General features: G+C 37.1%; 9 protein-coding genes across 23 annotated transcripts; 6 read left to right on the forward strand and 3 right to left on the reverse strand.

Annotated features, from left to right (window-relative positions):
* The first annotated feature begins 50,029 nt into the window (after positions 1-50,029).
* Positions 50,030-69,794, forward strand: ZNF507 (zinc finger protein 507). Of its 3 annotated transcripts, XM_062007387.1 has the most exons (8): positions 50,030-50,096; positions 53,194-55,325; positions 56,405-56,510; positions 59,829-59,943; positions 62,381-62,485; positions 65,633-65,767; positions 65,902-65,951; positions 66,033-69,794. In XM_062007387.1, the coding sequence occupies exons 2-8, from the start codon at positions 53,199-53,201 to the stop codon at positions 66,263-66,265; spliced, it is 2,871 nt and encodes a 956-aa protein (XP_061863371.1). In that variant the 5' UTR covers positions 50,030-50,096; positions 53,194-53,198; the 3' UTR covers positions 66,266-69,794. The 3 variants fall into 3 exon arrangements, with proteins under 3 accessions (XP_061863371.1, XP_061863370.1, XP_061863372.1); XM_062007386.1 differs by having other exon boundaries at positions 65,902-69,794; XM_062007388.1 differs by lacking the exon at positions 62,381-62,485 and having other exon boundaries at positions 65,902-69,794.
* A 2,056-nt stretch (positions 69,795-71,850) lies between these two features.
* On the forward strand, positions 71,851-106,078 carry DPY19L3 (dpy-19 like C-mannosyltransferase 3). Of its 3 annotated transcripts, XM_062007623.1 has the most exons (19): positions 71,851-72,051; positions 73,568-73,707; positions 75,014-75,147; positions 81,856-81,946; positions 82,786-82,907; positions 83,106-83,251; positions 84,929-85,052; positions 85,817-85,951; positions 87,612-87,743; positions 88,828-88,929; positions 89,694-89,767; positions 90,011-90,169; positions 91,455-91,577; positions 91,954-92,065; positions 92,598-92,654; positions 96,910-96,992; positions 103,574-103,706; positions 104,394-104,552; positions 105,170-106,078. In XM_062007623.1, the coding sequence occupies exons 2-19, from the start codon at positions 73,602-73,604 to the stop codon at positions 105,329-105,331; spliced, it is 2,154 nt and encodes a 717-aa protein (XP_061863607.1). In that variant the 5' UTR covers positions 71,851-72,051; positions 73,568-73,601; the 3' UTR covers positions 105,332-106,078. The 3 variants fall into 3 exon arrangements, with proteins under 3 accessions (XP_061863607.1, XP_061863608.1, XP_061863609.1); XM_062007624.1 differs by lacking the exon at positions 82,786-82,907 and having other exon boundaries at positions 81,856-81,963; XM_062007625.1 differs by lacking the exons at positions 71,851-72,051; positions 73,568-73,707; positions 75,014-75,147 and having other exon boundaries at positions 81,938-81,963.
* Positions 106,079-113,344: 7,266 nt separating this feature from the next.
* LOC104558430 (neural-cadherin) lies at positions 113,345-173,916 on the reverse strand. Its single transcript, XM_062007602.1, has 33 exons — positions 172,893-173,916; positions 158,766-158,963; positions 157,705-157,930; positions 155,207-155,411; positions 153,628-153,739; positions 152,767-153,016; positions 149,981-150,123; positions 146,575-146,747; positions 145,430-145,598; positions 144,536-144,706; positions 143,417-143,589; positions 142,145-142,312; positions 141,321-141,570; positions 141,090-141,217; positions 140,062-140,248; positions 139,190-139,333; positions 137,447-137,730; positions 135,342-136,956; positions 134,699-134,792; positions 133,128-133,312; positions 132,685-132,914; positions 129,413-129,690; positions 128,269-128,483; positions 127,123-127,250; positions 126,392-126,519; positions 124,085-124,208; positions 123,375-123,555; positions 121,649-121,815; positions 120,626-120,890; positions 119,272-119,452; positions 118,095-118,339; positions 115,686-115,840; positions 113,345-113,701 (listed from the first exon to the last, which is right to left on the reverse strand). The coding sequence occupies exons 1-33, from the start codon at positions 173,914-173,916 to the stop codon at positions 113,345-113,347; spliced, it is 8,553 nt and encodes a 2,850-aa protein (XP_061863586.1).
* Positions 173,917-180,810: 6,894 nt separating this feature from the next.
* Positions 180,811-185,566, forward strand: PDCD5 (programmed cell death 5). The gene is made up of 6 exons (XM_062007874.1): positions 180,811-180,896; positions 182,187-182,227; positions 183,380-183,441; positions 183,826-183,917; positions 184,133-184,204; positions 184,581-185,566. Exons 1-6 carry the CDS (start codon positions 180,831-180,833, stop codon positions 184,626-184,628), a joined length of 381 nt encoding a protein of 126 aa, XP_061863858.1. The 5' UTR covers positions 180,811-180,830; the 3' UTR covers positions 184,629-185,566.
* A 1,419-nt stretch (positions 185,567-186,985) lies between these two features.
* ANKRD27 (ankyrin repeat domain 27) lies at positions 186,986-225,577 on the reverse strand. 5 transcript variants are annotated; one of them, XM_062007870.1, is made up of 29 exons: positions 225,478-225,577; positions 216,392-216,522; positions 215,669-215,779; positions 214,477-214,633; positions 212,901-213,055; positions 212,566-212,625; positions 212,413-212,466; positions 212,258-212,323; positions 212,107-212,183; positions 211,616-211,737; positions 210,606-210,684; positions 209,101-209,233; positions 203,984-204,076; positions 203,040-203,167; positions 202,540-202,622; positions 201,741-201,856; positions 200,868-200,960; positions 200,303-200,500; positions 199,923-199,982; positions 199,699-199,818; positions 197,130-197,174; positions 196,364-196,486; positions 194,578-194,775; positions 193,416-193,535; positions 192,671-192,832; positions 191,863-191,971; positions 190,479-190,560; positions 189,834-189,906; positions 186,986-188,516 (listed from the first exon to the last, which is right to left on the reverse strand). In XM_062007870.1, exons 2-29 carry the CDS (start codon positions 216,491-216,493, stop codon positions 188,241-188,243), a joined length of 3,195 nt encoding a protein of 1,064 aa, XP_061863854.1. In that variant the 5' UTR covers positions 216,494-216,522; positions 225,478-225,577; the 3' UTR covers positions 186,986-188,240. The 5 variants fall into 5 exon arrangements, with proteins under 5 accessions (XP_061863854.1, XP_061863853.1, XP_061863852.1 ...); XM_062007869.1 differs by having other exon boundaries at positions 225,388-225,478; XM_062007868.1 differs by lacking the exon at positions 225,478-225,577 and adding an exon at positions 224,884-225,132.
* Positions 225,578-225,618: 41 nt separating this feature from the next.
* Positions 225,619-230,891, forward strand: RGS9BP (regulator of G protein signaling 9 binding protein). Its single transcript, XM_062007873.1, has one exon. The coding sequence runs from the start codon at positions 226,163-226,165 to the stop codon at positions 226,874-226,876; it is 714 nt and encodes a 237-aa protein (XP_061863857.1). The 5' UTR covers positions 225,619-226,162; the 3' UTR covers positions 226,877-230,891.
* Positions 230,892-235,426: 4,535 nt separating this feature from the next.
* NUDT19 (nudix hydrolase 19) lies at positions 235,427-239,630 on the forward strand. Its single transcript, XM_062007635.1, has 3 exons — positions 235,427-236,137; positions 237,583-237,790; positions 238,814-239,630. Exons 1-3 carry the CDS (start codon positions 235,436-235,438, stop codon positions 239,038-239,040), a joined length of 1,137 nt encoding a protein of 378 aa, XP_061863619.1. The 5' UTR covers positions 235,427-235,435; the 3' UTR covers positions 239,041-239,630.
* Positions 239,631-242,844: 3,214 nt separating this feature from the next.
* TDRD12 (tudor domain containing 12) lies at positions 242,845-271,592 on the forward strand. Of its 6 annotated transcripts, none has more exons than XM_062007629.1 (32): positions 242,845-243,013; positions 244,553-244,603; positions 245,822-245,983; positions 246,206-246,342; positions 247,505-247,624; positions 247,975-248,030; positions 249,445-249,530; positions 250,537-250,735; positions 251,191-251,267; positions 251,844-251,902; positions 252,638-252,698; positions 253,130-253,231; positions 253,612-253,797; positions 254,473-254,626; positions 255,480-255,604; positions 257,071-257,259; positions 258,294-258,422; positions 259,379-259,496; positions 260,273-260,406; positions 260,499-260,719; positions 261,472-261,571; positions 263,538-263,725; positions 264,023-264,233; positions 264,729-264,821; positions 266,279-266,448; positions 266,962-267,083; positions 267,607-267,690; positions 269,560-269,614; positions 270,094-270,207; positions 270,294-270,447; positions 270,534-270,600; positions 270,957-271,592. In XM_062007629.1, the coding sequence occupies exons 2-32, from the start codon at positions 244,583-244,585 to the stop codon at positions 271,055-271,057; spliced, it is 3,795 nt and encodes a 1,264-aa protein (XP_061863613.1). In that variant the 5' UTR covers positions 242,845-243,013; positions 244,553-244,582; the 3' UTR covers positions 271,058-271,592. The 6 variants fall into 6 exon arrangements, with proteins under 6 accessions (XP_061863613.1, XP_061863616.1, XP_061863614.1 ...); XM_062007632.1 differs by having other exon boundaries at positions 260,282-260,406; XM_062007630.1 differs by having other exon boundaries at positions 244,556-244,603.
* Positions 271,593-274,238: 2,646 nt separating this feature from the next.
* Positions 274,239-285,105, reverse strand: SLC7A9 (solute carrier family 7 member 9). Of its 2 annotated transcripts, none has more exons than XM_062007490.1 (13): positions 285,001-285,105; positions 283,757-283,880; positions 283,041-283,188; positions 281,872-282,114; positions 281,197-281,322; positions 280,778-280,877; positions 279,153-279,197; positions 278,698-278,821; positions 277,835-277,938; positions 276,925-277,021; positions 276,039-276,188; positions 275,305-275,479; positions 274,239-274,387 (listed from the first exon to the last, which is right to left on the reverse strand). In XM_062007490.1, the coding sequence occupies exons 2-13, from the start codon at positions 283,859-283,861 to the stop codon at positions 274,323-274,325; spliced, it is 1,482 nt and encodes a 493-aa protein (XP_061863474.1). In that variant the 5' UTR covers positions 283,862-283,880; positions 285,001-285,105; the 3' UTR covers positions 274,239-274,322. The 2 variants fall into 2 exon arrangements, with proteins under 2 accessions (XP_061863474.1, XP_010205985.2); XM_010207683.2 differs by lacking the exon at positions 285,001-285,105 and adding an exon at positions 283,995-284,088.
* Positions 285,106-288,358: the final 3,253 nt, after the last annotated feature.

A 288,358-nucleotide genomic window follows, 5' to 3' on the forward strand; every position in this document is an offset into this window, starting at 1 on the left:
GGAAGAAATTCTTAAACATTCTTTTAGTTCCCAAGAGGCCTCTGTCCACTCCAAAGCCATCTATAATCTGCAACGTGTCTTTTCTGCTTCATCTGACTGCTTATACTTGTAACTATATAAACTCTACGTCTGTTTAGTATTACACTGCTATGGTAACCTTAAGAAAGGACATTACAAGGGAGCATTACATCTGTAGTAATAATATCTTACATTTTGTGTTTATGTCATGTCTAAATGTAAGAATTCCTTCAAGACCTTTTCTAAAAGGAAAAAAGAGAAACTGACTTTACCATACAATTCCACCATTAACAGTTATTGAAGCATCCTGTATGGTACATTCCAAAAACATTAATCTTTTAATACATTTCAAAGATTGATAAATGCCTCTTTTAAGTCCAACTGTTGATACATGCACAAGTGATTTCTTTTTTGCTACTTTACTTGTATGTGCCTATTGGTCTACACTATAGTCATTACCACTATGCAGCCTCTGGCCTGAATAATATATATTTGACTCAAAGAGCACAAAGTTTATAGCATTGGTACATTTGGAAGCATACCTTAACCAGAACATGAAAAACATATGTTTAAAAAATATGTTGAGTGGAAATATTGCCATAAAACCTTGATTTTAACAAATAAATAGCATAATCTTCAAAGCACTGAATACATGGACAACAGTTCAGGGAAATTTGTGTACTGGTGTAGCAATCTAAAGCTCTTTTCTAACCTCATTTATACTCTACATAACTCAAAACTTAAATTATGCATGCATACAGTGTCATAATCCATCTTTCATTTAAATTGTCAATAACGAAGTTTTTCTCTTCTGGAATATATGACCTATCAGTAAGTCCATTGGGTATTTTCAAGGTTTTGATAGTTACAGAGACCACCATGGGAACATTAGTTCAAGTTTTGTTTGGGTTGTTTGGTTAGGGTACTTTTTTTAATATCTAAGCTGCCAGGAATTTGCACCAGAAAAGATACACCAGGCCATCTTGTTTCCATTCTGTTAATATTGTTCCTATGGAGCTAATATAAAATTATTCTTAACAGATTCTTTTTCCTTGCATTGAGTGCAAGCTACATTTAAATGCTTCATGATGGAACTTCTGTCACAAGTTACACAAGTTGCACGTTTTTCCCTCTAAGCTTGCTCTTAACATCTCAGCAATGCTGTGTACACTAGTTAGCAGCCTCAAGCAGCTTTAAGCTGAGAAACAAAACCTAGGCAGCAAATTGTCACAGTCAGTGACGATGACAGTACAACAAGGTTTTTCTGCATCATATATCATGCACAAAGAGTTTTCAACATCTGTCTACTACTGCTACAAGTTCACCTTTTTCCTCAGGAATACAGTTGAAAACGCTGCATTTGAAACTAGAGGAGCCTTTATCAAAAATTCCAAAAGTATTAACATGCCATATTTTACACTATTTGCACATTTAGAATACAAGGGAGAAGTCCTCGCCTTACTGCTGTGTTTGAAATCTATTTGTATTCCCAGGACCCAACTGTGATGATCCTATCTGGTTGGGGGGGGTAATACTTTATTATTATTATTATTATTATTATTATTGGTATTACTACTACTAAAATCACATAAGGAATCCTACATTTAGTGAAATTTCAGTCCATCCAAATGAAAATAAAGATCTTGGATTAACTCATTCACAAAAGAAGTTATCTATTTCTGGTCAACATACACTTATTTACATGGTCTATTAATGTATACTTTTAAACCTGAAGCTATTTTGGGTGCAAATATTACAGAAAATACAATTCTGTGGTTCAATGATTTTGATGTTTTACTCTTGCCTAAATAACTATGATTTACATTCCACTCTCTTTCTTTCTCTATATTTTACATAGAGAAGAAGTGCAGTACAGCAAACCCAATTTTGTACCTAATGGAAAATGCAGTAATGATTAGGTTTGTTAAGTTCTCCCTCCCAAAAAATAGTTCAGAAATATATGTCCCAAGAGCTATGCAAAATAATTTAGTCAAGTTTATATTAATGAGTTACGTGATGTATTAAATGAAACATTTTTATCTATGCAGATTTTTTTAAGTTTGGTATTTTCTTTTTGGTTGGAGGGGGTTTGACTAGATGATCTCTAAAAATCCCTTCCAACCCCTACCATTCTATGACTCTTTTTCTTTTAAATCTTTTTTTGCATTATGGCCTTACTAACCAACAGCTAGGTACTGGAACAGTTCACTAGTGTAAAAAGACGTCTTTACCAGTATAAGTGATTTTTCTTTAGCAACTAGAAGACATATTAGAAAAAGGTGTGTGAACGTACATATCTACATACATATATATATACACACATATACACACCTCTGTGTAGGTATCCACTCTACAAAATTTATGACTATTACAACTATACTTTCTCATATAGACTACCCATATTCACTCAGACTACTTACATTGGTGCAAAATAGAGAACGACACTTTTTGACCCAAAAGGATCAGAAAAAACAAAATTTACTAAGTTTTGCATACAGATCTCTAGAACCTAACCATAATCTTTTAACAAACATGTAGTACAGATGTATTTCTTCCACAATAATTTAATTACTTCTAATACTGTATTGTTTTCAATTAGATTAAGGTTGGAATATATTTTAAATATAAGGTGGATTTTGCTCTCTGACATTTCCATTGATTTTTTCCAACAGTTTTTATTTTAAATTTTGCAACACTGTAACTCCTGTCAAATAAGAATGAACTGATACTCATCTGCCACCTAAATCACAACACTGTCTGTTCATAATAAAATTCAGTTCTTACATGTAAAATGCATACAAGGGGCTCTATTTAGCATCGGCTGCAGTGATTTTAGCTGCAAGATTCATAGTTGCTTCATGTCACAATAAGAAAAAGAATGTAAAAATTTAAGAGCTAGAGCTCTGTTTCAAAGCATTCAAGCATATGATTGAGTACACAAATAATCCCACACTATTCATTAACTTTAAGTGTGCAAGTTTTCCCAAAAGTATATTTAAGTAGTTTACTGAATCATGGCCTCTAAGTTTCTTTGCAAGAGATAGCTCAAGAAAGTTTGGGAAATTTTACTGGAATTACTATAGCACACATTTTGAGACCCACATGTCTAAAATTAGTCTCTAAACCCATAAGTAGGCATCAAAATAGAGCTGTAAAATCTTCAACTGTACAGGATATGTTCAGACTGTACATTACAACCTCAGAGGAACTTAAGCTTTAGTTAAGCTTGCATTTAAATTATTGAAGTGTCAAGCTGGGGCCCTTGCTGCCTGCCCTCTAGGTTTTTAAACCCATTATACCAAGAAATCTCAAGACAGCACAACACAGCAATTCAGTATGAATGGGCTAACATAAGGTTACTTGATCTCACAGTGCACTTCATTCGTAGGTTACCAGCTTCTGAATTTCATGTTACCACACTGTTGCCACATGCATCACCTGGACAACATAATTTTTTTCTAACCTCACCAATACTCATCTTTTCACAGGTTGTCAAAGGAAAAAAAGCACAAAGCGCTCAAGCAATAAAAAAACCCACAAATTCTCTGAAGAGTTTTATGTTGTTAACAGCAGCTAAAACTTAGCAGCAACACAACTACCTATGGCTATTATAAAACAGAAAGAATTTAAACTACACAGATTGCAGTGACAAGTTGGTAGTAACAGTAAGGGAGTTTTTGGTAATCATAATAAAGACATGTAATGTAACACTAAAATTCCTCTCCTTCCTTTAGTAAATGCAATGAAATTTGCTCCCTCCTCTCCCACTACTGGCTATGTAAATACCACCCTTTTGAATTCAGCCAGGACTCTATTAACAGCAATTAGCTGAAACTGCCAGAGCACCAGATGTGGCAAATAACCAGGTACTTTTTAATCCTTTATGGATGGCATTTATCATTAGCAGTAACCATAGTGGTCTGCCATATATATCTAACTTCTCTGATCTAGAGACTAGATCTAATAATAATGATAATTTACAAACAGAATTAATCTAATTTAAATTTTAGTTATTTTAGCATGAGATATTCAAATCTCAGTTAAGCAGACCTACAGACTAGTCAATGGAGAAAAATGGATGTCAGGGAAACAATCACCTGTTTGTACATCTGCTTGAGGCATTCCTAGGGCTTGGCTCCTATCTTGTAACTATTACCTGGAGGTAAAGACCCAGTACAAGAGGCAATAGTCTGTCTATATTGTACTCTGAATTATAAAACAAGTTACATTTTAATGTTAAGAAGTTAGACTTTTAATTTATACTCTTTTATTAATGCTCATCCAAATTGGTTTTAGACTCAATTCCAGCATGATAAATTCTCATTGCTCCATGTTTACACCATCATTTGGACCACTCTGCCTAGAGAACAGGATGGCTCACAGCCCTTCCAGATACCACTCAGGTGTTAATTATCTTATCTTTATTTAGATTGGGTGGAATATCTGCTTAGTTCGCATTATATGCTGTACATTTTATCCAAAGACACATTGTATGCAGTCACTAAGTGAAATGTTGCAAATGTTAATATCTAGACTATGATATATATGGAGAAGAAAACATGCTAAACTAAAGGAAAAAATATTCCAGGCTGTGAAGTGTAACAAAAAAGGCCCATGATGACAGTTTCATCTGAAAACAGCAGACTGAGACATATTAAAATAGGTTTATTGTCTCCTTAATGAGGCAATGTATGTAAAGCCCAAAATACTCTATAATCAAAGTTACCAGGTAGTGTGAGCTTTGAAAATTGAGAAGCAAACCTATATCTCATAATTAACAACTTCCTTCATTGTTGACTACACAGGAAACAGAAGGGTGTTTTTACTACTGCTCTACTCTGCCTTATTGTACTGCTATCACAAGGTCTGAACCCAATCTCAGAACACAGTAACTGCTTCATTTTTTTCAAAAAAAACCCCTCCTATGAGTTGTAGTTCAGCAGGACTACTTTTTGTACACTAGGATGATAATGTCATTTATAGTTAGATAGAAATATAATAATCTGTATAATTACAAGAAGTCATAAGCTTTCAAGCTTAGCTGTAGTGTCATGAAGACATGAAGTTTTTTCTTATCCAAGTCTTTTCCCAGGCTAAGTAAAACTCATCCCTATGCAAGCAAACATAAACCCTTGAATAATGGTTATGACACCTTAAACAGAAAATTATACCACATTTGAAAACTGTCAAGCTTAACACTGATAAGACTCAGTGGGACCTGATGGGATGCATCCAAGGCTGCTGAGGGAGCTGGCTGATGTGGTTGCTAAGCTGCTCTCCATAATTTTTGAACATACATGGAGGGCAGGTGAGGTGCCTGAGGACTGGAGAAAGGCCAGTGTCATTCCAGTCTACAAAAAGGAGGACTCAGGAAACTACAGGCTGGTCAGTCTCACCTCCATCCCTGGAAAATGAGGATGAGTTGTTCCATCACATGTAACTAAACATACAAAGGAGAAGATGGGGGGATCAACATGGATTCACCAAGAGGAAATCCTGTTTGACCAATCTTAACAGCCTTATACGAGGGCATAACTGGCTGGCTAGATGAGGGAAGAGCAGTGAATGTCATTTGCCTTGACTTCAGCAATGTTTTTGGAAAGTGGTCTCACATAACATTCTCATCAGAAAGCTCAGGCAGTGTCTCTTCGATGAGCAGACTGTGAGGTGGATTGAGAGCTGGCTGAATGACAGAGCCCAGTGGTCATGGAAAGAAGCTGGAACACAAAAAGTTCCATTTAAACATAAGGATTTTTTTTTTTCCAGTGAGGGTGAGGGAGCCCTGGCACAGGCTGCCCAGAGAGGGTGTGGAGACTCCTTCTCCGGAGGTTTTCAAAACCTGCCTGGACATGGTCCTGTGTGACCTGATCTAGGTGGACTTGCTTTGGCAGGGGAGTTGGACTAGACGATTTCTAAATGTCCCTTCCAGCCCTACCATTCTGTGATTCTGTGATCTGTGAACTATCACAATGGATCCATATTCTGGGCCTATCTGAATAGAAATACTATCTTGTAATCATATCTCTTCTCATTTGCACTTTCACAAACCAAGCTTCCTCATATTCATAATCCTGACTCATATCCATCACCATTTAGGAGCAAGTGTGTATCTTTCCAGGGCTTCATAATTCCATCTGTCCTGCTTGAGACTTCCTGAAGTACAGATAAATTCCACTGAATAACACTTTTCCTCAAAAAAAACCCAACAGCCCCGGATGCAATATGTGGAATGTATACATTTAGAGCAGCATATGGAAAAGCAATATTTAAAAGTACATCTTGTGTATTAAAAATATGAGTGTGATTCAGAAACCAAAAAAAAAACACCCAAGAAGAAGGAAAACATCACCATTAGACTGCAATCTGTCTGCAGACAATCAAAAATTGAAGTTTAAGATTCAGAAATAGGCTCAGTTGAATAGAATATTCTGCATCAGCTTATTCCTCTAAGTAAGGAGTTACATCCAAAGTACAAGAGGCCATCTATACAGGAAAATATGTATGGGATACATTAAAAAAAAAAAAAACAAAACAAAGCCCCCCAACCTCCTACATTCCCTCCAGTTGGTCACTACATTTGTTTTCAACACAATGAACTAACTACTACCTAGCAACATAATGTCCCTAGCTTGATATCAGGCAGCTGATACATAAAGAATTCATCATGATTAGCAGAACCTTTGCTTTACTGTTCTCTGTGCACTGCTACTGCCTGCACCACAAGTAAATCCAGTAATTAATTCTTTGTGTGGATAAATAGTTTTACAGCACAGCCCATTATTGGTTATTCTGTGATATTTGCAATGCTACCTTTATGATCTTCCATTCAAATGATCCTTAGTTCATTTTTATCCTCTGTAAATGAACTGTAGCTTTGCACTCCCATCCTATTTGACAGGAGAAGATAAATAAATCTGTCACATTTTCTAGACTTTCTAAAAGTGTCTTCTCTAAAATTTTTTCCATCAACATACAATTGTCCATTTTCTACATAAACAATGTATCTGATTACAATGAAGTAAAACAATCAAATAAACAAACCCAATCCCTCAGTTTTGTTTTAGAAATCAATCTTAGGGACTACTGCCAAAAACTTTCAATATTTTTAATACAGTAAAACTATTTTCCAGGTAAATACTCTAATTCCATTTTTTTTTCTGCTCTGTTTAGGTGTCTCAAAAAAATCCAACTTCACATAAACACATCATGCATTCAGCTTCATAATATTTTTAAGTAGCCAATTTCTTTCTGCTGTTGTGGTTTTTGTGGTAATCCAGTCAGTTAACATTCCAGGTAGCACTGTTTCCAAAGCTATCTAAAACTTTACTAGCACAAAGAAATTGCAAAGCAAGAAAAAGTTTAAATTATTGCAGAAATAAACCTAGAATATAAATGGTGCTATAAAACCCTACTTGTTTCAGTACTTTTTTTTTTTTCTGGTACTGCACTGTCACTATCATGTGGCAATCACAAGAAATCTATTCTTCAAAAAATGAGCTCTCAGCCACTGTTCAAGAACTAAAAATGTAGAGATTTTGTTTCCAGATGGTCTAATGACAATGGCTTTTCACAGATCAGCTGCAAAAGTTGGTTGTTTTGTTCTCACTTCAGTGTAGTAAAATTCCAGAAATGCCACAGTCTAGTTAATCTCAAAGAAAACAGATATAATGAATACAGAATAAGGGAATTTGTCCAAAGTGTTACTTTTGCAAAAACGTTCTATTAAGTTCTGTGACTATCAAACCTCATCCTGTGATATGTTATATAGCTACAACTTCCACCAAAGCCAAGACCTCTTAAGACTAGGGCCAAGTCCACATACATACACATAAAAACTCATTGGTAGGATCACCACTTTTGTTAAACTGATCATAAGGTCGGTGTCTTTCACAAGTCTGAGTTCTGCCCTGTGAAAGAGGACACTAGGAAGAGGAGCATCATGGGTCTGATTCTAGCTTAGTAACCTGATATCACTCTCTGACAGTCCCAGATTCTGTTTGCCCACAAAACACCAGTCACAAACGGTAGCCAATGAAAGACTGAGCTCTCTCATGTTCTTAGGCCGTTTTTCTCTTCCTCAGCATAGATTCTGAATGCCTATATCTTTAAACCTGAGTGCATTCTGGTAACCATATCTCAAAAAAAGGATAATAGAACTAAAAAGGGCACTGGAGACAAGAAACAAGGATAATCAGAAATATAAAAGTATAGGTCATAAATTGCCAGTTTCCAGAAACAGGGAGCACAAATTTGGGAAAATATAACCCTATTTTTGCTCTGCTACTTCCACGCTTTCTCTCTAAATCCTTCACTGGCCAATGTCACAAAAAGGACACTGTCCTAGAAGGCTTGTGGTCTGCTGCGGAATAGTTGTTCTTACGATCGTAAATTTGATGACAGGAGGGAGCACTAGAGTACTGATTCCCACTTCAGGAAATTTCAGCTAGCAGCAGACATCTCAAATCAGATCATTTAAATTCCCTGAGCAGTGAAATCACATTAGAGAATTTAGATCAAATATATCTAATGTTCCATAGATGTATGGAAATATAACATACAAAATCTTTATTTGTTCAAAATTAGCAAACTAAGGTCAGTGCTTTAGAATTGAAGCATCATACTGAGAATATAAGTCTTTAAACAACCTCAGAGTATGTTACATATTTTGATAGGCATTTTTAGACTCACACTCATGCCTATAACAGATGATGAAAAAAAAAGACTCGTGGAGCTTTTTGACTTTAGTGGAAACAGAATGAGTTAATCATACTAGAACTTTGATGAAAAATCTCATCAAATAACTGTACAATAATAAATTACATCTAGAGAAAAACTGATTTAGTATTTTTTAAACAGGAGCAACACCTACAGCAATAAGCAGAACTCCTGAGTACATCAGTGTTTTAATGCATTTAAAACACAAAACTGAAAATCAATTTTGTAAGTATAAAGTAAAAAAATATTTTTCATATGTCCCAAAAAGCAAAACAAAAAAACCCCTCACCTCATTTTCAGTTCAAAGTTTTCACTGCTTTTAACAAAATAATATTTTCCAGCAAATCATTAGTTATCATCATAAACTATATTTTTAAATGTCTGAAACTCACTTGTAGCTCAGTATTTCAAGACCAAAGTTATTTAAACCCAGTAAAGAATGCTTAAAAATAATAATTAATTGTGAGAATAACTGCTTAGTATACTTTAAAAAAAATCAAAATACATAGCTTGCCATTCTTATTAATTCTTTCTCTTTGCACTGTGATAATTTTCAAATGCTGTTTTAAAAAAATCCATTAGAAGCACCCAATTAGTGAAACAAAAATTTCATTTAATTCCTTGAATTAAACATCATCCCTACACTGTGTAGTGAGAAAAAAAAAAATCCCCTTCACACAAAATTTAAACAAATAAACAATCAAAAACCACAAGAAATCAAAACCGAAACAACCTTCTAGATGTAATGTGGGTTTTTTCCCTACCCAGCCTGCTTATGTACATGGTCGTTTGCTTAAGTATCGAAGTATCAAATCCCAATGAAATCGTATCACTTGTTTCTCTAATTACATTATTACATACACTAAATTCCTGGTACTAAGGATGGTCACATAGAAAGATGCAGAAGTAGAAATACATTTCAGCTGAGAGATTCTTCTCCTAAATACAGTTTCTTTACAAAAAGACTCAGAGCATATAAATATGTTCTGAATGTACCTGTAATATTTTCTAAATGTACCATCAGTATTTTCTAAAATAAAGTGCTAAGACAACATTTTATACCAGAGCTTAACCACTGATAAATTGAAGTAGTAAAAATTTCCTAGCAAAATGAAAAAAGCATAAAAGATGTTGAAAAATATCACACTTCTGCAAAGGCAAAAGTCAGTTTAGAAGTACTTTGACCAAAGAAGTCTCTCCAGAATACAGGAATGTTGAAACATCTTCTCAGTCAACCTATACGATCTATGTGGTCACAGAAGCAGCTCTTCTCTGAAGATAAAGCAGAAGCCTCATTTTTAAATGCAGTTGCTTCCTTTCAGTGCACCACAAGTTGCCTATTTTTGCTTTCTCTCCTCTCAGAAACGCTATTTTAACTTCTCATCATAAAAATATATGATTCCAATGTTTATGCTATGAGCTACATTTATCTTTAAGAGCAAGATGTTGAGTTTAGTTCTAATGATGAAAGAAGCCTTTAAAAAGCAAAACTCATCACAACTCATTATGTACCATAAAGGCCACAATTTAAGGATTCTGTAATTCCAATGATGATCATTTTAAAGTAGATTTATAGCAGAAAATAGTTAGATCCTTTGACTTCAGTTATAATTTTCCATTTTGTAATTTAACACTCCTTTAGTTTATATTTTCACATTAAAAATATAGCATCTAAAAGTCCATCATTAAATACTTTTAATAAGTGCAATAAATAAATTTTACAGTATGCATAAATCTAAGAACAAAACACAGCTTAAATTGTTAATCTTACACTTTTTCTCATTAATTGCAATACATAAACATATGTTTTATACAAAGATATTTGCTACAAAATAAGTATAATAAATACAGTTTACCACATGTATTAATCTTAATAGTTACAAGCTGTTAATCTTATATATTAGGTAATAATTTGCAATAAATAATTGTTTATTATCTTGATGTTTGCTTGTCTTGGGTTTTAGCAATATGCAATAAAGAAATGCAATTTTGAATAATTTGATTGTAAGACTGCTGGGAAAATACTGTAAGTTATAATTAGCTGAGGGAGGATTTTGTTCACTAGATGAACTATAGAGATATAGTTCAATAACAAAAACATGCATTATTGCAACCATAAATAATTTAAAAAGTTAACTTCAGTTTCAAGCAATAAGAGATTTTTAAAACTTAAATGCAAATAAAATTAGTAAAATATTTCACATTCTTTCGTTGTTTTATCCTTCTCTGTTCACTGAAAAAAAGTAATGACAAAGAAGCATTTCAGCATCTTATCATTCTTTGCACATGAATACAACACACATATATAACTGTCTCTCATCATCAATATTTACCTGTTCCAAAATGTGTCACATTTATTCCAGTACCAAATTATCTTCTAGTATGTGTGCTTTATCATATTTATTAATCTTAATAGATATTGTTTTTCTTATACATAAAAGGTAATAATTTGTCATAAATATTCGTTCATTGTCTTAATATTTTCTACCTTTTCACCTTTGAATTTGGCAACATGTAACAAAGAAATGCAGTTTTGAACAATTCTACTATAAGATCGTTGGTAAAACAGTAAATTCTAATTAGTTGAGAAAAGATTCCATTCACTTCAGAAAGAGAACTGCTGCCTGTCTTCAGTAACTTCAAAAGTTTGCTTTTAAGCAAGTAAATGTTTTCTTTCAAATTAAGCAAATAGATACAGTAAAAGCATCTCAAAAGTATCACTTCTACAGAAACAAAAGGACAGCTACAAATAATAAATTAAATGTACGTCCTGAAGCCCCAAGGTGCTTGGGTTGGGTGGCAAAAACAGAAGACCTCAGGTACCATTTATCTGTGTACTATTTGACTGGCCAGCACACAGTATCCATTTTTATGCAACAGTATCGTTTTGTACTTTTTTTTCTATTTCACTCCTATGTCCTACATAATGATAAACATAGAAGTGTGATCTGCCTAGAAGAAATATACCAAAAACCAAGGTAAAGCTTTTTGTCAAATCTGCTATCCACTGGCACACTGAGGACTGCAACACCCTTTAACCACCATCACACTAAAGCAGAACACATCTGTACTTTCTGTGCTCTAGTAGTCAATATTCACATGTATTACCCAGACAGAACAATGTCTTCTTTCAAAAGTGAAAAACTTATCATGAAATCAGAATTTGCAGAAGGCATTCTTAAAATAATTTTGGAATTACGTTCAACTCTGCTTTCAATGCAGTTTCACTCTATTGCCCTATTTGATCTCCCTATAATCTGGCTCTCCTTCCAATTTCTAAACCATGCAAGTTAGATGAAGAGAAACTACATTACAAAGGCAAGTACTATAGCAGAAAAATAAAATCCATCAGTAGATCATATTATTTAATAATTTGTTCATTATCAGTTATTTCACATATACATACAGTATCTCTGAAAATTATCCACTGATAAACATTGCTGTGGGTAAAAGTATTTGTAAACCAATGCCACGTACTGGTAAGAATATAATATAGTTATGCAATTTTTAATGTTACTGTTGTATGTAAATTCCAAACACTACACTATAATACTTGCTGTGCCACCAATTCACCTTGTACTATTATGTAAACATATTACTTACATTTTGGTTAAACCTTATCTAAAGATTATCACTAAACCACCAGCATTCGTCGACATATAGGAGATCATGAAAGATGAACTTTTCAGTGATCAGAATCTGGTGTGTATATATATATTTACTTTAATCTCTGAAGTTGAAAGAATTCACTTACCTTTCTAGAAACTTTAACTGAATTGAATAATAGGGCATTCAACATTGTAATATAGTTTAATAAACTGTCATTGTTACCACACTGTAAAACAGTGGTGAAAATAGAATTTATCTGTAGGCAAGCTTACACAAGTGTACTGACATGTACAAATTCTAAACTAACAGAAACCTGAAAAAAGCTGCTCAAAATCACAAATCATTACAGGCTTAATCATTACAGAAATTGAAACACATGATGAAAACAACTAAGTGAAAAAAACAAAACAAAACAAAACACATACATTCAGATTAAAACCTAACTCCCACTTGCCTTACTTACATGAAAAATCCCATCAATTTTAACAGCACTATTTGAACAAATAAAGCATGGAAGAGAACATGAGAAACATATGATGGGACTGAATTCAGAAACTCTTTACATTATATCCAGGAACAATTTTGATCTAGAATTCAGGAACTGGAATAAGAGTGGTTCAGGTCCTTAAATGAATTTGTTCGCAGCACATAACAGGAGAAATCAGAAATCGGTATCTTCTGTTCACTAAGGATAAAAGGAAAGTACCTTTAAAACAAAAGTGGGGTTTTTACATCAGATGAGAGGCATTTGTTGAACAAAGAACTAAAGAAATCTGCTATTCAAATGAAACACTGTACTACAAAAACACAGCGAGACAAGCATTATTAGAGGCTTCACAGCAGATGGAAAAGCTACTTTGTTGTAGCCTAAAGATGTAAAATGCAATACCAGTCCCTAAGTGGCACTGGTACAACTGTGGAAATCATACAGCCAGATGAAGCACATAAATTTCCCATATGAACAATTGTTTTCATTTTCCTCCCATGCCACTAGATATTATAAGTGGAAAGTAAAACACAAGTAAATATGTTCATTCCACTCTTGTGATCAGTGATAAATGAAAGGCTGTTGAGCCTGACAAAGGTCAGCCATGGCCTCGCCGCAGCCCGCCGGTGCGCCGGGGTGCTGCGGGTGCGTGTGCCTATACTCCCACCCACAGGCCATGGCTGGGATCGCGCCCGCCTGCTCCTGCCCCAGCACAGTCGCTGTGTGCCACAACGCAAAAACGATTTTTCCTGCGGCCGTGTGTAAGGAAAAATGCAATCCGGTCAGCGAATGGAGATGAAAACCAATCCATTCCTATAGATAAACCACAGCAAGGAAGCTGGAGTGACTGCTAAGGATCACAATCAGCTAAAAAATACCCCAAAAAATGTGGCAAGAACATTTCAGTGTTATTTGCAGAGCTGAGGCAAGATTTCACAACACTTAAAAACTACACTTCTAAGGAAAATTAAAAACATTAATGATAGAAAGTAAAAAGTAACAATATTAGTATTTATTCAATTATCCTAAAAGATCTCTTTCTTTCACTTAAGTATTTACATCGCTACATAATTTCCTGAAGTTCTTAGTATCTCATCACTATCTGCCAGCTTCAAGTCCATGGCCAAATACTATTCTCTACAATCCTAAACAAACAGGAGGACTCATAGGTAAAATTCTTAAAACTAATAATTTTTACTTTTTAGCATATTTACTACTATGAAACCCCACACAACAGTATTTTTTAAGAAAAGTTATCCATTACTTTACAATTGTAAAAAAAAATGGGGGAAATGCTGCAATAAATTGAAAACTGCATTGCGTGGAAAACAAACTATAAGTGGGATTTTCAGAAATCTAAACATGTCTTAGAATTGCTAGATGTTTTTAAAATTATCCATCCCCCCATTTGCTTGTATGATAAAATACCTTAAAATTCTTATTTGTAATACAGGTAGAACTTTTTATTTAACAAAAAAAAAATCCAATGGTAATACAAAAAGACAAACAAACAAAAAAAACCCAAAAACTCACACACAAAAATACACAACCCGAGAAGGATGGAGATATTCCAGAAGCAGCTAAGTCATCAAAAAAACATACCAGTCAGATGAAACTTTTGGAAGCAGCTGAGAATAGGATATACTTAAATCAAAAATATGGTTTTATATTTTTCAATCACTTTATCACACAATGTGGAACATTGCTGCTCTTCTTTATTTATTAATCTCTACATCTGCCTTAATCTTTGTTAATCAGGCAGGAGTTTACATAGTGTTTATTTTCTAGCAAACAGCACACGAAAAACAATGGAGCAACTAATGAAATACTGTTATCTACATTGTTATTCTCTATTTCCAGGAAGAAAGAGGAACACTGAAGAAATCACGTCAAATTTTACTGGCTCAATATAAACCCCGGGGCAGAAACGGAAGAAAATGAGAAGAGCAAGTAAAGGCAATTCTGCAACACAGATGTATTTCATGGGGATAGCACAACTGTAAAGCTCCAGCTTCAGAGTACTAGCACTTGGAGCAAACCACTCAAGAGTGCAGGACCTCTGCCACAGAAATCCCAGAAAAAAACATAATCAGAGCTATCAGAAGCATGACTACGTCCAAACAAAAGATACATCCTAGAAGCAGTCGAAGACACAAATGACAACGAGGGACCTCCAAGTAATTTAACAGAACATGGATGTCTAATTCTCATTTATGTTCTCAACATCCAATTTGCATTCCCTGTGCATGACACACCAATGCATGTAGTTTTAGTTCATATGAATTACACAGACTCCTCAGGTTTGGATAACTGCTTCCAAGTCAACAAGAGTAATTTTGTGTGTCCAAAAATTACATGTGAAGATGATGCTAGATACTGACAGGAACATAAACAGCAGTCAGAACACAGCAAGGTACTACTATTGCTGTGCTATTCTACATTTTCATGTGTCTGGGTAGCTCATTGCATCGTATCTAGGCATCTTTCAAAATCATATGTTTCAGATCATATGTATTTCAAAGTTTTCAAGCCTGCCTCAATGCCACTCTGGAACTTCAGGCTCACAGAATACATTGGATATATCTGGCAAGGTAACCAAATTTAAAACAGGAACAAGTAGAAGAGGAAGGAATACACAGATACCGGAAAAGTGAAAAAGACCTTTTCAATTAAGGGTGATATTGTATGAAAAATGAGTGATAACACTCTAAAGATATACCACAAAGCCTCACTTCCTATTACAGTAGAGTGGGTGAGTGCCTCTGTCCAAATTACTACTCCTCCTGGATGTGGTGAATTTAAACAAAGAAAATACCTGCAGTAAAAGCTGTCAGAACTCGTCCTTCATCACTTCATCAAAAAAGGACAATGGATAAACAGAATCACACTACAATAGCTCAAAGAGGTCTTTTCTCTAATGAAGACAATCAATTGCAGGCCAAGACTGAACTTCAGCCTTTCTACCATCTTGCTTCCAGATGTGATGACTTTAGATTAGCTCCATGGCAAACTGAAGATGAGTGAGAGAAGACAATTACTAGCTATCATTAAAAGACTGTAGATATGGGACTTTTCTGACCATCCTCAGAAAACAGCAAACAATAATGTACATTTCCAGCAGCCTCGCCTTGCTATAAGGCCTCCCCTTTCCTGTCTCCCCATCCACTCCCACCAGTCAGGGTGAGTAGTTTTCACAATTTTTAGCTATGAAGTGCAACTCACCTTTGTACTCCCACAGATCTGACTTGGTCAAGTGCTAAGCTACAGTACAGACTAGATGGGATTTTTTAGGAGACTGGTTTGGTTTTGTTCTGTTTACATACTAATTAACAGCAAAAAATTAGGGGGGGTTACATGTAACATTGGTTACAGTACATAAAAACACCAAGAGTTCCATTTTAGAAAAATAACTGGTTTTGCTCAGAAGTAACTCATATCAGATCTTGTGTTGCATGTTATATTGAAATAGTTCCTTGGTCCTCAGTTTTGCTTTTTGGAACAGACTTAAGAACCTTCTCCTCTTGACCTGCCTTCTTTCCAAGCCAGCACCTTCCCTTTCCTCCCTCCTATTCACCACATTGCTTCTTGCCACTACCTGATGTTGTCTCCTTGTCTTCTCTTCTTTGTTCTTCTGACCCCTGCTGCTACCTCCCTCCTCCCCCAGCTGCCCAATTTGGCAGTGTCAGCACAAGGCCCAGCCTGAAAGAGCTTATTATTGCAGGCTTCATGCCATACCTCAACACTACTGGTGGATCCCTGGTAGCTGGGAACCAAAGCATACAGTGAAACCCAAAACTAACATGTAACTGAAACATTTCAGAAGTAAAATCTCAATTGACAATTTCTAAGATATTTGTTCTGTAGTCAGGAAATATTTGAGTACCAATCTCTGTGTTCCTCTAAGACATCTGAAGTTACAATACTTCCCATTCTTCCAAATCATAGGAATTGAATGGTTTATTACCATACACATGTTCAAGATGTTTCATCTTTACATTGTTTGGGTTGGATATAGCATAGTTCACCAACTCACTAGCTATTTAAGGTGTACCTACAAAACATATCTCTATGTGTGAAAAGCATCACAATTTCACTGTACAGCAAAGCTTTTAGGGAAGCCTTGTGATACACAGAAAGGATTCCTGGAAAGAGACCTTTTTTTTTTTTTAAATGCTGTATGGACACATAAGAAAATGTTTTTTCTAGACCGTACAATAAAAGTGGAAACCATTAATAGCCTGACATCAGATATCAAGCAGCACATTAAATATCAGTTTGTACCAGCAAACCTGATACTGTTTATGTACTTTATATTCCTTATTTTACCAACTTAATTTGCTCTTCATTAACACTTTTTTATCAATTATTAATGTCTTTTTGATAACACAAAAATCACCACTAGTGTCTCTGACAAAAAGAAATACTGAACACAGTGCTAATATGATACAATGGAAAATTGCTAAACAATAAGATGGATCTCTAAGAAAATTTGATATAGATTTCCTGTAGTTTCCCTGCACTATTTTCAACCCCTCTCACAAGGGATACAGCAAAATGGCAATGAAAAGTGAATTTCCTGCTGTTACAGCTACTTTGGATGCTCATGCTTCTGTTCCTGTGGAGCCAGCTTGGATCAATTTCAAGAAAATAGCCTTTATCTACACTTTTGCACAGAAAACACGTTTCTACTTTGAGGAAATGCAGTATGTGTCCATGGTCAGTATTTTAATCTGCAGCATAAGAGTGTTGTTCCATATAATTAAAGCATAGCATCTTATCAGAGAAAGATTTACAATGCAGTTGAAAATTATTTTTGCATTTTATAAATAAGGTAGAGGAGTTCAAAGGTGGTTCAAAATTCATATCATTTATATACTGTACATACACTATTACATATACCTAGTAGAGTTTTATCTGTTGAACCAAAATCAGAAAATTAACTGAAAACTAGTATCATCACAATATTGAATCTCAAGATGCATTGTCATTTGTAGATCATCCATGTTTTCTGAGTTGATCAAAACTGAGACTCCCTGTAGCAGTTAAACCTAATCCAGTTACCAGGTATGGCAATACTCACTCATTAGCATTATATTGAAGTTTATGGCCTGCTCTTGTCACCAAGAAGACAATGAAAAGACTGGTCTATTTTTTTTATGAGTGTCTGTAGACACTCAAGAAAATTCTTGCATGAAGAAGCAGCACACAAATTTACTTGCTATGCTCTCATTGAGGAGTTAATAACTACTGATGAGCAGTAATCTCACAGTAAAAGAGTGTAAAGACATATGAACGTATACATTCATACCATACTTCATCTCATCATAGCTTATATTTTGATATCCTTGAGGGAAAGAAAAAAAAAAAAGAGGGGGAAGGGGAATCCCAAATCACACAGACTTCAAGGGTGCAAGACCTGACACTTGTTCAGTTTGAAAAAACACAAAACGGGATGCAAATGAAATTTGAATCAACCAGACAGCTCTCATTCTGTTCTGAGATAGTTAACACATGCATTACCCAGCTTTTACTACTTCACATTTGTTGGATAAACATGGAAAAGCATTTTATAAACTGTACATTCTAAATAGATAAATCTATTCTATAATTAAACAAATCGCAGCATCTCTGCAAGAAGAAATACAGATCAAAATATGAGCTCAGACTTTCTTACATGATTTCAGAAGACCCTAGAGTTGATCAACAATAGCCTAGATAGGTCCTTGTCTCAGTGCAAATATACACATAAGTTGAGTAGAATATGATGATGCACCAGAACCAACAAACTAATTCCTAAACTACAAACCATCATTTCTTTATCTGTTATATATTAATACATTCTACCAAAAGCATTGCTCCCATTTTGAACACCAGCTCTCTGGAACAGTAAAAATACCTACACTGATAGAATCATTAGTCTCAACTCTAGAATACATAGCAGTAGTTGCAACACAGAAACAGTAAAAGAAGCAAATTTCTCCAGCTCTCTTCATATTATTTTACACCAATTTTCAGATCTTTACAAAGAAAAATGGCAGAAATTAATTACTTTTATTATTGTTAAAACTTAGACGTGTCTCTTAACAAAGAGTTCAAGTACAAAGTATAGTAGCTATAGTTTCCTTTCTATACACTCCATAAATCGGCTTCTTCAATATACAATTCAAAAAAAAGCCCCAAATTGCTATTGCTATCATGATAAACATTGGAAAGTTCTGCTTGACCTTTTATTAACATTTTTCTATACCAATATGGTTCTTTTGCTACAAGCACCCAAAGGAATTATGAAAAATACTTTTTTCTGTACTTTAGCCCATGTGCACTTAATAGGCTCACAAATATAATACCATTATAAAAAAGAAAAACTGCCAACACTGCTAAAAAAATTGTCATAACACTAAATTATTATATAAATATAAAAGGAGTATGTCTGTAAAATATTCACTCAATGAACATCCCAAGGTGATGATTTTGCTATGTTGTTTTTATTCCTGGGAGATCCATAACACATTTGGATATGCCACATGTCACCACATGAATCAGGCAGTTAATGCATGTGCTTTTTAGAAGCAGAGATGTCTTCCCAATAGAATGTGCTATAAAAAAATGTTGAGATTCTGCTGCTTTGTCTGATAGGCATAATTTAATGTCTTGCTTATAATGTTGCATCTTAAGGAAAAACGTACAGTGTCCTATGTAGTTATTTACAATATATTACTAAATCTATGCAAATATATTTCCCTGAGCTTGGTATTATATAACAAAGGTCAACAACGTTTGAAATATTTTGAAACATATTCCCAATATATTTTATATATGGCACTAATGTCCCATGTACATACATACATCTTAATATATTTTCAGATATTTCTATTTATTTTATCTGGCTCTAGATTATTACAATAAGTGTGGAGTTTTTTTACTTTAAGACTACAGAAATTAGTCTATCTAGCTACAGCTTTTCATTAAGAATGCTAATTATATATTTGTTAAAAATGTATCATTTAAAATACCACATAATATGCTACTTAACAAAATAGATATTGGTGATCAATATTCAATATCATTCAATAATAATAATACTTGTTTGATAAAGAAATGAGGAAAAATTTTTAAATTCTGCTTCATATGAGATCTAGCTCATCATTTCTAGCATTCTCATTTGTTTCCACTAATATTTAAACAGGCCTCCAAGTACTATTTATTTGTCTCATGTTGCAATAAATATTTCCCTATCTTTTGTGAAAACTAGACATGTGATTCCATTTACATATCCTCTTGCATTTCTACATTTACATCCACAATATTGTTAACAATATTTTTTCCTACAAATGAAGTTGTATCAGTGATTAGCCCGTTGCATCTCAGAAAGCAGGAGTAGTAGTTTTAAAAGAAGTGCAATTTTTTTCCATTTCTTTCTTTAGATTTTTACCTTTTTTAAACACATGTTAGGGACAACATTCATTTTCTCTACAGAAACATGGGTGCTTTATTCAAATTCAGGACTTACGAGTTAAAATAGAAAATGTTCCTATGTGTACACAATACCACTGCAATACTGAACAATTTGAATGTTGCCCTGTCAAGTAACTGATATCTTTCCAAATGTTACATTTTTGTTTGAAAATAAAAGTTCTGAAAACTAAACATTGCATCTTTCCTAAGGTGCAATGTGTCACTTTAGCAGAGTGTTGAATGAATTTTAGCGTTTGTTAGCAGTGTCACAGATACACGTCTGAAACAGACCCATAGATTTTCAAGGCTAAAAGGAATCATGTGTTCTACCTAGTCTGACTTACTTCTGTCACAACACTTCACCAGATAAAATCCAACAGCATGAACTGCTATACACAGTGAATAAAAACAGGTTAAAACTAGACCACATTACTGCAGAATGGGAGCAGCAATTTTTTTCTTCACATTTCCAGTGCTGATGAATTTCTGACAGTATTTTCTCTGGGAGAGGCAAGATGACATCCTATGAAGTACATTGTTGAGAGCAAAGCATATCCTCACTTAGCATTTCCTATTGAGTTTAACATGCATTAGCTGCCTTACACACTTCTAACTAGCAGATTATGGCTGTTATATCATTAAATAGTGGACATTGCACTTTGCTTATTAAGTACCAAGCAAGATTTAGTTGACTATGGCTACATTGATCAAGAGGACTCAGAAGCATTTCCAAGCCATTTGTGTCATTGAATACCATAGCCATATCCTAATTCCACCGCTAAAACATAAGCCAGAGAGAAGCAAGGATACTGGGAATGTTATGGCATGCCCTTGCACATCTGTTTAGACTATATGCTTATCCCTCCTGTAAGGATTCTCCAACACTGAGCATTCAGGTTGCTCACCAACTCTAAAAGTTCAAGTCACAGGGTCAGATCAACAGGTAATTTCACTTTGTACCCTGCCTCTAACAGCAGGTATAAGCAGAATGTATGAAGAATATAGGGCCAGGATGATCTATTTCCCCTTCGTATTCTCCCTGCTTTAATCTATTCTCAGGTCAGAATGTCCTGTACTTTTTATCTAGATTTCTACCTGAAGCCCTCTACTGCCATTCTGTATCTTTTCACAGTTTTACTCAGCATTTTATAAAATATTTTATTGATGTAATATCACTAATCTGTTGATATTTTTGTTCTCTCTGTGTAGTGTTGGTTATTATTAGAGTCAATATTTTAATTTCTAATATTTTTTGGTCATATCTGATGGGCATGTATTAGTTTACATCAGTTGTTACCCATTTCATTTATTTTAATATTAACCACTTCAATATTACCCATTCTTGTTTTTCAACTAGGAATAAATTCATTTTAAAAAAAAAATCCACAGTCAAATTCTAATTCCACCAAACTGTGAGAACTGTCACTCAAGAATTCTATTCAAGGCCATACAGACATCTATTTTTCTACATGCAACACTCAAATAGCAGAGTATACATGTAATTATTTAACCAAAACTACATACAAAACCACTGTGCCTGGCCATATAATGGAACTTAATCAGCATATATATTTCTCACATTGTCTGCAAGTCTTCCTATGTCCCATTAACATGCTCACGAGTACTTTTGTTTCTCTCTGTTTGCTTAGCATGGTCTTCATTGCCTGTGGATCTGCAACATTTTCATTTATCCGAATTAGAAAATAACATAATTGTTTGAAATTGATAATATACACACAAATCTGTTAGTTTAGATCTAGGACATTGTGATTAACTCCCACTGCATTTTTAAGTGTACCAAAATTGTACAGAATACTGATAAAGACAGTTGATGTTTAATAATATCGTGTTAAGCAGTATCAATCAAGCATACTAAAAGAAAGTTCTTAAAAGTTAAGACATACTCCACTCAAAAAAGAAAAAAAAAGCAAAAAAAAAAAAACACAAACAAAAGAAAAAGCAAGACAAGACTACAAAGGCAACAAGATGTGAACAATGTCTACAACATGTAAAAATTTGTTACCAAATTGTTTCTTGGAAAATACTTTGAATTGTGCCTATGCTGCTTGCCTAAAAGAATAAAATCTTTACTCAAGTTTGGAGTTAGTTTCTCAGCATTATCCTTCTCTCATGTATACATCAACTGAAAAGGCTCACTGTCTGATGTAACAAAGGTGACCTGCCAACACACCACTGTATCTCTTAACATTGCTCACCAAATTGCAGTAAATATTGACAGTTCTTCTATTATACTTCACACACCTCCCCCCATGAATCCTCACACTAGACATGTGATGAAAACTGGCAATGTATGATCCATTAAGCTCACTTTTCAGATAACATCTGTACCCCAAAAGGACTATACTCCCAAGAAAGCTGCTTCACCTTGAGTTTCTCTCTGATACATACTATTTCAGAAGAGATACGAAGGCAGGCATATCTTTGAGGTTTGAGACAATTGCTTACTTTCTTCTTTGATAACAAATCTAGCTTACATATTTTGACATTTTCACACCGCTTTCTATATTAAAAGAAAGAAAAGGAAGTAGAAAAATTGAAAAGATTCCAGCAATCCTTTCAAATAAAGATATTCAACAAATCCAAATATTAGGCATTTTTGTGGAGGTATATTTTGAGGGGGCGAGGTGGGGCTTTAATCAACATCACTACAAGCAACAGATTGCCTTAAGATAGGAAAGTATCACTTTCAGACTCTTTAAGAATAAATCTGCCAAATATGAACTTTATGTTGCAACAAATTAGTGAGCAGTTAATCGTATGCATTTGCTGGTGAAGGTATGGTGACCAGAATCTATTGGTATATATAAATAGTGAGTCACTTTGATATTACACTTCAATAGTAAACTAATTTAGCCAACTAATCTTGTTTATTTCCTAAATATTGTTAGTTTCTATCAGTCAGATGATTTTTCCAGACACTTGCATAACAAGCATTAAAAAGATACATTTAGTAGCTACAATTTTTAACATAACAAAGGCTACAGAATCCAGAGGTTATTGCATTCTCCCAAAAGTACTTAAATAATAGCCTAAAATCTGAAGAATTACTTTAATACTTCAATAAAAATAACCCAATTCAAAATATTTTCAAGGAAACAGAGCTCCTTGCTCTAGGCTACCGAATAATGGCTGAAAGAAAGTATATAGCTTGTCACTTCTGATTAGAGAACTGTGCCTCTGTGCTTTGAATGAGAGGCATGTCTGGTAATAGGAAGTGCAGATATTAAATTTAATAAAATAATGTGGAATACGATATATATGAAACTTGACCAAGTATAGCACAAAATGTAACATACATTACCCTGCTCAGTCAACTACTGTGGCCTAGCATCTAATGACAGACTTAATTTCTATTTTCCGAGGAGAGTACTACAAAAATATAATTTTCAGATTATACAAATATTTTATCAGACTATACAAAAAATAAAACTAAAATTGCCTTATGTATCTACATGAATACATAACAGAAAATTGCTAGACTACAAAATGTTCAGCCTTAAAAGTCCACAGAAAGACACTGTCTTGTAAATAATTAGTTACAATGACCCAGATGCTAATACATCGTGGCATCATATGACAAACAGCATATTTCTTTCTTTCCAGGTTTAAGGGTTTGTTCCTCTTGTGAGTTTATATGTTGGGTCTGGTTTGGGTTCTTTACGCACAATCAGGAAGCCTCATTTACATACTGTTTATGAAGAAGAAAGTACCATATATCTGTTTATGTCTTAATTCTAGCATTCCAGTGCAAATCATAGCAGCTTTGTCTTTCAATACGTTAACCCTCACAATGCATTTTCACAATTAAGTAACAAGCTCCATATAGTACTTTCCATTTCGTTACATAGAACTGTGCCACCTGTGAAATGACACATAAAAGATTTTAAAACAATTTCACAACCTAATCCCAGTAAACCCAGAATTAAAGTTCTTGTTTTCATATTTCACTTTCAAAATATTTAGAACTTTGACAGATATGACATTATGTTTTCATTAAAACAGCTGATTTCAAAATGCTGCACTGTGCAAAAACACCATAAACAGTTTATGATGAACTGCCACACTCTTAATTAAAACAATAAATCCAGTGCACAATATTTGTGCAGTCTCTGGTTTGACCTTTGCCTCTTGCTATCCACTACCAAAGCTGCTGTCTCATTCTGTGCACCAGATGTAGAAGGTTTTAAACCATGATCTGAAAGGCAGTAAAGATAAAATAAGAGAAAATGTGCCATTACTCTTTGCAGTTATGATTAATTCAGTTCATATTTTACAATCTGGTTATGGAGTAAAACTGCAGACTTTACATCAAGTATTTGCCATTCAATATACCAAATGTATAAAAATGCCTGATACTTTAGAAAATGGCACAAAGCTAATTCACAACCACCACATGAAGGACAGAAATAGGAATAATAAAAAAGGACAGTAATTAGCTATCCATCTAAAATAATGAAGCTATCTCAGCCACTTGATGGTCAGTCTTGGCAACAAATGCATGTTACAACAAAAGAAACTAATACTTTCTCTTATCTTTCTACCACTAGATTTTAGATTAAAATATCTTTTAAAACTATCAGATCTGCTCCACAATTGGATAACAATGGTTATTAATTACTATGGCATGCTGTAATGATTGCAGATTTGTTGTGTTTTCCCAGAAACAATGTTGAATGCAGAAACAACTCAAATACCTAAGTACAGGAAATGAGCTAGGGTCCTGGAGTATAAGCTAGTGTAGGCAGTAATCTTACAAAAAAGATGAATTGAAAAGTCTTCATTTTGCAAATGCTTATACACTTATCAGTTCATTACTTTAATCCACTAGCTTTGTATACAGTAAAGCCTGCAAGAGTAAACATCACGGTCTACTTGGTAGATTCATATGCGATCCTATTAGTTGCACACTTAATATTTCCCCTTTTGTCAAAAGGAATCAGTTTGCCAAATGAAGCTAATATAGTTCATGATAACTTTTATGGGAAATTGGCATAAAAAAAAATTACTCTTAGGATGAAAGAATTAAAAACACTGTATGTTGCCAAAAGAACAAATTCATGATTCAAACACAAGTCCACTCATGCCCTATGACTTCCTTTCCTTTAACTATTCCCACAGATAGTTCTAAAGAACAGGAACCTTCTCTTGCTGGTTCTTTGACTTGCCCACAGTCAGAAACAAAAACTTCTCCTCTGTAAGTTTAACTTACAGAAATGTATCATTCTGCAATTGACAAAACACTAGATGTCTGAGGAGCTAGGGGGTGATTAGGAGTCTGAGTTTGCTTTAAAGTTGGATTTTTTTGCTCCACAATTTCAGTTACAAATTAAGTTACAAATTAAGAACAAACATGCCCTTACGATCTATTGCAAAGATGAATGTTAAGACTTCCAAAAAGAGGTATAAGACTACTAGAACATTAGCCAATAACATATTTGCTGTAATCTAGTTCTCAAAAACACCTAATACAATTTAGCTGAAACACAAAAGTATCAGGAATTTGCAAGTTTTAGCCCATAAAAATGGGTGACATTTAACAAAGTTTCAAGACACTGAGAACCATTTTTTTTTAAATGGAAAGGTTGGGCAAACTTCAATTAAGGGTGATGCATAGGCTGCCATATCAATATTTGCATCCCTAAAGCAGAAGAATTAGTCCTTTTAGAAGAAAACATTCTAAAGAGTACATCACATAGGGCATAATATTTAAATAAGCTTTAAATAGGAATTTTGCCTAAAGATCCATTCCAGTCCAACCGCTGGTAGATATATTTCTGAAGAATATTTTTTAATTCTGTGCAGTGATTAATTTGCCTTTCTTTTCTTTCCTGGAGGAAAGAGTTGGTCAATTTTGATAAGATTCCTGATGCAGGCATCCTCACATGAAATGGCTTTGCATTGCCAATTAGAGTGGTGGAGCTCTGATTCAGAAAGAATACTGAATACATAACAGAAATTAACACTGGCACATCTATATGCAGCATAGAGAGTAACATAAGAAAGTTAAAAATGCAGGAAGCAAAACCCTGCCCATCCCTCTTTTCAACCATGAAACATTTGCATAGTTATCTCCTGTTGGATCACATTAACAGTGCATACATGTACAAACAAAAGTTATGCCCAGAAGGATAAAAGAACCAAGCCCAGCCTTCAGCAGTCTAGCTTTATGAAAAATACAGAAGCAACCATGATTACCCCAAACTTAAAGCATCAACCACTTGAAGAGCTGAATGAAGTCAGTCAAAGGGTATAAAGTAACACCAGTCACTACAGGGAATTTCCATTAGATCAACTGACAGTCAACCAGCTGGAAATTATAATTACAGATTCAGCATGATGCAGAACCCCAAGGCCACATTCTTGTAAAAATTTTAATGATCCTTTAAAACAAAGATTGAAATACATGGAAAGAAAAATACAAATCCACCTTTTCATTCAAAATACTCATCTTACTTTTCTCCTTAGTATCTCGTTGCCATAGAAGATTACTCCAGTACTTCAATTCAGAGAATTCAAATTTAATTTACAGAGAAAATACAGGAAAAAAACCACACACACACAAAAAAAAAAAAAAACCATAGGATTTCAAGAGTTTCCCATCTCTTTAAGGTGTGAATTCACTTCAGTGGCACATGCAGATGCTTAAAACACTACAACAAACACACTCTTTTCTCCATGTTATATTACAATTAAAGAAGTAGTTTTGGCTCCATAGTATCTGACTTTGTCATGAAATCAAGAGACTTTAAAAGCAATCACTGAGAGATTACTAAATTTAAAATAGTCATAATACCAGCTGGCTGAACAAAACACTTCACAAATGTTATTTCAGTTCATGCGTTCAGAAAGACGACATCTGTTTGTCTTCAGCAGACATTCTGTGTTTGAAAAGTGCATACAATATACTGTTAATGTTGCCAGAAACAAATTTATAACAACAAGAGGACTATGTTTTCAAAGTTCTCTTGGAACTAAAACTATTAAGCATTTTCTTTAAAATAAAAATTAATTTCTGAATGAATAGTATTAGCAATTATATAAAAGTTGTGGACAGATATTAAATATGCCTCAAGAGCAATAAATTTTTGAATTATGTAATTCCAAAGTTCTTCTATGATCTGAACTTTCATACTTTCTTCTTTATCCTGACTTGAATAGCAAAGATTTAAAGAACTGGAGAAGAGTAGATTAAGAAAAATAAAATATATGCTTGAGTCGCAATATTCTTTAACCTTCTGTCAGAGAGCCTGCAAGAATACTGGGCATGTGAAGATCAGCATGTGAAAGATAGCAACCATTAAGGTTTATGCTGCAATGGCTTTAGGTTTCATGAATAACAAAAAATGAGCTCAGTCAAGAAAGTGGTTGGATAAAATTAAGAAATACAGCATCCACACAAGCCCTAAGTCCCTTTTCCTATGAATTCACTTAATACCGTTTCCCTATTACAAAAGTAAGAAATTCTTTGTTTAATTTTCAAGCAGATGTGAGGAAAAATTAGTAAAAAGGCAGTTTGAAGAAAATCTACATTTTCCAGACTATCAGTCAGGCAATAAGTCTTTTCTTACTGGGAAATGTATTTGAGGCATGAAATAAAGAAATAGGAATTAACTACTGTCTTAGTGTATTTTAGCTCTGTAAACACACAAATATCTGTAGATATTTGCATTGTAACCAAGGAATAGGAAGGAAGAAAACGGATTTTTTTACAGTCTAAGTAACCAAGTATTTATTTTACATTCAACGGATGAACCCCAAATTCTAATGTAAACAGCAGAAATGTTCCCCTAAGAGCAGGCAAGTGTTTCCTACTTTAACATCAGTTATCCAAGATAGTAACTCTTATATATAGAGTGAGTAGTCTAACTGTTTCTTTGCTCTGTTCTCTAGGAATATGAGCTGCATTCCTATGCACAAGCTGGGTACATGTGTATATCAATGAAAAATCTTTAGTGATCCCAATCATCAAATATACACTTGAAGGCATCAAAGCTGGTAGGTGATTAGTTGGCAGATGTAGGTGATTGATTCAAAAACTCAGCTCTGAGAAGACTAACTGAAAGAGAATTAACCTTGAATTACAAAGGGTTGCAATCCCAAGTCTTTGGAAAAGAAAAATATATGCCTTTCTGGCAATGTTATCCACTGATCATCTCTCATTTATAGAATTGTAAATAATCTTCCTTTTTATGACTAAGGAAAAAGACTCCTGTTTACCAAGATGACTAAATAAATATTGAATTTATTATTTTTCCACTGTTTTCATAACTTTTGTTTGAAAATATACATTATACACTGAAGCTACAGCAGTCATGAATATGACAAGAATCTTGCAGTAAAGTTGCGACTAAAATTCTCCCTGAATGAATAATCAATATCTTCATGATGCTGACCCAGGGTATCCCAAATATCACGCTTCTAACTACAGAAGACCATTAATGAATATATTATTTCTTTAGTTAAAAGGAAACACCTTCTGTAACTCATGTGAAAGGGATTGATCTCATACAATACTTATACACAAAATAAGCAAGTCACCACAGAGAATCACAATGAAGTAAATAAATTTCTCTAAATTCTGCTATTTTCTTCAATTGCTCAATTTTTTCAATCTAATTTGAAATTTTTTGCATCATATCAAACATGACCCTTAATTTGTACTACCCATAAGCAGTGCCTAATGTGAATATTTCAGTACAAGTCACACCACTTCTGAAAATTTGGAACTCTTGATTTGAATTCTGTGGGCATTATTTGAGGAAAAAAAAGCCTAAATTCCATGAGGAATTCTTCTTTAGTTATATCTGAAAAATAATTCTGACTTTCATAGAACTAACAGAGACTTTTAGATATCACTCCTAGACTAAACACATTGAAAAATAAATGCCTCTACACACAGAAAAACACTGCTTAAAAAAATATCACAAAATGAGCTGTATTTCATCTTTATAAGTATGTCTGAGTAAGTTCCACCACTGGGACAATGGAAAAAAGAACAGAGATACATCTCCATCTGATTTTTTATGTCTTTCTCAGTACCATTATAGGACTAACATTCTCCCTCTCAATTTTTTTTTTTTTTTAAATTGTGGTAGCACCACTGGGAGCAGGTGCCTTGAAGTGGGGCCACATGCCAAGCCTGACCTCCCTATGAACAGCTCTGAATTCCCTGATCTTGTTATGAATATTTTTTCTTCAAACGCAAAGCTGCAAAATGCATGAAAACTAAAGTAATTCAATTAAGTATCTATTCTGAGCTGGAAAAGACCATTTTGTTAGAACCAGTGGAGCACTAGTTTAACCCTGGTGCTCAGAATTCCCAAGCAAGTCAGCACATTAAGCCAGCTCTTCAACTTAAGGACAATTACTGTCATTTATCAGCCTGAATAGCAATAATGCACAAATCGACAGCTTTCAAGAGGCAAAGAGCAAGCTAGGTGTAATGATATGCAAAGCCACAGCACTCTACATTTTGAACTGTCTTCAGCTCATCAATACATCTTCAAGTACCTACAATTTATCAATACAAATGTGGTACCCAATGAAGGCAGGACCAAAAAGATAAATATGAACAGGGGAGAATAAAAGGTTCGAGAATGTTTGAATTTTGTAATGATGAAGTACAGATCACATTCTTACGCCATTTTACATGCAGTGACCTGATCATATCACATTTTATTCAGCAAGAGGAAACTAGGATAAGAGATAATCTTTCTTTCAGGTAGTTTGAAGCAGCTGCTTTGCTTTTTTTTTTTTTGTTTCTCTTTTCTATTATACTTTTTTCCCCTGCCATAAATAAGTTACTCTTATTAATTAACATATCATTATTTTTATCGCAAGAAAGCACAATAAATACATAAGGTATCATCTGAGTCTCACTACCTTATAAATTCATTTTAGTAGTAACCAAAGGATTAAAGAAACACTTGAAATTATCTCGTAGCATATATACCAAATGGCATTCTGCTCATGAAAGGCTCAAGAACATGGAATTGATTTCCTCTGTAACTAATCTAGTTATGTGGATTTCTTTTTCTTTTGGATTTTTTGGCTCCTTTAAGACAAACAGCTTCTTTGTGAATGGAACCTTTCAGCAACTATAGCTCTTGCGACAGTCAGGCATTGAGATTCCTTTTCTCTTACAGAACCTAGGCAGGCAGGTATGGGCATTTAGATTAGTGGGCAACATTTACAGAGAATGAAGATGTTACAATGTTTTACTAAAAAATATCAGAATTCTATTTCACGTGAAAGTCTGGTAGTTTTACCTGAAACTGCTAGTTTTATAAAAAAACTTTTAATTTTCTATTCCTTACCTTCCAATTATTATACAATGTAAACTATTATATGCAGTCCTATCTTGAGTCATTATTTCAAGGTGCTCACTTGACTTAAATATCTACTTTGAAATGTATTTTACACCGGAGATCTCACTATGCAAGCAAATTTTCTTAAACTTCAAAAATCTTCATCTTCAAAAATTTAACTCTGTTAAAGAAACTACTAACATGTTCAGGTGGATAAAATAAGGTATGAGCAGACCTGAAAGAGTATTCTGCCAAAGAGAAAACACAGTCTTGTAGATACAGAGATCAAGAGCTCTGGGGTTTATTCCTAGCTCTGCTACAAACTTCTCATATAATCTTGAACACATCACTAAAGTCTGTGCTTCCTCAGTTCCCCCAGAGACAGCTCTTTTTTTCTAAACACAGAGAACAGCTTCTTCAGGGGACAGCTGACAGTTATTGATCAACAGAAAATAGAACATCATGATCTGTGAACATCTGTGTGGTATTCCTCAGCAGAGGTCTGGAACAATATTGTCTTCAGCCTCCAGGAGACAGAATTTTCACAGCGATACGATTCATCATATGATATCACTCCAAGTCAAGAGGAATTAACAGGAGCTTTCACATTATTTAAAATATCATTTTAAAAATAATTTCCTCCTGGTTTACTGTCTTTCTCAAATTCATTCATCTTCCTCTAACTATTGGGGGCTGGTGGGAGGTTGTATATCCAATGCTCTGAGTTTAATTTTCACATCCTTTTTTATTCCCACTGACAACTTCTTTTGCCAATTTTTACCATTACATGTTCCTAAAAATGTCTCTTGGGTTGCCAGCTGCTCAAAAGGGTGCAGAGATCAAGATCAATCACTTGAGAATGCCTAAGAGACAACCAAGATGTCTCAAGTGGCTGAATATGTCTAAGTGTGGGAGCCTAAGGTGTCCTTTTCCTATAGGCCTTTCTGCTGATTACTCTAGTTTATCAGTTTAGTAGACTTAGCAGTTAGTAACATGAATATTTTGTCAGAAGAACTCACTATCAAGAAGCCCAATGGACAAGTTCCTAAAGAAATAATATGTAGGCTCATCTCACCTCAAGGGAAAAACAGAAGAGAAACACATCACTGATTAAGACAGCACAATTTCAAGAACTTAAGAACTGCTTCTGATGTCAGCTCAGGCAGCAATGCATATGGAAGAATCCACCATAATGGAAACACAGTAGTATAACTTGTCAGGAAGGTGAATGGGACAATGTCTAAACAGAACACAATGGATGCTTATTTTGACTTTTATCTATCTCTTACTTGTAATTGTTGGCAACACCCACAATTTTGCCAAGTGTCCTGTTACTTACTTACTCCTGTCTAATCACTTCTGGTTTTATATTATTACATTTTTTTCAAACCTCACTTTCTTTCTTTCTAATGTTCCATAATTATGAGGAAACACTGCAAGCTCAAACCTGAAATTTCCAGAATAGTAAAGGACACAAAAACAACTTGAAGTAAACTGTTTTTAAAAAATACTTTAAACCAAAGTCACTTTTTTATCTGAAATGCAGTGGTCATTGGTCTCAAATGTTCCTTTAAGTAATGTCTTCAGAGCTACCGTGATAGTAGAGAATTTTCATCTCTATTGTGTCAGCCTCACTACTATTATCAAGCTCTATTGCTCCTGTCTAATAGCAGCATCAGAAATGCAAATGCACTATAAAAACTCAAAGCATAAAACATTACATTGATAAAAAAATAAATCAATTATTCAGAAGGAGAAACATCTCAAATGTGTAACCTGAACAATCTAAATGACATGTTTTTGTGTTAAATCCCTTTGTTCACTTCTTATGTCTAAACTGACTGAGAATTTGATCTTGCTTTCTCTGAATCCAAAAAAAAAAAACCTCCTCCATCTCTTCATATGAAAAAACACAGAAAGATCTGGAGTAAGATAGTATCTTCTGTTCAAAAAAACTTCACATATACCTAGTCCTTGGCTGAAATAATAAGCAGAAATAAAATAGTAAGAAAAAATCCTTAACTTACGCTAAAACAAAATCAGTAACAACTCCTTGCAGAATTTGTCTGAGGGATTGTAGCATCAGTTATTTAAAATGCCATAAAGACTAATTTTATTTCATAAAAAAGAGCCTAGCTTACCACTGTCATTACTAATGGGCCTTCTAGCACAAAGTTCTCCAATGGAAATGTGAGTATTCTTTTAAAAGAAAGTGTTCCTAAAGATGTATAGTTAATATAAAATCTCATATTGACTTCTGGATTTAAACTGGCAGGAAATATGTTACAGACATTTTATCCTTGTTTCTATTAACTGTATAACAAGCATGAAATATATACAGGAGATTACATGGAAGAAATAGCAAACAATATAGTGGGAGTTAAACATTTTCAAATTGAAGAAAAGTTCTTGACACTTGTTACTCTTTTTTAAATATCCATGCAGTAATTTTGAAGACAGTGCAGACTCACAAACTGAAAAGAACAGAGGGCAAACCATGGCTATTTGAGAGATTCAGATCGAATGTTGATATATTTAAACACGCTATAACCCAACAAGGAGGGTTTTCTTCAATGTCATCTTATTACACTGCAAGGGAGGAAAACAGACAGTTCAATCACAAAATCATAATGCTTAAGCAGCATGAAATCATAAAGCTAGCAACAAAACAGGTGAAGCATGCTACATTTATGATTCATATGCTTCCTTTCACCCTAGCACAGTATTGGTTTACTGATAGCCCTAAATGGCCAGTCCCTGCTGGTCTCTCCAGCACAAGAGGAGTGAGCAGTATTATCCTTTTGGGTGTACTTACTGCACTGCACTCCATCATATAAAAATAATGCACATGAATAGTTAAACTGTTTATCCAACTGTACACATAGGTTACAAGCTACCATAAATAGGGTTGTTGTTTAGACATGTTCATAAAGCTCAATGCATACAAATAATCTTTACTGTCACATTCTAGATCCATTGAAATTGGTATACAGCTACAATATAATTTGGCAATTTTACTTTCCTACAGACATCTCAATTCTCTTAAAAATTAATGTGAACTAAAGTAAGAAATGATTTGCAAAATTGTAACAATAAAAGAAAGTCTAAATGTGGATTTTCTTCAATCATTTAGTTTTTGCATAATTTTTAAAATCTGACATGATTTTGGGATCACCACTCACAATATTCTTAAGTACCTGGGGGGCACACTTTGAAAAGAGATGCCTCCATAAAATTTACTTGAGTATAAATCCGTAGTGAAAACAATCTCAGAGAAGTGAACTAGGCTCTGAAATGCCTTTTCTAAAAAAAAATTAAGTGTATGTCTCACATACTGACATGTTGATTACCAGGTAAATACACCTGCTATGCTGCCATCTGTTGTCAAGCAATACACCATAGCATCCACAAAATTTCTAAACAGCTAACAAGATAACATCATTGTTCTAAAAAAACTATTTGAATCAACATTTTCTACATACCAAAAATGCAGTAAGGATTTCTTTTTTGAGATGTACTTACAATACACTTTACTCTGGCATATGAAACTTGTTGCAGTCAAAAAAAAAAAAAAGGTAAACTTAATATGGGAGGAACTAATTGAATGTTTATTTGCTACTGGTTAATAACCACACTAAAAATCTTAAAATATTCAGATTTTTGAGATGTTGATCCTGCATAGTACAATATTGTTGATTCAGATGAAAGCCTACTTTATCAACTTATGGCAAATCTTTCTAAAATATACTGTGGGGGCTGATGTCTTGTGTTTATGAATTACATCTATTGTTCCAATTAGTATCTTTCCAGTCATTCTTCACCCAAAAGTTTTTGACTGACTTTCCTGCCCTCAGTGAAATTTCCACAGGAACAGAGGCAGCCTTCACATATAGTTTACTGATCATTCTACTTAGGAATAAGTGATTGCAGCATGGTTCATCAGAGAACTGGCAATTTTGGAATAGGAGCTTGCTTATTAATGTTATATCTATCGGAAATTAATATCAAAGAGTACATCAAAGTGTTAAAAAGAGCAGATAAGGAGTCATAGAAAGTTTATGGTTACATGTTCTTCACATAGAGGGGTGCAAAGGAAATGAACATACTCCTATCAAACAACTTAAAAATAAGACCAGAAGACCAACATGAGAGCTTATATCAACTGCTGTGATTATAAATAAACCAACAATTAACAACATACTAATAGTACTTCCTGAAATGACTGATCAGTAGTAAAAAGATATTTCATGAACTACAGATATCACAAAAAATCAAACTGAAGAAAAAATGTACTGATTACAGGCAGATGATGCTACTGATGATGCATGTACAGATCACAGTGACCAAAAATTCCTGTTTTAAAAGGCTTGACATGAAAAGCAATTTATCAACCATACCACTAAGGAATATACCACCACAGATACCCAACCTGTCAATATGAGGAAAATGTTTTATAATTACTCTGTGAAGTTATTCTGATCACTTGCAAGTCCCAAAAAGTAAATATATGAGGAAAAATATTAATTTTTACTTCCTCACAGTTTTAATTTAGATATATCTTCAGAATATTTTTGCATAAGGCACAAATACCTATAACTGAATATATTCAGTTCTCTCATTTTTTTTCCTAAAAGTACAATACAATAACCTTTTAAATATATTTTTAAAAATTGCTCATTTATCAAATATTTCTTTATAAACCTGTCAAGAGTTACCTAACAGGTTCAAGTTTAATTCACAAGGGATTAATAATTTAGCATCTGAAACTTCATGTTACTTCCCCTAAAAGACATTCACCCATATATACAGCTCAAAAAGTTTAATCTGTTATTGCAGAATTACCAAGGGTCACGATGGTAACTCCAGCCAAGTTTAAAAAACAGTAGTGCTATTAAATATTGTTATTTACAGTACATAGTAAATTAATAGTGCAATAAAAGGTACTGTTATGATTTCTCATAGTATTAAAAATTCATTCATTTGATTTTTTTTCAACTGAGCTATAGCACTCAGTATTATAAAGCAAGACTTTTATCTTTTTATTTTAATTAGGTGACCTGGTTTTGGAGAAAGTAAAATAGAATTTTAGTAAGAAGAGACTAGAAGTTATGTTAGCATCAGAAAAACAAAAAATTTGGTTTTGGAGGTTAAATATTTAATATTTCCTTCATTTCACATTTATACAACTGCAGAAAATCCATGAAAAAGATTGTTCAGGAAGTCCAACATCTGGGGAAAAAAACCCAAGAAATACGAAGTTGAGCTTTAGAAAAGGAAAACAATTGGTAACCAAACAGGCTTTTTTCATCATTATTTTCTATAATTTATGAAAAAGCATTGACAATGACATTGCATTTGAGTGTCCAAGACTACTTCTGCTTCGTTCACAACTCTTTTAGAGAATATTTCACACTAAGCCATATCTATTCAAATGGAAGTACGTAACTAGTATTTGGCAAACTTTCAGATAGTAACATGTTTGTTATTATTGTGCAAAAAAATTAATGAAATATTTTCCATTTGTTATCATCAATACTGTTTTTGGAACTACTATCTTTGGACTAAAACTGCTAAAGCAGACAATATCGTACAGAGATGTAAAGATGTGAATTACTGAGCTCAGCACTTTTGCCTGCATGTACAATGTTCACAAATACATTAGGTGTTAGGAATAACAATGTATTATTGCATAACATTCGTAATTGCATCTCTCCCTGCAGGACTCCATTGAAACGCGGCATGTTGTATCTTTATAAAAAACTATTTTGGAGAAGGAATTCAGAAAAGCAGACAGCTAGTAAACAGATAGCCATTCCACACATAGTTACAATGCATTATGTATTTAATAGCCTAAATTTTTCAGTTGACAGCGCAGATTTTTTGTAAACTCCAGTGGACATTAACTCCCCATGCTTATACGTAGCATGATTTTACCTGCTCTTATAAGATAAGCTATTAGCCTAAATGGCACATACTGTCTCCGTGCTCAAAAATACTGTCTAAATAGTCCTCCAGTTAAAGACACATTTAGAGTTCACTGCTTTCCTGATTTGAAGTTCTCTAAAAGCCAAAGAAGAGGGAGGTTTTCTGAACTAGGCTTCCAGGGAACGTGGGTGAGTTTGTTCTCTGAAAGTGCATTATCAGTGTCTTTCTTGGAAGAGAGGAACGAAAGAACATGGTATGTGAAAGATATCTTCCTGAAAGGCCTCCTAGAAGTGCTGTGGGGACATTGTCTTTCATACAGATAACTCACCAAAAGTCTTTTTAGAACACATATATAGAAAGAGAAAAAACATAGGAAAAAGAAAAATCTGCCTTCTGCGTATAAAACGGATCCTGGGGATCTGTGTGCAAAACCACAATCTTTTCTGTTCCCCAGTATCTACCATTAGAAGTGTGAAGGTTTCCATTAATTTTTCTGACAGCAATTGGGAGCAAGCTCTTGTTCAATGCTTTCAGCAAGGTTACCTCACACGCTTTCCTGCCTTCACTTTCTTTGTTACCCTTGAAACATACAAGAACAATCCGGACAGCACAGTTGCAGTGGTCAAAACACTGTACTTTGAATCTATGACTCTTCTGAAGCCGTTCCTTCAAATTGCATACTATCAAACACCTATCAAAGTTGGTTTCCTTTTGAAAATTCTAGCTTGGGCAAAAGGGAGGGCAAAGAAGGTCGTAAAGAAGAGACAAGAACAAAGATGCTGATGGATAGATTCTCAAAGTTTCTACAGAAATTCAGTGGAAGCCTTCCCACCACACTGTTTACTTACTCATCTGCCATTCTTAATGCAAGATACTATTACAGCATAACAGATGGAGACAGCCTGTAAAAAAAGCATCTGAAGTTACCTCAATCAATGCAGAAAAAAAACCCAAACCATTCTCACAGTTCTGATCTAGAAGAAAGTATGTCAGCCTTGTTAGCAATTTTATGGACTCTTAACAAAAAAAGTCACTGCCTCTTCCTAAACAAAGAACAAGCTTATTAATATCAGTAGTAGTCTGGTGGCTGATTATACACAACTGACTGTCAGTTGAGAGGGGAATATCACAAAACTGGAGGGAAGTTAAAGGTGGCAAACATAGAAAGGAAAGAATATGAGATTTGAAAACTTATTCCTACCCAGATTACCATTGACTTCAAGTTCTGTAGTCAGTCTGATATATTTGGATATTTTTATCACACATCCATACTGCCAATGTTTATTTCAGTGACACATTTGGGTGTCTGTGCTCATTTAGTTTTATTCTCAGCACACAACTGGAAACCTACTCTGTCCATGAAAATCATGCTGTGTAGCTAACAACAGGCATTCTTTATTGCGGTAATACTTTCCTTTCATCTTGAACTGGGTAAGCACTTGGAAGGATCTATATCTACAAATGCCCAATTTCTTTTATTGTGTCAAATCCTATCTCTTTGTACTCAAAGATATGAATGAAATTGTATGGATATGTGGGAAGGCTACATAAAGAAACATGCTTTCTAATAAACATTGTATTGATCTGATGATATGTATAAAACAAATGTAAATGTAAATTAATAAAATACTTGTTGAAAAGCACAATAGTTTCAGGAGACGTGCTGAATACATACACATCATGACACTGTCAGTATGCTATACTTTTATATATATCTTCTCCTGAGATGCATTTAGTATCCCTTAAAATTATTAACAATTAGGCTCCATTTGCACTAAATTTCTTCCAGTATGACACAGTTAATTTCTGGTTACAAAGTCTGCTGATGCTACCCCTTTAATGCCAAGCCCACTGTCTTCCCCAGCATATTGACACTCCCACATCTCCTTTCATTAAATAACCATAAAATTCTACCAATAAGATTCAGTAAACTTCTTGTCCATCAGTAATGACACTCCTGACTATCTACTAAGAGTGACAGTCTCATTCTTACACACTCGATTTGTGTAGCAGTTGTGATATTGATCTAACAGTTCACAAAAACACAGCTTTCAATGGTTACAATAATTGAGCAAAATACATCCATTCTGAAATTATTAATACTATCACAGGGAGATTAATTTCCTCTTGATGTTCCTCTATCAGGAACTATACTTTGATTCACTGATGTTACAGAACAAATTAGTGCACTACATAGCCAAGTAGTACGATATTAAAATCGGACATTATTCTGCTGCTGATATCAAACAATAAAGTAGCAGATGGCTTTTTTTAGAAATTGGTTTTATGTCAGAGTAAAAGGCTGCACAAATCAAAATTCTTTTACTTTTTTTCTGGAAGATGTTGTGGGTTGGTTGCATATCTGGATCAAAATCTTCAATGTACGACAAAAATACATTATACAATAACAGGTCAAACATTCAATAGCATACCAAAGAGAAGAGATTTCACAACCTTTTATATTTTGGCTCTTTAGCTTCAAAGTGTCAACAAAATGAAACAAGGTGGAAAAAAAAAAAACCAAACACTGACCATTTTGTGTATCCTTTTGAACAAAATATTTGCCAAACATTCAATTTTAATAACACCTCTTTGTGTATACAAACTTTACCTACCTACAACATGCTACACTTGTTCTGAAAGGTATTATCCCTTCATAATCAATTAAAAGCAATGATATGTACACTGGCATCATAACTTGGCTGGTAAGATCAAGCAGAAGTTCCAAAGTTCCTCATTTCTACACTAAATCTGAACTTGCTTATTCAGTGAATTCAAGACAAATGTTACAATTTTGTCATCTGTTTCAATGGGAGGTAAATGCAATTCAATATCTCTGTTCAAATGTGTCTTCCAATGATACTACCAATGTCTTAAGGACACATGCTGCCTCTCTCTATTCAGCACAGCTACTCTTTTCAGAAATTAAGTCACAGTACTTGAATACCCAGGCTTAGGGACAAGTTCCATTGCTGAGGAACAGGCCAACCCATAGCTGATACATTTCCTCCTACCAACCAGAGCTAAGTGTATATACTGTAAGGAGGAGTAGAAGACTATCTAACTAAACAATGTTGTCTAATTTTAAATTAATGAATTAAACAAAATACAAGCATAAAGGTTTGTTTCATGTTGTGCATAACACTGAAAATTACAAGCAACTGAATGCAGGTTTTATGCAGTTATTCATGCCCACCAGCAGATGGATGGAACCTCAGATACAGTAGAATTTTTGAATTTCCATTGCACAGTCAAGGACAGTATACGCAATGCATTTCCTGCATATCAAGTGGTCACTTTCACAGCTATAGCTTCATACGAAGTAGTTTCCATGGGGTTAGAAAAATGAACAAAATAGGGCCACTTACTTTGATCTCAGTCCATGGGAATGTTTACATGCTTACATATTTATTCAAAACATAAGAATCAAAATATAGAAAGTAAAGAAATCCACTGAACCTCTAAAAATTAATAATATTTCATTACTTCGTAAAAAAAGGACCTAAACAGAGAAACATGGGATGCTGCTAAGTGGATTAGCTGCAATACAAATCCTATTGAACAGAACAAGCCTTTGAACAATTTGCATTTCTCCATGGAGGACTAGTGATTAGGTTTTCATTAATTGCAGCAACCTCTTAATACTGTCCCAGCCAGGTTTCACTGGCAACCTGAATCACTTTTTTCATTATCAATTCTTATTAGTTGTTGTATGTATTTAATGCTAAAATATCTTTTTTTTTTCTGTACAGTGAGAAAAAAGTTTGGTCTACTTATGAAAGAGGTTGGTGGGCACAGGAAGGATTGGTCATAGTTTGGATTATTTGTCTTTTAAAAAGTATCTGTACTTGGGTGTTCTCATTCTTGTAAACTGCGCCATGATGTGACCTTGTAATATTCCCATGTGTCAAAAGGTAAACACTTAATTTAGAACAGTGAAAGTATTGGAAGTTCATAACACAAAACTCAGAGATTTTTAGAAGGTTCTATATGGCTAAGGATTTTCTTTGAGCAATGTTTTTAACAAATTCATATCACTTTTCATATATTCATCCCCCATTTTAGCAAAATCCTCTGACGTATCCAGAAATGTACAACCATAGGATAAATTTTCAAGTTATTTTTACAAGTTGCTGTGTTCCTTTCTCTTCCATCCCACAAAACTCCTCAAAAATTGCATTCATCATCATTTTTAAACATAAATGATTCCAAAAATATATCATGTTTAATATAGTGAAAGCTATTAGTAAAGTTAAACTAACAAAGATCTCCAGTTTTCAGAGTTAAAAGACCAGTTCCTTTTCCATCAAATTAAATGAATGACCAGTAAAAACTGTAAGCACCAAAACCAAATTCTGTACCCATTGTAACAGTGAAATACTTGGCTTTGCCAGCAACAGACCAAGTACGCTATTGGTTTGCTTAGTTAGCCTGGACATAAAGTCAGTGAAAAAGGGTTGAAGCCTTCAAAACACAGAGAAGTACAACTTAGTGCTGTTTTCCCATAAAGCTGCAGAATGCAGGTCCCTTTCAGCTGTTAAAAGATTGAAGAATGACTTGGAGTAGAACAATAATGTCAGAAGAACGGGGAAGTGCACACTAGACAGCCATAAGAACTTCATTTGACTTGTATTGGCAATTGATTTAAATGGAATTGCAACCACCCATCAAGGTCAAGAGTGCTTTCTTGACTTTTGGGACCTCTGTGTCAACTGTAAATGTACAGTGGTCATCTATTTTTTACAAACACGTTCAAATCATTATAAATCATGTTTCAGAATTATTGTTTTAATGTTCCAGGTAATGTGATTTTACTGAAAAACAGTATTGCTAACTGTACAGTTTGCAATATATTCTTTGCTATACAAATTAATCCATAAAATAAATAAATAATAAAATACCCTTTACCAGATACTAAACCAAGAGACAGATCTCATCAGGTACCTTCCATTGCAGTCTGGCAATGATACTTTTAAGACAGCAATGTTGTGATTTCAGGACAAGGTCTTGCTTAACGTTAGTGCACAAATATTAGGCAAAGGTTAAACTAACACTTAAACAAATCCTAAAATGCTGGCTCCAGGTCAAAATCTCTAGAATATCCTGCAACACCTACAATAGATTCTTCTTCCACTAAAGTTGAGGACAATCTGTTTATTTGCATTTTGTATACTTAAGAGTCCCCTCTGTCATTTGTCATTAGAGCACCATAATGACACATAAAAAACACATCTTTGTTTCTGAGATACTGATAACCTAGATTCCTGACATACTGAGATGAGGGACATCTTCTAAACCTCATTTCTATATATTTCTAAGGAATTAGTCACATTAGTTACCACATTAACTATGTTCAACACATCTTGTTGCCTTACTTTTATTTCTGAGGTATATATTTTGATGATAAAGAGCCATAAGGTTAAAATCAGAAAGAAAGAAGAAATAGGCTCACAGGTAATTACATTCCTCACAGGAATACTATTGTTGCCTCAGTTATTCTGCTTTGTCATTCACTGCATTCATACCTTAGGAAGTTTTGTAAAACTATAGAAATAGAAATGATTTTGTAAAATCAAGAAACAGCAAAGTGTGACAAAGAAAACTATAGTACAGATCAGACACCCCGATCTGTGTCTTAGTGAAGTAATAGTATTTGTATTGGCTTTAGTAACCACTGGCAGGGACCAAACAGCTTTCATAGGTTATAACCTCCGTTTGCATTGTGGTTTGCAATTCTCTATCTGCTTTTTAAAACTAATAACATGTCATTCTGGAACTATAATTCAACTTACATTTTCATTTATATATGTGTTTATATACTTCTATACTGGTTTATATTTAATATCATATTTCATGAGGAGATTAAAAATTGTCAAGATACAACTAGTTAACAAACAAATCAAAGAATATAGTGATAAACAGGTCTATGTTTCAATTCTTGATAAAATCGCAAACCTATGAAGAGTGAATAAACTCAAAACTTCAGTAACCAATGCAACCCTATTTATCATTAAATTATCACTGAATTATTTTAACTATGACATAAGTTACATTTAATCAGTTACTGGGACTGCAGCAGCAGTTACAAAAAGCACTTCCTTCAAATCGGTTTTTAAGTTATACATACACATACCACTAACACTATTCTCTGCATTTTTTAGAATGACTACTTTTGAATGTTGTTTCTTCAGCATCATTAAGTTGCATAACAGATATCTCTCTTGACTTCTAGTTTAAACTTGTGTTAGTCTTGCAGGACAGCAACACCTGAACAGCCATGCAACTCACATGGCAAAATCGATGTGGAATATTGCTACACAGCTTCTCACCCAGAAGTTGTTTTAGAAGTTTATAAAAAGAAATGCTTTGAACCTTTTCTTCTAGTGCCTCCTATTTTGACTAATTAGCTAATAATAATTTAGTAACCTAATAGTAATGACAACATAGAAATGCATAATAACCATGTCCTGAAAACTGACATTAGCAGTATTAGATCACCAAATATACTGGCTTTCATACAACTATTTCATTACCTGCAAGCTTCTTGGTAATGAATATGCTATTAAAAGGTTTTTTTAATTTTCATGTTTCTCATGTTGTAATTCTCCAATAAATTTCTCTGACTTCCAACATAAATAAGTTTCATTATTCCTCATTATTAAAAGAAACAAGCACATTCTCCCTCAATGAAAAAGTGTCATATAATTAGATGACCTTCCTACATAAAATCATGAATGAAAAAGGACCTGACAACTTGCAGGAAAATATTTAATCAAACATTAGGACATTAAATATAGTCAAGACATTATTGTACTAACAAATGCTTTCAGAAACAGTCTTTTACAATACAAGAGATCAAAACAGACTTTAGTTTTACTACACCAATAGACAAGTCTCAGCTTTCCAACAATTTATCACTGATTTCTTCATTTGGTTGTTTTAAACATGCTTTTAAAACATACTTGATAACTAGTAAAAATTGTATACAATGCAAATGACATTTCAGATAAGTTTTATTGACTTAATGCTCTGGTAATAAAATTATAACAATCAGTATTATTTTGATTTATTGCAAATTTTACTTTCACCTTTAATGGACTTGCTGTATGGTAGAACTGAATGTAATGCTGCTGCCACCTCAAGGTCACTACAGAAAAGTGTGATGGTTCATTTCAGTCTAGTCGTATCTAATAGCCAGTAGCAAGATTCAATAACCGAGAATGAACCAACTCCTTTGTTTTCATGCAGTTGTTCAATGCTCACTGTGTGCAGATTCCAAATGCATGTTTGCAAACAAATTTGAATGTTGTGCCTCTGTGTACATGGAAGTGCATACACATGCACATGCAGATCTGCCTGCATACACAGCACTAAGGGTTAGAGGAAAAAAACATCTTTGGATGTCGATTGCTCATCAGCTGAGCTAAACCATGAGGTCCTAATTTTATACAAACTCACAAACAAAGCTTTGACTTTGTAAAATTGAAAAGGGAATTTAAAATTGGATCTAGTGTCTTTTGTGGGGTTTTTTTTTTATCATTGTTTACTGGTTTATTAAACTTTCAGATAAAAATCACAGTAGGGCAGAGAACTCCAGTTTGTCACATTTATGTTAGTATTTCAACATATATTTTGAGGGAACAAGTGCACAATAAGTTCTGCAGCAAAAAAAGGAAGGCTGTGTAAATTTTCCCATTTGAGATTTCGGAGGCTAAATACATATTTTAATGAAGAAAACTGGAACAATGTAATTCTTGAGTACAATGAAAGATCTGCATGTTGTTTGGATGGATGCTCAGAGATTTTTACATAAAATTATACCCCTAGAAGTTCTACAGGTGCATAACAGAAGCCTCACACCATCATACACATGACAAATATGTGGTCAGCTATACAAATTTTGAAAAATTTATCAAGGTTGGATTACTGTGACTGCTACACTGAACTTATCTAAAAATGTCACACTCTAAAAATTACAATCTACTGCTTAAAACCCATCTCAAGCACCAACGTGACTGATTAAAAAAATCTACTTAATCCCATTTGGCAAAAACAAGATTGCACTTCAAGAAAACATGTCTGCAGGAGGAGATCAATCTATGGAACATGAAGAAAGTTGCCAGGATTGGTCAGACCATTCACTGAAGGACAGATGACTATTAACATACTAATAGTAGTTAGGGATGTGATTTTTGGTGACATTTTTATGTAAGATTTAATATAGCATGTAATTATAATTAAGTTTTGCCAATATCACTGACAGAAACAAGCTTTAACTTACTTCACAGATTAAATCAGCAGACACAGCAACTGTGAAAATAATTGCTATGACAGTATAACTTGTATACAAAAAAGTGGCTGTTGGTACAGTTGTATCAGAAAAACACTTTTACTTATCACAAAGGCCATTTCAGTGCTTTGATTTGAGACAAGGTAAAGTTCTCCGTGTCTCATGATTTTCAGCTCATCCGGTTATAGTTTCTTTCTCTTGTATACCAGAAACAGTATGAAAGAAGTCAGCTTACCCTGGCTTCTGCTCTTAATATATCACAAGCAATTTCATGTCAGGTGATTTTTCACATTCTCTTAAATTAAGTGCTTCCTAACAATTGACTCGCAGATTTATGATAATACAGCTAAAAATTTTACATTATAGAGCACCTAACATTTAAGGTTTCATTTTCTCTTTTTTTCAGTAGTTTGGTTCTCTCTTTTCTCCAGCTATATAAATTCTATGACTCAAAATTCTCTGCTCAAGTCAGTAACACTCTCCCAAAACCATAAACATGGCTTCAAAATTTTAAGGTAATATCTGAGAAAAAAGATGAGCCTTTTCGTATTTCTTACACTCCAGGGCTCTTACTCAGGTCTCCTCAATACCAATTTAAAAATCAGTATGTTAAAGATAGTGCAATATATTCCACAGAATGGCATGAGTAGAATGTTGGGGGGAAAAAATTGTCTTATTCCTGAGAAAAAGCTATAAATATAAGTGAAGAAGTCAATGAGAAAGAAACAGAAATTTTTTGTCTGTAAGAAGCAATTCCAAATAAGTGACTTATGGTCAAATAACTAAGATTCAAGGGAAAGAAAGTAAGTTTGCAAATAATAGGACAGATGCTGTTAAATCATATCTAAATTGCAATTATGTATTTTACGTATACACTTACTCGCACACATAAAATTGGATTTACGTATAGCTTAGAGGTGGTCCTGAATCATAGGGTTTAAATCTGGAGTCAAGCCTCTATCTGCAGACCCATAAAGCTGAGGAAACAGGAGACTGAATGTAAGGATTTTTGGTCTCATTTCCTGTACAAAGTACATGTGATTATAGGAGGCAAAGTCGTAAAAGAAAGCAGAGTTAAAGATACTTTCCTTTAATTCATAGAAAAGTATATATAAGGCATAGAGTGAAAAAAATCTCAGTATTTGATAACATGTCATGAGAAAAAAATATAAGGTCTAAAGGAATGAGAGATATTCAATGATTTGCAGTGCTAGCAGTACTAAAATAATTAAGAAACAGATCAAGGAAAAACAAAACACAAAACAAAAGAAGTTGAAACTGTCATGGCTATTCTCTGAATATACAACAGATACCAGATTTACAGCTTTTTAGCAAATACTAGTAATTTAGATTTAGTAAACATATTAGTAACCATCTTCTCAAAAAATAGGAGATAGGTATCTAAATTAAATTAATATAAATCAGCCCCTAGATGTCATTGTTGCAGCTGAAATATCACTTAATACAGAACTTTCCTAATTCTGCAGTAGAAAAGGCTGTACAAAGCAAAATAAACCATCTAAGTAATATAAATTCTGCTCAGTTTTAATGCCTCAATGCCAAAGCACAAAGACCTCTGAGGCTGTAACAAAAAATATAACTAACTTTAACTTTACAAAAGGATCATATACAAGATTTGGGTTCTGACAGTAGGTAAGCACAATCACAACAAAAGACATTGCAATCTGAACCTCAGAGTGTGAAACATCATATAGTCTTTCACAAGGGAAGATTCGTCATAACTCCTATCAATGTTTGCCTCAATACTAAAAACACTGACATTTTATATAGTTAACACATTTCTAATTCTATCTGGTACAGCTGTACATGTTCTCTCTATATATACTAAACATTAATTATTGGGTTTTAAATCTTTCAAAGTTTTTGTTCTCTGCAATACCTTGTAGCAATGAGCTCCAAAGGTTAAACATATATAAGAGTAAAAAAGTCTAAAATTTCCTGTACCTGTTCTGAAAATGCAACCATTCAACTTTACTGAATGAAGACTGAACCAGTCTAATGGTAGGAGAAGCATACTTAAAGTGCAATTTATTTTCTTTATACTATTTATTATCCTTATATATCTATCATGTTCTCTTGTACCATCTCTCTAAATGAAGCAAGGCAGTGTTCATTCTTCCCTGTATAATTTTTTCAGTACTTCTGGTAATATAATTCTTAATCCATCTGCAATTTTTTCTCTCAGAATATAGTATGGTTCTATTTCATAAATGAATAACACTTTATCATTTTTTCCTGTACAGTATTCTTAGCACTCTTCTCTTACTCCCTATATTTTCACAGATTATACACCAGGTTTGTCAACTTCTACATTTAGAGCATCAAGATGCCCTCTGTCTGAGGCTCCATTTCACAGTAAGAACTCCTAGGATGCCAGCCTGACAAATCAAAGTAGCCAATACATATACACCTACGTAAACACATGCAAACTATCCAACCATTTTAGAACTGAGAAACTCCCAAAACTTTCTTTTGCATGTGATAATCAACTGTATGTTATGCACTCCATACTTTTTTTCTCAGAAACGGAAAACCTAGAACCAAATAAACCTAGTATGCAGGTACAGACAATGTGAAACAGTTTGTGTCATCCAAAAAGAATGAGAAAAGTCTGTCCAGACTCATGTGTTGCAGTTAGACTACAAAAATGGCAGAAAAATACCTAGTTGCCAACAGTGTTGCAAAGCTACTTCAAATTTCACTTCTGGTGGATCTACCTCATGATAGATAAAGGCTACCTCCAGGCTGACAAGACCTAAAACTTAAGTAAAATATAAAAGTAAAAACCCTGCTTCTTTAGGGGAACTTGAAGTACTCACACAGTACTCCTGGTCACTATTCACATTGGAAAAGAGCTACAAACCAAAACCTCCATTCCAACCAGTGCTCCACCTAAGATTCACTTCTGTTGTACTGATAGGTATAAAAAAAAATTAATTAATCTCCCCTTAGGAGATATAGGGACACAGCTATACAATACATTACAATAATGTGAAAATTATAAAGCTTTTGGCATGGTTTTGGAACAGTCAAGTGCAAAAGTTTAAAAAATTCAAGGGCTAAATTGAATTTTTTTATTGACAACTACATAACTCATAGCTGTACAAGTCATTAATGAAAATAGGTCTCATCATTAATCTTGATGACTGGAAAGTCTTTCAGATTGAGCCCACAAAGAATAAATAGATACCTTATACGTAAGTTTCTATATGTAGATTTCTCTTATTTTAAAAATATACACCAAAAAAGGCATCTATACTTTGCATGTATTTTCTTCAAGATAGCATCTTTGCTGATGTAGCTCTAAATTTACTCAGTGTTTCTAGACTATGTATTACTCTTTTAAATTAAGGTTATAATGTTTACCATAAAACTCATGCCACTGACATTCTGTACATATTTACAGTAATTACAAAGCAATTTTGTATAAACTTTTACATAAACATCAACATTCTGAACATATTGTGCTCAATACAAATGTCTCATCTCTACCACTCAGAGATGGTTGCCTTATTGAAATTTCACTTGGTTTCATGTCTCCTTCACCTTGAAAGCAATGAAAATGAAAAATATAAAAAGAACTTTGTGAATTAAGCAGCCTTTCAAATTTATGTAAAAGTGTAAAATCTAAATCTGGCAAAATCTTTAACTTGGTCCAGCTTTAATTACAACAGAGAAGAAAAACAGAGTGTATGGAGATCATTACTCATTACCAACCCAGTATTTTTAATCCAGACATATCAGATACTAGCATATTCTGATTGGGAAGAGGAGCGTGAGAGTTCTGTATCTATGTGTGATTCAATTCAGATAACTGGTTAATTAAACTATAACAAATGCAGAAGTGGAAACTAAGTTTTTAAAGGAACAGGGTCCATGCAAAATAATCACATTTCTATGAAAAGGTTCCATTTAAGACCTCAGTAAAAGCTGAAGCAAGCTGCTATTATTATTGCTACTACTACATTTCACATTGAGAACACTATGCAGCTTCAAATTTTATTCTCTGGTTGTTGTTTTTTTTTTTTTCCAAATGAATTTCAGGAGATATTAAGATAGGTTCTATCTTTCCCTTTTCCCCACAGAAATTTCTTTAAAAATCAAAATCTTATCAAAATCTTACCAAATTTTCTTACCAAGTCAGAGCCTGTAGGATAAGGTTTGAAGTGTCCTAAGATGTCACACAAATTAAACAGAGCCTCATAATTCAAGGAATCAAAGTAATGAAGTAAAATTAGAGATGAAATGATGCCTACTGAATGGATAGCTAAATCCAACTCTTGATTTGCTCATATTTCAAATGTATCTTCTACCTCTATGAAATGATGTACAACCATTAACAAACTTCAAGCTGTGAGAGGAAGTGAACTTGCAAAAAGTTGCTACAGTTCTACCAGGTTCACCCAAATGCAACTGTAGACTCATCCATATCATTACAATTTTAAGCTCCTCTCTGAACATGTGATTTTACTTGCCATCACCTAGCCACGAAACTTCTGAAACTCATTACTCCCCTCACTTTGGAGTTTATACAACATATCTCTTAAATTCATAGAATGTAACATTTCTGCTGTGAAGCTTTTGAGGGTGCCCTTGACTTGCAGTGTACACTTTCAACTCCATATTCCTGACGAAACTTCTTGTCAGTTCTCTGCAGTTCACACTTGAAAGCATTTATATTGATTTGCCATTTTAGACCCAAAAATGTGGGAGTGGCTATGCTGGGTTGTGGGCTTTTTTTAAGCTACGGGTGTTTTCCACTCGCAGACTGTGCCGAAAGAAAAACCTTTTGCGAGACTATGCTACTTCTTGAAGAGCTTGGCAGTGGATACTGGAATACTGGTGAACTCCAGCCTGACAAAGGCAAGGAGCCAGGAGATCACTTAAGCGCAGGAGCGACGAGATTAACACCAGTTATTTCGAGACTCTAAAGAAAGCACCCGCTCAGCCGCGCTAGGCGCTCAGGAGAGGCTCTGCGTGGCCGCCGGGTCTCTGCGCGTGAGCGCGATAAACCGAGCAATGGAAGCCACCTACACCCACCCTGCGCCGGGCAGCGGCCGCGGGCAGCGCTGTGTGGGGAGCGCTGTGTGGGGAGTGCAGGGCGGCCCCTCACAGCCCCCTCGCGTCTCCGGGGCAACGCCGCCGAGGCGGCGGCGCGCTGCAGCGCCCACCCGCCGGTCACCTGACCCGAGCCCGCCAGTCACGTGATACGGGCTCCATCGTCGCCATCTTGAAGCGGTGGCCGGAGGTAAGGGGGGGAGGGAAAGAATTCATTTCCCTTTTTCTTCATTCCAACGCCGGTAAAAAAGCGAGCGCGGGCTCGGCGCCGCCGGGGTCGAGCGGGCGGCGGCTCGCCGGCCGGCAGCTAGGGTGCGAAACGCGGCGGCGGGCGGGCGGGCAGGCCCCCGCGCCGGGACGGCGCGCCGTAGCCCATGTGCGGTGCCGCGGGCAGATGCTGCTGCTGCTGCTGCCGCCGGCTAGCCCGTCCCTGGGCCGGGCCCAGGCCGCGACCGCCAGCCTCCCCTCCTCACCGCATCGCCTTGCCTTGCCTTCCCGCGAGCCAGCTCCGGCCGCACGAGCGGCGGGCACCGCTGCTCGCTCCCGCCGTGGCGCAGGGCCCGCTGCTCCAGGGCCGGGCCGGCGGCACCTGCGCGGTATAAAGCGGGTGCCGCCCGGGGAGCGCAGGTGTCGCGGGTCTGAGGCTGAGCCTCAGTCCCGGGACAGGGGCTCTGCTGTCTGGGGGTGACATTTGGCATCGCAGAGTGAGGTTTCCCTGCCCTCAGGAGCCGCGATGTGATCGGAGCGGCCGCTGGGACACGGGTGGTTGTGCAAAGCGGTGGCTGGCTTTTCCTAGACCCGGAGGCACTTCACCCTGTCTCTGCCTTGCTGCTGCAGTGGGTGTTTGGCACAGGTGGAACAGGCGGCTCCAGCGCAGAGCCGTTTTCTCTGCTCTGGATCTTCCTTTTCGGACCCCTTTGTCCTCTCTGGACCCCTAAGTTTAATTAGTGTGTAGGTCGTGTAAAGGGTACGTGCTGGCAGAACCATTTGCCACACTGAAGTTTTTATGTCATGGGAGATTGAATCATCTTTGTTCTTAGTGAAAGCAATGCAGTATTTGTGTACAATTCATATCATACTTCTAAAAGGCCGTGTCTGCAGTAATAAGCATTAAACTTACTCTAAACAAAGAATGACATGGCACATGTATACCACCATAGTTACATACCACCACATCTGATCACTTACATCAGCTACACACATCCAAAATCAACACATCTGAAGGTACTCTGTCTTGTTTTCACTTTTTACACATGTGGCAGCTTTTTGTATGGTCTGTGTAGGACCTCTATCACAGAATGATAGGGGTTGAAAGGGACCTCTTGGAGATCATCTAGTCCAACCACCCCACTAAAGCAGGCCCATCTAGATCAAGTATGAAACAAACAGCAAAGTATTTTTGTATAATTAAATACGATGATGGTTTTCAAATAAAAACTTTCTTTTCAGTTAATATGCAATTGGAGCTATTATATGAAAGGGGTATCATTTTTCTTAGCCACATAGACTAGAGTCAGTCATTTAATACACTGTGCCAAACACAAAATATAAACAGAAAATGGCACACCTACTGGTTTATGTTTTAAAATACAACTATTAGATATTTCAGTTTAATAGTAACTGTAGATACATACATTGATTCCTGTTAATGAGATACTGAACTTGAAATGAACAGGGTATTTGGTATACTTTTATGTAAAATTAGACTTTTTCTGTTAAATATATTTATTTTTCATTTCTATCCCTTACAATTGATCTACTGTTGCAGAGCAGTTTTCATGGATCCAACTGCCTTATGGCTTTACTCATAATTTTTTGTGGTTGTTTTAAAGTACATTTTAGCCATTACCAAGTAAATAATCTCCAAACTTACCCTGAAAAATTAATAACATTGAGGAGAGTAGTCTTGTCTTTTTTAATGAAAGATTGCTACATTTTCGACTTGAAATATTTCACATGAGTGTATGAGATGTGAATGATACTAACATTGCTTATATTGATCATTCTGGTGATAACCTGAATTGTAAGGTGAATGGCAAATAAAGGTAGCTTAAGTATTTCTGCCTAGAATTCTTCTGTAGTAGGAAAGGGGGACCACAGAACCCACTCTCCTATGTCTTGCCATTATATTGCTATATACTGAATCCAGAAGTAGAAAAGAGTGGATGTCATGGGTCTTTAGGACCAGCTCTGGAAGTTCTGGTTTGGGCCATGTATCATTCTTACAAAAAAAAATCCAAGTCAAAAAACCTGTGGTACATTTACAAGGATGACTGGTAAAAGAAATATCTGTCATCTCCTTAGGTTCTGAATTTTAGATACGTAGTACATAAAATGCATATTGGGTGTACAGTATATGTATGTATATATAGTGGAACTTGAATAGGTTATTTTTAGACTTTTTTTCAGAAGAAAATTTCACTGTAAGACTTTTTGTCCAGCTCTTCCACCCCACTCTCCACAGCTTTGCCCACATCACAGAGTATGTATTCATGTAAATTTGTACACATTGGCTTCTAATTTAACGTCCAACAGTACCACATTATTGCCTGTGGTTTATGGTTAAATATGTTTTAAGGAAGTGTAAGTGGAAATAGTTACTGGCTTTAGCTTTCCCTCAAAACAGAAAAAAATACTCTTTATAATTTTTTTACCAGTTGATTCTCCCTACAATTAGTAGCTTTTCTAGAAAAAGACATTTACAATGAGAAGTATGATTTGAAATTTGAATGGTCTTTGACATAGTCACAGCAAAATTACTAATGCAAGTAAATACCAGAATTACTTTCTTTTCCCAAAACTTCAAGGAAAAAAGATTGCTTATTAATTGTTTGCTTTAGGACACACTTGTGTATCAGAGTGTTAGGAATATGTTTTAATCTCGTATCATGGCTTTTAAACATAAATATGCCAGTTACTGCAGATTGGTATGTTTAAGCATCTTGCATTCAAATGTGTAGTCCTTGTAAAGAAAAAGACAATAGCTGTAACAATGCTAATCAGCCTGTACTTGAAAAATATTTATCTTGCTCTTGTACAACTTGGAAGCAAGCTGTTAGGGGCTGTATTGGAATTATTCTGTCCATCTGTATTGAATATTATCTACACTACCCACTGAATGCTCTCAAAATGTTTGGCTGTTTATATAGCCATTCTGAAAGTTTTTATCAAGTTTGTGGAATTAGGCTTCCGTATTTACCAGAGGGAGAAATCTAAACAGTGCTGGGTTGTATTTTTATTACGGTGCATGTATACATTTTATATTTTTATAAACCACTTTCTCCTAGGTATTATGGAAGAGGGGAGCACTGTTGCAGTACTGATGCCAAGTATTGGGGAACAGGAAGCTGTGCTGATTTCTGAAACAGTCATTGGCCCAACGCTGCAGAACAGTGAAGATCAGAGAAAATGTAAAACTGACCCACTAATCCACGTTATCCAGAAACTAAGCAAAATAGTTGAAAGTGAGAAGTCTCAAAGATGCCTTCTGATAGGGAAAAAACGTTCCCATCCTAGTGCTTCTGCAGAGTCCTTTGATGTAGATGATCTTTGTGAAATCCCAGCTAAAGCAATTGAGCTATCCGTTATTGCTACCAAAAAGACTGAAGAGTTACAAGCGGGTTATTTTGTGACTGAATGTCTTCCACAAAGCAAAAAAAAGATGACCTGTTACCAGTGTAGTCTATGTAAGTTTCTATCACCATCTCTCTTAACACTACAAGAACATATAAAAGAACACGGGCAGAAAAATGAAGTCATATTAATGTGTTCAGAGTGTCATTTTGCTTCCAAAAGCCAAGAAGAACTTGAATCCCACTTCCAAAATTACCACGAGAATAATGGTAAAAATAGCATCCAGACAAAAGTGCAGCAATGTGTAAATATTGCAAGTTCATTTTTGCAGGGGCCAGTGGAAGGAAGTGTCAAATCAGGGACTGATCAGATGGGAAATCTGGAATGTAAAGATACAACTCAGTCTACTCATATGCCTGAAATGGGTAGGAGAAAATGGTATACTTACGAGCAGTATGGCATGTACCGGTGTTTAATTTGCCGGTACACCTGTGGTCAGCAAAGGATGTTGAAAACACACGCTTGGAAACACGCGGGTGAGGTTGATTGCTCCTATCCTATCTTTGAGGAAGAAAATGAAGCTACCAACGTTTCAGAGACTGTTGTAACTCACACACCTCATAGCGTGGATACAGTTGTTCTTTCTTTGGAAAACAATGAACTTGATATCCACAGCGAACCTTCTCTTCAACTTCAGATTTGCAATTCTGAGCAACTGCCATGTAAATCGCCAGCAGGAACAAATGTAAAAGAGGAAGAAATATTAAATCAGTCTATAGTGCATTCTCCTTCTACTGAAGTTTTAGAGGAAACTGTTTCAGATACAGAACAGGATAATATGATAACTGATAGTCTGCTTTCATCAGCACAGAAAATCATCAGTTGTAGTCCAAATAAAAAGGGTCACATTAATGTAATAGTAGAGCGTTTGCCAGGTGCTGAAGAAAGTGTTTTACAAAAGCCTTTCTTGATGAACAATGACATTGAAACAGAAAAGAAATTAATCTCAGAGGAGTCCCATGTTACCTGTGAAGAACCTGATGAAGTTTATCGTTCAGAAGCAATTCAAGAAGTAATAATAGGATGGAATAATTCAGAGAAAAAGGATCATGAATTAAACTCTAATAAAAACATAACAGCTGATGAAAATGTTCCTCCTGCACGAAGAAGAACAAATTCAGAGTCTTTACGACTCCACTCATTAGCTGCAGAAGCCCTCGTTACAATGCCTATCAGAGCTGCAGAGCTAACCAGGTCTAGCTTCAGGGCTCTGACTGGAGGAGATACTGTGGATGCAGGTGCCGGACAAGCTGAAGCTGATGGCCCGTGCATGGCTCATTCTAAAGTGGTATCTTCACTTAGGAATCCTTCAGAGGAGTTTAGTGGCTTAAACCAAAGTGAATGTGCAATAGTTGAGATACAGAAAGAAAGGCCAGAGTTATCAGAAGCACCAATTAAAATGGGCATCAGTATGTCTCTACTCACTGTCATTGAAAAACTGAAGGAGAGAACAGACCAGAATGCTTCTGATGATGACATTCTGAAAGAATTACAAGACAACGCACAATGCCAAAATACAATTGATGCAAATATTCCTGGGAGTAACCTAGTAGAATATATACCTAATGTAGATCGACCCTACCGCTGTCGCCTGTGCCATTATAGCAGTGGTAATAAGGGCTACATAAAACAACACTTGAGAGTCCATCGTCAGAGGCAGCCGTACCAGTGTCCTATCTGTGAACACATCGCTGACAATAGTAAGGATTTAGAGAGCCACATGATCAACCACTGCAAAACAAGAATGTATCAGTGCAAGCAATGTGAAGAATCCTTTCATTATAAGGTAAAGTTCTTTCCCCTGCCTGTCTATATAATAGCTAAATAACCTATTTTGCTACATTTTAAATAGCTGGTGATCCCTCTTTCTAACTTAATTCAGTCTGGCTTCATTGTCATCACAATAGAGGATTATTGCCAGCAGCACTTTCCAAAGTACACAATTCAGCTGTAATTATTCTGCTTTATCCACTAAAGTAAACTTGCTTCCTCACATAAGTTTTTTTCCTGAGAGCCATTATACGGACATATTAATAGCATGTCATTTTTCTGCCCAAATGTAGCAACTACAGGAAGAAATGGAAGGGTCAGAGAGCTTCGTAGTTGAAACTTCAAAAGAATGCTCAAACATGCCTGCTAGTTGTGAATGTGTGCAAAAATAATCACGGTATAGCATGAGACACTTGGAAGCAAAAATTCTTTTTTTTTTTCCCCCTCTGTTGTTTTGTTGGTCTCAATGTTCTGTAGATCTTAGATCTGAAAGATTACACACCGGAGCAGAATAATATGCCATTCTTACAAACACTATTGTAAGCATTAGTGCTGATGTGTTCCTGTGTACTGAGCTCAGTGCTCAGGAATATAGAATAGATGGCATGTGTATCTAGCTGTACTTTTGTAGAAAATGCAGTGCATTTACTGGTTAGTCCTAGTTTCAAAATATACAAGTAGGTTAGAAAAGGCTCTTTCACTCCTCTCCAAGTAGAAATAGGAATAACATATTTTTAATTCACTAGGTAATATGAAAATTGAGTTTTAACACAAGCCATCCCCTAACCTCTAATCTAATACTGTTTGGAGTACAATAATAGCTGTTTGCCACTCTTCTATGGGAATGAGAGAAGGACATTTGTTTTCTAAATAAACGTAAATCATATAATCCTCTCAGTGACTCTCATCAATCCTTTATGTTATTAATTAATGTTATTTACTGTGGCTAGTTTCTAGTAAAACTACCAAAGGAAAATCTGTATGTATGTTAACATACATTTCATAAGAGTTGTCATGTCACAGATGATTGCAGTATTCAAAGTGACCGGTGTATGTTTGTAGTGTATATTTAAATGTGGGAAATTGTTTTTTCAGAGCCAACTGCGAAATCATGAAAGAGAACAACACAGTCTTCCAGATATCTTTTCAACAGCTACATCTAACAAAGTAACAGTTTCCAATGAAGTAGATGAAAGAGAAGGTACTGTTTATATTTACACTTAAAACTACAGAGTCACTCCTAACACTACTTCTGTTTGCTGTATTTGTATAAAGCTGGGTTTAAGATCTCATTCATGCAGAAATGTTTTCATGCCTGCTCATAACCTTAAATGTCTGTTCTTTTCAGCATGCAAAACCTAGCATAGTCAGTTTTGAGATATCTTACTGACATTTAATGGTAGGTAAGTCATTTTTAGCCCCGGTAATAAGTGCTTATATTTCTTCTTATGAAAAGCAACTCGTGTGGAGTATTAATCTGAATTTTTAAGAAAATAACCTTTTTTTTTCTTCCTTCTGTAGCCTATGGTATTTTTCAAATCACCTACAGTAAACAAAAGAAAGCTTTTTTTTTAAACTCACTGTGGTAGTGTGCTGTCAGCATATACATACCATACTGTCTATACAGTGTTTAGAAATTTCTGTTTAATTATGATAATGTCTAAAATGAGTAATTTATTTTAGCCCTAGAGAGGCAAATGTAAGGCATTCTAAGAACACAACCTGTGTCTGCTTATAATTTAATAGTGATTGTTTTAAAAACAACAAAACCTAAACCCTTGATGTGTTAAGGTAGTGAAACTGGGAAAAATTAGTCAAATTTTTAAGTTTAGGAGAAAATGTGACCTTAAAATCCTTTTGAGTATCCTGGAGGCATGATATTTATTACTGCAATTTGAATGCATCTTCTTAGGTGACTTAAAGTTACTGAAAATATTTACAGCATTTTCACTCTGAAGGCAACACTGTAATTATCAGCGTTTTGCAATTTTACAGCACTGTGGAAAAATACTAGTAATTATATCACCTCTGAAAACTATGGGCTGAAGTATTTCCATTTTGTGCACATAGCTTTTTTCTGTCCTAACTATGGTCTCTTGTTTGTTTAAATAGCAAAATGTACACTATAATTGTACTTAGATTCTCTCTCCAGCTGATCAGTGGGTGCAAAAGTAATCACTGAAGTTGATGAAACTACTTGTGAAGTAGGTACTTGCCAGCATGAGCCAGGGTGGGTGGATTGAACCATTAAGGATTTGTCCAAAGCAACATGGTACATGTCAGAATACAGGGAGATTTAAACTCTTGACTTCTGTTCTCTGAGCTTATGCTGCTTCTTTTGCTGGCCTTCAGAAACTTAGAAGTTAATTACCTTACCAATCTCAGGTAAAATGACCCTTCCCAAGTCCTTCTGCTCTCATCAATGCAGAAGGCATTTTAATTCAGGAAACTGATGTGCAGTGCTTATTATATCTGTAAGACCTAAGCCTGAGAGAGACATCTGAAGTCAGGGAGAGACAGAAAAAAGGCTAAGAACGGTCCACTGGTAGTGGGAATGTTCCCTGTTAAGTACTAGTTTTTTTCTGCAGTAGGAATCGCATAAATGTTTCAATGGAAGTGATAGGAAATAAAACATCATTAAGTTTAGCTGGTTAGTGCAGACTGGACTATTCTGACAATGTTTTGTTTGTTTTAAATCAGTCTTTTTAAAGATGTCATGATACAGGAATAACTACCTTGCAACACCTGAAGCATGTTAGATTTTGGCAAATACCTTTTGAGCTAAAGTCCTGTTAAGGTGACAAAATCAAGATGTCTGCTTTTGAAAACAGTATATTTTAATAAGGTAGTTTTAGAATTTGTATCTCGATTTTTAACTTCCATGAAAGAGCCCCTGTTCAAGAAAGAAAACTGCCTGCTTTCATTCTAGTTAGTTTAGAGATTTTTTTAAAATATTCTTTGCACATTATTATCTTACAAAAAGTGTTACTTACAGCCATTGTTTAATTGATTGTTTAACACACATGAAATTTAGTAATGTGGCTTGAATGAAACCAGTTCTTCTTTTAAACTTTTATTAACTCATACTGTGGAATGCTTAAATTATTTCAGAACCAATTTATAATCAAATTACAACACCACTGCAGTACAGCAATCTCTTGTCAAACAGATGTCATCCCTATAAAGCGACACAAAACAAAGAAGTTTATGGCATAGCATCTGTTTATGTGAAAGATGCCTGAGCTGGAACAGTTTCATTTCTTGTTTATGAAATAGTTAGTCCTAAAAGTCTCTTTATTCATCATGGTTATACAATAAATTAAAAGGGAGCATTATGACACTGGATATGATCGGATTGTAAATGTCTAATAATGAAGGAATAGGGTAATAAGCAGCATTACAGGAGCACCTGTTACTGCTGCTAGAACAAAGATATGTCATTTCCATGTTCACTTTTAAGAGACCTGATATTCTCCATCCAGAAAGCAAAAAAGCCCCAAACCCAAAAGAAATAAGCCAGTGGAGGGGACAGGGGACATGACTGCTATTTTGCAACAGCAAGAGGTTGTATGATGTATTATAATTTATGTGCATTTGGTTGAAGGAATAAATATAAAGTAGCAATTGGTATAAATAATTGCTCCTAAGTGTGTGCTACTGGGTGGTTAGCCACTTATAACTATGCAATAGATAACATGTTTGTGTAATGCTTTAAAGATCTCATTAGATACTGTTTGTTTTAAGCTGCCTGCCCAATAAAATACCAAATTTGTAGCAGAAAATACATTTGGAAACAGTTTATTCTAAAGCTGTGGGATTTAAGATGGAAAACCCATTCAAGTAGAGCATACAATAGCTTAACCTTCACACAACCCCTGCTGTCCCATAGATTTGCAGCCCAGGAAGTGTCTTTGTGTTCATTTGAAGCCTTCTACATGAACGTGCATTCACAAAAGAATAATTGTAGAAATATACATTCCAAAGTCCCCAAGTATGTAATTAAGATTGTTTTGATAATTTACATGAAATTAAAAAAAAAAACCCTAATAAATTCTACTCTATGAGTATACTGAAGTAAAGAAGCTGATATGTTTGGCTTTAAGGTTTCCTTGCAAAGACTGTATGCTATGTATTACTTCCATATTATTTTTTATTATAATGCTACAAGACTGAGCACTGTGTCATGTTTTGAAGTAAAAAATAGGATTTTTTTTTCATGTTATCTTGGTACAGACTTTGAATTCAGATTGCTATTTATTTTATATTACATACTTTATGTATTTAGTATCTACCTATGGGAAAAAAATCTAAGTGAAAAGTTGAGCTTCCATTTTGCATGACTCATTCTACTGGTTTATTCTGCATTGTTTACTTGAAAGAGTTATACTGTAAAGATTCTTAATGGTCACTTTGATAATGAAAAGATTCAGTCTGGGTTATTGGAATCCAGCATCAGCGAGAGGAAACTCCAGAACAAAATTCAACAACTTTCTAAAATAATGGATTTTCCTTCATATAGGAAATAAGTCTTCAGTTCAGAAACTGTATAGATGTGATGTATGTGACTACACAAGCACAACTTATGTTGGTGTACGGAATCACAGACGAATTCATAACTCTGATAAGCCATATAGGTAAGTGTCTCAATTATTGCTGGCTAATGCCACGTGCTTGGGTTTACTTGTTTTAATTACAAAGGTTACTTAATGGCTCATGTAATTTTGAAGATATTGTTAAAGAATTTCAATTACATATTTTTACTACAAATTTGAAGGAGCCACCCATTGATTCAAACTATGTAATTAAGATTTGCTAACTTTTCCAGGATTCATCTTTTACTATAACAGTCTACTGCATAAGCATTCAGATGTGGAAAGGGAAATCATTTCATTGTAATATTGAATTTTGTGTAATAGTTATAACATTGCTTGAACTCCTTGCACGCTTAGATTCATTTTGGATTTCATGGAATCATAGTATGGTAGGAGTTGGAAGAGACCTTTATAGATCATCTAGTCCAACCCCCTGCTAAAGCAGGTCCACAGGAACGTGTCCAGATGGGTTTTGAAAACCTCCAGAGAAGGAGACTCCACACTCTCCCTGGGCAGCCTGCACTGTTGTATTGCTACTTTGCCCATTGGCTTCTACAGAGTGGGTCAAAATTTTGCTCTTCTTCACTAGTACCCTCATCTTTTTCACAGGTTTCAAACAACATTATCACACTCAGCATCAGATTTTATAACTTTTCTACAAGGATGTGTTATGGATTTATATAGCAACTTTGATATCTAAAATGAAGTGTAATACTATAGCTCAGGTCCCCATCAGCATTTTTCTATTGGTTGCTGCATAAATTCCTGCAAATTCAAGCTATGCTCATTCAGTGTGGATCTCTGTCCCTCTCTAGTGGCTAGAAAATAGATCTGAGTTGATAGAATTTTTGAGATAGCATATTTCCATCTTTTTAGTACAAGTTCTGGAAACTCAACACCCTAAAATGCTTAGCTCTGCCAGGGACTTTCTCTTTTGGATAAACAAACCCAAAAGACGTGTTGTATTTTGATTTGTGCATTAGAAAGATGTTTCGTAATCCTAGCAAAAAATTTGCAAGATGTTTGCTCAGAGAGCAAATGTGGAATAAAAATAGATATTTTCCTCTCCTCAGAATCTTTCCTATTACTGTTATTTGTTACTTAGTGGGGTTGGAACAGCAGATACTGTAGGGCACCTTAAATATGACAGTTTTCTGAATTGGTGTTAGATTCTTGTTTAATTTAGGAACTCTTGAAAATTTTCCATTGGTGATACAAACTGCTGCATACTGAATTTAAGCCTACTCATCTGACTTGCTTTTCTTATTATTTTTTCATAAAACTCTTAGACAAATCTGCAGACCTGGTAAGATCCTTAACCCACAGCCTAAAAACCATAAAGATCCAGTATTTATGGTATTTCTCCTTCTGAAACATGTATTCCTCAAGACTTTCATAGAATCAGATAGCAACCTACTATATTGCTGCCATTTTTGTAGCTGGAAACGTGTTTTATAAGTAGTTTGACAAAAATTTCTGAAAAATATACTGTATAGCTTCCAATGATATATTTCTGTAGATTTGATACCTTCTGGAATTTAATATTCTACAATTAAGTCCTGTAAAAATAAAGTGAGTAATCCCAAGTATCTTGCAGTCTCAAACTGTTTCACACTATAGACCAGACTCAGTAAATATTTGATATGTTATTACTATTTAAAAAACAAACAATTAAAGTTTAAATAAACAAAGTTTTAGCTGAGCTTGATGGTTTCCTTTTCAGTATGTTATAAACAGGAAGCTTGTGTGGTAGTATATTGATCTTTATGAATAGCATAGTATTTTGTGTAATACTTCGGGAAGTAAATCCATGTAAATTTCGATCCAGACTGTTGAGGCATAGTTTTTATACAAACATATGTGACAGAAGTAAAAAAAAAAAAAAAAAATCAATATGATGTGACACACTTATCTCGGGGCACTTGAATCTAAATGTGTTGATCTCATCCCTGACTTCTGTTTCAGGTATAATGCTCTCAAACTTAGAGGGTTTATTACTAAATAGGTAGTTTAGTGTTTAAAATGTCATGAGAAACACAGCTGTTGCATTAAGTAGAATAGGTATTCTCAAGAAAAAAGACTCACTTCTAAATACACTCTGTCCCCTATGGTTCTTATGGTCATACTCTGCCTTTGCATAACATAGCCAAGGAGCTTGCATCAGAGCTGCATCCACTCAAGTGCATCCACATCTCCTTTATACCTCATGGTGCTTACCAACTTCAGTAGAGGCATGTAAGACACATCAGAAAGAAACATAGACGAGACGCCTAGTGATTCTTGCTCAAAAGTAGAAGCATTTTGAAGCTGCAAAAGCTTCTCTCAGTCCAAAAACTGAAACTTAATGTCATCACTTGGACTTTTGTAAATGTTTTTAGTCTTCAGTCTTTCCAGATGACTTCGCTTTCTTAGATTTTTATTTCTGGAACAGTGTTAGCAGTTAATTGTCAGATTAGTTTACTTGTTGTTATCTCTTTAGATGTCAAGTATGCGACTTCGCCACCACAAATATGAATAGCTTGAAATGCCATATGAGGCGTCACCCCCAGGAGCATCAGGCAGTGCAGCTAATGGAACAGTACAAGTATGTAACAGTTCTGATTTGGCAAAAAGCTCTAATAGCAATAATTTTATGTTAAGATACATAGTTCAGATTCTATTCTTTCACCTCCTAGATTCCTTCTTTGTTCCAGTGACTTTGTTTTTGAGAAAGTGATTTTATGTGGCATTCTCAGGTGATGTTTGTGCTAGCTAATTGAACGTGTCCATGACCTCCCTCTGGCACACTATTCAGCTTTTTCTTTCCAGAATGGGGTGGTTGCATTAAAACTGCCTATTGCAAGTAGTTTCTGGACTGTGCATGCCTTGAATTATTTGGGAGAATGCATGTGCCAAAACTATGCTGGGGCACTTCTAACATTTAACGTTACAGATTGTTAAATTGCAATACCCAGGAATGTTCTCTGGCTTTATTAAATATGCTACTCTGGGCATAGCTGTTGCATATACATGTTAGTTAGAATGCAGATTGGCATCTCACTGCTCTAGTTAAGAATTAGTATGAATAGTCATTATGTTTGTGAGGCATGTCCTTCATAGTCTGTCCATAGGTATGTGTGGGGTTTTTATATATATAAATATAGATATCTCTGAGAAAGTTGGCACAAATATCTGCAATTCATTGCTACTGATTTGCAACAAAAAATAAAGGCTGGGAGAAAGGAAAGAAAATCAGGAATATTCTGAACATTTCTTAGTGGAAGACTTTAAAGGCAGCAGAAAGAATCAAAGAACATTCATAAAAGGGTTTCTTCGTCTCGAGAAAATCTGCTTCTACAACTTCAAAGTCTTTCTACTGCATTTTTTCCCCAAAGTGTTCCTAGTAGCACTAAGTTCTATTTGCTCTGCTGTCATACTTCATTCGGTGTTTCTAACTGTTGTTAGTATTAGTGAAGATTACTGAAAACCTCCACACTTTGGTCCCTGCATCCCCAAGGAAATACTCCGTCACAAGCTGCAAGATAGCAATTTCCTCAGTAGATCACTTTAGGATACACATGAACAATAAAGTTTAATAATTGAAAAGGTCCTACTACTAAACTCTATGGTAAAATTATTTTGTTTCTCTAGGAATGTCTTGCATATCCTGTAACTACACATTAACTGTATGATTATGAAGTGTAGCATTGAGTTTCTGGGTCTTTGATTTGAACTATATGCTAAAAGCAGTCAACAGCATTTGGTTCATGATATCATCCCCAGCAAAGTAAATCTCATTAGTAAATCACCTGAGTTAATTACAGTCTCTTTTTTTGAAGTACATTAGTTTAAAGGGGTTAAAAACAAAACACTAAACTGTTGCATCACTCACTGTGTTACCAACCCACTGGATGAATCTGTGTTAGTGGCACAGGAAGAAAATCACAAATATAAGAAGATTAGTGGAATATATGTGCATATAGAATGAAATTATTTGTTGATCTTTGTATTTTACAAAAAAAAAAATGCTTTGGGCCTAATTTTATCTGTAAATTTAACTCTTAAGGTCTCTTAAGGTCTGCCTTTTGTCTTAGTTTTAATTATGCCATTATTTTATAACAGCCTTATTAGAAATGCTACGATTCTCAACCTGAGAATGAACTTACCTACATTTGAAAGCATTCATTTTCTTTATAAGGCTTCAAAATAGAAGGAAAACAGAAAAATAGGATAGTACGCTCCAAATCAAGTAATGGAGAAAGGTAAACTAAAAAGATATGCCTGTTATTACCCAGCAGGACAGAATTATCTTGCTACATAAGCGAGGCAATGTACCATGCCTTCACCTAACTTGTGGTCACTATTTTTGCTGTCCTCCACAATCTTCTGCTGAGCAGAAATGGTTTCCTGCATATGATTATTTGCAAGGCATTTAAGAACTATATCCTACTGTCATTAAGAGAAGCGGTAAAGCCTTACTGAATTGCAGTCTGTAACACTGTTTTATGTAGGCCTTCTCATGTTTCCAGATTATATTTCTGAAAAGATCACAAAAATTTACAAAAACTTAGTGGTATAGGAGGTATAGTAGTCATTTTAAAAGACTCGTCATAGTGTAACACATTGCTTGAGCAGAAGACATTAAGACTGAGGAATGAGATAGACTGAGATGCATTCCAAGCTATAATTTATTAGAACAAAGTCACCTTCAGTTTCTAGAAGATTTGATCCTGATCTTTTCCGTGTGGTTTCAGAAACTGAAGACTTCGAAAGTTGCAAGTAGCTAAGCAAACTAGCTTCCCTGTTCAAAAGACAAGGACCTATGTCGTCTTTACTATGAGTACTGTTCTGCTCCAGAGTGATGTCATGCAGTATCACTCATCTCCTTCATGATGAGATGACTAATTTAGCATCTTAGAAAACACTTGGGAAAAAAAAACTCCTCTTATATGTTCATATATGGAAAAAGTCCTACGGGATCTGATCTGTTTTAGGCTATTTGTGTCCATCAATATACGCTACAGCTCTATGTAGGTAAGATTTATTCTTATAGGTTTTATTCTTTACCATATAAGACAGTGTTTCATAAGGAAATCTTTTGGTACCCAAGCTGATGGAAAACTTCATAGACAAAGTTGGCACCTGAGTCTCAATTTGTGAAGTTACTCAAAATCTGACTGGACATTGGCCTCAGCAGCCTGCTGTAGCTGATCCTGCTTGAGCGGGTAGACTGGACTAGGCAATCTCAAGAGGTCCCTTCCAATTTCAACAATTCTGTGATCCTTAAATCAACTAAAATAAATAATATATGCTACAATATAATATATTGATTAGCTCAATTAAAATTACCAGTGCTAATGACACAGCTCTTGCTTGGCTCAGAGCAATGGCAAAGAGAGCTGCCTACCTGCCCACTGGATACCACTCCATGTTTCTGCAGTCATCAGAACTATTGCATTTTTGCAGTATATTAAACAGTTTTAACAGGCCAAACAGGTAAGATTTAAATTCAGTTGTTTAAAAATACAGAAAAATAAAACTTAAAAATTCTCAGACCCTATAAATAGTCTTCTATTTGAGGATGAAACTTTGCAAAGTAACAAACTACTTAGGAACTGAAAAGTGGGACCAAGAAGAGGATTGCCATCTATCTCCCTCTTCACTCATGCTTTGGAAGAACAAATCCATAACTAAACTAATAAAATTTAACTTTATTTAGAAACTCATTCCTCTTCCACTTTTTTTCCCCTAGATGTTCTCTCTGTGGTTATGTATGTAGCCATCCTCCATCCCTGAAGTCCCACATGTGGAAACATGCGAGTGACCAAAATTATAACTATGAACAAGTGAACAAGGCTATTAATGATGCAATTTCACAAAGCAGCAGGTATGTCTGATTTAATATCAAGCCCTATCATCTGGAATTTTTAAAGGACCTAACTCGAATCCAAAATAAAATTCCAGTCAAAAAGCAACAGCTGTGTGTTTTGATATCTGTTTTGGTTTTTATTACTATTTCAGGTTTCAAGGACAGCTTCCTGACAAAACCTTACTAGAAGGCACGGATGAAAGTACAGTACCTATACTAGGAAGTTCAGACAACTTGGTGTCTTTTACAGAGTTTACTAACCAGACAATGAATGAAATTTCAGGTTCTGATGAAAATGAAAAACCTAACTTGATGAATACCTCATGCAGTTTAGAAAAGAACTCCACTCTAACCCACCTTGGCACAGAATACTGTGTTCTTCTCTTCTGTTGCTGCATTTGTGGTTTTGAGTCTACCAACAAAGAAAATCTGCTCGATCATATGAAAGAACATGAGGGTGAGATCATAAACATCATTCTAAATAAGGACCACAGCACAACTCAGAGCACAAATTAGGTGAAGCAGTAAGTTAAAGAGAGGGTTTCCTCTCTTTCTTTCTTTCTTTGCTAATTATTGCCTGAGAAACTTGCTGAAAAGAAGAATTGCAAGAAAAACTTGATTTCTGATCCTGACTCCTTGTTTCAGTAGAGTACAATATTTTAACCAGGGACTGATGAATCATTTAGGAGATAAATGTAAAGACTGGGGAATAGAATGATCCATTTTAACTTGTTATTTCCCTAGATGGTGCCAAGAATGTAGGATTGTTGGGGTTTTTTTTTTCCTTTTATTGTCAGATACTAGTCAGTAATAATGTATTAGTACAGTACATTAAAACCCAAAGGTGTGAAAGCTTTGTATCAATTTTAAAGCTTTTTTTTCTTCTCCCCTCTTTGTTTTCCAAGTATTTCAGGAAAGAACTTTTTAACCCCCTTTTTTGAAACAGGCAACAGACCAGGTAAAAGTTTTACAATATGATCTCATAAACCCTACAGCCTGGATTCTGGAAGGTAGAGAGAGGTAGGTGGGCGAGGGCATGAGTACACTTGCATGCACCCACAGGCATTTCATTTTTCCCAGTCTATTTTTAAGGCCTTACAAACTCCATGTCATCCTCCAACAAGACTGCTATCCTTTCCATCAATTTACAGCAGCGGGAGCTCAGGAGGAGCCGAGAAGCTAGTAACTATTTGTCTGATTGGATGCTAACTTAAAAACTGCTATCTTTTGAATTGATAATGTGTAAAAGATCCTTTATAATAATGACCTGCTGTTTCTTAATGGTTTTCTTGACACATTGAGCAGAACTATTTTTAAAATGAAAAAAAGCTTATCATATGTCACTTTTAATTTGTAGCGATTCCTTTGCAGTACATATGAGCAATGTTTTTTAATGAGAGCAAGATATTAACAATAATTGCCTCAAAGAGATGTAAATTAAGCCTATGTAGATTCCTAAATATGTAGGTGAGCATGAAGTGGGACTTGGGTAAACGCCTACATGCTTTGGAGCTCTTTGAAATCCCACAGGCTGTGGAAATTTCTGATTTGTTTGGCAGAGCTGTAACTGTAGAAATAATACATTTAAGAGAAAGTAATCTTCCTGTAGAAAAACAATATTTTTGTTTAAATAGCAAACAATATTTTAAGCAAAAACTGTATCCAGTCACTTGTTGAACAAATTTTACTACAGCATATAACATGGATCCATGAAGGCAATTAGGAGTTAGTTTGTTTTCTATGAAACACGTACAAATCTCACTTTCAAAGACCCAAGCTTCTAAAATTACAGGATTTTTTTTTTTTTTTTACAGTAACAGCAGCTTGCAATAGAAGACATTTTGTTTGAAATATCTGCTTCCAAGTGAAGTAGTAATACTTCCAAAGAAGGCCTTTAGTGGCCAGATTTAAACTTTCTAGTTCAGGTGTGTATTTTGGCTTTTAATGAATGGCAGATGCACAGAAGCATGCCTAGTTCCTGATATGGGGATGCAGTTACTTGATTTTTAGTAGCTCATAAATTGAAAAATTACTTGCTCTTTAAAAAACAGTATTTCATGGTTACTTTAAGTATGCATTTCTGCTAGCAGAAATAAGTTACAGCTATAAATCTTAAGAATGTGGCATATGTAGTGTACAGCCTATCATGCTACCACTAACTGGAAGTGGCAAACAGAAGAAGAAATCAAGTTTTGTACATTATGAAACAGCACAAAATCTAAAGGCCAGAGTAGAGACACGTAAGATTCCAAGTACATCTGATGTATTTTGTTTTCAAGTGGTTTCCTCAATTTGACTTGTTCTTTTGGGTTAAATATCTATTATTTTGTTTATAAATTCACAAAAAGTACACATTTTACTTTAAAAATTGATGAGAATATAATGTCAAAGCATTTTTGTGGCACATATTTGAAGTATTTTAAATACATATGTGAAGTAAGTATACATCATTTTCAGTTAAAAGTTATTTTTCATACTCCTACAGATGGATATTACATTTGAAAAGCATTATTTATTTACATTATCTCAGATTCAATTAGAGACTTGTTCTGTCTTATTTAAGACACTGACATTTTAACTTCAATATAGAATCCATGTGAAGACAGTACATTATCTGAAATATATCTCAACTTTCTCATTCAGAGATTCCATTTGTTGAAAAAATTAAAAGTATGATGAGATCCACAATAGTGGTAAACTATTGGTCAGTATTCACAGAAGCGATATTTTGACACATTGTTATTTTTTGTGTAAAGAGATAATGATGTCAAAGTTGCTCAGCTAGTGAAAAAGGCAAAAAACTTGCATTCATAAGCTAAGAAGGAGGCGGCAGTGAACCAAGACTTAGAAAGCAAGTAAGCTTGAATCAAAATTAACAATTTGGTGCTTGTGCAAGCCACACTTGCAGCATTCAGTATAATGCACCAGGACTTCTTGTAATGGGATTACTGTAATGGGATTACTAAGCAGGATGCATCTATTCACAGTTTCTTGCCATCTTGCGGCTTTTTTCTTTTTGACCATGTGTTCCTATAAAATAGTAGAATGTTAGTTGCCTCTAAAAACCATTATCCTGACACATGCCAACAAATAACCCTTTCCCATATGCACAGAGGTCATTTTTTTTAACTTTCTCCATGCTGCTTGCCACTAGTTACCACTCACAATTCTCATGGACTTCATCAGAAGTTCTGCATGTGAAGTAATTATAGATTTAGTTTTTCTGAAAGCAAATTATTTCTCAGGTTATCTGCTTTAGAAAGTGTATGGTTGGCTCGGTTGCATGTTATGTAAGGGTTTTACGCACATTTCAAAGTCAACAACACTGCGTTCTTCCTCTTTCTTAAAGCTTTTCAAATCTTTTTGGATCTTCTGTCACAGCACTATCAGTTGATCAGCTACTCACTTGCTGTGTGTTTAAATTAGGTTTTATGTGATATGAACTGTAACTTACAGCTTTTCTTTAAATGCCTATACTTCTACTAAAGAGAAAATTTCCTTCATACTAGACTATACTGATAAATAGGTGCGTATTTCATCTTTCCAATTTCCGCTTGGCCTGGAAAAATAGAGTGAGATTCAGTCAGAGTTGTTGTATTTTCCTCTTTCAGAAGCACTTATTTAATCATTTTTTTAAATGTACAGTTGGTGCTCAAAGTAACATTTGTTAAGATATATTTAATAGAAATTTACATTTGCATTTGATATTCATGGACATGGGTACATGTATTTTTTTAAGAAAAGGTATTGTAACACTATGGCACTGCTTTTATAGCCAAAGGATAAAAAAATTTAGAAACTGACATGTAAAGACTGCAGTTAATTCTGATGCTGTATCTTATTAAATAGGATGAGTTTTCATTTTATAAAATTATCCAGCACATTAAGCTGCATGCCTTAAGCTCTCTCTAGCATTATGTTCCTGATAGACGACTGTTTGGAACTATGAAGCAAAGTCTGTAGTACTACTTCAACTACCTTCTGAAATACTGTACAATGTTAGAATAATTTATTTTGCTTTACAGGAGTTTGTCACGTATTGACTTTAATATTGTATTTTGGTAATAAACTTTTTTGTTAAACCCTTTAGTCACTTTTATTTGACCTATATGAATATGGAAGATTCAAACACTGAAGCGGTATTCAGAGACATGGGAATCTGGTTAAATCAAAAAGTACTTGAAGTACTGTACTGCCATTTCTCACTCGTGTCAAGTTAATAGTTTGAATGCTGTTAGTAGTTACTTTTATAAAACTTGTACTGATGAATATGAGACTACCCAAGCCTACCATTCTATGATTCTATGATTCTGTTAAGTCAAAATACATTTAAGTCTGCATGAGACAATACTGAAGGACAGAACTGCACCTGCAAAACTCATAATGAAGCTAGGGGAAAATTTTCAATAATTTAAATGGAAAGCTTTATATTTCTTGGCCTTGCTGGAGCCTTCCTTCACATCTTTTTTAGTTAAAAAAAAAAAGTTAATTCTGTTGCTGTTTCTGGGCAAGGAGAGAAAAGAGAAAGTACCAGCCAAGTACCCATTCCTGGTATTATCATGGTTTACATTTATATAAACAGGCTATTTTATTTCATTTTGTTGTTACTATCATGGCCCTGGGCCAAAGATATAGAAGTAAAAAAAAGATGGAACTACAAATGGGTTAAGATGCAATGTAACAGAATGCTGTGTTGTACAGCTTTTTCACATTTTCTCTAATGCAAAACCCGGGGAAAAAAAAAAAAGTATCTGTAGTAGGATGAGGCATCAAGGTATTGTCTTATTCCCTGGGCTAAAATACCTTGCTCACTTCAACTTAATAAAGAGAAGACCCACATCAGAACCACAGCATCTTAAGGGTTGGAAGGAACCTCGAAAAATCATCTAGCCCAACCCCCTTGCCAGAGCAGGACCACCTAGAGTAGGTCACACAGGAACTTACCCAGGTGGGTTTTGAATGTCTCCAGAGAAGGAAACTCAACAACCCATCTGTGCAGCCTGTTCCAGTGCTTCATCACCCTCACAGTGAAGAAGTTATTCCTTATGTTTCTTTGGAACCTTTTGTACCAGCCTGTACCTGTTGCCCCTTGTCCTGTCATTGGACATCACTGAAAACAGCCTGGCTCCATCCTACTGACACCAGCTCTTTACATATTTGTAAACATTGGTGAGGTCACCCCTCAGTCTCCTCCAAGCTAAAGAGCCCCAGCTTCCTCAGCCTTTCATCATAAGGGAGATGCTCCATCATCTTTGTGTTCCTGTGCGGAACTCTCTCCAGCAGCTCCCTGTCCTTCTTGAACTGAGGAGCCCAGAACTGGACACCATGTTCCAGATGTGGCCTCAGGAAGGCAGAGTGGAGGGGTAGGAGAACCTCTCTCAACCTACTGCCCACACTCTTTCTTACACACCCCAGGATGCCTTTGGCCTTCATTTACGAGAAAGAATTATTTTAATGATAGGTTGTACCTGTTAAGTAAAAAACTTTGGTGTTGCCATTACCTTACTGCTACACAGATAAAGGTCTTTCCCCCCATATGTTGTTACTGCAGTTAATTAAGAAACAGTGCAACAGAATACAAAATACACCTGCGCCGTTTAGGATTTTAATTTAAAATCCCTTCACGTGTAGCTGGAACTACATCTACTGGGGGGGGAATGCCACACTAAAAATAAATTCAACGTTTCTATTTTAGAAAAGCATCTTCCATGCCCATTTGATCCCAGTGGGACAGCACGACCCAAAACTCCCGCAGTTCCCGCCCGGTGGGGACGGACAGACCGTCCCAGGAAGCCCAACCCGCCCGCTATCACCCCCTGCCTCGCTGGCTGTATTGTCCCAGCCCGAGGAGGGCCCTCGCCCCGGCCCCCCGCGAGCATGTGAGCAACCCCCTCGGGTGCGGAGGGAGGAGTTCGTGACCTCTGCTTTCGCCAACAACCTTGTCCCCGCCGTACGGTTTTTTTCCCGCATCGCCCGAAAGCAGCACAGGAGCCCGAACGCGCCCGCCGGGCCCCACGGAGGGAGGTGCCGCCCCACCGCAGCCCGGCCCCGGCCCTCAGCCCGCCCACTCCCCGAAGCCCGCAGCTCCTCCCCGCGCGGGCCTCCCCCGTCCGGCGGCGGCTGCCTGCCCACCGGCGCGCCTCTGCCCGCCGCCGCGGCGCAGCCCCGCCTGACACAGACGAACAAAAGGCGCCGCGGCCGCCCCCGCCCCTTCTCTTCCTCGCGGCGGGGACCCGGCAGTTCCCCGCAGGCAGCACCGGTAGGAGAAGCCGCTGCAGCGACCCGCGGCCCTCGGAGCGCCGGCAAGTATCGGCCCCGCCGCGGGGGATGCGGACGGGAAAGCGAGGCGGCTCCGCCGTGCAGGCCGTGCTGCGCCGGCCCGGGCTGCGCCGCGCAGGCCGCGGCGAGCCGCGCCGCAGGCGGCGGGAAGGCGGCGCTGTGCGGAGCTGTCCGCGCCCCGCAGGGCCCGCCCCGGCCGCCAAGGGAGCCGCGGCCCCAGGCCCGGCCCTCCTGCCTCCCCTTCCCGCCCTTGCCCGGCCCCCGGGGCCGCTTCCCACTCTCCAGCAGCGGCTCGAGCGCGCTTGCTCTCAGCCGCCTTCTCGCCCGTCCGCCGCGCCGCCCCGACGCCCTCGCCCCGGGCTTCCCCTTCGTGCTCCCTCGGTCCCGCCTGCAGCCGCTGAACTTGCCCCCACCCTGCTGCCCCAAGCCTCGCCTCACCTCAGGCAGCTGTGGGAAGGGAGGCGGGACGTTCCTTTCCTGGCACCTTGTCGAGGCTTCCCCACGTGTGCCGGGCAAAACCGTGCCCTTCGGTGTACGGCACTGAGGAAAGCTGGCTGAGACTGTCAATGTAAAGAAAGAGCGTGGTGATGATGACCATCTTGCCTATATTAGTTAATTGTCAGATTTTCTACAAACCAGCCATTTAAAAACATATGTCAATGCTCACACAGTTCCCTCTATGTATTTTCCTCTATGTATTTTCCCAGGCATACAGGAAACAGATGAAGCTAATTCACCTCAAGAGCCTTAAAACAACAAAGTTGTGTGGTTGAGACATTTTTCGTAGAGCATTAGCATTTTCAGTCGGTTAACACCAGTTGCAACACAAATACCAGTGTTTATGCTCTGATAATAGATATTTTTGTGTTCAGGATGAGACATCGTTGATTTATTGCTGGTTTATGCATGGACCATGCTCATAGAGCAGAGAGCACCTGGGATTTGACAGAGGAGGGACTAGACACTCTTTTCTTCTAGTGTACTCAAATTTTATGGTATTTTAATAGTAGGAAACAGCAAGGATTTTTTTTTTTAATGCTGTCCCTATTTTTTTATAGCACATCTTTCCCACCGTTTTTGCAATGTTACAGACCCCTTTTTAGGGTTTTCCTGAAAGATGAGATTTAAACAACTGGCTTTGTATTTTAGCTGCCAAATTAAAATACCCTGAACTAAATCATTTTTCTTTGAAGATCTTACACTTTTTTCAAAGAAGTGAAGCCTGGTGCACATTTTCAGTCAAGGGCCAAAGGTGGGGGCAGTAAGAATGTTGAATCGTTCTGAAAACCTAAGCAAGAGTATGAAACTTTGTGAACTTCAGTCTTTACAAATTTGAAATGTTTTCTGTACCTTCATTTGCACTTTGACTTGTAAAAAGTTTTCAAATCTCATGTTTTTGTAAGATTCATTTCAACTAAAGTATAGTTCTATAAATTAAAGTCTGATGGCAGTAAAGTACAGTTTTCTTTTCAGCTATTTCATACAGTATTAAGTGAATGTTTGGGTAGGAAGATGCATTGCTTCTGTGTGTCCATTCAGGAGTCAGACTGAAGAATGAGTTAAAGTAACTGAAATGATGACAACCATAAGACAGAGAAGGGTGGGGAAAGGCACAGAAGCAGCTGAAGATCAGCCTTCAGAGGAGAAAAATGTGAAGCCTGATGGGAAAATTCTGTCTGGTGGGTAAATGAAAAGGATTGTAGCATTATGGTTTTTTTAGTAGGGTTTAGCAAAATCCATTTTCATACTTGAATACCTATCAATTAATTGGGTGTGACAGAGGGTATGCAGAATACTGTGTGTCAATCTCATCTCTGTTTTAAAATCCTAATTTAAATTGATGAGAACAGCTTTTTCAATTTAGTATCAGTGATGTACTATCAGGTTTCATGTGGCTATTGTAGGTTCTTAGACAAATCCCAGTTCGAATTATTGGGAACATTAAAGAATTTGAAGACCTCAGAGTTATAGTTAAATGAAAGGAGACTGCACGTGAAATCAGAACTTAACTGCAAACCCTTGCTTTTTGTCTATAGGACAGACTAGCTAGGTAAATTGAAAAGGTAAACACTGTCTTGATTGGAGAGTCTATTTCACTAGTGAAATACTGACAACATTTTGAAAGGCAAGTTACATTGTTTCCAAGCAAGTCTGCTTAGGCTAAATACAAAATAGGAAAGTGACCACAGTTCTCATACAGCCCAGCCCTCAGCTCCATTGAATCTGTATTTGGTACCCATTGTGTAAAAGTCACAGAGTATGAAACAGCCGTTTCAAAGATACAATTCCAGATCTCCAAGATCCATATTAAGCCTTAAATCAACATTAAAAAACAAACCAACCAACAAAAAAAACCCAGCCCAACTCTCAAAATCGGGAGTATTAAGTGTACAGTAAGTTGACTGAGCCACTTAGAAGTGCAGCCTTTCTTTTGCATCGTTCCACCTGCAACTCAGATGTGACACCATTATCAAAGGCTGCTTTGGCCACTCTTTGTGAGTGTTTATTAAAACTTCAGAACCTTCACTGGTTTGGGTTTTTTTATGAAAAACAAGCAAACTCTAAAAAAACAGATAGTTTTAAGATTTTTACAGAAGATTTTTGTTTCTTACTGTGTGATCTAACAGTCATCTTGTAGTGCCTTAATTATAAAAAGCTACCCTGGAGGGCATTCCAATTTAGATTTACAAATTAGATATGGCATTTATCTAGACTTTTGTAGGATCACAGCGTTCTTAAATTATAACTATGTTTTACTAATTAAGGCACACTTTATTGCACTTTGCATGTAAATAAAATACTCTGAGTTTGCTATATGGGAAAATAAAAAACACATCTCCGTAAAGGCCTCTTAAAAACCAAATGTCCTATTACCTACAGAATTGAAACTGTACTAGCACAGACAATGTATAAATGAGTTTCCAAAATTCCTTTAAGTTACATTGTGTTTTTCACAATTGCAAAGTGAAATATTTTTCTTCCAAGATCATACAGGTGGAAAGCTGTGGAACATACTCTCAGTAACTGTTGGTGGAATTGTTGCCATCTCTCTTGGACTTCTTACTTCTGTTTATGTTGCTACACTGCATGAAAATGACCTGTGGTTTTCCAATATTAAGGTAACAGTCATTTTCATAGTTCCATCAGTGCCTTCATAAGAGCATTAATATGACTGTTAGTTGAAATGTCATTTATTTGTGTATTTGTCTTGTAACTTGCTCAAAGCTGTGAAATGTTGCATTTTTTAAGTTTAATTTTACAGAAATGTTGTTTCCCTTCCCACCACTTTTTAAATACTTGATCATTTCTATAAATACCTTTGGCCAATTTTTCTCTGAAAGTATTGCTGCACAGCTCTTGCTTGAGCTGGAGGTAAAGTTCTTCTAACCATTGATTGTTATCTAGAACAGAATTTCAGTAATCTACTCTATGGTGCTCTGTAACCAACTTTTCTTTTATCTGAAGCAATCCAAAACATAACAAAAATAGCTAAAATAAACAATATGCAAAATCCTGGCATACAGTTCTTTTGTTGTATTTATACTGTTATCTTTTTAATACAGTTTAGGCACAATCTCTTACTATTCAATACTAATTTTAAATAATATTATCCTAAATGTGCAAACCTCAAAATGTATTTCAGACATTTACCAGTGTAAAAGCAACATCTACACTGTAGGATAATTTTCATTCCCAAGATCCAGAAGTGACTAGTTCTTTTCCTAGAATCATTGCATGGGGAAATAATGCAGCTGTACACATATCTAAATTTGACCAGAAAAAAGAAACTGGTGGGTCATTTTATTTTTAGATGCCTAAAATTCACTGAGGCTTGTGTATTATGTTATTCAAAGAGTATCTGTATTTAATTGGAATACTTGCATTGCAATATGTGTTTCTTATTTTACACACTTTCTTCATCTCAGAAACATTTATGTACCTATAATAAAAACAGTTGGCACTTACTGAAACAATTGCTGTTGTATAACTGTTTTGTACCCACTGTCATCTTACTTTGAATATATAGATGGATTATATATATACTGAATGTACACCTTAAGATTGTCTTTTCCTTCTAAAAGCTAGTGTTAGCTCTGCAGATGTTGTATATTTTGACATACAAACAGGCATGGACTTGTAGCAATGGATGAACTTAACTGATACAGCATTTTTATTCTGTTTAACTGATATAGAGGGACAGTAAGTTCATTGGGGGAAGCTAGTCTGTAGTTGCAATTTAGTTGCCTGTCAATGGATGAAATACTCATTTTGGTTTATAATTACTGTTTTCATTTTAAGTACACTAGAATGCCATTAGCTATCAAAACTGAAATAAGACCAGCTAGATACTTTTAAGTCTGGATTCTGTTTTCTCAGTAGCTCTCATTTCATCCTCAGGACTTTATATAATAACAAGTAACATTGGAACATGGGCAATTTCTACCAATTTGATGGAAAGATTCTAAAAACCCTCAAGTTAATCTACCCACAGGTTAAAGCAGAAGGAGTGCCGATATTCTCTGATGTCATATTATACTTACTTCAGTGAGATGTTAACTCCATCAGAGAATGCATATGTGGCTACAATACTAATTTTAAACTGGCAACAGCAAGAAAAGTTTTAATGAGGTTTCACATGTTAATACAAATAAAATAACCAGTTGTCACACAGAGCCAAAAGTGATCAGACTTCATAAACACTCCTGCTTTTAGGAGCTATGTGTTCAGTGACTGTATACTGTGTATGTTTTGCATATACACACTTTCAGTTTATATTATTTCCAAGGACATGTTGCCAAATGGAGTGCCATAGCTCTAACTTGGTTGATCAAGCAAATGCAGTTTATTTTCAAACACCTACATCCAGGTGAGATTTAAAGGTACTTCTAAAGAGGTTTTTTTCTCAAATTACTTATTATAGCTTGAGATCAAACAGGTAGTACCCCTTGTAGCTTATTTGCAAATATGAAGAAGATTGGGGACAAGAGAAGTCTGACCAAATTTCCTGCAATTGTCTGCCAAGTCTGTCTGTGCTTTCACTTTGATTAATACAAAGCTTTCTAAGGTTTTACTGTTAACTTCAGTATAGTCAAGGCTTGTTTTCTTGCCAGTATCCACATTAGGGCATTTTGTGTTCATAAGTGAAACTAGCAAGGTAAGAAATCTAAACTGTGTCTCTTGATGCGCTTTCTCTTAACTAAGCAGAGAAAGAATACATTAGAACATACATGAGTGAGAGAAAGTTCAAACAAAAATGCTGTTTTATGAGTAGTATGGGAAGAGAAGACTGCATATAAAGAGGCTGTGAAATTTCCTGTGAACCTGAGACAGAAAGGCTCATCTATCATCTCTAGAACGGTATATAGACATCTCTGTGCCTGTATGTATGAGTGGACGCTGTAGTATCTCTAGATGTATGTACGTGTTTTCCAGCACTTCTGAATTGGCTATTCTTACAGTTACAGCACATACCCTGTACTAAAAAAAGACAAGTGCATTTTCATGCTCCTTTTCTCTAACATTTTATAGTTTGGATGAAACATGTATTTTTGTACACATTAACTGATTTATTTTTTAAACAATTTTTAAAGAGTTTTGTTTTCATGCATACTACAGCCTTAATTGAATGAATCCCAGAATGAACAACTGTAGTCTAATCTTTGGTACATGATTATTGCATGCCTTGCTTAATGGAGTGCAGAGGTTGTTTTGTTTATTTTTATTAAACATTACACATAGAAGAAATGGAAGCAATGCTAATTCAGTGTTTCATTAACCCCAGTGCCTATGAAACATAGTAGTACATCAACACTGCTTTGAAACACAGAAAAGAAAAGAAATTTTAAATCAGTTCCATTTGTGTTTATTTTAGGTTAGTAGCCTCAGTTACTCTTAACTGAGTGCAAACAGTGCAAAGGTGAGGATTTGATGTTACTGAATACTGATATTAAAATTATATAACAACATATTATCTCCATGAACATTTTTCCTTTCTTCCAATAAGCTACACTTAGTCATACACAAAAGGGTATGTGTAGTTACTGAGCTATTATAGAGACACAGTGAGAGACTGGTTTTGTCATTGTCTTTTATGTGAAGGTTCTCATTTTTGTACGTCAGCAGAAGGAGGTCTGCAGTGTTTCTCTGATGCTTTCACACTAACTTAGACAGAGGTTTTTATAAATACCATTTAGGTGCAAAAGGAGGATTTTTTTCTGTTTTGAAGACCCCATTGATAGATAAACATCATGATTGCTTAGTTATAAAACTTTGCAGTTTGACAACTGTATTCCACCCTAATAATTGAAAGTAAGAAAGAGTTCATTATGCAAAGTCATGGTTCTTAATTTCAAAGTGATTGAAGTCACAGTTTTCATCCACACTTGCAGTGATTAGCTTTCTGTAATTTCAGTTACAATTCAAAGAAAGCCAGCTCAGCTTTGGGTGTCTTCCAGCAGTGGTTCACCAACTAGATCTGTTCTTTGGTTATTAGACCATTTTGTTCTGTTTTGAAAATGGCTTTCAACAGTGCTTTGGTTCCAGCTGCTGCAGTATGTGTGAATCCTTTCTTATTTGCTAATAAGTATGCCTGCTATCTCAAAGCTTACCAGAAAAACTGAAAATGCAGATGTCAAAGAATGGTTTATGCTATGAAAGAGGAACATGACTGGGGTTTTTTTTATTTTAATACTTCCTGAAAGAACTGCAAACAAAAAAAGACTGTAGAAGGCCATGTCACATAGTCAGAAGCTATGTTTGTGTACACTTGCAGCAGGGATCACAAAAGGTTATAATTACTCAGCCAAACAATTTTGAAGAAAAAAGTTTTACTCTCATATACATTCAAACAACAAAGGTTTCTGTTTATGATAGTGGTAACTAAACCAGATTTTTTAGCCAAAATCCTTTCTCAGTTTTCTGAAAACTTAATGGACTACACCTATAAAATGTCTGGTCTATTTTCACCCATCTTCAATTGCAGTTTAGTAACTGCTTCTCAAGTATAGTATCTTTTAGGAGCAGGATCTATTCATCATCGACATCACAGAAGAAACCTTGAGTAGGAATGAGCCAAGAGCAAAGTAATACTGTAACAGAGGGGAATTTCAGAGCTTTCTTTTGCTCTTCATCCCTTCTGAGAAAGCATTTAGACTATTATTACCGAATTTTCCTTTAATAAAATTGTTCTTCAAGGAATAAAAATATAAAATTTCCAGTCTTTCAGACATGCAAGATAAGAATCCTGAGATTCCTTCTCTAAGTTGGTTATATTTTACCTTTTTTGCATTTTGACTATAAGAGAAAGATGAAAAAAGATGGGAAACAGTCAGCTAATTGGAACTCATCTAAGTGAATGTGTAAACCATAAAGAGAAGTCCAAAGTACTGCTTTGGCAATACTGTTGAGTGGTTATGGGTACTTTTACTCTGGATCTGATCTGACTAGGAACCATGCCATTCTAACAGATGGGCATGAGATTGACCAGCCAAGAGACCACGTACAAGGGTTAAATACGTATGCTGAAAGCACGATTCACAACAGGAGCACTGATGGCAGCTGTCTGTATTGAGTTCCCACTTGTATGATTGAGACTATTTTAAAATCTTTCCATTCCTAAATTGGACAACTAAAAAATATTTTCAGTTACACAAATAGTGCCTCAACTTTGCCAAGAAAGAAAAGTCACCGTAGCTTCCCTTATGCTCCTTATTTGTAGAAAAACTCAACTCAGACTTTGCTTGCTCAGTATTCTGAATGACTTGGCTAAGGAGTTTGAGGAAAACTAAGCTCTAGATTTTTGTGCTGCCCTTGAGAGGAATAGTTCTTTACATTTTGTTTTGAATGCTTCATCAGATTAGGATAAAGTTGCATAAATTGAAATCATCTGCAACTCTGTATGTATCCTGTAGGATAATGTCCTTTTATTTTCCTTGGAACAGTGGTAACTTCTTTGTTAAACACTCACAAATTGAATATACAGAAAGATAAACATGTGCTTTTAAAATGCTTACCCGTAAGTCTGTATGTTTTTATTGACATGGAATGCTAGGATAAGTATAAACTGCTGTAGAACTGGAAAAGTATTGTGTGTGAATAAAACAGATGTTATCTTAGCGTGAAACAAATGTAAAACTCACTAGTGTTTGTCTCATAAAGTATAGCATTTGGTTGAATACAGCTGGTGCCAAGATTACAAATTAATCATGTTGGAATGCATTTTTGCTAATTAGATCCCCCTCTGTGACTATTCTCTCCCCCTTAATAAATTGCAAATGTTAACATTCCTTCTTTTTTAATTTTTTCTTATTTTTTATGAGCACTTACAATTTTGGTATTAGAAAACTTTCCAGTAGTGGTGAGTTTGAAACTAGAGCTCATTCAAAATCCAGCATTCTCATTTTGCTAAGTGTGTGGCATCTAGTATTTAGTGCCAATGTCAGTTTCTTCTTCTGCTGGAATTCTAATGGTATGTATGTCATAGAGCAGCTGCAGAGTTTAATTGTGAACTTACATAGACGCGGTTTTATCTTGTTGATTTTTCTCAGACCAGAACTTGTATTTGTTTAGTTTGTCAACAGTTGACTTCAATAAAATACATTTTGAGATAAGATTCTATACTGAGCAATAGAGAGGAACAAGATTTTTTTATCTAGCTTTATGTTAGCTCTGAAATAGTATCGATTCTGTTCCAGTAAAAGAAATGGGATTGTATAAGAAAGACAAAAGTTGTGAGATTCTATGCAAGGTCACATTAACCAGAGTGGCATTCATAAAAATCTCAGAAAACAGTAACATTCTGTTATTTCAGTAATGTTCTTTTGTAAAGAAAGATGAAATAATAATATTATCTTTAGAAATCTCAAATGTCTTTAACGACATGCTTATGCCACATACAGGAACCTCATTGTATTTTCAAATCTGAGTAGAAATCTTCCCTAACTTACTGCTTTATCAGTGATACTTGCTGAAATGGTTTTATATCAACTACTAAAAGGATCACTAATAAAACAATTTTGTGTAAGATGCCTGTTATTTCTCTTCAGATTGGTTATTGTGTTTAAACGTGGTCACCCAAGGCTCTGAATTTGTTAAATTTCACTAGGTCTTACAGCTAATGAGTTAACAGAGGAAGGTGAATTACAAAGAACCTGTACCATGAGCAGTTTTCTCTAGGGGAGCTTTCATATCTCATTAGACTCCACCTGCTGCAATATCAGCCAACAAAGAGCCCATAGGTCGAAGTCTACCTAGTTTAAATCATTTAAACATTTTAAAATTAAAAATAACTTTACCTACACCTGAAACCAAGTAAAGTATCACCTTTCCTGTAATGTATAATATGAGAGTGGTGAGCAGCTGGCTTCCAGCAAGAAACAGCATTTAACAAGTGGTCAGATGAAAGAGCAGCTTTATGGTGCAGTCCCAAGTATTGCACACTGAATTAATTGAGCCTCAAGGTGGTAAAGCCATGGAACACTATGGGATATCTACAGCTGGAAGAAATGGTTAAATACGTGGAGAAAGCATATGCAGTTTTAAAGTCCAGCTGTTGGCCGCTGCACTTAACATTGAATACTATAAAAAAAAATCGTAAAAGATTATAAGTGTTTCCAAACAGCATATCAGAATCACAAAAGGCATATACATTTTCCTAGTTAACAATGGCATTTATTTGAACTAAGTTGCACAGAATGCATAAACCCGAAGACTCAAGCCACCGTGTAGGTCAATTTTGCTGGTGCAGCAAGAGTTTATGTGGAAAGCAGCTTTAGAGGAGTTGGAAAAGCAAATGGAAGGTTAATTTACTATTGAACTTTCACTTGCAGGAGGTTGAAAGAGAAATTTCGTTCCGAACAGAATGCGGACTTTATTATTCCTACTACAAACAGATGATTCAGGCTGCTTCCATCCAGCAAGGTATTGTAAGCTGTAAAGTAAGTTTTACTTTGTGTTGCCAGATGATTTTTAAATGTTTTTTCAAATACAGTTGAGAATAAGGAATACCATAACTGTGAAAGGTAGTACAACAATTGTACTGGAGACAAGATTTATGCCAGAGAGCCAATAAGTTATGAACATAATAATTTCACAATGATGCATTGGTTTCTGTGCCATGCCTTCACATTTGGATGAAGGCCATCATTTTTGGAGTCAACTTTCACCTGTTAAGGTTTCAGCCTTACTAATTTATTCAGTATATTACTTTCATTTTTATCCATCTCTTGTTTAGTTTGATTTATGAGCTGTTTGTGGGAAGGGGCATTTTTTTTGCTGTATGCTTGCACAGTAAAGTGATACAATGAGCAACTTCCAAGAAAATCATATGCAGTGATGGGGTTTTCTGTGAGAGTCTCATGTTTGCTAGATACTTAACTGATGCTCCCTATCAATTTTGCTTATACTACACATTTGTCAATATTAACATCACCTGTGTTCAAAGCAGTGACAAGAATGCTTCTCAAGATCCAATATGCACCACAGATTCTATGCTAGGAATGTAAATCTAAAAAGAAATGGTTTATACATTATTAAATATATAGTACTTGAATTAGCACTCTGAGCCACATTTGAAGCAGGGAAACAGAAGACCTCAGGTTATGCTGATTCAGATCTAATGTGATCTGAATCTGTGACTCAAAGTTTGCAGTTTTTGATGAGAGATCCTAAAATACCTTTGAAAAAGTTATTCACTGTTCAAATGAAGGTGGAGGGGGGAAAATGACAATCTCCTATTTCAATTTCTCTTTATCGTTAAGGTTTACATGGTTTAGTATATGACAATAAAACTGAATCTGTGAGGACAATTAACATACTTGAAAGAATGAATGTTTACCAGGAGGTGTTTCTCAGCATTCTGTATAGGATTCTTCCAATTCAGGTAGGCATTTATTTATGGCTTTAGATCCTAAGTGCATTATGAAGATTGCGCAGTGAATCATAGCTCTTCTTTTTAGTTGTTTTCTAATTAGAAATATTCCTGATACCTTTTTAATTTGTGAAAGCATAACCTAATCATACTAAGTATAATCCCCCTATAAATGCTTTATGTCAACATCAGTATTCTTGTGTTTTACAGCAATACCTAGAGCCCATTTATTTTTATATCTACACTTTGTTTGGACTTCAGGCAGTTTATGTCATTGCTCTGTATGTAACAAGCTGGCTTCTTAGTGGAACATGGCTTTCAGGGTTGTTGGCAGCTTGCTGGTATATTACAAACAGGTAAGTGAGATTGAATATTTGTTCTTTCTAAAATTGTACCTCTTGTCCAAGGTAAGGCATTGAACCTTCAAACACATAATTAATTGGACAAGAAAATGAAACTGGAAGGCCTCTCTCCAGATTAGCCAGAAAAGGAAAAAAAAGTTTAAATAATACAAAATATTAGAAAATATAAGCTGACATTGCAGACTAAGATGTTAAAGTTTCAAGAAGTTTGAGTAGAAAATTTTGGATTAAATTTGTCTCTGAAAGTGGACTGCATGTTTCAGATATGTCTGGATCTCCAGATCATGTGCTCTGTGTTCTTCAGCCTACGATCCCTTAGAAGATAGACATTGATATTAGGGCATATGTGCCTGTCAGGTCTCTCCTCACTGCCTCACACTCAATCTCCAGGGATTCCTTCAACGTAAAATCATCAGAAGTTCAGCTTCTCTTTTCCCTTATTCCTGTAGACATCTCCTGCACTAAGTCTCAGAGAGAAAAGACAGTAATTGAGCTGTTCCAGTGTTTTGTCACTTGAAAAAGTCTCAACGTGGAGAGAAAAATTCAAGAACTGGCTTTAGGCCAGCAGTAAGCTGCTGGCACGAAGCTAGCCTTGGTGACATAGGCTGTTAACTGTAACTTAATCAAGAAAATAAAAAGTACAATGTCAGTTCTATGAAAACTGTTTGATATGTTAATCAGCAGCTGTAAAGAAGTTTATCTGCCAGCATGTCCATTACAGAGTAATTATAGGTATATAGTGGCAAAATGTTTCTTTCTCCTAAGATGAAAGTAATTAAAAAATACTTGCAATGTTCAGTAGCTCACATGTTTATTTCATGAGGTCGTCTTTTCCATTTACAGAATATTTGGAGCAGATTTGTTTTGTCCAACTTTCTAATAATTCATGAACAATGGAAGCTTGTTATCCTTTATGCAAATAGCATAAGTACATGGAATTGTTTTGGATAAAGACTTTCTGTCCAGATGAAGTACATCTGAGGCTACTGAGTAACTCTGTTTTAGGAAATCCAGCTGAGCATGTGTCAGATGTGTTGCTTACTTTTCTTTTTAGCAGTCATTTTCTCTACACAAGAAAAAAGAGAATTATGTTTTGGTTTTAGCATTTAATTTGGGTTTTTTAAATGACTGCCTGTTGAGGAATTTTTACTAACTTCAATCACAAAATTTTAATGTTAGAACATTTTAAAAATGACCAGAAGTTCCTAACCAGTTTCATAGCATTCAAATCCAGTGCACTGGAATCAGAATTAATAAACTGATACCTATTTATCCTTTTACGTGCTTTTTGCCAAACAAAAAGTCAGCTAAAATTACCTGTGGTATGAAAACTCCAAATGACAAATCTGGGGAGTAGTTTTGTTTTGGGGTTGGTTTGATCGTTTTTAAATTACCCAATCTGTGCTTCATAAGTAAGATTTAGTCCAAAGCGTAAATGTTTTAACAGTAAGCAAATTTAATGTATAACATTTGAGGTACAGAAACAATAGATAACTTGCAGAACCTTCATAATGATGTTTTTTCTGAGCTAGGCATGTTGAAGGAACTACAATGTAGAGCCATTCTTATGAAAAAGTAGTTAAAATACCACAACTATGCCTATTGTTGCAACCTTTCTGTCACCAAGTTGGTACTTTGTTTTAAACTTAGGAAACTGTTTGTTTTGTACAGAATAGATACTACAAGAGTGGAATTCACCATTCCTTTGAGAGAGAACTGGGCACTACCATTCTTTGCTGTTCAGATAGCAGCCATCACATACCTACTCAGAACCCATTTACAGCCTGCTCAAGAAGTGAGTATTTCTAATGAGTGTAACACAGTAAAATTAATATCATAAAATTGTCTATAAAACTTAGGAGAAAATACTTAATAAGCACTTATAGCCATGGATATGTACACACAAAAATCACTCAGAACGTTTAAAACATTAATCAAATGAGCCTTCTGTTAAGTGTAGTTGAAATACAAAGGGATATATATGCTCAGCACTAGAGGAAAAAAGGTAAGCTCTACAGAGTACTAGACAATAGTACTGTGTATTTAAGAAAACATAAGAGACTAGCACAAAGTGGACAGGAGGAAAGCTTATAAACAACAAAGATTAAGGATTGATTTTATCTATATTACTTATATAGAAGCTTGTCCTGATCTGCACGAATAAAAGAAAGTTGGTGACACAATTTCATTGATAATCAGTTTCTAAGTAATTACTACTCAATTTGTTCACATAAATGCTATTTATAGCATAGTAAAAGATATTTTGCCTGTTAATCTGTGGTCTGAAACTGAGATGTCACCATTTTCTTCCATGGGGTATTATAAATGTAAAATACAGGTATAAATTTTAGAACATGTTTCTCTAAAAATGCTCATTATCCTTCAAGCAATTACTTTGGTTAGAAAACTTGTATTGATGTTATACAAATGGATTTGAAATTAAATTGAAGTGGCTCTGGGTTGGTTTGTTTGGGGCTTTGTATTTTTTGTTGGGGTTTTTTGGATTTTTTTTATGGAGGAAACTATAAAGTTAAGTCAAACTTCTTTCCCCCCTTCCAGAGATTGACACTTATGGCTATATTCATAGCAACGTTTCTATTTAGCCTGACTTGGCAATTTAATCAGTTTATGTTGCTGATACAAGCTCTGGCGTTATTCATACTGGACTGCTTTGACATGCTTCCCACAGCAAAAGTAAGATCAAGTTTGGCAATAATCAAATTTTTTCTTTACTGTCTTTAAGCTAACAGTCTTCATGGTATTTTACTAACCAATGGCCTGAATGCTCAAAGTAATAGAGTTTATACACTCTACTGCTTCAGGCAGGGTTTTATGTAATCAACATTGTATGTATTTTAAGTGTAAAAATAACCAAAACACCATTTCTGGGTGTTTTTTCAACTGATATTTCACTTTATGTAATTAATTTCTATTGTTTAATTTTTATCTGGTTTTGTTTAGGCACAGCTATGTTTTGAGAATATTAAGGGATTGCTTTTAAACACCATCATAACAGTTGATCTAATACCACAGTTTAAGCATGTCCACTGGAAGTGTCCAGAAAAAAAAAAGTAGCTCAGGAAATCTTTGCCTAAGCTGAAGTCATCACATTGTATGAATTTTGCCTAAAGTATTGTGCATCCTTGTTTGAAAGTTAGGTATAGGCACTGTATCATAAAGGGAAGGAAGAAGATAGACCAGGTGGCTCAAGAGAAACCATTGTCCTTTGTACATTGAAATTCACCACAATATAACATTGGCAGTGATATGTTGCCGAAAGAGCCTAAAAGTAACATAAGTGTTACTAAGAAGTTATGGGGTTATTTACAGTCAATCTTAGGAAATAGAAATATATAAAAATTAAGACAATATCTTTGAATTGAATGTCAGTGTGAAATTCTACTGAGATGGTTTTAGCCCATGTAAAAGCATACATTTGTTGAAAAAGGTTCAAACTTCGAGGAAGGTTACAGTAGGAGAAATTCTAATTCTTGTGAATTCCATTTTAAACTTGAAGCAGACTTAATGTTAGTAATTGTGTTGATTTAACTGAAAATTAGTGTGGTGGCTGCATATCAAAAGAAATGTGGATTATTTAGGGGTTTCTAAACTCTTCGTTATATCTGCAAATGTAAGCTGATGTTACCAATTAATTGTGACTAATCAGCTACCTTAAAAGTTGACAAACTACTCACTTTATCCTGAATTACACTACTCTTAGTCCATATTAATTTTTGTAAACATGCTACTAAGAACTGTTGGAGTTTTTAGGGGCATTTGATACTGACTTACACCACTGCTCTAAGACAAAACTAAACTCCAGATCTTTGTGTCAAATTGATATTTTGGTACAGCAGCATCAGAAAATCATCTGATTTTTAATGTTTGCATTAAGTTGAACATTTGTAGAAGTTTAGCATAGCTGGAAAAAAGACTGTACTAAACTATATAAAAGTTCAGTACAGACAATGTTTGATTGCTGCACTGCACTAAGCCATAACTCTTTAGTCACAAAATCATTACAGAGGCCACAGAAACACTTCTGGGACTACAGAAAATACAAAACATCTTCCAATTATCAAGTAATTAATATTTTCATCACTCTGCAACTGTGTAACTCACTACTTTATTATAGTGTCAGGCTTCCTTAGGTATAAAAAAAGATACAAAATATTAACCTAACTAGTTCAGAACATAAACACAGAAAGGATATAGTAATGACTAAGTGTAATGATTAGTGCAAGATGATATTTTTTTGGTAAAAAATAATTGAAGTTGAAATAAATTATAAACCAAAGAAAAGCAGCTATGACTGTAAAGTTTTATAGGCATAAAAATCTCATTATTATTACAGGTTACCAGGCTCTATATTATTCAGATTTCTGGATTACTACTGGTCTGTGTCCTACAGTTCTTTAATAATATGATTCTCGGATCATTACTTATAAGTTTTAATGCTTCTGTCTTGATAGTAAGAGCAATCCAGGTAGGTACCAAAATATTTTTGAAGTACTAAAGAATGTGATGTATATAGATGAGTAATTTATAAGCATTATAATCTGAAATTACTAATGCTAATTAGAAGAATTACTATAGCATAAAGCAACAAAAATACTGCATGATCAAATAATGAATTCAATGACACTAACTACAGCATAACCAAACACATTAGACGCCATAATCATGTGATTACTGTTAACATGTACGATTGTGCAAGCTGCAGTTTGAATCCTGCAAAAAAACTTGCATAAATAGACCTTACACCTGCTTCAGTGGGACTTGTCTTGGAATTATGGATCTGCCTCCAACAAAATGTTCTGTGAGAAACAGGCACATGTCAAGTTCAATTTACTGAAATCTATTGTTTCTTTCAAAGATTAGGATTTTTTTTCTGTATTTACAGTTGTCTTTTTTCTGATGCTGGCATTGATGACAGCCTCTAACCAGCATGTATGAACTCACAGGGCCATTCCTCATGTCTCTTTTATAACCTTTTATAGTCAGGACTGTGTTTTTTATAATTAGGCAATGTCTGCACCTATTCCAGGTTGCCTGAGAGCAGCCAAAGAACTATTCTCAGATCTGAAGCTTTGAAGGGGAAAATTGCTCAAAATCTTATCAAGTGATAGACTCAGAAGACAGCTTTGCCACACTGGAGTGGAAGGTCTAATGAACAGATATTTCAAAAGGCACACAGTAGCTGCTGTAGTTAGGGGAATCCTGGAACACAACCGCAGTTGCACTGGTGACGGCACTAATTAGGCCACCTCTGAAGGAAGGCCATTTGGCTAGTTAGAAAACTCTGCCACATCGATACTCTGTGAAGTTTTCATGATATTGTGCCCTCAGTTTTGTGGAAGAAATACATCTTCATCCTGGATACTCGGTTCCCTATCCATATTTGCTTACATGAACCTAATACAAATTTGGTCCCAACCAGGCTTAGTAGATAAGCTATTTCAAGTAGTCTATATTGCTTTTGTTCCAAATCCATACCAATGTGCTGAAATATTAATATTTTTTCCAAATGTATACAAAAAAGTCCTGAAATACTAATATTTGTTTTCTAGAAAAACCTAAAAAAGGGCAGCTTGCTTAATAGGCTTGGGAAACTGATCATCCATGTGCTGTTAGTCTTGGCCCTGACTCTTATAATAAATAAATTCATCAAGGTAAGCAAATAATTTTTAATATAGAAATTTAGAGACGGTATTATGTTAAGAGCTATTTGTTAATCACCTGCAGTAATATCATTAAATGAAAATTGTTTTGTTTTAAAAGTGAAAGATCATTTTATTCATTGTTTTGGTATATAAATTTTAAAACAAATTCTTAAACCAACAGAAATGAATACAAATCACTGAATATGTATTCATAACTTGAAGCTCCCCTGTGATTTTATAACAAGTGTAGATTTATACTGCATTCTGATATCGCTGAGCAGTTGCAAAGTTTTTTATGTAATTACTTTTCAGTGAGAAATGTTGTCGACCGTCCAATACTTTAGTTGCTTCATCTGCAGAGGTATCTGCAGACATTAGGGACAGTAACACATTTTCTGCTTTTGACTTTTAGTCTCTTCAAGAGATTTATTCAACAGATTAAAATTTAGTACATGTGGAAAGAAAAATATCACTGTAAGATATGATAAGGCAATAAAACAAAAAACAAAGCTAAAACCAATTTGTCCTGGATAATCTCTATGTGTAAGTAATAATCTAACCCTAATAGCTACTCCAAAAAGTAAGTAACTTTCCCTTAGAATCACAGGACCATCATTACAAACTGAGTGCTTATTTGACCACAGGGTACCCTATCTCAGTAAGCCTGTGTTGCTTCACAGTTTAATTTAAATGATAAAAAAAAAGGTTTATCCTGGGAAGTTTAGATTTTTAATGCTTAAAATATCATTTCCTTTCTTTTTCCCTCTTTGTAGAAAGTTCTTAATCTTGAGTCAGATGAACATATATTCAAATTCCTGAAAGCTAAATTTGGATTTGGGGCAACAAGGTAGGATTTAGCTGCAATTCTGCTTTTTTATATGACTTCATTAAGTGAAGCCTGCAGGTTGTTCTCATTTAGAAACCTGGTGATAAATCATACATGTTTACCTCACATTTATGTCATACATTTGCCTTCATAATCTGAACAACTGTAGCTTTATAATTGCTTGGAAAAAAAAGGACAACTGTGTTCCTTTTTGGCATCAAGTTATAAAGTACATGATGACAAGGATTATTCTTTTTTCTTTAGAGATTTTGATGCAAACCTGTATCTTTGTGAAGAAGCCTTTGGTTTACTACCATTAAATACTTTTTCAAGGCTCTCAGATACATTACTTTTCTATGTCTACATACTTGTTCTCTTCCTTCTGACAACAGCAGCTGTAATTGTTGCCTTTCGGAACCTCAGGTAAAATGTATTTTTTAAATAATTCACATTTTAATCATTTTTTTTCTTCTTAATTAGGCTAAAGAACTGACAGTTGTTTACAGCAGCATGCAATGTTATTTTCCATAGGCAATAAGGAAACAGTGCGATGCATAATAGATCAGGCAAAACAAGTAACTTCCTATTAAAGCTAAAAATATAAAAGATGTAACAGGAGTAAGGAAAGAAGGACACTTCCTTAGATTTCTTCAAGCTCTTTTGTTTCCTGTTGAAGTTTTGCTGTATGTATAGGGTTATTTGGTTGGGTTTCAGGGGAGAAGGGGAAGCAGGGGAAGGGTGTCTTTAGTTCATCACATTTTCCCTCTCCAAAGCACTCCCTATCAAAGATTTCCCTGGTGGTATCCTCAAACTGCCAGAAATGAGCTAGAATAGCCTATGCTGAACGTCATGTGATCTGTGTGAAAAAGCAGGACTGGTAGACTGCAACTGTGTATCGCTGCCACCAGTTCTTATAGCTAAACTGTAGGATCTGGAAGAAGTTACAGGACACTAGAAGAAAATTAGCACTGAACTACTATCTATGATTATGGACCTCTCAGTTTTATGTTTACAGTCTGAGCAAAAGTTAGCAAGGATGATATAAAACTTGATTAAGCAAAAATTCAAGGAGTTTCATGTAACTAATTCCACTCATTTTAGATTTTATGTAAAAGATGATCTGAAACTATGTTACGATAACTGTGAAGTCATAGTCACCTATCAGGCACTTTGTATTATTCAACTCTTAAATTTACTGCATCAATCAATTTTTAAAGCAAAGAAAAGACTCTGCAACTCTAATTTTCTGTAATGTTAAATGTAATCCCAAACATTTAACACTGTTTATTTACTTCAATTAGCTCCCACCTGAAAAAACAGGGAAAAAACTCACACATTTAAGCAGCTTATGGTATTTTGATCAGCCCTCTACATACTTTTACAAGACTAAGTCAGGGAATAACCAGTCCTTTCAATGCCTTTTTTCTGTAAACTTACTTCCAATATACAGATTTAGTAGCATCCAGTTACACCAGCACAGCCCCACAAAAAACAGTTCAGTTCTTCACTCTCATGAAAAGCCCAGTGAACCCTGTGGGAGTAGCTGCTTCAGGCACTTAACCAAGTATGTCTTTTTCTGAAACATTTTATCTCATTGCTCTTTATTGCTCTTTAGCCTCAGAAGGATTAAATGTTTTTAAAATGCAGGCAACTATATGAAATGTGTTACAGAACTTTATAAGACTTTTTATTTATTTTGTTTAATTAGTGGTCCATATCAAGTCCAGTTCATGGAAAAAACAGAGGAGTGCACAATAACACTGAGGCCTGATGCTGCTTACAACTTAATTCACACAGTTCTTTTTGGATGTCTGGCATTAAGCACAATGAGGTATTTTTCTTTAAATTCTACTAACGGTTTTTAGAAGTTTAATATGTTTCGATAAGAGCATAAAATATGCTGACCACAAACTGATAGGATCATGAACCTTTTTACTCTCCCTGGTGTGTTTCTGCTTGTATACCAAAGTATTTCTCAAAAGCCTGACAAAAAGAATATTTGGAAGTTAGGTAGTAGAGGTGTTCTCCAGAGCACCTAACAAAGTTGATCTTTAACTCAGTTATTTCAATGTCTTGAAAATCCAGGAACACTGCATTTAGAATTTCTGTTAACATAACTGTTCTCATCAAATCATATGATTCTATGATTCATCAACACAGCTTAGAAGGGCTAAGGATGATCAGCAAAAACTTGTCTGTTCTTCCAGAATGAAGTACCTCTGGACATCCCACATGTGTGTATTTGCATCTTTTGGCTTGTGCAGTACAGAAGTATGGAGACTTATCCTGAAGTGTGTTCATCTCTACACGTCACAGAGGGTTAGCAGTACACTGAAAGTATTTTATGAAATTGGGGGTTGCTCTGTATCTAAACCAAATCAAGACTCTGAATAATAAGACATCTGAAATGAATGGGTTTTTGTAGTTCTCTTAGAAGGACATTTGTATAAATTTAGGAAGTAAAAGCATTTTCTAGTGGTTTCTATATTAATTCCATTTGAATACACTAGATGGCAATATAGATGTGGCTATGAAAAATAACCACGATTTTGCTAAAAAAGTCACCTCGGTAAGACACCATCAACAGTCTTGAGAACATCTTTACAGTCTATTATATGGAATGATGCAGTGTTGTCCACTTTGTAAAAGATAAATTTAAGTATATAGGTATAAATCCATTGTTTGTGACGGGTCTGTCGCTTTACTTGAAAACAAAATCAGAATATGGCTTTAATTCAAACTCTCTAAATTCTACCAGGATAACTATGTCAGATATCAATACATTCAAAATTAAGCCTATACAAATAAATGTATCATCAGAATAACTTTTTCTTTTTGTAATTTCTCTTAGGCACATCTGATTAAGTATTCTGTACCAATAATTGCATTACTATACATTTCATATAAGGTAAGAAAGCTTTTTTTTCTCCATCTTTTGACATTTTCCTGTGGCATGGAGTTTTTCTTTTCTCATAAAGAAATGGTGTTTTATAAATAGTTACATATAAAATTTGTACCTGCATTTTAAAAATTAGGATAGAGTACCTGAAGTGCAAGTACCTTTATGCATATGAAATTGTATGTAAAGGATCAGGTGGGCACATTTGAGCCCAAAGTAGAATTTATACAGTTACCCAAAGGTATATTTCCACTGTTTGTGATGGGCCTGTCATCTTTTACTTGAAAACAAAGTTGGCTTATTTTCAAATGTTTGTACTCATTGTATTGTAAGTTACCAGATGTTATTTAAATGCATGCTTTTATGGAAATTTAAGTTGTCCATTCTGGTTTTAACTAGGTCACAGGTAAGATGCAGATTGTTAAATTGTGCAATGATTTCTGTAGGAGGAGAAATAATCATAATGCTCTATACTGCTGTGCCTCATAAGTTTGAAAGCAGAGAACTGTTAAACTAGTCAAGTAGTTGTGTTATATTCAGTCTGTCCCAGAAAAAAAATAGTAGTATGTTCAAAAGTTTCAATGTACATACTTAAAGCACATTTAAAATAGTAACACATACAAGACAATTGATCTGTCAATCTGGCAAGCAGTAAGATTTAGAACATTAATTTAGTAGACATACCATCCTTCTAACCTGTATTTACAAAGACAAAAATCTCTACATTGATGGAGAAGATATTTCTGCAATACCTAGTGTGAGATAAGAATATTCCTGTTAAATAATGACCTTCAGAAAAACTCAATGTGAATTTCATTATTAAAGTTAAAAAGGCAGTAGTAAAGCCTAACAGTTAAATCTGCTAATAGAGTTCACTCTGGAAGTCTATTCCTCCCTTTAAAACAGTGAAACCAAGGTCAAAAAAGACTGTAACAGTTTGCTTATGATGCATTCTACTTAAATGTACTTGTTATTCTGCTAGAGGACTTTTAGGGTTGTTTTTTTCCCTTGTCATGCCAGTTAGGGAAGTCATTCACCATTTTCATCATCTCTGAAAATGATAGAAATAATGCCATTTCTTTTGACATGGGTGATGCCTGGAGCATGACATTCTAATAGATAGTCTAATGTGACAGAAAAGTAAGGAATAATTTTCCTCCCACTCTTCTTGAGGAGATGTGAAGTTTCTAAATCCTGTCAGATATAATTCTTAAGTCAACAGAAGTAACTGATTTTCATAGGCTTTGGGTCAGTCATTAGAGGTGCTCAGTCTGCCTGGAAAGCATCATTTTTTTAGTTTCTTTTAGATATAGGAAATAGTTTTTCTTGACATTAAAAATATTGCTTTTCAAAGTGCTCAGTGGGAACAGAGAAATAACATCACCTCTCAGTACTTTTTTTGTCCTAAATCAGTTCTTGCAGTTCAGCTACCAGAGGAGTGGATATCTGTGTGTGTGTATGTTTTCTAAGAAGCCTTCCTGACAGACAGATAAAACTTGTCACCAGACTCCCTGGCAATGGTCAGAATAAAAATACTTGCTTTCTGAATCTCTCTCTGTATCCATTGTTTCTGTAACAATGTGTTTATCTATTCTCTCTCTAAAACGTCTGGAAACAAACCGACAGTGTAAATAGTTTCTGATAAGAGAGACTTATCTGTCTCCCTTCCAGATAAGAATTTATCCATTTGTGTACTACAGCTGCTCAGATTGCATGAGTACCTTACATATTCACCACAAATTAATTGGTCATCATGGCTAGTTTTTTTTTTTTAACTAGCAGTAGGGCAGCTTTGTATTTCATTAAAGGTTACGTTACACTTGTCAGAAGAACTGGAGTGCCATTCCTCAAAATAGGAGTTTTATGGGATTAATAGCCTAATCCTGAATAAGCTAACCAAAGCCTCTTTTGAGGCATGTGGTTACCACAGTCCCAAATACATCATTTGAACACTAATTTATTGAGATGGAGATGTAGATACAACCTTAGCCATCTTTCAGATTTCAGGTACAGTATGTTTTGAGACCTGGAAGACATCTATATCTCTATTTATACAAGCTTTCTTCATTAGTATAGCACAAACATCCTTTAGATTAAGTGAAAGTGCTGAAGTATTTTCATACATATTTAGCAAAGCTGCAGATAACATAACACATATAATGCAGTAGTAAGTATTATTTATATTTCATTTCATATGCTTTATAGGTAGATTTCAGCTGTATCTGTGTCCATTGCATTTAAGTTCCCAACAGAATAATATCCATCAATTTGTATTATATCAGTTATTCCTAAATAAATTGTTGGTACTTAAAATTAGTTTCAGAGCTTCAGCACATTGTTATCTATCTATCTGTCTCAGTGTTATTGGTCCATATTTTTGCATGCTTTACTTTTTATTTACTTTGTCATTGTTATTCTGTTATATTTGAAACTTCTGAAGTTCCTCAGGTTTCTCTTGGCTTGACTAACTAAATGTAGTGCTACCTGAAAATTTTGCTATCTCAGAGTTTTCTTTTTTACTTGAAGCACGCCCCACTACCAATTTTGCCCTCCAGTGAAAACTGCATGTACTCACTCAAAAGTTGCAGTAGTAAGACATTGTGACTTGAAAAACCCATATAAATTAATTAATGCCATATAATAGTCATATTATATAGGCATATAATAGTCTCAACATTCTGTAGATAGCACAGTGTCATTAGATTCTCTGTAGATTGCAGGGCAGATTTTGCAGCATGATCTAGAAACAAAGCAGAGCCCATTTCCTTCTTTCTCCGCTCTGAAAGGCTCCAAGCTCTCGAAACGTTTAGCTATCTAGAGTAGTTCAGTAATGAAGAGAGGAAATTTTAATTCATTTTGAGACTCTGCAGTGTTATTCACAACTGCTTAATTTATTTCATAATCTCTCTTACAAAGAGCAGAAATATGGCCCATGTACTACGGTACTTCCCCAAACTGTAAGGTTGTGATACTGCCGTAACTACTGATTGTTTCTCAATCTACCAGCCAAAATTGCTTTAACGAATGTATCAAGTAAACAGGTAATCTAATAAGTATCTTAAATGGCCCAATAATATTCCTTGCTCCCCAGTCCTCCTACATAATCACTGTTTCAGTGAAAGAATGCATATTTTTGCTAAGTATCTCAGCTGCATCACATTCTGAACTCTTGGATGAGTATTATCTTAATTGGGTGATTTATGGCATTTGAGATTATCAGGCAGAGGGGGTTTTTAACACTTTTTCCTGCAACATTTTACTTTCTAAAGGAGAAGTCCTTGTTAACTAGAGAAAGCAGGTTTGGAATAGGTTTCACCATAATATCCTCTGTAGTAAAGACTGATGCAAAGCAATCAGTTAGTCATTAGCATTGTCATTATCTCCCTGAATTGCTCCCTTTTGTCCTTGAGTTTTCATTAGCTTAAACAAAAGAAATGCTTAAATAAATATTTGTTCTGCTACCTTTTATGGGGGAGGGTTAAGCTTTTCAGAATCAGTTGCAATCCTTATTTCTCTCCTCCAGGTTTGATTTATATGTTCTTTGACTTCAGTACATTTGGAAACGTTTTCCCCCAATAGTCTATTGGATGTTGCTGTTCAGTCACACTTTTTTTTTTCTCCTTCAGTGGTTCTCTTTTTATTCAAACTCCTGAAATGCCATCCTGTGGCACCCACAGCACATCTAATGATTTTAGCTTCTGAAACAGATTTCCTACCTGTTTAGTTAGTTAGTTAGTTATAAGTTGCCTTTCCAAACTTAATGTTAATTCCTGGGGTCTTTCCTTCTTCTGTGATCACAGGCATTTTTAATGGCTCAAATGCTATGTGTTGAACCATTCCATGATGCCTCTTTATCTTGGCCCTTTCCTTAAACCTCGGTCTGTCAAGAAATTAATTGAAAACATTAACTCTCATCCTATAGTCCAGGGAAGTGAAATGGTTCATTTGTAAAGTAGATACAAAGCACAACAGCCACATTTGAAGACAACTTTCAGTTTCCCATCGATTTGAAGAGACAAACCCATCTTAACGAATAGAGCTCTGGAAATGTCCAGCGGGGTGTGGATGGAGATCTCAGACTAAAACGGTGTATTCATACTGCAGTGACAGCCACCTGTCCCTCTTAAGAAGGGTAGATATGCCTGTGTCTTGCAATTTACCCATGAGCTGGACAAGATCAGTTACCAGCTAAGAGGAAATACTTTTCAACATCCAGGACTTGTTTTGTTCATTCTGTCTTCATTTGATTTTGTTTTAATTATAGTTCTGGCCAGGAATAATGGATGAACTATCAGAGCTGAGAGAATTCTATGACCCAGACACTGTGGAGCTGATGAACTGGATTAAGTAAGAGGATTTTTTCTCTATTTAAGTTAAATGCTATTTGTGTAGATCTAATGTTCTTAGTTATAGTATTCTCCTTATTTGTCACAGCTCATCAGTGAACTCTGGTGACCCATGGAGATAGCTAAGGGTGACTGAGTGGGCTATCCAGAAGTTAGCATCTTAAAGGCTGTGAAGAACAGCTATAGGCCAAATCCCCCAGACTGCTCTGCTTTGGTTTGGTGGGATGATGCTGTATTATATGTATGTCAGGGAACCAGCTGGCTGCCATAAGTTTTCCCAGCCAAAAGAGGTAAATTTGGAGGTGTCAAGCTTCTTACATTGTATTCTAACTACCTCTTTACATAGACCTTTGCAGGGAAAGAATATTATTTCTCTTTCCAACCTAGTTTTCTTCTCTCTTCAACTTTATGTTTGTAAAAAGCTTGGATGTACAGTTGTAGGGGTGGAAAGACTGAACTCTACAGCCTGTTTCTTGAACTTTAAAATGATTTCAATTGTTTATACTTAGGAGAAATCATCTCAACATGTGTTCTAAACTGTAAACAAAATATTTGTAATTGAACTTGAGCTTGCCACATCTAAACATAGGTGTAAAGTCACTTTTAGGAGTATGAGTTAATCATTCCAATCCCACCTCATCACTTTGGCTTTCTCACAGAGCATAGGAAGGTATATTTTAGGTGGAAGCAGTTTGGAATACTGCATGTAGAAGATCCTGAGAAAAAGGACCAGGTGGAATGTTCTCTGAAGGACTGTGACTTTAAGGGAGATGTTCACTATTAACATACAGTAACTACTAAAAACTTTCAGGTTAAGATCTGAGGAGAGACATTCCTGAGACTTGAATTTATTTAGAAACTTGACAAAGATTGTTTTCTTAAATCAGCTTCATGTTCAGAAGGAGAACATTCTGAAAGTACATCTGAATTTACTACATTTAACACTGAACCATTTGAAGTATTTCCTTGGAGCCCTGTGTCATGTTTGTATATGCAATGAACTTGAGAGAAACCAGGCACCCAGCCTATTCTACCCATAGCAACCTATCTACACTCCATAATGTTGTATGTCTTTAATCCATAAACTAGAAGGAGTAATTTAGAAGTAAAATATATTACAAGCCTTCACTGACTTATTTTGACAGCAGGCCCTGTTTTTTTCCATCATTTACAATCTTTTGCAGCCATATTGACACGTTTTTGTGACTAATGTTTACCAGCCAGTCCCATTTAGCACTACTGTTTTATTAAAAGATGGTAAATGTCTGATAGTTCAGGTCTCCTGTGTACAATATATAGAGTTATATATAGATTTATACATAAAATATGCATGTGGAGTTATTCCCAGCCATGAACTGGATTTGACTGGATCCGATGAGAATAATTTTTCATATGTTCTTGGTGCTGAGAATGCTAAACTGGTGCTTGTCCCCTTTTCATTTTAAGACATGACAAACAATTAGAGAGGGAAATTTTCTACTTAGAATTTATTGTGTTTAGAAATATTATTCCTGTAAAGAAGAGTTAATTATCTATGCTATAAATACAAGTCAACAAAACTGATGATAAGTTTCTCAAAGTGGGACAGTTTTTCTGAAGTTTTGATGTGCAAGAAAAATATTTTACCAACACTTGATAGTTCTGCTGTAGTTAATGATCTGTCAAGGCTGGTGTCAGGAACTAATCATTCATTATTAAAACTCAGCATGAGAAGCTCTAATTTGCCATGTATAGCAGTGAATTAGGAATAACTCATCTGTCTTGCAATCTCTCCACAACAAGAAAACCCTTCTATCTGCTTAGATCTGAACGCATATTAACTTGTCCAAATACACAATCTGAATAATAGCCAGCTATTAGTCTGTCCACTGTGAAGTGTCTATAGATGTATTTTTTACACTTCCTCTTACTAAAATTACCACAGCATTATGAGGAGGATACATTGGATTATATCTTTACAATAAAGTGGTATTGGACTGCATCTATTCCAGAGCACAGTTTTTTACAGAGTGATCTTGCACATTGCACTCTCTTGCTTTTTCCAACCCATCACCTCATTTTCTTAGCTTTCTTAGACAATAAAAAAAAAGTCAAGAAGGATCTTGCCAGTGACCCAGGGACAGTTCAGAGCTGTGTTTCCAGATGGGAGGTATATTAAAATTCTTAGTCTTGGTCTTTCTCCCTAAGACAACAGGAACAATATGCTCATTTGTGAGATGGGGAAGAATATCAGTAGAATGAGCAAATCAGTAGTGTGAACTTCCCTACTCTGTTTACTTCTGGTAAGTGTTTAAGAAGCAATGTCTTCTGCCTTTAAAGAGGAAACCTGACTAGAGTTGTGAAATATTCCCTACAGTTACCAAAAATCATGGGAAAACTTCTTAGAAATCTTGAACAACAGCCAAAACAGCAGAAAAGTTAACTGAGGCTGAGATTTGGCAGAGCATAGTTGTATATCAACTGTATTTGAATCAAGTGTGGGGGACAAGCAGGCAAATTTTAATATTAGTGGAAACCACCAATTTCCAAGAAGCTAGAGTTACAAAAATGGAATACCCATGTTTCATTGTTGGTTCTTGAATTTAGTAATTTATATTAATGGCTATATTTCAATTTCAAGCCATCTAGAAATGTTAGCTATTTACTCTCACAGGCCTGATTTTCAAGGCTAATCACGCTGAAGTCAACGCATATTCCAGACTTTAAAGGCAATATTACGCTTTTCTAATGATAATTATTCTTAAATTCTTGGGTTTATCCTTTATCATTGAGTGGTTTGTCAATAAAATTCAGGCATCAACTTGATAATGCCTGAGAACTAGGTTTATACCAACTGCATAGGTGCACTCCTTTATGTGAACAAAATATCTAGGCATAAAATTGAAGCTGGGACTAATAAAAAGGCATCTTATTGCTCTTTCTTTGTGGCTGTCATTTTCCATTTTTGCAATTTTCAATCTTTCCAAACCAGAGGGGAAAAAAAAGAACTATGTCAGTTTGACTGATTGTACTTTACTGACTATCATTTGCAGCTAAACCTGTAATATTTTCATGTAGTATCCTGCAAATAAAAAGACTTTCTTTTAAAGTAAAAAAAGGATAAATCTAACGTGGCATATTTGAGAACCTCTTTTCAGAATCTCCTTTTCTCAAACCCCTTTGCTTTGTAGATTCATATCACATAGTAAAGAAATAATCTGAGATTCGTCAGATTTTATGGCTTTGAAGGCCAACCACACAGTGCAACTCTGGAGGACTTTTAATAGAAAGAACTACTTTATTTCTGATGATGTAACCTGTAATTGCAACGCTGGCCATTTCCATAGGGCTGCTTTAAAACCAACTCACAATAATTTAGCAGCTTATGATAATTACTACCACTTTTAGAGTCTGTGCAAGTAGTTCCTGTAAAACCTTTTTATTTTTAATGAGTTATTCTTTAGTATTTATGTAATTCTCTAAATTCTCGGGTGTAGGTAAAGAAAAGCTTCATAAGATGTATTATAGTGCTTCGTTTACCCATTAGTTCATCTGTAATTAACTTGTTGAAAGCTTAGAGCTTCAAAAATAAATGAGATTATTTGTTCAAAATGCCATCAGGTCTGCTAGGAATGACATTTAAATTATATAATGTAAATCAGTTTGACCTGTAAGTCCTTGTCATTATTTAGTGGCATTTCGTACTGAATAAATTGTTTTCAGGTTGGGCAGTGTGGTATGGAGCTTGGCAGAAAGCTATAAAAACAAATTATCCTTTCATTTTATACATCATTTGCTGAGACATTTGTAAAAATTGCTTCGTTTTTCTGTAATAGAGAAGTGTCATTCAGTAGTTTGAAGCATATTAGCTGCCTTGGATACAGACCACAGCAGTGGGTGTCTGACTCGGGTAGCGTCAGAGAAAGCCACTTTCATGGAACACAGAAATCCTCCTGTCCCTGAGCCGCAGCAGCTGACCGTCAGATCTCCCTCTAGAGGCTGTTTCTCAACATACACCGTCAGTAACGGCATCACTCAGTTAAGTTGTCGTGATGGAAGACAGTCATTGCATGAAGCTCAATGTCACCTCCCAGCTTCCAAGTGTCTGTCCACAGCAGGGAAATACAGTGCCAGGTCTGTGCTCTTGGCATTGCCAACAAAGCATAGGAAGGGACTGTCTCTGGTAGTAGCACATGGTGGTCTGGGACCTTTCTGAGCTAGCCCCAGTAAAATAAGGACAGGGGTATGTCTTAAGGCATATAATTTTCTATAGGACTTTAAACATCTGCCTTCCCTTGGAATACCCAAGTCTGAACTCTGTGCAGGACTAAGGCACATCAGCCAGTTTTCTGGGAAGCAAGTGAGGGTCACTGGATTGCTTGTAAGGTACTGGAAAAAGAGGAAGTGCTGACAAAACTCTTAAACCCTGATAGATAGAGAATCCACTCAGCTATATTTCATCTGTCCTGGACAAGAGAGAATACTTTAAGAAAGGGGGGAGGAATTGAACCCTGCATCTTCTACATGTTTGATCAGAATTTTTATCAGTAAGTTACTGAAAAGGGGCAGCCACCATTTCCTCTGCTTTCTTTTGTAAGAAGAGAGGCTGCAGGATGTTTCTTGGGGACATTTATTTCTTTGTTGTTTTCCTGTAGTTTTGCCTTTGGCACTTGTTGTGGGGTGTTCTTTTACGAAAGTTTGACTCTGCAAGTTGGCATTATGTCGGGCTCTTTAGGATTCAGAGGTGCAGGATTGCCTTGGTAAGGCCAGGTCAGGAGGTAAGTACTGCAGGGGCATTAGAAGATTTGAACTCATCTTGAAGAAACATAGAAACAGAGTTTTCACACTCGAAGTTTCCCAGCCCAGGTATAAACATAGAAACACATCGAAGCTGCTTTGAGAGCCATCATTTTCATTTAGGTGTCTAAGCTCTACCAAATCCCTCCACTTTCTCAGCTTTAAGAATTGTACTTTGCTGCAGGTTCAGGGATGAGTCCTATCTGACAGCCTGTCAGAGCCATTACATTTGTGGAATATTAAATTCTAAGGCTTTCTTTCATTTCTTTAATGAAACATTTCCTTCGTGACACTTGTGGCTTTGAATATTTTAAGTAAAATATAACATTTTAAATGAGATTAAATAGGTTCAGACTTTAAAATGAAACTGGTTTTACAAACTGCTGAAAAAACTATCTATCAGAAAACTTAAGCTTGCCTGTTGAAAGTATTATCTCTGTCCTTCCTAGATGAGATTTATGTAGCAGTGCAAGAATTTTTAGGAAGGGTTCATAGTTATTAATTCATTTGCTAAGCATAATCTCTTGAAAGGTGATAGTAAGATTTTATACTCATCTTCTAACATTTTCAAGCCAATCATGGAGCTTAAAGAAGACTCAATATATTGCTGCACTTTCAAAAGGCTCCCTACAGTGCACCCAGAGTGTCACAGTTATTTTGACTAGTTTAGGTGCCATATGTGTGGATGTGGATGTTAGGCAGCTATTCACGTTCCTTTGGAAATTCATTTCACTTGATTCAATGTGTGCTTCTTTCTGTTGCTTGAGGCTTCATAGAACTTCTCATTATTATATGCCCACTAAGTGCTAGAAAACACTGAAGCATACTATTTCTAATTAGCTGAGTTATAGTAGTTTCTGTTACCTGGCACTTTTACTTTACCTTTTTGTTATGCCTTTGTGCTGTGTCTTTACATATATTTTAAACTGTAAACTTATTGGGGAGAAGGTGAGCAAATAAAAATCATTTTTTCATTATGGGTATTTAAACAATCCTGAGATACCAAGATTATTACTTAGCTAGCAATTCTGACAATAACTGACAGCATTTCTCTCTGACATCTTCTGAATCCCTCTCACCCTGCCCTGATTTTTGCAACTGGAGTGACTTTTCTCGTAATTTTCTCTCACGTCATAATCAGTCTCCATGTTATAATAGGAAGATTAATATCACAGAATCACAAGGGCTGGAAGGGACCTCAAAAGATCATCCAGTCCAACCCCTCTGCCAGAACAGGACCACTTAGGAAGGGTCACACAGGAACACACCAAGGTGGGTTTTGAATGTCTCTAGAGAAGGAGACTCTACAACCCATTTGGGCAGCCTGTTCAGTGCCCCATCACCCTCAAAATATATCACATAATATTCATTCCAAGTGAATGGTGGATGCCAGGATGGTAACAAGAACTTTTAGCATTCAGATTAAATAATCATTTTATGTAGAACACATATGAGACATAAATCTAAGTCACAATAAGTTTCTTGAAATATTAAAAAAATTAGGATATAGAACTTCACAAATATTCAGAGGCTGTATGAACCCAAGAAACAGATGAAATAATGGCAGCCTGAAATTTTCAGGATCGTGTTTTCCCTAAATTTCCTTGTAGCTCATAGTAAATTTTTTATTTGCAGTTAGAGAGTATTATAATGATTTATCCACTTCACATTTGAAGAAAACACAGTTGCTTGAATGATTTGCTCCCTGAATAGAGGCAGAAAAATATTTTTTTCCTTCTGATCTGTAAGAAGCAATGCAAAAATGTCCCTACAAAGATTTCCTCAGACCTATCAACATTTGTTTAGGTCAAATACTCCAAACACAGCAGTGTTTGCTGGGAGCATGCAGCTACTAGCAGGAGTCAAACTGTGCACTGGACGGACCTTAACTAATCACCCCCACTATGAGGATAAGCATCTGAGAGAGAGAACAAAACAGGTAAGTGTATTCTGGTTGTTTATCAGTGGCCCCACTCCAGAAAACTCCTGCAATCTTGCATGGCACATTGCAAATGACATCACCTGCTTCACTCATTGAAATAACTTATTTTCAGATACAGTTCCAGATTTTAACTTCTTTGAAACTTGTAGTACTTTGGGCATCTGCTAAGTCAGCTCTAGCAGCTGATATATGTCTGTATAACTGTAGCTGGGTGCTCAAGCTAGTCCTGCGTGAACTGGTTTGGGTACTGCTAGCATTACTAGATCCTACTGCCCAGTTGGGCTGTTAAACCCACCCAGAGCATTTCCTGATTTGTCTGATACTCCCTTCAGTTCCTATATACATTTTATATAGAAACCACCTTGAGAAACTCCACACAAAACTGAGGAGATTGTTTCAAAACATTCTTTCCTATAATTTAGACATTCTGAAAGTCTTACGGGCCTTTCTGCAGACAGCAGCACCATCCATTGTTTCTGTAGCCAGTAGCAGGACTATTGTGCATCACAGTAACCACAACACAAAGTCTAAGTGGCTGCTGAATAAAACAGCTTTTGAATTTAATATAACTCAGGTGATGTGGGTTATTGGTCTGAGTTCTTCCTCTGCTTCAAGATAATCACAAAAGAGCAAACTGAGAAATAGTGGCAATGTATCTTACAGCTTAGCTTTCTTCTTCTATAGATTTATCAGATCTATGCCAAGAGATCTCCTGAAGATGTTTACAGAATACTGCGATCCTTTGGCACAGACTATTTGATCCTGGAGGACAGCATTTGTTACGAGAGGAGACACAGCAGAGGCTGTCGCTTACGTGACTTACTTGATGTAGCCAATGGCCACGTGAGTACTAGATATAAGAGTTATAAAGAAAACACATTTTGCTTCACTTTTTTTTTTTTTTTTAAGTACAGTTACGATTTTAAGTAGCTTGGGTTATTTGCACTCCCTTGTGTGTGTAGGAAGTAAAATCTGACAGAGCCTTTAGACATTCTCAAAATCACCTCATGGAACGTTACTTGCTTTTAACGATATTTGATAATTAAAAAAAAGGAGGAATTCAGCCTGGGCAAAATAGGTAATAATTTCTGATAAGCTTCAAGTTAGCAGTACACAAACAGTCTTCCCTTTCAGAGTGTAAATCACTTCATAGGAGGGTTGTATGACTCCATTCTGTCAGAGGAGTTCAAGTATGTCAGGAGCTGACCCAGAACCACAACAGATAACTGTAACCCAAAGGAGCGCTGTACCTCTGACAAATCAGCTTTATCCATAATAGAGATGATACTATAGATCTTACTGCTTTAATATTGTTTTCTTCCCCCTACTTGTTTCACACAATCACTGTTAACAAATCTGGCCAGCCCAACCCTCTGAATCAAGGTTGTTTTTAGCTTGTTATTGCCAGTAACGGTGTTTAGGCTGAAGATATTTCACAAACCTGTTTGATTTCATTACAGATCATGGATGGTTTGGGAGAGAATGAACCTGATTTGAAACCTTCGTTGTATCCTCGCTTCTGTGAGGAAATCAAAAAAAACCTGCCTTCTTATACCATACACTTCAGTAGAGTGTTTCAGAACAAAACATTCCACGTTTACAAACTTGCTAAGCATAAATAACATTTCCAACCATGGCTTCAAGTTCAGTATTTTGATGCTAGGACCCACATTAGGAAAATGCAACAGAAGTTTACAAACATGTGACATTTGTAAGACATTTTACATTGATGGTTTCTTGTTTAATTACTGTGATTCTTATTTTTTTAGACAGTTTACTTTTGATAACATTCTTGAATGTTGCCAAAATTTTCATAGATTCATAATTAAATGCTGGCAGGGACCATTTTGATGATCAAGTCTGACCTTGGGAACACCTAGGATATAATTGTTTTCCAGTTTTAGCTGACTGGAGGACACACAAAATGAGCTGCCTGTGTGACCACTGCAGAGTAGCTCACCTATGAGGTTCTGCTCAGCAGTGGGGATTTTTACTGTAAAAGAAAGGAAGTTCAATGGAAGCAGGCCCTGCTACTCCTATAGTTGAGTATGCATTATCCTTCTGAATCCTGAAAATACTCACACAAATTTTTACCTTACAGTCTGATCCTCTTTGACAGATCCTTGTGCTCTTTCAGTGCCTCTTTTTTTAATTCTTTGGGAATGTGTGCAGATATGAGTTTCCAAACTTGTGAGTGTGATGGCAGAGACAGTGAGTGCAAAGTGAGCAAACAACTTTGAAAAGTAAAATTTCAATCACTGTCCAGCATTTTTAGTGATACAGAAACATAACTGGTTTATAACATTAAGAGTGTCATGTTGGAGTGTTATGTATTTCTAATGAGAATAAAGGTTGGAGCATGCTTGGTACATGTTGCATGTTTGTATCCTCGTAAAATGCTCAGAACAAACACAAATGCAAATTTCTCAGCTTAGATTCTCACAACACTGTTTTCTGTATTTGCTTTCTGAACCACAGGGGATCCTTTTCTCCCTCTGTGAATTGCAGTAGGATACCAAAATTGAACACTGCCAACCTTACAAAAGAAAAATTCATCTCTAAAATCAGCAGGAAACTTAGATATTGAAAATATGTTCAGGTATTAGGGCTTCACTTTACAGTTCAGACACAAAACTGTATATATCTTTTAGCACAAAATCACTGTGTCCTTGCTTTTATAAAAAAAAAAGATAAATACTACAGTTATTTTAAATTGACTTGGAAAAGAAAGTGAAGACAGATCTCAATCCTGAGAACTTTGTGATTTGTTTGTACCCTTTGTCTTTTTACCAGCCAGAACTTTGAGTTATGTTGGTTTTCTAAATGCCACGTGGATAACACATGACTTGTGTGGTTTAGCACTGCTTTGGTTTTGTATTGAAATTAGAGATAAAGTCTGACTGGAAGTCTAACAGTACTCTTCAACTTTAATTAGACATCCACTAGGATTATTTGTTTCTTACGAAAAGCAGATGTTATAATCAAGTGCCTCTAGGCCAATGTTGAATTAACGTTTGAACACCTCTAAGAGTGTTTCTGGCCTGTGCAAATAACTCAGTTATCATAATTACCACTGCAATTAATTTCTAATGATGGGAAATTTAAGTGCTACTGCTAGCAAACTCCACATTTAATTTAATCAAGATGTGTAATGAGATCAGCTTTCACAACTCAGCTGTGTTCCAATTCCAAACGATTTAAATGTTTTTCCTTTTCAGTTGTACTAAGGTAAATTACTGAAGAGATGGAGATGGTTATGTCAGATGCTCAAACAATTTTATATTCAGTAAATACCCATTAAACAATGTTCAACATCTTTCTGTACTTTCCTGCTAGCAGGGAAGTGTGCTTTAATCAGACAGTATTTAAATCAAACATTGACAGTAGCCAGGTTGTTAAACTGAGCAGCTGAAACTCCTGAGTAATTTCTAGTCTGTATCCCTTAATGAGGTTGGAGACCACTGCAGTTTAACATAATAAAATAATAAAACATTGTAATCAGTATTAAAACTTTAATTAGGCCTGCAGTGATGCATGCCTGTTCTTGCTGGAAGCATGGGTCAGTGAATCCCTCAGCAAGTGCCTTACAGTAATTGAAAACAAGCACACGTAAGGCAAAATATGTCTGGGTGTTATTGTCTTATTTCAAAGTGTGGTTGTGTCTTTCTTTAAAGGTGCAGGAACTTTCCTCTTATTGCAGTGAGAACCAGTGGTGCCCTATCAGTTTCACAATTTACTTGTAGGTAACAGCTGAGAACAAGAAGTCCTGACTCTAACAGCAGTTATTTTTAAACAGAATCTTTAAATACAGTCCCTGATATTAGCAAAGGAGAAATGTAACCTTTTCACAGAAACTACCAAGTGCACGTGTTTGGTTTTTCTTTGCCATTTTCTAAGAACAAAAGAGCCCCCGTGCCATCCCTGGCCCTGGGAAAACATAACCAAGAACTGTCCCGATCCAGAACCACCCCAGTAACATAGTTTCTTCTTGCAACAGAAATATCCCCAAAGTGACCCACCAGAAATCTAAAGTAGTAAATACAAAAAAACACCATTTTGGAGATTGCTTCACTCTTGCAGCTCCTATCCTTGAAAGCCACTTGTGACACTTTCAAACAACTCCAGCAGCTGCTGCATCAGAAAAATACAATACTGCAGGGAAGAGGGTACCTCAGTGACTGTGCAGTACAGCCTTCAGGAAACTCATCTCCTGTAAACAGTAAGATAAAAAACACCAAGGAACAAAAGCACTTACCACCTGAGAGGAAAGGTGAGACTTGCAGGCTGAGAGGAAAGCTGAGAGGGAGCCTGAGACTTGCAGGAGGCAGGTGGTGGTGGGTAAGTTGATAATTATTTTCTCTACTTCCTGGGTCTTGCTGTCATCTATATGCACTTCTTTTTTTTTTTTTTTTAAATAGCTACCTGTTCCTGACCTCCATAATCCCAATGCACCTTATTTGCAGTGTGTGGATGCTGTGGCATCGCTGTTTCATTGTGTTGGGTTTGATCAACCCCCAGGAGCAACCCTCCTGGCAATGCATTTACCCCAAGTCCTACAAGTAACTGGCAAGGGGAATGGCATGTCAGGACTCCTTGTGTTACCTGTTGTCTGAAAGGCCTTCTGAGCTGTGTGTTATCAGTGGAACTGTGGTATGAATTCTCTTTTTTTTAGATCACAGAGACAAAATGTTATCAAGTAGCCAGAATGCTTTAGGGGAGAAAAGTGTTTTGAGCTCCATGAGTGTATTTTCATTTCCTTTTCCAGTGTTCTGCTGGTGAGATCTAACACAGTTATTTTATAGTATGTTGTTGTAAAGAGATGTATTGACTATTGTATACTAAATAAATTGTGTAATTTGAAAATCCCTTTTGGTTTCTGTTGGGATGTGTTGAGAAAGGTGCCATGAGGGAACCTCCTTCGTTTCAGTCTGTGTGGAGGAAAGCAAATCAGTTTTCAGCAGGAAGTTTTTGCTTTTCTTAAGCTTGCTACATTGCTTATATCACTGACTTTTTGAATCATCTTTGTGTTTTAATAGCTTGCTGGACCTCCTTTTTCTGTTACAAGTTAAAGGTGTATCTGCCATGGCTTTTGCCAGTTATCACCCAAAACACTTTAGCCAGGTCAGTAGGCTGAGGTTGTTAGTCCATGTAATATCATTTCCTTTGACCAACAGAGGTCTGTTTATTTTCAGGCTTTAGTATTCTTACTCAATGAAAAGAAATATGTATTCTGTGAGAGAAAAAATACATCTGTTGAGTGCTTTATTTGAAGTAGATGTCCTGCTGTAGGTCAGCTTTTCAGAGTCTGCGTGTTCATGGGCTGTGTGGAGCTGCACCTATAGCTGTCCAGAGACTGTCATCCATGGTGCCTGAGTGCAGCCACATCTTCATATGTGCAGTACTGCCATTAACGGGAGGGTATGGGGTTAATTAAGTACAGACAAGACTTCTATAAGATTAATTAATGCAATCTAATCATTACATTGCAGAGAGGGGACTCTGAGTTCCAGAGAACAATGTTTCTCAAAACCTCCTCATGTATCAACAGTTACTATTAGCATGGTACAAGGTGTTTCTTTAAATCCCCAGGAAAAGGCCACAGTTTTTAACATTTCTGTAATGAAGAAAATACTCAACTTTCTTCTGCTGGCCTAATCCTGCTCCTTTCACAGCCATGGTTTCCCTTCTAAACCTGCTGGCAGTGGTCTGCAGGTCAGGCCTAGGGACAATCAGCTTTCACATGGCTTTGCTGCATGTTATATACTTGGAATGTTATTTTAAGAGGAAAACCAGAGAGATTAATGTAGTTGACAGGCAGGCAGATTAAATACTAATATCCACATGATTATTTAAATTTCAGACCTTTACAAGTATTTTATACTAAATAAAATGTTCTTACTACATGTTTAAAGTCTGTAAAGAACGTGGAAGAAGATTAATAGAAGTCCCAGATTACTGAAAATCCCACTACCTAGGGACCCAATGATTTTCTTTATTCCATTTTTTTTCTTCCCCCTCACCCACTGCAGAGTTTTCAGTTGCCAGCCCAGCTGTTGCTGTCCTTGAGCAATGTCAGAGCAACCCTGAGAGAAAGTTTTTTTGTAGAGGTCCTGAAATATTTGTATGTGTCTGTGTAAGTGCAGAACAAGTGAAGATATGATTTCAGAAACTGCACAGTAATTAAAAGAGCAGCATGCAAATTAAAACAGATAAATTAAGTCATTAGTAATCCCTAGAAAAAGTGGGCTTTAGTAGGGCATGACAGCTGCAAATGAGGATGTCCTGTTACTGATATTGGATCTACTCAAGTTCTTACAGCAGTTTTCTGCCCTTTTAGTTTATACTGTATATTCTGTAAAGCTAATGGCAAACTGCAGTCACACCCGCAGCTCCAAGGTCATGGTTGTTATTTCTGCTTGTTTACAAACTACTGCCATGGCTGCAACAGGGGAAACAGCAGTAGCAGAGCAGCAGCTTTCAGGATGGCTTCCACACTGCTTGTTTGGGGCTGGAAATGGAGACATCTGAACCCACACAGCCCAGCTGCAGAGCTGTGTTAGGGCTTGCTTTTGCCCTTACCCAGTGGGCAGTGAAGTACTTCGTTGCTGGAGTAAGAGCTTCAACAAATGGGACCAAGACCTCCCTCTCACAGAGTACTCTGTAGTCAGGTTATTTGGGCACATTTTAAGGAAGGTGAGAAGGTCAAAAATTTTCCCAGGTGTTTAGTAATTGGTTTAACTGTGACACATTTAGAGCAAAGTACCCCTGGCTCCTCTGCAATTGCATGTTGTTGCAAACCTTCACTTGGTAGTCAGGTGGGAGTGATTTAAGGTCACAGGCTGGGGAGGAAGAGGAAAGTAATTGGAGTCTTTTGAGATGTATTAGTGACTTGCAATTTGTCTTGCACAGCAAGCCTGGAGATCTTTTGACCATCTGCCTTCTGTACTGGTGTGTGTCCTAGTGCACCCTGGGAATGTTAAGAATCACTGTGGGGATCCTACACATCAGCTTCTTCCCAGCACCTAAAATCCCAGAACAGGGAGTTCACCTATGGTAGCACAACTTGGGGAATTCTACAGAACAGAAAGTAAAGAATTTTTTGTTTTCTTAAGAGTCATTGTCTTTTTTGCAAGAACCACAACCATGCTCTATGCACAAAGCACCTGGGCATCTGAGGAAGGTACTGGTCTGTGTCCTCAGACAGCTGCAGCTGGTGGGAAAACTCAAAATAAGGTGTCGTGTGAGTGTGTAACCAGAGCTGGAGTGCAGGCAGTGAGGAGGCACACCCGCTGCTCCCCTCACAGCCTGGCACACACAGCAGCAGGCACCACTCAGGGCTGTACAAGCAGCTGATCATGGCTGAGAGGAGTAACTCAATGGAGGCCAAGCTTTAGTCAATGTTCAGCATGTGGAAGGAAGAGACATCATCTGCAGAAGGCTCATTTATTGTTCATATGGTGCCTTAGACACACGTGACACTGCACAGGCACAGACAGACAGTCCGTACCCCAAGGAACTCACAAGCTAAAGGAAAGTAAAACTCACCAAAATGACAGTGTAGACAGAGTTAGGGAAAGAACATGAGATGTGCAGACAGAATCAGTGCTGTTTGGGGAATTTTTATTTCCTTCCTTTTCCCTCTCCTGTTGGTGACTGCTATGCTCATGAAATACAAGTGCTGACATACCTGACTTGTGACCATCACAAGGTATTTTTTCCTGTGTTTCCTTGTAGGTAAATACATCAGTAGAATTACAAAATCATAACTATGTACCACCTATGAATCAGAGCTATAAGGCATGGGTAAAACTGGCATTTAGCTTTTCCAGCTGGAAATGCTACATCAGCTGCAGTGTGTAATTGGTTAATTGTGTGCTCCAGAGCCTCCACTGTATGTCACACATACATGCAAGAACAAGGTACTGTGTGAACATCTCTCTTTATGGAAACATGCAAATCCATCTGGCCTGCAGACTGCATGGTCCTGTTTGTTTATGTGTTTTTAAATATATGTGTAAATATAAAAAGGCCTCCCAAAACAAGCTACTGCTGCAAGTGTAAGCAAGGCAGTTTTAACATCTCTTACAGTAATGCATTGTTTTACACTTGTGTTTTAATGAAACGTTATCTTAGACTCTATGGAGATATTCATAGTCAGCTGACAATTTACATATTATCATAAAGAAACAGCCCAGACTGAAATGATGCTCTTGCTGCACTTTGCTCTGTTTCTACATACAAATAGTCTAATATAAAAGAAAAAATCTAAATCAGTGTTCTGGAGCCTTTTCTCTTCCAAATATTGTTGTTTCTTTCAAAAAATTCAAAAGACTAGCTGGCCATTGAACAGTGTGAGAAGGGACCTGATCCTTTAGAGCACAATATTCCACCCCCTGCAACCCCTGTTAGTTCTGCCCTGGGTTCCTCTGACTCCACTGATCATGATTTTCTACTACACTGTATCAGAGGGAGGCCTGTATTATTCATGGCTTTTTGAAAATTACCATATCTGAAGTACTAGGACTTTTGTCAGGGTTTTGTTCACCACAAGATTTTACTTTTGGAAGCGCCAATACTGGGTGAATTTCTGTTTTGGATATAGGAAAGGCCTTCAGTCTTCCACGATCCTAAAGACACTCAGTATTTTGCCAGAACCCAAGGTACAGTGGGTCTTTGCTTCACTGAAAATGCATCTATGTCCCTGGTCAGCTCTTCCTGGCAAGGCAGTACCGGGCTACAATTGTAGCTGGTTGGTGCTTCTATAGAACAGCCAGTCTCCGGCCTCTCAAACCTAATTCTCACAGTGCTTCTATGAAAGGAGGTTTAGCAAAACCTGAGGGACAGGATTGTCAATGCAAATGAGCTGGTTCAGGCTGGTCCTTAGCTTAGGCCTAGTTTAGTAGCCCAGTAGAAATGAGAGATTATGGTGAACTGTGGTCTTTGCTCCTAAAATTCCCAACTAATGACCTTCGAGGCTAGAAAACCTGGTCTTTATTTTTGAAATTACTCAGCTGCAAGCAGCTTACTTGATGGGTCTAAATTCAATTTCTGCATTTATATGACAGCATAAAGAGATTGCACTAAGTTGTAACTAAGTTAAAGCTCACCATCCGTGTTCTCCATTCCTGGCTCCAGGGACCCTCATCCACACAACCTTCAGTGAGCAGGTGCTGTGACTGAGATAATACAATGTGGACTCTATTTCCACAAGAAAAAGACAAGGTACTTTTTTCTTCAAACTGGTGAAGCTCCTACTGGAAAGGGTACACACAACATGCTCTATTCATGTGTTGAGAAGCATCTTAACTTATGTTCACAGGATCTCTCCACCAGTCCATTATTTCCTTAGTGACAAAAAGATCTATTTATTTCTTAAACACTGTCTCTGACCCCAAGTTCTCCTTTATTCTTTCCAGTAAGTTTATATCCCCAAATGTATATGTCCAGAACATCCCAAGATTAGCTCCTACTAATAAATTTTTCAATTAGATGCAACATGTGTCTCATTAGTGAGAATCTGACTGCCTGTCATAAGGGGAAAAAGAAAGGGGAGGTGGGGGTAGTGCACAGCAGGAGCGTGGAAAACCGTCCTTCACCCTCGCTCACGGAACTCTGAAACCAGGAGCCCTGGTGACCTACAGGTCTTCATCATCCTTATGTGAGTACAGTTCACTGAGCTTCTCAAACTTCGGGCCCCACTCTTTAATGTCATCATACGTTATCCCCTCATCGAGTCCATGGGAGCTGAGGGAGCTGAGGCTGCTGGCCACTGAGCCCGCTCCCTCTGTGCAGAACACCCGCGGCGTGTCCCGGGGGCTCGGGCCAGCACCACTGGCCACTGTTGACAAGTACTGTCCAAGGGCTGTGCCGGTGCAAGAAGAAGCTTCATGGAAGAAGCTGCCTGGATTTGGTGGGTTTTCTTTCTTCTTGTAGAGAGAATAGGCCGGGCTGGTTTGGATGGAGACCTGCAGCTCTGCCATGTTGTATGCATCCTGGGGCGAGAAACCGGTCACATTAATGTTCTCCACAGGCCACACATTTCCCTTTCCACCACAGTGTGAGAAGCAGCAAAGCTGCAGCAGCCAGTTTGGTGTGAAGGATGGGCTCGTTCAACCAACTCGGCCACCTACTATGTGCCTAAAACCCAGTAGCAGCTGAGAATGCATGAGGAACACCTCTGCAGCCTGCCCTGCTGCAGTTAGGTTCAAAATCAAATCTGATTTTTAATTAAAAGCTACATAAAAATGACAGAACTGCCTCTAATTTTGTTCTGAAATTCAGATCTGAATATTTTATCATTGTTATAGCTGGTAACAAATCTGGCAACAAAGGTGAGAAAGGATATTCACCAACAGCATGTTAAAAGAAATATTTCTACATTAGTAGTTCAAACATCTGCTGTGCTTGCTGTTATAATTTTACCAGTCTGTGGAACAGTGGCCAGTCAGGTTATGTGGAAGTGCCAGGATTGGACTGTAACTGCCTATTACTGGGGAAAAAAAGTTCTTTCTAGCACAGCAGCAGTGAATGCTGTCTGATAATTGTGCCACCATTCCTGAAATGCAACTTCTGCCACTTAAGCTACTGAGACTGTTCGTGTTAATCACATTAACTGGTCAGAATCTTTATGCCAGCTGAAAGGAAGCTGTCCTATAGCATCCTTCACCTTCTGGCAACCCAAAGGTTGTGTCTCTGGACTGACTTACAGAGCAAGAAGAATGCTGACAGGCTGTGTGAGACAGAACTCATTACAGCAAACAAATCGTTATTGGTACTGTGCTTACAGTCCATATGAACAGCAGCCACCACTGAGGAGCTGTCAGGGCAGCACCTCACAAAAGATGACATCTGTCCTTTGCTGAGCTGCACAGACCCATTTTATAAGAGATGATTCTGGGTAACTGTGGTGAGCTTTGCTGAACTTCAGACAGAGACAGAGAACTGCTGAAAAAAAGAAAACCCACCTACAGTCAAGAAACTATGTAAGGGGCACAACTGGGGTTTGGGGCAGGACTGCACCACAGCATAGCTGCTTACTGCCATTCACCCAGAGAGCACACACAGTGATGAACAACGTGGGACCTACAGCATGGATGCACGTTCTAACCAGGTGCAGGCTGCCAGCAGAATCAGTGAAACAAGGCAACTCTGGGGTAAACAGAATTTAAATCCTAACACAGATTTAAGGATCATCCTTTCAGTGGATTGAGTGATATTATAATCACCCTCCAACTGCTATTAGTTGTTCATTAAAATGAATAATATAAAATGATGCTGAGGGTCAGCAAACAATCTATTCAAATCACACATCTATGGGATCTGCAGTTTCCTTTCAAAGTTCTGGCTTAAATTGACATGTAGAAATCCTTAAAACAGCCAGTAGAAATGTTAATGTTATCTGGTTTGGGTATAACCTGGTATACTCTAAGTATAAACACAGCTTGTGTTCATTAGTGTGTTTCCAAACCAGAGATACGCAGAAAGGTTCTTCCACAACCACCATGTGCTTTAGGGCTTAAGTGGAATACGAGCAGCCCCTTACTTGCTTAACACATCCCACCTGAATAGCAGCTGTTGGGCACTAGCTGCAGCCAGAGACTGTCCCTAAGGAACAGTGCCTGCCAGGCCCCCTCCAGCCCGCTGTGCTCCAGCAGTAATAACCACTGAGAACCTCAGCATCTCCTGAGCCACAAAACCAAACCCAGCAGCTGTTAGTTCTTCACTGCTAAACTCATTCTACAGGCATTCTTAAATATGCACATAGGATCACTTGCGTTAAGAGACATTAAAAATTGATAGGCACTCTGCTTAAGAAACCTGCACCCTTTGTGTACATAACCTTGCAAATAATTCATCTACCAATTGCAGTAATGAATCAGCAGAACAAAGGGTAGGTCCTCAGTTATAAAGGAAAAGCATAGAACATGCTGAGCCACAAGTCCCCTCTTAATCATAATGTAACACAATGATCCTTACTTCATCTTGCTCCCCACCCCCTTCTTCATTGTAGTTGAGGATATTTTCTCTGATGTCCTCCAGCTCCTCACGATGTGCAGCCACGTGGGGAACTGCTCCACTCAGACCTTTGCGGGTCTTCCAGTGAGCCCACAGGAACACGGCAGCCAGCAGAGCTGCAGACACACATGGGGCAGAGCAGAGCAGCAGTCAAAGAAACACACAAACCTTTTCTATACCCAAGTGCTGCAGGATGGCTAGAACAGCCCATCTGTACCAGCACTACAGCCCTTCTCTGCAGCCCCAGGCTGGAGCTTTGTGCTTCTCAGCAAATGTTTGATTTTTGTAATCACACAGAAGGAAAGGCCTTTAAAGAGCATTTTAAAATACCCTTTAAAGTACAACTGTGAAGCTGTTAAAGATCTGAAAGACAGGACTCTGAACACCACTTGGGTTGATTTACTGTACAGTTAAACTTTGTAAGAGAAAATGTATGCAAAGGGCTAGCACTTAAGGAACAATGTGTTGATAGACAGAATTACACAGAAATGAAGCACAAGAAGACACGAGACAAAAGAGGAAATTACTTTTATACCTTTTACCAGAAGGAAAAAAACAACAAGATGAGGCACATTTTGCCTTAGCATCCATGAATTTCAACATTTTGCTTAAATACTTGGGTGCATTGTACACATTGACAGTTGTAAAGCTTCAATATCAGAGACTGAACCTCAGGTAACTAGAAACTTCTGTACCACCATGTTCCCAATTCTCTAAAAACTGATAAAAGCTCATAGTTAAGACTTCAAAGGACTAGAAGCCATAAAGCACCACTGCAGCAAATTAAAGCAACTCAAATCTCCTGGGGAGTATCTCCATGGCAGGGCCATGCAGGGGAGCTGCATCTGAAGCTGGTGTGCACAGAGGTCTGTATGCCCTGTGCCCCTCAAGCTGCATCGATGTCTTTCAGATTTCCCATTCCCCTGCAATTAGCAGGATGTCACACAGGTTGTCACACCTGTCAAATTTTTACCAGTCATTTTTTAGCTGAGCTGATTTTGAGATATTCAATTACTCTTTCAATATTCTACATCTCTCCTATGCTTTTACTGTGACCATTAGGAGAAAGTCAATACTTAAGAGGAATTCAGATTTTCATTTCCAAGATATAGTCAGATGTCAGTAAAGCAGCTTTTCTAATCTATTGGAAACTTACCAATTTATAATTACAGCTGCGTGAATTAATCACTGTTAAGTGAGTTACTGCTTTCTAGAAGCTGTGTAAGAGAAAGGGCAGCTGAAATCTTGAGAACATGGAATTTTATTCAAAATTCTCCTAACAGAAGTTACAGTTGTGTGATAATACCAATGTTAACCACATCTAAAATTTTCACTAGCCACACCACTTGGTTAAAAATAACTGTTTCACATTTCATAAGCCAGACCTAAAAGGTCAGCAGGATTATTAGGCTAAAGACAGTGTTGGTTTTTCAATCAAGTTCAGTCAGGCACATGCAGCAACACAGAGTCAGCTCACAATAAAACTGCTCTAACACAGGGAAAAAAACATTCCTTTAACATAATCTGTTATCAACCTCAACTCACTGGGACTCCAAACGCTGTGAAACCAGTCAGCTTCCCATGTTATTTGCTGTTCATATTTACATGGTAAACAGTATCTAGCAGAGCTGGCAAAAATGATGGTTATTTCATGTTGCTACAAAGATGGAATCAAAACAGTCCACAATACACTTTCATACTCTTACTGAATGTAGCCCAATCAACACTGTGAAAGCCATGAGAAAAATCCTACATCCTTACTCAAGCAAACCGTCACGAAGTGTGAATAAACAAGGAGGGCTCAAAGATGTGATCCTTCCTCACTAGTGAGATCCTTGTCTTTCCTCTTCTTTTTGAGACCCAATCTCTAAGCTTGAAAATGGCTGAAGAAGCCCAAAGCAGCTGCTAGGAGCTGTGACACTCCTGGTAGGAGGCAAGAGACTGCTCCTGAGTGATCAAGTGTATTCCCGTTGGACAACATTTTTCTCCTAGACTGAAAGATCTGTCTTGCACTCTGCAGTATTTTAAATAATTCTTATCTGGCAGCAATTTTCTACTCTTGCTGTTCAGTTGAACTTGCTTCAAATTATGCACCTGAACAGTTCCTTAGCAATTAAGTGAAAACATGCAGAATACAAAACTGCAAAGGCTTTCCATTGCTCACAGTATCGATTCACTCAGCAATAGATGCACATGGGAAGAAAAAGAAGTTACTGATGGAGGTGAGACCATGGCAAAGAAATGAAGGCAGAGCCAAGTCTCCATCAGAAAACCCAGTTTTTCAGCAGGAGGATGAGATAACGATGACTCAGGACAAGATGGATAAATGAGTTCACCACAGGTAATACAGGATGTAGTTGCCATAACTACCTAACAGTGCCAAAAAGCAAATGCAGATGGCAAACATGGAATTAAAGCTCAGGCCTGTGTCCTTGTGGAAGATGGCCAGTGTGATTTCACAGTGACGGCCCGTGTAGCCATCGGGGCAGTGGCACTGGAACTTAGTTGGAGACTGCGAGGTGCAGGTGCCGTAGTTACAGGGCCTTTGAGCACACGGCGTGTAGACACACTGTCGCCCAGTGGCATTCTCCATCACCATGTGGCCCGGGGGACAACTGACAAGACAGAGGCACAATAAACCATTAAACTTCAGAAAAGTAGGCATGAAAGACAGTGTTAAAGATTTTAAAACAGTCTTTGAAGATACTCTGTATACAGTTGCTGAAGTAGCTATGAGCAAGTTACTTAGAGTAATTACAGGACTCTAGTCTTTTCTCCAGCAGTCACACAACAGTGAGCTCCACAAATCTAAACCCTTACCTCCGGGGCTTTCAGAACCTGAGTAGTTTCACTGGCTTCTGCAAGACTACCCATGTGAAGAACAGCTGGATTAAGGCCTGCAGTTCTGTCTAGGCAGAACAAGCTCTTTGTATTTCCATCACAGTGAACTTCCAGAAAAAACACATCTCTAGAAAACTCCGTTTGTGTGGGCAGTGGCAGTCCAGAATGCTTGAAGTGCACATTTGCACAGCACAACTAATGTGTTGTCTTAACCTTGGCCCCTCTGAGCTTAACAATGAGGTGCTTCTAACAACTTGAGTGGCCCAAAAGGGAACAGAGGTCACAGCTTAAGGCGATGTGAAAGGTTAAGAACTAACAAAGAAAGCACAACAACGCTGCACGTGCTTTGCCCAGCAGCCATGCCAGTGCCCAGACCCACTCCACACAGCACACTCACTTGTCCTGGTTTTCAAAGCTTACATTCTGGATTTGCTGCTACTTTAAACATTTTCATCTGACAGGCAGCTGATGCTGTTACAGGATCAGTAGAGACATGCTGTTTTCCACCAGCTAAAGGCAGTAACCAAAAGGACACCATTCTCTTGAGTGACCTGGTGGCTATGCAGACATCTAGCTTAGTCTTTCACTGTGAGTCAACTGATTTGATGGGATTGCTAATGGCAGCCTTCAAGTTGCACACTTCTTCAGTACCCACCCCTTCCCATCTGAATCTGGAAGGCTTTGTGCTTTTATTTCTATCAATTACCTGCATTCATGCATCATCCACAAATCAATACAAATAAATTCCTGGCTACAAGGGTTATTCCTACAAGCCTCTGAAGAACATCCTTCTTTGACGGCTTGGGCACTTAATACTGACACCAGCTCCTTCACATGAGTATCCAGAGGGATCCTGTAGTTATTGAATCTGACGTCCTTCATACATCCTGAGGCAAGGCATGAAGAGACTGTATTAAAAGCCATTCAGCAAGAAGGATTTGAAGCAGCTGTAAGACTTGGCAGTTTAACAAAAGGCCCAGAGTTTAAACCTGGGACTGAATTACCTAAACTTTCATATCTTTGTTCTCTGTTTTTTTATTGAATTTGTTAAATGTTCATCAAGATTCCCAACATTTTCCACAAGAACCAAGTGCTGCTGCAGGCCCCTATCTGCTTGTATTCAAGACAGCAAAACGTATACCCTTTCATTATGTTCTCAATAGGAAAGTCCAAACGTTGTGGGAAAGCTGTTGTATGTGGAAAATCTGTTATATTTGTCAATGTGTACTAGTATAAATTGTGTGTTTTGGTTGATTAATTGGTGTGTAAATTGGTTGATTTTAATGATAGTTTACAGTTCAGCCACAAATAATGGTGAAAGAGCCTTGGGTCACTGACAGAAATGCCATACTGAAGATGTGTGGCATTAATTTCATATGCATAAAAGCACATATAACTTGATGAATTGAGCATATTTTATAACTTCAAAGCCCTTAAAGTTTCAGCTGCTTAGCAACAGCAATAATTGCCCTAATTAAAATGATCTTCATGTAACCATTTGACCTCCTCAATCTATTTACTTAAATACTATTATTCCCATAAATAAAAGTTCAAAATATGCTCCCTAGTTCTCAGTAGAAACTTTAGTTATTGGAATACTTCTAGTGAAACAATAGAAAACAATCTTTTTCTAAACAATGTGACACATTTCTGTTGTAAGATGTTATTCTATTTAATGCATAACTTTTTATACGTTTTCTCCTTGCACTTCTATGTCACTGAAATACTTTTTTTCTGGTGAAAACATGACAATCTTTTTTCAGCTGGATTTACTAGAATCTGATTCAACACACAGATGTGGCAGCAGGATACCAGGCACATTTGACCAAGTCATGCTGTGTATCCTCCTTGTTGATATGAGAGATGTGCTGCCTAACTGTGCTTCACTTATACTGTGATTTTCAGGCAAAGTTTATTTGTGCCTTTTGCAAAAGGGTCCTGCAAGAAATCTGATTGCTTTAGGCTCTATGTAAAGTCTCTCAAAATATGTCCATGTGGTACCAATAAACTTTCATTTTCACACATCCACGTCCTGAACAGTCAGATCGAGAATTCCTCACCTTGAAAACTCTTGTTTTGACTGAATGGGTAGGTGTTTCCAAGGACCAAGCTGCTGGGGTCAATCACAATCTCTTTGTATATTCCTGCTGCTTTCACAATTTCTCTCTTCCCACCTCCTTCATAAAGGCGAAGAGTAAACTCATTTTCATTTCTCTCCAGTGTGACATGATGCCATTCACCATTATCAATGTGGTAGGAGGGAAGTTTTACAGAATAGTCTCCATCACCCAGATTATATGAGACCACTAAGAATCCCTGAACAACCTTGTGAATAATTAACAAAGTAGTAAGAAAAAAAGAAGACAAGTCATGACCTGACATTTTGTATTGATCTGCAACTGTCACATTACTTGAATTAAGACTTGTATGTAATCATCACTCTTAAAGCATTTGTTCAAACTTAGGGTATGTTTACACTGAATATACAGTGTAATATAGCACTTCAGGTGCTACTAAGCTAGACAAACTAAATACAAGTAGCAGTGTACTCACAGCAGCATGTAATTAGCGTTATTTTACCCTGCTTCTCTCTTGGCCAAATTTATGGGGTTCTTTAAATCTGGTGTATCACTTCTACATCAACAGCTCAAACCAGCTTAGTTGAAGAGGTGACTCGTTCAGTGGTATGTGTAAAACGAACAGGTTGACATTTTGAGAGTCTGACATCACTGGAACTGCTACAGGCACCCTTCTTGTTAGGATCTCAGCTATGCAGAATCAGCCACACCTGACCATGACTGAACAGGCCACAAGGGCAGGTACACTACTTGTCCTATTCTGCAAGCTACACCACACTGGCAAAACATTCCTTTGAAATCCAGTGAGATACCATGACTGTATGGTCAATATCGTAAGTGAAGGATCAGATCTCTAAGTGTCCATTAAAGAATACCAACATTTTCTTGCTTAGCATAAGGTTGTCAGTTCTATTTCCTGCTCCTAAGCTAACGTTTCTCTGGGCTGACTATTCACCAGCATCGATTTCACTTGATCCTGCTACTGCCCAGGCTGTCTCTGCTCACCTGTAGGGTGATGTGCTCATCCTTACTTCGAGACAACATGCTGGTGATGACACCGTCAGGCTGTCGTGTCCTAATCATGGCTTCAAAGAGCATCCTGCGGGCAGGTACGCTGATGGGGAGCTGATAGCGGATGTGACTTCCTGGCCCAAATGTATATTCCTTGGCAACTAAAGAGACATGACAAAGACCTTTAAACCATTTTGCAGGGAGAGGGAAATACTATTGTTTCCATTATTTTCATCATAAGTTGAAAGTTAAAAAAAAAACCAATTAGCATGCACAGCATGGATGCACAAGACAGAATTTGTCTGCTGGGAAATGTTTGTCTACTTCCACAGCTTCCCCAGTCACTCCCCTCCTTCATTTCCCTCTGTAAAGAAGACATCTCCCTCCTGAATTCAATGCTCTTTCTTGCAATGTTTGTACACTATAACAGCAAGAAAGCAGAAACTCTGACCAAGTGCAGCAGGGCACATCTCCCTAGTGAAAAAGTACAAGCTGAAGGTCACACTGTTTTCTAGGGGCAAAGGCTGTTACACATCAGCCTGACTCAACTATCTCCAAGAATAACTTGGGAGGATGAGAAAATTCCTGAGCTAGCGAGCAGTGAAACAGACATCTCAGAGGTTACATTTGTTGCTGGACACTAGATATTCTTGCTACCTCTACAGAGACATAAATTCAACAAAAAGATGACTGTCAGACAATCCCTTTATTCTATAAAAGCTCAGTCCCATTTCTGTGGGGTGTGAGAGGATTACGGCATACTCTCCTTTGGTGTGTGTTTGCCCCTTTGAGCAGGGACACCCCTCAAGGCTACCCTCTGGAGCTGAGAGAAAGAGAATTGCCCGCTGTCTTTGACATGGGTGAATAACATCATTCTCTAGAAAGAAGTATTCACTATAAAATAAGCTAGTTTTAAACTGTTAATTCAACTAATAATAAATAGCTGCCGTACTAGTATCATGTAGTGTGTTCCTCTAACCCCCTGCCTACTAAAACAGAAAACCCTCATTGTTATCCTGATTCAAACGGTATATGAAATATACAATTCCAACACTCATATTATTCTGTAAAAATAAAATTCCATTTTACTATACCCTCCGAGTCTGTCATCACCAAGGGAACACCAAGACAAGAGACTGCAGACAAGTACAAGCACCAGGACAAATTTTCACATCCTGATAATTTCTAGTTATCTTTTTTCTGCAAACTTTGGCTCCATTAGGGCTAAAGAAAAGATCCTACTGTACTGAAAGCACAGATCCTTAAGCCAATGGAGTCCCCTCCATATACCAAGAGAGCAATACTTTCCAATTGCTATTGTGCAGTTCTAGTTCTGCACAGTAAGTGGTATTGGCACACTCACATTTAAGTTTTAGGCTATCAGATACTTCTGAGAGTGTAAATAGATGTAACTTTTTAAATTGTGATGAGAACAATTAATTTTGTTCACAACTCTTTTGTCACACAGTGTGCATTATACAGGTACTGTACAAACACACCCCCTCAGGACTAAAGAAATGAGCTGGTACTGAGAAACTAATTTCTCAAAGGGAAATAGAAAATAACTTGTTTCAAATCACAAGTAGCTGCAATGAAACATGGCTTTACACAATGTAAACATCAGAAACCACCTTAGCAATCGTTACCTGTAACATTTTAAGTGTTCTGTATTGTAAAATTTACCAGCCTATCAACAGCACACCAGAAGAACACACCTCACCTTTGTCACATCGATAGCCATAGTAACCCGGCAAACAGTGACAGGCGAACGAGCCCCAGTCCCCAAGACACCTCCCGTGAATACCGCAGGAAGAAGCCCCCATGGTGTCACAGCTCCCATCCGTAAGCGTGCAGCCAGGGAAGCTGTTCAGGGACTCTGCAGGAGACTGAAGGTCATATACCTTCAAGAGAAAATTGTGCTTAACACTTTGTTCTTCAACAGCAACAACTACACCATCTCACAGTCTGTTCTTCATCTGCACGGCTTAAGATGCTAAGTTGGCTTTGTAACATTCAGATTGTAACTTATTTTACCAAGACCATACTTTACCTTTGAATAAACTCAACTGACTAAAATCTCTAGTATTTCCTAACGAAGCAGGGAGCTGACATAAATATACTATTACAAAACTGCCATGCAGAAGTTCCCTGAATGCTCAAAGAGCTTGGAAGACAGCTGCATGAAGAAGGGGATAAACAAAGACAATGGCTCACAAATTAATCTGTTTGGAACTGAGAAATAACTTTTCAAGGTAGTTACTTCTAATTATGGCAGAAAAATCCAGGATTGTCTTCTATTTCACACTGACGCATGCAGGCACTGAAAAGACTGATGGAGGCTAAAGTTTCAGATAGAATATGAATCTCCCCAAAATTTTATGACAAAGGAGAGTACCCTTTTGCTAAAGCAAAATGTTACATTTCTCTTACCTGAGTATCCAAGATGAAATTGCGCAAACAACCAGAAAAGTGCTTGTGTAGCAACTGGGGGTAGGAATATGGCAACGACTCTTTCACACCACCCAGCTGCAGAACGTGGTTCGCATTCAAATGCCTTCAAAATTTACATGAAAAATAAACATAGATGTGAATTTATCTTCAAACACAGGCATCAAATAACATGGCAGGTAAATAAACTTCTACATTGCACTTGCAAATAATAGAGGCTTTATAAAATAACAAAAGAATGGAACTATTTGATGGGCATCTCTCTCTGACATACGGTCAGTCGGTGAGCACAAGCTGGCCCTTTAAAATCAAGGGTCATTTATTTTTTAAACATGACAATGGAGCCTATTGGGTGTCTAACTGTGAGACTTGATTACCATTCAGGTATGTTTGTGTTCAAGTCAGGAACAGCTGGGATATCCCAGACACTATATTCTCCTTCAAGTGCTTCTGTGTGCACACATTCATCCTATTGTAGCAATACTACAACAAACTGGTTTGTGTCTGATAAAGGCCAGAAGCCTAAAAGTTGTGGTTAAAAGGTACAGTACATGTGCCCAGGCTTTGCAATGTCTCCTTGTCACCTCCTAGAGTCAATGAATTCTGTATATTTAAGTCCTCACAGACTCTATTTTTCTTTTTTTTTGTTTTCATATCTTCCCATATTTTCCCCATTTTGGTGTGGCCCTTTCATGATCAGGAGTGCTCCCTGCATCTGCTGACAAGGCTTTTCTTAGTGCTGGAACTATCTATTCCACAGCTCAAGTATCTTTATTAGTACAAAGGCTTCCCTAAAATATAACCTGAGTATTTCTCATTGTAACTAAAAGCCTTGTATAGAAAAGATTGTCTGAATCCTCTTCATAGTATTCCTTTATATATACTGAGATCTACCATATCTCTCCTCAATTTTCTCTGCTTTCACTCCAGTGACCTCAATTCCTTCATTTTTTATAGGTTTTATTCTCCAGGCAAGCTGATTACAGTCATTGCTCTTCTCTGGACTACACCCAGTTGGTACACATCTACCCTACATTGTGATGCACAAACTGGACCCAGGACTCCAGCTGAGGCCCAACAGTGCTAATCAGAGTGGAAGAATTACGTCCATGTCTTAGAGACCTACACATGTTGAGGTATTACTGTGTAGTGCTTGCCTTTTTCACCTTAACGTCACATGGCTGACTCACTTTCCAACTACCACCTGTATCTTCTACTGATGCTATCAGGTGTTCCCTTCTCTGCATTTCTGAGGCTGGTTATTTCTGTCCATGTGCAGCACTTGGCACTTTGCTGTAGAGGAAAAATATGGTATATTTCCAGGTTCTCTCACCAATTTGCTGAGATAACTTTTAATTCCAAGCCATGCCCTCAAACATACTGATCAGTGACGACTCTCAGCATGGGGTCATCAGCAAAGGCAATAAGCATCAGTCCAAAGGACTGAAGTATACTGAATCCAAACCACTGCAGAATGTAGCTGAATAGATCCTTCTACTTTGAATATAATAATTGCTTTTTGAACCAAATTTTCCAACTTTTTCAGTTTTAACTGAGGCTAAAGGCTGGCACAATAGTACAACTGATTCAAACCAGAGTCCTTATCACATCGTGGCTGTATTGCTTTGCTGGAAATCAAACACAGATGGATTGCAAATCTCACCATAAGCCACTGCAGCCCATGATCAGGCACAGCAGCAGCAGCTCACTTAAACTGTATTGGTACAGTTCATACCAATACACCCAGCAGTGAAGTCAGCAGTCAAGGTATGGATACCTGTGCACTTCCTCTGACTCTGCTACAAGGGCAGTAACCTCGGATCAGTCAGAGACCTCGATGCCTTAGTCTGCCTTAATACTTTTGCCAAAGGTTGTTAGGAGGAGCCCTCAGACTTACCCTAATCAGATACGAAGTCTGGTTGAAAATTCAAAGTTATTGCCATTAAAAACTCAAAAACTAATTTTGTGAGGATTTCAAGAACAGTCTTACAGTGGCTTGATAAAAAGAGAGAAATCCTGTGAGTAAGGCATGGTACACAAAACCCACAAAAGCTCCAGTATCAGCCATATAGTGTTCTGGGGTTGTCATTCAGTATTGATACATTACTCAGAGGAAGACCAGTTCCTTAACATTTGTTTAGTGCTTTAAGGTCCAGACTTAGCCCAGAGGTCCTAGGGAGAAGAAAATGCTTTTACGCTCCTAGCCATTAATAACTGATTCCATTTGATAGGTAAAATGTCCTAAGGCCTTAGAATAAACTGTCTTTCAGTCAGTCTCCAGAAATGTACCTTGTCCTTCGTGGAACAGACCCAAAGACTTCACAATTTGTACGATCTTCCGTGGATAGCCATTTGCCTACTCCCTCTATCTCTGAAACAACAGCTGCACTGCAGTGATCCAAAGTGAATCGAACATCCTACACCAAAACATAGGATTGTTGAATTAACAATTTCTGTAAAACTCAGTAAACAAGTTACATCAAATATTCATCTTTTTCTTTCCTCATCAAGCAAAAAGGGTTTGTTTTTTAACTGTTCATTTACCATACTGCAGTAAACAGTAAAGCCAAAATGGAACCATTTAACAAAAGAAGGCAGTTAACTCTACATTTAATTTATGCTTCTGAGTTGTTTAACCACTTCCTCAAAAACAGTAACTTACTTGCAAATAAATACTTATCTGCTTTTGTGCATAGGTAATTGATTTCAGTGTCCAAATGAGTACACTGAAAGCACAAATTATAACTAAGCCTTTACACACACTACACATGTGTTACAGAGTGGAAAAACAAGAAAGAAAGACCCCTCTGCCCCCAGAATATGGATTATAATGTAGGTAGATCTGGAATTGACAATGCTGTCTTCCCAAAATTTGTATCATTTATCAAATCTACAAGCACATTTAGAGTAATATATATAATAACCCAATCTGGTTTACCTACTGTCCTGTTTCTGCACAGGCAAATGCTATTGGAAATATAAATATCCTGATGTGGAGGAGGAGAAGTCAAATAACTGACCTGACCATTGGTTCTGACTTCAAGTCGATGCCATTTTTTGTCTGCTACATTCAGATGACTTGGAAACTGCAGCATCACGAAGCCTGAGCCATGGCTCATCTTCAGTACAGGAATACCACCAGAGAGTTCTAATACAACATGAAAAAGAAATTAAATTCAGCTGTGAGATAATCTTTCCATTTTGGATGTCTCAGCAGCTAGTGAATGTACTGATCTGATGGTTATTGCTAGTTACATGAAGTGGGGTTCACTATAGAAATAATTAGAATTAAGTTCTGTGACTTCTAGTTTGCAGAAAGACTCATTCAATCTAGGATTTCATTTTTATCCTATAGATTGTGCCACTTTTGTGTCAAAATTCTGGCACTAATTCCTGATAAGCAATTAGCAACTACATAACACTATAAAGCATTTAGCACACGTGGGTTTTACCCCTTTCCATCTTCTACTCAAATTTACAAGTAACTGCAAAGCAAAGCAAAAAAGAGTTTAATGATGAACAACATCCAACAACATTACCTTTCAATTAATTAGGAAAATGTAAAATACCAACCATACTGTGCATCTGGTATATTAATTCACAAAAAAAAAAAAAAGCTGTAGTAACTTTGTTAATATGTGCCAGCATGAAGAACTGAGTTCTACTTGTGTATACATTGTCCTCCAGAGTCACCTGGGGACAGATGCAGCCATTAAATCATTGCCCCTTTAAAAAAAGTGTGCAAAAATGCCCTGTGACCGTAAGCGGTATAAGTGGAATCTTTTTTTCTCACCAAACTAGATAAGAATGACATGCACCTGAGATTGCATTAATCACATAATATCTATCTTCCAAGTACCTAAATTCCTTTATAGCACTACAGTTTTCCTAGGAGAATTATTGTTTGACATACATCAATCTGTCTATTTTGCTTTCCCCTTCATTTCTACAACTCTGCGGCGGACTAAAACCCATAGGTGCAGGGTACAAAAATAGATCTCAAAGATGAAAGATCTATTAGGAAATGCTTCAACATATTTTCAAACCAGAAAATAAATTCTCTCTTAAGATGGAAAGGCAGAATTCATACTCTTAACTACTAGACTGTTGACACCAACTCATTCCCAAAAGACATTTAATTTTGTCAGATACGTTTGTAGAAGTACCTATTGCAATAAAGTTTTCTGAAGTCTCAGGTTCTGGATTTGATAAAGGACCACTATATAGTAAAAGTCCATCTGGAACCACAGTAATAAACTCTAGAGAGAGTGAGCTTTCAAAACAAGGCCTGATGGGACGAAACCATGCATAACCATTTCCATGGAAACTATGCTTAGTCTGCTGGCAGTCTGGTCCATGAAACGCAGCAGGACAAAGACATCTGAAAGAGCACAAAGAAGAGTCAAAATTCCCCAATATACAACTTTCTGTTCATTTTATATGTCACAAATGCAGCGTTTCAATCACAGTGAAGAAACAGCAGTGAAACAATAAGGATTTTAGCAGTCTCAAAAGTGCTTGGCAATTATTAAAATAACTCAAGATTACAAAGCATTTTTATCCACTATTACTATCTCCAGCAAAACAATATTTTTGAGGCCATGTTTTTGAGAATAATAAATTATTTCCCTAAATAAGTAAAACAGAACACAATGCATCATTTGGTCAATTACTTTACTAGAAAAAAAAACACTCAGAGAGGTTCATCCTGAGCTAGAATAAACCAGTATAATTTTACTAAAGGAATACTGGTATGTGCCAGGTAATGCGAAGCAAAGTTTCCTGTCTTATGTTTTCTAAGATCTTACCCATTGTTTAAACTACAATTCACTCCCCCTCATCCCTACTGCTACCACTGAAATTTACCTTTATTATCACTCTGCTGGAAAAGAAAAAGAAGACAACAGAGTGTGCTGCCCATTCCTTCATGCTGAATTAGGTGCTCTTAAGTAAATGGACACATCTTAATTATACCGCTGTTTTTCCCCAGGGTTTTCTCTCTTACTCAGACACTATTTCCAGCACTTTCAGGACTACAGCACCATTAGTGGGCCGCTAGTAAAAACCCTGCTGCCATTAGGTTTATGCTCCAGTGCATTCATGGGTTTTTAGTCAGAAGTACGTTTCTCCTCTAGTCAGAAGTACATTTATTATTTTTTTAGATCTGTATCTTGTGGAGGTTTTTTTGTTTCTCCTTCAATCAGAAGTACATTTATGATTTTTTTTTAGACCTCTATATCTTAAGCTCCACTGAACACTTTAAACCAGAAGAAAAAAAAGTAAGAGAATATGCAACATAAGTTTCCTCACCTGTAACCATTCAAAGTGTCAATACACACACCACCGTTGAAGCAAGGGCTTCGAGGGTAGGAGGAACAGGACTGATGAACTCGGTCCCTGGCTGCACAGGTGCAGACCGCACTGACGGTGGTTGTCACTGAGACAAAGGACACACTTCCAGTATCCATCACGGTTGGGATGTCACTCACAGTGAGGTGGTTGGTACAATCACTGCCTTCACTACAGTTTGCACTCCTACATTCATCTACATCGATCTGTGAAATGTTCAATTGCAAAGCTGTCTGGATCTAAGAGAAAATAGAGATTAACACATCACAGGTCTCACCCTAATAGAATGTTTTGAAATGCTTTTATTTTCTTGAGTATTAATTAGTAACATCCCTGACTACACAGATGAGCAAAATTATTTGACAAATACATTGAAAAAAAAATAGAAAACATTTGTAGTAGCAGTATTTCCTAAAAACACCATCATTGACATGGTTGACTGTGATCATGCTAAACCTGCACTAGCTTACTACCATTATTTCCAAGGATCAAAAGCTCTGAGAGCACTGATACTCCACCTCCCAAGCTGTGTTGTCTGCGTCATACTTCCCTGCATTCTCCCAGGAACTGGCTTGGTTTAGCTCAAGCCAGGATAAAAATTGTCCCTGTGAGTTATACCCAGATATTATTTCTTATGTTCCCTCACACATAAGGGTACAGACACAGGAAACTGCGGGGCTGAGCTGCATTTAGTAATCTTGTCCGCAGCCAGTGGTCTGACAAGTCTACCTTGTAGGAATTAGGAATCAGTCAACAGATTTGTGCCCTATAGACTTACTTTTAACATCAAATGGTCTGAAACAAAATAGTTAACTCAGCACATTGAATACTTTATTCCATTCTACAATAACCTTTGTTAGTTCATTGTTTTTATCATTAACAGGAGCTGCACCTGAAAGCATAAACATCCAAATAAAGAGCAGAGCAACAGTGTTTCTGCAGTTTGCACTTTGTAATTTAGGCAGCCCAAAATAGGACTGGTAGAAAGCAAACAAGCTTTCTGCTCACAATAAGCCTGAGGACAACAAAGCTGCCATTTCAGACCTGTTGTATTTCAGCCAGTAGCCTACTCATATGACTACATTATCACTAGGTTTGTTCCCCAGCACAACAGCTTTCTTCCTTCTACTTGTTTGGGGATTTTGCATAGATACCTATAAAGCTTCAGAATTTGATTGGTATTTGGTGATTCAGAGACATTAAAATGATGTGTATTTAGTGCAAGAGACCTCAACCCTCTCATAGTGGTATACACCGAGGTATCAGACTTAGACTCTCTTTATTTATACACTTAATATGTATTTTTTCAAATGATAAAATGTATGACAAATATCTTAACAATAAGATTTGTAAAGATCAAAACAAATACATAAATACTAAAGTGCTTTTCTTTTTTTCACTTGTGCAGTCATCTCAATTCACCACTGTAAGAACTTTGACCTGTATAAACTATTGTCTGTATATCCTCAAGTATCATAACATGTATTGAAAAACATGTCCCCAAAGGCAGAAAATGTACTTTATAATGACATGATGCATCCTGTCAATGCAGTTTCGTGCCTGCTGCCCACATCTATCACCATTAGTGGAGAGTCTATAATGCACATCTAGACAGCCATGTAATACTGTTAGAGAAAAACACAGTGCATATAAACAACCTTGGCTCCTTTACAGTATTAGGATGGATTATTTTTCTGCTAAATAAAAATAGCTGTTGTAAAGCTGTATCCCAAGGAGGTAATGCAAACATATTATTTATTTAACAAGTAAATGAATAATTCCACTGCTAATTACTTATTTTCTATATTTATAGTTAAATGCATGTACAAAAACTACTGGAGAAATTCTCTAGCTATGATTGTTTTTCTGTAAACTATTGGTGATTACTCACTAGACCTATTCGTTAAATATTGAGAGGTGATATATAATTAATACAAACATATTTTTTCATTAAAATATGTGAAGCAATCCCCTTGTTACCTCTTTGATGAATTCACCTGCCATACATTGTGGCACAGAATATTTGAAATCTGTGCAATTTTCTTTATTGTTGTTGCAGTAATTCAATAAATATGAAAAAAACCCCAGTCATTATGCTTCATGAATACTATCTGTCTCTGGAATTTCCTACTTGGTCACTGTGAAGAGTCTCAGAATCCACACAATTACTTAAGATACACTAAGATGTAGGCAGGTGGTAAAGTTGAGATATGCCTGTTCACTTCCCAGAATCAGGCAGACCCTGCACTTAAGATGTGCCACGTATTAAAACCCCACAGCCACAAATGACGTCAGGAAGTGCTGCCTTGTCCAGGGCAAGCTACAAGCTGAGCAGCAGCCTCCTGCCTTTGTGCAAGGCAACAGCTCTACTGTCTGTTCAGCAGCACCTGTAGGACTTCAGCAAAGTCAAAATCTTGAGTATTACAAAAAAAATAGCAGTGGATCAAGACAGATAGCATCTGGGTAACTGAGTTAAGAAAGAGTGCAGGATCTGGAAGAGAGGACAGTTAGGGAACATCAGGAAGGGGAAGAAAACATCTTACATTCAAATATATTTTCCCACTTATAACAGTAAAAAAAGTTGGGAGCGTGCATCACTTTGTATTTTAAGTTGTCCTTTGGTGAGTTAAATACAATAACAAAATTTTCTGTCTCTATTTCACTCATCTCTTTTGAAACTCCTCTTCTAACCTGCATATTTCTTCCCACAGAGTTTTTTCTATTAAGTGTAATCCCTTCTTGTGCAACAGAATTTCTATCTGTGCACCATCAACCCTCTCTGTAAGTGTATAGCCACAAGCTGATGATTTGGGTATTTCCATCAGCATCTGGAATAACTAAAAAACTGCCAAAAAAATGTTAAGACATTCTCTGTACACCAGCACTATTTTGGCTTCTAAGGATTCTTCTGATTTCATATTCAGAAGTTGGAAAGACTGCAGAATGAAACATTAACTGAAGAAAATACAGGCAACTGTGCCATGATGGGAATGGAGAACCATCCTTCTATGACTTAAAAAATGGCTTCATTTGTTGAACCAGAAGTTAGTATAAACATATAACAATAGTATGTATGAGACTAAGAAGTGACAAAACCAAGTTTTTGTCTTGAGCAAAGCAAAAAGCCCACCAAACCTTGTCTGTAGATTTATTATTCCACTGAGATTCTGAGATTTTGGATATACACTCTACAAACTCAGTATCTGGGTGAATGATAACCCTACAGAATGTACCTCATTTTTATATGCTGCCATCTCAGCGTGCAGTTTCTCAGGTCTGTAATATGCCAAACCACCACGGACTGCAAATCTTACATCTGTCTGTTTTCCATCAATGTTCATCACGCTGAAGACAATGACATCACTAAGCTTAGCAGGCAATATTTTTCCTAGTAATTCCTTGAACTTGCCATGCCTTGTTTTGCCGTGTTCATCTCCCCTTATGAACTCCTCTGCTGTGACATCTGAGTTTGGGATTGAAAAACAGACAAACGTTAAATACTGGGAGACCACAAGATAATTTCTCATTTTATTCTTATTTAACAATATGGAAACATATCAGAAAGTTCCCTACAGTCATAAGTAAAATCAAATATTGATATAATAACACCTACAGCAAACAATCATTCGGTTACAGAAGCAACTGATATAAACTCTTATCAGCAAATAAAACTAACCTAACAGACGCACAGTGGCTGAGTTTTGTATGGCTTCATTTTCCAGCTCTTTGACATGAATTTGTACTGTAGATATAACATCAGGACAAACTCCATCAGAAACTCTAACTTTTAAGTTGTATATTCCTGGAGGAGTGTTATCCACCATCATCAAAGAACCAGTCCTCCGATTTAATGTGAAAGACCTAGACAAACCAAAATTGAGAGCTTACTTTACTCATTGACACAATTCAGAAGGCTTTAAAAGTTACTATAAAGGCAATAGGATCAAAACATTTGGCAATCAACAAACAACCTCAGAAAAGCACCAGAAACACCTTAATTCAGAAGCAACAATTTGCTGAGCTTATAAAAAGATGTTTCTGTCACTTCTAAATCCCCAGACTTCCCAAATCCTGAATAAAAGCCACGTGTACTTGAACCACAGCATTCAACATAGTCATCGGGGGCAGGTCTATGAGATAAGTAACAAAACCACAGTCATTCCAGATTCTCATTTATCCATCTGGAACAAGATAAGGTCTGTATCTCTTTTTTCTATAGTAGCTAGCAACAGGACAAGGGGTAATGGAATGAAGCTGGAACACAAAAAGTTCCATTTAAATATAAGAAAAAACTATTTCACTGTTCAGGTGAGGGAGCCCTGGCACAGGCTGCCCAGAGGGGTTGTGGAGGCTCCTTCCTTAGAGGTCTTCAAGGACCCGTCTGGACATGCTCCTATGTGACCTATCTGGGTGAACCTGCTTCTGCAGCGGGGTTGGACTAGATGATCTCTAAAGGTCCCTTCCAATCCCTACCATTCTATGATTCTATGATCTTCATTTGCCACCTCAAAGGGATACTAATCAGTAATTATGGAAATATTCTATGACCACTATTATGGAACGATAACTTTTTGATATGGAAACAGGGGCTGCTGATGAACAGAAAGTCAATCTTTAATTCTGGGCCACACAAAGCTTTTAAACTCTTATTCACAGCAGAGACAAAAAGTCACATTTCTTTTCATATCCACTTCCTGTATTTCAAACAGCATGCAATTATGCTGTATGCCACCTCACTTTATGATACAAATAAATAATGTGTAAGTAGGTATTAAGGATCCAATTCAAAATTTCAATTAACAGAAAAATCTCCACTAATCTAAGACTCATGGGTTTTGCATGGAATTGTAAATTTAGTCATCAACAGAGATCACCAAATTCCCTTCCACTTTTGATGAAATTATTCCATTCCACCCTTTTAAATCTGGGATTTGTATTCCATCAACTCCAATATCTGAGGGCAAGTATTAAAAACCCTGCCTATTTTTAAATTGCATCTTACAGAATGCACATCTTAAAATAAATTAACAATGACATCTGACTAAAAACCAACAGCATGGTGAGATCTTGCATTCTCTTGGAAAAAATATTTCATGCATTAATTTCATAATACCTAGCATTCAGAAGCTACATTCCCTAATATATTCAATAACTTTGGCTTCATCCACATCCTGAACAAGAGAAATACACAGTGAGTAATTACAAAAGCATAAATATTACTCATTTTGACACAAATAAAATTCTCACTTGAGCAGTTTTCCTTCAGAAAGAAATGTTTTATTGTCCCAGTCATCTTGATCTGGTGCAAATACTTCCCCAAGCGCTGTTGCTGACCACTTCCCTGTTGAAAGAAATTATTATAGATAAATGTGCATTTAATTTTTGCTTTTCAGAGCACTTTATATTCTGCCAAAGATTCCTGCTCAGTTTGGTGATGGTTATGATCAAAGACTCTTAAAGTAATACACAGCCTGCCATACAATTTCTGCCAGTTCTGGAAAGGTAAGTACACTATGGATATCACATAGAAGAAGAAAAGCTGAAAACAACAGAAAACAAAACCACAATGACACATAAATACAATTTTATATAAAATATGCAGGCAAAAAAATCACCACATCAGGAGTTAATCCCCACACGTTTCATTGCTACTCTATCATTTCAAAAAGCACACCAGGGGAATCCAGCAAAAGATTGGGAACACCTTCTGGGGTACAGCTGGGAAAGAAGGACATGACTGAAAAAAGGAAATGGGCAAGAAACTACCAAGCTGTGTCAGTTCTTGGCCCATTTTTCAGACTCCCCTGGGCTGTCACAGAAGTGAAACATCCAAGTAGCTGTTCAAAAATAGCAAAAGGACCAATTGATATAATATCCAGATAGCACTTACCTTTGTAACTGTACACATAGACTTCCTTATGGCCAGATTCATGGCAGTTGTCATTTTCATCACCAATTGTTATAGTTAGAGTGTTTGTAGAGCTCATAGCTGGGATCCCACTATCTGTTATAACTACTGGCAGATGAAACACCTTCTGCTTTTCTCTGTCAAAGGGCCTCAAAGCAGTTACAGTTGCTGTGTTATTTCTGTTGTCAGTAAGAGAAAAATCCAAAGAATTCTGATAATCTGGTGGCAATGAAAATGAAAAGGGTGGCCCATTTTCCTCACTGTCTGGATCAAATGCGTGAAGCAGTTTTGATGTATGGTTCATATACACGATTTCAGGCTTCAATCTATTTTCCCAAACTACAGGCATGTACGGTGCCTCAAACCTTGGTCCATTGTCATTAACATCAAGCAAGTTAACCAAAACTGTAATGCTTCCTGTGCGGGCAGGAGTCCCTTGATCTGAAGCTTGCACTACTAAACTGTATGTCTGAATGACTTCACGATCCACTGTATTGGCCACAATCACGTGACCATACTGGTCAACCTCAAACTGTCTCATAGGATCTGAATCTGACTTTATAGAATACACAATGTTCCCATTCAAACCAGAATCCTTGTCTGTAGCTTTCACTGTGGTTACTGTAGTACCTACAGGCATGTTTTCAAAGAAAGGGCCTGTTTGAATAAACTGAGAAAGGAAAACTGGGCTGTGGTCATTAGAGTCTTCAACTTCAATCAGGCACACTGCAATACTAGAAAAATCAAGGTCTTCCACTGTAAGAGTAAGGTTAAACTGCCTTTCACGTGCATTCTCAAAATCCAATTTTTTCTTCAGTCGAATCGTGGCACATTGCCATTCTTTGTCATTCTCAACATAAAACTTCTGGTCTGGGTCTCCCCCAATGATACTGAATACTAAGTCAGCATTTTCCCCAGCATCTGCATCTGTAGCACACACCTGCAGAACTTCCGAGTCAATGGCACTGTTTTCAGGAACCACTGCCTGCCACACCTTCTTTGTGAATTTTGGTACATGATCATTGACATCTGCAACCCAGATCGTGGCAGTGCCAGTTCCTGTTAGTCCGCCCCCATCTCTTGCTTCAACAGTAAGGAAATACTTTTCAGTCCTTTCTCTGTCTAGCATGCCCCCTGCTACGTGGATTGCACCAGTATTGGGATTAATATTAAACGTGTCAGTACCAAACTCATTTTTTACATTCTCTGTTATCCTGTAAGTCAGGACAGCATTAAGACCTACATTTGGATCATCACGATCAACTGCACTCATTTCCATGACTAACGTCTCTGCAGGAGAATTTTCAAAGACACTCCCATTGCAATCATCAGGCATGCACGTGAACATGGGTGCATTGTCATTTATATCCCACACATTAATAATTACATCAGCAAATCCTGTAAGTCCTTCTCCACTTTCATCGGTAGCCAACACAACAAATCTCCACAGTGCTCTCTCTTCCCGATCCAGCATCTTGTGTGAGTAAATGCTGCCTGTTTTCTCATCTATTGTGAAAATATCAGCTGCACCATGCCCATGCAACGAGTATCTCAAATCTCCTTCATCCACACTACTATCAGGATCATTTGCCATAACCTGAAAAAGTTTGGAAAACAAAGACATAGAAAGTATAAAATGTGCAACGACTGCATTATATCCTACATGCTGCTACAGTCTGAAGGAGTCCAAGCAAAAGTATATGACATGCTATTAATACATGCACACCAAACGAATGGCAGGGGGTGACTGAGGGATAATGCAGAGTAGGTAAATATGCTTTGCACTACATTAACAATGTAGATATTCTATTTTTTTTTTTTTTTGCAGAAATAACTAATTTAACTGTGCTATTCTGAGAGTTACTTGAAAATGTTAATGATTTGGTGTTTAGGATCACAAAGGATCCATGCTGCTTATCCTACTTACTATCTTTGCAAATATTTTTCCATTAAATGAAAAAAAAAACACCTCAGTAAAACTAAGTTTCATGAATATATCTGTTCTGGATTATTATTAACATAATTTTATCACAGTAATTTGTGCTCTTTCACTAAAATATTATAATCTCTGAAACTGCATACACTACCTGAAGTACAAAGACTGGTAACCCATCCAGTTCCTCAATTATACTTCCATAGTATTCATTGATAGAGAAAACTGGAGTCTCATCATTTTTATTCATGACATTGATGATGACAACTGCATAATCTTCCCACTTCCCGTCAGAGGCCAACATGTGTATCTCATACATTTTTGTTTCTTCATAATCCAGTGGTTGGGCAATAAAAATGGCTCCTGTTTCTGGTTCTACATCAAGTACTCCTCCTGTGTTTCCGGCTGTGATCTGATATCGTAATTTAGCATTTGTTCCTGTCAATTACCAACAGTGTCAGAAAACACTCATTTCTTGAAGGACACTGAAACACTGGATGTCAAGATGAAGTACAAATCATACAATAAGTGATTTTTGGTACTGCGGTTTTGTGGTCATTTAAAACATGCAGCTATGTCAGCATTTACAATTCTCATATGTCCAATTGTAATTTGTGTTTAATTATAAAATGTGTCTTTCCAATGAACTGTTAATTAATTTACTTATGATCTCTTAAATTCACTGAAGGATCCAAATGACTGGCCAGGGTTATGGGATCAAAAAACCAAGTTCTTATTTGTTAACACTCCCCATCTGAGTTATCATAAAGGGCTTCATACTGTAGAATCATTCCACACTCACATTAATTTATACATAGAATTAACTATCGAACAGGATCATTATGTATCAGGCCAAAAGAGATAGCCCTAATAGAACTTTTCAAAATTTCAGAGGCATTACCAATATGCCAATGTTTTAAAATCAAGTAAAGACTTTTAGCCTTTCTGCAAGCCCTACCTTCACATTATCATTCTTCTCTTCTTCACTTCTTTCATGGCTACATCTTTAGTCATTTACTTTATTAAGAGGAGAGAAATGAAGTGCCACATATCCATCACATCACATCACATCCCCTGATCCAACACTATACAGTAGATGTACAGGCAGCCTAAGAAACAAAGTTCCTTGAGTAGGCAAATCCCCCTTCAGTACAATTTTGCCACCTTTGCCTCAACCTTGAGTGGGTGATGAATTAAACGGAGACAGGATGTACTTGCACTTCACAAGCATATCGACAGAACAGTCCTCTGGGACTTGTGCAACAAAAAAGTATTGTTTCATCACACAGTAAAGATAAATTAGTAGTGCACCATGGCCAAAAGCTGGAAGTCTGTACCATTCCCTCTCTCATTTATGAGCATTGGTTATGTACTTACTTTTTTATGACCTACGGATGAATTCCTGACTGATTTGTAGATACAGCAATATAGGTAAGAACCACTACATGCATTTAAGAAGTCTAGATTAAAATATGAGAATGTGTACAAAAAAAGATAAACCCCCAAAAAAGAACAATACAACTACACCATCCTTAGAGAAAGCAAATGAATCTCACTGAAATCAAGTCTGATTCATTCTAGTTAACCAAGACATTTTTATTGGCACCCATTTGTAAGTAAATTATATTATCTATAATACATTTGTATTTGCTGGCATAGAAATTATTCCATATCATCCCACATTAATGCATTACCTCCTGAAATAAGTTATTTAACTTATGCCTCACAGCTCCATTATGAACTAACGTTCATGCCCGCTGAGTTCACATTTAAAGAAGTTTTAAAATCTAGAGACAAAAAGACATTTTCCTTTCTAGCACTACTAAATGTGTCTTGGTGTGCTGAAATTAACTCATTAATATTTTAGACACAGCTTTGGGTAATTCCAATACTTTACCTTCGTCTTCATCGTTAGCACTGACTGTAATGATTGTTGAGCCCACGTCCTGGTCTTCATCCACATTTACTTCATAGACACTTTGAGTGAAGACAGGCTTGTTATCATTCACATCACTGATAAAAACACGCACGTAGGCTGTGTCTAGAGAGACAAGAAAAAAGAGATTAAAATACTCAGCTGTGCCACTTCTGTCAGCTACAATTCCTTAAACTGTCTAGCTGCACATTAAATGAAGACGAATATGCAGACAATACAGAAACAAACCCTTAGGGTTGTGGACAATATATATACCAACATTACTGAAGAGCACTTGGATATCAAATGAACGTCACATCCAATTTGTTTAAACAGATAATATGTGAATAATTGATGCCTAATATGGCAATTGCACAGATTTTAGTCAAAACTTTTTGTCTTGAAGCCACAAAAGCCAAATCTTACATTGTTATTTAAGCATCGCTGTCAACCAACAATGGGATTTTCTGTCTCAAACTTTCCTGCTTCATACTTCATAATTACCTTTGACCAGATACAGCACCATATGCAGTACTTTGAGAAACATCTCCACTACCCAAAAATCTGTATCCCACAGATAATGGATGCATCTTTGCCAGCTAGAAAATACTCTCTAAACTGTAACTATGAAGCCCTAGTTTTCTTTTAATTTCACAACAAAAAACTTGCCTGATCATCATATAAACTCTCTTTCAGCTCTGATACAACTGTTGCACATAAAAACATTAAAACTCAAAAACAAAACAGAGGTCATTCTTTCAGTTGAAAAAATGAAATTAATCTTGCATTTCAAAGCTATTTACAGAGAATAATCCAGGTAAAATCATGCTTGTCACAGATATCTTGTCTCTTACCCGAGTTTGGCTTCCCATGTTTTCCAGGTCGAGCTGATTCAGAACCATCTACTGACTTGACTTCCAGAAGATAGGATCCCTTCTTCTCTCTATCAAACACTGAGGAAGTGTATATTGAGCCTGTCTGTGGGTCCAAGTGGAAATATGTGTAGTCTCTGACACTGTCATGTAACAGGGAGTAAGTTATCTAAAGGATTAAAGAGAAGTTGTTAATCTATATCTTCCTTTTGTTAGATAGTTCACAACTAAATAAACACTTAAAGTGCAGAAGAACAGTCTTGTGTTTGAGAACTTAATCAGTTGAGTAAAACTGCCATCTTGAGCAATCAAGTTTAAGTCAATTAACTTCCTTCCATGTTGAATACTGATCTTTAAAGGAAAAACATTTGTTTAATGAGTTCCCGAGTTGAGTAGCTCATGTTTACACAGTGCCTGTGTAACAGCATTCAAACTCAGCTCAAGATCCCAGGTACTACTAGAATAACCACAAGTAAACTAAATCTGGAGCATCATGGACCATGTTCTAGTCTCTCTTTGACATATGTATGTTTTCATGCCCTTGACTTCAGCTTGTACTCTGCTCTAAGCCTAGACCTACTTTTGATTTTTAGAATCAGTAATAAACACATCCACTTTTGGTCTTAACTTGAAATATTTTGTAAGGATGCAGTTTTCAGTATTCCCAACTCACACAAGCTTTTAACACTTTTTTTTTCTTCCATTAATTTATCCAATCACATGCAAGGACTACATAGACCTTTCCAAACCAGAGCATCCTATACCAAGATTTTCACCTAACTACAGGTTGTATAAATATTTCCTCTTTGTTTTCTGTCTCAAGTCTACTAGTTTTAGTTGCATTTTTCACATGGCAAGTCAGAGAACCAGGTAATTCACTACTTCATCTCATGTTTTCGTATGAATCATCCCTTTTCTAGGTTGAAGATTTCTAGTCTATCTAGCCATTGTCCATACAGAAGTTATTCCATACCTTTCATCACAGAAGATGTAGGTCCCCACTTGCTTACCTCACCATTCTGACCAAGGTCAAGGTCAGTGGCAGACACTTGAATGACAAATGTCCCAACACCAGCTCCCTCTGTTACTGAGGCTTCATAAATAGATGAAGTGAAGAATGGGACATTGTCATTGACATCTAAAACAGAAAAAAAACTCCATAAAGACACAACCATAAAACTTGAAAGAAAAAAACCAAAGAACTATGATTGTACTATAACATCACTGAACAGCTTACACACCTGTTACGTTAACATAGACTGTAGTGAATGCCGCCAGAGGAACTGCAGCAACATTCTGTGCTCGAATCCTTAGCAGAAAGCTCTTTGTTGTTTCATAATCTAGTGGCTCAGCTACCAGGATTGAAGCAGAACCATCATGTCTGTTTGGAGTCAGGTAGAAACGAACTGGCATGTTGGTCTCTGGAACAAGCCCCTCTTCTAGGTTATAAGTCACACGGGGATCACCAAGGGGAGAAGTTGCTTTGATTGTCTGCACAGTTCAAAAAACTTTGTGTAATCGGCACTTTTTTAACTACAGAAACACTTCTAAAAGCTTTTGTGTGTTGATTCTGCCAGATGTTCATCTCAGCTGAAAACACTAAGACAAGTATTTCCTGATAACCAAATCTTAACCCTGCCTGATACATCTCAGGGCCACAAACAGCCACAGCCAAAAGTTACCATTTTATCCTAAAATATGTATTTTGCAGTTATTTTATAAAACTGTTCAGATTACTCATTCCAAGCAATCAAACTGAACAACTCAAAGTACTTTAAGCCAAATAATCATCTCAGGTAACACAAAGGCATTCAAAGAATTCAACACCTACTGTGTTGTCCAAATGGGAAGGAAGGAAATTAAATAATGGTTGCACAAATAGAAATTAGAGCAAAAATGCTGGTTACCATCAACATTTCTGAAAGAAAACTGATAGCAGATCATTGGTCCCTGCAACACACAAGATTGTTACAAAAGCTCATTATATTTAAGCAAAATAAGCAATATTCAATTACTCTATAGCCTTAGAGCCATAGATAGACAAATAAGTTTGCCTCAATCTTACCAAAATTGCAGCATCTCGCGTAGTATTCTCTGGAATAACAACTTCATAGCTCTCTCTTTCCCACTGTGGAGGCTGGTTTTTTGCACTGGTAATAGTTACTGCAAGTTCAACTTTACTGCTTCTATTACCTCCATCTGTAGCAATAATCTCTCGAATTATAGATGACCTCTGAACAGAAAAAAGAAGTTCCATTACAGAGAGGTTTGATCAAGAATTTGGTTATTTTTCCAAAATAAATGAATACATAAAATTAAAGGCACAGTTAAGAAAACCTCTACAGAAAAACAACATCCACAACTGCAGAATACCGAGTTCAGAGTACGAAGTGGGTTCAAGGTTGATGAAAATTCTATATACTTCACTTAAGATTGTTGGAAAAATGTTGCTATTTGTCTCAAAAGCCTTAGTAAATTTCATATAAAATTTGAAACAAAAATCAAAAAACCCCACTTTGTGAAGCTCCTGAGTTCTTAAGCTTACCTAACCATTTTTGGTTTTAGGTCTGTAGGTCTTATTGATTCTTAGATTCTTATTGAATCTAAGGTCTTGATCTTGTAGGTCCTGCTGAATCTTGGATTCAGTAAAGAAAACATATTGGAAGAATACACTTTCACTAAAGTTTTGTGTTGGTCATGTAGAAGGTAAATTTCAATATTAAAAAGTATTAGGTATTTAAAGATTGACATCTAACGTCATTTTTGTTCTAACACAAATTACAACTCTGAGAATATCCAACTGTTTATGTAAGTACTTGGAAGTAGCTGAAACTGGTAAATCTTAGATAAACATATGTATTAATTTTGCTCACTATACCTCCACCTTCCCAAGGGACAGCTATGCTTACTCCACCATGACTAACACATATCAATTTGGGAATCTGTATCAGAAGCTAAATTTCACACTCTTTGACATTCAGGTTTGTGTCTTAACTTATTGACTGTTAACATAGTGAAGTCCTACACCTGAGTTTTTGCTTCCCTGCTTAAGTCTCTGCCCTCCAGTCTTTGGTACTAGCATGTCAAAGGTAATGAAATGGAAAGAACAAGTTCCCAGAGACAGTGCTATCGGCTGCTACTTTCCAGCTGAAAGCAAGGCTTGCTTATATGCAATTCACAGTCAATGAACATATCAGCTAAAAGCCTTAGACTCATGTTTAATTTAAGCATGACTTATCGATCCTTTAATGTGACAGGATAACACAAACTTGTGACCTCAGTCCCTCCCTATGATACACTGAGATAGCCAGCTTAAAAAGGAAAGCAAGTACCATACCTGAGATATGGGTTGGTTCACAAACACCCAACCTGTAGTAGGATTAATTTGTAAATAATTTGGTTCTTTATTTGCCATCGAATATGTAATGGCAGCATTTGAGCTGTAGTCATCATCATGGGCCGCAACACGAAGAAAGCTGGTCCCAACTCTTGTGTCTTCTCTTAGGAAATCTAATGTAAGTAAAGAGTATTTTAAACTGACCATTATTTCACTAAAGCATCACGGACATCTCATTAAGAAATCAAGAAATACTAAAGGAATAATCTATGGAAGCTGTAGCTTTATCTTCCTTGGAACAATGGCCATAAAAAGCATTTTAAAGAGCTGCTATGACTCCAGAGCTACAGATCACATTTGAACTTCATATTATCACATTCATAAGAAATTCTTATTTCTTGTAAGATACTACTTTTTTTTTCCCTTATATTTTTACTAAGGGACTAATTGCTCTGTATGAAATATACATAAATAGAATTTTAATTTCTTGCATAAAACCAGAAGAAAAGGACCATATTGTCAGAAACTACTTTCTAGGATTTGCATAGTATAAGAACAACATAACTAGTATAACTAAGAATTATCAGTCTTGATTTTTTTTAATGAATATTATACGTGCCTCTGGGTATTTATCCATGAACAGGGGCTATTTAAGAATTAAGAAGGAAAGCTAAAACAACAAAAAATGAAGAATTATGAAATTCAAATGGGAAAAGTACATAATCAAAAGTTATGACAAAAATTCATTCACCAGAAAGTAAAAGAATACAGTTAGTGCTCATCACTGCACACTCACATTCTTATTACAACTTTCACATCTCTGTGTAATACCACAGACATTCAGCATAGTCAGGTGAGGAAAGATACTGACATAGCTATTGTTTCAAGTGATCTTCCCCTAATGACACTCGGGAAGTTCTACAAGTCATGACTGTAGTTGTTCCATTGCACATCACACAGAAGAACAGTTCTGCAGTTAATTAAGGTAAGTGCATCTCTAGCTGCAATCATCTAGTCGACCACACAATCTACCGGCAGGAAAGACAAAACCCCAAAATCTTAGACATCAGGTAAGCTCACACTCAGGCACTGAAACTCTATCCAATGACTGTCAATTACATTCATAGCGGGTGTTTTCAAATCTGGGATCATTGTCATTTTGGTCCAGGATGACAATATTTATCTGGCATATTCCAATGAGCGGTTCCACTGCCTGATCTGTTGCTGTCACAGTGACAGGATATTCCCTTTGTTTTTCTCGATCAAATACCTGTACAGTTGTCAGAACTCCTGAAAACAAATGAAATGCCACAGAGTTAAAATAATATGCACTTGACAATACATTTACATGTTTATTTGTCTGTCAATATACTGAGATATAAGGCAATAGGTTAAATATACCCACAATGTGAACTTCAGGTTCAAGGATCCAGTCACGAGATTTAACAATTTCAACAGCTTAAATTGTACTGCTCACATACAAACTTCATATACATTTATATCTAGCTGAACTAAAATTTAGAAAATTGAGGTAAGTGCCAAAGCAAGAGAAAGAGTTTCTAGAAAAATATTTCTTTTGAAGAGCAGTAAGTATAAAGGCATGTTTCATGTCTATCCTCCAAAACTTCAGCCTGAATTTAGTTTTAGCCTTTCAAGACTTAGCTTCTTTGTTGTTAGTAAGACTACTCTCATTTGGTTAATTCATTTGTAGGCCATGAACAATATTGCAAGATAATGTGCTCTTAAAATATAGTATTTTAAATTAAATTACAAAAAACCATGTTATTTCACACAGCACAACTTCCACATCACAGGGAAAACATCCGTTCCAGTTCAGCACTGGACATGTATGAAACAAAAAGGACAGTATTTGTTCACGCAGTTAATACAGTTTATATTTTGTCTATCAAAAAAACTAAATGAAAAAGCACGAAGTCTGATTTTATTTAAGATTTTTTTCAGTGTAACAAAACGGTTTCTATATGCCAGTATCAGTTCTGATATTGGCTTTACCTGTGTCAGGATGAATACTAAACGCTGGTAGGGCACCACCTCTGTGCATCAAGCCGTATTTCACTATACCATTGGCTCCTTCATCTGCATCAGTGGCTTCAACTTGCAGTACAACTGTCCCTGAAGGCTGGTTTTCCAACACAGAAGCATGTTCCTGATAATACTGACACTGAGGGGAGAAAAAACAAAGAAAAATAAAGGACTTCCCATGTCCTTTGATTTAAAGATATATTAGAGGGAAAACAAACAAATAAAAAAGATTTACCTACACTTCCATTCACATGCAGTAATGTTAGTATTTTATCTGTACCATATTTACAGATTTCACTTGCTATTTTGCAGTTACACCAACACCACACAAGGCCACTCTGCATCTCCATTAATGAAAATATTTGGGGAAACATTTGCACATAGTTTCAAATGCAAATATTTTTCTACATTTGCAAAAGTCTTACCAAAAAAAAGAGAGCATCCACTTACCCAAACCACAGAATTGCTTCAGTCAAAAAGGGATTGCTACACAGAGCAAGTTTGTCAGGGATAAATTACTGAGAATTTCCAAGGCTGACATGAATAGACACTGACTTTTGCAAATACACAACACTGCTCATCAACATTTTAGCCATCAGTATCAAACTTGACATTTTTAGACAATGTAACTACAATACAAATTAACATTCTGAAAACATATTCAAGCATTTACTTTTACAGTGCTTTGTAAATTAAGAGAAAACACTTCCATTCTTCTCTTCCATCAGTTCCACACATATAATTATCAAAAGATGCCTATGTAATTTAGAGAGGTATTGTGGAACATTTTGTAACAAATCCACTATGTAAGTAGCTATACCTATCCATTCCTCTTCACAGATGCCACACTGAACCTCCAAAAGTTATTCACTCAACCTCATCTTCTAAAATGCCAGAGGTGAGATGTGGTTCAAGGAAGAGACAGTGCTCACAGGAGCTGTTTTGCCATAAGAAGAGAACAAACCCTCTAAGCCCTAGGAGAGAGGCTGAAAAGATGGAGAAGGCTGCAGCATCAGGAATCACTTATTGAGTCTGCTGCATCACTTGCAGTGACACTACAGTCTTACACATTTACCACACAGTCTAATATAAATGACTAAGTCTCATATATTTACCTTCTGAAAGACAGGTTTGTTATTGTTGACATCATCAACTTTCACAACAACCTGGGCAGTACTTGTAAGAGAATGAGGCCCTCCAGAAGCATTATCATCGGTAGCTGTGACATTAAGTATGTATTCTGTCCCCTGCAGCTTAGGAAACGGACTTGAACGAAGTCTAACTAGCCCTGTAGAAACAAGAATAGGTTGTAGTTAGGGAGTTTCTTTACTACATTAATCAATTACTGTTGTTCTTCTCACTAACAGACAACAAACCTTTCTAGATTACCTATTAATGAATAAAACACGAGGCTGCTACAGTTAAACTACAGTATTTTTACAGCAGTCTGATATTCAAACAAATTTAAACAACGCAGCGGGTTTGTTTGACTGCAGGTGTGTCTACAGAGCTGAGACAACTGCAACAACCCAGCTGATCTGCACACATTAGCTTATTTGTTGCAGAAATAAAAAACAACTCAAAACAAAAAATTCAGAGAAAAATTGTGTCAGACTTATGTTTTACCTGGTCACGTGCCCCACCAGTGAGCCTGGTATGTTCCTGTATCAGTACTGCAATGAAGCACGTCACCATCTCTACTGCTGCAGCTACCAATGCCAGCTCAACCCAAATGCAATGCAACAGACTTGGGGCAGAGTGGCTAGAGAGCTGTCCAGAGGAAAAGGACATGGGGGTGTTGATCAACAGCTGCCTGAACATGAGTCAACAGTGTGCCCAGATGGCTAAGGTGGCCAATGGCATCTTGGCTTGTATCAGAAATAGTGGGACCAGCATGACCAGAGCAGTGACTGTCCCCCTGTACTCAGCACTGGTGAAGCTGCACCGCAAGTGCTGTGTTATGTGTTGGGGCTCTCACTACAAGGACATTAAAGTGCTGGAGCATGTCCAGAGACAGGCAACAAAGTTGGTGAGGGGTCTGGAGCACAAGACTTATGAGGAGAGACTGAGGGAATTGCAGTTGTTTAGTCTGGAGAAAGAAGACTGAGGGGAGACACGACCATTCTCTACAACCACCTGACAGGAGGTTGTAGCAAGGTGGACGTCAAGCTCATCTCTCTCGTAAATGTATAGTTTTAGCTGCAGCACTTATTTTTGACAGATTTCTGCTTTACCTTGGTGTTTCTGTGACAATGGAGTATGGACCATTCTCCTGACATCATTTCTGAAAAGAAACTGCTGCAAGCCACTGTATAAATCTTTATTGGTTTATTAAGCAACAAAAACTGACAAATGTTCTGAAAAAAAAAATCCTAGTGTTTCTAAAATTAAGTTCCAAAGTCTATCCAAACAAATTGCTAAGAAGTACATAAGTACATATACATGATTATCCATATTAAAATTAAGACGCTAATTCTAATAGATGCTGTCAATCAAATGTTAAGATTATTTGAGCATTTACAATAAAGACTTTCGGCAACATCTGACATACTATACCAGCCTTGTGGCAACTAGACACTTAAAATCATTGTTCAGGTGCCAAAGCATCTTTAGAAATTTAACTCTTGGAATCCATTATTTTTAGGTCAGAAATGATAAAAGGAGCTCTCAATAAATGCAAGAGCACTCTTCCAACACTTGCAAGCTACCTGCAGACCATATTTTTGGGAACATTTCAGAATCTAATATTAATATTGCATGAGTATGATTTGCATTGAAATTAAAATTTCATGCTAAGTGAATTCTATGAAATAAAGAGAAGGAATAAGTTAGGGCAGCTTATTCCTTATATATTCAATGTCTGTGCTTTGAAAAACATAAGTTCAGATTTTTACTTCAGTTCAAAACAAGTTCAACATAAATAAATTTAACTGCAGTTAATTAAGTTACTTCAGTCCTTCATGGAATTTCAGTTTGGTTGCCTGTTTGTCTCTAAACATCTTCTCTTGGGTTTTCATGCAATCAACACAAAAAAAATCCTATTAATTTAAAGGGATATGCCAGCCTACTGAAATGATGAGTGTTTGTGCTTTTTTTAAAATTTATTTTAGTTTTTCTTTTAAGTGAGGACACCATTGCTGTGGGATTTTTTTTTTCCTTTGGGAGTTTAAAAATATGTAACTGCTGAAAAGAATTTTAGAAGATGTAATAACTGGTATTTCAGAAAAACCGACTTAAACTGTGAAGCATTCTCCACACATTTTCTTTTCCCATGCATGCAATATTCTTGGAAAAATGACATTGCTCATGTGAATGATTCTGTCCTTAAATGAAAAACATACTTAGTTCATATATACTTTTGCATTCATTGAAATAAAACAGTAGTAGTCTCATTCCACCTACATGTACATGATTTTGTGTCAGTGCAACACAAACTTGGCTAACGAGTGTTTGCTCACACACGCCTACTCAGGACATGGACATAAGCACAGGAATAAATAGGTCTCACCTAAAAACCTAAATGTCTACTTTAAGCCAGTTAAAACTGAGTTATTTAAAAAGTTGCAAAAAGAAAACTATTCCAGTCAGACCTGTCATCTTAGTGTTTTTCCTCCTTACATGGCTATGTGATTACCAATAGAGCCTCTGGCTAATTGCAGCAGGTGGATGTCAAGCTCAGAGTGCATCAACAATAGGCCTTCTCCTGCTGCCTGGGTTTGGCTGCCCACATTCCAGATCAGCTCTGACACAGCGCAGCCAGCTAACCTTGGATCAGACAGTTGTCACAAGCTTTGCCTGTGGCCTCTGCCTCATGTCTTGGGAGCTGCGCTTAAGCTCAGGTCCTTTCCTGAGCTCCTTCCCTGACATGGGCTGTATCTGGCTGTGCATTTTGCCGTCTCTGGCACTGCCTTGCTGACTTGCCTTTCTGCTGACCTGAGACCTGCCTCATCACTGCAAATCTGACTGGTGACCACTGGACTGTTGGATGAACCAGATTTGTATCTCAGGACATTCTTCCTCAGGATGGTATGCCCTGGCTGTGAGGTTCCTGTCCCTGCCTGCCTTGCTGTCACCCTGGACTCCCATTTCACCTTACTTTGCAGAGTATTCCTTTCTTACTGCAACTTTGAAACTATTTTCCTAGATTAAATGTTATTCAAACCCTCTATTGACATTTTGGAATATCACATAGTTACCTATAATAATGTTCTCTATTAAGTTATCTGTATCTATAGATGTAGATATCTATATCTTCTTATCGGTAATAATGCTCTATTAAGTTACTGACTAAAAGTAAACAATAAACAAGTAAAACAGGTCAATAGATACTTCTAACATTCTAAGACATCCTAGAACAAGTGCATGTTTCCTGCACTTTAGTAAATGAGGTTAGTATTAGCTTCAAAAAAGGCACATGCTATTCAGTTTTTATAACTGTTACCTAACAAACACCAAATTCAAGCTGCATCATATCAGAGTCAACATCATGACTATAGCAGCAACAGGCTAATATATCATTACCTTTTTTAGGGTCAATAACAAAGTTTCCTTTTTGATTCCCAGACAGAATATCGTATGTCACACCATCTCCATCAGGGTCAACTGCATTAACTGTAGCAATCAGTGTGTTTGGGCCAGCATCCTCAGAAACAAAACTCCTGTAACTGTTTAAAGAAATTATGACAACACATTTATTAACTTAGGAAATAGCAGACACAGAACTATGCTTTATAACAACTTTTCCATACCTGTACAAAGGGTACTCCAGAGATTTGTAATTTATTAATGCAATTACACTGATAAGATGCTTCTTTGTTAAGCAGTGAAATGATAGCAATAATCCATGCTTGTTGTACCTCCCATAGGTTTCCATTGCATACTTTCAGCACTATTGACGCTCTGAAGCTTGGCTTAACAGCTGAACTCAGAATTCACCTTTGTTTTTAATTTTCAAAAATTAGTTTCAGGATTCACAGAATCAAAGCAAACATTTGCTAAGTTAAAGCACTGCTGCTATAGCACACTTTCTGACAAGCTCTCAAAATGCTTTCAATGTAGTCTTTGCAACTGAATGACTAAGATGAGAATCAGATCTGGAGGATATGCACATAATGTCACTTTTACAAAAATCTCTTCTCAAGTCCAGACACATCACTGACATTGTAAGCTCTTAAGAGGCATTACCAGCCTTAACACTCTCTGGAGTAGAAAAGTCCCCTGCTTTAGCCAAGTCCCAAATATTTACTATTTTATCTGACTGGATTGAGCACAGGCCAGATGAAGCACACTGCAATCCTGTCCGCAGTAGATATCCCAAAGCTCAACCATGAACCACAGCTGGCTGTACCCAACAATACAGATAAAATAAAGATGTGCCACTGGGTTCAGAGTGCTTATGAACCCACTCTCTGTATGCTGAGAATAGGAAAAGAGACAGTGAAAAAGCAAATGGGTGCACAGAAAAACTCTCCCTTAATCTTTATTGACTAGATATGTCTTTTCACCCAAACTTTCATAGAAATGGCTTTTTTCTTCTCCCAGTTTAATATGGAATGGAGTAAGAGAAGTAAAATATTCTGGTTTAAGCTCACTCACATCCCTCAGGACACTGTTTTAACTCTACATCTGGAAAGCAAATGAACAGTAGTTCTGATCACTTTGAACATTAAATACAGGGACAAAGGGCTAGAAGGCCAACATCATCATCTTGATTTTTATTAGTCTGCCAGAGAGCAAAACATTAATTGCAAACTATTCTCGCAACAAGACCTAATTTAACGGTATTCATGACAAAGCTACTTCACAGAAGTTCTGATTAAAATTCACCTTTGGATTCAAGATTTTTTCTTCATAATGGAAAAGATCAAGCTAAATCAAAGTCTGGTTAACGTGATTAACAAAACCTTGAGATAATTTAAAATCCAGCAGCTGAATTCACCTCCAGTGCCAAATCTACACATAAATACAATAGCAGTTTCCCTGCTATTGCACAGGGAACAGAAAAGCTTCTTGTGAATGTTTGGTAATTTAAAATAACATTCATTTCAATCATATTCTTCAGTAAACTTTAAATATAAGAGCTGGCCAGGCTGGTTTTTTTTTAAACTATGTTTTCTTCTTCCAATATTGTAGAGATGTTTACAGCATCTTCAATACTATCGCTCATTTCTGATTAAATAAATTAGTAGATACAAGACTAACAGATACAGATAATTATTCAATGACCATTAATATTAAAACAAATAAATAAATCAAAAATAGGCATCATCTTAAGAGTGACAAATTTAATCTGGTTTAGTATTTGAAAATGCATGGAGATCTAATAAGAATTTATAAAAGATCAGCTTTTTCAAGCCCTTTCTCCTAAGCAATGTTTACAAAAGAAAGGAAAGCACAAGATTTTGAAGCCAGAGTTTACCTTTACATAAAATAAGGACTGTCAGAAAGCTTTGATGTTTTGTTCAGCTAAACCACAAGCTTAGAACCACTGAAATCTCTGCCTGGGTTTTGCTCTGAGCAGCTTCTACTTTTAAGAGTAGAAGGCTGATGCAGAAGCTGGCTGGGAACTGCTACTAAGCCTCTAACCCCAATGCAAGTTTGTAGCAGTTTTGGCATTTCTTCAGACATTTCCGAGTCCCAACTATGCAACAAAAATGCTTACTGATGCTTTAGAAGAAAACAACAGTACAGTTTGTAGGGCATGGGAATAAGGGAAATTAAGTGAGCTCCACTTACTGACATTTATCTTGTGGTTTTTGTAATTCAGTGGCCATTTAGGATTCTGTCATCTAAGCATTTTTCTTTAGCAATTATAAACCAGGGATGCGAACTGTTGACTCTGTCTAAACTTAAATTGATTAATTAAAAGGCAAAATTCCACCATGTACTGTGGATCAGGGCTGAGTACAACACTGAGTGCCTGCTTTTTCTGCTTGATTTCCTTTGGTGGTGGAGGTGTCTGAAATTACTGCATCACCTCTTTCAGGACATACTGGAAAAAATGTAAGCACAAGGTCTGTCAAGAGCCACTCTACATACTACCCCTATCAAGTCAAATACACAAATCCTACCACAAATCAAAAATATACCTAAACTTTAAAATTTAGAACCAAAGTTAAGGCTTTTTTTTTTTTACTGGTAATGAGAGAGCATCAGAATCAAAATACTATGCCGCACCTGTCGGTCCAGCTCTCAGATTTGACTGAACAAATGCTAGTTACTATCCTGTAATCATCAGCATTTCAAGCAAAACATAAAAAGCAACAATAGAAAACAAAGACAAAAGAGATTTAAGAACATGTATTTACATTGTCTGGGAAAACTCAGGTGCTTCATCATTCACATTTGAAATATGGATCCTAACAGTTGCTGTTCCAGTCCTCGGCTCTTCCCCTTTATCTACAGCCATAATTATGAACTCATACAGATGGTTAGGTCGCTCATAGTCCAAACGTGTTGCTGGAAAAATAGTACCATCAGAAGTAATGCTAAAATCTCCACTCAAAGTGTAATACAGTAATTCAGCATTCTCTTTTGAATCACAGTCAGTGGCTGTCACTATTAAAAGAGAAGAGAAAGATATTATGTAGATCAAAGTTTGCAAATTGGAATGTTAAGTACTTTAACAAGAGAATTAGTATAGAGCATAAAACTGTAACAAGCATTTGCCTTGGCATGTGGTGTTTGGTTATACTCAGAAGAAAAGTCTTTCTCAAGCCTCCAAACAAAACCTCACATAAAAATGTCAAACTGTGCAAGAGGGTTCTAACACAGAAGAGTAGTACTCCCCACAGAAAGCCCACACAGGGCTCTTAGAGAAGATGAGCTGATCTGTCCAATTCTGATCCAACATCCCTTTCTTTCAGAAAAAGAAATGCTGCAAGATTGCTACTATAAGCCTGCTGCTCTAATACCAACCACAACTGAAATTCTGTTACTTCAAAATCCTCAAAGAAGATTTGTTTCCTTTGTCTCCTGTCCCTCAAAATTGTTCAGGCTGTGGCAGTAGTAAATAATTATGACCCAATTCTACAAGGTGCCATTTGCCTTCAGAGTTGCAACTATACACACTGGGGTGGGTAATTTTGCCTTCTGACTGAATTCTCATCAGTGGGAGGAAAATAAAAACACTCTTACTGCATGTAACAAATCATTTTGGAAGCACTAACCTTGTAGAAGTGCAGTTGTCATAGTAACTGTTTCAGGAACATCAACTTTGCTGTAAATCGACTGATGAAATTCAGGGGCACAATCATTCACATCTGTGATTACAACCAAAACCTTAATGGAGAAGAAGAGAATGTTAAATAACAAAGTGAATCAAGAGTTTTCCTAAAACATCCTTGAGATCTTCAGAAGATTTAGCACATAGGATAAGCTATTTTTCTTAAACTTCTCTTTCCTAGCTTAGAATTGCTCAAATATTAAGATTTCAAAATACTAGGAATTGCCAAGCCCCAGTCCCTTGCAGCAACATTTTCCACTCAGCCTTCATCTCCATTAATTATTCCCTATTATTAAAGGAAAATCAAAGGATTGTCTACTTTTCAAGGATCCTTTTTCCATTATCTTATCTTCCAACACTTCTGTGATTTGTAGCACTATAAATGCATACTACATTTTAGCAGTATAAATCTCCAAGACCGAGTTTTGATTTCAATTACAGCAGCACAAATCAGATGTAAATGGAACTGATTACAGTAAAGCAAGTAAGAAATACAATTCTGCTTCTAAAATCTTTTAAAAAGCTTTTTTATTCCTATGTCAAACATGAGTCCACAGTTGCATTGGTTTGCAATCCAAATAGCAAGGAGTGTGTTACATTTGTCTTGACGGTGGTTCATACCAGACTGTCTGAAGTTGGTTGAGGTATTCTGCATTACAGTGCAACAGGTAGATCTACACTCCATCTACCCTTATATAGGTTCAGATAAACTGGAGGTTGCTCTGTCTTAACTATTGAGGTTTTATCAGTGTAAATCAGGTACAAGTTAAGCTATGGTTAGGCTAAATGTATTTGTAAAATTATTTCATAATCCTCTTTCAAGTCATATGTACTACAAGATGAAGAGTCATAGAATAAAAGAGTGACTAGAAAAGATCAGTCTCTGGTGTGCTACTGTTTGTTAGAGTGACATACTGTTTCACTCACTCTCTGTGTTCTCATGCTTGTTCCTACTAATCCTGCATCCTGTTCACTCTAGAGTGTACATCTTCCTTCCTGCAGCAGGAATAAACTGTTATAGTGCATGAATTTCCAGCTCAGTGAATTCTTGAATTCAAACAACAGTAATAACTACATTTAGAAATGTTTTTTGCTGTCAAAAGGCTTCTCTTTAAAAGTTCACTTTGTGTTCTTGATACAAAGTAAATCTTTTTCAGTTCTGCTTTTGTTTTAAATTGAAGTAATTTCAAATATACATCATACTTTAGGAAGCTTTAGAGTAAGACAAAGCCTCACATCTGGCTTGGCCACATCCATTCCTGTATCTTTCCAAAGAAGGTCTATGACCTATGATGGGATGGCATATTGATCCCTCAGAAATAGCCTTTTCAGTGTCAGCAAGACTGAATTCTAAGAGTACCTAAACCAGCCCTCCATATCTATCCACAGAAATACTTTTAAAACAAAAAGTACAATGGACAACACGAGCTAGGAGAATGGGAACCCCTATTGAATCTATACAGGAATCTGGAAAGGCTGAAGGAAAATTAACTACAGATAGAATGCCAGAAATTAACACCTACCTCAGTTGCACTACTGAATTGTTCCTCATTTTCCTCTGCTCTGACCAAAAGAAGATATTGGTGTTGGTCACTCTCATAATCCACACTCCGAGTTAAACTGATGTCTCCTGTTGCCTGATCAATACTGAACAGGCCACTAGGATTAGTTAGTAAACTGTAGCTCAGGGGTTTTTTTTGATAAGATACAGCAGAGACTGTAAGAAAACTGCATTAAAAACAAACGAAAAAAAAGAGAGAGAACTCTTAAGCACATAATAAAACATACTGAAAAATATGACAAAAATTATACGTCAGAAATATTGGTGCAAATCTGTAGGTCTGATCTGAGCAATACTCACTGAAGTCAGCAATAGCTATACCTAAACACCAGATTCAAACTTTTGTTATACAGTAGTTCTATCTTCTTGAGGAAGATAGACACGGGAACAGAGGATTTCAATTTTGCTGCAACCAAATTTGCCTACTCTAACTTTATTCTGTGGTAGTGATGGTTTTCAGGTAGGAAACTAAAAGATAAAAAGAGATTCCTTTTACAACAGCATGGGAAGTTTGCTGCTGCAGTCACATCATCCTAAAGTTTCAATAGATAACTGCAAAAGGATAAAAATCAGTCACTAAGTGTGTGTATATTACAGGTTGTACAGGACATGTTTTTAGCTCTTGTCTGGCATTATCTTCCTTATGCTGAAGTCCAATGTGTTTAAAGTCCTCAAGAGGGGAAAAAACACAGTGTGAAGTAAAAGAAGAAATTAAAAAATAAATAGTTTTAAAGAGTTTAAAACAGAACACTAATTACTCAAGTGTTTGTTGCCTTATCTTGCAGGTTTTTCAGGAAAAAGAATTCCATCTCCCAGGAGAACCCACCAATATGTACGACCCAGGGACAACTAGAATCAAAAAGACAAAACTCAGTTTGTCCAAACACCTTTTTCCTCATTGTATTTCCATGCTGCTGTCTTTTCACTTCCCTCAGATGCACTACTAAACCAAAAAATGTTGCTGTAGGTCTTTATCTCACTTTAGCTTTTTCCTACGATGTGTTCTCACAGTCAGTTTCAGCCAGCACACAACTGTGTTCCTGCCAACAAGAATTACTTTGTCCTCCTAACTCCCTACCCTGGCTGCACATTCACGCCACCTCTCCTCTACTGTTGGCACTGAAAATCACAAGGCCATGCTGTGAGCAAGCTTAAAAACCCAACTGAAATCAGGTTGTTTTTTTTTTTCTTTTTCTGGCTTTGTCTTCCATTGGATGAGCGTGCTCACACAGACAGCACTAGTGACAGAACAAAGGAAAAGATTTGGTAACACTCTGCTCAGCAGTGTACAACTGTGAAATCCTAAAGCCAGAAATCCAGTGCATGACAGCAACTGTTTTCCTGCATACTTGTGTAACTGGTCCAATTTAAATACAAGAACTTTAGGATTCTATATGGATTTTCATGGCTATTCCTGGTCATCATGCAACAAGGAAACCACTTTCATTGGGCATAAATAATAATTGTATTAGATGTTTCATTCCGTTTGGATATTATGACGTAATTTGACAAACTGATGAATCTACTGTCACCTTAGGTGTGCAAATACATTTTGAAATTGTGATTAAAAAGTAGTTCTAAAAAGTTTCATTGTTATTAATCCTAAATATCAGTGAACAAAAGATGGCAGATTCTTGGTAGGTATTGCAGCACTTCACAGCTCTTGAATTTCTTTTATGCCTGTGCTAATTTAAGTTTACTGTAGTTTTAAAGAAAAACCTTGTTATCTACTATGAACAGTTGCTATTTTTTTAACCTGTAAAATTGAATGTTGTAGATTGAACAGTAAAACACAATATCTCCAATAATATGTTACGAATAACAGCTGAACAGACACACAAGGAAGACATTTACCAGACATAACGATTCTTCATTCAATGTTTGCTATAAGAACAAAACAGTTTGGGAAAGACAGAACTAAGTATTCAGGTAGACCTATGTTGCAAATACTTTCTATGATATTTAGATCCACATGCCTAGGCAGAGGATGGAAAAATAAAATTACAAGTTTTGTGGCATCTTAATTTTTGCTCAGTTTGTCACTGTGCTGAAGACAGTAAAGATAGTCTTCTGGCTTCTGCAAAGTTTCACTTGATGGAGAAGGCACTTATCCAAATTTGACAATTTTCTCCTAAGTAAATTAAAATATCCTTTTGTATCAGAGTATCTTTATTTATGATGTAAGAATTCCAATTTGTATTCTGCTTTTTGTTTGAAAATTACGACACAATCAACATCTACTAATACGTTCCATATCATTTTAAAAATCAAGGGGCTGTAATTATTCAATACAGCTTTTTCTGTATAAAAGGGTGACTAAAATTACAGAAATCAAACTGTATATTGACTACTTCCTTTAAGATATCTAAATTGTGACTCAAAGTAACTTAGGCTTTGGGGAGATCAAACAAGTTAAGCCAGGAACACAACCTCACTGCATTCTCTTTAACTGTTACTTACGATTTTCCTCGTGGCATACTTTCAGGAACATAAGTAACATATGATATGTTGGTGAACTGTGGTGGTCGAAATCCAGCAATCACAGAAACAGAGGCTGGAGACCCTCTGCTTCCAAGTTTATCTGCTGCTAGTACAGTCAGTAAATACTCCTTGTCCTTTACTAAAGGCAAACTTGTTGTTTTAATCCAACCAGTGTCCTTCTCAACCTTGAATCTGTCTTCACCACCTGAAAAGAGCAGATCCACAAAATCTTGTAGTAAATTTAAGAGAAGAATATGGTTTCAATTCCCAAGTTACTTTTGGCTTAGAGTCAGCATGGACACAAAAGTTTGTTTAGAACTTAGAAATCAGAAATCAGCAATTACACTCACGATTACATTTCTAAGTCACATTTTATTCCTCGGGATAATTACCACTCTTCTTTATCCTCCAATATTTTGCCATTGTTTAACCTAAATATCCCTTACCAGAAAACAGAGTCCTGTCCAACAGGAACAAATTCACCTTTAAAGCAGCATTGCTACTCCTCTCTGCTTAGACAGTTTTGAACTATTACTGAAGTTTCTTTTAAGATCCCCACAAAGAAAATTATTGAGTCTGTTCCATCTTTGCAAATGTAAGGCACAACCCAGACCCTTAAAATTTTTTAAGAAATGAAGAAGTGCAACTCCTGCAAGAGTCAGAACATTAAATCTCACCATCCAATAAACTGTGCTCTACATACTGCCCTATCTCATAAACAGGTGGTCCAACAGAGAGGTGCTGATTACTGCTGCCATTACCATCCACTTGTCAAAGCCCTGAGAAGCACTGACTGTTCTAGTCTTATCATCTTAGGGACAATCTGGGCAGGAACTCCACTTTGGAGGAGAACAGACTTCAAATCTAGCAAATCTGTCTGTATGCTCAGTAAAAGACGACTTCTCTCATAAAGAGATGAAGGCCTACGAACCTTTTGGTGAAAGAGGGGAAGATCTTTCACTAATAAAACTGAGGATGAAAGACAAAAAAGTCACCATAGTGAAGTCTAATACACGGGGAATGAGAGGGTTAAAATTTACCTTCCAAGAGAAAATACTCTACAGCTCCATGGATCCCTTCATCTGCATCCACAGCAAGCAGCTTGTACACTTCAGTACCTCCCAGAGCTTCAGGGGAAACCACAGCCAAGAATGGGAAGGGCTCCATAACCCACTCAGGCACGTTGTCATTCACGTCTGTCACAGTAAGTGACAAGTGCACCAAGTACCAATCCTTTCCTAATGGTCACAGAAAAATTAAGTACTTAGACCACTCCTTAATGGCACTCAAAAGTAACAGAAACATGTATTAATTATACACATATATCAAAGATACATGTATTGTCTGCAATACTGTTGGCATGTAATCCAGAAATGATTACAGTAACTCTGAATTCTGATAATGAAATACTTGTTGCCAAAACAATTTTGAACAGTCTACCCTAACTAGTGATTTTCCTGGTTAGGAAGTTCACTGAAATTCTAGTTTGGTTTTTATTTCTATTAAATATTAAATGTTAAAACAAACAAACAGAAGAAAAAGTATTTGTTGCACCTCTGCTATTAAGTCAGCCAGGGAGGACAGCAGAGCTCCTAAACAAGTATTAAATAATAGGCAGGTAAAAAGTAAATCAAGACTGTGAAAAAGTGAATATTTCTTTTCTAACTGACAATATTTATCAGCTACATCAAGGAACACAGTGTAAATGCAACTTGGGCCTTTTGGCCAGCTCGGCCTCAAGTGGACTGGCACAGAACTTGTAAAAGGTTTTGCTACAGAAGTCAACTTGAATGTTCCTACAGTCCATATTTAATGCCTCTGGCTGCAGAAGAGTGATGTATACACACCCTGTCTGACTGAAAGCAGTACAACTGCATTGACACAGCAGTATGCCCCAGCTAAGCCTGGGGAAGTGAAAGAGATCCGGGTAAAAACAGCTGTCAACATTTACAATGTGATTTATCTACAATGACAATAATGTATGTAAATTCAGAATTTTTAAAGTTGATGGCATTAATACTTGATTTCAGTGAGTATTTATTACTTGTACATACATGAAAATATACACACACACACACATTTATTTTCAAAGTAGCTTTACAGAAACTGAAACAACATAGAGAAGAACATCTAAAATTATCAGGTTTAATTTAGATATAATTGATAACACAAAGAAATGAGTATTTAAGACTCTAAATATAAAAGAGTTGCCAAAACGTCTCATCCTGTAAACGGTGTTATCTTCCTAAGAAGGACTCTTCTCCCAGGAAGGTGTGTCACTTAGGCTGACCAGTTGTACTGTCTCTCTTCTACTTCCCTAATTGCAGCATTTCATCCCTCTCTAAAAGATATCCATCTTCCAACTAAAATACATTCTTTTTATCTGTACTTACTGATGCTATACCTTCACTCCCACAGAAACACTAATACATATTTCACCTCAGCCTCTTGAAAGCTTCATTTTCCCACAAGTAGGAACTTCTCTCTGATGCTAAGTGGCATATTTAGTACACCGTATCATAATCTGCACTCTATAAACAACCAGTAAGTGGATTGTCGTAAAGAAAACTCCTTGGTGCTGTGATTAACAAAGTCAAATGTAAGTTCTTAGTTTAGATTCCCCAGACTTAATCCATCGTGACCTTTGAGTACATTCTGCTCTTATCCAGAAAATTCTCTTAATAGAAAAATCAGCACTCACCCAAGACAGTCACTGAAGTTGTTAGTTGAACTTGTAAAACTGTATTAATTAATTTGAACTTTGGAATTGTAACTGTCAGTACATGTTCTTTCTCTAAAGATAAAAGAAAGTGTATTGACAGTGACTTGCTAAATGTAAATCAATTTCTTTGTAATTATACCATGTACTCAGAATCTAATCCTGCAGAAAATATATTAGCTTAAGAGAGCACATATGAAAAAACAGTGGCTACAGCAAAATTAAACTTCTAGTTTATCAAACAGAAAACCACAGCAGCAGTTCCCTGAAAAAGAACATTAAACATACCTTGTCCCATCACAGAACATGGACATATGCAACACACATTCTATATTTTTAGATTTTCATGGGAAAATTCTCAGTCACCACATACATCCAAGTCTTAAAGTCTTCTAAGTCTTCTCCAGTCTAATTGAGATGATTTGTATGTGTTATGTATTGCACTACTGCAGTCAGAAGCTTTGGGTGACCTGGAGTAAGATGCTGAATTTGTCTTCTCTAGTCAAGTATTCTTTATATCATTGCATATGAAGCCAAAGTTTCCAAAGATAAACTCAAACTGCCTCATTACAAAAGCAGACTGACAGTGAGGTGAGAGTACTATAGCCCACACTACTATTGCACTGTCCTCATAGTCACCCAGGGTAAGTTCTAATTGAAAAGTGTCAAATGAGTTTGAATGCTCCAAATATTTTAATTAAAAGGTTGTTCAAAAAGAGTAAGTGCAAAAGGGAGAAGTTAGTGTCAAAATTGCCTGTCTCTTCTCAAAAGGACAGGTCTTGTGGAAGCTGTCACAAGTTTGTAAATACCCTCTACTAGCTTAGTTTGCCTGACCACAACTGCAGGCTTAAAATAGCAAGCACTAAATTAGAAGCTGAGTTAAGAACCTCTGAAAATCTGCCTCTATTATAGCAACATTTATTGAGGATCTGAATGCCATCCTGATAATACTGCCATGAGTAGGTAGGGTAATGATCTTTGGCTCTCTGAGGTCTGAAAATCAACCCATGAACTCATTCTGTTTCAAGTTCTGATGAAGTTTTTTAACACGTATGTATTCCTCTGTCAAAACATGTCACAAATGAAGAATAACTGATTTGCATTGAACAAGTAGGAGTAAACCTGGACACAAATTCCCCTCTTGTCACTTACTGTCAGATCATCTAACATTAATATGCTGGTGCTTAGTAGCTAATTATAATTGAGAAATACCTCTTGTAAGGAAACTATGGAAAACTACATCAGGACTGATATTAATCCTCCAGCAAACTTAATTAAAAACTGAAAAGACTTGGCCACATTCCTCCAGGTACTCGTGTTTTAATAGTTAAGAGATTTTAATGATATTTGACAACTTGGCAAGATCAAAGCTTTCAGCAATATGTTGGCTACCTCTGAAACATCTGAGTACTCTTAAGAATTTTGTTAGGAACTTCCACGAGGAACTGCAATGCACACAACAAAAGAGATAGGCATAAGTGCCTCTCTTGATCAGTGTACATTTCCACTGCATATGACCATACAGATCTTATTGATATGGTATCTTCTTCCATCAATCATAGACAACCTGATTCATAAGCAAAAATACTTAAATAAATCATCAGGATTTTGCTTCCACATGAAGGCAATCTGGAGCAAAATGACAGTAAGTTTTCCCTTGACTGCATACCAAATATCAAAGCAAAAACTATAACAGAAACACTGAATAGGAATGTACTACTCTGCACAGAGACCTACAAATGTGACCTGACAACTTGTAGAAACAACATCAGGGTGTCCAATGAAGCATGATTGGACAAGGACTTGCCAAAGGACAACGACCGTGATGAAGAAACTGACATGGACAATAATGTAATATGCATATGTCTAGTAGGACAATGCCTTAAGAATTCTTTTAAAGCATAGCTCCATATTCTAACAGTGTAGCAAACATTTAGAACTTTTTCAGTTGTTGTACCATGACACATACATTACAAACTGCAGTCTTTTATATTTTGTAACTATAGAATAGTGTTTTCTCACAGAATGGAGCTTAAACTGGATCTTTAAGTAATTTTTAGTAAAGAATATAAAATAAATTTTCTCCCCTATTTATGAAAATAACCTGTGCTTCAAGACAGTAGAAGGAAAGAAATCTTAAAAACATAGTTCAGGCACCTCAACTTCCATCAAAACACCCTCCATATGGATCTTGCAGGTATATTAATTATGCATCAATGTATTAATAGCATTAATATGTTATTATGTATTTGTATATTAATAGTAGTTTAGTAGTAGTATGTAAGTAGTACATATGCAGTAATATTGCTACATTATGGGAGAAATAATATGTTACAATTCTACTCAAATCTTAGCAGAAACAGCTTAAAACTGGTAATCCTCTGTGGATTTAGGTTAAGTCCTACAAACACACAGACAAGTTCTATTTAAATTATCTGTTCCAAATACCAGGCCCCAACAAGAAGTGGAGATATCTGCAACTGTATTCAGCAGTGCAAGGCAACCCACTGCTGAGATCCTGTCAGAAATCCAACACAGGCTTAATTGTCCCAAAAAGAATTTTCAAACTGTTTTGTAACATACTATGAACAAGAATTTCCTCAATATTAAATGCTAGGTACCTGAGTTTCAAGCCAGGCACACTATAAATATCTTAGACAATGTTATCCATTCAAAAAAATCTTAATAAAATAATAATTTTGCTGATTAATTTGTTGGCACACATGCATAGTTTGCCTTTGACAGATCTTCGTCCTTAGCTTCAGACACCAGAAAAGTTCAAATGCTCACACATATTAAGCAACATGAGTTAAAATTCAACATGGCTCTTTGCTGTACATAAACATGACAGTAATTGGACACAGGAATATCTTATATTTGTTAAAGTCATATGGAAAAGAGTACTTCATTTTCAAAAGGGTAAAATAATCATTTTATTTGATCACAAATTATTTTTCCTCTTTTCTTATTTTTCTTCACTACAGAAACTAAATAAAACAAGTTTCATGAGAATATTGCCTTTCTCATGTATTTGCAGACACCACTTATTTGCCCTTTGCCATGGCAAAACTAACTCTCTCTACAATTCTTTTCATTTTAAATAAAAAATAAAAACTAAAATTATAAACTGTAGTCCAGAGATTTTTCCTACTTCAGCTGCTTAATTCCCTATTAGAGTCAATTCACATATCATCAAAAATCCTTCTTAAGGCAGCTCATCCTGAAGTCTGCTTTTTCTCTGATATTCTCTCTAGTTGGAATTACTCCCTTTTACTGAAAAAAGCTTAAATTTAGCACTGACTTTTACTCCCTACTACCAAAATCAATTTTCATAATCCACTGCTGAAACCTCATCAAGGTATCTATCTATAATTGTTTATTTTTCATTCCTATCTGTGGTTGAAAACTGATAAACAGAAACATTTATTATACTGTCTTGCTCTGAATTACAACTACATTAAGCAACAAATATACTAGCTGGCCCAAGTTCCTGCTCACAGGAAATGTGTCAGGACTCACAATATTCATCCTTTAATATTTTGCTCATGGTTTAAGTGACTTGCTGGGAAACTTAACCATAGCAAAAATACTCTTTAAACGCAGCAATAAGTAACTAAAAAGCAAATCAAATAATCTCTAAAATATCTTTCTTTAGGTCTGCCTGTAGGCAAACTTCTAGATCCATACAACTAATGAAATCAGTTCTCCACCAATATACTCTGTGCAAGAATTCCACATTGACATAATCCACCTATTGGTTTCTACAGCAGACTACTTTTAGAACTACATCTCTTATGTCCATTCAGTAGATGTAAAAAAACAGGTCACATCAGACATCTCAGGAAACTCATTTAGTAAATTCAGAATTACTCTACATCCAGTAACATTTCTTCAAGTCTACGTGGTCCAAGCTGTAATACAGATAGGTTTGTACAATATCTAAAATCTTCCTAGTTTAAGACAAAATTCACTTTTATTGAAAGGAAATTACTTCTCCAACAAGCAGCATGAAAATCTGTTATTCAGATGCCTTTCAGAAAACAGCAGTGAAGATCAAGGGCAGTGTCTGCTGTCAGCCTCCTCACTAGACTCGTTTTTCCAAATCTCCATGATCAAAAGGCAGACAGTGCCTCATTAAGCACAGCTGTTAAGAATGAGAAGCTTTAATAAAGGCAGAGTTAAGTATACAGGAAAAATCATAACATCTTACTTTAACTATTCAAAGTTAGACATTTGATCCTTCAGTGAGATACAAACCCCATTGGTATAACAAAATAAAATGTTCTTACTAAAAAAGAACAAGCAACAAGCAAAAAACCTTAATGCTCATATAGTATGAAGACTGAGTTATTTGTTCAAAATGCTTAGGAAAACTTCCAATAAAAAATAGGTGTCATCATAAGCTCATAAAACAATTGGTATTTTTTCACCTCAAATTTAAGACACATAGATTTACTACTGAGAAGGAACAGAAAGCCCACTTAAACTTAGAAATCTTTAAGGCAGTCCAAGGTAAAGATTTTTCCAAATTGAAGAACATCATGAAAATTACAAGAAGCAACCAAATATCTTGACTGGATAGTGGCTCCTTTCTTCTTTAGGTTCTTCACTAGTTCTTTATGTTCTATGAAATCCAAGTTCACCTGAAAAACCTATTTTTTAGAATTTTCTTGGAAAGGGTTTCAACATAAACTAACATGAACTAAGTCCTCCAACCTAGTATCAAAGTTGGGCTATAAAGATTCATTGGATGGCACACAGATACTGCAAACTAATAAATCCTGTCATTTCATACAGCAACTGGAAAAAGAAATATTCCCCTACATATTCACACTGTTACAGCAAGAGTGGCAGGAAAGAGAAGGTTTTAATACTTAATCATTCAGTTAACAGCAACTTTAAAATGTTACATTGGTTAAATCAAGTCTTGAAAACCATGCATGCTGAAATACTTTGATTGCAATTTCAAATTGTGTAGGATGGGGTTGCCTCTAAACTCATCTCTTTTCACCATGTCAAATGATAAAAGATGCTGTCAATCTGTGAAATCCAACATATTTTCAGGCTTCTGATTTCATTAGGATTATGGAACTGTCTTTTATCTCAAAAATCCAACAGATACTTCTGTAAGACAGGACTTGAAAACAAAATCCTATTTGTTACAAATGTAGGCTTCTCTGCAACAGTGTAATTGATAAAACTGACAATGCCAGACATTCTGATTTTTAAAATCTGACAATATAGAATACCTACTTGACTGAACATGTCTCTACAATTGTGGGCAAATATTATAAATTGAATGTACTGAGGGAAGAAGTACTACATTATTATGATTAACCAATAATGGGTGAGAAGTTAGGTTGCTCCTGGCGTTTTTAGGTCATTTCAATTTATTCTTAAAAGGAGATTATGAGAGTGTTAAAAGTCTTGCAAACCATTAGGACAATAATGCTATTACATTCTAGCCTACATCTATCAGCAAATTAAGTTAGTATTTTAGTTAGTTAAATTTCAATTAGTATTTTTCTTTTTGTTTAAGTTGTTCCACCCTCTCAAAGGTTGACATAAAATAGACAAATGTTATATTTAAAACTCACAGATTTGTTATTTGTTAGGGTTACTGCAAGAAAAATATTTTCGGTTTGCTTGAGAGGACATAGTTGTTTTGAGTAGGCTTTGCAAATATCATATTGAAATCTTTTAACATCCCACTCTATAACATGTCTTCATGTAAAGTATCTACTGATAAAGTTTGGGAAGATACATTAGCAGGAAAAAAAAAAAAAAATGTGCCAAGCCTCTAGCAGCAGTCAGGAGGAATCTCTGTTCCCATTTTCATACCATTACATGAGATGAAAGTTACTGGTTATTGTACCCAGTCCTACTGTATATCCTTCAAAAATAGGACAATTATGCACCAACATTTCTCTACTGTCATTTCTGAGAATTCATGAAGTATGTGAAGGGCTACTTTTAAGTACAGTAGGTTGCTCATTCATAAAACATAAACCTTCTAAAGGGATAGGTTTGATGGGCTCAAGCTGTGGACAGTCTGCATTCCCTTCTAATATGCCTTATTTTTTTTTGCAGATTGAATAATGACAGTCTGTCATGTCTCTCTTCCTTACCCTCATGAGGCTTTTAAAATAAAAGTTAAACCAAACCAGAAAACAGAAGTAGAAAAGTAAAAGAAAGCATCAGAGAAGTTAAATGATCATAGCAGGGTGGATCTTTATATAAATGACCAATTAAAAAAGAGTAAAGTAATAATCATGTTATCAGGGACTTCCTAGTGTGGTATCCATCTGCTAAGTGTGGCAGACAGAAAAAACAAGCATGCCCAGATGTGAAATAATGACTACAAATTAATAATCACAACAGATACCCTTAAATAACAAAACATATGTCTTAGTAAATGATTAACAATTGCCACAAAGAATTACCACACAGAGAGAACTTTGCTAGAGGTAGCAGCTATCATATCAGTGTAAAACAAAGTTCTCTTGAAATTTTCCTCAGAATTTCATGGGGAAAATCTCGTGTGTTTCTCTGTAGTGTATCAAGTGCAAGTAAAAAAAATGCCCCCACAATCAGTACCGGCTCACCAACAGGGCCTACTGTACTACTTTGCATTGTTATGCACAGAAAGCCTTTTGAACTAACTGGACTGCAAACCTAAACACATGAAAAACAGGAAATCATTATTTATTTTCATTTTCCAGAGAAAGAAAACAAAAAAGAGAAAGTTGACTACAGCACATCACGTATCAACATTTATATGCACCGTCGGTAAACTGAAGCCTATTCATCACACACAGAACTGATGTCATTAGGGCTAGGAAACAGACACAAACTAGTATCTGCTGAGTGCGATGTTATTACAAGGAGAAAGGACACCAGTGAGCCTCCACAAACACTTTTTTGGTAAGAGGCTTTGAAAGACTGACAAATCTCAAATTTCATTTCAAACTGTGCTGAGGAGTAAGCTGTCATATAGACAAAGCTTTCCTTATCTCCTTGAAGTCCTCTTCTGCTCAATCATCCCCAGTAATCAACAGCAGTTCACCAGAAGGCTGTGCTACCATTCAGCAACAGGCTTGAGAGTTGGGCAGAGAGGAACCTCATGAGGTTCAACAAGGACAAGTGCAGAGTCCTGCATCTGGGGAGGAACAACCCCATGCACCAGTACAGGCTGGGGGTGACTTGCTGGAGAGCAGCTCTGCAGACAGACCTGGAAGTTCTGGCTGACAGCAAACTAAATATGAGCCAGCAATGTGTCCGTATGGCCAAGAAGGCCAATGGCGTCCTCCTCTCTCTCTACCCTGGTGAGACTACAGTGCTATGTTCAGTTTTGAGCTCCCCAGTTCAAGAGCAATAGAGAACTTCTGGAGAGAGTCCATCAGAGGCCCATCAAGATGATGAGGGGACCAGAGCATCTCTGTGATGAGGAAAGGCTGTGAGACCTGGGGTTATTTAGCCTGAAGAAGACTGAGAGGGAATCTTACCAAAACTTATAAATACCTAAAGGATGAGTGTCAAGAGAATGGGGCCAGTCTTTTTTCTGTAGCACTCAATGATAGGATAAGGGGTAACAGGCACAAGCTGGAACACAGGAAGCTCTACTTGAACACGAGGAGAAACTTCTTTTGTGTGAGGTTGACGGAGCCCTGGAACAGGCTCCCCAGGAAGGGTGTGCAGTCTCTTTCTCTGGAGGTTTCAAAACTCTTCTAGACGAATTCCTGTGTAACCTGACCAAGGTGAATCTCTTTTAGCAGAAGGTTGGACTGGATGACCTCTAGAGTCCCTTCCAACCCCCTCCATTCTGTGATTCTGTGAACCGTCCTTATCCAAAAGCTGGCACTTTCTGAACACTGAATTCCATATAAATTCCAATTTGAAGAAAGAAAAAGAAAAAGTATATGCATATGATTAATCATCTAAGGCAATCAGATTTCCTGCTTGAGAAATCATGACTGCTTTTATCAGAAAAGCAAAAAGTGGAGTTTATGTGTGAAACTAATACAAGTGCTGTTTATTATTAAGTGAATCAAAAGGAAACTGTCATAAAAAAAACTGAAATTTGTCCCCTATTTACACCAAAACATTTTGAAGTCAAAGGAAAATTTACTGTGGGCTGAGTTGCAGACCCAAATTTGGACACTACACTTCTGAGACTAACTGAAAAAAGAGAGGTCAGGAAAAACTGAGATAAAACTATTTCATATTCAAATGAAGTGTACCAGAATTGTCATGTCAGTCAGAGAACCAATGCTCAATTGGAGGTTATAAAACAGTGTTGAGGAAGATCCTACCCATATGTTCTACAACTTACTACTTACATCAGATTAACAGATTTGTACTGAAATTTAGTTAGATCTTATTAAAAAAAAGGAAAAAAAGCTTATTTCTTTTGCAGAAACTAAATGTTTGAGATGGTAAACAGCCAGAAGATCTAAACAGCTTTGGTGTTCAAGTCCCAGTAGTCTCACAAAGATGTTTTCAATCTGACTGCTTAAAGTAGACAGCACAGTATCAAAACATTCAGACTGAATAAATGTCAACATGGTGCTCTAAAGCTGCCCCAGACATTCCTTTATACTACAAATAAGTAACATTCTAAACCTGCAAACACCTATAGTGGTCCCAAATGCACACAGAATGTACATTTCCGTTTGACTTTATAGCATGAAACCCATTGCAGTTTAACAAAACACATCTGCAGGATGATAGATGATGATTTCAACTGAAGCCCAGCTTGATGTGTAACTGTTAACATGGTTGCAATTCATAAAAGAGATAACGAGTTGTACAAGACAAAACATCACCCAGAAGCTACTTAATTCTTAGGGATGATCCCCACAGAATCAATACAGCTACTAAGGGACTAAGGCCTCAGATAAAATTAAAACAGATGATCCTTAGCTTCCAAGCATGAAAACCTTCAAGGTTTAAAATACACGTATCACTAAAATTGCTATTTCCACTCTGTATGTCAATTTAAACAGGACAAATATACTTCAAACCTAAGTGACTGCTGTTAACTATTTGGAAGGCATGTCAAACATCATCCTTTGTAAATCCCCCGATAAGAAAAAATGAACGACATGGGATTACAAAGCTAATGCCCATGGATGAAGTAAGGTCAAAGGAGTTGGAGATGACAGAGGATTAGAGACGGGATCTTTCATGCACTTCCCCCAAGCATTAATGGAATAATAATGGCTCCTTCTCAAATTAAATGCTAGCTCTGTGTTAAAATATTAATGTATATGACAGTCTAAGAAGTTTTATCTTCTGTTCACGGGGTAAAAACTTAAAGTAGTATTATGCTTTTATGAAGAATAAATAAACTGTCCCAATAAATTAAATGGGATAAAAATTGAAATGCTACAGGAAATGTGAGCATAACCATCATTTCTTAAGGCAAGCTTAATAGAAGAAAATAGCCCAGGGCTGAGTGACCAGTGTGGTCTCTAGAGGAATTTGCTCATCAAGGACCAAGTGCCAAAAAAATATTCTCGTGAAGTTAAGCCCTGACATTCTAGAATTCTGTTTAGCACCTTTGTTGCTCAAATTGGTGTATGACTTTTTTTATGGTGTTTGTTTTGGGGCTGTGGGATCTGTGAAGATTTTTTTATCCTTTGGCCAGCTCGTTAATTATGAAAAATGTACATACTGTTGGGCTATATTTCCATCTCAAATTGAGTGAGTTTGGCTCTTAAGATTAAATTTTCTGTCCAATGCCCAGGAAGAGCAATATAAGCTCTCAAGGTAATCAAGGTACAGAGAATATTTTATACAAATGCAGACACTTAAGTTGCAGAACTTAACAGTTAAAGAGCAGCAAGGACAAGCTGCTCTGCAGTGTAAGGTGAAGCAGGAGTCAAGGGTGACAAGGAAGGCAGGGACCACATTGTCACTAAGCAAGAACAGCAAAGCAGGTCCTTAGATATGAACCTGGTTCATCCAACAGTCCAGTGGTCACCAGTCAGATTTGCAGTGATGAGGCAGGTCTCAGGTCAGTAGGAAGCCAAGTCAGCAAGGCAGTGCCAGGGACAGCAAAATGCACAGCCAGATACAGCCCATGTCAGGGAAGGAGCTCAGGAAAGGACTTGAGCTTAAGCGCAGCTCCCAAGACATGAGACAGAGGCAGAGGCCACAGGCAAAGCTTGTGACAACTGTCTGATCCAAGGTTAGCTGGCTGCGCTGTGTCAGAGCTGATCTGGAATGTGGGCAGCCAAACCCAGGCAGCAGGAGCTGCAATACCTGTTACTGCACTGCAAGATCTGACAATCACACTGAACAGGTCAGCTCTGATATGAAAGGTAATGTCCTATCAACCTATGAAAGCTGTCAGGCTTGGTTGATCTGTCATCCCTTCTCTAGATCTTAAAACTGACTTCTGTGATCCCCTCTCTAGATGTTAAAACTGACAGCTTAATTGCTGTCTACCTAGTCTCTAAGAGTCAGAATCCACATGTTTCTTAAAGATTATCTTACTACTTCATACTAGTAGAAGTAAAGACTAGAGGAAAATAATCCAAACTATTTAGTAAAAATACAAGATTATGAAAAAAATCCCTTAAAATAAGTTGGATCGTTTTTTAAAGTCAGTCAGCATTGCTTTGGAAAAGAAATTCCTAGCACGATAAGAGTGACAAGCTTTGTTCCAGGCAATCTCAGACTTCTATACACAGACTAGATAACAGTAAAAACCATCACGAAGGTGAGACTAGCAGTAACCAGGGGCAAGGTTAGCTACCACTTTTCTGACAACATCTGCTTGATTCTGACAGAGGGAGCTGTGACACCAACAAAGGGCTGAAATTGGAGCTACGTGACAGCATGCGTGAACTTGCTAGAAGCATACTCAGATTAACCTGACAGATTTTGTCACTGCCTCTGAGTAATGACATCCCCTTTGGCACGTAGCCTTGCTCAAGATTGAGTAGCAAAGATAGGACACAGAAAGTGTTTGTGTTTTGGAAATTGGTCTATCGACCTCCTGGTTAGTGGCCAAAGCTCAAGCTGGAACACGGTATAAAGTCAGGACAAGTGAGTGACACCAATATGCTACAGCAAGAGGCATGACAAAAGCAAGGAAGGATGAGGGAACGATCTGAGAGTGGTTCCTCAGGGTCTAAGTGAAATGAGTTGGTGATCTAGTCTGCTTCATGGTGTAAAGTATCCATGTCACTGAAACTGTCAGCACTAATTAGAACCCTCACAGGCATTCCCAGGGACTTAACAGACACCAAGGAATAAACTGCCTCACTCCTACGGGCTGCCCTCAGTCAGAAAATAGAAGAGACAAGGGAAAACAGTAGCGTGGGAAGCCTTTCATCTCTCTTTTTTCATCTGCCCATGATGCTCTGTGGCTAAAAGTTACTTTGAGCAGTTCTTCTGTTAATAGTTAACAACTTTCACAAGCACCAGAAGTCACATAATAGAAAACTCTTTTCAAGCCTTTCCAAGATGAAATCAAGTCAACCAACTCACTTCTGCTGATACAACTTTCTCTGGAACACTCACATTCTAGAAAATCTTCAGAACATTGTTACAATCACAAGTAACATAAAAATAACAAGACACATGGTGAGCGTATACAGATCTCCACCAACCGAATTTGAATTACAAACATGCTTCAATTCAGCTGTTTTCGTAAGTGAAAAGCATTCACCAAGATGATGATTCAAAATTTTAACAGAATTTTTAGAAGTATCAGATGCAATCAGCCAGAGGTAAATGAACTGAGCTATTTTATTTAACGGGAGTAAGACCCCCGTATATGATACCATTTAAACCATGGCGGGCATTGGACTGCTCAGATTTTTTACAGATGAGCAGACACATGAACACAAAGGCACCAATCTCGCAAAAACTGTGCTTGTGAGACAAACATGCTTAACTTTAATGATGACTCAAAACTCACCGACTCCAGCTGCCTGCCTCAAGTTAAGCACTTACAGGACCAGAATGGGAAGTATTTTAAAGTATTTGTGTGTAAGAAGCATCATGTATCTAACGTGTCGTCTCAACACGTCTATGATGGATGTAACACTTCTTGGTCATACTACAGATTTTCCGTGCTGCTCATTAGACTAAGAGTTTTAACAGGTGGAATAGTTAAACTCTGATAACCACCTTACTGCTCCAAGCACTTTTACACAGCTGTGCTGTCCATACTCACTAAACTAAATGTTTCTTGTCAGTTACAATGTTTTAGTACTTTAAAGATTTAAAAGATAAAAACTTGTGTTGTGGGGTGTTACAACGTCACTCCTGATGCTAAACGATCGTTAAGCACTGCTTGTCATTCGGAGACGCTTTACTCCTTGAAAGAGTCCTCCAACTCACTGACGCGACAAATCCACTACTCTGTTTAAGATGCAACTTTCTCTGCGGCTGTAGCCGCGGGACCGAAGCCCGTGTCGCGCCCTGCACCTACCTCGGCGCTGCTGGACGCGGACGACGAGCTCCCAGGCGGCCACCGCCTCCCTGTCTAGGGCCGCGACCAGCGTCACCTCGCCGCTCTCCCGCTCCACGCGCACCGGAGACTCCTCGACGGGCGGCGACACCAGCTCGAACCAGGCGGCGGCGAAGCGCGCCGCGGCCAGCGTCGCCAGGCGGCTGCCCGGGAGGGCGTCCTCGGGCAGCGACAGCGCCAAGGGCGCGCCGGGCGGCAGCAGGGCCCGGCGGCGGCGGGCGGCGCGGCGAGGCGGCGGCAGGCGCTTGGGCTGCGGCAGCACCTCCAGCTCCAGCGGCTCGCTGAGCAGCGCCGGCCGCCCGCGGTCCCGCGCGTAGAGGCGCAGCGGGATGGGCGCGCGCAGGTGGAGCAGGGAGCGCACCAGCACCACGCGCCCGCTGCGCGGCACCACGAAGAAGTGCGCGCTGCGCGGGAGCGCGAAGTACCGCAGCTCCGCGTTGGCACCCGCGTCCGCGTCCTCGGCGCGCGCCTGCCACACCTGGGACTTGAGCGCCAGCGTCTCCTCCACGCGGAGCTGCGTGACGCCGCGCCGCGGCCCCCCCACGAAGCGCGGCGCGTTGTCGTTGTCGTCCAGCACGCGGACGGTGAGCGCGGCCAGCTCGGCGGCCGCGGCGCCACGGGGCACGCAGAGCTTGCAGCACAAGCCCAGGCGGAAGGAGTAGAGCGCCCGCGCCTCGCGGTCCAGCGGCCGGCGGGTGCGCAACCAGACGCGAGCGGTGCGGGCGTGCAGCGAGACCTGGAAGTGCGAGTGGCCCTCGCCCAGCAGCTGCAGGTGCCAGCGGCGCCCTTGCACCTTGGCGCACCAGGGCTCGGGCCCCAGCCGCGTCAGCGGGATGCTCAGCCCGCGCACACGCGTGCCCGCCGGGCGGTTCTCCGCCACGTGCCCGCCGAACGACGGTCTCCTGCGCGGGGCCACGCGGGCGGCGGCCACAGCCCAGCACAGCAGCAGGCAGCCGGCGAGGATGCGGGCTCCGCGGGCACCCATGACGGCTGCCGGACGGGCTGCGCCGCGCCGCCCTGCCCAGCGCTCACCGAAGCACCGCGCGGAGTGGGTGGGCGGGCAGGGAGGGGCCGCGAGGCAGGGCTGGGCCGAGGGCGGGAGGCAGCGCCGTGGGGCAGTTGCCGCCCCTTACGCGGCTCCCTCCTGCGGGCTGTGGTGCGCGCACCCTGAGCGCACGCATAGCGAACCCTCCCTGGCGTCTGACTTAGGATGTGCCTGACGGGTTAACTGCCCGCTCGCCCAGCTGTGCTTCAACACTCTCACCGCTTGCTTCATTTCCCGGAGCGCCATTCCCAGGAGCCAAATTCTTCGTTCGCTTTCCCCGAGCATCAGTGCACAGGTAATGTCCTACAGTCTGTCACATGCTTCCAACAGCGCTCGAGTGTCTGCTGAAAATATTTTCTGGTTGATTTTTAGGTTGCCACATCTTATAAAACCTCAGTTTGGCCCTCAGCTTGTACTTGAGCAATGTCACTCGCCTAAAGTCACATCTTCAGTCACAATCAGCTCCCCAACGCCTCAGAACTTGTAAAAGTAAAAGAAACTTTTTGGGTGAAATGTAACTTCACTACTGAATGTTTTTGGCAATAAACAGAAAGAAATAGAATCTAGCATTTATTTAACTGTGAGGTTTTTTGGCATAAGTAGAACTAAGAAACCAATAAAACTAAACTTCACTATTAAAGTTAACTGACTAAATAAATCAGGTTTGTGCAGAAAAAGTTATTATGCAGTTCCTCCTCAAAACAGAATTGTGCTTTTAAAAATGAAGTAAAATAGAATATAAAGCAGGTGTTTGCTATATTTATGTAGTACATAAATCACTTAAGAATCATTCTGAGAGTAAAGAAATGCAAAACAAAAAGATACCCTGTATTAGCCACATTCAAATTTTATGAGTCTGTGAATAATGGTTACTTTACTTATAACACAGACAGTATATTTTCCTTATACTTCCTACACAAGACTGTAAAAAACTTTATAAACACAATATTGTACCTTCCTGATAGCCTGTTCGAGAAACTGGCTGCCTTTATGGGGAATGGGAGTCCAGGATCAAGTAGGAAGACTAGAGGAGACTCAGAATGAAAATCCAAGTGCCCTCTTACTACAAGAGTGACTTTCTCCATTTCATCCTGCAGGTAATTAAGGATATACAAATCATCAGTTTCACACATTGATTATCTTCCATTATGCTTTGTACTGTGCCTATCCTCTATCAAGCAGCATTTTACTGTCATCTGTCAGGTAGCTGTACTCACCTTTCCTGCCTCCCCTTTCACACCAACAGTCAGTAGCAATTTCAGACTGGCAACCATCTTTGGTGCCCTGAACAAGATTACTCTTCCATTCATCCATGAAATGGAACAGGCACAAGAACTTCAGAAACATAATACTTATCCCTAACATGCCCTGAACCACAGAAGAGGGGAAGAGTGGCTGAGGAAATGCCACCTGAGGTAGAACAGTGCTGATAAAGCTCTGGTGCCGCATCAGAAAGGCAGAACTGCTTACCTGAAATAAAAGAAATTCACCTAGAAGATGAAATGGGAATGGTTTCTGCCATGCCTTAAATTTGTCTGAGATTTGTCTGACATTTTCAATTCTACTTTAGCATAGAACCCATGATGTAAGAAGTTGCTGAATGTGAATTCCAAGGCAGGTACGGGTATCTCGATTAGGACAAAATAACAAATAGGTCAGTCTTTCATCTATAACAGAATTTAATCTTCATTATAAATAATGATACAAATACTAATATAAAAATAAATATTTTAAATGAAAACATTACAGTTGTATTGATTTTTTTAAATTATAAAAGAAGTTGAGATAATGTAAATTCTTAGGACAAGTTTTCCTCACAGAGTTAAAACAGCCTTGAAATCTCTGTATAAAAGCTCCCTCCTATCTGTGGTGTTATCTTCAGTGCTTTTGGGATGGCTTTTTTTTGGTTTTTGTTGGTCTTAAAAAAAATAAAGTTTGTGAGGTCTGTGGATTGTGTCCAGAACAAACAACAACAAATCAGAATGGGAAGAGCCCATAACTTGCTTACAAAGATTTACATGGCTTCAAAATCAAAGGAACTTTTCAAACAGTTCTGTAATTAGTATGATACTATGAAGAATCCACAACTAGTATTTGATAAGTGTTTTTCTGTAGAATCATTGTAGTGAGTTATGTTTTCTACTTTCACTAGGATTTCCCTCTGTAAAAACTTGTAAAAATGTCAGGACCAGAACTACATTTTGAATGGTCTTTCATCTCTACATCAAAAATTCAACAGACATTTTAATCAATTTAGACACAAATGTGGTTCTAACTGGCTTTAAAGATGAGCCTCATTTATGGTTTAAATGCAGAATTCAACCTACATTTTTTTAATCAGTATGGAGACAGAAAACTCAGAGATTGTCCAAAGGGTCTCTTAGGAAAACAGAGACTTTATACTGTGGTTTGATAAAAAAAATAAAAGCTTGTTGATCTTTGTAGTTTGCTGCCCTATGGTAAATGTAGACAAATACTTGAGACTGTAAACCTATTACTAACTCTGCAAATCAGTGGGAATCTGATGGTGCCCTTAATACTTGTACAGTCAGAATCTTTCTAACTTCAGGCCATCTCCAGAAGTCCTGACCATATGGGCACTGACTTTACAATACAAGCTCCTCAGCTCTTTTCCTGGACAAATTCGTTGAGATAGTAGATCTAGAGAGTATAATAAACTTTACACATTGTTTGCTTCCTTTTCCTGACTGTTCGACAGCTCTCCCTGAGGTTACATCAGGATTTTCTGAATGTTTCAGACTATTTTCCCATTTATAGCAACTCCCTCTACTTCTGCTAGCTCTAATTCTGGATTTAACAGTTGTGAAGCACCACTTCTTGCACTAAAATTCTTTTCTTGGTCCTTCTTTGTTTTACCTGCATGCATTCTTTAATACAGTAATCAGAACCTTCCCTCTTTTTTCTCTGTAAAAGCCAAGACTTTTACAAGTGTATGCCTACAGACCACAGTGCAAGTCTCCTGCTCAGGCTCACAGGCTGCACAGATGATCAGCTGGCCAGCCTGTAGTGGGAGGTGGGCATAGTCTCTAGAGATCTCACATGACCAAAGATGTCCAGTGGTCACACACAGCATCACGTACAACTGACCTGCTGGTTACTGAGGCAAGGCCAAAAAAAGTTATAATCTCTGACAGAAATGATTAATTCATGTTTGAAAATCACCGAGTCTTTGTACCTGAATGATTTATACTACTAATGTAATTTTTTAAAGAAACCACTTGATGAAGAATTTGTATTTTACAGACTAGATTTCCTTAAAATATTAAACATTCTGAGGAAAATCTTGCCTTAACCTTACAGAACTGTTTTACACATACCTTGTAGCTGAAGGGATAGATGGCTTAGGGAAAAGTGGCACAATTTGCTTTACTTTTGATCAAAAGGCAAATATGCCTGAAGCAGAGAGTGCTCTTGATTGCCACATACTCAATAGCTGCCTTTCAAGGGGGAGAAGGGACTGGAAGTCCCCTAGGATCTTTTACTATAAATAACTATAAATATATATCAATAACAGAATTAGTATAACCCTCTGGAGCAAGCTGAAATATATGTTACCTGATCCACCTCACAGATATTCCTGTCAAGTACTAGTTTAAACTCTCAGAAAGGGTTCTGCTCTGCTGCATATCTAGACAAGGGAAGCTCTTCCTACACTATTTACTTTCCACTCATAATTCTACAGGCATTTTGGCACAAAGCTCTGCAGGACCTAGCCCAAGGTGACAAGATAGTCCCTGTGCTGCTTTAGATGGTTTGTACATTGTCACTTTTCCTAACAACACTCCATTTTCTCAAATGCAAGTATAAGTGATAATCCTTTCTTGTACAATTTTGCAAGTTAAACCTAAATTATTCAGAAGTACAGCTGCTGTTGTCTAATCTTTGCTAGCTCTTTATGCAGCTTTCTCACTATACTTCACAATTTTTTCTTGGGATCTAGCAGTCGAATGAGTGCAAGAAACACCTTCTGTGGTGCTACGAGCAGAACCCTTCCTCCAAAACTGAAAAACTGATGACATTTTCAAGATCTTTCAGTATTTTATAACAACTACTATCCAGTTTATTTCAACCAGCTGGTTACAAGTCCAAGAAGGTTAGAAGAAATGTTTTAATTACAATAACTTATGTAAATGGATATATTTCCTATGCATTCAGAAACACCTCCTACATAACAAATCAAACAAGCTATACATACATACTAAAAAAGTGAAAGCTGAGGTTTGCTGAAATCAAATAACACAGTGACAATAAATTCTCACTGAATAACACCCTAATGGTGTATTCTGTTTGCCCTGACTGGTGCCTTACTGCTTACCAAATTAACTACATGATTAATAATCTCAGTAAATAGCTTGAAAATCTTTACAGAAAAGTTCTTCTGTAAATCCTAAGTTTTCATGTGATGTGGTTTTTCCATTAATCAGAATTTCAACCTCTGTGACTGACACAAAGTACTCTCTGGACATATCAAATAGGAATCCAGTATTTCTACTTTACAATTAAAGTGCTGAATACTATAAAACAACTCAATGAGTATTGAAAACCCTATATATATGCTTCACGGTTTCACATTAAGAGCTATCTGGTTTGCAGAGGTAATGTTATATACACCTAAGCAGATGAAAAAGAAACTAGGCAGCTGACTAGCCCAAGTGAAATACAACGTGAAGCACTGTGCTACATGCCTCCAGATTTTTTTAATGAACCAACTCTCCTTTTCTTGCTTTCTGATCTCATATTGTAATTGACAATAACAACAATAAGACCTTCTCAAAACATAAAAACTCATCAACTGCCAGTTCACTACTAATAAACTCATTTAAAACAACTTATTAAGATATAACCTTCAAGTGTGCAAGAAACAATATGCAATCAAACACGCAACACAAATATCTATAGAACTAGATAAAGTATTAGAATTACTTCAGCTTTCTCTGATGGAGCAAAGCATATGGTGGTATAATAGAGCAGGAATTTACAGCAGCAGAGATGTTTGATATAGATTAAAGCTTCATCTGCGAGAACACACACTGCATAGCAAAAAAAATAACCCCAACTACTCCTGGGTTTTCTGGTTTATAGCATGATGAACAACAAATGCTTTTTTGTAGAACCAGGGCTCCCTCTGCTGTTAAAATGGAAGTAGAAACCAAAACCTTCCTTGAAATCCACTGAAAACAAGCTCCTGAAACAGGCCCCGATTTTAGATTTATCGAGGTATAAACAGGCTTCTCAGCCTACCTGGATGGATGCAAGTTTTCAAGTAGGAATGGTAGGCTCATTTTATCTATTTGGAGCATGCAGAATTGAAAGCTCCAAAGAAAATGAATTCCACTCTACCAATTTTGTCTGCATTCATCGCAGGAGTTTTTAATTAAAAATATTAATGAAACAAGAACTTGCTACTTTTTGTTACTTTTTAAAACTAGACCAGAAATATTTGATAATAGATTTTTATAGAACCCTCTATTTTTATGAAGTTGTGGCTTATTTTTCCTAGTAAAGCAGCTTTTGGTGTTCAAGTTGTTTCTTCTGTAAAAATGAAACCTTTAAGTATGAAGGAAAAACATACAGCTTTTAGTAAGAATGTGTGACTGACCCACTATTAAAAGCTGGATTTCCAGACGTTAAGATTACTCATTTAACATGATTTAAGCTATCAAGGGAGTACGTCAACAATGGTCACTTTAAGCTGGTATTAGAGTGACTTTGTATAATGCTTGATCAAAGCCTATACCTTTTGTCATCTTTGTGTGACTCTTAGGTTTCAGAGACAGGGCCAGAGCTCATAGCTGAGAGGCAGGAGGCTGTATCATTTCATAGATCTTCTTGAGGGCAGAAAGATTCTACAAAGGGTCCTGAACAGGCTGGAGTGATGGGCTGAGGCCAATTGTGTAAGGTTCAACAAGGCTCAATGTCATGTCCTGCTCTTGGGCCACGACACCTCCATGCAACACTGCAGGCTTGGGGATGTGTGGCTAAAAAGCTGCCTGGAGGAAAAGAACACGACGATGTTGATCAACAGGAGCTGAAACATGAGCCAGCAGTGTGCCCATCTGGCCAAGGCCAGAAACAGTGTGGCCAGCGAGACTAAGGAGGTGATTGATTCAGTCTCAATTGCCAACTGTGGATTCAACTTGGAAGCTGTAGTGACAGCATAGCAGTTATTTCTTGGGGCAGTCACAGCAGAACAGAGCTCAGGGGAGTATCAGTCAATGCTGCACATGTGGGAAGCCGAACCAAATCCTGCTCCCCTCCCTCATTTTGAGGAAAACGAAGGACCCACAGGAGACACGGTCCAACTGCAATCAGTGCAAAGCCAACAGCTATGACAATCGTAGGAGACTACAACGATACAGACCAATGGACACACCAGTTTTTTCCATCAGCCTAGAAGCGGCTCACCCGGTAGAACATAACCCTTCTGCACTGCAGCTTCACAGAGAGAGAGCACGCAGGCTTTGCCTAGTCTCGTTTGAGCTCCTTATGTCAACAGCTCTCATATAAGGGGCTGTAATTTGCCAAACCTCCCCTTCACAGCATTGCTGCTACAGCCGCCGGGCGGACAGGACCAGCTGACATGCCAGCAGTGTGGGTTGCTTTATCAGCTATTGCATGGAGGGCGGCCGAGGAAAGCTGGGGACCAGCCCGGCCGCGGCGTGCAGCCCCCAGCGGAGGACTAACGGCCACGGCCTCGGGCTCGGGCTCGCCCTCACGGCCGCAGGGCAGCCCCGCTCCTGCGCTCGGGCGCTCGGCGATGGATTGGCAGCGCCTGGCGCGGCGGCGCAGACGCGGTAGGGCGCGGGCGGCACGGCTGCGCGCGGCCCCGAGCCATGGCGGACGAGGAGCTGGAGGCGCTGCGGCAGCAGCGGCTGGCCGAGCTGCAGGCCAAGCACGGGGTAAGGCGCGGTTCCCGCTCCGTGCCGCTCGCCAGGCGGGGCAAGGCCCGTCGCTTCGCCCTAGCCGCTCGCAGGCGTGCGCGGCGGCCGCCCCTCGGGAGCGCAGGAGGGGGCGCTGAGCAGAGGAGGGGGCGCGCCGTGAGGAGGCGCCTCCGTGAGTAAAGGCTTTGGCTTATGGCCGGAGGGAAGCGGCCCGGCCGTGCCCGCTGCTCTGGCTGGAAACGTGGCCGACTGCAGCCTCGGCGCCCGGCGGGGGACAGCGGCGTGAGGAGCGGCCGGGCCCCGCGGCCGCGTCCTCTCCTGCTGCCTGAGCAGTCATCGCCGTCGAGGCGCTTTCGGCTGCCTCCTCCCGCCCGCCTGGGCGGCTCAGGCGCAGCAGAAGGGCTCCCTCCCCCGACTTTTCTCCCTGACACGCAGTTGTAGGGATTCCCGTCATCGGCCTTTTCTGTCACCTCTGTTTTCAGGGATGAAATGTATCAGTCTGTTGCGTGGTTCCTGTGAAACGATCTTCCATACCTGTGATCATCCTCGTTTCCTCTCTGTATACTTTTCTGTTCTAAATGTTACCTATTAAGTTTGAGGAGCAGATTCAGCATAAAGTTCACTTTTTAGCCTTTTTTTTTTGTCATCTCAGCTGCCTATATTAGTCCCAAAATACGATGCTAGGATTTTTTTTTTGTATTGATAAATGCAAGTGTTACGCCGATTTTCATTTGTCCTTAGCTTACTTAAATGGGTTTAAAATGCTTTTGTCTGTTTTGAGAGATTGGGGAAAGTTTATTTTTAATGGACACAAGCTGGAACACAGGGAGTTTCACTTGAACTCTCTCTTTGCAGTGAGAGTGAGGAAGCCCTGGCACAGTCTCCTTCTCTGGAGGTTTCCAAATCCACCTGGACACATTCCTGTGCCCCCTGATCAAGGAGAACCTGCTTTACCGTAGTCCACTTGTCAGACTGGATGATCTCTAGAAGACCCTTTCACCCCCTACCATTCTGTGATTATTTTGGACCTAATCAGAAGGCTTTTTAATGTTTAGATTTAACGATCTGTGGATAGATCCAGTAGCACCAGTCATCACACTAGCTTGCATCACTGCTTTGTGAGGAAAGCGTTGTATGGCATATTTATTTGCTAGGGCAGCAGATTGTCATTTTCAGGATCTGTTCCATGGTCAGGCGGGTTTAGCAGGCAGGTTCAGCTCACATTGACTCTGCTGGAATATCTAAAACTTAACATCCTGTGCAGAATGTTTCTAGGATGATCATATTTATTCTGATTTCATTCTTTAGGATCCTTCCAGTGATCCATCACAACAGGAAGCAAAACAGAGGTATAAATGAGAACCATTTTCTTACATCTAATTGTTTTGAACTTTTTAAAAAATATCTTGTTAATTTCTTTGGAATACTCACCTGAGTTTTTGTTGCTGTTGGAAAAAACACCAGCAAAGAAGCTGAAATGTCAAAGATTTAATCCAAGAGTAGCTAAAATCTGATTGATCCAAGTATGGTTCCCAGGCCATGACTATATTGGATGATGTAAAACAGAGCTGTCAGGCAGTTTGAACCCTGACCAGGGTGGGAGGGTGTGGAGGGAAAACAGCAGTAGCAGTTCATTTTCACTTTGGGACTCAGCTGAGATTAATAACCTAATGACTGTGTAATATGGGAGGATGTTTTGGGGAAAGCATCATCATCCCCACTGTCTTCTGCTTCTGGAACTCAGAAACTGTGACTTTTCAGGGTTGGTTTTTTTCATAATAAAATCTTGAAGGCTGGCAGAATTCTTCCCCAAGCAGAGTTTTGTCTAAATGAGGAGTTTTGCTTTCGTGCTGTTAGTGCAGTGGGAACATGCTTTTTAAATTGATTTTTCTGGAACATGTAATGCAGTTAAAAATAGGAAACAACATGATTGGCAGAGCTAAGTGTGGAAACAGCATTTAGTATTTGCACTAAGTATAAAATTGAAAATCAGTGTTTAAAGAGAGAGACTTTGCACACAGTTTGTGTTAACCAAAATGCAGAAAGTAAAATTCCAATTTTGCAAATATTTGAAGTATATGAAGACTTATGGAAAACTTCTAAATAAATAATGAGCCTTGGTTCTGTTGTGCAATTGCATGGACTGTTCCTCATTCCTGCTCTGCTGTCACTGCTTTCAGTGAAATTCCACATGAAACTGAACACAGAATCTTTACAGCAGGTAGCATGGCTTTTGTCTTTAGGATGTAACAACAGTAAGAAGGTGTAAGTAGTAAGTCCCATCTTCATTTCTTGGAAGATGTTGTAAGCTGTGTAACTGTCAACGTACAGAAAGCTATTCACGACAGAAATTGCTGTGAAAGAAATCATAATAAATTAAGGTTTGAAGGGACCTCAAGAAGTCACTTACATGACTTGAAAGTCTGCTGTAGTTTGCTGTTTTTTGCATGTTTTAGATATTTAAATTCCACTTTTAATGTGTAGTTAATTTTTCATTCCAGGGAAGCAGAGATAAGAAATACTCTTTTAGCTCAAGTTCTTGATCAAGCAGCTCGTGCAAGATGTAAGTATCCAAGTAAATTTCTAATAAAAAAGTTCTTGTCTAGCGTGCTCCAGTGCTGCTCAAACCAAGCATCTGTGTGCTTGGACTGAGTGTTAATGGGAACATAAAACTATTACAGCTTTTCAGTTGGTGATGGAGGGAAAGGGTTAATCAAAATATTTTTTTTCATCAATAGTAGGAATTATAGTGAGAGTTCATCAAATTAAGAACAAATAGAAATACATCTATCTTGTGTCTTTATTTTACATCCATGAAATACCTTTTTCAACTTCTTTTGTGACCCTGGCACGAAAGAAGTTTTATGGGGACATTTTTTACTTTTTAGTTACTAGTGAAGGCATTTTAGTATGTTTTAAACCAAAATTAAACCTATTTTTGTTGCAGTAAGCAATTTAGCACTTGTGAAACCAGACAAAGCAAAAGCAGTAGAGAATTATCTTATACAGATGGCAAGATTTGGACAGCTAGCTGGAAAGGTGAGTTATATTTTTCTAATTCTTTCTTGCATGTATTAATTATCAAACCTAATTCAGCCTTTAAAAAGTGGGATATTAAGAAGGTAATTGAGACCTTCTAAATACTATTATATATTTTCCTCAACCACCTTTCGTAAGAGAAAGCATGATCAGTTGTATGACAATAAGTATGTCCCAGAATGTATTTATATATAGTTTTACCTTTGCTTTCCTAGGTATCAGAACAAGGTTTGATAGAAATACTTGAAAAAGTGAGTCAGCAAACAGAAAAGAAAACAACAGTAAAGGTAAGCTTCAGTTCCTAAATGCAATTTTGTTATAAAGTAAAGCAGAAATTGGCACTTTTGTCAGGGCAGAACTGGTAGGTATTTATCAGCTCTGTTACCTACACTGGCAAGTGCTGGCATTACATCATAGCAGTCCTTCTCAGCAGTATAATCTGCAGGTATTGGCCCTGGTCTTTCAGTGTTATGCCCCGAGACAAGCTGCCTGGGGTCTGTCATGTCCCATGATGCCAGGCAGGGACCTGAGGGGGCAGGTGGTGAGGTGAATGTTCTGCTCCCATGTAAAGTATTTGTTGTCAGATGTGTGGAGTTCAAAAGGATTGCTTTGTGTTGGATTTATTGTAGCCCTTCTGTTTTCAAATCATGTATTTCATTTTAGTTCAACAGAAGGAAAGTACTGGATTCTGATGAAGAGGATGATGAGTAATACTACTGTAAGCCTGCCAAAGGAAGGGCCTGGGGAGAAGCAGCACGCTGGCGTGGGGCAGAGCACACCAGCCCCAAATGTTTACGTTTCTTTACTTTTTTTTTTTTTAATAGAAAAGCCAACAAACCAACTTGTCTTGTAAAACAAATCTGAAGAGGGAATTTTATAACTGAAATTTTTGTAGTATAAGAGGCTTGAACAGTGTGGGCTTCCCCACTGCTTCATTAGCATGAATACTTTGTTGCCCCTTTATCAGCGTGTATGCTCTGCTTTCACCAACTGCACACAGTTAACTTGCTGCTACTGGAAATACCCTCGCATAAGAAGGAGCCCAGTGTAAATCTAGAAACAACCCTTTCTGTGGAAGACTCACCTCCAGGCTCTAAATCACAGAAGTGTTAGAAATGAGATTTCCTGAGCCCCTGGAGGACGCCTGTCTAGCAGCTGAGTGGCTCTCCAGTCCCACTGGAAATTTATAAAGTAAGAGTATCAAAGTACCATCTGTGGATCAGAGGACTTCGTATCAGGCAGTCTGTGTAAAGAAATCAACCAGCATACAATTGAACTGTTCCCCTATGAAAAAATTAATCTGTCTCAAAAAAGCAAGTTAACTGTGTAGTACAGCACTGTTCAGACACTTGGTATCCTGTATTCTTAAAACTACCTCCATTTTTATCAAATGGCTGGAGTGTTTCTTACCTTGGGGAAAATAGACCGTTTTCCTAAATTTTCTGCAACTCCTGCATGCCTAAAGTAAAACTGAACTTGTGCGATACATTTCTTAAAAAATATGGTTATGGAAATAAATAGGTTAAATACTGTAACATGCTGACAAACACTCTACCACCACTAAAGCCTTTTCTGACATAATTTAACAGGAACATGTATGAGCCCAACTGCAGTGTTTTATTGGAACAGAATAAAATTGTTTCAAGTGACCACTAGTGGGTGTTTTTCATTGTGTGAGAATGTGGTTAGAAACTACTTGCAACAATTGTTACTTTTGTTTTATTTGGATTAGATTGGGCATTTTGCTTGTCCATGATTGTAATTAGGATTCCTTAACTGTAGTAATATCATGGGTGTATGCTAAATTTCTTCAGACTACTGCCTCTTTACCAGTGTGAAGAGTTTCAAGCCAAGTTGTGATGATAAAAGTTTTTTAAGCTTTCCTGTTAGGGCTACAACTGTATCCTTAGCATCCATGCTTCACATTCCCATTCCTAAATTCATCAAATTCTGGTAATAATAGCCTAAGCTTTATTGCCATGGTGTTCTCCTAAAACAGCTGTTCTAGAATATCAGGTGTCAAAATATGAGGTAATGCTTCGGATTTATTTTAACTTAAAACCTTTTGAGATGAAAGTGGAGTGCACAGTAATGTTCTTGGCAGACAAACTGTACTGAAGTCAGCTTTGTGACACCTATATTTGCATTACAGAGTGGCAGGGTAAGTTTCCAAGGGTACTTCTTTCAAATCCAGTTTACCCTTCGGTCATCATGTCTTTGAATAGTAAGGTATTCTTTAATTACAAGATTGGTTAAGTGTGTCAAAAGAAAGTTGCAAAATGTGTGATTTACCTAAATAATTTGTGAGTCATTCACTTTCCATCATTTAGATAACAGTGTAACTGTTGGGCATTTAAGTGCCCTTTTTGGGTTTTTTATGTATACACACACTATACATCCAAGATGCCTGGAAATAAGTTTTATCCTAGACTGAACGCTGAATAAAACTAAACATGGCTTGGTCACTTAAGCAGCCTCAGGTTCACAGATTCACTGTTCTGATACTGTAATAGAACAGAAAACAGGTTAATTCTAATACATTTGGACTTGTTCCCTAAAGCTATTCAAGCACACTATGCTTAAGGATGAAGAAAAAAGACTTGATACTGAATTTAGTGTCATTGTGCCAACTCATGGGCTGTATTTACAGCAGTATATTCTGTACTTATACTCCATAGCATAGTATCCCTCATCAGTATTCAAAAGCTAATAAACCGATTTTTCTCATCCATGTTGTTACAGTGTCAGTTAAATGCACACTATAATTAAAACACAAGCAAAATTCTCACTGTGTAGTTTGGAAATCAGATCTATGAAAGTTATGTGGAATTGGTTTCACTAATAATCCTATATTCTACACCTCTATGCCTTAAATCCAAAACCACACAACCTAACAATAGTAATCCATGAATGGAAGAGGGAAGAAGGTCCTGTTGAACCCAAGAGTAAATTCCAGCAGACACGTCAATTTAGGGTGAAGCTTTCTACTGCCTACAGAAACAAAAAGCAAGGAAATCTCTGTAAAAGACAATGCTTTGAGGGGGGGGAAAAAGTCACTCAAAGAGAAGAACATTTTCAAGACTTATTTTACTAGGTTTTTTCTTTCCATCATTTGGCACAAATCCAAGGCACATTAGAAAATCATATGAACTCATAAATTATTAGAAAAATAAACACATGACCCTCATCTTCACATGTGCACTGATTGCACATTTTACCTCTTAGATTAAAAAGTTATTTGAAAAAAGCCATCAGTATGTCTTCCAGCTTTGTACTTTGCCAGGCAGTTTGCTAATACCACAGTTAAAAGAACTAGAATCATTCATACAAAAAGTTCATGAAATAAAATGCAAGCTGCGTGTGATAAGCCAAGAATAAAAAAATACTGCACTTAGAAACCTGGCTTGTGCTCCTCACACTTTCTGCTACCATAACCAAAATAGTAGAAAACAAAGTTCAAATCTAAGCAGCCCTCTCACAGTTACTGGCAAGCTTTCCATTTTTCTGTGACCCCTTCTAGGAAGGGGCTAATATTTGCCCTATTCTGACAAATGCCTATTGATAGGGGAAGTGCCTTTTGTAACTGGAATTTCACCTTTGTTAAGAGCAGTCTCTCCTGCTGAACTAATTTTTTAGAACCAATGTTTACCTTTTACAAGGGTTCTCAACTTTTCCTCCAGTATCTTGGCTACTGTTTAATAACCTTATCTTTCAGATCCAATAGAGGGGAGAAATGCAAAGAAATTAGTGAGGATTACATCCCTTCACATTAACAGCATATAAATGGCTAATGTGGTGTCACATTGTTTTCCCAGCTACTGAAATATACAGAAATATATAATGGTTTGTAACATTACAATAAAAATAGAGACATTTCAATTACCTCTGGCAATAAATACCTTGTTATCCAATATATCTTTATATATATAAATATATATTTATATATACTTATCCAATGTAGTGATAAAAACTGAAAATGCAAAAATTATTCAAAGACTTAAAAATAAAGTGGGTGGCTGAAAAATAAAAATACAGGGTTTTGTTTGGTTTACTGTTACATACAATTTTTTAGTAAGTGCAGAGTGGAATAGGAAAGTAATTTTGCTGTCTACATCTCGGTCTATCTCTGTTGTAATCAGTCATGATCTAGCTGTGTAGTTACCTCCAATAGAGGTTTCAGTCTTCCAAAGTGCTCAGGACATTCTATTTCTGCTGAAGTCATCCTTGTATTCTGTTCTGAAGGCAGGCTTGCAAGCATCACTGAATTCTTTGATGTACACCACCAAGTTCCTCAGCTTTTGACATCAAATTTGCACTTCCTTGTCAATGTTTTGAAAGTAGGTCATCACAGCAGTCTCTTGATGGTGAAACATTTGGATTTCTAGGGCTGGATAAACTGTTGTCACTGGCATTCTCTGCTGAAAGTGGCACATTAACAGTGTGTCTTCGGTGCATTAATTTACTCTTGGGAGGAACTTCTATTGTGTCATCATGTTTCACCAACTCACCACCGCATCCTGTGTCAATAATCTTAATTTTGCTGTGGTCCAGCCTTTCAACGGATTTTAACTTGGTTTTATCAAAGCTTTTAATAGCTAACTGTGAGGACAGAAAAACAGTACATTAAAGCATTGCTGACTTTCTTCATTACAAGTAAATAAAATGAATATAGTGTTCCTTGAATATAATTATTCCCATTCATTTCACTGTATTCTTTGTATTGAGAACACTGTATTGAGATTAAAAGTAGCATTCTTTGTAGGACAGTAATATATATTTCTACATGTGAGAAAACAAGAATAGACCAGCCTTTTGTTTTCACTGCACTACTCCAATATCATCCTAATTCTTCTAAACACCTTTTGCAACGAAAAGCTGAAAAGTACTTGAAATTAACAGCCATTTCTTTTACCATTAAGAAACATGTAAGTAACAATACAGACAGGCTCAACCAGGCACTGCTGAAGGCAAAGGCAAAACTTCCCTGCTCCCAGATCTTCTCTGTTAGAGAAGAGACACCCACTCTCCCCATCCCCCTGAAACACTCTTTTTGGTCATTCCAGCTATTCTTATCTTCCACATCTCTTCCTGATTTTTCCCTTTCAGGGTGGATGTTCTCTGAAAATAACTAAGATAAGAAACTAAAATAAAGAAGAGAACCCAAGCATGCCAACACCAGATTTCCTACTATAGGAACTAAAGGCAGAAATTAATGATGATACCCTTTTACTGAAATTATAGCAATGATCTTGAAAAAGCTTCAGATGGAGATTATACACATTTAATCCCGTTAACAATTTTTGAGCTGTATGACTTGTATATTGACAGAATCATGACAGTCACACATGGTTAAAGTGTTAAATATCACGGTCACACATTAGTTCTTTGACGTCTATTGTACTTACATGACATAATGTCTACAGCAATCCACAATTATTAAATCTAAATCTCATGTTTAATTAAATACTGGGATATTATCATTAACACTAAAAAAAAAAAATATTATGGTTTTATGCATTAATTTGGCATTCTCAAGGCAAATGTTCAACCTCACAAGGCTCTAGTAAATAGAGCATAAGAATATAATAGAATATAGGTAGTAGAGTTTTTTCAAGCCTAGATTATAACCTATATTTTGCTAGACATGTCACATAACAAGACACAGATGAAGCCTGCAATAAAAGGCTTAAGAAATTTAAAAGCAAGAATAAGATGTTTAAGAGGTGATACAGAAGTACAACGGAAGTTTGAACAATGATGAAACATTAGCCATGTAGCAAGCAGATCAGAACTTTTGAGATTCAGTGATCACTAGTAAAGAAACTTTCCTGTTATACGTATCTATATTAATAGCAGACAAAAAGCCCAGATTTGCTACATTAAAAAAAATTAATTCAAGCAGCTATTTCCACTTACCTGATGCAGTAACTGAGAGTCAAAATTAGGGACACTTTTATCTCTTGTTATTGTTCTCCGTAAATGTTCTGCTCTAAAAAAAATATTTTAAAGAAATTAAATGTAACCACCTAAGTCTTTCCACAGAAGTCTCCATGACAGAAAGTCCACAAGGCAGTACCTCAACAGAGACATTCTCTGACAATACCTCCTCAAAATGATAGCCTGCTAATGCTTCCTGTATTTACCTCGGAACATATATTCCTGTATTTACCACAGAACATATATTAACATTTAAGAAGATCATAGGCAAAGCCCAACCACTGAGTGAAGCACTAAGATAATATTTTTTAAAAGCAGCCTGGCTCTGAAATTCTGAATTTTTACACCAAGAATTAGTGCAAACCCAATGTTAACTACATTTGCAGGTACTCCTGTGCAGACCAGCTTTGCCCTCCTGCTGCTCACCAGCAATAAGCATGTCCTACCTGCAACATCTGCCTAGTAACAGGAATGTGCATGACTTGAGGATTAACATCTACTGGCAAATCAGTCATACATGATGTGCAACAGTGCTTGACCCCTTTTAGGCTTTATTAACAGTTGTATTTCTTGTTTAGTTATGGGAAACAATAAACATACTTCTGAGGAAGCTTCTATGCTTACTTGTTAAATCTGTTAATTGATTGGACCAGTTGAAGTTGTCTGCTTATGGGATCATCGGCTTTCTCACATGGCTTAGAATTCACTAGGGGTTTAAAAGAACAGGCAGCTAAAATTACAATTGAGTTACACTTCAGGATTTTTTAAATGACAGTTCTGAATGAAAAGTGCTATCTACTGACATTAGATTTATCATTTTATAGCAAAACTATAATAGTAGTAACTTCAATCAGAGTCACAATTTATCTTTGGCAATTTTATAGCGTTTTAAATTGAAGGAGCAAGCATTCTTCATCAGATAAGTATGACTGGCCAAGCTTCTGAAGAGACTATCATTCTAGACTTCAGAATTAATTCCAATTTATACAAACCTATATTAACACACGGATGCTATGCTACCTCTTCATTAATAATACTTACTCATCTCCCCGTTTTTAGAACTATTGTCATATTTGACAGAACTATATCAATCTTGAATGCCAGCATACTGTGATAAATTCTGTAGTAATGAAACATCCACAATCTCTCCCAGGGAAGCAGGCAAAAGTTATTTTTAAAAGCTTAACTAAAACTCATGGATGCTAAAATGAGCATTCCAGCTCCTCATCTTCCCTAATTCCTGCTCATGCAGCCTCATCATCATCTTTCCACAGACCTAGTAGCAGCAGGTCCTTTGTTATGCTCAGCACAAAACTTGGTACACCTCTTGCCCTAGGTTAGTGAATTGTATCAGCTTGAAAAGACATCTGAAAAACTTCTGAGCCAGTTTAAGGAAAGTAGTGAATAAGCAAGACCAGAAGCTGAGGGTGAGAGGGAAGGGGTGAGGATGGATGAGTAACACCATCTCTTCAAAGTGGCAATAAGCTATTACATCAGCTCAGCTCCATCAAACCGTACCATGTCTCAACACAGTAGTTAGACAGTAGAACATGCTGCCATTTACTGAAAGTGATTCTTTTGGAAACCATGCTTAATGAGTTAGCCGGTTACTGTTATAGCTCTTATTTCTGTCCCACAATATGAGAGACAGCAACTAAAGGAAGGGTCAATCCCTAACCTGTTTAGGGAAACTGCCAATGACAACTAGAGATTATTTAAATTAACCAGTTTTACTTTGTACTGAAATGGACAATTATTAGTGGATTAATTCTATCATCTCAAATGTGGCATTTTTTATAAATATAAATGCTTTTGTATGTAAAATGTCCACATATCCCCAATAAAGTGAAAACTGAGTTTGCAGCAATGTCATGAAAATAGAAAGTCTGCTGCATTTAGTTAATAGTATTTTAGGTCTTTAATCAACTGTTAATTATATGTAAATCAATTCTATAAAATATTAATTTCTAAATCCCTTTTTATTCATACCAGTGGAAATGACATGTACCTTTTTTTCTTATCTTGATAGTAGCATGCTGTTCACAATCCTTTTCTCCTTCTACTGATGCAGGTGCATAGCTTGGTGCTGTTTCCAGCAACTTAATGACATTTGAATTCTTAATTTTAAAAGTTTCCATTTTCACCAATATTAAAGAAAAAGAAAAACATCAGTACAATTTAGGATTCTGGACTATGCAGACTATGTGTTAATAAAGTGCTGCCAAAGTGAAAGTAACACACACAAAAATACCTCATCACAAACACAAACTTTCAATTGTATCAATTTGAGTAGTGAAAAAATCAGTGTCCCACAAGTTGCACTGTACTGGTGTGATGATTTTGTGGTCTTGAACTACTATTTTAAAATATATTACTTATGGTTAAGCTAATTTCAGCTTAAATGGTGATACTAAATCATATTCAGTAGAGAACTCTGTTGTCATTACACTACATATCAGAGGTTATTTAAGCCTCTGATATGTATAAAGACAAGGTGTTCATTTGCCTACATTCAATGTTTGTTCTGCTCTCTCTGCCATTACTAGCATAGATTTTAATATAATTTCCATTTACATATGTGCTTTCGCCCTTTCTAGACTCTTCCTTTTTTGTCTAGGATAACTTATTTTAGAAACACAACAGGTTTCGTAAACCACAGGTATATTGTACAATGAACAGGCATCTCAATCGTCATCTCACACACAATTATTTAATACAGAAGTCTTGGCAAATATTGTTGTGGCAAACAGCTGTATCTGTTATGCATATGGAACTTGAGGACAATCTAACACCAGAAGTGAGCTTCCTGCACTCACCGGCTCCGCGCAGTCTGCAGGGGTATAGTTCCTGTCATTGCGTATGTGTGTCATTGCACCATTCTGAAGGAGCAAGTCCACCAGGGTTTCATTCCTCCCTATCACGGCCTCGTGCAGTGCTGTGTTTCCTTTGGCATTAGAAATGTTAACAGAAGCTCCATGCTGGATGGCAAGACAAAGTTGAAGATAGAATAGTATGAAATGGAGATAGCATGTTACTATTTTGCTTTTCTCTCTTTGTCAATGTATGAATGAGAACAGTGCAACAGAAGCTTTGTAGCTGTACACAAACACAGAAAGCATATGCTAGCAATCACCAGTTCAACAATAACCCACCTGATCATATTATTTCCTCCTCTCTCATAGCTACAATTTCACAGATCAGCTCATTCAATTTTTATGTCTATCTACTACATATTCCATGTTTAAGAGAGAGTTTAAAAACCACCAAACCCAGACCACAAAAAATCCTATGTGACAGAGTCATAAGCAAGAAACTCTAATGCCTGCTACAGAAAAATTTCACAAAACCAACTTGTTGTACAATAGTAAAGTGACATTTATCTAATAAAAAAACTTGATGGGAAGGGACTGAAAGGAGCTTGATAACAAATACTCCCGTTTTTTTCCCTGAGTAGTTTTGACAGAGAAATGCATAACTAAAAATACTGACCCCAAGTACTGGATAAGCACAGATATCACATAAGAAACACTATTTGGAATGTTCTTTTCTCAGTGATCTTACCTGTAACAACAAGGCAGTAATCTCATACTGGCCACTCAAGCATGCATAAATTAAAGGAGTATTTCCATATATATCCTTTTTATTTTGTTTAGCGTTGTAATCCATCAGACACTTTACCACCTATTGAAGAAAGTAACATTTTCATTTGAGATACCAGTTAACCATAACAGTGCAGTGAAGGCTCACTCCTTTTTGGTTTTTAACTTTTTTCTTTTACGTGTAGGATTCAAGAAGAAGAAATGAAATAAAAAAGGATGGAGAAAATGAGTCTCATCTTTTCCAAAGAGATGATAACAACAAGCATCTCTTCCTATCACACTAATTTTCATATTTTACCAGCATCCTTTTGCCCTTTCTGAGCTCGTCAGAACACGTGGAAGGAATTCTTTACATTGTAAATATTCCATAAACTAATCTTCATTAGCCTACAAGTTTCAGTTGTATTGTCATTTTCTTCTTGCTTCCTTAGTGTTTTGTCTCCCTATCATCTTCACAATTCTCTTTTTTCCCTCTTATAGTCCTTATCTCCTTATTCTTAAAACACTTGTTTTCTTCTTTTCTGCATATTCTCGTTTGCCTGTCTGCACCTGCCTCTTCATGATTGTTTTTCTTCCTCTCTGCTTTACTCTACCTCTCGTATGAATATTCTCTCCTCATTAGCTCATGTTTCTCCTTCACTGCTTACATTTCCCTGACTTGAAGTCTGAGGTTACTTGCTATCCTGAGAGCTCCACTTGAATCATAATCTACTTAAATCAGTTGAAGACACAGAAATATTTAATACCGTGTCTACTGAAGATAGCAAGTCCATGGCATCAAGAGATATACACATAACCTCCTTGAATAGACAATACAGAGACAAAATATATAGAAAGATTTGTCCGCAGAACACATTTTTACAGTGTCTGATGTATGGCAGTAGCAATTCACAGCACTTCCATTAAACCATTATTTCAGGTCATTTAGAAAATAAAGGTCCCTACTGAAACTTTCAGTTGAAAGATCCCCTTTCCAACTGGAGACTTCAGACATTCAAAGAAAAAAGAGAAATGACAAAGTAACTTCCACAGTTACTGGTTTAGTCTTGTTGATAATTTCACAAAACAGTTTTTTGTTGGTGGTTAAGTGTTTATTTAGCTTAAATTTATGAAAAGGCTATTACCTGGAAGTGACCTTTCTGGCAGGCGAGATGAAGAGGAACTGCATGTTCTGCATTCTTGGCACTGATACTGGCTCCATGTTTCAACAAGAGAGAAACAAGCTCAGAGTGTCCATGCAGTGCAGCCATATGCAATGGTGTAAAACCATCTTGATTTGACACATTTACTCCAAGTCCATTAGCAGAGATCCTTGAAAATTTCTGTTGAGGAAAATACAAAAACCCCCACAATTAATCCTGCTACCTTCTGTTGACCAAAAAGCAGCCAAATACCTGCTGAGTATAACCGAAACGGCTAGATGGACATTACAAAATCTTCTGCTAGGGAGCCTCATTTGACACTTTCAAGAAAAGAGTAAACCAGAGCAGCTTGGTAATATTTTTCAACAGAGTAATGAAGTTTATTTTTCTCTCTTTTCTTCCAATATGATAGCTTCATATAGAGAAATTCCAGGCAAAGTATTCATGATTTTTTAAAAGAGGTTAAAGCAGCAAAGGTTGCTTAGTTTTATTCACATGGGAGTAACACTGGCCCAGAGAACAGACTCCCATGCAAAGTCAAGACAAGGCAACTACCTTGAAGGCAGTTTACACAGTAGTACAGAAGATCCTACAAATTGTGTAGGTGCCCAACAGTTACAGAGGCAGACAATCTTTCATTTTGCCTATTCTCAGTGTGGTTTTTAAATGTGTGCCTATCTAATACAGTGTTTAAAATTAGTTGACAAGTTCCTTCTACTTTTCATTCAGTAGACAAGTAAATTCTACAGCAAATACCAGTCCTTCCCCTGTTGTCAATAAGATGAACTTTATGGTTTCAAGTTCTGGCTTCTTCAGCATGTGATCCCTGAGGATCCAAGGGTGCATGAACGCACCTTAGCAGAGAATAAAGCACGGTGTGAACATGAAGCATTTAAGGACAACTGGCATACTCTTAGCCCACACAAAAGATATATAAGGTAGCAGTGAGGAATTTAGAAGAAGATAAGTTAAGCCATCTTACATTTTCTCACTTAAGTGATATGGATACTGTTACCTCAAAGTAGCCAGTAGACTGAAGATTTTTACTTTATTTTGCATTGACTTAACCAGTTATATATACCTTCAGACACAGTAATACATTTTCTTCCTGAAAAGGAAAGTAATTGGTTTTCTATTTCCAATAAGTTGGAATCTTACTTAAATAAGTCTGAGATTTTTTTTAAGCATATTGTAAAGCCTGATTCTCCTCTACAGTCTGTGGTAAAAGAAGAGGAAAGGAAGTCTTTGCAATTGCAGTGTACATCTTTGCAATTACATTAATCTCTGAAGAGGTTTTAGTTATAGCTTGTGTGAAGGATGTTATGCAATTAAAAAAGGCTTTATCAGCATTACATTGATTATAGGATTAGCAGGTATTCCTTGCTAAAGTGATTAGCAGATACTCTGTGACAGTTAGCAATGTAAACTATAAAAGAAAAACAGGTAAAACTAAGGCTTAGAAAAATATTCCTCTCATTTATTCCAAGTTGTCCAAACCTTGATGACAGCAGTCCATAAATCCTAAAGTTTTTTCACTTCATTAGAAATTGAGAAAGTCTTTAAATACCATTCCTGTATGTAAAACTTTCTATACTTCAATTAAAAGAACAATTTAATTACATCAGTCAGACTCCCTTAAGATATGTTTGTATTTCATTGCTTTTTAGACAGAAATACAGAGGGTGGGCAATATGAATGTTTTTATCCTAGAGCTAAAAGGTACATTACAAGAACATAAAGTATTGTTTTATGGTATGAATATTCCAACCTTTTGTGCTGGCCCACATTTTGAGCACTGGCATAATGGATGGCAGAACTCTGGTTTTGATGTACTGACTGTGTCGTCCTCATCTTCTAAGTCTTCTTCCATCCATTCCAAGAGATAACGTACCTGGCATAGAAAGCAAGTCCTTCTTTACAGAGTCCAAAGGTTCTATGTCCTAATAACTTTGCCTATGTAGACGAGTAAGATTTCACAAATATACACTTGGGACTATCACGGGAAGACTACACAGCCACCTCCTGGCATCAGCTGCCCACAGACCAAACTAAAAAAAACTCAGATGGTTTTGTTGACAAAGCAGCTAGAAAGCTCACCAAGTACAGCAGTGCAGTAAATAATAAATGACTTCCTGCTGCCTAATCAAGACTTCAGTGTTCACCTATTCTCGAACCTTCCAAATCCCTTTAGCTCAGATGATTTGTGACAGCTCAGATCAATATGAATTTTATATTCATTAAAGCAAAAGATGAAACAAGTGACAAGGATGATTACATTTAACCAATATCCAGAACTCAGCAGGGGCACTGACTTTTCTTAGGTCTGTCACTTCCCAGGAGCTTGACAGTTTCACATTTTCCTCAATGTACAATACCTCATATTCTTTGTAGAAAATCAGCTGATTTTGGTTGTTGCCAAAGAAAGGTTATTACCCAAAATACTCTTTGTGTAATATTATTTACAAATAATTTCCTCAATTTCAATGAGATACACTTCAATTGCAATCGTATTCAACAGCCATTCCGACACTCACCATTTCCAGATCTCCATCTGCAATTGCTCTTAGGAGTTTTTCCACCTATATATGAAAAAAACAATGTATTTGTTTAGCTAGTATTGGTATTAAATTGTACACTGAAAATCCTGTGCCCTTTACTAACCCCCTAAGCTCATGTGGTAGGATTACTGCTGGCCCATTTCATATTTGTTGATAAGGTTTTAGAGGAAAAATCTTCATCCTTTATGAAATACAAAACCTGTGCAAGATCTGTGGCCATTTGATGATCTCTGACTTGCTTAGTTAAAGATCAACAGTACTTACCTAAATAGAGGACAAGTAGTCCACACATAAACAAAGCCATGTAAGCTGATACACATTATTATGCCACTTCAGCAGCAGTTGATCATGTGCTTCTGTTGCAAACCTAACATTAAAAATTCCTACTCGAGGCAAATTTCTCTCCTGATTTTGGACTTTTGTTGAACTACTACATGCTACCAGAAGCACAAAGGATGGCAAGTTTTATTTTGCTATTAGAGAAACAATAGTCCTAAGATTAAAAAGATGCTTTCAATTGATGACATCTGCAGAATATTGGTTTATTCCCATGTTAAAAACCAAACATTTACAAATCTATCTCAATTTTTAGTATGAAATTTGTTTTCTTACTTAAAAACTGAAAAACATAAATATCAACAGGTTTGCAGCATTAACAAAAGCCAAGACTCTTCAACTCAAGGGACTTATTCCAAGGGACCAGCATTAGACCAGTTAAGTCTGTGTATGCTCAGGCCAGCTAATGCCTGAACATGACTGCTTGGTGTAGGTGTTCTCCTGTTTATGAGCTATGCAGGAAGAAAAGAGGCAAGTGGAGGGAAGAAGAGATGTAAGATGCTCTGCAGTGCTCTGATCCCACTCCCCTGATCCCTCTAATTGCTTATGAAAGCAAGAGAATGAGAGGTGCTTGTCTCTTTGCCTGTCCTCTGGTTCTCTACTCTGAATGAAAGGGTTGAGATAGAACGTGATAGAAATGGGATAATGCCACTAAAAGGACAGTGATATTCCATTGGTACTATCAACAGGCACTTCTGCAGATTACTGAAACATCATTTAATCATCTTTGTGCTATTTTTTTCAGTTGCTGAACAGAAATTGTGCAAGTAGTTACTAGTTCCAACAGAGAAAGTTCCAAATTTACATTCCTGGCTCTTTTACTCTCCCTTTTCAAAGTTGTAAAGAAGCCACACAACAAAACATATACTATGATTGGTTGATTTAAGCAAAGAGTTTTATACACCAGCAGTATTGATTATTAAACAATACTAAGATCCAACTACGTCTCCTTAATCAACACTCTAAACCTTCAAGTCTGGAAAACTGACCTTATCAGCTTCACATTACTTCCATTGGCATTCCCTTCACAGATCTCTCTCAGGATTAGATTCCTGCCTCTTTGCTTAGTAAGAATAAGAGCAGTGAGCCCATGTGAAACTTGGCTGAACTAAAGCTGGATTACAGGAGAAGGTCATTAATGCCAAGAATTTAAGGTGTAAGCTCCTTGTAATCTTTTTCCCTGGTTTGAACTACAGTCTTAGGTCTTGGGTGTGATAAATTTGTTCCCTTAAAGAAAAATAAATCCTAAATCAATAAATGAACTTTTATGTACAACAGATCTTGTTTAGAGTGACTGACTGTACAAACAGGGAGGTAAACTCATACATTCAGTTACTCGTACAGTCGCGGATAATGAAGCATGAAGTAATATTGTCCAGTCAGATTTTACAACTTTGAGTTTCTTGAACGTTTTCAGAAAAAGGAAACTGTTGTCAAGAGAGCCTTTTAATAGTAGGAAATAGAAGAATTTGACAATAGGTGATATGGGCAGAAACAAAAATACTAAGCAGGTAAATTTGAAAAAAAAAAATGGAGCAAGAGGACTGGGAAAAAAATAGAGCAGCATCAGAAGGAGTGGTGATATGACAGTCTTAGGACAGTCTTAGATGGAAAGTATGGATCTGAGGTCCTTCATGAAAAATTTCAGAGGATGGCAGCTTGGTGTGAACAGGGCAAAATCAGCAAACATATATGTGCAAGGTATTTAGTACATACACATACTTCACATGTTACAAAATTGATTCCCTGTGCTTATTTTGAAAAGCTGTCTTAACATTCTAGCTTGTTAAGTTGTTGGCCAGTATGCCTGTACTAGTCTATTTACCCTGACAGATTCTGTAAGTTAACAACGGCATTTAATTTCCGGAAAGGACAGCAAGGTCCTTGGGGCACTGACTGCCATTGTAGCTTTGCAAAGATCAACAAATTCTCAAATTATCTAGTTAACTGCAGTAAATCTCATCATCTACCCCAAATACGCTTTCAATTTTTACCCAGAAATAACCAGTAGAGCAGCTGATACCATATAAAAATAAGTGTTGAGATAGTGAGGTGACAAGCACCTAAGGATAGCAGCCTGTAATTTTCCAAACCAGACAGAAGGTTATTCCTGACATGATTTAAAACAGCATTGCAAAATATTACTCTTCTAGCTTCCTTCTCAGCTTCCTTTCCTTTGCTTATTGTCAAAATTTCACCTCAGTCTTACCTCTTTATAACTACTCTTTACTTCTTCTTGCCTTATATCAGTTGATGTCGATGATAGGCTTGAGACAGATGATCCTCTGCTGAAAGTTTCTGTTGAGCACTGAGGAGACCTAAGCGGTGACTTGAAGTTGGCAAAGAAAGCAAAACAAAACAGAATAAGTTAGATAACAGTTTAAGCAAGCTAAAGGTACACAAAAATGTTTAGCAATTTGCATTGGTTGTTACCTCAGAAGCACACTGTGCTCTTTCAAATGTTAGACAGTTTGACTCCATCAATGACAAAATCTGCATAGAAATGTAATAAAGAGAACCAATGTAACTTCATTTAAAGAGCAATCTACTGATAGAAACACAAATTAGCCAACAATCTAGTATTAGTAACAGATTATGAGTGAGCAGACTACAAGTACCATTTACAAGTTTATGTTCTATAGCACAGACTGTATTCGTGCTGTTAGATTTAAAAAGTGACCCTCTTCCTTAAAGCGAAACATGTATTTTCACTTTAGTCACACCAGACCACAAAATCCTATTAGAAGGTAAGCATCTACCCCTCACTGGAATTGCATCAGAAAGAAATCAAGACAGGAGGTAAGGAGGAATACCTTGGAATTTAATGCACACTGTAGGGACGTCTCTTTCATCCGGTTTTGAATTTCTGGATTTGCCCCATTTTGCAAAAGCACTTCTATGATCCCTTGATAGCCCCAGCGAGCAGCTATATGAAGAGGAGTATCTCCCTTTTCGTTACCAATATCTAGTCTACAGGAATGCACATCATAGTAGACTAAAGCTTTGACACACTGGGAAGAAAAGAAAAGCTATCAATAAATTATAGTATTGTCTCTCAATTTATATAACGTGCAATTCTAAAAAGGTTTGTTTCATCGCTGCTTATATAACCCATTGTCTAAAGGGCTTTTACTATTCAGTTGCATTAAACAAAGAGTTGAATAACTCAACAAAATGTGCACAATACTATCTTTAATGTGAATATTTCATTAAAATCACTATGAACTACTGAATAAAGTCCTAATTAACAGCATTAGTTAGCCTCCATATCTTTTTAATTAACTTTTAGAAATATGTAACTTCAGTGCAAATTTCCATCACAATTTAATTCTATTCCACTAGAATGTCCATTTAGTTTGTTACAAAACAATTACTTACATCCTCTTGACCGTAAGTGCACGCTAAATGAAGTGGAGTATTTCCATTATTGTCCTGAATATCAGTACTTGCCTTATAGTGCAATAAGAGAAGCTTAAAAGAAAAACAGAAGCAGACATTTAAGTAACTAAATAATTAATGGACAAACAATTTTTAGTCTGTAGATTCCTTGAAGCTTCAAGTATGATGAAGCACTTCACAAAAAGTTAGCTAAGTGCCCAGCTTCAGATATTACCCTCTTGGCATTACAGTATTGGTTTTACCCTATCCCAAGAACCAAATAAAGGCTGACTCTTACATATTCAGAGTTGTCATTGAAAAAATGAATTATCTACTGCAGCAAACGTTGGAATACATATGCTGCGTGATAATTTATCCTGTATTTGAAGAGCCTGTGTAAGTGAAGACAGTTTGATATCAACAATGCTAGTTGAAAAATCTCATGTGTCTAAAATTCAAGTACATGATTATTAGGATAGACTGTGGAACTACATTAAACAATGTGAAGTCATTTAATTCATTTCAATGACTGCAATGGTTGTTTTGTCTTCATCAAGATCAGACATGGTAACAGGCTCTCCGTTTGTACTATGTATTAGAGTTTTGTATTAATAAAAGGAATTAATTATTAGACATGCACTGCTGTCAACTGCTGGGTTATTATGAATGGCTGAAAACCTTGCAGTTTAGGATAAAATAAAATATCATGCAAACTACGACGATAAAAGATCCTCAATTCTGAGAGCAAAAACAGTTCTGATAAAAGCTTTTCAGAAGATATAAATGACAGTAACAGTAGAATAAGAGTAGTACATATTTATTACTTAGGGTAAGTCTTCCTTTTTATTTCTAATGAAACTTTTTGGTGCTTACTGTAACATTTTGATATCCCTTCTGACAGGCAAGGTGAAGTGGAGTTGAACCATGGTAATCAGTAGCATTGACAACAGCTCCTTTGGCTACTAGTAAATCCACCAACGATGTTTGCCCTTTAAAAAGATGCAGACATTGAAAGGAAGAAGTAAATACTGAAAAGCAGCAATATTCCTGTGCAAATTCAAACATAAACTATAAAGCAAGACACTCTGCATTTCTGGGTATTATGTTTCTATGTACTGTATATCCACCTTCTTGGCATTTAGGGTTTTAATGCAAATGACTCAAGGTCAAAGCTCCATAAAAGAACCTCCAGTTAAAGCTTGTGTCTTAGGAGTAAAAAGAGAAAATAAAGCTACTTCACACAAAATACTCTCCTACTGGGACTGAGAATAATATTAAAAAAAAAATTATTTACTAAAAAAAAAACTCACTAAGAAAATTAAAACGTCTTCTAATAATTGCAAGATCAATGGCATAATGATCATAACAAGACAGAAGATAGCATGGATCTAGCATGTGCAGTCAGCTGCAGGAAAGATAAAAGATTAATTTCTCAATCTGACAGTTCTTTAGAGCAAGACCTGTTTCTGATGACACATTTTTACTTTTTCCCACAACTGAAGAAATAACTACTGTGGTACCCACTAAGGCACAAGCCAAGATACCAATTTCCATAGCAAATAATTAGAAAACAATTGAATGCAAAATTCACACACTAAGGCAAAGCTGGAAAACATGGTAACATAAAGATAAGGAATAGGAAACACCGGTGAAGAAAACCAACACCACTCACCACAAATAGCAGCTATATGAAGCGGCGTATATCCCCGGTCATCTCGGGAAAATGGAGTGATAATGGAAGGATCATTCCGTTTCCTTTAAAACATAATGGTTTAAAAGCACCTTAGTTACCTATACAGCAGAGGTAAGGAGGAGAGAAAAATTGCCAAGGCCAACAGAGTGACAAATTATTCTGTAGAGAGTTTAAAATTTTGTGAAGAGATATGGTTTTGTCCAAGAGGTGCAAATTACGTTCAAGAGAAGAAATATTTCCCATTGTGTTTACCAAAGGACATAGACCCTCCATCACAAAACTGGCTGGTTCCAAGGCATTCACTATTCTAATACTTCTTTTATGCTTTTTCAAACCATCTGAATGTACACTCTCTATTACATCCTGAAGTGCTACCAACTTCCTCTATAGCCAAAAGAGCAGTGTACTATGTAAAGCAAGTCTCAGATGAAGACTTCTGCATAGCTTTTTGTGTATTTGTGGAGATGGAAAGTGCTTACCCAGAAACCAGCTTCTCACATTTGTCACAGTAACAGAGCGGATGACACATTTTCTGTACAGTGTCCTTATCACTGTCACCTTGACTTAGTAATCGCTCCACTTCCTCCTGATTTCCTGAAGCAATGTGCTACAAAAAGCCAAGAGAAGAAAAGAGGATGAGCAACAAATATAAAAAGTATCCTTTTAAGAAGAAAAAAACCTCACACAAAATAGAGTAATTTACTGAAGCACAAAATGAAAGGAACCGATTAAAAAAAGACATATTCAAGCATTAGAGAGCAGAAATGAACAATGTCACAGCACAAAACCTCCTAATGAGCATTCAGTATTAAAAATAATCTGTTCTTGGCTTACTTCACTTTCTATAAAAAATTAAAACAATTCTTATTGTTCTCTTTAGACTCAGTCACGAAATTGAGTTCCCTCTGTGCCAAAACATTTCTATAAAATTACTAAGTCTCTAGCCATAGGCTGTGAACACATATAATTAGAAGCTCTGCTTTGTGTCCTTGTAAAGACAACATTCTTTTAGAATGACCATATGAGATTAACATATAATATGAAGTAGCTGTCAGGTGATCACATTTAAATTATTTCAGAGAATATTTTCAATTTCAAGAACTAAATCTGTGAGACACAAACAGATAGCAATATCACACCAGTGCATTAAATGGGCCAATCAGTACTAACAGTAGTAGCATTTCATCCTCATTTGCTTCCATATTTTATATCATCTGCTGAAATCCATAAGATTATATTAACTCGGTAACATTTTGGCATAGAAATGAACTAGTTTCAAAACACAGTTTTAGCATCTACTAAAAGACATTTTGTGGTACTAAAGTAATTAAACTGCATTACATTTCAGAAAACTGCAGAACAGAAGTGATATAAATGTGCAATACGTTAAGTATACATGTATTCTGCCATAATAGTTATTAACCTTAAATAAGCAGTCTATTGGAGTAGCAGACATCTGGGACAATAAGTTCATCCTTTGTCTTAAAAGCAGCTTGTCACATAGTCTTTCAGATTCCTGAAAACAAAATATATAGATCAATTATCTATATACTCGTTTACAAGCAAAAGTAATGCACTTTAACGGTGGAATTAAGTTTACAAAATATTAAGCACTGTATTTACCACTTATGATTTACCACTTATCAGATGCACATAAAACCTAAATCACTTTCACATCCAGGATTCCAAGACTTAAAAGACTGCACACCTGCTGTTCAAAGAAATAAAGAGATGTTCACCTAATATTCGTTTACTCTCGATGAACTGAGTATTAGTACATTCATCATTTCATTACCTAAAAAAGAAACTAGAAAAGACACTATAAAAAAGACAACAATAACTGTATGAGGTGCAATGCACCATTCTTACAAAGAGATATTAGGATTCTTCACTCTGGAAAAGATTTGTCTGTGTTACAACGGTCTATAAAAGTCACAAAAAGTCCAAAAAGAACATGCAAAGAATGAGTATTCACTATTCCTCAAAATATAAGAACTGGGATGCCCCACAAAATCATCACAGATTAGGTGTGGTAAGCAAACAGGCAAAAGAGAGACAAGAATTAATTGATTGCCATAGGACACTGCAAAAAAACAAAACTATGAATGAACTTAAAGTATTAAGTTCATACTGGTGGCTACTAAAAAAGAGGACCCAGGTACAACTCTGACCCAAAACCACCATTGAAGTCTCTACTATTTTCTGGAAAAGAAAACATTGTACCAGGTGAAGCATGTAGCAGACTCACTCAGACAGTGTTTCCTACTGGTCAGTTCTTGAGAACCAGAGATTGAGATAAGCAGAGATGTAGTGCAACTCTCACATCAGTAAATCCTATTTTCTAAGAAAGACTTAAGGATGCAATGAACAATACATATGCTTCTAAAATCAGGTGAAAATTCTTAAATAGAGTTAGATTTTGAAACAGCAACGTTGAATCTCACATGAAATAAAACAGCAGTCTAAAGAAAACACTAAGAAAGCAAATGGAAACACCCATAGTTGATCTGAATCAACCACTGCTTACGGTTGGCAGGGAATATAATTTCTTTGCATGTTCTTTTTGGATAATGACTATCTCACCAATCTTTTTCAACAATAAGGACTTTGGCTAAAGATACTCAAGCATATCTTCTCAGAATTACAAGGCCCAAATAACTCATCTCCTTGGACAGAGTCTTCAGCGTGACCAGAAATTATTTCAATCTCAAGGCTTGCAAGAGACCCCCTTGCCAGAGCAGGGCCACCTAGAGCAGGTCACACAGGAATTCATCCAGGTGGGTTTGAATGTCTCCAGAAAAAGGAGACACAACAACCCCTCTGGGCAGCCTGTTCCAGTGCTCCTCACAGTGAAGAAATTCTTCTTCGTATTTCTTTGGAACCTTTTATGTTCCAGCTTGTATGCATTGCCCCTTATCCTATCACTGGACATCACTGAGAACAGCCTGGCTCCATCCTCCTGACATCTTCCCTTTATATATTTGTAAATATTAATGAGGTCACCCTTCAGTCTCCTCCAAACTAAAGAGTCCCAGCTCCCTCAGCCTTTCATCACAAGGGAGATGCTCTACTCTATCATCTTTGTGGCCTAGCTCTGAACTCTCTCCAGCAGCTCCTTGACCATCTTGAACTGAGGGGCCCAGAACTGGACACAATATTGCAGATTCATAAACTTGTATTTTTAAGAATTTTTCATATAAATGTTCACAGAAAGCTTTATGCTTTCACTATAGAGAATCTAAGTAACAACTGACTAGTGTAGTTTTAGTACTGTTTCTTCCATAGTGTATTTCAGAAGTGTTCCTCAAGTGGAATAATTATTTCAGAGAGCCTCGAGACAGCAATCCTTATAGGGATATTATTTATTATATAAACCAAAAAAAAAATGAGCCATCCCAGGTAGAACCATTTATCTTTAAAAATGAAATACAGAATGGTAGAAGAAACAGACTGAAGTACTAGGCAAGTTTGGGTCTTCAAAGATTAAACTTGCTTGTACTAGCTTTACTTGCACTCCAGGAATAAAAAGAGCTTTGAGTGAGACTCACGAGTATTTTTAATACATATTGTCTAGAAAACACACATGTCCACATTAATGATCTTTTAATCTAACACTGATCTATACATCAGAAAAATTAAAGATTTGTACTTATGAGGATGTATCTGTATAATGACCTGTCCAAGCAGATCATCACAATTACAACTGATGACTCTGAGAAATGATCTCCCACTCCCATCCAAACACTTTATTAAACTCAGTTTTTGTTCAGGTCTTCCCTTCTTGGCTTCTCCCATGGCAACTTAGAATCATAGAATCATTTCAGCTGGAAGAGACCTTTAAGATCATCAAGTCCAGCCTTTGTCCCAGTCTTATCAACCACTAGACAATTTCACTAAGTGCAACATGAACCTGTCTCTTAAACATCTCCAGGCATGGTGACTCCAGCACACCCTTGGGCAGTCTGTTCCAATGCCTAACAAGCAACTTCACTGCCACAGTACAGCTTTTTTCCACACAAGAACCAGAATGCTGCCCCATCCCTCATTGCTGGCTCTAACTCTCCACTTTTGTATGTTACTGCAGTCCTCTGAACGGGCAAGTCCTACTATGTATTAGCTGTGCATAGGAACATAACTAAGGTCCAATACTTATTAACTGGCACTAACTAAATAAGGTTGACGACTCCTAGAAAATAAAATGGAATCTTTCCTGATATCAGTTACACTCTTCTCTCCTCCCCACAACTGAAATGGCTCTCCCCAATCTGCATGACCTTGGGTGAAGTGAGTTGGCAAGCATCGCCTAAGCACAGCTTTTGTACTGACATGAGGGTGATAATATGTCCCTTATCCCACTAGGTACATTAGTTCCCTGACTGACTTTATGTCATTAGCTTCATTAAGGATTGGACAACAGCATTACTCAGCTGGCAGAAGCTTCATGTGAATCCAGCTATAAAATTAAGCACAGCCACCTGAGAGCCTGTAATGAAGCCCTCAGGCATAGTCATGTTCCTGCTCACTGAAATCCCACAACCCCTTCCAGAACAATCTTGAAACAGGAAAGCCTGAGTTAGCACTATGACAGCTGCTGCTGCTTTAAGCAGAAGGTTCTTCTACCAGACAAAAAAGAAAATCTCTCTCCCCTGATAAGTTTATGTAGGGACAGAGCAATGCTAGCCAAAATTCCTACTATGTTCCTCCACCTCCTGGCTACCTTTTTTCAATTCATGTCAAGGAGCTATTTGTCACCTAGCTTCTTCCCTCTCCTTTACTCTACACTACAGGAAACAGGGGTCTAGCTCTTTCATTTTCAGCTGGGCTAGAGGACAGGGGGTCAACCCACTTCCTTTTCTTGAAGGTTCTTCTGTTTTCCATCACAGCTTAGAGTGCTGTGTTCAAGTCTCATTGACTCTTATGAAATACAATGTAGAAGAAAATTTTTGTTGCACACTATATACACACTGAATTGAGAAACATGCTAGCACTCGAGGTCTAGAGCTGATACAGCTGAGGTATAGACAGATACTGATTGCTTGTGCTTATATTGATGCAGACACTAACATAAGCACTATGAGACTGCCCTCAGACTTGTCAAGTAGGTGGTTCATCTTTCAAGACAGTATCTTTCTTTGAAAGGCATCTATCTTAATGGCAGCAGCACTTCAGTTATACTGAAATTATCCAGAAGTGATAAGAAAACTGCTATCCTTATGCTATACAGAGAGACAAGACCAGGCATTTAACAGGAAACAGTCTTTATTCTAGAAATTTAAGAATGGTGTATTCTCCCAGCTTGCTGGCAGTGTTGCAGAAGACAATTCTACTTTTATTTCAGTTCTCCATCCAGAACAACAGAACTGATGTTTTTATGGTGATTGTTAATGATAGCCCAGTGACTGCAGGAAGCAAAACTGGTTGGCAGGTCATTTTCCTTTTAAACTATTTTTTTTTTTTTAAAGCAATTCAACATAGCATTAGACAAAATACTAGTTTCTTTACACAGAGTGCCTTTTTTTGAGCAGGCAAAATAAGCTTATGAATGACAGAATCATAGAAAGATCCTGTCAAAAAAAGGAAAACCAAAAATAACAGAAGGCTAAAATGTTACTCTAAGTGCTTCTTTTACAAAGTGCCCCAGGTTGTCCCATTCCAAGCCCTACACACTGAGCCATTATTCCAGCCCCTGCAACTAGATTCCAGTGCTTTGCAGTTGGGCAGACTGAGGCATGCTGAATTCACTCTGGTTCCAAGTTCACTCCTTTTGATTTCCACATCAGATCAGGAAAACCTAATTTTGCAACAGTAGAACATTTTACAGGACTGATAAGGCTGTATTTCTTCACTAAAGCTACAAAGTTCTTAAATGATAGAAGTTTCTAAGGTCACATCAATATCATCCTTGATGGGCCTGCAGGGATTTGATCTGTTTGACAGAAGGCCGAGTTGCACAGTAGGAAATAACTCATGCATCCACAAGCTTCCTGCCCCTGCTAGGTTAGAGAACCTGAGAGCCAAATTTGACCTTCAAACATTCTCTTAACAATAATCCTTCACTCTCATTAAACTATCAACCTGGTGCAACATAGTAATCTGTTTAATTTTTAGAGTACAAAGTTTTATTGCACTGCAATCTCCATTGCCAGCACCACTAAAATTTTTTAACTGAAGAGAAAGCTATTTAAGCTACACCTACACCCAAGTAGTGCATTGCTTTCACAATCCTGATAAAAAGAACACAAACAGGAGAAACTAAACTTACTAAAGACTCAGCAGTTGAAAAAAAGTGCTGTCATTTTCCTCTAATCCTATGAGTGGGGAGACCTCATATTTAACAGTCTCCTCAAGGAGTATACAGTGAAGAAGTATGGCTACAGGATTAAGACTTACAGTTTTTGCTTCAGATAGAGTTTCTTCAACTTATTCAAGTGCAAAAAAGGAACTCTTATGTTAGCTTTTTGTGTTCTCTGGATTTACTTCCAGTGCTACACAGTCCTACAAGCTTACAAATACACATTTGACAAAGTGAGAGCAGCTTACTGTTGATCTATCAGAGAGGTTCCCTTGTCGTATGTACTCTATTGCAGCCTCAATGGAGGTTAGACAGTATCCCAACTCATCCTTTACTGAACTGCAAAGCCTGAAGTTCTTTATGTAACTCAAGTTGGCCATCCTGAAATAAAAAGTTAAAGCCATGAACCACTAAAAATTAACACATTGGCACAGCATACCTTAATACTACAATTCATCTTAGGCAATCGAGGCATATAATAGGTGAAGGTTAAGAAAAAGCTTACAGAAAGATTGTTAGGCCGGCAATACTATGGCTGTTCTGAGCTTTGTAGATGGAAATAACTGAAAAGTTACTAATTGGATGTAAAAGAACATGAAGGACAGGATAGCAACAGCAGCAGGAGACTGAACATGTTTGAAAACTGTGAAACATGTTTCAAGCCCCATAAGCACCAGAGCAATAGCTACAAATGAAGGGAAAAGTGCTATTCTGAAATAAGGGATACATCAACACTAAAATTTAGTTCAAGGTTTAGATACACTTTTACTGATAGTGAAGACACAATGGCATAGACTAGCAGCAAACAAATTTCACACTCAAAACTAGTTTCTCTATATGAAATATATCAAACATCTAGAAACTGCATAAAGGTGTCACAGTTCCAAAGACAGATGAGGAAGGCCCACTCTGAAGTCTGTATTGACATGGTATTTGTTAGAGAGATGGCCTCCCATTACAACTGTTTTCTAAGATGGGAATTCAAACAGCAAAGACACAGCACTTGAATTTGATAGGCCCTTAATTTGATCACATCTTGTTCTGGTTTTGGCTGGAATAGTTGTTTTCTTCCCAGTAGCTGGTACAGGGATTTATACTGAAAACAGCTGAAACAGGCATGTTTTACCTACTGCTAAGCACTGCTTACAGAGCATCAAGGCCTTTTCTGCTTCTCACATTGCCCTGACAATGAGTAGGCTGAAGCTGCACAAGCAGCTTGGAGTGAGCACAGCCAGGGCAGCTGACTGAACTAGCCAAAGAGCTATTCTACACCACAGACATCATACTCAATATATAAACAGAGGAGATGGCAGGCAGCTGCATATTGCTGCTTGGGTAGTCAGTGCATGGTGAGCAATTGCACTGGGCACCACTTGGGGTTTTCTGGTTTGAGTTTCTTCTGCTTCCCATTATAACCATGTTGATTATTTATTATTATTATATTTGATTTTATTTATTATATTGTTCTTAACCCATAAGTTTTACATTCTTTCCCATTTCTTCTCCCCATCCCACTGGGGGATGAGCCAGTGCTTAGTTGCTGGCTGGAGGTAAATCCCAACACACCTGTAACACATCTTGGCTCTTTGTCCTACTAAAAAAAAAAAAAAAAAAAAAAAAAAAAAAATAGTTTTCACCATTACATCAACCCCTCTTATACTTTCAGTACGACATGTTTAGAAACATTTGCACCTAACAGCAGCACTTCATATAAAATATGGTGGAGCTCTGTATAGCCAAAATAGTTACATACCAGTTTGGGATTTCTGTTTTTACAAGTAAATACAGCAAAACAGAGAGAAGATCATCTGCACACATTGTTTCCACATTAACTGCAAAAGAATTTACATCTGATGTTAGTTATGTCATGGTTCAAATCAAAAGCAACAGCTATAAATGATATCCCGTCTCCTAAGACTAAGAACCAGCTCTAGTAGTAGAGAATGCATTGACTAAGGCAGTCCAGTACTTTGAATGTTCTCAATGTCCCTCTGAAACAGGCTGCCAGGAGCCAAATGCCAAGTAGTTTGTACTGCATGAATTGTAATATATTACTACCATCTCCTCCTCCTTCCTCTACAGGAAGAGCTGGAGCTCAAGACTTCTGAAATTCTTGAGGGCAAAGTCTACCCTCAAAGTTGATACACTTTTCCATAATCTAAGAGTCCTCCTAGAGAAAGAAACAGATGAAGCAGGGAAAGCTTAACTCCACTCTACTACATTCACTGCATGGAAGTATCTTCACTCTCCAGGCTAGATAAAATATCAGGAAAGCATGGGCCTTGTAACCCATCATAGAATCATTTACATATTCCATCTTTGGATGGAATATATAAAAAAATTCCACTTTGAATGTAGTGTATAGATGGTTTGCTTGTCCTCCATTACACACTACATTTTGTAAAGGATGGATCTGAAGATAAGCAAGAGGTAGAGACAAACAGACAATAATGCAGTGATTCTCAGTGTTTAAAGTGGATCACCCTCAATTCTGCCTGAGAAAGTGTCCCAGTATACACAAGCTTCTCACATGTCCAGTCAAGATTATATATAAAGTTAACCAGATACCCCACCGTAACCCACGAGAAACAATGCTGAAGTGTAAATCTTGTTTCCATTTTGCTTTGTTTGGAGACCTGCATGGCAGACTCCAGCCTAGTTGTGGATTAAGCAAACACCTGTTTATATACCAAACTACTTTGTATGTACTGGTTAAAAAAAAAAAAAGTTTTAATTCAAGTTACTAATTCACTAGTTACTAACCTCTTTGGCTAGGAGATTGCATAATAATTTGTACCACTTTTCGTAGACAAAGTAGCTTCTGTTGAGGGGAAGTACATTTGTTCAACTGACCCAGTTCTCGCTTTGCACGTGGTATATTAAAACTATGAAATAATTTGAAAGAAACAGTTAGCACAGAGTTCCTGTGCAGGATGTCCAAAAACTAAGTTTTAACTTATTCAGAGATGAAATGAAGAATTGTATGAAAATATTTCCATCTCTAAGTACACTTGCAATTCTTTGCCCCGTAGATGTTGAGGGAAGCATAAGAATATAAAAGCAAAGGAGATGAACTATCAATGCAAAGAATGCCCTAAAATGACACCTGTAAAGCTTTATTTTTCCGTCTCTAAGGAATGAAGTATAAGAAAAGCTTGCTGTTGTCTAAAGGAAGATACTTTTTTGCTGGCCTGAGAATTGTTTAAAATAGTATCTAAGCAACTCCTCACACACAGAGTACACAATCATCTCACCTGAACTCAGGCTTAACTCCAATGTCTTTTTGCTGCAGGTCTTGAAGGCTTCTTGTGATTTTATTAAAAGCAGCATCCTAATCAACAGAAAGGCAACATTTTTTTAAAATGCATGACATTATTCTAACTCACCTTCAGTAATTAAACTTACCTCACTTGCCTCAATAGTCCCCACATATTTAAAGACTAGATCATAAATAGCATGGTGGATATACATCTGTAGAAAAAAACCCACAATATTTTAGTTATGAAAGGGAAAGTATAAAAATAGCTTGCTAATTACTTTCCTTCATTTCAGATGCTTACTTCAACTGCCTGTTTGATCAGATTCATCTGCTCTTCTTGCTTTGCAAGTATCTTCTAGAAAAATAAAGCCATACAAACACAGCAAGTGAAAGTTAAGTAATTTATTGCTTAAGTAACAGTATGTACTATGTATTTAGTAGAGTAAGTACTTACCAGGTGCGAATCTCTCAAAACAAGCTGGAGACATTTGGTATAGAGTGCATTGACAGAATCCTGAGGGGACCATGAGAAAAAAAGGAATCGGATTTGGGTTAATGAAACTGAAAGCAACAAAGCAAAAATAAGCTAGGAAAGGAAGTTCTCCCTCTTTTAAGAAGTGCACACTACAGTAAGATTTTCAGCTAGATTAGAAAAAAGTAAATTCAAGATCTACTTTCTCCCTTCCCACCTTTTTAAACTACTCTGACATACAAAAGCTCAATAAGACAAGATATCCAAAGCCATCAAGTGAATTACAGTTAGTAAACATCAAGCAGCAAGATACTCACTATGTAGTGGCGTAGGCTTTTCCTTTCATGTTCTTTAAATGTTCTATAGAAAGAACTTATGTATTTATCAAATCTCTCACAATGTCTTCCCAAGAATTCTCTAACATCTTCAATATTTTTAAGAGAATAGGAGTTTGATGAAGCTGTAGATTCACCTAAAATGAAAGCCAAGAATTAACACACAAGTTTAACACGTATGCATGATAAAGCACTTTCTAATCGTACACAGCCAGCTCATGCAATGAAATATTAATTCAGCTTACTATACCGTTAACTGAAAAGTATTGCTTTTAATTAATTTAATGCAATAGATTTAGAGCAAGCTCTGTGGCCTCATGTCAAGTACTTATTTGGAATAGTCAAAACTAATTTCACATGAGTTTTTTAACCTTAGGGTAACTTATCGCCACTGAAGCCAAGTCAAGTGGAAAGTAGAAAGGCACATTACAGTATCAATTGAATGTCCATGCAAGAAGTTGGTGTGTTCTAAGTAAGCTGTGAAAATCTCATCTTGGATTTTTACATAATCTATTTAGACTTAGTTGTTTCATGTAAACATTCCGCTAAATGCAGCTTCCTTCTAAATAAAACAACTGGATCTCTCACTTAAAATTATACTGCTTTTCCAAAAATTCTTTTCTAGGCAAGTCTTTCATTTGCAATCAAAGGCAACCAACTAATAACAGGCTTAGATCTCAATTATTTCAAGTTATTTCTGAAATCAGAAATTACCTCATTTCTGAAAGACTGCTATACAACTACATTAAGTAGTGGTCAAAAAAGGAACATCACAAGAATAACTTCTTAGATTTAGATTAATATTAATAGAACTTAAGCCTAAATATATGCCAGATTTTTTCCTTAGAAAAAACTATCCTACTGCCCTCACAGTATTACTTCCACACTACCTCAGTATTACCTTGTCACTATTTGTTTCAAATGGTCTTATGTGCTTAGGAAGAGCTATATACTTTGTTTTAAGAAAAAAATATGTTTAAGAAGCTCCTTTTCCTTTTCATTAGTAAACACAGATCATTATATAAATTCACAAGGAAATTTTGTTACATTTACTGCTTTAACAGTACGCTTGGAAGTGGCATTCCAGCCTTATCAAGAGTACTTTCTGTACTGGGACAAAAATTTACATATTCAATTTAATGAGACAGACCACCACCAGAAGAGCTGTTACATACACCCTCAAAACATTGATGAAGTGATCAAAGAATTTACTTCTCCGTATTTTTGTGCATCCACCTTACACCACAACACATTTAAGACTAAAACTCTTTAAGAAGTCACCACTAAACTAAGCATTGCTAAAAAAATCATGTTGGATCAAGTATTGCACAGATGATTTTTGGAACTAAGACTGGGGAACAGTCCCTATAGAATTAAATTGGCCTGGCAGCAATTTATTATTTCTCTCCAGCAGCACATCAACATCCACCCTAGCAGGCTAACAAATATTAAGACTTTTCAACCAAGCCAATGCTTTTCAGAATGAAGGAAATTTATTAAATAAATCAAACACACTAATTCACTCACTGTGCAAACAAGTTAACATTTCAATACATACTTGAAGTTTCTGTTTTTTCCAATGGATGAGCTATGCATAATATACTAAAGCTTTCTTCTTTTTCATTGTAAAATGTTTCCTCAAAAAGAACAGGTACTGAGAGATGATAATTAAAACCAGTTCCTAAAATGACGACGTTTCCTTGTATGAAGATCTCCTGAAACAAAACAAAAACCACATCAAGTGGTCAAACTGACAGAAAACCGTTGTTCCTTGACTTCTTCATTGCACAGTTACATTTGCAGGAAAACAAGAGAATCTTGCAAGACAATAAAGCTGCCTATTAAAGAGATGTCATATTCTTGTGCTGTGTAGGTGCTGAAAAACTCATATCTACAGTGGCAAGCTAACTCTTGTTGACGTCTATACCTACTTTCTTTACAAGTCTACCAATAGAATGTTTCAGACAATCTTCAAGGTCCAAGTGACTATAGCAAATAGATTTTTAAGCATAGTTAGTAGACAGGATGTCCAGAAACAACTTAGAATTGGAGCCCAAGTCCAGCTTTGAAACATCACATGTTTTGTCTACATTGCTCAGCTTTATGTTCTCAAGCAACTCCAGTGGGGACATCTGCAGTAGGAAGATCTAGATAACGGTCTGCAAACAGGTACATGATCTCAGACTGTATTGCAAAACTACAAGTTAAAATATGTGATCCTACAAAGCTTTTGCATTGACTACCACAGCTTGCTGCTACATTGGTCACTTTCTACCCTACTTACTGAACTAAGTAACACATTAGGCCTCAGATACAACTCAAGACCATCATAATTTTGTCTTTAGCCTTGGTGAACTTATACCTGCATAAAATACAGGCAGACTACTATTTGCCTGAAAGCTAGAGACAGTTCTTAACTACATGAGAAAGGCCCTTCTGCTACACAACAAAATCCCTAGCCAGCATCAAACAGATACCGACAAAGCTGATTCACCAAACTAGTAAATTGAAATCAGAAGCAGTGTTACAATCTGAACAGGACATTTTTTTCTCATGTACATGCCAAAACACAGCTCTTGCTACAAAGGAATATATACCCCTGAGAATTTAAGCTTAGGTGGGTAACATCCTACTTTTGCCAGTTAGCTCTAACTCCTAGCTGCTTCTCCAGGAACCATTAGTTGTCATTAATTACACAATCATTTATTGGAGTGTCCCCAAACTACATTCAGATATCAAAACAGAAATACCTTTCCATTTAAGGTCTGAAAATTTTCTTCTAGTGGCTTCAGAACATAAGATTCAAATTGGCACATCGAAAGACTGTTGCTTGAAAGGCTTCCTTTGCAGGGAACTAATACCTAAAAAAGTTAGATCATGCTTTAGAGAGAAATGCCACATATTATGAGCTAAACACCAATAGCTTTTGCCCTTCAGGAGGTAAACAGTTGAACCCCAGTTATATTTACTAGCAAATATACAGCAGCTATATATGTTTTGTTTAAATAAATAAGAAGCCCATTAATAGTCTCATGATTAACCTAGAAGTTTAATTTAGCAAACAATGTTACGAAAGAGATGAAATCTGAAGTTACTTAGCATGTCACCTGAGTTATTTCCATTTAGACAACTAAGTGAAGCATATCTTAAAACTAAAACACATCAGATAAGAAAAAAACTAAGAAGCATCTTGATCTACTGCACAACAACAGATTGTTAGTTTGATAAATTCTTAATTAGAAAGCAACACACTATGAATAGAACAAGCACTGTACATACGCTGGAGAAAAATATATCTCATTGTCAAGCAAGAAAAGCATGAAGAAAGTGGTTCTTTCAGTACTCAGAAATTTTCAGAGATTTGGTGAATCCAGAGATGGTGTGAGAATACAGAGCTAATCAGCTAAAATTGGTTCACATCACTGTAATTACCATTTAATAGGCAGCTTTTAAACCTACTTATTTATACTTACAATACCATGGAGTTCTGCAACTTTGCTGCACAGATCAGGACGCCGCTTTTGAATGGCCAAATAAAAGGGATTTCTCAAGATATCTTCATCATACACAGCCATATGGACTTCAGATATTCCAAGGAGATTTTCTAAAATACATTTGGAGAAGGGTTAATGTATCACACACACTGTTAAAACATATTTGGGAATACTTAGGGGGCAGTTTAATTGTTGAAAAGGAAAAGCAGTAAGCAGTCAATGGCATGCTAATTACAGTTACTCAGAAGTTATTCAGAAAGATTATTTTCCATGAACACACATCTCCAATTACATAACCTCATGCTGTCTCTTTAACCCTTCCCAGTGTTAAAGCTTAATCATGTGATGGTTTATCTAAAACTTGTGAGAGAAGGAAAAAGTTAAGATCTAGATTAGCACTGGATCTACAAGCTAGCTTGTCTTCTTTTAGATCTTAGCAGTGCAAGAAACACTAATTAACAGCTTCTTCATGGCGGATTCTACTGTATCATATGACATTGTTGCTTTTGCAGTACGCTGATACAAGTTTTCAGACTTAACCTGTGTAAGGATTACTGACCGATATACATCAGTGAGACATCCAGACAGTGTAACAGGAACCCTTGTGTAAGGTAATACTCAACTTTCCATGTAAAGTCATAGGAAAGAGGTATAGCAAAGAGATATGAATATCTGTGTCAATTAAAAAGTCACTGCAAAATGCAACATTTGTGGTCATCTCTGCTCCCATGGGAAAAGTCCCAGTTACATGTGGCTAGGCTGATCCATAACATTTGGCAAAAGAATGAGCAAAAACAGTGTCTGGAGACAGAAACCCTAACCTGTAAGCACTGGAAGAGCTATCACCAAGTGTGTCACAGGGAAATGATCTCTTGACACACTAGACTCAAATGCTTGCTTCCACAATTCTAATTATTATTAAAAAACCCTACCATATCCTAGATAGAAAAGGAAGGAAAAATTCTAATAAGTCTCTTCTGGATTAACTTCAGAAGTAATATTGATTTTCATTCATAAAAGTTACAAGTCTAACAAGTGTTTATTAATTAGTCTGTTATATATCTTCTCTCATCATCCAGCTTCCCTTAGGAATCAACAGAAGCCGCATGATTTCCTCACGCAATTTCAGCTGTATGTCCCAGTAAAGGCTGAGAACAGTATAAAAATTTAATTTCAGCAAGACACCCTTACACAATCAGTACTTTCCTGTCTTCTTAAACACAGAATTATACCTAGCATATTTGCTCAGTGTGAACTGCTTCTACTTGTTCTGTAGCACTTTTAGTATCCTTCTACCTAATGCTGCTGATACTAAAAACCACCTTTCTCTGAGGTATTTCTCACAGAAGAGATGCAAACCCCTTGTATACTAATTGAATAAAGTAGAAAACCATACATGAAATTCCCAGTAATTTTCAGATAGTTTTTGAGTTTCAGCTATGCTGTTAACTGATCTATAGTATCTTAACCAATCTGCAATCTGATCTCTCCTTATAATTAGGCACAAGGACAGTTCCCCTAGAATGCTAAACACAAACATCATCAGCTAAAGCTGCTAGGAATTTATACCATAAAGTTATCACCAGTTACTGCTTAGACAACCTCAACTCAAGTTCAGTAGTGGCAGATAACTGTCTCAAGCAGAGTTTTCCTGTGCAGTTTCAGAAAAACATGGTTCATCTGCTTTCAAGATATACAATAAAATTAAGAGCTTCTATGAAAGAATAGTAATTCAGTATTCTTCATACTATGAAAGAATAGTAATTTAGTCCCAAAACAGTGTTCTTGGGACCACAGATGTGAAGTTTGCTAACACAAAGGAAAAAGTGTTTGCTCATTGACACCTTCTAAAGATTAGACAAGTTTAATAATTACAAGACTTCAAACCTGGAAAAAGTGCAGCTTTGCACAAGCGCTGTCCTACCACAGTGCCTGAGTAAACAGGATGACCATCAGTATCATAGCTGATGACTGCTTTAAGCACTTCCTGACAGGTAGTTACAATCCATGTTCAAACTGTTGACTTCCTCAGCCCATGGCCGAGGCAACTAGAAAAGACAACACAAGGCAACTAGTAGGTCTGCTGCAGGAACAGAACTACCTCATGACCAATCCACAGAACTTCAGAGCTAAGACAGACCTTAATAAGTAGGACTAGTTAACTACAAAAAAACCTGTCTGCTGAACAGCTAGGTCAAAATCCCAAGATCTTAACTGACTGTAGCTTATAGTTCAAGAAATACATAAAATAATTTGTCACTGATTCCTAAGGAGAATCAAGGAGAACTGTACATAGACATGTGCAGCCTGCAAAGTAGTCTGCCACAGCAGGACTTATTTTGGAGCTCTACATCCTTTTTAGGTGCTGCACTTCAGACATGAACTGACTAGAGAGGAATCTGAAGAAAGGCAACAGAGTCTTTACAGTAGAATTCAAAACACAAAATGCAGTGATGTTCATGCTGAAGAAACTGCATGGAACAGGTAAAAAAAAAATTTCCCCCAGATTTTCCACATCTGTAAAAGAAGTAGGCCTTAGCTGAACAAAATAGGCTCAGATTATAGATGAAGAACACCTTTCAGAAAAGAACACATGTTTTAGATTGCATGGCAAAGCTATCAAGTCTCTCAAGTTGTAAATCTTTAAGAATCTGTTACACAAACTTCTAGTAGGTGATAATACCCATAATGAAGCAAGGAGGCTAGAACACATGGTCTCTCAAGGAACTTTCCAAATCAAGTTTTTATTAACGCAGTGGCATCTTCATCTGCCACTTTATTTGGTGAATTCATGCCAAGCATCTGGTGAGCAATAGATGAGATTTCTATGACCCTCCCACAAGACAGTAATTCCCACATACTGTTAAGGAAAAGAGCACATTGGCACAGGAAGTCGGACAATAAAGCATGAGACTGTAGAGACAAGACTGTGGGGCACAAGTGTTGCCAAATGCTATAATGCCACTTTCTCAGCTTAACCTGTCTAAGTCAAAACAGTTCTTCCTGCAACAGGAAGGAAGGGAAAAGAATAAATTCCACAAATGCTTCTCTAAACCTGCATCTCACCATCAAAAAAAGCCCCACCAAATAATGGATAAGCTCTGACTAGAATGGAATTTTAAAAACCATGTAATTCCCTTAGAAAAGGGAAGGAAGAGATTTATGGGAGGGAGAGCTCCCACAGAAAACTTGAGCTTATAAACCTTGCTGTCTATGACTGATGTAGCTCTTTAATCATGGCTTACACCTGAAAACAGTAAACCACAAACAACTAGACCACTTTAAGAATCATTTCAGTTGACAGATCAAAACAGGAAGAGCTTGAAATTATAATCTTCAGTTCCTGGTTCATGAGTTACACATCACAAATAACTAGTTTTAAAATACTTAGTAGCAGCCCTGTAGATTCCCTTACTACTGAACTGACAGCTGAATCATGCTTGAGAGCTCTAGTAAGAAGTGAAAAAAAAATTGCATTCAAATACTGAGTTCTGGCATTTTAGCTACTGTAACACAACTAAGATGCTATTAACATGATGTACCCTAATAAGAAAACTAAGGCTTCTCTTTCACTTGGGTATGTTGCTCACTTTGAGCAGTAACAGATCAAACTGCACTGTTCACCATATTCATGTTCCTACACAGCAGGAAATCACCACCACTAGCCAAATGGGTACTGTTTTGAGACTCACAAATCTGAACTTCCTTCCCTTTTTTTTCTCCCTTACCCTCGCACCTGCTCAGTGCTACAATATTCAGCTATGACAGCTATTGATCATAGTTACAAAAATGAACGGATGGAATGCTTCAACTGAAACAGTGAAGTTACTATATTTACTTTTATGTCCTTCAACTATCCAGAGCATTCTTCAGATAGACATGTAGATGTATAAACCATCTACAATTTAAGTAACTACAGAAAAACAAAGTAGATGAAGTCTACAGAATCAAGATGGTACATTAAAGTTTCCCCAAATTTTGGCTCAGGCATTTGAGATGAAGGCAATTTCTTTCCACCTCAAAAGCTAAATGCATCTGAAAATACTAGCTAATGCAGTGTTGCAATTCTAGGAATGCATTAGAATGCTCCACTGAGAGTTTGTTGGCTGAACACAATGTCCATCTAATTTAACAGTGATCGGGGAAGGGGGGGGGGGGGGGGGAGATGCAGCAGCAAAGGGGAATGCTTTTTTTTCTTCTACTTGCACCTTGGACAGCTTTAGATTTACTAAGAAAGGAGGAAATGTAGAAAGCCTTATAAGCATTAAACAGTTCTAGTAATGCATAACAAAGCCCACTACAGACCAAAAGAAGCCATATCTGGTGTGAAGTTCACATTAAATTATATCGTGCTGTAAAGTAAAGCAACACACAAGCACTAATGTTACATAAAAGGTTTATATACAATCACTTGAGTGTGTGGATTCATATCTGTTAACATAAATAGCTCAAATTGCTGGAAAAAACATAAGCTAAATTATCAGATAACTATTATGGTATTGTTTAAAAAAAAAGTGTACCATAACCTTACAGAAGCCAAATTCTTTCTAGATTAAGAGCAAAGCGTTAATTCTAATAATACAACTGTACAAGAGACAGCTGAAGCAAAACAAGTGACTATTTTCTCCAAAACACTCGAAATGAAGTCTTATGACCTTCGGTAATGAAAACAATGAATAATATTATTCATCTATGATCATTTATTTTGTCATTGATAGTGTTTTCCTTTAGAGATGGAGTCAGGTACCTTTCACAGACCTATCAGGTTTCAGTTCCTTTTAAGAATCATTCTGAAATTTAGGCAAACAGCCATTAAAGTAGAAAATACTCTATTTGCATTGTTACTTGGCTGTTACGTCGTGTCCATATTCAAGTTATACAACTATTTACTCAATTCTTAGGCATGTCATCTTCTAATAGTGATACAGCAGTACATTCAAAGACCTAAAAAAACCCCTGCAGAGATAATGTCTTTCATAATAAAATTAGGGATTCTGTATATAAACACTTTTAACTCAATGTTGAACAGCAGAAGATTTTGTACTTTCACCAAGGCATATTAATAATAGTTTGGGAGAGCAAAGATAGTAAAACAGATACCAAAATCAGTAAAATTAACCTAGTTCGATAACCAGAAGTCTCTCCAGAAGACTGTTAGGATATTACACTGGGATACTAACATGAAGTACATCAGTGATCTCTTCACCAAAGTCCAGCTACAAAGAGGCAGAATGCCACGTTCTGCAAAAACCTTCAACACTAGATTCATTACCATATAATGTTCAAGAACATAAGAAGCACACATTAATTCAATTTTACTTGTATAATACTGTGAAGTTTCACATGACAATTTCATCTTAGTTTGCAGACTCCAAAACAGTTAACAATGAAAGCTTGGTAAACCAGTAACTAGCATACCACTTTCTGAAACGCTCAAAATGACACCTGAAGCAGCAATTTATTCCTCAACTGAAAGATCTTAACCTCAGTAGTAGACAGACACTTCTGCTAGATTTTGCAGGTGTATTTATAACAGTAGCAAACTACAGGGCTCTGCAGAAAAATAGGGAAGCAATTGTTCTCCAGATTAATTTTTTAAGTACTACTTTTACCCTCCTCTGCAAGAGCACCACTTGTTAGCATGAACAGTCAAAGCTAAGCATATCTTAAAGCACTTAAGCAAATAGGAATCTAACCATGGAACTAAATTAGTCTCAGTCCACTGTTTTACTTCAAGGCAAAGGTTACAATCTGGACTTCAGTCACTTAAGCATTCACTTAAAAATAAAACCAAAAATCCCTTCTCTGTTTGAGCACCCAAGAAACTTAACTGCCTACTCTAAAGGCATGAGCACTGAGCATCTCATGAAAGAGATCTGAGATCCCCCAGCACATCCTGCTCATCCTCAGGCAGCAAAGGAGGAAACAACCTACTTGGGTACCCCTTTCAGATGCAGCTTGTATTGGTTTCTGTGAAACTGAAGTAGGTCAGAATAACAACTCTGAATTATCAGAGTGAGGAATTCACCTTAGTCGGTTGAAGGCTTCCTAGCAACCAGGGAAAATTAAGTTTTCCCATCCCAGAACATCAGTCTGGGAACGATGGAACAGAGTCTGGAAAGGAGGGCTCAGCAGCATTCCAGGAAGAGGCTGGTTTCTCTCAGCTTCTCCTCTTCAGACACACACTTCGTTCAGGGAAGGGTTAAGAACTGGCACAGGATCTCAGGATTTCGGCTTCATCTCTGCCCAATACACCCCAAGCCCTTTCTAGGCCTAAGAAGTCTGGCTCTTCTACCACTGACTGCTCCCATCCTTCTCAGACAGGCCTATCCCAGAGACTCTACGGCACCTGCCAGCAATAGGGACGTACTGTGGCAGATAAGTTTGTATCAGTTCCTCAGGTTAGCTTTTCATTCTGAACCCCACCTCACAAACACTGAAACCAAGCCATTAAGTATTTTAACAGTGTATTGGCATCCCAATTTTATGTGGACTCATTCTTGCTTGTCTCAGACCTGAAGACAAAGAACATACTGGCTTAATTCTTCGGTTACCTATTTCTTTCCTCCTGAAAAAGTACATTTTAATATGAGAGGCTCCTTCTTGAACAGACAATTTTCGCACTTTTATCTGGCTGCTTCCATTGATTTTTGAGATAATCTTACGTGTCATTAGCCACATTCTCTTCGTCATTCTTTGGCTTATCACTATAAAAGCTGCATTAAACTGTGAGATGGAGAACCCTGAGCCATTCATGAGCGAGTCCTGGAATGGATTGCGGAGAGTGCTGGTCAGTGAACCACAATAACAAGGAATACTTAGAGCAAAAACATAAATAGAAATTACAAGGTTACAAAAATAGCTTCTCAAGCAAGGATGCTTCCTCCAGACAAAAATAGAAAGAATATGGTCATTAAAATCTACTGCAAGAAAGCCTTTCCACAGAATCAGAAAATAAATTTCCCTTACTACTTATTATGCTGCTTCCTAAATAACTCCTAAGGACTTTTACACTTCACCCTAGTACTTTTTCCAGAATAACATTTCAGCAGCTTGTTTGAAAGTGGTATCAAGATTAGGATTTTCAGAACATTATGCCTGCCTAACAAACTACTGAATTTTAAGTTTCCACAATCTACCTGAATTGGATAACTACATGCAGTTGAACTTAGCTTAGAACTAGTCTAAACAATAGACACTTTCTTCCCACAGTACATACCTGAAGATGTATTTAGGCACTATTCAATACAGATTATAACTACTGACACCTTCAGGTTTAAGTAGTCACATGTTCCTGACAATATCCCCCCCCTCTTCTTTTCATCTACCTTCAGAGAAGTAGATTCAAGAATCTGATGTGACACAATAAACAGTAACTTTATTGATATATGGCACACTTCAAACACAGCTACTGTACACACACACACAAATATGCATAATTTACTTAGCAATAAGATTAACACATTTAAGTCACACAGGGCTCCACATTCAAACCCAGAGATAATCCTTTTTCCACCTGACAATGATTAAGCAATTACAAGACTTCACTTACAGTCAGTTCAAAATCATCCTGTGTTTCCTTATTCCTACAAGGAAAGAGGCACTATGGATTCACTTCTTCTAGGCTACCAATATACAAATTAGCTGAGAGCTACTCAGTTTACTCTGCAGTAATTTGGCAATCTACAGAAGTTCAAAGGTAGTTTCTTCCATAGCCAGCAATCTGCAGCAGAAGCTACGTGTGTCTTAGAATTAGGGATAAAATTAAGGCAGAACAACAAAAAACAATCTGTGTATTCCAAGCTGTCGAGATACAGAAAAATGAATATAGTGTAGATAAAACTCTCCAGGCTCAGCTCTGCATCAGAAAGCCAGTCTGCTTGGACTCTACTCCTGATAGCTAATTACTCATAGCACACACTGTGCTACAGTGGTGGCATGATAAGGGAGTCATACTCCCCCTTCTCATGAGACTATGTTTTCTCATTTTCAAGTTGCTATAGCATCAGAAAACCACTCTGTTAGCCACAAACATTGAGACATACGTAACAGCATATACTACAAGCAAGTACTCCCGAAGCCCACTTTGGCAAAGATGCATCCCATCCTAGAAACAAGATTTAGTGAACTACTTAGCGCTCAACATCAATTCCGTTCTTCTAGAAGGTTCAGATCTACATGTAAACACAGTCCAGTGTTCATCACTGGACATCATATTGTACTTCAGCTCATTTACAAGGGTAGTCAGTGAAGCATCATTTCTGCTACTAAGGAACCAGTGCACTCTCTAACGTATCATTGCCCAGCTTAAACTAACTGGATCACACAACAGTACTTCCCGATGGCTTTAAACACCCCGCGCACACGACGAGATCGACATAAGCTCCCTCTCCCAGCACTACCTTGGAATGCCTGTGACACTCCGGGACAACCTACACCCTCAAACCTGGTAGGAAACCGATGACACCGACCTCGCGTGAATAGCCGAGGTGGCTGGGGTTAAACCAAGTTCAACAACGTATCACACGTCTCTGTCGCTTTACCGCCGGGACGGAAGGCAGGTGCAAGCGAGACCGCGGACACTAGCAAGGGCTGTCCGTTGCTGCGGCCGGAGATGCCCGAACGGCAGTGGCCACGGCCTCACCGCGCGGCCTGACCCCGCCGGCGCCGCAGGCCCCGTCGCCCCGCGCGGGCTGGTCGCTCCGCGGCTTCGGGCCGTGAGCAGGCCGCGGCCCGGCACCGCCCCCGCCCGCAACCCAGGCCGCGGCCCCACCGCACAGCACGCGAGGGTGTGCGTGCCCTGCGCCCTCCGCGTCACGGAAGGGAGGGACGGCACGGCCGGGGCCGCCCCGCGCGACGGCACGGGATGGGACGGGCAGTGCGGGTCCCGCGGCCGCGCTCCCTTGGACTCTACGGGAAGCTGTCCTCCTGGCGAGGAGCGAGCCGGGGACGCCCGGAGCAGGAGCGCTACTTACACCAACAACATTGTTCCCCTTCCTCCCCGTCCGCAGAGCCGCTGGCGGCCCGCCTCCCCCAACCGCTCCGCGCCTCAAGCCAAGCCCTACCGGGATCTAGGGCGGGCCCAGCACGACGGCAGCGCCGCACGAAGCCAATGGCCGGGCACCGGCGGGGAGCGAGCAAGGAGCCAGACAGTCGCTGCGAGGTCACAGCTTGCGGAGGCGGGGCCTTGCGAGAGCTTATAGGGCCGGACCGGGCCGCGCCCGGGAGGCCGCGGGCGCTCCCTGCGCGGCGCCATGTGACTGCGCGGGCGCTCAGCTGGGACGAGTTACATACGAGTGGTTGTGGCCGGCGCGGACAGACAGCTTCCCGATTGTCCCACCTGAAAACGTCAGCCTTCGCTGGTTTATTCTTCTTCTTCCTCGGTGTTTGGCACTTTTCAAAAAGCGGCGCCCGATCGTGGGAAGCCTCATCTGCCGTTCAGCGCGGTGCGGGATGAGCCGCCCCGGTTCTCCTGTGCGGTGGCCGTAGCAGAAGGGTGAGCGATGCTGCCCCCTCCCCGGGGCTTCCTCCAGCCTGCCCGGGCTCCCGGAGCCGTCGGCGCCGCCTCATCAGCCGCTGGGGACGCGACGTGGGTGAAAAGGTGCTGAATGCATGCGCGACCTGAAGCTACTGCTTGCCATGTGTGGCCGTAGCCTCTGGCTTTGCCAGCTGCCTGGTCCCGGTACCAGGTAATCGGGGAGGCGCAGCAGCAGACCAGCGGGGACGTTGCTCCGCGCCACCGGCAGGATCATGGTGAAGGAGGAGTGCAAAGCACTGCTGGACGCGCTCAACAAGGTGACCGCCTGCTACCGGCACATGGTGCTGACCATCGGCGGCACCTCGGACTCCCAGAACCTACGGGAGGAGCTCAAGAAAACGCGGCAAAAAGCCCAGGAGCTAGCGGTGGCCAACAGGAACAAGCTCACCACGGTCCTGAAGGACAAAACCGTTAGTAAGGAAGATAAAGCCGAGTTCGAAAGGCTATGGGTGATTTTCTCCACGTGCCTAGAGATCCTGGAGATCGACATGAGGAGAGCCCTGGAGCTGGGCCACGAGTTTCCACTAAATGTCCCCAAAAAGCACCTGATCCAGACAGGAATGAGTGGGGGAACCTCTGGCGTGGCTGCCAGGGCGATGAGCGTCCAAAACATGAAATATGAGGCTGAGCACAACATCGACGTTGTGGATTTGAAAGACCTTGAGAACGAAATCAACCAGGTAGGAGAGATGATGTACGAGATGGAAATGAAGGTCAATGTCCCCCAGTGGACAGTAGAGGCTAAGCAAGACCCAGGGGCTGAACTAAAATCCACCATCAGCGTGGGCGCTTCTTCTATTGGCATGATCTCAGTGGAGGAAAATAAATCCTTCTGCGACATCAACAAGGTTCTAGCTGGGATTATTTTCTCTGCTGTGCTCATTATCGCTATTGTCCTGGCAGTGTGTGTGGTGAAACTCTCATAGGGCGGTGCAGCCTCTGACCAAGAGCAACCTCCCTCCCATCAGTCTCGGGAGCATTTCACACATCACATTTAATTTCTAAATGTGTCACTTGGATGAGCTGAGCATTTAAACCTAGCACTTGAAAAAGGAAAACGTTTGCCTCTCCATATCTTAAAATGCACGGTTTGTTTCTTCTTTATTTTTGAAGAAGAGAGATGCAGATCAGCCTGCAGAATAGGATGTCTTCATCTGCTGGTCTTGTAATGGTTAACTATGAAATATCAGGGTATTATCACTACTGGCTGTAACTCGGATTTGTCTGCTATTAATAGATCAGTATTCTCAGAAGCCTGGATTTCTTGTTCTTGAATAGGCTCAGATGTTTGCTGCTGGTCACTGTTTACAGTATTTAACACAAACTTGGAGGCTAAAAAAGGCGTTTTGTCCACAAAGTGAACAGAATACCTTTTTTTCTTTGTCCATCCAGTACACAAACTATTATTTCTGTGGAGGAAAGGGGGAAGGATAAAAACCCCAATAAAAGAATGTGAACACCCTCTATTTTAGGTAAGTTAATGGCTGGGGAGGGAAGAGGTGTGGAGGAGGATCGAGAAAACAGAACAAGCAATGTTTGAGACCAAATACTGTTTGTTGATTTAGGCTGGATCATACAGAACCCAGTTGCATGGGTTGGCAAAGCATCTGTGAACGACTAATTGCTTTCCAAATCCACAGAGAAAACACAGAGTTGCATGTTCAGAAAAACGCTAGCAAGCCTCATAGTTCTCATCCACATTTACTATGATTTTGTCTTCCCCTGCAGAAAGACTGACTTTTGCCACTGGTTCAAATTTTTCTTTCTACAGAAAAGCAAACAGTTTGTGCTTCACAATTGACTATGACAATAAGAGCACTGAATCTACCCATTGCAGAAGCAGTAATTTTTGAAAATAATATTTTCATTTTAGCAAATAGAAATAATGTTGAGTTAAAGCAGACCTAATAGTCCAAAGACACCCCCTATCATGTTTACAGGCAGGGACTGATGCTTACGTATATACAGTCACGTTTCTGCAAGCTCCCGAATTCTTTGCAGAAATCCAGAGAAAGATAAAATGTGTCTTGGTTTCATGTCTCATTCATGTCTCATGAATCAGCTGGGAAACGGGAAACCTGTAGGATTGGTCCAATTTCAGGAGGTAAATGCAAGTGACATAAAACTTTCCAGTGCTTCTCTATAAAATTGTCAACTTGTAACGCTAAAGCTGGGAGGACAGACATTAAGTTTGCAGAAAAGTTCTATAATGGTTTGTAAAAGGATTTATGTATTGTGGTACTTAAAATGTAACTTATGGAAATGTCATCTGTTTCTGTGAACACACACTACCTGTTTGAGAATGCTTGGTGCATACTTTATCATGCCATAAGTATACGAGGCACTCCACAGGCAAATAAAAAGACTAATGTTGGGGGTTTAGTAAGTTAGTATTCTTCTGAATTGATTACTATAAACACACTATCAAAACGTAACAATCAGGTATGTTTTGTGAAGTTGCTAGAAATCGTTTTCATGCATGTTAAATAAAATTATGTTGACAATACAAACATGGTATTTTTGAGTTAAGAGCTAAACATACTTCAAAAAACTGCAGCAAGGAGTTTATTCTTCAAAACTTACGATAAAATGGATTTGGGGAGGGGAAAAAAAGTGTAAATCTGGGTACTTGTAGGTGAGAAAAAAAATAATGTGGGTGAGGAAAAATATTAAGTGGAGGCCTGAATTAAAGGCTATAGACTATCATTACACTGAAGGATAATGCGAGTTCTGCGCATTGATTCAGTCCAGCTCTGCTCTTGTGGGAATTCAGAGTTTTGTAAGATGACTCCACATTCCCTTCTATTGCATTTCACTCATTCCATAGAATGTGTTTTATACATGGCAAATCTAAGTTCACAGAGATCCCCAGCAGAATTCTAAAGTCGAGCCTGTATTTATCAGTGCTACCGTTTCAGTCTGTCTAGACAAGGTGTAATTGCTGTGTGTTGATTTAAATGAGAAGAGCTCCTTCAAAATCATATTGAATAAACATATTTATGGAAAATACACCAAAAGCTGCAGGAGAATGTACATATTTGGATTACTACCACTAGTCACTAAGAACTTGTGGTTATTTTCACTCTTTGCACTCTCCTTTTACTTAGTTCACAGGAAGGTGAGTAAGAAGTTGGACTCCACTGTGCTTCTTGAAAACTCCACAGTCCTTTTCAAATTGTATCGTTTAACCACATTATGAACACCCAAGTAGTGTGGGTCTGGTTTCTGGTGGATAAGGAAACAGTAACACTTAGAGCACTGATTATCTTGTATCCTCATGTAGGTATACTGTTTATCCATGCTTAGTTGTGTAGAAGAATTTTTAAGGATAGCTAATCTAATCTTCCAAAGGAAGCCTCAATGAGTCAGATAATTGTAAATTTTCAGTGTGTTGCATTTTTTTTAATTTGGATTTTTGTTTACAGGATTCAAAGAGTTAATAGCCTATAATTACATAAGCCTTGCTTCATTATGAATATGCACAAAATTAGTATTTCAAGTATCGGACCTTGAAAAAAATTATGTATTTTCAAATCTTAAGACAGAGCTTTCTGGAGATTTATTCATCATTAGTTTGTTCCTAAAAATATCTACAATCTTATATTTCAGCTATCTGAAATTAACAGATTAAGCAGAATTCTAACAGAGGATTGGCACCATCTAAGTGGATAATGTTCCTACTGTTAATTTCCTACACTTGATACAAGTGTATGCTTAATGTGACACGACTTCAGGCACCACAGACCCCAAAATGAAAACAATATGAAACCACGAATGTCCAAAAGTACTGATGCTTATTTGAAATTAAGAAATAAAGAAGTGTTGTGTATTTGCAGTCTTCATTTTTATCCCCCATAGTAATGCAACTGTAAGGAGACTGGAAATGCTATTTTTATAAATGAAAAATGGGAAATTAAACTTCAAAATACTCTAAATAGCATGATGAAAATACAAATACTGTCATGCTGCTCAACAAATGGGAACGTTACTGTGTTTTCAGTGCAAAAGATGGTCATTGCTTAATTTCAATGTTGTTCTACTTCAGTTCTTTTGTCATCATTCACAGGTTATAGATATGAAATTTGCTGTATAGTAAAACTTTATTCTTGACTTGAATTATACTGGTTTTGCCTGTGCATGGGTGGTATTTTCTACACTTTGAATAAATTCAAACTTGTTACTGTCACTATTTATTTAACTTAAAATAAAGTACAGTCTTAAAACTTACTGCTTTAGCTTGCAACAGTAATTACACCCAAACAAAACCTGGAATATTAATACAGCTTGTCAGTAAGCTCCTCTAAACAAGAAGTTCCTATTTCAACCACAAGAATAAAAGTAACATCTAGGCCCTCCCAGTACAACTTTCTTTACATAAATGCACCCTTCATCAAGCTCTTGAAGTTGAATATAGTGTTCTATCTAAATTTATACTGCAAGGGAATTAGCAGTATGAAAAGTCAAATCTGTGCCTTGGGAAATGTCTACAATAACATTAGGCTAACAGGGACAACACCTTCAGCAATTCCATGGGGGTCAGTAAAGTATGAAACCACCCGCTTGAGCAACTGAAAACTAGGGAACATACTGGACTACACTGAAGCATTAGATCCTCATTGTACCTCACACTGTGCTAGAATCCAAATTTGCCCCCTTTCAGGTGGCAAAGCTTCTACTTTAGCAACAGACATACAACCTATGGAGTGTGAAATTCGATAGCAACAAAATTTTGGTCCTGTGGTATTGACAGGCAACAATCATCAACAGTTATACCAAACTATCAGAACTCAGTCTTCAATGCAGCAATTTTAACTTTATTTCAGGATTTCCAGTCCATCACCATAAAAATCCTCTGCACTGTTTTGTAATTTACTAACAAAATGAACACAGAACCACAATTAAAGTGATTCTCCTTACATTGCAGACAATATAACATCAAATTTCAGTGTTACGAATATGAAATAAAATCAGTTTCAAAATTCTTCATGTAAATATGATTTTTTTTTACATGGATGCAACTATCTAAAAATGGACTAAATTACTGATGTAATTAGCTTTTGGAGTGAAAATTAAACACGTGCTTATTGTTTGTGGTCTGAAAGGATTGGTTCTTTTCCTTCTTTCACGAGGTTTGTGTTACTGATGTACATCTTCAAGAAGTACCGTTAATATAAGAGCTAGTGGAACTCCTAGTCAACATATTTACCCTTCACAGATTTTCATTATGTAAAAAGTCATCCAGTAAGACCAGTGGATTACAGATCTCTAAGTGCTTTCTCTCAATACGATTACGTAAGTCTTTTAATGCAGGAAATGATCTGGACAAAATAGTAGTCTACATGTGAGCAACATTTGCTATGGAAAGCATACAATAAAAGTGAAATTAGTAAAGAATGTCTTTCATATAAAATGATTTGCACTTGTTGAGGGAAGGACAAGGAAGGAGATGAATGTATGCAGTAAATATGTCTTCACCTGATGTTAGCAAAGTATGCTTTTTGTTAAATATGACAGAACAGCATCACAACATTAAACTCTTATCTTCTTTGTAAGAAGGTAGTATCTTATATCCAGTGGGACAAAGAATATAAAATATCCCTCTGTGGAACTGACCACCCATTCTCTGATTAACTCAGGACAGAATAAGAGTAAAAACATTTTTAGTTTTTACATGTTGATAGTAATTTTACAAAAGACAACCCTTTTCTCTCTGTTTCACACTGTAACAGACTTTCTATTGGAAGAAGGGGGTCCCAGAAGGGTGGATTCTGTTATCCAGCCGACAGCTTGCTGCTGCAGTGCTGTGATGCAGCTGGAAATACAGCTTAATCACCTATCACCGATTAAACCTGTGGAAAGGTGAAAAGTCACATGGCATTTAGAAACCAGCAGAAGGCTGTTACGTATCTTCTGACACAGGCAAGCACAAGAATTTCATGCTGGGAGCAATGTGACTAGAAGACATGTAGGAAAATAGAAATAAAATTACAGAATCTGTAAAACTCAATCACTCAGAGAGTCTAGTTAGCAAAAGCAATTATGTTTATTGCTCAGTTCCCGATTTTTTCAGAATATCTAATGTAGGTTTAAGTGTCAGAAATTGACTTCACGAGTCTCCACAGGATCAGGGGGATTTTTTGTTGTTTTGTTTTGAGTGATTGAACTGAATGTTTTATTTATGCTGTGTTGCATGACAGGATTTATCACATACTTGCTAATAACATCTCCACCAAATTAAACATACTCTAATAATAGCTATTTCTAATTCAAGTGCACAGAAATGGAAGCCACAAAAAAAAAAAAAGTTATTCCTTTGTATGATCTAGAAGAATCTATATAAAAACTGCATAAACCTTTGGCGAAAATAGAGTTGGAAAAGTGGAAATGAGAAAAGAAGACAAAAGAAAATATTTAACTATTTATGCCATATAATATGACTGAGGAGTAGCAGTCACACCAAACATGATACTCCCTTAGCAATTTAATCTAATATGCTAATTGCATAGGTAACTTTACATATAAATATACATTTGAGTTCTGGGTCCTAGAGAGACTGGTCTGAATCCTTACCCATGTAAGCCATCACTACTCAGTTTAGCAAGAAATTACACATGTGAAGGCTATTCATGTAATTAAACGCAACAGAATTAGAACCATAAATTCAGTTTGCATAAGATGTAATCCACTATGTGTCTGCTGGAAGTAGAACATTTCCAGTCTTTAATACTATCTGTAACCTAGTTTTCTCATCAGCTTTGATTTGTTGCTATTGTACAAAAGCACATGTATCTTCTATTTTTCTTTTTAGTCACACTATAATCATAAAACCTGCATTTGACATTTATTCATATTTTGGACAAAATGTTTGGAAAACATACAGTAAATAATTTATTTACTTTTTATATTATCAATTAAGTCTATTCCTTGATAATATACGATCTAAACAATCTAAAAGCTTTAGAATGTCATTTTTAAGTAAGCTAATTTAAGAACTAGTAGACATACTCACTGAAATCTTTAATTTTTTTTATACTTGAGGTTATACCAAGTCATTCCATAGAGCAGACAGTACACTGCATGGGGATAAAGCTTTTACCAGATGCGTATAAATTGAACCAAGAACTGACTTATCATCTCCAACTCACAGGACAGCGTGTAAACCAAATTCAACTGTGAAAATAATGGTAGACCTTGTTTTCTCATCTAAAATTAATTATTACAGTGATGTGATCTGCACTAATTTGTATGCACAAAATAATGTATTCGATGATGTGACAAAAAGGAACAAAGTCATCCTATTGCTAAGTATTTTAATCACACACACAAACCCCAGGAAAGTAATTTTACAATCATTCCTATATGTCTAGTGACTCGAATTTTTATTCTTAAAAAAAAAAAAGGTTTTTTTCATAAGCAGTGACTAGAGTTGTTGAAGTAGCCTCCATGTTGCAGAAATAAGGTCCCACAAAGAACTATTATCAGTGCAATAATCTTACAGTGTTTCATTTGACATAACTTTTGGATTGCTTTGGAAGGGTTTATTTTTCACTACAGCCCAATCTGATTTTGAAAATAACCTGGAAAACAAAAGTATTTGGGGTCCATTAGGTCAATATTGTATGTTCTGGCATACAAAGAGCATAAAAGGCAGTTGAATTCTTAATTTTTGTACATGAGCTGGTATTAAAACTGATTTGAAAAATTATGCTGTTGATTATTGGTACATGAGTATTTTCTATTTAAAACACCTTTATGCCAAATCGATATGACATAATGGACCCTAAATCTTTCTGATCATCCATCAAGCTCCTTGGACAATCTTTAGAAACATCAGTAATTTATTAATATTTCATCAGTAAGGCATTTTTTAAGCAAAAGTACATTCTTAACAAGATGTATACATAAGACAGTAAAATGGGTAACTATACTAAGAGTGCAAAAGGTGAAGCAATATTAAGTGAATGCTACGATTTTTGGTTCAAAATGCCTTCTACTACGAAACAGGCATATTAGTGGGGTTTATGCTTCTTTTCCTAAGATGGTAATCACTGATGAGCAACAATGATTGAATTCGTATGAAAAAGGAGACTAGAATTACAAGATGTCTTGGTTTTGCTTATATATTGTATTTGGTCATGAAGAAGGAAAGAAGAGGGACAGCAGATTTGTATATTGCCTGTCTATACCACAGCTGGTGTTCTGTGCATTTTAGTATAATCAGCTGGCTGGCTGATGTATTCTCTGCCAACTGCAGCACAGCATCAGGATGAACTTATGGCCCAGACGGGTTTGTGTAGACCTGGACTGAATTTTTTATTTTGTCAACTGACATATTCCAGCACCTCATTGATTTAAGTGCCTATAAACATCATTTCAGTTAGGGTGAGCCACATCTCACAGGCATTAGGTACATAGTCAAATAGAAATTATAATGGAGAAGTTGTTAGAGACATGTGCCAGTATGTGGGTATTTGCCAAATGGGATCTATCAAGAGAAGGATTATCAGTAAGAGCAGGATTCTCCACATTACATAAAAATAACATTCTTACTAAATCTCTCAACTTGTGTCATCAGCTTTCTTCTCCTTAAACTCCTTACAAATTCAAAATAACAATCTATTATTAAATTGGGGGATCCAAACCAAATGTTAAGATAATAAAATGTTTCCTCAAGCACAATGTCTGTTCAAAGAATTTTTTCAAGATTTTGCTATCTTACCTGAATATATCTTATTTTTTTAGATAACACGGTACTCAAAAGCTTCAAAACAGAAGAGCTCTGTAATTAAAAAAAAAAAAAAAAACAAAACCAAACCAAAACTGCACACCCCTCTCCTTTGAAGTCTCTTAGAACAAATTCAAACAACTTGACCATGATTTGTTTAATTAAGGAACTAAAATGATTTTTGTTATCAACATGCTTTGATGTGGAATTGAGATAAGGAGATTTCTCAGAGGCCAGCTGGCAGGTCAGCAGCAGTATTATGATTACAAATCAGAGCCCTTGATTCCTGACCCTGTGCTGATTCCTGGGGCTGTCATTGCAGTTCCTCCAGCAGTACTCATAAGACTTCAGGGTCCTAGGTAGCTATTCAACATTTATTTACATATTGTCATGCTATAAATCCACTCAGTGCTATGAAACCTCAGGAAGTGCACAGTTTTTCAAATAAATTGAAAGACATCTCCTAGTTTCTCTCAGCCGTTCGGCCTGTGCCTCTAAACCTTAAGTCTTTCCTTAAGTCCTTGCCCTTTGAGGACACTACTTATCGGCTTAAGGCTGATCGGGACCGAGGCAATACTGTCTGTTTCTGATAGGCCTCCACCCTGGCACCTCTGGGCGGGCCAAGCTGTCACCTGGTAAAGGTTTCCCGCCTGCCTCGGTTGCAGTGTCTCCTCCGGGAGCCCAGGCGGCGGTGGCGGCCGTGCGAACCGCGGCACGACCGCGGCCACGGCCACGGCCGCCGCCTCCTCCACCCCTCAAGATGAATTCGCGGTTGCGGCACTGGAGAGAAGCGGCTACGCTGCTACTTGCAGCGGGCACGCCGGCGCGGCTGCCGCGCTCCCCGCCAGGCCCCTTTGACTACGAGCTGCTGCTGCTGCAGCGGAGCTCCCGCAGTGGCTTCATGCCCAGCGCCCACGTCTTCCCGGGGGGTCTGGTAGAAGCGGCGGATTTCTCCGCGGAGTGGCTGGGGCTGCTGCCCGCCTCGCCTTACTGCGGGCTGGGCCTCGTAAGGCCACCGCCTCTCGGCTGTAGCCGGGCCCCGCTCTTCGCCACTGACCGGGAGCGGCTGGGCTCGCCGGTGCCGGGGGAAGTCGCCTTCCGCATCTGCGCTATCAGGGAAACCTTCGAGGAGGCGGGAATCCTGCTGCTGGCGCCGGGGCGCGGACCAGCAGCGGGCAGCGGACCGGCCCCGCCGCTGCCAGCGGAGCGCCTGCCCCCCGCTGCGGAGCTGAGCGAGTGGCGGAGGCGGGTGCAAGAGGACCCGGCCTGCTTCTTGCAGCTGTGCCGTCACCTGGGTTGCGTCCCCAATATATGGGCGCTGCAGGAGTGGAGCAACTGGCTGACCCCCGTGGGCAGGGCTGGCCGCGGCGGCCGGCGCTATGACACAGCTTTCTTCCTGTGCTGCATGGAGGAGCGGCCACCCCACACCTCGCAGGACAACCAAGAGGTGACAGCCTTCCTGGTAAGCGCGCCTACAGCCGCGCCGCAGGGCTGGCACCCTCTCCGCACGGTCCGGCCGTGCCAGCGTTCCGGCGGCAACGAGCACGAGGGAGCGCCCCTCTGCCCCTGACAGTCCTCCTCCTCCCGGCCCCCGACACCGCCGAGCCTCTGGCCCATATGAAGTACAAATTAGATAGTCAAAGGTCTAGCGCTCTAGCCGAGCAGACAAGGCGAGAAAATGGAATGGAGTTTTCATCTTCGCGGTAATCCTCTCCCTTTTAATCCCTCCTTCCAATCAGTAACAGCCACTGCCCCCTTCAAGCTACTGTGCAGCAGTAACTGGTAGTAGAAGAGGATCGTTCTTGAAGGTCCCATTACATTCAAGTTTTATGCAGAGCATGTGTCACATCAAATCATTTTCACCTTTAAATTACTGTACTTTCGAGGTGGACAACACATTCATTCATGCAGTACCCATGGAGAAGTGTCATTGTATCCTTAACATTGGATATGCTTGGAGAGCACCATGTGGTATGGAACAGGCAGCAGGAGCTGCTAGGCATTTTTGCCTTTTGTAGTTACTTGTAATGAAGTTCAAGTAACATACAAAATTGTTAAGACAGTTAACAATTAAAACAATTTTTTGAGCTATATTTATTTTTACTACTTTTAATTATAGGATGTAAGAGAAAATAAACTTCATTAAAAATTTTCTTAAAAGACAGACGAGTTAAGGTGCATTAGGGTATTCGGTCTTTCTAGAAATCTAGAAAGTTTGAAAGCAAGTTAGGATTAACCAGACAGTTCTGTAAAAGCTTACCAAACAGTAGTGGTATTACTGATAGTTCTATATTTAATTTTTTAACAGATACTGCTACAGAAATTAAAAAGTACCCGAGATTTTATCTTCAAAAGAATTAATGTTTGTTATAATTTTGTTAATAACAGCAAAAGTCTACTGTAAATACTTATGCACACATTTATTATCAAATTTACTATGTGAGATGAAGATTACCAATAGTTTAAACACACAGAACCACAGAATGTTTAAGCATGAATAGCATATGAAGTGCTCTGAAAATAATGTGTATAGAAAGAAAATGCTTAGAGGCACTTTTAATTTTTGAAGCATCAGTAGCAACTCTGGTAACCAAGTTCACATAGAATTTTTTTCTGTTGGTTTCAGTAGACTTTTAGGCAGGCTCCTAAAACAAGTCTCAGTTTACAAACTTGTCATGTCTATGTGTAAACAAAAACCTTATTTTTGTAACAAAAAAGAGTAATTATTATAGATTGCTTAAGTTTTTCAGTTTAAAAATATGTATAAACTATACCAAAATAATTTTTTTGTCTGCATTCAGAAAATATGGACTCTTGCAAGAAAGACTTCCTTGCTAATGGCTTTTAAAATTGCTGATACTTTCTGCTGATTAAACTATTATTTCAAAGCTTGTTTTCATTTTACAGTGGTCATCACCTTCAGAAGCCATTGAACGCTTTAAATCTCAAGAAATATGGATCGCTCCACCTCAGTTCTATGAATTGTGCAGGCTGTGCAACTTCCCTTCACTCTTTGAGTTACATAAGTTCAGCTCTGATCGAGCTCTGGAGGGGTGTGAATGTTGGCTGCCTGTGATGTTAACTGCTTCAGATGGCTACATTCAGCTATTGCCAGGTAAGAAAACAGATTAAGGTTCTTTTGAATATATAAAAGCTTGGGAATTGCTATGTGCTCAAGCCACATGACGTATCATCTATAATTTTAAGGAAAATATTCTTTCAAATCACATTAGTGCATTTTTTCTACTGTTTAGCTTCCTTCTTCAATACAGTGATAACAGCTACTGTCAGAGGCAAGCTACTGAATCAGCGCAGTTATTTCTGTACTTAAAATCTCAATTGTCTCATGGTTGCCATTGATGTTTATGAAGAAATTCTAATATTTCAACTTTTAGTCTGAAGGCTGTATTAGAACTCCTGTTTATTCTTTTTCACTGCTAATTCTCATTTACTTCAGTTACCCATTTTTCTTTAAGCACAGCTGCAGTATCCATTTTGACAATTGTAGTGACACAGCAGCCATCGAAAGAGATATACTAACTCATTTTCCTTCTGCCCTTTCTCCTACTTAAGTCTCATTTCACAGTCATGTACATTTTGCCTTAAGAAAAGCTGCATGGGCTATTTATTTTCTGCTTCTTTAGTTTGCTTTTCATTATGCTTTTTTATCACAATGGACCTCTAAGATTTCTGTGTTTATGGTATATTACTATTCTTGAACTAAAGTAATATGCATTTATATGGCAAAACATTTTATTCATCAAAATAGAACAGTTTCTTAGTCCTGCTGTTGCCTATATTATACACTTGGAAAATTATTTGGTTTGTTTTTCACTTCTTGTAGAAACTCCTGTCTGACCAGGCTATGATTTTATAGCATTATTAGTATAATCAGAAGCACTAGAGCATTCAAATCAACACCTCAGATATGCACTGCAGTGTCACTGACCTATTTCAGAAATTTAGGGCTGTATCCCTAAATGAAGATGTTTAGAGGCAATTTACTCTTGTATGGAGAAAAACATTCCCCCTGTGACTCATGTCCTGATTAAATATTTTTAAATTGCTAGTGACACTCAACGAAAACGCTGAAAAATAAGTTAGGCAATGTGTAACTGAAACTTATTTCTGCCTCCAGGAGATGAGTTATATCCAGAAGATCCAGATTACACAGGAGAAAAGAAAATAATCATGTCAACAGATAAGAAGGTTGAAGAACTTATGAAAGAGGGTAGCGTGTTTCACAGAATAGTAATAAAAAATGTCAACAATCTTGCTGTCTATGTTAATATTCAAGCAAAATATAAACATGTGAATCCATTAATGATAAACTCTGATTGTTCAAATTACAATAGCAAGTTATAATATGTTTGATTTAAACTAGAATATTTCAAATTAAGTACATATTCACTGTGGTTCTGATCCTTTCTAGCCATTGCCAAACAGGAAAATATTCCTTTGTCCCTCCAAAGTATTTTGTGTATGTGTGCTTTTATCCTTTTAGTCTTTGAAGCAGCACAGTTGTGCTAGTTACAATGCTTAGAGGCTACTGAAAAAAATCAACGTAACCATCAACTTAATTGTTGATCAACTTGAACATGGTTTGATGGTAATTATACTGAGCCATTACCAACTTATTCTACTTACATACTAATAGCAGAATATGCTGCAACACCAGTCCACTCGGTCACACAGGTCCTTTTCTCACTGAAAAGTTAAGGAAATATTATGTTCAGAAAAAGTAGGCTTTCTGTGATTCTTTTGAATTCTTTTTATCTTTGCCATAGAAAACTGCAGTGTGTGCCTAAGAATGAATTAAATCTCCCTTTCCGTATCTGTTGCCATCCCCCAGTCTATTTTCTTTCATTTTGGGTAAAATTGGTGTATATATGTATGTAGACATTTAAGAGATAAAATGCCTTTTTTAGAAATTATAAAGTTAATGTTTATATTTGATATACCTAAATTCTTTCTACTGATGGTAATCTATTCAGAACTTTACAACTTTCAAATGTAGAGATAAATTAGACTAAGTCATCTTTCAGAGTGCATTCTCGACATTCTTTTAATTCATAATACTTTTTATCTTCAAGTTTTTATTAATTTAAAACATGGAAAAATTAATTCTTTAGTTGTGAAAAGATACCAACAACTATGTAGAATGTACTATCTTGGAAAAAAAAACTTCTATATTTCAACATCCCACATTTTGCTTCTCAGCTACTTTATTAAATATAACTGAAGAACTTCAGAGGAATAACTGTCACTTGTTTTGTGGTTTAGTTTTGGATTTTTGTTTGTTTGGTCTTTTTTTTTGTGCAATAAGTAAATGGAGCAGTGACATACGTTCTTTCTCTGAAAGAACAATGAATGTTGAGTTCAGAAGTTGTTCAAAAAGCCTTGTTTCGGCTTTTGTTCAGTATTTCAATTAAAATATTCTGCAATATTTTTATGATATTCAATTGGTTTGTAGCATTCATTTGGGCTGGAAAAAACATGGATCTTTCTCTTCTCTCTGAACATGCTCTAGCTGTTCTTCATGTCTCTTCTAAACATCAATTGCATTAATCAGCATATTGTGTATACTGTATATTGTATAGTATCTACTTCAGAACATCCTGGCTATCTCTTCTGAACATGAAGACAACAGGAAAATTAAAATGGAGAGTAAAGGAAGCAAATAAAGTACCCAATATTGCCATCTTGCATCATTTTTAGCTTTGAGATTAACACTGGCCATTGCAATAATAAGGAAGACAAGACAGAAAGGCACACTTTATGATCCTATGAGTAGCATCTATAGTAACAAATAGCTTGACTTCAAAATGGTTCAGATATTTATTCACAATGGGCAAAAAAAAGTCATCTGAGTAATTGCTAGGCTGTTTTACAAGTTATAGTGAGAAGACACATAAATCTAACAAGATACAGCATTGGTAAAGATGTTGTGTTGTGTTGGTTGGGCTCTCATCTTCAACATAGAACCAAGATTCCTTATTTTAAGCTGGTGGATAGTAATGCGGCAAGTTAAGGTCATTCTGTCAGCCCAGAGAAGGGGGATAGAGAAAGACTTGCAGAAGTATTCTATCATTGTGGTGTAGCAACAATGGTAAATTACTCCATTCTGTTCCTGCAGACAGAGACTTAAAAATATACCCTATCCATGTTAGTAAAATCATAGAATGGTTTGTGTGGGAAGGGACCTTTTAAAGATCTAAACCAACCCCCCTGCCACGGGCAGGGACATCTCTCACTAAATTTGGTTGCTCAAAGGCTCATTCAACCTGATTGTGAATGCTTCCCAGTGATGATTCATCTACAATTTCATGGGGCTACCTGTTCCAGTATCCCCTCCACCCTTAGAGTAAAAAATTTCTTCCATATACCCAACCTAAATGTACTCCTTCTGTTTAAAACTATAATCTCTTATGCAGTCACTAGGGGCCCTGGTAAAGAGCCTCTCTTCTCCTTTCTTATAAGCCCTAGTTGAAGTACTGAAAGACAACAACAAGATCTCCAGTCCAAACATCCCCAACTCTCGGCCTTCCCTAATAGGAGAGGTGCTCTAGCCCTTACAACACTTTTGTGGTTCTCCTCTAGACCCACGCAAGCAAGTCCCAGACCCACTACACTTCCTTGTACTAGGGACTCCAGAGCTGGGTGCAGTACTCCAGGTGAGGTCTCACATGAGTACATGGGGAGAATCACCTCCATCAACCTGTTGGCTATGCTGCTTCTTATGCAGCCTAGGATACAGTTAGCTTTCTGGGCTGCAAGTGCCCAGTGCCAGCTCATGCCCAATTTTTCATCTACACAAAATTTTGTAATCTGCTTTAATTTTGCAATATAATCTTTTATAGTTGCTGAGAGCAACTTTATAGAGCTTCATGATGACTTTATAACTGTACTGTGCCTTATGGTTGTTGTACTAGTTTACATTTGTCATGGAAAGTAGCTATTATGAGAAAATATTTTTAGGAAACAAATAATTCAGCAACATAAATACAGGTTAAATTCTTGCAAAAGTTTTTAAACACCTGCATGTGTCTGTACATTATGTCCTTCAGTTCTCCTGTAACTTTTGCTGTGTGCCAAAAACAGTTACTTCAATACTAAACCTGTATCTTAAGCAGTCTGCCTCTTGTCTTTGACTGTCTCCTATTTTTCCACCAACAAAAGTGAAATGGTCCAGTAGGGGGAGCTTTAAGGCTGAACGACCAAAAAAAAAAAAAAACAACCCAACAAAAATGGGACTTTAACATGGAAAGTTCTGACAATCATTAAATACAAGCATAAATGGCTTAGAACACATATAAATACGTTATGTTTAAAGTATTGATGACAAAAGCTGTAGTTCAAAATACTGAGCCACTCTGAATATGAGCTTCAGCCCAAAGAGGTGCCCTTCACTTCCCAGGTGCACAGTTCATCCCTTCCTCTTGGGCTGGCACTTTGCCTATGGAGCCTTGTGCAAAACTAAATCCATTCTGAAACAGTTTTTTGGGTTCTTTTTTTTAAACATCAAGAGAAAGAGTAGTACATACTATTTTTTTTTTTAAAGAGGTGCTTAAGATATGAGAGCGAACATTTTCTTTAAGGCCTAAGTACTATGGGACAGTTATGATAGCTACTTTCTGTGGAGATACGTATATATTTCAGTAGCACAGATGAACTACAATTCACAAGTGCCAGGTACTCTTTCATCCCATCTACCAAACTTTACATACCTTTCAACAGCACTCTCCCGCTCCTGTGGCCTCTAGGAAAGCCGGCGCCGGCGCCTCACCCCGCTGCCTCGGGAACACTCCGCCACAGGGGCCGCACCGCCCGCTGCTGCACCCGCGGCCTCCTCCCACCCTTCCCGCCTCAGCCTGAGGCGTCAGCAGAACTGCACAAATGGTGCTCTTCCAAGCCCCGCGTAGAAGCGCGGCCAAACGGCAAGCCTCGCTTAAGGCTCACTTACCACAACAATGCGTTTAAATTGTTTAGAATATGCCATTACGATCCCTCAGCCCGCTGCTTCCTCAAGCTCCGCCCGCCATTCCCTCAGCTCCGTCCGCCATTCCCTCAGCTCCGCCCGCCATTCCCTCAGCTCCGCCCGCCATTCCCTCAGCTCCGTCCGCCATTCCCTCAGCTCCGCCCGCCATTCCCTCAGCTCCGTCCGCCACCTGCGCAACCCTCAGCGGGGCCGAGCCCTGCTGCCACGCGCCGCCAGACGGTAGCGTGCGGCGTACGTGCGCACGCGCATGACACAGCGCTGCACGCGGGCCCTGAGGGTGTTTGGTAGATCCCGCGCTTTCTGGAAGCTTCTAGAGAGAAGAGCGGGGAGGTTGAGCAGGTGAGGATGTGTTTGTTTACAGGTTAGAGTGGTGACTAAGGTGTATGGGTGGGGTATTTTTGTGAGAAAGCATCAAACTAGAGTAGAATATGAAGTAAGCTGTGAGGGGGAGAGAAAGGATGTTGTTTCTTAACAGTGCGTCATTTTTTTTGTTCTTTCCTTGTGTTGTAGTTATTAGGTGTGAGGGTTTTAGGCAGAATAAGACTGATTAGAAGAAGAAGAAGAAGCCGTGATAGCGAGTTGGTTGTTTTTTCTAAGAGCATTTGTATCAGACTTTTTTTGCTGGAGAAGCATTCTTTTGTTTTCTGAGATTATGTTTTCTTCGGAAGAGGAGTTAATGGTTGAGGAGTGTAGTGAGCTCTTGTATCTTTACAAGATGAATACCCTCATTATTGAGTGTGGGATTGGAGTAAATGTTTGTCTTGTCATTCGATTCTTAATTACGAAGTGGGTATGTTGTTATTGGGAATAAATTAGGAGAGGTAGCCTTTTTTAGTGGATTTGCTTCATCCTTGATACTTGGATGGTTCATTACTTGTTGTGCATTTCTTAAGCTGAGATCTTGGAGAAGCTTATTTATGCCTGTTAAGTGTTATTCCTGAAATACAAGTGTATACTTTTCGAAGTGTCTAGGGCAGTATTATGTATCTGACATCATAGTACATGATAGTGCAGTGTTGGAGACTTACCTGTAACCTGGATAGTATGCTTGTGTCATGTGATATTAGATAAAGCTTCTAAAGTAGTTTCAGTGGTTTCATTCTAGTGTCAGACTGGGAATATTAGCACTGTCTCTCAGCAAAGCATGTTGCTAGTTATAACCGCTACCTGTGTTACTTCTTATTTAGCATTGACTTTTTCAACACTAGCCTTGAAAGTAAAAGGCAGCCCCATGTCTTATCCCTATTAAAACATTTTACTAGGTACTTGCTTCCTGTGTGAATTCTTTTCTGTGGTAAGCTAAACACTGCAGTGAAGATACCAAGGTATGCTGGTTTGTGCAAAGATGAAATTCACATTACTTTAGTCAATAGGTAGCTTATATTATTTTGCTGTAGTTCCTAGGGTTGATATTTACCATTGCAGATGAATATTGTGTGAAACGCTGGTAAAAATCTGTTTAAATTGTTTCTTAAGGTCGGGATTCTTCTGTTGTCTTAGCTTTGAGTTGGGATTTTTTATGATGTAAGCATTTCCTTGTGATGTTTTTATCCATTTGGCCATAGAGATGAATTACAGTAGCATTTCTCTTTAATCAGCCAATTTTGAATATAAGTAGCTATATAGTGCAAGTAAGTTGAGGATAACAGGTTGCATAGAAATAAGCATGGATGGTAAATCTGAATTGGGCTAAACATAATGTCTCTTTAAGGGAGCTGATTTGGATATCTCAATAGGTTTATATCACTTGCATAGACTTAATACTGCTGAGACAAATAGCAAAAATCTATAGACTTGCTGTAGGTGTAGCCTTTTTAGGTATACTTCAAAACAAATAACAATTTTGAAATTGTTAATCAAATGTTTGTTCTTTTATAGTAGTGTTGAGGAAGACTCTAGCTGGGAAACATGGAAGTCTTGTTATTAGAGGTATGCTGGTTTTTTTAAGTCTAAAGGATTGCAGTTTGTTTATTTCAATGCAACTTTCTGGATGTTGGATTTATAAATAAGGTGATGCCTCTGTATTTCCATTCAACAGGAATGGTCATATACATTATATATGTTCTGTCGTTTATTTTTATGTGTTAGAGGTGTTTGTACTTGTTTAAACTCAAAAGTGGTCAATAGGGATGCAGTTAAAATCTAAAATGGAAGCTGTGTAACGTAATCTTAAATACAGTGTAGTATAGACCTAGATCCTACTGAATTCCCCAAGACATCAAGGAAAAATCATTTTCCCAGAATATAGCTAGGATAGCTAACCCCAATTGCTCAAGGGAAATTCCATACTGTAGGATGTTTTTCTCGGCAATAAAACCTGTGGGGAAGGAGGAGAAAAGGGGAAGCCAAATTCAGTAACTGGAGACATTCCCAAGTCAGTGTTAATATATGATGAAGCCCTGTTTTCCAGGAAATGCATAAACATCTGGCCGCCAATGGGAAACAACGTATTCCTTATTTTGCTTTGCTTCTACACCTAGCTTTTGTTTTACCCCTTAAGGTGTTTACCTATTTCACCTATCAACCTAGGAGTTTTCTCACTTTAATCCTTCCAGTTCTGTTAATTATCCCACTGCAGGAGAGTTAGGAAGCAGCTGTGTGGTGTTTAACTGCCTACTGGGATTAACCCCTAAGAGCAGGGGACCCAGATCAGAGGAGAGATGGGGATATAACTGCTTACACAGGCTAAGCAGAAAGCTGTGACTCTATTATAAAGAAAGCAATTGTCCTGTAGACTCTTGAGCATGAAGAAAAGCCTGTTGATGGGGTTTGTTTTGTGTTCTGTGTTTTCATACCTAGTTCTTGAAAATAATAGGGAAGCCTTATGTCTTTGAACTTTACATAGTGTTTGGTTTAACAAACTTTTTAGATAATAGTAATACCTTTTAGATTATATGTGCCATTAATTACAGTGCTAAAGAAACTTGAAAGCTGAGAAGTCATTTAATGACCTAATGACTTAAAGTTTAAAGATGTTTTGCTTGTTAACATTCTGTATGCTAAATATCCAGGCCCAGTACTTTTTAAGGGGCCTCACTAAAGATAAAGTTTCATTTTTAGATTTACTGCTCAGATAGCTTCTGCTAAAACAATAGGATGTTTTTAAGTCTAATATTATCTGGTTTTGTTATCTACTCCTTGCCCCAGGTTGAAAGTCCGGGTTGTTTTTGGGTTACTATGAAAGGATGTGAGCCTTACACAGTCGATGAAATAGAATATAAAAAACTGAATGCTGAAATGAATCAGTTCTATGACACACCTTACAAAGATGTGGATGAAGTAAAACCAGTAATGGTAAAAGAAGGACAGGTAAAAGCATTGTTATGTTGTGTAGATACAAATAGTCTTTGCATTGGTTTGGGGCTGAAGTATCCCGGATGCTTTTTCAAAACAAAATTGTCATTTATAAAAACAGCTAATAGTATCTGTGTGAGTTGTGTCTTCCTATCTGTAAACTTCATGCTTATAAAAAAACCTGAGTGTAATTCACTCCATTTAGAAGAACCTACTGTCTTGTTCTTTCTCTTTCAGATTTGTGTGGTTTTCAGTGGAGAACTCAAGTGCTGGTGTAGAGCAGTTATTAAGTCAATCATATGCTGTACAGGTCATTATCAAACAAAATGTTTCCTTGTGGATTATGCCAAATATATTTTTGTTAAATCAGATAAGTAAGTGTTTGGATTATTTTGACAGTTTTTTGTTAGACGATGCATACAAATACTACTGATGGCTTATTAAGATTGGTAGTAGTAAGGGTTTGGTTCAATTGAGGTGTGGCTTGAGTCCACAAGAAACTTCTAGCCATGTGATAGGCCATTGCAAGTGTGCATGCAAACAAGTCTTGTTCTGTGAATTTTTTCCCCACTGCAGTTTACTAGCTTTTTTACTAGGAGCTGTCAGTCTGTCTTGACATATTGTGAAAAAAAAGAGTTTTTACAGGTTCCTAGTTCTAAATAAAACCATTATGAAACCTGCAGTTTCTGAAATCTTGAGAAATATGGTTTACAAAATAACTATTCTAAGTTTTTATCTACGTGTAAAGTTAGTTTCTCAAATAAAGTATGCAGCTTTGAGTACAAGAAGCTTTACCATTTTTTTTCGGTATTCTGCAAAATTAAGTAAGCTTATTTTAAAATAAATCTCAAGTTAATGTTTTTAAATTGAATGTGTTGGAAAACAGGTTGACAATGCCTCAAGTTTAAAATATGTTCAACTAGAAGTAAATATGTGGGGTTTTTTTTAATTGCAAAATAAAGATTTAAACAAAAATTATAGATAAACGGATCTTAAAATGTTGCTGTACAAGGTGTTTTTCTGGTTGTTAAATGTCTCTGGTGAAATCAAGTCTAAAAGGTAAATTAACACTCTGGTGATAGCTTTACAAAGAATAAGTTATTTATAGGAAAGTGAGTACAAATGCACATTAGTGTATTTATCAGGATTCCTTCTTGCTGGTGTCAGTGATACCTGATTTCTCACAGCAGTAATTATTGTAGAGTGGAATAAATGGTGCCAGGTGCTATATGTAGTAGTAGTATGAGGACTAAATACCATGAAAATACTTCAGATTTTATGACAAAAGATCAGAAAGACTTCAAGTAAACAGGAAGTATGTTCGTATCTGAAGCAAATCTATAAATTAATTGCTCCTGGTAGCACCTCTCTTGGAGAGAAAAATTATGATTCCAGGATGTATCAAAGTGGGAGCTAAACTGTTGGAAGAACTGTGTTGTCAGACACCAGATAATGGAAGAATGTGTATGAGACCAATGACTTTTGAAGAATAAAATCTACTTTGTAAAATGAGATTATTTCTGCTTTGTTTGTAAGCATTCGGGTGGCACTGGAAGCATTCATGCGGATCCCCTATAGAGCAAAAAAATGTAGACTGTATCGCACAAAGCCAGTGACACTGCATGTCAACTTTTGTGGAAGTACTGCAAAAATAGTGTAAGTAGAGTTTAATAAATGTAATCGTAAATTTCCTAAGTGTGAAGTCTTGTTCCATCAGTTATTTTTAGAAGAGATTGTGTTTCAAGAAGAACATAGGAAATCAGGTTACAAAACCTGTTTCAGAAGAGCAGTTCTTAAACAGAACTGATTAGTGAGTGATTAATGTTTGTTCCTTCGTGATTCCGGTTTTATTATTCACCTGTTTTAATCTTTTGATATGTCTAATTGGTGCACTTAAGATTTCTCATGACTTGAAGTAATCTCTTTACATGTATCCAAAGCTTTTTCCAAAGTTACCATTTTAATTTCTGTTGACATAGGATGATTGGTTATGTTTATTTTCCTAGACCAGCTAAAAGATGGGATAATGCTGCTACTCAGTATTTTCAAAACCTTCTCAAAGGTAAATAAAACATCCTGCCAAAATGGTAATTGATATTTCTGTTTTGGGAAAAATAAACTATTGGAGAATACTTGTATTTCTATATTTGATTTTATTTAAGAATGTTGTATGTTAAAAATACAGAAAGAAGCTACATGAGTGGTTTCTGTGTGGACTAAGGCAAAAATAATTGTGGAGCTGCATCTTGAGTACTGCAGCCTTCCATGCTGCATAAATTTTGATAGTTGACTAGAGGGTATCTGGCTCTTGGATAGGCTAAATAACGTAGGACTCGTAACATTTGTTTTGAACAACGAAGCCTTTCTGTCTATTTGGCCTGAATCTTTGATTCAGCATCGGAAATGTATTTTTGTAGTTTTGTTTGGAGATGTCGCAATCGGGCTTATGAGTTTACCCTTTCAGTTATTGTTTGACAAGGATGTAAACATCAGCTCAGAAGAGGAGTATCTTTGTTACACATGTTAAAAAATAGATTGAGCTCTCAGTAGTTATTTTATTGTCCAGAACTGCTTTCTCTTCAATCTCTTCTTGTCTTTTCCCATATTTGAAGTTTCAGTGGGTCATCCAGTCTTTTTTTTTACAGCTTTTGGTCTTACTAGAAAAGCAACTCTTTACTGAGGTGTCCTAATCTTGCATTATATTTTTCTACTTGAAAACCTATCCTTTTACTTACCTTTTATGTGGAGTTTTCTGTACTTGTATTTGGGGAGGAGAAGATGAGTTTATGGAAATTATAAAGGGTCTTTAGGCTGATCAACTTCCCACAGTAACCAGTAAGAAATGCTTCTCATGATTTACGTATTTATTTCCCCACGCTAGGTGTCACTATGCCGAGTAAAGGCAAAAGTTCCTACTAGAAGCAGTAATAACGTTGAATTTCATTTTCCAGACTGTACCATAAGCAGTGATAATTTTTTTTAATTGCTGGCACATCATTAGTGTATGCAGAAGCAGTGCTTCACACTTTACTAGTGGATTTTATCATCTGTGTTTGCTTGAATGTAGAACCTAAGCTATACAAATGTACAAATAAACTTCTTTCAAGAAAAGTAAATGTCAAGCGTAGAAAGTATGCATTTGTACTACAGATTAGCCTATCTTTTAGACTCTGACAAAGATTTTTAGTGTTGAACTGAGACTAGTTTGTGTGTGGAAGTCATTAATCTGTTTTGGCTCTCAATTTTCCTTCAAAGACTAAGGAGAACTTCATTTTTGTGACCCTTATTATTGCCCTGTTACTTTCTTATTTCATTTAAAAGTTGCTACAGTTGTACTAGCTTCTCTAAAGAAATAGTATACACATCTAATTGTGATTCCTATTTTTGTCTTTTTCAAAAGGTAGAAGTGACAAATACTGATAATTTTGTATGGATTTAATCTTTTTACTTGTTCTTGTATTTATAACTCTGTTTAGCAACAACCCAGATGACAGCCAAAGTATGTGCTGTAGAAGATAACACATTTGATGTTTTCCTTTATGTAACAATAAAAGGTGAAAAGGTAAGATATTTTTATCTCTGCAAACCTCTTTGTGCACTTTGCTATGGAAGTTATAACTTTGTTACAAATTTAAGACTGAAAAGTGTTATTTGCAAGTGAATTTTGTAATTTGTTATATACAGTAGAAGTTAATGATTTAACTTATTAGATTTATTTTCTAAATCTGTTGTTTGTGAACTTGGGAATGAATTCTATGAGGTTGAAACTTGTGAACCACTTGGAAGGTATTGACAAGCAAATGAAGTCCCCCAAGTACTTCAAATGAACAACTATGTGAATTTACTGTACTCTTGTCCTTTTTTGTGATATACTTAAAGATATTTCAAGAAGGCGGTTGCATAGTGTTATAAAAATAAGTACAAGTTCATATTTGCATAAATTTGAATTCCCAAACAGTTGGGAGAAAGCAAAAAAGCTAATTGCCCTTACCAAAGTGTGTAACTCATGCTAAATATCTGCTGCAGCTACTGTCAGATTTAAGCAGCTGCGTAGTAGACAAAAATAAATCTGTTTGAAAACTGCTTCCATTTGGAGTATTTTACCAAGACTTTTAACATTAGAGCTGTGATCTTCACTGTAGACAATAACTTTAATTACTAATTAATTTGAATACATTCTCTGTTCAGAATCACAGTTGGCAAGTGTCACTTATCTCTGAGCCCGTAAGAACTTTTAAGTTTAAATTATTTTTTTCTGCCAGATTTGGATGCACTCTGAATCAAAAGGCCATAAAACTTAAGATAGTTTTTCTAAAAATTTTTAAAGCTCATAGAAAACTGAGCACAGAATTTTAGGCAAAACCATGAAACTGATAAGTAACACCTGTTTGGAGAACACAGAGGAAGATATGACCAACTCTCCTGTCCTGGAATGAGTACTCTTCAGAAAGCATTTGTACATACTACATATGTCTTACTGTTGTTTACAGCTTCAAGTAAATTCTAAAGTAGTATGTGATAGTGACTTGCTTGTTGATTCTGGTCAGTAAAATACTTGTTTTTTTTAGGTATGCGTTAATGATGATCTTGTCTTAAACAGCTTTGCTCATTTTGAGCAAGCTGAAGAGAATACAGTGAGTTCAGCAGATTATCAGGAGACCCAGACATCATTAAATCTTGATTCTCTTCCAATGAAAGTTGTTAATCCTGCACTTGATTTGAGGACAGTGCTGTTCCAGCAGAAGGTATCAACAAATCCTGAAACAGGTGGGAACCATGTGTTTTGGCAGCAGTCATTCATGCAGTGCATCATGTGTCTTTAACTGAATATATTGAACTACTGTCTCAGTTGGAATCCAACAAGTGGAACAAATGGTATCCTAACAAACAATGCTTATGTATGAGACTTTACAAAGAGCAATCAAATCAACAGATGCAGGAATATTCTAAAGCATTTTGTACTTTATAAGACAAAGGATGAGTTGCACCAGTCATTTGTTGATATGCTGGAAAAGCATTAGATACTGTTGAAAACTTGTAGCATTGATCAGTGATACATTACTGTTTGATTTGAGTTTAGAGGGATTTTTTTACACAGAGGTAACTTGAATGTTTTCTGTGAGTTGTCTTGTTTAAAAGAACTGACTGTAAAGACACTGGTCTTTTATATATTCAGATAATCACAAACATGTTTCTGCATTTTTTTAAAATTGTCTTTCTAGATCTTGCTGTATCTGGTTCTGTTCTTGAAAAGACATGCCAAAGCTCAAACATAGATGTTAATGAAACTACTACATCTGTAAGTGTTAGATTTTATATTAAAATGTCAAAATTAATTTAGTTAAGTATCTGTAAGACAGATTAGGAATACTGTAGTCACCTGTCGTTCTTTTACGTAACAAATCTGGGACTAACTCTTGATACAGTTAGAAGAGAACATTGTCCTTCAAGTTTGTGGTTTTGGTGTTTTTGGTTTTTTAGATTGCAGAGAATTTAAAAAAAAAAAAAACAAAAAACCCCACTATGGACTTTGAAAAGATTGTGTCTCCTTTTGTACTCATATGCTCTAGTTCTGTGAAAATGTGTAGTGGTTTTGTGTGGCCAGCTTTTGGTAGTTGTTGGGGGTATACAGGGGCGGATTCTTCAAAAAAAGAGCTGCCAGAAGCTATAGTTTGAGATGTGAACATGAAGTAATTCTCCTGTGTGATTGATGTTCTTGTTGCATGCTTGATTCTTAATGAGGAGAATTCTGTTAGGTAAGAAAACCACTTTGTACTCAGTGATATTTTTTTTTATTATTATTATTTTTGTCCCCTAAAATGTTGCTCTTAAACAATATTTTACTGCTAAAAAGGTGTTTGTCTTTTCTTGATAGATTGTCAAAACAATTCCAGGATTGTCCTTCAAGGAAAATACAGCAGTTCACACAGACAGGTATGGTACAGTATGTTACATATTTGAAATGATAATTAGGAGCTGTAGTATGTTTCCAGTTACTCTTCTTAGGCAGCTAAAAGGGCAGAGGGTAAGACAAGATGTGTGCACATGCTATTGGGGAAGGAGGCAATTAGAAGCTGCTGATACTTATCCAGACCACAGTAAAAATAGCAGTTCTTTCTAAACAGTAGCTTGAAAACAAGGATGTGATCAGGAAGCATATTTCTGCACACTAAGCATATTCAGTTGCCTTATTTTATTCTTAGTGTGATTTATAAAGTTTCAGTTAAATAGGACTGAGTTGATTTGTGCAAGGCTTTTATTATGCTGCATATCACTTGATGCATATGTAAAAAACCTGAGGAGTGTTTTTAATTCAAGTTTTAACTGTTGCAAAGATACATTGTCTCAGTTTTTTTTGCAACTTTAAGAAACCTTTTTCCTGCAGTACAATCTGATTTTCTTTTAAAGTTGAGGAGCCCACCAATTGTCTTGGTTAAAAAAACCTTTGGGTTATTTTCAGATACCTAAAAACTAATAGTAAATTTTACATCCAAAATGGCACTTTTTGATTTCTTCTTTCATGTTTGAGGGGTTTTGTTGGCATAGGTAATACATCAGAAATATTTTTTAGGTGAATTGTTTCGTTCCATTTTAGAAATATTGGTGATATTTATCAGTTACACTTTCATTTTGCATTTACATTGGATTTAATATTTGTATATTTCTCAGGCTTCAGCAGTGCTTAAATTCTGATCCTTTGAAGACACATAGAACTGAAAATGAGCAACAGGTAATTCCAGGATATAACTTCCATTTAACCTCTGCAAATGTGTCTCATGTGAAAGGTGTTGGTAGTGTTGAGGCTACAAGAGTGGTCTTTGTGGAGGGACATCAGGGACTGAGTCCAGCCACATCAGCAACAAGACCAGACCAGAGCTCAGCAAGCCAGCAAAGTTGGTGGTGCCTCTGTGAAAACATGAAGGGGAAAAAAAAATGCAGGGGAAGAGACAAAAAGAAAAAAAGAAAGAAACAGAGGCAATGGCCAAGTCAGGACAGTAGGAGTCTCACCACTGTTCTGTGTAACATATGTGTGAGTTGTACTTCATTTGTGTTTACGGTTTCTTTGGCTAATTCTTCTCAAAATACCAGTTTTTAAGTTGAATGTAAGCTCAAACCCATCTATTAAGTATTGCCTTTGTCATCTATTTCATGTGGTTGCAGAGTTTTCAAAATCTTGAAGAAAGAAACTTTGTCTTTCTTAGCAAGAATATTAAGCCATCATCAATTCTGGAAACAGCACCACTTTTTGAAGATCTGAAAAGGGTAATGCTAATGTAATACATTACATTTGATATTTTTAAGGCTAGTATCATACCCTAACTTTCAGATACTAAATATTATTGTAGCTAATTTTGATTGAGGAATGTGTAGGAGGTTATTACATGGTTCATATGTTCATATGCTTCAGAGATACTGTAGAAATTTACAATTCCATCTGATCTATCAACCACTGCTACAAATCATGGGATTTTAATTATATATATGAATTTAAATCCTCATCCCAGAAGAACTCCTATCGTATGTTAAGGAAATATATTATGCAGTGCATCAAAGGCTTTTAAACTGCTCAGTGCTTTGTGTTGTCTTGTTGATGTTTCAAGTACACGATTTTCATGTAGAACTCTTTATTTCTCTTTCTGTAGGAACTTACTCGGAAAAAATTTTTAGGCCCTAACTTCTCTGAATCTTACTGTTGGCCACCAATAGCTCAAGGATGTGATGTAGTTGCCATCTCATATCAGGGAAATAATCCTTTCTTGTATATTCCACCAATTCTTACACTTTTGCAGTCGAGCAGTTGCTACAAAGCCTCAAGAAACAAGAGTGGAGTATGTATATATTAGAGTACTACAGGTTTTGTGTTCTAAGGTGCAGATGTCAAATAATGATCCGAAAGGTAGTGCATGTTGAGAATGGGTACATTTTATGTAATCTCAGAGTATCTTCATGATGCTTCCCAGGTTATTTAGGCCATCTGCTTAGAGAGTAACAGAGATGGACTGCATGAATGTGGGAGTCTATAACTTATTTATCAAGTAATATCTAACAAGTGGTTAATGTCATATCACTTTGATACTTGATGAAGCTTGATTTTTTTTAAGGGGCTATTACATAGTCAAAATGTCTGGTGTGATTTTTAAAATATTGTAATTCATCTTCTAATGCATTAGATCACAGAAACATAGACTTACTGAGGTTGTAAGGGACTGCTGAAATTGGCTCATACAACTCCAAGTAAGACAAGATGTTTCTGCTTCTATGAAACTTTTGGACCTTTTACTGTGTATTGCTGCACATGCATTTGTTTTCAGCTTGGTGCCTGGTTCCTCAGGCCTGTACCTTCTGCATTTAAGAGTATGGTATTAAAAGCTTCTGTTTTGAAGCATTTAAAGGCCTGTTCTGCAGATTTTAGTTTTGCCCTAAATTTTGAAAGAGTACAATTACTAAGATTCTGAACAGTTGTCTAATGCTATACTGTAATTTTTTTGTACATACACATCTAGCCACTAGCACTTATCTTGTGTCCTGGATGGAAGAAGGCACAACTTGTTTTTGAGCTACTGAAAACATACCAGAGATGCTCCAGACAGCTTCATCCAATGTTGTTAATACTTGGGCAGAAAAAAGAAGAAGCTAAAAGTGTGAAAATCCGAGGATGTAAGAATACTTCTGTCTTCTTAATTACACTTCAATGCAATGTAGACTCTCTTAATTGCACAAAACTGTAAAAAATAAAGTTTTTCCTATAAAGTGGTAATTTTGTTTCTTAAATGCTGTAACTCTAGTGATGCATGAAACTTCATTAATGCTATTTAACAGTAAATAGTATTAAAGCTGTTAAAATTATCTGTGTTTTTGTGAGTTTCATAACAACTTTTTTGAGTCAAATTAGTGGAATTTGCTGAGAATCATGCTGAATTAAGATTCATCATAGATGTTCCTGTTATAGAAGCAGGTTTTACACTAGTGGTTTTATTTTTACAGGTGTGTATTTTTACATACGTGTGTAGATATTGAAGATACAATATTGGCTTTTTTTTTGTTGTTAAAACCAAACTTCTAAAGGCTATGCTTATATGTATTTAAATATTTACCTTCTATCTATCTGGTTCTACCATTGTCTCGTTGGGAAATGAAATGACATCCTGCTGTGTAAACCTATTAACAAAGACCTTTCAGCCTTTCAAAAACAGTTTTGCCTACTCAGATCTTAAAGACACACAGGGGTAAAGAAATAGAAGTGAACTAAAAATGACTGTTGACTGGAAGTCAGAAAATGGAGTTATATGGTCCCTATTTAAAAAAAAAAACCACCAAAAAACCCCAACCAAAAAAACCAAACACACGAATACCTAAACAAAAAACCCTTACCACCAAAACCAACAAAAAAAAACCCCTCCCATAACTTCAAGATGATACATCTGAAATGCAGTTGAGACCTTCTTAATAAAACTACTGTGTCATGTGGAATGTAAGTTAATGTTAACAGTTGTCTTTTACTGACTTGTAGGTGAAGTAATAGTGACTACACCATATAGCCTCTTGAGACTGTTTGAACGTCACATGCTGTTTTGCAATCTTTGCCATCTTGTTCTTGATGAGGTTGAGGTGCTGTTCTCTGATGCTCCCGAACAGGTAAATAGCTTACATGTTCAGATGGTAAAATACTATTCAATTGTACAAGTGTCTTGAAAGCAAGTGTCACCTACTGAAAAAAAAACACCTTCCTGAACCCCAGTGGTAGAGTTGAAAAGAAAATTGAGTTTAAAAAATCCACATTTTTATGCTTCTGGCAGAATGAAGTATTGGAGAAGTGGAGTTGTAATTACTCAAATCAGACTTTACCTTGGTTTTTTTCTTTAATCAGTGAGCCCTGTCTTGTCCTGGTCTAAGCTACTGCTCCATTATGCTGTTGTCTTTTGCTGTGGATGGTTTCCAAAGTAGTTGACTTTTTTTTTTTTTTTTCCATTTGGTAGCAGTGGTTTCAGTGTAGGGGTCTTTAATCTGCTTTAAGGTCTTGTATCATCTGTCTGTAAGAAACTTCACTTTTCCTCTTACCAGCACTGTTTAAACAGTAGAATGAAAGGCAGAAGTGAATGACCAAATAGTCTAGGAAGCATTTTCTTGGGTCTTAATGATACTGCACATAAAAGAAGGAGTTGACCACAGTCTTATAAGAGGAACAGCATCAAGTTCCATGTTGACAAGGATGTATCAGATGTTTTTAAAAATCATTACCTTTCTAATATTATCTGTTAAAAAATTGGTGATAAGACTAAAGGGTTGTGCTTCTAGCTGTGATAAGCTAGAGAAATTCCTTAGTGGAAATAGGTTGCCCAATTTGCTGTATATGAAGCTCTTAAATGTGCCTTTGTAGCAGCAAATATCAAGTCATAAATTAGTTTATATGTCTTCTTTATCCAATGGGCTATTACTGTTTTCAGACTGCTCTTTCTGTTGTGCTATTGGACTTACTGAGATGGAGTGTGGCTGTAACATACTAAAATTGTGGGAAAGGTAGTTCTCAGTTTCTCAAAAACATCTGTCTTGAATAGGAAAAAAAAGTGCTCTTTCAGAGGGAAGCGGTCATTTGATAATGTTTGAACTATTTGATAAAAATTTGATTGTAGCTCTTCTAAAGTATTGTTACAGAAATGTTATGTGATTGCAGCTAGGGGTAAGTTTAATGGCAGGTTGAGAAAGATCTCTTAGAACTGTGCCGGAGCTCTCTATTGCTTTTAAGTGTGGTAGAGCTTTGCCAAAAATCCTGATGTTGTTCCACAGCTGAACTGCATGTCACTTAAGTAGTACATAGGAATGTATTAGTTCTATCTTAGTGAGTTTTATTTTTTAGAAGTAATTTGATGGTGCACACACACCATTTGTGGCCTTGGATTTTTTTTTTTGACAAATTTGCTGTCTGCCTCTGACCTTTGGATTTGCTTTTGCCTAGGCTTAGTTGGGTTGTTTTTTTTTTCAGATTTGAACTGATCCTTTTCCTGAGACTTCCATCTTTTGTGACAGTTTACTTTTTACTGCTGTTACATACTCATTGGAATAGGATAAGAGGATAGAAACTAACTTCTGCTTTTTCTTGATAGGTTTTTACTATATTAGATTGTTACAAGAAACCCATTATTGCTGAAGAATGGAAGTATTCACAGCAAATTATTGCTGTTGGAACTCATTGGAGTAAACATATAGCACACTTGATACAGGAGTTCATGAACGATCCTTACATTGTGATAACAGCCATTGAAGAAGCTTCCATCTATGGAAATGTGCAACAGGTAAGAGTTTGGGGATGGTATCACTCTTTGTTTATGACAATATTTTACTATTTGTACTGATTGAGGTCAGTATACGTGAGTAGTGCTACAGTTCTGAATGGACTGTCCAGTTGCACCTCCCGTGTGTGAAGTGAGGGAACTCTTGGAAGACCTGTGTAAGTTAATCACTGAATGAGCTGAAGGTCTTTTTTAAGCCTGAGATGAAGGTACACTCTCAAGTATTTTATTGTTAGTGCAAATGAATCTGAGTTTGGTATCAAGAACTTGCAAATGCTATTGTTTGTGACAAGCATTTTCAGAATGTTTTTGTGGTGGTTGATTGAGTGGCAGAACAAGAAATAAGTTTTCCAAAGACAGAGCTAGTAAAATACTTGTTATACTGCTCTGTGCCACACAATGCAGAAATTAATTTGACCTAATATTTTGAGAAAGCTACTATATATTGAGGTGTCTTCTCATTTAACTTCCAGTCAGTGTGGTATAGACCTGTAACATTTTATACAATTCTTCAGGTATGATCTGAATTCCTCTGTGACTCAAAACATAATCATTTGGGGATTGAGAATGTTGGGAAGTCTCTTAAGACCAGATATTCTGAGCATGACATGAAACTGGAAAAACATCACTTTTTGTGAAAAGTCTAGTGATTTGGCAGGACTAAAAATGTCCATATTTTGATGCTTTTTTTTTTAAGACTATCTCAGGTAGTGCACTATGCTTATGGAATGTGAAACTTTTTCAGTGGTACTTAAATGATAAACTTCAACACTGACAGATCATCAAAAATTAAATGTATAAGAAAATATTAATGTGAGATTTTGATTGTGATGGGTTTTAATTATGCTTCTGAAAGCTGTCAAAAATTCATACCCGTTGTGAGAATTTTATCTTTTGTAAGTTAAACAGAAGATTTATGATTTACTGATGTTCTTTGGTATATAACAATGCTTAATGCTTCTTAAAAGAAGAAATACACGGTAAAGCATGTATAGATTACATGAATTACCAGCCCTCCGATTTGTATCCACTTTTAGGTTGTACAGCTTTGTACGGACAGTGAAAGAACTGCTGCGTTACTCAAAATACTGGATTTTACCCACAGTAATCTTCAGAAGGTGCTGATATTCACTAATTCAGTAAATGAGGCAGAAATGGTTCACCAGGTAAGCATACTTTTACATAGATAAGTGGGGTTTTTAATTACTAAGATATAACAAACTAAAATATCTTGATTTCTAAGAATAAAAGAGGTTTGTGAATTTGGAATTTAACTACTGCTAAAAATAGCCTCAACCCTGCCCTTCTGCCACCTAGAAGAAAGCCTGACGGTAATGTCTGACATAGAATGCATTCATGATGAAATTTTTAACTGTTCTGTCTGTCAGGTTGGAGCTTTGAATTGAGTGAAACTGACTTTCACTGGAAAAAGGTTCTGTTAGTTTTTTTTTTTTTTTTAACTGTTTCCAGAAGTGGTATAGGGGTGGAGAACTTTAACCTATTGTGTTAAGAAGTTCTGTTGCTTTCTATTTGGGAATAGTTGAAATTGTAGGAGACCGTTTTTCTGACTTGAAGGAAACGTTTTCTGTCATCCTGTGGAAGTCTAGCAGAATTTAATTAAGCTTCAAGTCATAGGGCACGAGGGAAAGATAGCATAAAACTGCTTCGTAGTTAGTCTGCAATAGTACATACTCCAGTTTTACACCTTTTCTTTCCTGCAGTAGTTCTTTTTTCAGATATTATAGCAAAAGAAAAATCTCTTCTGTACTTTAATTTCAGTCTGAGACTGAAACATGAGCCTGCATGTAGTTAGGTAGTAGAATCAAAATACAGTGGTGATGAAAGCTTCAGATAGAATTTTTACTTGCTCTAAACGTCATTTAATTTATTACTTTGTAAGAATGTGAGCTTAATTAGTTTTCTGTTTATTCATGAAATTAGAAACCTTAATCTTCATAATCTCTAATAAGTTTTTTCGTATAAAAACTTACATTTCATTCACTCTTTCATTTATCTCTCTTTACAGTAGCTGAGGTATGGTAGACACTAATAAGATAGACTGTTTATTAGATCAGTTCTTGCTGTATTGGAAGAATGTATAACTTCTTACTTTGTCATCCAGACACTGAAGAGTAACTCAATATTTGCCTTGAAAATACATGAAGAGAATGAATTTAATTTGAAATATATCTTAGAGCAGTGGAAAAACAAGTATAGTTCTGGCACACATGTTGTGTTAGGTGAGTATTCTTGTCTAGTTGTGATTATGTCTTTGTCATGACTCATGTTCTGCACTAAATACTTCCATTAGGTTATACAGTCCCCTATAAATTCCTTCTGGTTATCTTTTTGCTTACTAGTTCTACTGCTACTCTTTTTTTTCTTTATTCGTTGTTTTTGCTGGCTCAACTGCTATAAGGGAAAACCTTATTTGTTGGAGGAAGTGTAAAGGTGAGATATTTTGATGCATGAGTTGAAAGAACTACTAGTACTTTCAAAGAATTTCTATGATTTCACGGTTGTCTCCTACTACAGAGGATGTCTTTAGTTTGAAACTCCAAGGACTTCCTGTAATAATTTCCTATCTGTTCTGGTAGAATTTGATTTTTCAAGTTACTCGCAAAATCAAAGACTCTTACCAAGTTTCAAATTTAAGTTTTTCTTTTTATATATTAGAAGCAAGAAGCTTGACTTGCATCTCTTTGTAAGTTCATACAAAGGTGTTAGTATTTCTGCATTACTTGGTTTTCTTTCTTACTCTTGTCAAGTATTTGGCTATGAGATACTCTAATTATTCTGCAATACTGATACAAAATGTAGAATTATGCTAGATTATTAGAGATTCACATGAAATGCTGTGTCCATTGTATACTTATGGAAGTGGTTTGGAAAAGACCTTTTTTCTTAATTCTTAAATCAGTGGATGGAGAGACAGAAACAGCCATTGTTAAAGTGATGTCATACTTCACATGCTTCGAGTATTACACTTACAAGTGTGTATAAACCATGTGCTTAGTTTTAACAGATGAATGCATGCAGTCTTTGGAAATTACAGATGCCACTTGTGTGATACATTTCAGTTTTCCTTCTCCAAGAATCTTTGCTCATCGTCTACACAGCATGTCTGACAACTTCTGTAATGTGATAAAGGTTTGACAAATCTTTAATTGGTTAATACTGCATTTGATCACAAAGTAGTGGATACGCAGAAGCTTTTAAAAATGTGTATGTATTTGTTTTAGGATTCTTCTGTAGATCAAGAGTACACAAGGCCCCAGTCAGTCATTCTTTTAACAGAAAACAATGAGTGGGATGCACTTGGGATCCTCCGCTATTTGCAGCATGCAGAAGCTGAAATTCCACCAGAACTGCATGATTTGACTGCCAAGATGCTAAAAGATGAAGAATACCAGAAATTGTCAAGGCCACTGTGTACCCATCTTAAAACATTTGGGACTTGCAGGTAAGGAATTACCAAGCTTTCTTACCACCCATACTGGTGTAGGAAGGTGGTAGAAAGGAAAGGTGCCTCAATGATGACTGCTTCTATTTTCTTGCTCAGTTTTCCTGTTGGATGCTTTTATGAAACCATTTTTTGCTCATGACTTTTTTTTTTTGTGGTTATTTTTGCATCAGTTTCACTCTTCTTAGATACCGCTACAAAAATCAAAATACTATCCTTTCCTGGAGACCAATCTCATGCAGCCTGACAGGATATCATAATTCATTATCATTCCTGTCCAAATGTTCTTGAGGGAGCTTCAGGCTCTTTTTTTATTAGTATTCTAGCCCATAATTGCCCAAGGTTTATGGTTTGCTCTTTCCTCTCTTGTCTTCTGTCCCTCCAGATTAGGTAAGTAGATGATGACTTCTCTGAGCTGTGTCTAACTGGATTCTACACAGGGCCTTGGATGAAGCCCTTAGATATACCTTCTAGTGTGGATGACCCTTGTTGCAAGTAACACAAAATTGAGTGTTAGTATTTGTTTTATTCTGAAACCAGTTTCCTGGTGGCTTTTGGTTTTGTTCTATAAACTTTTCCAACAAGAGCTTTTTGTCCACTTCTGTCTAATCTCCAGTCATTGGTGCTACTTGAAACAGAAATTGAATACTGAGGGCTGATGAATTATTAGTGTTAAAAGATGTCGTAAGCCACATCAAAAAGAGTTTACAACTAAAAGGGCTTTGTTCTAAAACCAGTTTTTAAATATGTAGAAATAGAACAGTGTGTCCGGATCGTCATCAAGTTAATTTACAAATAGATGTGCCCCAGCATATCCCAGATACAATGACACAAACACCTGGATATGTGATGGTAAGTTACAGGTATTTTTTCTTTTTCTTTGATTTGGTGTACCAAGAACACATCTTAAATATCTCCTTAGCATATTACCTTAATATTAATGTAGAATGTATACCATATCTCTTAGGTATTTCGGAGATTTTTAGCTTTTTTAGTTTCTCCGTTGCTTAAGTGTGTGTCAGATCTTCCCTTAATCTTTAGCTTGACCTAAAATTATTTTGTAAGTGATTCTGAGTTTACCTTAGGTTTTCTCCTGCATTGGAGGCTCATGTTCTATGGGAAGAGGGCATTTGTTCTGTTTATTTCTTTCCTCTATCAATTTAGAACATAAACCAAATTAGGCAAAGATTAAAGTTCCTGTAAACTTTATTTATAGTAGAGCAAACACAATCCTCTAGAGTGAAGAAATGTTGAAGTGGAAGATCATGCCTGTTTAACAGAAGTTAAAGTGAGGATTTTTCCTTATGTGTCATGTTGATGCAAACTTCCTGAAAAATGAGTATATTCTGGCCTTGTCAGTTGAAGCAAATATTTTCATTTGCACTATCAATAGAAATGGGATAAAAATTCTCTCTTCTAGATCGAACAGTTACTTCCTACTAAGATGTCATTATGGTTTTGAAAACAATTTTGATAGAATCCTGTTAAATTCAGACTGCCATTTTTAGTAGTTAGTCATGAAACCTTCATGGTTACTGGTTTGACTTTGCTATAGTGGTTCTTCACATCTCAGTAACAGTTTGTATTTCAAGCTCCCCTTCATTTGGCTTTTCAGTGCCCGCTTTACTAGAGTGTCTTCCTGTACAGCAGCACTGCAGTCTCTCTCTCATCTCCATGTTGGATAATGATTGCTGAGGGCAGATGTGTAGACATTGGTGCTTCCTTTCAAAGTTAGTACTTGGATGTGAGAACTGCTGGGTGCTTTCCTTTTTGGATGAGCTGCTTACTCTTTCTTCGTGTCCTGTCTTTTGCTAGAATTCAGGTGCGCTCAGGTCATGCAATCAATGGGTGTTATCCATTCACAAAAATCATAGGTTGTGAGAATAGAAAATAAAAAGTGGGTGGATTCCTTGGTGTCACTCCATTTCCGCCTAATAAATAACCTTTTGTTGGCAGCTGGCAGTTAAACTCTTTGATAACCTATATATATATATACACACAGTTTGAGTGCTTGAAACCAGGACAGATTTCATAATACTCCTGTTATAAACTTGTTACTTCCCTTTTGTGCACTCAGGACAGCAGTTGTGGCCTCTTTCGTCATCTAATTCTGCTTCTGCTGACTGCAGAGCCTGGATATATGTCTTACAAATCAATTGTCAATTGGATAAGTGTTCACTGTCTTTTTTGTTTGGAACTCAGTATAATGTTACTTTCCTTTAAGAATCTCTAGTTGCATTGTGAGGGTTTTAGGATTTTTAGTAAGTGGAAATTACTTTTCTGGTCTTCTTTTCTGTCTGGCTTCATACAGTCAGCTGAGCCTTTGGATGAAATGCACCCAGCATTTTGTGAATTGGTGTTCTTGATAGTTTTTCAAGCATTTTCCGTGCAAAAAGAGTGAAGGCGTCATGCTTCCCCAGTCAGTTCTTCTAAATCTCACTTTAAGGTTGGAGAACAATTAAAATTAAGCTTGAATGATGTGAAATGCCTTAGTGGTTAGTAGCTTGACAGGTAATACTGTAGTTAGCTAGTGTTCATTTAAGTGGAATACCACCAAGACCTAATAGATCTTGCTCTATAAACTTCTGTCCAATCTGGACTGGGCTATGGACGATTACTATTCATAAGGATTCATTCATTCAGGATTATTCAGAATCTTTTGAGTAATAATAGGTCATAATCTTCTGAAATACATGTATACAGCAGTATTTGTCATCTCTTTAGGCTGGGAAGAGTTAGGTCATCTTAAATATTAAAACATCTCATTAACTTTAGAAACCATCAGTTGTCTTTTTTATAACGTATTTTATGCTTTCAGATTCTGCCTCTCCACATTGTAAATGCAACAAACTACTTCGGTCGAATAGTAGATCAGCAGAAGGACCAATATGCAATTCTTGCCGAAGAAATTAATAGGTATTTTAAGGAACCTGGTAATAAGATTGCTGTTAAAAATGTGGAGAAGCTAGCATTTTATGGTTTATGTGAGAAGACAGTTGTTCACAGGTAAAAATGTGGATTTTTTGTTTTAAATTATTCATGTGCACTTTTTAATACAAAGTAATTTAAAACTTTTACTGCTAAGTTAAAGTTAACCCACCATCAAAACTAGCAAAAAAATCTCTGCTATAGAAATTGTTCTTTAAAAAGCTCTTACATGCTGTCTTTACTGAATGGAAGCCAGAATGACAACACATACACACCATTGAATATTTTGCCATGAAAATTTAATTTTTTTAGACACAAGTAGGTGAAGAAGCTTTACAACTATATTAACTCTGTGTTTCCTCTCCAACTCTGAAGGATTCAGGTGCTAGATATTTCCCCAAAAGAGAAGGAAAATATGTTCTATAGTGTTGAAATTAAATATATAGATGAAGGCAGAACGTGTCAAGTCCAAAGTTACCAGCTGCTTCACTTACCTCCAAAGTTTCAGTGTCTGCCACCTCAGGCTGTGGAATTTGTAGTTTGTAGAGTAAAACCCATTGATAATGAACTTGAGTGGAACCCAAAGGTAATATATATCAGATTTTCAATGGTACGTTCTTTTATTTCTCTTTATGTGTTATTTCTGTAAGAAAACAGTAACGAACTGCAAACTTAGTTTTCAAATTTAATTCCTCGTTAGTATTAACAAGAAATATCTACTATTGGGCTGGATTCTAAGAAGTCAGTTTTCTTGTTTTATTTTCCTGCAAAATAATCAAATGAGATTTATGGGATTTTTTATTTTCTTCAATTCTTCTAAATTCAGTATCTTCTTCCAGAAAAAATTATTGCTGCTTTTGGATCTGTGGGGATTCAACAGGGGAAGGGTAGCCTCTGTAAATTGAACTGTGTTTGAGTACTGTCCCATTAAGGAAGCTCCTTCCTTAATGGCTAATAAAATCTGGTTTTATTTGTTTAATACTCTTGTCATTTTTAAGCTTGGAAGATTTGTTTCATTCTAGTTATTGTAAAGTTATGTCAGTATTCATTTTAAGTGCAGTGAATTTTTTTTTTTCCTTAGGTAACTAATTCTATTCATCAAAAAGTTAAAGGAAAACTACACAAAGCGAAAGTAGTACTTACCTTGGGAAACACAGCTTGGATTGACCCGATGGTAGGTATAGAATTGTAGCATTACCACATATTTGTATCTAAACTCCTTTAGCAAGAGCACCTCTTCTTTTCTTTGCTTCTGCCTGTTCCAAGTTTAATTTGATTACACACGGTATTCAGATAATACTGTTGGATAACTTACTGTGGTGTCGTCTGACCACTGGAACAGGTTTCTCAGAGACTGTAGAGTCTCTGCCCTTGGAAATAATCAGAAGTAATCAGGATGTAGTCCTGGGCACATGATTCTAGGTGTCCCTGCTTGAGCAGGGAGTTTGGATGAAATTATCTCCAGAGGGCCATTCCAGCCACAGCCATTCTGTGATAAACTGAGATAACTTATTGCAATAATCTCAGGCATGTGATCAAATTGTTTTAATTATTGGTTTTCTCAGAGTCTACTCTTCAGCTTTTCCTGAAATGAAAATATTACAGTCAGTGCCATGTTTGTTCTGTCAGTTCCCTGGCCTGTAATAAAGGCACTGACCTGGACCAAATATTCTTCTCAGTAATACTGACTAGAAGGTAATAGCCCTCCATGCAATGAGTGTTTTCTCTGAGCGTTCTCCTATTCTCCCAAAACTTTGTTCGTAGGAGATTGACTTAGAGATGTGTTTTGCTTAAAGAGTTGGTTATTTTGAAGGACAGGAATCTATTCTGACAGTTAAATCAAAGGGCAAAAAATAAGATGCTTTTTTAAGCCATTCCTAGTAGCATGAACAAGCTACTTGCATTTCAGTGCTGTCTGTTAAAACTCTTCACGGAATCCCTTGCTCATAAAATGAAATTATCAAAGGTGACTTACAAGTTGAGGAATATTTAACTTTTTTTTTTTTAAATTATCTGGACAAGTTCATCAGAAAGGCCACCCCTCCGTCTCAGGACCATGATGTGCCTCTTGTGGCTGCTTGGTCCTGTCAAAGAGTACAGTAAGTTAGTGTTTTGGAATGTGTGATGCTGTTTTCTATCTGACCATTCAGTCAATTTCAGATGAAAAATGAAGTGGAAACGGGGAATTACTGGAAGTAATTCTCTTTAGCAGCTTCCTTTTCCATATGGCATATCTCAGCCTTTTTCTGATTGCTATGTTTTTGTTTAGAGTTTTTCTGTGTCCCCCAAGCAGTTTTCTTATATTTTGGTCTAGGAAGTTGTTCTGTGTGGTGTGTATTTTAGCTGTAACTTGTGTAATCAGGGCTCAGATTGTTTACTTGGTTGCTATCTTGGTTGTGTTACATGGAGCTAGCTACTAGTTACTTACGACACTATTATGATGAAAAAGATGGCAATATATGGAAAAGAATTAAACATGGGTACGTGCCTGTTGGAACATCTGGAGAAAGCAAAATACTTAGAGGTAGAAATAAATGGGTACATGTTTAAAGTTTTACTTAGAGCAGCTTAGAGTTAGAGAGAGACTACTTACGAGTTATGGTTTCAACTTGGTGTGTTTTGTAATTCAAGGTCCGGGTTACCAGGCTTCCAGATTTGAAGATGTCTGTCAATGAATATGACGTTCGATCTGAGATTTTGTCTACAGGACTGGGAACTGACAATCCAGAACATATAACACAACTTCAGAAGTTGTGCAGCCACATGAACATAGTGGATCGTGCAGAAAACTTGGAGCCTTTGTAAGAGTTTACAAGTTTTTTTGAGCATACAATTTATTAAAAAAGAATGCTACAATTAAGTAGATGTTTTCCTGGGCACAGCATCCTACAGTATGGAGTAGCCCTTTGGCTAGTTCAGGTCAGCTGTCCTTCCTTCCAGCTTGTTGTGCATTCCCTTGCTGGCAGAGCAACGACCCTTGATTTAAAGTGCTTATGAACAAGACATCTGAAGGTGTTTTGTTCTGGCCTCTGATGAGTGGCACCTTGTTCAGGAGTTTTTTTAGACAATTTTCAGTTTGACAGTCTGTCCTTGAAAATATAATTTTAATGTCTTTGACCAAGGTTTTTTTTTTTAATGTTTACAAGGAAGAGAGAAATCTCAGATATGCTCTTTCAAAGAGTAAGTATTGTTTCATAAACAATATGGGCATTGTAAGGTTGTCTCAGAGTTGGGCAAGTTAGTTAAAGCTGTTGTTTCTGTGATACTAAACATATTTAAACCATTGCGTTAAAAATTGTCTCTTTTGTGTTAAGAAGCATAAAGGAAGATATAACTGGTGCAGAGAATGTGTCCAATCCCAAGGAAGTGTTAATACAAGAAAATTCTACTGAGAACTGTGATTCTTCTAAAATTACTTCTGGGAATTATCCATGTGGTAAACACTTTCATAATTCTAAACTCCAAAACATGAAAGTTAGGTGCTAAAATGTCAACCTAAAAGTGATTTTAGCAAATGCAGACTTCTCTTGAGTATATAGAATAGCACCATATAGCTAGTGTTTACAGTAAGCCACAAATACCTTATGATTAGCAACATGGACATGATGCCAGAGTAAGCCACGTTAATGTAACTTTATTACTCTTTGGGAAATAGTCTCCTTGAGAGACTTAGCTGGCTCTGAATGGAATGTGTGAAAGGCTGCAGCTGCTCTTTGCTTCCTCTGGGTCAGGGTCCACAACACTCCCCTCCTCTGGTATGGGGGTCATCCCGAGCTGTGGGCAGCTCTCAGACCCACCATTACCCTCTGGATCTCAGGGGCACAGCTGCTCTCTCACCACAGGCTGCAGGGGGAGTCTCTTGTCTGGCATTCCTCCCTTCCTCTCTAGCTGACTATGTGGGATCCATGTAGTTGCCTCTTTCTTGTACTCCTCTTCTACAAATTTCTGTTCTTAAACAGTGATGGCAGAAGCGTCAGGTTGGCGTGGCCAGGCCAGAGGTGGGCCCAACTCAGAGCTGGGGGAAGTTTCAGGAACTGTATATGGTAAGGAACAGCACTGTAGCTACCTCCTGCTCTTAACAAGCACAAGCAGCTCCATACAAACCCATCATAAATGACAGGTTTCGGGTTTCAAATAAAAGAAGTTTTGAAATTGGAAAAACCTTTACGTGGCCTAGAAAACTGCATTTTTTGTGTGCTGTTGTTTTAATTTTCTTATAACAACTATAATACTCCCTTTAGTTCAAAATTTTCATTTGCAGTACTAACTGTATTAAATCCTTCCAAATACGAAATACCCAATATGAATCATAGAATCATAGAATGGTAGGGATTGGAAGGGACCTTTAGAGATCATCTAGTCCAACCCCCCTGCAGAAGCAGGGTCACCTAAATCAGGTCGCATAGCAACTTGTCCAGGCGGGTCTTGAAGACCTCCGAGAAAGGAGCCTCCACAGCCCCTCTGTGCAGCCTGTGCCACTGCTCCATCACCCTCACAGTGAAATAGTTCTTTCTTACATTTAAGTGGAACTTTTTGTGTTCCAGCTTCATCCCATACCCCTTGTCCTGTTGCTAGCTACTATAGAAAAAAGGGATGTTCCCAACATCCCGACACTCACCCTTTAGATATTTGTAAATGTTAATAAGATCTCCCCTCAATCTCCTCTTCTCCAGACTAAACAGCCCCAGTTCCCACAGCCTTTCCTCATATGAAAGATGTTCCATTCCCCTGATCATCTTGGTGTCCCTGTGCTGGACTCTCTCTGGCACTTCCCTGTTCCTCTTGAGCTGAGGAGCCCAGAACTGGGCACAGGACTCCAGATGAGGCCTCAGCAGGGCAGAGTAGAGAGGGAGAAGAACCCCCCTTGACCTGCTGCCCACACTCTTCTTGATGCATCCCAGGCTGCCATTGGCCTTCTTGGCCACGAGGGCTCATTGCTGGCTCATGTTTAGCTTATTATCAATCAGGATTCCCAAGTCTCTGCAGAGCTGCTCTTCAGCAGTTTGACCCCCAGCCTGTACTGGTGCATGGGGTTGTTCCTTCCCAGATGCAGGACTCTGCACTTGTCCTTGTTGAACCTCAGGAGATTCCTCTCTGCCCAACTCTCAAGCCAGTCAAGATCCCGCTGAATGGCAGCACAGCCCTCTGGGGAATCAGCCAGTCCTCCCAGTTTGGTGTCATCAGGGAACTTGCTGAGGGTACACTCTGTCCCCTCATCCAGGTCATTGGTGAAAATATTGAACAAGACTGGCCCCAGAACCAATCCCTGTGGAACTCCAGTGGCCGCAGGCCTCCAACTCAATTCTGTGCCATTGATCACCACCCTCTGGGCTCTGTCATTCAGCCAGCTCTCGATCCACCTCATGTCCACTCATCCAAGCCACACTGCCTGAGCTTTCTGATGAGGATGTTACAGGAGGCAGTGTCAAAAGCCTTGCTGAAGTCAAGGTAGATGACATCTGCTGCTCTCCCCTCATCTCGCCAGCCGGTTATGCACTCATAGAAGGCTATCGGATTGATCGAACAGGATTTCCCTTTGTGAATCCCGGTTGACTCCCCCTGATAACCATCTTTTTCTTTATGTGTTCAGTGATAACATTCAGGATGAGTTGTTCCATCACCTTTCCAGTGATGGAGGTGAGGCTGACTGACCTGTAGTTTCCTGGGTCATCCTCCCTGCCCTTTTTGAAGACTGGAATGATATTGGCCTTTCTCCAGTCCTCGGGCACTTCGCCTGTCCTCCATGATTGTCCAAAAATGATGGAGAGAGACATGAATGTTAAATACAATCTTGCACTAGTAATATGATTGCTAGCAAGTTATTTTTATAATAGTACTGGGATAGTCTGGAAGTACATGGTTTCTGTAGTATAGATAAGTATAAAATATCTTTCTGGATTTCTTATTTTTAGATGGTGTGGCTCAAACTAAGGGCACAGAAGAGTCTACCCTGCAACAACGTAAATGGTAAAAAAATTTAGAGTGATTTGTTCCCATTCTTGCTCTTCTTAACATGAATTGAAAAATAGGACAATCATCCTTACTGTTCTGTGAGTAGGTATAATGCAGGTAGAAGTATTTTGTTACATCAGTGTTGAGCTTGAGATTACTGTTGCTGTTGGGTAGGTATCTATATACACAATATATTGTGAATCCATTAATTAATTATTAATTTTACGTTTACATATTCATTAGATATGTAATTAATTTCACTCTTTTATTTACTTCTGGAAGTAACCTTTCTGTGTTGAAATGATGTAATCTTTGATTAGACACCATAGCCCTAGGAAGTCAATGAAAACAAACGCTTCTTCAGACCATGGATATAAACTATGACTTGGAGTTATGTGCACTTAGGTCTCACTTAGGCGAGACAGCTTGTCTAAAACTCAGTTGCTTGCTACTTTAGAAAACAAACAAAAAAATTTAAACTCTCTTTATTTTAGCTTTTATCCAGAAATTAAATGGTTTCAAAATGAAGAGACTGTTACAGCAAAGGTTAAAATAACACGTGTAACTGAGTGGAAATGCGAGTTGTCTAAAGACAGGGTGGTTTTCAGGTATGTTTAAGGAATTTAAGTATAGTGAACAAAATTGACTGTCAGCTTGCATTCATTTTACTTTTTTAAACTTTTTTATAATGTAGTGCTTGTTCAGAAGAGAAGCTTTATTTGGCTGACATGGAGCTGCACCAATATATACTTGCAGAAAAGTCTGCCTGTATGATTAAGGATAAAGAGGCTGTTATTGTTCTCACGAAAGAGAAAAAAGGAGAGTGGCACAAATTACTGAAGAATGAGGTGAAGTAGAAATTGAGAATTATTGATTGTTCTGAACATATTCACTGTGTCAGCACAGGTATTTTAAACAATGTTGTTGTTAACAGAAACTTCGTGTGTCTCTTGATTTTGAACACTGGGAAGATTTTGAAGATAACAGCCTTTTTCCAGTTGGTAAGGAACAAACAAGTCAGCATTTATAATGTGTAAGATGACTAGCATCCTCATCTTTGCATAGGCTTTATGTGAAATATTTATTTTAGGTAGGTGACAGCTTACTTGGTGACATACTTCAAAAGTGGGTGAGAGGACCTCTAAAAGCAAACTATAGGCAGCATGGTATATTTCTATCAAAATAGCACAAACAAAAAACAGTTTTAAGTTTTAGTGTTTTGGTCTAGTTTGTAGTCTAAACTGGAATTTTTTTTGTTGGTTTGGTATTAAAACCCACAAAACTATGGTGTATTTGTTCTGAAGCTCGTATTTTTTTTCTTGCTTTGTAAATATTACACTTTGCTAATTACTTCTAGGTACTAAAAAACTCTATTCCACTGCTGTGGCAACTGAAGAACTGCTTGACTTCTCAGAAGACAGTGGAGCAGAAAGTGATGAGTCATTTGGCGACAGATAGTTTAAGTATTGTGCTTCAAAATAGTGTCTCTTGCATGAGTCTTCCACTGAAGTCAATAATGCTAAAAATATAGGTTGCAGAACTGCTTATATTTTTAGGAGAAAAGTAGTGAACGAACTTGTTACCTTTGGGCTCTGAGAATCTGCAGAAGTACTCTACAGACGAACTTTGTTCATATGTTTTCCAGTGCCTTCACTTCAAAATTGTTAGCTTTAATGACGCTGTGCATGTATGTACATGTGCTGTCCAAATGGTAAAACATGAATCAATTGTATTAGTAATTACAGAGCTTCTAGTGTACTTCAAATAAATTTGCTTTGTTAGTGATAATTAGTGATTTTTTTGATACTGTAGTGATTACTGTATCCCTCATTCATGTAGTACCAGTGTGTTGGCAAGAATATTTGTCAGTTCTGCATCAAGAAATAACTCCAGTGGCAATTCTTCTTTATTAATTGGAATTCTGTTCACTTGTAGCAACTCACTGCAGTAACTAGCTGCTCTATAGCTTCTGTGGAATGTATTTATTTTCAGTTAGACATTTTCACTTTTCGTGAAGACTCGTTTCATTTGCTCTTACTTATCGAAGTCTCTCTTTACTTCTACAAATGAGCAATAAAATTTTTTCTGTTCAGCCCTAAGACTTTGCCTTTTAATATATAATCTTTCAGTAAATTATTTTTTCACTTAATTTTGTGCATGTCCAGAACAAATTGCATCTGTAAATGTTAAAGCACATGAGTTTCTCCAGAATAACTGTATGGTGATTTAAGATGGAGACTTAACTTCACAGATTCATTTTAAAAAGCCTAATGTTTTGTTGGGAATTATTCTTTTAAGAAACTTTTTGAGATCCCTTTACTGCAAGAATGAGAATGGCAGAAGGACTGTATTAATATGTTTACACTGACAGAGATTTTCTAATATTTAGTGTATAATGAAGCTACTTCTTTTTGAATATTTAAGAAATTAATGCTGATGCCAGGGGAAACCCACCATGTAATATAAACAGTTATAGTTGTTAATGGATGGCTAAAAAAACATAAGTGCTGTTGGGAACCTGACTACAACTGAGCTTAATTATAACCGTCAGTTGAGTACAGGTACTTGTAAAGCTGTAATTGTAAAAGTTGTTAAGGAAGTGTCTAGTGTAACTATTTTGGTCTCATCGTGATACAAACAGAAGACTGTCAGATCACCTAATTGAAGGAAGAGTGATGAGGTAGGATATTTTCTTTTTTGTGTGGTGGATTTATTTTGGGGGTTTTTTTTTGTTATTGTTCTTTGACTTGTCTGATATCTAAATATAATGTCAGGTGATTTTTCTGCTGGCAGATAAATCTAGTAGATTACTTAATATACATAAATTATCTGTAATTTTTGTTTGAAAAATAAGGCTCCTTATATAAGGTAGAAGCAAAAGCTGGTTTTAGCTACATATTCTTAGCAGCTTCCAAGAGCCCATCTACAAAGGACAGCATAAAAATATAGCAATACACTCCAAGAACATTAGTTTGACTTCAAGCAGTTTTTGATTAGGGTGTTCATGAGGAAGAGATGTTCTGTGGAGTTGATAAGTTAGTTTAGTTACACCGGTATCAGGTTGTAACATTTCGCCTGCACCAAAGAATTCAGTAGTGAAACAACATATTTTGTGAAAAAACTTCTGTGTTTTGAAGAAATTCTTACTCTGCTTTAAATCCTATACCCTCAAGATGTAATAGGAACATATAGCTTGTTTTTTCCTGTTTTCTTGTCACTTAAAACTCTTCCTATGAGTCTCTCTAACTTTTCCCCGCATCACTCAATTGACTATATCTTCAGCCTACGAAATTGAAGTAGTCATTCCTTATACAGAACTATTCTATTCCTTTAGTCTTACCCTGAACCTTACAGTTTTGTTTGAAGTGTTTTACCAGTTGACATGGAGGAACTGCAAATGTAGTAGTGTGGCTGAGACGAAACACTGTGGCAAGTAGGCACTTTATGTGTAACGACATAATTAGAAATAGGTTCTCCATTGCCTTCCTTAGTTATTGTTAACCTTACTTTTTGCTTTTGTCTTACCTTAATTATATGTGAGCAGATATTTTCATGGATTTGACCATACTCACAAAATCTCCTTTAAATGAATCAAACCCATCATTTTTATATGTACCTTTAGGAATTTTTTTCCATTTAAGTAGGTGCAAAATTAAATATAGCAACATGAGGCTTATGTCGTTACAGGATCATAGAAACAGCTTTAGTTGGATTTACTAACATACAGTCTGGACTTAGGATCTTCAGACAGCTGCTTAATATTCTTGTTATATATTTAGGCTAAATGTGCTTAGAAGTTGTGGAGAGGACTTAATATAAACAGTCTTTCTCAGATTAATCACTTAAACATATTGACAAGTGACTTGAGAAAAATCTTTTCTTAATGTGTTTGTACCAAGGGAATATCGCAGTAAAAAAGTGTTACCTAGAATCTGTAAGCTTTTTGTGCAGGAAAGGTAAAAGCTACTTAGATTTATTTGTTAATGTGGTATCTTTTTTTTTTGTCTTCTTGTCGGATACCAAATATGTATGTTTCCAGGATGATGTATATGAATGTTTCTAGGATGATGACTTTACCTATGTAAAATCATTCATGCTGAGGAAAATATGGATTTCTCTGGCATTTACTTGCCGTTCTGTAGTTTGAATGGTCTTGGAGAAAACAGATACCTGAGAAATTAAGCTTTAATTTATTATCCTAGTTTTAAAAAAGCACCTTAAAAATTACTCTCTTCCTTTCAACTTTGTTTTCCATTTTCCCTTGATTCCCACTTTCTCGAAAAGTCTTTAATTTTCGATAGCTTGTGTTTGGTCTGAGAAGCCAAGAATAGAGTTAGTCTGGTTTTACATCACTCCTGTCCTTTCTGTATGGCCCATTAAATGTCATACTATGAATGAATACCTTCATCCTTTCAGTAGTGTGGTCAAAAGCATCTTGGTAGCATTGCTGATAAGTTTTACCATCTTCCTAACGGTTTCTTTTGAGTAATTTTAACAAAGAAGACAAAATACCATAACATGTTAGCAAATAATGAATACTTGTTCTGCTGGACACTGTAATCTGGCTCAGAAATGTTTTATTGTTACATATTTAACATTTTTCAAGTACTAAAGTGTTGCAAAATAATACACCAGTATGAACATAATTCAGAAAGTATAAACATGTGCTAATCATCTTCAGCCAGTTTAGAACTTAGAAACAACCTGGTACATACAAAATATTTTATTCATTAACTTCCTCTGCTGGAACAACTTCCAAAAGCATTTGAAGATGCATAGTGATGGGCTCTGAGGAAAGAAGTTATCATTAGAGGCTTTATGAGAGAATACCGTTTCTATTCAGACTTAAACTTTGTTTTTTAGGTGAGAAAATTATTCTTGTGAGCAGTTATCTGGCTTTTAAGTATTTATATCTCAAAAAATAAGAGTTGGGGAATAAAAACAATCTCATGATCCAAGCTACAACATTCCAGAGTTTCTAAACTTGCTTTTATTAAAATGTAGTGCTTCTGATTGCATAATTACATCATATCTAATAATCCTGAGTGGCAAGAGGGACGGATGATGAACTTTTTTATGTCTATAGCACTACTAATTCTGTCCTCTTCAGCTAGTTCCCCTCTCTCTTTTAGAAATACCTGTGTATCCTGTTTTCCCTGAGGTGGTTGCAAAGTGTTTCTCTAGACTATGCAAAATCATTTTATAAATGGTCACACTGGGTTCTTGGAGCTTTCACTTTACTCAGCAATACTATGATTATTTTTGGTCTTGACACACTTTAATGAAGTGTAGTAAAATTGATAACCTGATCTAGAAGCACGGTATTTTGAGTCAAAAGAATGGATGTCTGCTCATTCTTAGTTAATGGCTAAAGCTATGTTTTGAAATACAGGCAACTGAAAAAGTACAGACAAAATAGGTCTACTCATTTTAAAAGTAATTTTTTTGGGGCTACTAAAGTGATGTATTGCTTTTGCGTGAATTAGGTTTCATTTTTCCTGAAATCTAACCAATTTTTCACAAAAAGTCATGAAAGAAAATCTTCATTAAAGCTTACCATATGCCCTTCAGTATATGTCTGGAAAACAGTCTTTCTCCACACCCTGCCCGTGTGATTTAGATGGCATGGACAATATAATGACCCTCATTACAGTATTGAATCTAAAGCTTAGTAATGTCCTCTTGATAATCTGAGGTATACTTACTTGATATTTTCCGGGGCCACTTGAATTTGCAATGAACAAAAAGGACATAAAATATGAGTCCACTAAGTATAAATAAAACACAATATAAATAGGCCAGTTCAGGTGCACTGATGATTGGTGCCAGTACTAGTACAATGGAGATTAATGTCACTATGACTGGAATGATGATGGGTACCTGCAAGATATGAAGCACAAATTACTTGTTTGTTCTCTTGCAGTTTTTAAAGAAGTGGCATATATGAAAGCATAATATTTTTATAGCCTTATGCATTCTCTCCTTTTAAAATTTCTGAAATCGGGGCAATTGAAAGCATATAAATAGGGAGAACTCTTCTGCTAAGTCATTGACTAAGATCTTTTTGTCTAGATTACGAATTGCAGTGTAAAACCTAACATTGCAGCGAATCTAGGACCTGGCTGCAGAGCAGTGACTCAGTGGTAGTCTGTTGACTTCAGCTTCCCATCCCTGAAAATCTGGCTTGTACCCATGGTCTGTATGAGTAAAAATAAACATTGTGTCATCTTTTCCCAGTTCTTAGAAGCTTAGTTCTAGTACAAAACCAGAACAAAGAATAATTACAAATAACTGGCTAGATTTTGGGTAAGGGGGGAAAACCAACCAGCCAACCACAGGAGAATCTACCTGAGAATGTTGTTTAAATATCCAAATGTTTAGGATGGATTTGCATTTTGGTCCTTATGGGGATGCAGTAGCCACTGAATGCCGAACTTACCCTGATTGGTCTCTCGAGTTCCTTTCTTGTAAACCTCATAACAATGAGTGAAAAAACAGTTAAACCGTAAAATATCCAGACTGCAAAACTAAAATAATTTATGAGTGTGTTGATGTCCCCAGGAATAATATAAATAATAGCAATGACTCCCTAAAAATGAAAACAGAAATTAGTTTAGTAAGTGATTTACAAATAACATCTGAATTTGACTTGTGTCAGTTTGGGCACATGTTTACAGTGTTTCCAGAGTGTGATCTGGGAATGCTTTTGCTTAATAGTTTCAGGGTAAGTATTGCAGCACCTTTAAAGACAGCGTTTCTCATTCTTCTAATGTGTTTATTTTTGTGTGCAGTTTTCATTCCTGTTTAAGTCAAAAGTCTTAATCTGTTTTGTTGTTAACTGTGTACCTTGGGAAGTTAAGATACTAAATATATGTTAGGTTTTTGAAGTTATTGGAAATTGACAGAGCAGTAGAATTTGGAATTTATCTTATTACACCTTGAAGATAAGATAAATAGGCAAAATAAAAATAACAAGATCCTCTAAATTTAACTTCAGTAAAGGCATTGAATTTTTTTTTTGAGATTAAGTATTCCTACAGGGAGGAAATAGGGTAGTGATGGCATGGTTTCAGGCTGATGCTAATCATTCAAATTTTTATTTTCATGCTGTGGATTCTTAAATACTTTGATTTTTTTAAAATCTAGCTCTGGAATGAAACTTCAAATTGAGAAGTTGGGGGGTTTTATGTAGTCTTTGTTTGCCTCATATAGCAGTTTTCTTGTCGAGATAGTCCATCAAGACTGTGCTAGTAAGACAATGTGAAAGCATGTGTTACTGGAAAACTTTTGTTGATAATTTTTCAATACTTAGAATATATACTTACGTAAAACATGATAGCAGGTGCTGGTGTTAAACGCTTCACACTAATGTAAGATAGCACCTTTAGCATGTGACCTTCACGACCTGCCACATAAACAAGTCTGACAAAAACAAGTTAGTGTGGCACCTAGACTTGAAGTGGATTTACTAAAATAAATATGTTCTTTTCAGTTTTACTTTATTGTGTGGCTAATTCTGAATAACCAGTATTTCCTTTGATAGGCAATGGGATTTTAAGGAGTATTGTAGTAGACCAAAATAAGGAAAGTAGCCAACATTAAAGCAATGAATTTTAAACTAGTTTTGAACCTCTAGTAAAGTAGTAAACATGAAACTAATTTCAGAATCATTAGTTTGCATGCTTAATTTAAAACTGAGGGGAAAAAGCTAGCATCTGTGTGCATTTAAACTAAATATTTCCTTTTTTATGTGCTTCAAATCAAAAAGCTGCATCAGTAACCTTCTTTTAAAAAGCTGGTCTCTACAGCTGTGTTGTATTCAGGTGGATTTCAAATGTTAAATATTTTAAAATAGTAAATGGAAGTATTGAACAAGTGATAGACAGGAGTACCTTCTCTTTCTACTTCTTACCTTTGTCATTACTGGTGTAGTCATGTTCTTACTAGTAGCTGTATTTAACTGTTTAATTCATAGTTTTAAACTTGAGAGGTGAAAAAACCTTTTGTGATCTACCTACTTCAACTTGAGAATAAGAGACTTTATTTTCTACTTTTTCAAACCTGCATAGCCACTCGTTTTAAAATTTAAAAACTCAGCTAGATTTGCAGGGACTTCTTAATTACATTTCATACATTTGGATTAGAAGAATGTATCTATGTGTGTAGCTACATAAATGTACATATAATTTTTTACATCCTTTAAAAACTTTAAAGACATTTAGAATGGGAGCTTACCTGCCTGCAGTAAAACAAGTCCCATTGGCAGATCCAATTGTAGAAAAGGCCACAAAGAGAGGAACTATCCAAGAGGCTGAGTGAAGGACTCTATTTCCAAATGTCTGGGATGTGGGATTAAAATTAAATATTTTTATCATTTCAGCTACCATTTGGTATATTCACTAATGCTGGAGCCTTTTTAAAAGTAAAGTAAATGGGTAATCTAAGGTCTTTTACCAGTGAAAACATATATGCCATACATTTTGTGTAGTTATTAAAGAACGCTTTGTTAAATGAAAACATGGATTAATTCATGAACCACTCTATAGTGGAATATTATTGTTATGGTGAGATGCAGCAATTGCAGGAGGCATTGGGAGACAAATGAACAAATATACAGAAATTAAAGATCTTTAGATACCTGGTTTGTTTTCCCAAAGTAAGGAGAAAGGGAATTATGGACTACTTCCTGTGATCTCCTGAACACACACTTTAATCTGCTGTCATTTTACATGTGTTTGTTTCTTAGAAATACTCAAAACACTGAAAATGGCAAAGCAGCATTCAGATACTTTTGTTTCATCTTTTTGGTGTTTATGGAAGACAAGTCAGCCTCTGAGCTGCAGTGCATACAAAATGTTAGGAATTCACTGCCTTTTTTTTTTTTCCATTGGGATATGACAGAACTACTCATTTAAATTTTAGTGTTAGTGAAATAAATTTTAGATGAAGAAATAACCGTAGATGATGGGGAAAGAGGAAACTGACAGCTTAGACAAAAATGAACTGTATCTTAAGAAAAATTACAGATTCCTTTTTGCTCATGACTGTAATGCACGTAGCCTTTTCCAGATGCTGTGTTACAAAATAAAGTGGCTTACCACAGCAACTGCCGAGGACTGCAGGAGTTCTGTTGAAGTCATTACGGTGAAATATGAAGTGTTTATCAGAACGTAACAAACTGTAACCAAGGGGATTCCAATAATTATAGATAGCGGTAGATTTCTAAAGAATGCAAAAGTAAGACTCCATCAGCATTGCTGTATCCCTGGTAGAGTTGTCATAGTAAACTGTGGACTCTCACTTTTCCCCATAAGCTCTTCAGGTCCATTTACCTTTTTTTTTAATTGTAGAGCCATGGGAATCAGGATTTTTCAAAATAAAAATACAAATTTATGAAGCCTGTAATAGGTGGTAATTAGCTTTGTTTGCTAGTGTTCATACCTTGAGCAACCATTGTTTTTAAAACCAAACCAAAATATATGCCTGCTTCTGCGGATATATTAAGTGTTTGATTTTTGAGCATTAGAAACAGGGCTTTCTTATATAGTTTTACCTGTAAGGATTTTTAAGTTCTTCTGTGATGTAATTTAATTGGTTCCTGGAAGAAAAAAACATACAATGTTATTAGCAGTCAAATGTTGAAATACTAATATATTATGAAGTCAGGTGTTATTTCTTTTGTGGTTTTTTTTTACCTTTTCAGGAAAAAAGTTACAACCAGTATTTTAAGTGATAAAACTGCAGGACAAAAACTCTGAGCTTCTTATCCAAATGACAGCCTCTTGGTTCCCTGTCTTTTCCTCTGTTATCTTTTCTTCCTCACAGCTTTAAAAGTACCTCTGAGATGTTGAAGTGAGATTGTCCTTGGTCTTGGATAGAATATCTGCCAAATTTTTGTTATGCTAGGATATTTTTCTCAATTTCACAACATTGCCTTTTACCTTGAAGCTTTTGCAGTATCTGAGTCTTTTCAAGTAAAAACACAAGCGAGGACTAAAACAGGGCTGCTGATGTTTCACAAATGTTCTCCAAGTCATGCTGTATGAAACTGGTATGAAAACCTTTTTAAGGGTTATACCTATCAGGATTATAACTTCCAAGTGCTCGTTTTTGCTAGAGCATGTAAACCAGATTGAAACATGATTTTTAGTATTCACTTGTGAAAATGTGAGGAGTTGATTATTAACAGTTAAACAGTACAATTTTGAATGTCAGTGTCTGGTCACTACATATTGAAAGAATTATTTAGCTTCCCTGGCCACCATAGACATCTAAGTGAACATCTGTATTAGCAGACTTACATACCAGAGTCCACACACTCAAGCTTGGAAATTGAACCTGTCAGAGTAATCCAAACAAAAAGCCAATTTTAAGCATCTAAATGGGACTTGCTTTGTTCTAAGGTAAGGTTTCTATATTCTTAATTCCTTCCAAAATAGGATCTATATGCAAAGTTTTACGGTTTGAGCATTTAGGAATAGCATTATTGGGTCAGACCTTGATACTGGATATGTGCCAGCAGAGCCCTAGACCAACTCATATGACCTTTAGTTTCCAGAAAGGAAATGTGCAAACTGTTTTCTGGACTGTGGAAGAGATTAAGTTAAATGTAAATAAATTCATTCTTAGGAAGATAATTCTGGGAAGTACTCTTCTTAGTATTAAATATAAATGCTGTATGTAGAACATAAATGTAAACCTAAATCCACCCATAGCTGTGTTTTCTTCAATCTAACATAGTAGATAATAATGGATAAACAGATGGAGAGATTTGAAGTTAAAAGCTTCTCAGGGAAGAAAACTTCAATGTTTTTAAATCAATTCTAAATGAAACTGAAGGTGAAGTTAAACTTCAGGAATTCTGATACTTTGTGGTTTTACATCCTTCTGTACTACTGAAACATCACTATATTTTTCAGAAGAAATAGAATTTGACTGGATAACCTATGGGGGCTTTGGAAGGGCTTTTTTGCTTAACTTAATGGAATGAAACTGTTACTCTCCTCATTCCGACAGTACCAGAGCAACTTCAGCAGCAGAGCAGTAGCCCTTTCAGGATCTAGTATGGTTTCTTTCACCAATAAACAGCAATTTGAGGATTTAAGGGTTAGGGGAGTTGTGGGTGGGAGTAAAGGCTGTTAATTTGAAACCCTGTTAGTGCTAGTAAAGAAGCCTTACCATCCGTCATATGCCCAGAGTCCATTGTAAAATGCCAGAGTGATAGAACTGATAGAAACCGTACTGTCCTTGAAGGAATCTTCAAAGTTCTCAGTTTTTCCTGCAAATAAGATGTAGATTATTGATCAGTGTTGAAGTCAGTTCCTTTGATCCCCAGCAGATTAAGAAACATTCTAACATCTCATTTGTCTCTTGAAACATCTCGTTGCTAAAATCAATTAATACCCATTTTCATTAATTGATCTGTAGTGTTGCATTTCCCACCCATCCCTCTTCTCTAAAAGAGAATATTGTGGAGTATCTGGAACTGAAACACCAAGTGAAGAGCCTTATTGTTGTGCCACTTCATCGGTGTGAATTTTTCAAATGGTCATAGCAGAAGCTAAATAATTTTTTGCAAGTAGAGTATATTTAATTACCTTGTGCAAGGAGAACAATTCCACTTACAATAATGATTGCGACAATGATCATTTTGGCAGCCGTGAGAAAATTCTGCAGATAGCTTCCCAGCTTCACACTCAGTGAATTGACTATCGTAATTACCACTGAAAGAGGTAAAGGTATGAATTTCTGCATTAAATTTGAGAATACAATGAAAAGTTAGCTTTTAACCCTCCCCTTTACTGTATTAATTTTTCCTCCTGCTGTTTGTGTGTATTATTGATAGAAGGTTTTAACATAATATGGTTGGATAATTTGTTAGATGTTGATATTGCTTTTAACAAAAAATATATTGCAGTTGCACAACATTCTGACAAATACAGAAGTAATATCTGCACACTTAATTTTTCTTCCTCTTCTGCTAGAGGTAAGCATTCATTACATAGCTGTATCTGTCTTAATAAAGACTAAAAGAAACTTAGAAGAAACCATTTTTAAACCTCTCATTTTTCTGTGTTGTTGAAGTAGTTACTGAGGGAAGGACTTGCTGTATTGTGTTCTGTTGCTTTCAGCATAGGGTTGCTTCCTGGTGTCTTCATGAACATGAATCTACTGTAGTCTCCCTGAGTTGCAATGCATTCTTTGCTGGGGCTGAAGGGAAATTGCTATGCAGTTATGGATCTCATCCCTTTCTTAGGAAGTACAAACCTTACCAATGGCAGCTGCTGCAAGACACTTGATGACAGCTTTGGGTGGATCACAGCCAGGATAAAAAGGAGCTGATGCATATTCCGCAAAGCTGAGACAGATGATTGCAAATGAGCTGGGTTTTGTGACAAGTAAGCTTGTCCAAGAAAACAGAAATGCTGGAATTGGGCCAAATGCCTCCATAAGGTAAGGATATTCTCCCCCAGATTTTGTGATCATTGTACCAAGCTCAGCAAAACAAAGTGCACCTGAATAAAAAGAAAAGCCTTTGTTACTGATTTAGTTCATGTACTTAAGCTATGACTGGCTAGAACTGATTTATCATTTTCTGTAGTTACAAAATGTAAGGAAATGGATATGTGCAATGCATCATTATTATTTTCATGTTTCTGTAGATTTTACTCTATATGCAAAATGAAACTAATTGCTTGTGAGCAATTGGAAAAAATACACTGAAACAACTTACAGGGCAGAATTTGGTGTTTTAAGACTTCAACAAAGAAAGTACAAACATTCTGATTTCATACTAGATTTGTGGTAAAAACAGCAGTACAAGAAGCATCTAAGTGACAATTGCGGTGGCTGAGCTACCTTTTGGAAACTTGAAAAAAATCAGCTTGTGCCAGTTTTCAAGTAAAATGTCTATGAAGCTCAGCTTTAAAGTACAGCAGTATTTCTGGATTTATTGCTGTAGCTGGCATCTGTGTAAAGGTTTTTTGCATATGCTGTGCATCTGACAAAATGCCTAAAGAATTCCTTTTTGGTTTACTACTTCCAATATTTTGATGTGCTTAGTGATAACTTTTCAGGTTATAAAATTATATTTGCATAGTTACACAGGTAGAAAAATAGCAGAAATAGCTTACTGACAGTAAATTTCACATCTTACCTCCAATTAAAGTATTCTCTCCTTTTACACATAGTGGATGAAGTAAGCAAAACTGAAACTTGCTTCCAAGATGAGCTGAAGTTGTACTTTACAAGTTTAAAAGATTGATTTATCTTTTATAATAAAACAGCATATACATTAAACTTCTGCCCAGGTACTGCTACACTAATCAGGATATGGCACCTAGTCTAGATGTTATTAGCCAATTTGAAATGAGAGTTGTATGCAGAAACAATATATACAAAGATTTAAGCAAAGATTTGCATTGGTTGGTGATTTGTTTACCTAATGTTGCAAGAACTCCACAGGCTGCCCAGATGGTTAAACAAGGACCCACAGCTCCAACATTTTGAAGTACTGTTTTTGGAGAAACAAAGATACCCGAGCCAATAATTGTACCAACAATCATACAGATTCCACTGATAAGGCCAACCTTGAAATGAAATGAGACATAGTGGTAAATTCTCATAATTACTTCTTAGTATAATACAATTTTAGTAGTTGAATAGAGTAATGAATATTTTTCCAGGTTACTTAAAAGAGGAATTCCACTTCCTCCTGAGAACAAGTGACTCATCTGTTTTCTAAAACATCTGTAATTTTCTCGGGGAGACAAATTGTCACTTGTCTTTCTGTACCAGTGGCTGTTTTATGGCTATAAGCACTAACAAACTTGAAGCAATATGCTGAACTCTCCACTTCAGCCTCTAAGGAGTATAGGTGGAAAGAGCCAGTGAAGTTTCAGTTTCAAAGTTAACAGACAGAAAAATAATCAGCTTCCAACTACATATTATTAGCTCTAAATTGTGTTTATATCAGAACTATTTAACACTTTCAGAAAATGTAAACCAGCCACATAGTCAAGATATTATGTGCTTCCTAAACTGGTATACAATTGCAGTTTTTATACCATGATGCATATGCACAGATAGCACCCTCCTGCCTCCCACTGTAGCCCCTCACATGCACATGGACTGAAGGGGGAAAAGATGAAGCTTTGCCTGCTTTTGTAGGTTTGTCGTTTGGTGTTCTTGGCTCTGAAGGGATTGTCCATCCTGCTTTCTATTGTCCTCTCCTTTTCTTTTCCTCAAGCTTCCTTCACCCATTTGGTTTACTTGTTGAAATCTGTAAGGAAATAAAAACAAAGTACCAATCTAGTGTTTGCTTGAGTGTTGCTGATATGTATGGGTCCAAAATAAAACACACACACTCACAGGCAAAGGACTTATGTCTACCTACCTCCTGGGAGGTGAAGTCGAAGAGGTTTTGTATATGCGTCAAAGTCCTCTGTTTGACTTAGTGTGGATTTTCCTCATACCCACCTGGCAGTGAATATATCTTCTGTCTCGGGTTACATTCAATTGAGAGGATGTACTTACTGGAACAATCTAGGTTTTACAGCTCCTCCCGCCTTTGAATTCCTCCAGAGATTTAATCTTTGCTAAATCTCATCTCTTTTCTTTATCTAGGAGACCTTCTTTCTGATCTTGGTTAAATTGGGCCTTGTCTTATTTCCTTGGAGGTGCAAGTATCTGCTAAACCAGGTGTTGTCTGCTCTGATTGTCTAATTAGCAGTTCTTTGCCTCAAAAAGAGTCACCATCTTTTCTGTGTTGACTTGGTGTGAATGTCTGCTACTGAATATTTTGTTAGGTTTATAGTTTAAGAATATAGAGCTTATTTTCAAATTTAAACATAGACTTGTGACCTTTTTTTTCTTTTGGTAAGGATTTTGTGTGTTTCCTATACTACTGAAATAAAATACAATCTGAGGTAGTGAAGGAAATCAGTCATGTTAGGTCCTAATTCTTAAAAGCTGGGTCAGTCTAAAGTCTCTCCTTAGACCCTACAGCTATAATTCTATTACTAGAATCTGAATGTAGAAGATCACTTTGCAGTTACACAGACGGTAACCAAGGAATGCTTAGGCGTGTTTACGCACTTAGCCAGTATCCAGTAATTCTTGGCTACAAAAACTGCAGCCTTTTAACTTGACAGAACACCTGTCTCGGTACTGCTGGTCTTCAGAAACGTTTGGGCTATAAAAACATCCAGTTTGTTTTGATTTAAAAGTTGGATTCATTCTGATTTCTTTTTTTATAAACTCTTCAAGATTAGAAAATTGCCCATGTAAGGAATACAGGGCTTGGGTCACTGAATTTTATTAACAGCTTTGTGCCCAACTTTCAAGTAATGTATTTAGAGTGTTTTAATCAGTATATTTTAGCAATTCATACTTTCACTTACCTTATTTATTTATATTTGTTTGGTGTTAAGCAGGTCCAGGAATCTGTGTAATATGTTTCTTTATTTCTCCCGTTAGATTTACCAGCCAGTCAGACAGCAAGATGTGTCCATGTCTGAAACCAGAATACGCAGAAGCAGCAGCAGCTTAAGTACAGAGGTTATAAAAGGTAATCATTAAACCCATTCTCCGCCAAGAAGCTTTGAGATAGGAACCACAGGTAAACCAAGAGCCCAATTAGTTTATCTTTTTTAAAAAAGTCTTTGTTCCCTTTGTGAGAATGTAGTGTATTACATAGTGAGAGTGAACTAATTCAAAGAGTGTGTTTTGATGATCTTGTGTCAAGCTATTCCTAATCTAGGAATACTTTGGAAAGATAACCTTGAAGTAGTTCTCATATTGTGAGTGCATTGAAAACATCTGTCCAGATGTTAGCTGCAACCTATACAAGTAGTTGTTGTTTTCACCTTGAGACAGTAGAGAAATGTGAGCAGAAATCTCTCCTTTAACCTGAAGGCAGTTGAGTGGACAACTTGTGTTCCCTTCATTTGCAGTTCCAATTAATTTTTCATTTTTATAAACGTTTTAAAATCTTGCTATATTGAAACGTGCCATTCTCTATTTCTGTACAGTCATATACCCAGTCTTTGTTATCCCGAGTGCTGAAATAAGGTGGTACTTTGACTCATACTAAGTCATACCTAAAATACTTGCAAAAAAACCACTACATCGTGTTTCACTTTGTTGGCTTTGGCAGTGCAGTTATATAGTTCCTTTCCTGCACAACTTCCAAACCAGTAAGTCCTGATCAACTTGGTCTAACTTCTGCTGGCTTTTCTTGATATATATCTACTGTTAAAAGCTGAAAAATGAACTGGTGTTAGGATGTGAAGATTTGTTACTTTGTTAAGGTAATGCCTCATGAACAATAGCAGATTAGAAATAAGACCAAAATGTTGGACCTAAGTATCAACATAACTGTCTCGTGGCCTGATTTGACAGTTGGTTTTCTTTGCTTTTTAAAAAGCTCTGATGAAATACGCAGACTTAATCAACAAGAATTTCTGTCTTTGGTAATATAGATGTCAATCTGTAACTAAAAATGGGCTCTAAGAAAATGTGGAGTAGGCTTATACGGGATTATATTTGCTATGTTTTTTCATGGTTGAGACAGATTGTGCTATGAAAGTCCTTCTACTGGACGGAGATTGCAAAGTAACGTCAGTACTGAAAAAAAAATCACTGTCTTATTCATTCCTCTTTTTTTTTTCTTTTTTAATTCGCAGAGAAATAGTTAAGCTTGAAGAGAATCTCTTCCATCATAACTAACTTCTTGTTCAAAACTTACCACCTGAACAATGGTCAGGCAAAAGTGGTGGGTTTTTTTCCTTCACACACAAAGAGAATAAAAATAAAACTAGTATTAGTACAGGCATAAGAAGAGCTTATAAACAACTTACTCCTTTTTCTGCCTCTCTTACAAAGACTTAAAAATACTTTTGTAGTAATTGTGATGTAGGATTAAACAAACAAATGTTTTTACATCTGTCAATTGCAGTGCCTCATTTGGGATCATATATGTACTTCTATCTTCTGTATAACTGATAATTTCTACATTAAGATTTATGATCTTCTTCTTATTCCTGTATTTTTTTTCATGAATTGCCACAGAGACTGTTGAAATAGCTAATATAAAAAGAAAAAAAGAAGCAGGGGAATCATTATAGGCCAGCTTTGTCCTTCAAAATAAAATAGACCCACCTTTCACATCTTGTCTACTCTGGAATTCCCAGCCCCCCCAACCCCCCAAAAAAAAATTTAAAAAGGAAAAAAGTTTTGTAAAGGTGAAAAAATGACAGAGGATGTCATCTTCAATTTCATTGTAAGTAAAGTTTTGTTTGAGAATTTTTTTTAGATTTAGTGCGGGTAACGTTTGAATTTTTTGTGCAGATGTATAGACACCTCATGATACTTTCATATCTCTTTCTACATCAGTTCTGTACTTTGTTTCTTCAGGTACAGTAAAAAAAGTAACGTGGAAAATACATGTTTGCCTGAACAACTAGTTTCTTTAGTCAACCTGGAACACGTATTTTGAAAGTTCCTCACTGTTCAATAGGTGTCTTAAATCTCTATCAGTGACTTGACCTTAATTAGCCTGTGGTTTTCTTTAAAAATGGAAAAGTATCTTCACTTATTGTCTAGTTTTGTTTCAGGGGTTGATCTTAGGATACTGTAAGTTTGTTTAAAGGATTTGCAGTCCTTCTTTTCCTCAGCCATTTAAAGAAAACAACCAACCAAACACTGCGGTCAAGGATTCTACTGTTTTTTCCTTCATGGACAAGAGAAATGTCATTTTATAGCCATGGGAAAAGATTCCTTCCTTCTCAAATAGATTACATAGATGAAGAGATCAGGGAGTTCAAATTCCAAGGGGCTGCACAAGCAAACACTCTGTGGGCTGGTCCTTTCTAAGCAGCATAGTTTTGAACCTTTTCAAATGCTATTTACCAATTAAATCATAAAAAGTAATTTTCAACTTTAATTTGGGAAATAGCAAGGGCACAGTGTACAAATACCTTTTATTATCATTAGTCACTAATGATAAAAGTTAATGTTTGTTAGAGTTGGTATTTATTGCTTGCAGAAATCCAGATATTCTGCTTTGACCAATGCTTAAACAAACACTAAGAGCCATCCCAACTTGCAGGTTCTAATTGTAGCTTAGGAGTATCTCAGAATGGATACTTTCCATTCTAACCTTGCTACTTAAACAAGTTGCCTCATTTTAATCAGAAATCTGGTCTGTTTACTTGCACTTGCTCTTTGAATCCAACTATTAATAGATACGCTAGAAGAAACTGTCTCACTGATATCATTCTTAAATGCATTTTAGTGTTTTTATGAGAAATTGCATGCATGCCATGAGGGGAATGTAAGAAAACAATCTTTTTATAAAGAATGTGTTGATCCTCGAGTATGCTCCTGGATTGTAAAGTCATTGGATGTTGTGGGAATCATTAGGAAAGATGGCTGTGTAATTCTTTTGTTTGTATTTTATTTCTTTTAAGCACAGCTGTTTAGAGACTTGATAAACTATGAACACTATGTACTTTGGAAGCCTCAGTTTGAAGTTACTGAAACCAAGCATTTGATATGTAAATCAACTTTCAAGTGGTACAATTTGATATTTTTAGGTACTGTATCTGAACGTATGTGTAGATAGATACACTGAAATCAATTTAGTACAGGGGGAAAAAAGGGCTAAAAGACTCTAGAGATGTCACTGACAGAGAAACTGTTTTTAAAGGTAAAGAAGCCTCCTAAGTGCATCTGCACTTCTAGATGTAATCTGGTTTG

The sequence above is a fragment of the Colius striatus genome, chromosome 14, assembly GCF_028858725.1.
Source record: "Colius striatus isolate bColStr4 chromosome 14, bColStr4.1.hap1, whole genome shotgun sequence".
NCBI classification, from domain to species: Eukaryota; Metazoa; Chordata; class Aves; order Coliiformes; family Coliidae; genus Colius; species Colius striatus.

Excerpts from the sequence above, each read along its gene's own strand:
- PDCD5 (XM_062007874.1), top strand. The coding sequence starts at position 180,831 with ATGGCGGACGAGGAGCTGGAGGCGCTGCGGCAGCAGCGGCTGGCCGAG. Across the intron at positions 182,228-183,379 it reads CAACAGGAAGCAAAACAGAG|GGAAGCAGAGATAAGAAATA; the intron begins GTATAAATGAGA and ends TTTTCATTCCAG. Across the intron at positions 183,442-183,825 it reads TCAAGCAGCTCGTGCAAGAT|TAAGCAATTTAGCACTTGTG; the intron begins GTAAGTATCCAA and ends TTTTTGTTGCAG.
- ZNF507 (XM_062007386.1), top strand. The coding sequence starts at position 53,199 with ATGGAAGAGGGGAGCACTGTTGCAGTACTGATGCCAAGTATTGGGGAA. Across the intron at positions 56,511-59,828 it reads TGAAGTAGATGAAAGAGAAG|GAAATAAGTCTTCAGTTCAG; the intron begins GTACTGTTTATA and ends TCCTTCATATAG. Across the intron at positions 59,944-62,380 it reads AACTCTGATAAGCCATATAG|ATGTCAAGTATGCGACTTCG; the intron begins GTAAGTGTCTCA and ends TTATCTCTTTAG.
- RGS9BP (XM_062007873.1), top strand. The coding sequence starts at position 226,163 with ATGGTGAAGGAGGAGTGCAAAGCACTGCTGGACGCGCTCAACAAGGTG.
- SLC7A9 (XM_062007490.1), bottom strand. The coding sequence starts at position 283,861 with ATGGGTGAAGGAAGCTTGAGGAAAAGAAAAGGAGAGGACAATAGAAAG. Across the intron at positions 282,115-283,040 it reads TGGAGTTCTTGCAACATTAG|GTGCACTTTGTTTTGCTGAG; the intron begins GTAAACAAATCA and ends CTTTTTATTCAG. Across the intron at positions 279,198-280,777 it reads CTCTGGGCATATGACGGATG|GAACCAATTAAATTACATCA; the intron begins GTAAGGCTTCTT and ends TTTTTCTTCCAG.
- ANKRD27 (XM_062007870.1), bottom strand. The coding sequence starts at position 216,493 with ATGGCTGTGTATGATGAAGATATCTTGAGAAATCCCTTTTATTTGGCC. Across the intron at positions 210,685-211,615 it reads GCAATCTCCTAGCCAAAGAG|TTAATGTGGAAACAATGTGT; the intron begins GTTAGTAACTAG and ends ATTCTTTTGCAG. Across the intron at positions 201,857-202,539 it reads TCATATAGCTGCTATTTGTG|GGCAAACATCGTTGGTGGAT; the intron begins GTGAGTGGTGTT and ends ATCTTTTTAAAG.
- DPY19L3 (XM_062007623.1), top strand. The coding sequence starts at position 73,602 with ATGATGACAACCATAAGACAGAGAAGGGTGGGGAAAGGCACAGAAGCA. Across the intron at positions 85,952-87,611 it reads ACATGCTTCCCACAGCAAAA|GTTACCAGGCTCTATATTAT; the intron begins GTAAGATCAAGT and ends TTATTATTACAG. Across the intron at positions 92,066-92,597 it reads ATCTCTACACGTCACAGAGG|GCACATCTGATTAAGTATTC; the intron begins GTTAGCAGTACA and ends AATTTCTCTTAG.
- LOC104558430 (XM_062007602.1), bottom strand. The coding sequence starts at position 173,916 with ATGGGTGCCCGCGGAGCCCGCATCCTCGCCGGCTGCCTGCTGCTGTGC. Across the intron at positions 153,017-153,627 it reads GACAACTGCACTTCTACAAG|TGACAGCCACTGACTGTGAT; the intron begins GTTAGTGCTTCC and ends CTCTTTTAATAG. Across the intron at positions 128,484-129,412 it reads GACACTTTGAATGGTTACAG|ATGTCTTTGTCCTGCTGCGT; the intron begins GTGAGGAAACTT and ends GTGCTCTTTCAG.
- TDRD12 (XM_062007629.1), top strand. The coding sequence starts at position 244,583 with ATGGAAGTCTTGTTATTAGAG. Across the intron at positions 253,232-253,611 it reads TTTTTGAAGATCTGAAAAGG|GAACTTACTCGGAAAAAATT; the intron begins GTAATGCTAATG and ends CTCTTTCTGTAG. Across the intron at positions 259,497-260,272 it reads TGGCACACATGTTGTGTTAG|TTTTAACAGATGAATGCATG; the intron begins GTGAGTATTCTT and ends CCATGTGCTTAG.
- NUDT19 (XM_062007635.1), top strand. The coding sequence starts at position 235,436 with ATGAATTCGCGGTTGCGGCACTGGAGAGAAGCGGCTACGCTGCTACTT. Across the intron at positions 236,138-237,582 it reads AAGAGGTGACAGCCTTCCTG|TGGTCATCACCTTCAGAAGC; the intron begins GTAAGCGCGCCT and ends TTCATTTTACAG. Across the intron at positions 237,791-238,813 it reads CTACATTCAGCTATTGCCAG|GAGATGAGTTATATCCAGAA; the intron begins GTAAGAAAACAG and ends TTCTGCCTCCAG.